The 288,358-nt window shown below is 42.8% G+C and overlaps 12 protein-coding genes and 1 pseudogene across 22 annotated transcripts in view; 4 read left to right on the plus strand and 9 right to left on the minus strand.

Moving 5' to 3' along the window:
• Nucleotides 1–21,909: 21,909 nt before the first annotated feature.
• Nucleotides 21,910–26,655, minus strand: LOC112224932 (gastrin-releasing peptide receptor). The gene is made up of 3 exons (XM_024388529.2): nt 26,066–26,655; nt 23,840–24,185; nt 21,910–23,705 (listed from the first exon to the last, which is right to left on the minus strand). Exons 1-3 carry the CDS (start codon nt 26,470–26,472, stop codon nt 23,316–23,318), a joined length of 1,143 nt encoding a protein of 380 aa, XP_024244297.1. The 5' UTR covers nt 26,473–26,655; the 3' UTR covers nt 21,910–23,315.
• An 8,129-nt stretch (nt 26,656–34,784) lies between these two features.
• On the minus strand, nt 34,785–39,482 carry LOC112225023 (annotated as a pseudogene).
• Nucleotides 39,483–40,549: 1,067 nt separating this feature from the next.
• Nucleotides 40,550–109,382, plus strand: LOC112225408 (synaptotagmin-like protein 5). 2 transcript variants are annotated; one of them, XM_024389357.2, is made up of 17 exons: nt 40,550–40,700; nt 83,733–84,148; nt 86,130–86,345; nt 86,619–86,861; nt 88,914–89,075; nt 93,750–93,867; nt 94,200–94,344; nt 95,067–95,164; nt 99,739–99,834; nt 104,753–104,821; nt 105,364–105,542; nt 106,070–106,172; nt 106,493–106,654; nt 106,753–106,861; nt 106,981–107,116; nt 107,488–107,696; nt 107,832–109,382. In XM_024389357.2, exons 2-17 carry the CDS (start codon nt 84,030–84,032, stop codon nt 107,972–107,974), a joined length of 2,307 nt encoding a protein of 768 aa, XP_024245125.1. In that variant the 5' UTR covers nt 40,550–40,700; nt 83,733–84,029; the 3' UTR covers nt 107,975–109,382. The 2 variants fall into 2 exon arrangements, with proteins under 2 accessions (XP_024245125.1, XP_024245126.1); XM_024389358.2 differs by lacking the exon at nt 104,753–104,821.
• A 624-nt stretch (nt 109,383–110,006) lies between these two features.
• On the minus strand, nt 110,007–141,365 carry LOC112225409 (sushi-repeat containing protein X-linked). Of its 2 annotated transcripts, XM_024389359.2 has the most exons (10): nt 141,193–141,364; nt 131,973–132,029; nt 130,390–130,584; nt 124,687–124,863; nt 120,909–121,035; nt 114,804–114,922; nt 114,331–114,510; nt 112,233–112,366; nt 111,227–111,348; nt 110,007–111,101 (listed from the first exon to the last, which is right to left on the minus strand). In XM_024389359.2, exons 1-10 carry the CDS (start codon nt 141,266–141,268, stop codon nt 110,921–110,923), a joined length of 1,368 nt encoding a protein of 455 aa, XP_024245127.1. In that variant the 5' UTR covers nt 141,269–141,364; the 3' UTR covers nt 110,007–110,920. The 2 variants fall into 2 exon arrangements, with proteins under 2 accessions (XP_024245127.1, XP_024245128.1); XM_024389360.2 differs by lacking the exon at nt 131,973–132,029 and having other exon boundaries at nt 141,193–141,365.
• A 1,091-nt stretch (nt 141,366–142,456) lies between these two features.
• LOC121840947 (cilia- and flagella-associated protein 251-like) lies at nt 142,457–143,418 on the minus strand. The gene has a single exon (XM_042306326.1). The coding sequence runs from the start codon at nt 143,385–143,387 to the stop codon at nt 142,746–142,748; it is 642 nt and encodes a 213-aa protein (XP_042162260.1). The 5' UTR covers nt 143,388–143,418; the 3' UTR covers nt 142,457–142,745.
• Nucleotides 143,419–143,473: 55 nt separating this feature from the next.
• LOC121840948 (protein PXR1-like) lies at nt 143,474–143,903 on the minus strand (the record flags this gene model as incomplete). The annotated part of the gene is made up of 1 exon (XM_042306327.1): nt 143,474–143,903. A coding segment is annotated over exon 1 (426 nt), but the record flags the coding sequence as incomplete, so codon positions are not given.
• Nucleotides 143,904–144,623: 720 nt separating this feature from the next.
• Nucleotides 144,624–179,961, minus strand: LOC112225024 (nascent polypeptide-associated complex subunit alpha, muscle-specific form). Its single transcript, XM_042306955.1, has 17 exons — nt 179,795–179,961; nt 176,632–176,657; nt 163,190–163,362; nt 162,752–162,877; nt 162,338–162,436; nt 162,178–162,240; nt 161,917–162,075; nt 161,635–161,784; nt 161,360–161,518; nt 156,799–156,954; nt 156,569–156,693; nt 156,287–156,505; nt 155,540–156,008; nt 149,041–149,147; nt 147,505–147,570; nt 144,728–147,208; nt 144,624–144,644 (listed from the first exon to the last, which is right to left on the minus strand). The coding sequence occupies exons 3-17, from the start codon at nt 163,218–163,220 to the stop codon at nt 144,624–144,626; spliced, it is 4,431 nt and encodes a 1,476-aa protein (XP_042162889.1). The 5' UTR covers nt 163,221–163,362; nt 176,632–176,657; nt 179,795–179,961.
• LOC112225410 (ankyrin repeat domain-containing protein 10) lies at nt 179,094–213,149 on the plus strand. The gene is made up of 5 exons (XM_024389361.2): nt 179,094–179,462; nt 183,115–183,267; nt 187,442–187,533; nt 205,517–205,785; nt 209,618–213,149. Exons 1-5 carry the CDS (start codon nt 179,265–179,267, stop codon nt 209,899–209,901), a joined length of 996 nt encoding a protein of 331 aa, XP_024245129.1. The 5' UTR covers nt 179,094–179,264; the 3' UTR covers nt 209,902–213,149.
• Nucleotides 213,150–230,023: 16,874 nt separating this feature from the next.
• LOC112225412 (ubiquitin-conjugating enzyme E2 A) lies at nt 230,024–235,483 on the plus strand. 3 transcript variants are annotated; one of them, XM_024389367.2, is made up of 8 exons: nt 230,024–230,246; nt 230,838–230,957; nt 231,065–231,108; nt 231,796–231,876; nt 234,219–234,244; nt 234,518–234,607; nt 234,698–234,786; nt 235,013–235,483. In XM_024389367.2, exons 4-8 carry the CDS (start codon nt 231,851–231,853, stop codon nt 235,139–235,141), a joined length of 360 nt encoding a protein of 119 aa, XP_024245135.1. In that variant the 5' UTR covers nt 230,024–230,246; nt 230,838–230,957; nt 231,065–231,108; nt 231,796–231,850; the 3' UTR covers nt 235,142–235,483. The 3 variants fall into 3 exon arrangements, with proteins under 3 accessions (XP_024245135.1, XP_024245134.1, XP_024245133.1); XM_024389366.2 differs by having other exon boundaries at nt 230,838–231,108; XM_024389365.2 differs by lacking the exons at nt 230,838–230,957; nt 231,065–231,108.
• A 556-nt stretch (nt 235,484–236,039) lies between these two features.
• On the minus strand, nt 236,040–239,292 carry LOC112225411 (inhibitor of growth protein 1). 2 transcript variants are annotated; one of them, XM_024389363.2, is made up of 4 exons: nt 238,980–239,292; nt 238,527–238,691; nt 238,005–238,153; nt 236,040–237,830 (listed from the first exon to the last, which is right to left on the minus strand). In XM_024389363.2, the coding sequence occupies exons 2-4, from the start codon at nt 238,663–238,665 to the stop codon at nt 237,195–237,197; spliced, it is 924 nt and encodes a 307-aa protein (XP_024245131.1). In that variant the 5' UTR covers nt 238,666–238,691; nt 238,980–239,292; the 3' UTR covers nt 236,040–237,194. The 2 variants fall into 2 exon arrangements, with proteins under 2 accessions (XP_024245131.1, XP_024245132.1); XM_024389364.2 differs by lacking the exon at nt 238,527–238,691.
• Nucleotides 239,293–239,386: 94 nt separating this feature from the next.
• naxd (NAD(P)HX dehydratase) lies at nt 239,387–245,281 on the minus strand. 6 transcript variants are annotated; one of them, XM_024389369.2, is made up of 11 exons: nt 243,692–244,653; nt 243,116–243,589; nt 242,752–242,899; nt 242,533–242,578; nt 242,364–242,452; nt 241,904–242,012; nt 241,753–241,803; nt 241,532–241,636; nt 241,357–241,468; nt 241,132–241,252; nt 239,387–240,766 (listed from the first exon to the last, which is right to left on the minus strand). In XM_024389369.2, exons 1-11 carry the CDS (start codon nt 244,191–244,193, stop codon nt 240,616–240,618), a joined length of 1,908 nt encoding a protein of 635 aa, XP_024245137.1. In that variant the 5' UTR covers nt 244,194–244,653; the 3' UTR covers nt 239,387–240,615. The 6 variants fall into 6 exon arrangements, with proteins under 6 accessions (XP_024245137.1, XP_024245136.1, XP_024245142.1 ...); XM_024389368.2 differs by having other exon boundaries at nt 241,348–241,468; nt 243,692–244,651; XM_024389374.2 differs by lacking the exons at nt 243,116–243,589; nt 243,692–244,653 and adding an exon at nt 245,181–245,281 and having other exon boundaries at nt 241,348–241,468.
• An 83-nt stretch (nt 245,282–245,364) lies between these two features.
• rab20 (RAB20, member RAS oncogene family) lies at nt 245,365–254,997 on the plus strand. Its single transcript, XM_024389375.2, has 2 exons — nt 245,365–245,830; nt 252,024–254,997. Exons 1-2 carry the CDS (start codon nt 245,641–245,643, stop codon nt 252,623–252,625), a joined length of 792 nt encoding a protein of 263 aa, XP_024245143.1. The 5' UTR covers nt 245,365–245,640; the 3' UTR covers nt 252,626–254,997.
• A 527-nt stretch (nt 254,998–255,524) lies between these two features.
• The window catches only part of LOC112225026 (collagen alpha-2(IV) chain), a 111,186-nt gene continuing 78,352 nt past the window's right edge, over nt 255,525–288,358 (minus strand). The window contains exons 5-47 of the mRNA XM_042306328.1: nt 277,596–277,730; nt 277,435–277,479; nt 277,152–277,268; nt 274,960–275,028; nt 274,844–274,879; nt 273,090–273,143; nt 272,944–272,979; nt 272,782–272,823; nt 272,564–272,635; nt 272,416–272,460; nt 271,454–271,501; nt 271,314–271,349; nt 271,105–271,149; nt 270,894–270,957; nt 270,562–270,672; nt 270,236–270,385; nt 270,029–270,100; nt 269,766–269,917; nt 269,511–269,583; nt 269,283–269,389; nt 268,876–269,059; nt 267,358–267,405; nt 265,799–265,873; nt 265,565–265,663; nt 265,130–265,351; nt 264,842–265,003; nt 264,581–264,751; nt 264,190–264,333; nt 263,932–264,057; nt 263,637–263,818; nt 263,434–263,497; nt 262,953–263,027; nt 262,638–262,745; nt 262,407–262,514; nt 262,110–262,307; nt 261,879–261,995; nt 261,578–261,739; nt 261,300–261,398; nt 261,022–261,168; nt 260,760–260,876; nt 256,877–257,068; nt 256,373–256,659; nt 255,525–256,245 (exon numbers count right to left, since the gene is read on the minus strand). Coding sequence (XP_042162262.1) covers nt 255,991–256,245; nt 256,373–256,659; nt 256,877–257,068; nt 260,760–260,876; nt 261,022–261,168; nt 261,300–261,398; nt 261,578–261,739; nt 261,879–261,995; nt 262,110–262,307; nt 262,407–262,514; nt 262,638–262,745; nt 262,953–263,027; nt 263,434–263,497; nt 263,637–263,818; nt 263,932–264,057; nt 264,190–264,333; nt 264,581–264,751; nt 264,842–265,003; nt 265,130–265,351; nt 265,565–265,663; nt 265,799–265,873; nt 267,358–267,405; nt 268,876–269,059; nt 269,283–269,389; nt 269,511–269,583; nt 269,766–269,917; nt 270,029–270,100; nt 270,236–270,385; nt 270,562–270,672; nt 270,894–270,957; nt 271,105–271,149; nt 271,314–271,349; nt 271,454–271,501; nt 272,416–272,460; nt 272,564–272,635; nt 272,782–272,823; nt 272,944–272,979; nt 273,090–273,143; nt 274,844–274,879; nt 274,960–275,028; nt 277,152–277,268; nt 277,435–277,479; nt 277,596–277,730 — 4,851 coding nt within the window. The 3' untranslated portion in view covers nt 255,525–255,990. The remainder of the gene's footprint in view (nt 256,246–256,372; nt 256,660–256,876; nt 257,069–260,759; nt 260,877–261,021; nt 261,169–261,299; nt 261,399–261,577; nt 261,740–261,878; nt 261,996–262,109; nt 262,308–262,406; nt 262,515–262,637; nt 262,746–262,952; nt 263,028–263,433; nt 263,498–263,636; nt 263,819–263,931; nt 264,058–264,189; nt 264,334–264,580; nt 264,752–264,841; nt 265,004–265,129; nt 265,352–265,564; nt 265,664–265,798; nt 265,874–267,357; nt 267,406–268,875; nt 269,060–269,282; nt 269,390–269,510; nt 269,584–269,765; nt 269,918–270,028; nt 270,101–270,235; nt 270,386–270,561; nt 270,673–270,893; nt 270,958–271,104; nt 271,150–271,313; nt 271,350–271,453; nt 271,502–272,415; nt 272,461–272,563; nt 272,636–272,781; nt 272,824–272,943; nt 272,980–273,089; nt 273,144–274,843; nt 274,880–274,959; nt 275,029–277,151; nt 277,269–277,434; nt 277,480–277,595; nt 277,731–288,358) is intronic.

A 288,358-nucleotide genomic window follows, 5' to 3' on the forward strand; every position in this document is an offset into this window, starting at 1 on the left:
CGCCCTATGGGACTCCCAATCACGCCTGGTTGTGATACAGCCTGGAATCAAACCAGGGTCTGTAGTGACACCTCTAGCACTGAGATGCAGTGCCTTAGACTGCTGCGCCACTCGGGATCCCTGAAATTCATTACTAATTAGTGACCTTAATTCATCCACCAAGTACAAGGGTGGAGCAAAAACCAGCGGAAACTCAAACCTTTGTGGAATGAGTTCGATATGTGGGGTAGAGGAATTTAATATATAACCAAATAACACAGCAATGGTGAAGTGAACAGTGTGATGGAATATTTTTTATACATGGTTCTTTATTAATCATCGGCTTCCAAATAAACAAACTCAAAGATTCAAAACTTTTTGTATGCATCTACAAAAAAACAGGAAAGCAAAACCAATTCTCCAACCATTGCGTTTTCGAATCATTGTTTTTTGTGAGAGAAAAAAACGTGTCCTCTTCTTGATCTTTGTGAATCCATAAACTAAAAGGGTCCATCTTTGCATATCCACCTCTGCTCTCAGTGTGTGGTGTGCCGTTGTTACCATCTGACCATGCAGATTGACCCCATTCCATACACATACACACACCTCTCAAACAGGATGTACAAAAGCTTGTGCTTAGCATCAAAACAGTGCAGGGCCCTAACAAACCGTAAAGGCTAATTTCCTCTCCCCATTCCCCCTCCCTATCCCCATCTCTCCTCCCCCAGGTGTGCATTTACATCACTGAAATGAAGGGCCAATTTCATCTACAAAGTGACAGGAGAACAGAGCAGGGGAAAGGAAGGACATACAAACAGAATGCAACAAACCTCTCTTTCAGACACGCACGGACATACATACATTCAAACAGTTAAAAACAGTATCAGAGAAAAAGAGGACTGAACCCTAGGTACTGTCTGCTTTGTTGATGTTTGGTGATTAAGTTAAACAAACAACAAGGTTGCCTATATTTTATTCTGTCAAATTGAGGAGAAAAAAATTGTCATTTGGCTTTACTTTCCCTTCCATGTTGTAGCTAGCTGGCTAAATGGGTTAGCTAGCTAGCTAGTTCAAGCTAGCTAGCCGATGTTAGTTAGCAGGCTACATTAGCTGGCAATGGCTAACAAACCAAGCTACCCGCTTTAGTGATAGCTAGCCAATAATAAATCATGCAAATATGAAATGTTAACATATAATAAACCTTTGACTTGACAGTAGTCTTCCAGTGTAGGTTCAGGGTATTCATGAGCCCTGAATGTTTAAAAGACATGTAGGAGAGAGAGTACTGTATGCAGAGAGGTTCCAGAGGTGCTGGACACTCCCATAGCAAGCACAGCCCTACGTTTCCATAAACTTTTGAATGTACTCATCTCATGTGTATATACTGTTTTCTATACTATTCTTTGGTGACTCATTCACTTAATAATGCTTACATATCTTGCATTACTCATATGTATATACTGTTTTTCTATACTATTCTACTGTATCTTAGTCTGTTCCGCTCTGACATCGCTCATCAATATGTATACAGCATTAATTCATTCCTACTTAGATTTGTGTGTCTTGGGTATATGTTGTGTAATTCGTTAGATATTACTTTTTAGATATTACTGCACTGTCGGAGCTAGAAGCACAAGCATTTCGCTACATCCGCAATAACATCTGCTAATCACGTGTATGTGACCAATAAAATGTGATTTGATTTTTGATTTGTTTTGAATGCTTTTCCAACAGTCTTGAAGGAATTCCCACATATGCTGATGAGCACTTGTTGGCTACTTTTTCTTCACACTGCAGTCCAAGTCATCCCAAACCAAATCAATTGGGTTGAGGTCGGTTGATTGTGGAGGCCAGGTCATTTGATGCAGCACTCCATCACTCTCCTTCATGGTCAAATAGCCTTTACACAGGAGGTGTGTTTTGAGTCATTGTCCTTTTGAAAAACAAATGATAGTCCCACTAAGCGCAAACCAGATGGGATAGCGTATCGCTGCAGAATGCCGTTGTAGCCATACTGGTTAAGTATGCCTTGAATTCTAAATAATTCACAGACAGTGTCATCAGCAAAGCAACATCACACCTCCTCCTCCATGCTTCACGGTGGGAACCACACATGCAGAGATCATCCGTTCACCTACTCTGCATCACACAAAGACACGGTGCTTGCAACCAAAAATCTCCAATTTGGAGTCATCAGACCAAAGAACAGATTTCCACTTAATGTCCATTGCTCGTGTTTCTTGGCCCAAGCAAGTCTCTTCTTAATATTGGTGTCTTTTACTAGTGGTTTCTTTGCAGCAATTTGACCATGAAGGCCTGATTCACTCAGTCTCCTCTGAACAGTTGATGTTGAGATGTGTCTGTTACTTGAACTCTGAAGCATTTATTTGGGCTGCAATTAGAGGTGCAGTTAATTGCTGATTTTCTTATCCTCTGCAGCAGAGGTGGGCTGCAATTAGAGGTGCAGTTAATTGCTGATTTTCTTATCCTCTGCAGCAGAGGTGGGCTGCAATTAGAGGTGCAGTTAATTGCTGATTTTCTTATCCTCTGCAGCAGAGGTAACACTGGGTCTTCCTTTCCTGTGGTGGTCTTCATGAGAGCCAATGTAATCATAGTGCTTGATGGTTTTTGCGACTGCATTTTAAGACATTTTCAAAGCTCTTGAAATGTTCAAGATCGACTGACCTTCATTCTTAAAGTAATGATGGACTGTTGTTTCTCTTTGCTTATTTTAGCTGTTCTTGCCATAAGATGGACTTGGTCTTTTAGCATATAGGGCTAGCTTCTGTATACCAACCCTACCTTGTCACAACACAACTGATTGGCTCAAAAACGCATTAAGAAGGAAAGAAATTCCACAAAATAACTTTTAACAAGGCACACCTGTTAATTGAAATGCATTTCAAGTAACTACCTCATGAAGCTGGTTGAGAGAATGCCAAGAGTGTGCAAAGCTGTCATCAAGGCAAAGGGTGGAGAATGAAGAATCTCAAATGTTAAATATATTTGGACTTGTTTAACACTTTTTTGGTTACTACATGATTCCATATGTGTTATTTCATAGTTTTGATGTCTTCACTATTATTCTGGTCTATTAAAAATAAAGAAAAACCCTTGAATGAGTAGGTGTGTCCAAACTTTTGACTGGTACTGTATATATAAAACATTTTTCTTTACTTTCCCCCAATTGGGAGTTACAGTCTTGTCCAATTGCTGCAACTCCCCTATGGACTTGGGAAAGAACAAGATTGAGAGCCATGTGTCCTCCGAAACACAACCCTGCCAAGCCACAATCCTTCTTGACACACTGGTTGCTTAACGTGGAAGCCAGTCCCGCAACAATGTATTGGAGGAAACACCGTCCAGCCATCTGGAAACTGAAATCAGCTTGCAGGTACCCGGCCCGCCACAAGGAGCTGCTAGAGTGCAATGGGACAAGGAAATCCCGGCAGGCCAAACCCTCCCCTAACCCGGACAACGCTGGGACAATTGTACACCGCCTCATGGGTCTCCCAGGCGGCTGGAATCAAACCTGGGTCTGTAGTGACACCTCAAGCACTGTGACGCAGTGCCTTAGACCACTGCACCACTCAGGAGGCCCAGGATTTTTTTATTGTGAGTTCCCCCAACAACAACAACCATTTGGAGCCACCTAGCGCCCGCAGCGCCCTATGCGCAGCATGTAGTCTGACTGTACAGTATGTATGTAGTTTACATCCAGACTGTTTGTGAAATCTGAACCATGGTTTGATGAAAACATGTTGGTGTTTTTTGCGCTATGAAAAAAATGTTTGTGTGTGTGCATCAGTCCATCGCCTTACCTATGCTTACCTCTAGTGTCATGCAACAGTCACCCCTACCCCATGGACAGGGGGGTTGTGGAGGTGATACTCATCGGGGGAGGAGGTAGCTTGGGGCTGGATAAAAGGTCTGGGAAAGCAGCCAGACAGGTTTGTGGATCCCACTCAGACAGGCTAATAGCATGTGTCAGTCACTGTGGAGGAGGCTGCTGTTGTTGTTTGACCATGGGTGCTGTTCAGACTGCGATTGCCCTTTGCAGTCGGCCTTGGAGGGACCCCTTCCACATCTACGGGGGACTGCCGTGCAATTCACTCATTGCTGGTATGATTTTCTCCTTTTCTTCTACTGCTTTGTTAAAATACATTCAAATAAAATAAAATTGTATTTGTCACATGCACCGAATACAACCTATAAGAATGCTTACTTACAATCCCTTAACAAACAATGTAGTTCAAGAAATAGAGTTAGAAAATATTTACTAAATAAACTAAAGTAAAATAAAAAGTAACAATAACGAGGCCATGTACAGGTGGTACCAGTACCGAGTCAATGTGCGGGGGTACAGGTTAGGTGTTTGATTTTTTTATTAAACTAGGCAAGACAGTTAAGAACAAATTCTTATTTACAATGACGACCTACCCCATCCAAACCCGGATGACGCTGGGCGCCGCCCTATGGGACTCCCAAGCACAGCCGGATGTGATGCAGCATGGATTCAAACCAGGGACTGTAGTGACACCTCTTAGCACTGAGATGCAGTGCCTTAGACCGCTGCGCCACTCGGGAGCCCTGAGTGGTGCTGGGTATGTGGTTGTATTCTACATATGTGTGTTTTTGCGCATGCATTTATTATGCAGAATCAGAATGGTCCTTTCATGCAGAATGATGGTGTAATGGTATTGTATTGTATATTTTGTATATATTGTATATTGTATACATTGTATTCAGTTGTGTCTGGAGGTGTTGCTGTCTCATGGGGCTCACATAGACCAGGAACTGCCTGGTGTGGGAACCCCTCTGTATGCTGCCTGTCTGGCTCAGGCCACCTACTGTGAGACCGCTGCAATCAGGTGTTGATGACCAAGGTGGGTGTGGTCAGGACACATTGTTAAACACAGCAATACAAGGGGGAGGAGTCAGAGAGGTGGAACTACTGATGGACTACGGGTTTGATGGGAGTTGTAGGAATTCAGACGGGAAGACTCCTGTGGACCTGGCAGCCACGCATAGTAGTCAGAACTACAATACAGAAAAGGGGTAAGAATATGCACATTCACACACAAATACATGCATGAGTCTACCCAAACTTCTTCCAGTATGAACGTTTATGTACTGATGGAAGGCTATCAATATATTTTCCATGTCTAACCTATCTCCTTCTTCCCATCCTCTTTTTCATTCTAACTCCTCTCTCCTCCTTTCTGCCTTTCTCCTTTCTGTCTTTCTACCCAGGTCCGTGCACTCTCTCTCAGCTGTGTCTGTTCTGCATTCGGAAGAGTTTGGGACGAACTTGTCTGCACAGAACATCAGGCCTCTACCAGGCCTCTACCAGATTCCAGGCTTTCCTGCTTTAACAGTAACACTGGAACATTTACAAAACCGTTTCACGTGTTTTGTAAATGACATTTTACTGTGTTATCTCATGACATAGCTATTGTAATTGACTTTTCAACTTGTTCAATGTTTTGAGCAGTGAGTTGGTGACTGAACAATGAATGAATGTCAGATGGTTTTGTATATCATGGGTTAATAGATACTGGGTTGACTGTTTTGTAGCCTTTATCTTTTATGAGGTTGCTGTATTTTAATGAAATTTTTAACGAAATTATTTTATTCATCAAAATTGTTTTGTTTTGTCATAAACCCCTTATGTTGTAGTGGACTTGTGTTTATGTAATTGAGTAATATTACCGGCAGAGGGAGCCCCATCACATACTGTATCTGAACCTGGTCCATTCCCCTGCTGGATCTCTTGAACAAAAGGCAAGTTGTCTGGGCACCAGACCTGGGAAGAAAATAGTTATATTTTAGTAGTTTATTTGAAAATTAGATTTTTTCAAATACTCAATATAGTCGACTATAGTTCACACAGTTTCAGGCTATACTATACTGAACAAAAATATAAACGCAACATGTAAAGTATTGGTCCGATGTTTCATGAGCTGAAATAAAAGACCCCAGAAATGTTCCATATGCACCAAAACCTTATTTTTCTCAAATTGTATGCACCAATTTGTTTAAGTCCCTGTTAGTGAGCATTTCTCCTTTGCCAAGATAATCCATCCACCTGACAGGTGTGGCACATCAAGAAGCTGATTAATCAGCATGATCATTACGCAGGTGCACCTTGTGCTTGGGACAAGAAAAAGACACTCTAAAATGTGTAGTTTTGTCAGACAACATCATGCCACAGATGTCTCAAGTTTACACTAGGGGTGTGCCCAGTACTCGGGAAAAACGAGTATAGTAACGGGATATTTTCTCAATATGATTATGACTCAAGTATTCTTTGTAATTATCTGTTAACTGAACACAATTATTTTCAGATGCGTGCTGACAGCATCTTGCTTTCACTCAAACAGTGTGAAGCACTGTGTGCTCTAAACAACAGACCACATCAGGCCTGCATATCACATTATGCTGGTGTGGCCGATATGAAATGGCTAGCTAGTTAGCGATGGTGCGCGCTAATAGTGTTTCAGTCGATGACGTCACTCGCTCTGAGACCTAGAAGTAGTTGTTCCCCTTGCTCTGCAAGGACCGTGGCTTTTGTGGCGCGATGGGTAACGATGCTTTGTGAGTGACTGTGTTGTCTGTGTGCAGAGGGTCCCTGGGGCGAGGAGAGGGACGGAAGCTATACTGTTACACTGGCTTGCAAGATGATGTGGAATTAATTCCTATTGGAATCTTGCCAATTTGGGGATTTTTTTTATCACCCACAAACTGTAGGCTTGCCAGGGTTGGTATGACTAGGCTATAAGACAATCTAAAGCATCTACACTGGAACAACCACTTTAGTAAAGGATGCAATAAGTCCAAGTAACATATTAGATTAATTTAGAAAATGTTTGTCATTGATATTTTACTAGTTTAAGATTCATTCATTCATTAATCAATCAATCAGTGGACATGCACAAACATAGATGATGATTGATTGTAGTTTTTGGTTCAAAGTAGTGATGTTCTGTTTGATACCGGAGCTCTGAGGCATGCTTTTAAATCGCTAAGCAGTGTACTTCAAAGCAGTGTGCCGATGCCTGTATCACTTCATCAGAAGCATGTGATCAATGACGTCTGAAGCTTTGTTTCATCGAACAATCACCTGATTGGTTTGATATTGGTTTGGTAGAAGACAAAAAGGCTACGCTGCGCACGCACTTCAGAGTGTGGGACGTCATCTATAATAATTTGGCTGCTTTCAATTATATTCACCAGCAGGTGACACCGGTGTCCACTGTGTTAATGAAAGCCTCAAGTAATTAACCTATTTTCAACACAATTGGCTGGAAAACCTCAACGCTTCAGGAAGCCTTGTTTCCCTATTACTAGTTCAAAGTGATGTGTATGAATTCCAGGCCCATTTATTAGGGTAAAAATCGGCCCTCAAAATAAGGACTTATGGAATATGTACGGTATGGTATTGTATTCATTAAAAAATATATATAATAACATATTAACTTAGTATCTCACCGGGTGAAGTCTATAGGACAAACAATTGATGAATGCAACAACCATGTCTCTGTCACTAACCAATACAGTCATGGGTGGTAACTCTACAATTTACTCAAAAGGCAAGGCACTGTGAGTGCATCTCAACAGTCGCCAGTGGTTTCCTGGGTTGCTCCACGAAGCCTTTGATATTTTAATTAGAAATTGTCCACCAATACTGAATTTTAAAAGCCTGTTATATTAAATAAAGGAAGTGCCCTTTAATATAGTATGTAATATAGATCACATGGAGAATTCAATAAATCAGATTTTTAAAAATATAAATAAAGGATTGCTTAAGTACCAAAATTCCTCATTTTGAAATGTCCCTCTGCCAACTCTGTGTCACTTCAAGGAAGAGTTTAACCCACTTAATCCCAACATGTCTCCAAGTTGTAAAGACCTAGTTATTTTGTTGCTTTGACAAAGTCATTTCTTGAAGATTATTATTTATTTCATTTGATTAGTGATTCATTTACTTCTGTCCCTCATTTTAAGGTCAACCCTGTTACATGAACTGAACTCTCATTTTGGTGAAACTATTCCATTTGAAATATGTATTTCAAAAGAAACATTGAACATCTATTAGCCAAATTATAGAGTAAAAGCAGGCGAGCTTGTTCTACTCTTTTTGGCAATGTTCTGGTGTTTTGTGGTGTAAAACTGAGTGTGTAGAGTATAACACGTCAACCCTATTACCCCTAGATAGACAGGCTAGAAATGTATAAACAATTTTTGCATTCAATTGCAACTCCCTGTTGCACACAACAAACTTCCATTCCTCATGTGACAAGAAGAAATCTTCAACCCTGTTACTTTATTTGACACTTAATAGGCACTTACTATAGTATAGATTTTTTATTTAACCTCTTGCGATGGGAAAACATGTTTTTATGAAGTTGAAAATGTGCTCTTTTATGACAGAATGTAATTAGGTGGAATCAAATGGAAGAAGCATAAAAGATGAGATGGGATGCGAGGAGAGTGGGGGTGGGGAGGAGCAGAGGAGAAGTGTGTGTACATACCTGTTGTGGCTGCAGGGTGTTTCCTCTCCTGTGCTCCTCTTATGTCAGTTTAGATTGAAAAGGAAAAGGTCATATCATCAAATGCCTGATGGCCAATCAGGTCTCATTAAGTCTCATTAGAGGGAGAGTCCTTCAGCCTACCGTCCTGAAACAGAGGTCATCAATAGTTCATCATCACATTAGGCATCACTGGATGCAACAGTAACCATAACAACAATGATTGTATTGATAATGTAATAAGTATGTATCCTGTCTATATACAGCTTTTGAAAGTGCAATACAATACAGCAATAATGACATTCAGGGAGTCTGTAATAGTGGTAATTATTAGAATTACAGGTTTGTGTGTGCTTTATTAGTTTTGGCCCTGCATTATGTCGAAAATCCACTCGAAAGTCCCAACACAAAAAATAAAAAAGTCAGGCAAATAGGCTATAGGGGGGAGTGGAGTAAGCTGAGCCAAAGGCGTAAGTTGAGCCACCCTTGTTTCTATGAAACCATACACAAAATTAATAATTTTACAAAATATTTAGGAAGAGTTCATCATTTAATGGAGTCTGTGAAGGAAGAAACCACATGAAAAAAGTGGTAAACTGGTTATGTAAAAAAAAAGAAGGGTTTTCACCAAGTAAAATTAATTGATTGTGTTAGAGGTTTCATGATGTTTGTATCTAAACCAAAGTAGATCATTTAAAGTTAGTTCTGTACGTCAGTTAGGGTCTCTAGAAGCTTCAATATGAGATCCTAAACCTAGAATGAAAGTGCACCCTTGTAGCTGTGTAGGTTAGTATAGTCAAAGTGTTTGCCTTGGGATAAGTTGAGCATGTTGACTTGTTTTCTTCCTAGGCGTAATGCAAGGCATTACCGCTACGATATGAGGTAGCAACAGGGCCTGGCCTATGTTAAAAGTTTGTTTTAAAGTACAAAGTGTTTGTTAGGTGTTAATCCTGCCTGTGTTAAAAAATGCTTATAATTATCAAAAGACAAAAAAGTGATTGTGATTGTTTTGAATTGTGAAATCAAGATAGACATGTTTTTAAAACAGTAGTGGTACTCTAAGGCTTCATGCCATAATGACTACCCTGTAGCACTCACATCTGTACTCATGAAATCCTTTGTAAGGCTGGTTATGGCACACATCAACTCCATCATCCCAGACACCCTAGATCCACTCCAATTTGCATACCGCCCCAACAGATCCATAGACGACTCAATCTCAATTGCACTCCACACTGCCCTCACCCACCTAGATAAGAGGAATACCTTTGTGGAAATGCTGTTCATTGACTACAGCTCAGAGTTCAACACCATTGTTCCTTCCAAGCTCATCACCAAGCTTAGGACCCTGGGACTGAACACCTCCCTCTCCAACTGGATCCTGGTCTTCCTGATGGGCCGACCCCAGGTGGTGAGGGTAGGCAACATCAACTCCGCCACGCTGACCCTCAACACAGGGGCCCCACATGGGTGTGTGCTTAATTCCATCCTGTGCTCCCTTTTCACCCATGACTGCATGGCCACGCACAACTCCAACATCATTAAGTTAGCTGACGACACGACGGTGGTGGGCCTGATCGCCAGCGACGATGAGAACGTCTACAGGGGGGATGACCTGGCAATGTGGTGCCGGGACAACAACCTCTCCCTCAACATCAGTAAGACCAAGGAACTGACGGGGCTGCAAGTTTTTCTGTGTCCAAATCACTAAGGACATAAAATGGTACACACACTCCGTGCCTCTTCCCCCCCGGGAGGTTGAAAATATTTGGCATGGGCTTTCAAATCATTAAAAAGGTCTACAGCTGCACCACTGAGAGCATCTTGTCTGGCTCCATCACTGCTTGCTATGGCAACCTTACCGCCCTCGATCAAGTGGAGCAACAGAGGATGGTGTGGACAGCACACTAAATCACGGGGGCCAAACTCCCTGCCATCCAGGACCTCTATATCAGGCGGTGTGAAAGGAAGGCTCGGAAAATCGTTAAAAGTCTTCATCAGTCAAAATCTGTTTTTTCATGAAATTGGATGATATTTGAAGACCAAAGTATAAAAAATGACTGTTGCTTCTTCTACATTGATAAAGTTTGAAAATAAAGTTACTGTTCCCTTCCTCCATTTTAAACACTTGGATACATTATTAAGGATACATTATTAAGTGGACAAGGTGACTTCACCTTAACTATCATTTTAATAAATCAAATCAAATCAAATCAAATTGATTTATATAGCCCTTCGTACATCAGCTGATATCTCAAAGTGCTGTACAGAAACCCAGCCTAAAACACCAAACAGCAAGCAATGCAGGTGTAGAAGCACGGTGGCTAGGAAAAACTCCCTAGAAAGGCCAAAACCTAGGAAAAAACCTAGAGAGGAACCAGGCTATGTGGGGTGGCCAGTCCTCTTTTTTTCAATACACCTTTGGTAACATGATATTCTCTTACCTAATTTATATAATTATCGACCTTGTAACCATCGGAGAAGGCGTGTTTGCAGAGGGGCATGGTTTATATAGCTAGATAGCTACTCTACTGGTGCCAAAATTTGATTGTATAATATAAAAATATAATTAAAAGTTTACCCTATTCATCTATGGCCAAGATACTTATATGTTTCCCCTTTCATCTGTGTCTGGTGTTTGCTAGTTACTGGCTAGCTAGGGCTTCATCTGTGTCTGGTGTTAGCTAGTTACTGGCTAGCTAGGTCTTCATCTGTGTCTGGTGTTTGCTAGTTACTGGCTAGCTAGGTCTTCATCTGTGTCTGGTGTTAGCTAGTTACTGGCTAGCTAGTCCTTCAGCCAGCATGGAACAAAAGGGGGCGAGGGTCATTCAAAACTCTGATGCAGTTGTCAAGTCAACACATCTGTAGGTGCTGCTGTGAACTGCAATACAAGATAACATTTGTTCATTATATTGTCTTTGATATAAAATACAGGTCTAAAAATATATACAGTACCAGTCATAAGTTTGGACACACTTACTCATTCAATGGTTTTTCTTTATTTGTCCTATTTTCTACATTGTAGAATAATAGTCAAGACATCAAAACTATGAAATAACACATGGAATCATGTAGTAACCAAAAAAGTGTTAAACAAATTAAAATATATTTTATATTTGAGATTATCCACCCTGTGCCTTGATGACAGCTCGGCACACCCTTGGCATTCTCTCAACCAGATTCATGAGGTAGTCACCTGTATTTTAAGGAACAAGTGTGCCTTGTTAAAAGTTAGTTTATGGAATTTCTTTCCTTCTTAATGCGTTTGAACCAATCAGTTGTGTTGTGACAAGGTAGGGGTGGTATACAGAAGATAGCCCTATATGGTAAAAGACCAAGTCCATTTTATTGCAAGAACAGCTCAAATACGCAAAGAGAAATGACAGTCCATCATTACTTTACTTTACTCTTCATTACATTACTTTACTTTAAGACAAGTCAGTCAATCTGTAACATTTCAAGAACTTTTGCAGTCGCAAAAAACAATCAAGCACTCTGCGCTATGCCTCTTTTGCAGAGGATATGTTCATTAGAGTTAACTGCACCTCAGATTGCAGCCCAAATAAATGCTTCACAGAGTTCAAGTAACAGACACATTGCAACATCAACTGTTCAGAAGAGATGACGTGAATCAGGCCTTCATGGTCAAATTGCTGCAAAGAAACCACTACCAAATGACAAATGACAGTCCCACTCAGAAGAAGAGACTTGATTGGGCCAAGAAACATGAGCAATGGACATTAGACCGGTGGAAATCTGTCCTTTGGTCTAATGAGTCAAAATTTTAGATTTTTGGTTTCAACCGCCATGTCTTTGTGAGACGCAGAGGAGTTTACCGGATGATCTCTGCATGTGTGGTTCCCACCGTGAAGCATGGAGGAGGAGGTGTGATGATGTGGGGGTGCTTTGCTGGTGACACTGTTGTGATTAATTTAGAATTCAGGGCACACTTAACCAGCATGGCTACCACAGCATTCTGCAGCGATACGCTATCCCATCTAGTTTGTGCTTAGTGGGACTATCATTTGTTTTTCAACAGGACAAAGACCCAACACACCTCCAGGCTGTGTAAGGGCTATTTGACCAAGAAGGAGAATGATGGAGTGCTGCATCAAGTGACCTGGACTCCACCAACACCCCACCTCAACAAAACTGAGATGGTTTGGGATGAGTTGGACTGCAGTGTGAAGGAAAAGCAGCCAACACGTGCTCAGCATATGTGGGAACTCCTTCAAGACTGTTGTAAAGGCATTCCAGGTGAAACTGGTTGAGAGAATGCCAAGAGTTTGCAAAGCTATCTTCGAGGCAAAGGGTGGCTTTTTTGAAGAATTTAAAATCTAAAATCTATTTTGATTTGTTTAACACTTTTTTGGTTACTACATGGTTCCATTTATGTTATTTCATAGTTTTGATGTCTTCACTATTGTTATACAATGTAGAAAATAATACAAATAAAGAAAAACCCTTGAACGAGTAGGCGTCCAAACGTTTGACTGGTACTGTATATATACTGAGATTTTAGAGTATTCAGGAGGGAGGCTCTGGAAGCGCTGGACAGGTGGGAGCACCTGGAGGGAGGAGACGGAGAGACAGCCTGGTGCGTGGGGCTGCCACAGGAGGCTTGGTGCGTGGAGGAGGCACCGGATGGACCGGACCGTGGAGGCGCACTGGAGGTCTCGAGCACAGAGCCTGCACAACCTGTCCTGGCTGGATACTCCCTGTAGCCCGGCAAGTGTGGCGGGGTGGAACAGACCACACAGGCCTGTGCTGGCTTACCGGGGACACCGTGCGTAGGGCTGGTGCCATATAAACAGGGGCGAGGAGACTCACTGGAGACCAGATGCGCTGAGCCGGCTTCATTATTCCTGGCTCGATGTCCACTCTAGCCCGGCCAATATGAGGAGCTGCGATGTAGCGCACCAGGCTATGCCTGCGCACTGGGGACACCCTGGCTCAGGTCTCCTACCTGACTTAGCCACACTCCCCGTGTGCCCCCCCCAAATAATTTTTTGGGGCTGCCTCTCGGGCTTCCTTGCCAGCCGTGTTCCCTCAAAGAGCTGGCTCCCTTTACCTGCTGCCTCCGCTCTCCTGGCTGCCTCCACCTGTTCCCATGGGAGGCATCCTTTCCAGCCAGGATCTTCTCCCATGTGTAGGAACCCTTCCCATCCAGAATGTCCTCCCATGTCCATGAGTCCATTCCACACTGCTCCTGGTGACCACGCTGCTTGGTCCTCTTTTGGTGGGTAGTTCTAAGTGCTAAAGAAAATAGCAAAGGAAAGTTTGAGGTTCATTTTTTTCATTTGTCACATACAAAAAAAAAGGTATTTCCAGTGCAAACATATTAAAACAGGATTTAAAAAAAAATTAGAATGCATTTTAAACTACTAAGTGCAAAAGTTCCAAAATAATTTCAAATTCTCACTCTGGCCTCCTCATCAGAGAGGTGATGGACGTTGATATGAGATCTGAGGGTATGAGGCATGGAGGAGACGGAGGGGCCGAACAGATTTAATCAAAATGCAAATGCTATTATTGTACATACAGGTTGTGAGGGATGCAATTTTAGGATAATCTATTGAAGGGATTTGGCAACTCGAGCCCTGGCAATTTGACAGGTAAACTCATGGGCACACTAGCAATGGCTGCCAGTCCTATGGTTGGCTGCGGCTGTCAGTTTGCCTTTTGCTCAAATTTTGATTACTTAAATGCATTGCCAGTTTTGAAACTTCCGAAAAAGCTCGCTCATGAGCAAGATGGGAGCATAATGTTCCCTACTGAAATCTCTATATTATAATTGTTAGGATAACTACATTTAAAGTTGGTTGCTTACCATATGCTGCAGAGGGACAAACGAGAGCCATGAGAAAACCAATTTTAATCCATCATGGAAATAAAAGCGCTGAAAACAAATTGGCTACCTATTTAAAATGAAGATGGAGAACAAGCTTTGAAGGGAAAGTACTGGAGTTTTGGTTCAGGAACAGCCAACTAGCGCGAAAAGAATATATGAATTTATATTTTTTTTATTGAATATTCAAAACATACAATATACTTGCAGCGAAGCCGCTCAACAACTTCACAACACCTGTCATCCAACAGACTCCCATTCAGAGCGACATACAGAAGCATCCAGGGTCAACGCCCTGCTCAAAGGCACGTCAACAGATCTCCCACAAGCCCCCCAAAAAACGGGGAAGTGAACCCTCCAAGATCCCCCCACAGTTCCCCATAGCCGTCCCTCAACCATCTGAGACCCCTCCCACAGTCACCGCCCACAAGAAAAAGAAAAAGAGGATAATAAAAAAGAAAATGAATTCCATTCCCCACCCCTAAGAAGGATAATGCACCAATAACTAAGAAAATGAATTCCATTCCCCACCCCTAAGAAGGATAATGCACCAACAACTAAGAAAACCCCTAAGAAGGATTCCATTCCCCACCCCTAAGAAGGATAATGCACCAACAACTAAGAAAATGAATTCCATTCCCCACCCCTAAGAAGGATAATGCACCAACAACTAAGAAAATGAATTCCATTCCCCACCCCTAAGAAGGATAATGCACCAACAACTAAGAAAATGAATTCCATTCCCCACCCCTAAGAAGGATAATGCACCAACAACTAAGAAAATGAATTCCATTCCCCACCCCTAAGAAGGATAATGCACCAACAACTAAGAAAATGAATTCCATTCCCCACCCCTAAGAAGGATAATGCACCAACAACTAAGAAAATGAATTCCATTCCCCACCCCTAAGAAGGATAATGCACCAACAACTAAGAAAATGAATTCCATTCCCCACCCCTAAGAAGGATAATGCACCAACAACTAAGAAAATGAATTCCATTCCCCACCCCTAAGAAGGATAATGCACCAACAACTAAGAAAATGAATTCCATTCCCCACCCCTAAGAAGGATAATGCACCAACAACTAAGAAAATGAATTCCATTCCCCACCCCTAAGAAGGATAATGCACCAACAACTAAGAAAATGAATTCCATTCCCCACCCCTAAGAAGGATAATGCACCAACAACTAAGAAAATGAATTCCATTCCCCACCCCTAAGAAGGATAATGCACCAACAACTAAGAAAATGAATTCCATTCCCCACCCCTAAGAAGGATAATGCACCAACAACTAAGAAAATGAATTCCATTCCCCACCCCTAAGAAGGATAATGCACCAACAACTAAGAAAATGAATTCCATTCCCCACCCCTAAGAAGGATAATGCACCAACAACTAAGAAAATGAATTCCATTCCCCACCCCTAAGAAGGATAATGCACCAACAACTAAGAAAATGAATTCCATTCCCCACCCCTAAGAAGGATAATGCACCAACAACTAAGAAAATGAATTCCATTCCCCACCCCTAAGAAGGATAATGTACCAACAACTAAGAAAATGAATTCCATTCCCCACCCCTAAGAAGGATAATGCACCAACAACTAAGAAAATTAACTGATGAGAAAAAAGAAAGACAGAAAAAAAAGAAGAAGAAGAAAACAGAAAACAACAATGCAAAAAAAAACAAAGGACACCAAGGACAACTAAAATCATAACAGCAAGGCCAACTGTATATGTTTGAGTGCATATCTGGCACTATTTACATATGTGTGTGTCCGGTATGTGTGTATTTGAATGAGAGTGTGTGTATGTGCATGTGCACAATCACCTGCATGGCATCAGCCTCAGCCTAAAAACACTGCCCCTTGGTGTCATTCAAACTTCCTTTTTATTTTGTTTTATTTTGACTTGATTTTTATTTTTTATCCTTTTCTTTGACCATCATTCTATCTTCTGCCCAGCAACTCCACTCCCACTTGTCTCCAGTTCCACATCCCAACTCTCAGCTTCTCTCAGCCCATCCCACCTATCTCTGCTGGCCAAAATAATATTGCGATATTGTTAAAATGATAAGATACGATATATCAGCTCGGAAAATTCCAGAAAATGATGTCATAGCTTTAGAAGCTTCTGATAGGCTAATTGACATAATTTGAGTCAATTGGAGGTGTACCTGTGGATGTATTTCAAGGCCCACCTTCAAACTCAGTGCCTCTTTGCTTGACATCATGGGAAAATCAAAAGATATCAGCCAAGACCTCAGAATAAAAATGTAGACCTCCACAAGTCTGGTTAATCCTTGGGAGCAATTTCCAAACGCCTGAAGGTACCATGTTCATCTGTACAAACAATAGTACTCAAGAATAAACACCATGGGACCACACAGCCGCCATGTCGCTCAGGAAGGAGACGCGTTCTGTCTCCTAGAGATGAACGTACTTTGGTGCGAAAAGTGCAAATCAATCCCAGAACAACAGCAAAGGACCTTGTGAATATGCTGGAGGAAACAGGTACAAAAGTATCTATATCCACAGTAAAACAAGTTCTATTTCGACATAAACTGAAAGGCCGCTCAGCAAGGAAGAAGCCACTGCTCCAGAACCGCCATAAAAAAAAAGCCAGACTACGGTTTGCAACTGCACATGGGGACAAAGATCGCAAAGATGCTGCGCAGGGTGGCAGCATCATGTTGTGGGGGTGCTTTGCTGCAAGAGGGACTGGTGCACTTCACAAAATTGATGGCATCATGAGGGAAGGAAAATTATGTTGATATATTGAAGCAACATCTCAAGACATCAGTCAGGAAGTTAAAGCTTGGTCGCAAATGGGTCTTCCAAATGGACAATGACCCCAAGCATATTTCCAAAGTTGTGGCTAAATGGCTTAAGGACAACAAAGTCAAGGTATTGGAGTGGCCATGACAAAGCCCTGACCTCAATCCTGTAGAAAATGTTGGGGCAGAACTGAGAAAGCGTGTGTGAGCAAGGAAGCCTACACACCTGACTCAGTTACACCAGCTCTGTCAGGAGGAATGGGCCAAAATTCACCCAATTTATTGTGGGATGCTTGTGGAAGGCTACCCAAAAACGTTTGACCCAAGTTATCAATTTAATGGCAATGCTACCAAATACTAATTGAGTGTATGTAAACTTCTGACCCACTGGGAATGTAATGAAAGAAATAAAGGCCGAAATACATTGTTCTCTCTACTATTATTCTGACATTTCACATTCTTAAAATAAAGTGGTGATCCTAACTGACCTAAAACAGAGATTTTTTTTCTCGGATTAAATGTAAAGAATTGTGAAAAACTGAGTTTAAATTTATTTGGCTAAGGTGAATGTAAACTTCCGACTTCAACTGTTGGTTACATTTTAAAACAGTCTCACACCTATCCTTTTAAACACTGGAGGGTTGAAGTTTTAACTCTGAGGTAAACACTAATGCTCAGGCACTATTTTTTTAAAAGGAGAGAAAAAATACAATAAGATGTTTTGTTCAGATTCAGAAAGGTTCTATGTAGAACCCTTCTTGCCTTCCAAGGAATCCTTGATGCCCCCAAAGAATCAACAAAGAACCCTTTCTTCCAAAAAATGGTTCTTAGGATGAGAAAGGTTCTAGGTTGAACCCTTTGCCTTACAAAGAACCCTTGTGTCACGTTCTGACCTTAGTTCTTTTGTTACGACGTTGTTTTAGTATGTTCAGGGCGTGAGTTGGGTGGGTTGTCTATGTTTGTTTTTCTATGTTGTGTTTTGTGTTTGGCCTGGTATGGTTCTCAATCAGAGGCAGGTGTCGTTAGTTGTCTCTGATTGAGAATCATACTTAGGTAGCCTTTTCCCACCTGTGTTTCATGGGTGATTGTTTCCTGTTTTGTTGTTTGTGTCACCATTCAGGACTGTTTCGGTTTTCGTTTTCATTCACTTTGTTATTTTTGTATTTTGTCATGTTCAGTTATTATTTTGTTGGTTGTTGTTTTGTACAGTGTGTCTCATACTTCTACTTGCAGTTAGCTCAGTTTGACTCCAGCCAATGTAAAACTACTAAATAGATTTCAATGAACTAGTAAACACTGTTATTTGCTCCGTGAGGGTTTCCCTAAAGGAGTGTACAGGAGGCTGGTGGCACCTTAGTTGGAGAATGGTAATGGCTGGAGTGCAATAACAGTAATGGTATCAAATACATCAAACACATGGTTTCCAAGTGTTTGATGCCATTCCATTCGTTCCGTTCCAGACATATTTATGAGCCGTACTCTCCTCAGCAGCCTCCACTGCAGGAGAGTGACATACCAGATCACAGGACATCAACTGAACACCTCCCAGCAGGTCCAACTGCCTTGGATGAACTGAACAAATACAGTGCATTCGGAAAGTATTCAGACCCTTTCCCTTTTTCCACATTTTGTTATGTTACAGCCTTAAACTAAAATTGATTAAATTCATTTTTCCCCACTTTAATCTACACACAATAATGATAAAGCGAAGAAAAAAAGAAAAAAAACAGTACTCAGACCCTTTGCTATGAGACTCAAAATTGAGCTCAGGTGCATCCTGTTTCCATTGATCGTCCTTGAAGTGTTTCTACAACTTGATTGGAGTCCACCTGTAGAAATTTCAATTGATTGGACATGATTTGGAAAGGTACACACCTGTCTACATAAGGTCCTACAGTTGACAACGTACGTCAGAGCAAAAACCAAGCCATGAGGTCAAAGGAATTATCCGTAGAGCTCCGAGACAGGAGCACAGATCCGGGAAAGGGTACCAAAAGATTTCTGCAGCATTGAAGGTCCCCAAGAACACATTGGCCTCAATCATTCTTAAATGGAAGAAGTTTGGCCAAACTGAGCAATCGGGCGAGAAGGCCCTTGGTCAGGGAGGTGACCAAGAACCCAATGGTCACTCTGACAAAGCTCCAGAGTTCCTCTGTGGAGATGGGAGGAACTTCCAGAAGGACAACACTCCACCAATCAGTCCTTTATGGTAGAGTGGCCAGACGGAAGCCACTCCTCAGTAAAAGGCACATGACACCCCGCTTGGAGTTTGCCAATAGGCACCTAAAGGACTCTCAGACCATGAGAAACAAGATTCTCTGGCCTGATGAAACCAAGATTGATCTCTTTGTCTTGAATGCCAAGCGTCACGTCCGGATTGAACCTGGCACCTACGGTGAAGCATGGTGGTGGCAGCATCATGCTGTGGGGATGTTTTTCAGTGGCAGGGACTGGGAGATTAGTCAGGATTGAGGGAAAGTTGAACGGAGCAAAGTACAGAGAGATCGTTGATGAAAACCTGCTCCAGAGCGCTCAGGACCTCAGACTGGGGCGAAAGCTCGCCTTCCAACAGTACAACAACCCTAAGTAGACAGCCAAGACAATGCAGAAGTGGCTTTGGGACAAGTCTCTGAATGTCCTTGAGTGGCTGTTAAGGGAATTTTTTATCTATAATGACTAATTATGTATACATTTCAATCAGGATGTACTAATCAGAATACTATTATGTTACTGTATATGTACTAATCAGAATACTATTATGTTACTGCATATGTACTAATCATAATACTATTATGTTACTGTATATGTATGAATTTTCTTTCTTGATCCCAGTACTGAATATAATGTGTGTGAATGTGGTCAAGAGTTAGAACAATGACTGTCTGTTCCTTGGTACAAATGAATCAGACTGGCTAGAATGCTTATCTACACGAGAAAACCTTGACTCGTAAATTATATTAAATTGGTAGGGAGACGGATGTGGGAAGGCTTGAGATACAGCCTTTGTACAGGAACGGAGATGGCACGGGTTTGGGCTGGAACTAAGGACGTCATTCTCAGTTTATAACTTGTGGTAAACCGTATCTTATTCAGTACTCTCGTGAATAAATTCTGCTGTTTGACTTTAAGACTGGGCTCTGTCTATTATTATAGAATAAGGGTCTTACATATCCTCATGAATTGACAGAGTGTTTAATTTTAATTGGGTATTAAAACATAGAGCAATTTAATTCCTTTAACAGTGGCCCAGCCAGCATATCAAAGAAAACTCAAGGCTGTAATCGCTGTCAACGGTGCCCCAATTGATGGGGCAAAATAAAACCATTTAATTAATTTTAGAATAAGGCTGAAACGTAACAAAATGTGGAAAAAGTCAAGGAGTCTGAATACTTTCCGAATGTGCTGTAAATCACAATTTAGGCTTTAGCTGCATGATGTATTGATTTGCCTGACAATGTTTTGTGAAATGTTCTGAGAGTTGTGAAATTGAAAGTACAACAAGAGCAAGTTTAAATCGATTTGACAATCAAAGTGCTGAATAACAGAAAATAATTAGTAAGAGTTGATGGAATCACATCTTCACTCTATCACAACATTGGAATTTGAGAAAAAAAAGAATGGAAAATAGGGAATTTAAATGGCGAATGAATAGACCTACATAGGGCTGTGTCCAGCCTTATAGACAGAAGGTTACGCTGCACGGAAAGTGAAAACAACCTTTGGAAGGCACACAATACTAAAGAACACACAGCTACTATTGAAACGATCGATGTAAAATGATAATAGGCTATGCATGTCTAAGCACCATGCCTGCATATACACCAGAAGAACAGTGTGATTGCTAGTGTCTGCCATCGAAGGTAATTGATTCAAATTAAACAAGAGCTTCATTGATTGGCCTTAAAGGGGCTTTGTACATTGTGTTCTGCTCTTGTAACCATGTTTCAGTGGCCCCTTGTTCAATGTATTATTCCAGTCCAGTCAGGCATATGCACCGATAGAGCACTAGGTATGCTGGAGCACCTGCCCCTTTGCCCTCCAATGAGAAAAGGGTGTTTTTTTTTTAAGTTACGGAAAAGAGAGAAAAAAACCGAATTGCCCATCAAACTAGATAATTTCTCATAGCTCATGAATCTTTTGCCACCACAAGCACTGCAGCGCGTTGCTGCAGCTGTGCTTGTCCTCCTCGCACGCACAAATTACCCACCGGCGCTGAGCAGTGAGTTTGAAATTAATACAGCCAATAGTAGATTACTTTGGAGTTGCTTGCTAGTCTTGTCTCACGGTCATTGACAGGGGCAGGGGCAAATGCAGTTTGACTGTTTGTCTGTAGCAGAACCAATTTAAATAAAGTAAAGACTAGTTAGCTTGTTTTGACAGCATAGTCTAGCTAACTAGCTGATTCATATAGCCTACATTAGCGATGATCAGATGATATAGCCCACCCCAGCAGTCGTTATAGCAAATATACCGTACTTAACTAACTCCTTTCGTCTTTGGTTCTAGCTTGCTTAGCCTAACGTATAATCAGTGAGTGTTTTGTCAGAAAATGAAGTACTATGTTAAAACCCTTATTTCACTTTAAGCACCTGCCCCACCAAAGGTCTGTGCATGGCCCTGAATCCAGTCCTAAGGGAGGATGTCCTGCATGCAGAACAAAGCCAGTGGTTATAATGGTGAATACTGCATGTTCACTGGAGGGACATGCTAGGTGCCGAGGAAGAGGACAAGACAACGGTGCAGGACACTGAATCACCGCACACCACCATCTTGTAAATCCTTTAATCAACAATAAACATCATAATATACAATGAAAAACAATTTTACTGACAAAAAATATAGCCACTTAATTGTAACACAATAAAAACTTTGGCATTGAATGAGACAGCACATAAACATGTTCTATAAAGAAACAAATTAGGCCATTTGAGAGGACAGAAAATGCTCAAACAACAACAACATCCATTAATCCATGGATAATTACTTTTTATGTTTATCAAACACTGAGAAACACATGTATCACTTTGGACAACATAGAACTTTTCTTGGACACATACTCCCCTACATATTTATTTGGACAGCGAAGCTGAAACGTTTCATTTGGCTCTATACTCCAGCATTTTGGATTTTAGATCAAATATTTTATATGAGGCGACAGTACAGAATGTCATCTTTTATTTGAGGGTACTTTCATGCATATCTGTTTTACTGTTTAGAAATGAAAGTACTTGTGTTTCTAGTCCCCCCATTAGAGGGTATCATAAGTATTTGGGCAATTGCACTTATAGTGTATTACATTTAGTCTTTGGTCCAATATTCCTAGCACACAATGAACTACATCAAGCTTGTGACTACAAACTTGTTAGACGCATTTGCAGTTTGTTTTTCTTGCGTTTCGGATTATGTTGTGCACAATAGAAATGAATGGTAAATAGTGTATTTGGCCATTTTAACATTCGACCCAAACAGATACTGTACTCTGATGTGTACAATGAACTTTATACAGATATTTACATCTCATCTTCCACCAATGCTGATATGTCTATGTGTTGAGATGTATATGGGTATGTAGATAGAACATTTCTAGGCCTTTGAGGCAGCGGTGACTACTCCTGGGCAACTGTTCTTGAGGAAATTGATCCTTTTATGTCGGCTACAGTATCTATCAAATCACCAAAGTTGTTGGTCTTTTACATCAGCTGGAGTTATCCCTACAGAACTGTCCTTTAGGGGTCGAAGTGTGTACACATTGGCAGTTGGCACTGTAGGTGGCACTGTACATTCATACTGTAGGTGTCTGTTTCTCTCACACGTCATTACCAACTCATCATTTACACCTGGTTGGGTTGTCATGGATCAATTTGGTTCAAATGAGTAACCAGAATAGAACTGCATCTCCAGAGGCCAGAGTCCAGTTCTGCCACATTGGTTTACATACGTGGAAGCTGTTTAGATGATACATTCTAAATTTAAAATAAAACACGGATTTGTATCAATCATGGATCATTGGATGCATATAGACCAACATATCAACCATAGAATTAGAATGATGTATGATGCTTCAATATCAACACTGGGATATACAACACAGACCCACTATATGGGTTACAGTCATAAATTATGTTGCTAGCAGTGTGTCAGTGTTGGAATGGGACATTTACAAGTCTGGAGCATTGTCGCTACACACAGCCTTCCTGACAAACATGAGCCCCATGGCTGAAGTTATCCAGTGAGTGATTGGTGCTCTTGACCGAAGTCAGTCGCATGTTGATCCGCCTCGTGCCCTGAGCGTTACACCTGATTTGTGGGTGGCGGCAGCAGCGGAGCTGCTTGTTGAACTGCTTGTGGAAGCTGTTGCTGAGCAGGTAGAGGGCGAAAGGGTTGATGCAGGAGTTGATGAAGGCCAGGACGCGGGCACACACACTGGCAATGAAGTGACCCAGGGATGTGTCCACCTGGCCGTAGTGGTAGGAGCGGTACAGGTAGATCACGTGACTTGGGAGCCAGCACACAGCGAACAGAACCACAAACACCAGCACTGTCTTAGCCAGACGTTTCCTAGACTCAATCTGTGGGGATGGTAGAGAGAACATCATTCAGTTTGAATTCCGAAGGAATGAAATACAGACATATTTAATTGACCTATTCCCCATGTTTCATTAAATGATAAACATCTAATCGTCCGTCCAGTGTCCAGACAAACCTGTTTCTGGATATGTAAGTGTGCCTCCACGGGTATGTCTGAGGCGCTCCGGATCAGACTGCATGCGATGAGGCAGTAGTACACAGAGATAATGATGAGTGGAATGATGTAGAAGATGAGGAAGAAGGCAATGGAGTGGATCTTAGGGTGCAGTTCCCCGGCGTTGGGGTAGGGGGCACATGTCACAAAGGTGTCATTGGTCTGGCCGATGTTAAAGGTGTGAAGATCGGAGAAGATCGCCTCAGGAATGGCCAGGGTCATGGAGAACAGCCAGATGGCTGCTGCTCGGAAGGAGATCTTAGCTGTGGACCTCTGAATGTCCATGGGTTTGACAATGGCCTTGTACCTGGGATGAGAAGAACATTCAAATTCACTGATGCTACATCATTTAGCAGACTTTTTAAAGGATTCTTTATCATTAAAGAAACAAGTGGCTCAAATGGATCAGGATGAAAAAAGTGAGAGAATTCAATGAAAGCAGCAGGTGTTGGTTAATGGAGTTTGATCATATCTATAATGAGAGAATAGGGACACAACATACATAAGGGTACTTCAGGAACATCAAAGACTGCTAGAAATGTATGAAATTTGGTCATTCATGAACAGAAACAAACAACTCTCCTAAGAAAACATATATTCCCTGAATCAAAGTCCATTGATTATATGGCACATCAAAGCTCTGATAATAATTATTCAACTTTAATAACAGGTGGTGTGTGACGAATGTAAAAGTAATAGCTATCTGCCCAGATTGGTTACATTATTGATATTTCCCTGAAATTGTGTTTTTAAAAGAGTGGGCATGGCAGGGAACTGCAGTGACAGATATGTTTTAATGTGTAATGTATTGAGTGGGTTGTCTGGATCTGTGTTCAATAAGAAATTAAGAAACAGAATTGACTTCTCTGGTGGCTATTTAACCTATATACTGTAGGCCAGTCTGATCTGTCGGCACTTCACTAATGGAACATTCACGCTCTCTCTCTCTCAGCTCTGACTAATACCCTTCGTATAACCCTCTTAACTCTTTTCAAGGTTCCAATAGACTCAGCGATATGACGTAGGTGCACAAAGTAAACAACATAGTGGGTCAATTTCCTCAACAACTAAGAGCGTTGAAGTGCGAGGCTTATTAACGTTTCAGCTGTTTTGGTCCGGTACCAATAACGCTCTAACAGCGTGACGATAACCCATGCACATCTGCAGCTACTGTTGCCGCGTTTATTCATGTCGGAAACTCGGGACCTCCAAGTTCAAATGAACCAAAGTTATTTGCGTATATCTTCCTATTGGTTGATTCTGAAACCTCCCTAGTCAGAAACTCGGGACCCGACTCTTCTACCTAGGTTAGCAAATCGGAAATGTCAGAGTCTGATGGAGAAAGAACCCTGCAGAACAGAGACAGAGGAGATGATAATAGTGGAATATAATAGAACAGAGGACAGTATTGCAGGCAGCTCAACAGTCAAACCCATTTAGTGTACTGTCTTCACCAAAGGCAAAAACTGTTTTCTTTATCTCCTGATGGCAATTCTGATGTTCTGTGTGGCCTGACAAGACACTTGCTAAGAGCCAAAAGTGTCAATTTAAGGACCATTTCTGACATTATATATTTATTAGTGCAATCAATGCCACAAATGGTGCCACATCTTGGACTCCTGAGTGGCGCAGCGGTCTATGGCACCGCATCTCACTGCTAGAGGTGTCACTGGTTCGATTCCAGGCTGTATCACAACTGGCCGTGATTGGGAGTTGCATTGGGCAACGTTCGGGTTTGCCTGGCGTAGGCAGTCATTCTAAATAAGAATTTGTACTTAACTGACTTGCCTGGTTAAAAAAACACATACACACATTGTTTGTTGTCATCAGAAACAGCTAGGAAAACAAACTTTTCAGGAGTGAATTGAAATAAATAGAAAAGGAAACTGTTGGACTTCAATAACACAGAATGAATTTGTCATGCATAAACTGGATCCATTTTTATATTATGTGGGTTATTTTCTACCAAATCTGTCATTCTGCCCCTGGACAAGGCAGTTAACCCACTGTTCCCTGGTAGGCCATCATTGTAAATAACAATTTGTTCTCAACTGGACATGTCTAGTTAAATAAAGGTTACTTTTTTTACTTACAAATGTATGTATGTATAGGTAAAACAATTTTTTAAAATTTCACTTCCCATCAGAGTGATCGAGAAAACAACACATTCAATGATACAACCCTTACCTATCTGCAGAGAGCGCAGTGAGTGTGAAAACAGAAACCCCGACGGAGGTGAGTTGGATGAAAGGGATGAGTTTACATCCCACCCGACCGAAGAGCCACTCGTCAGCGAGGTACCGACTTGCGTCCACCGGAGCGCACGTGACAAGCAGCAGAAGGTCACCGAGCGCGAGGCTGGACATGAATAGGTTGGGCACCGTCCGCATGGATTTAACGGCTATAAACGTTCTCATGAGCGTGACGTTACCGATAATTCCAATAATGATTAGAAGTCCGTAGACGGTGGCGATAACGATACCGGGCAGCCAAATGTAGGGCTCCTGGACCCCTGTCTCGATACCGGATGCTCGCGACAAGTTAAACATCAATATGTTCTCGGGGTTTAATATTAAGGAGTCCTCCAAAGACATAGTTGGTGTCTTTCTTGAAAGTATGTAAAAAATATTCTTAAAGTAGCCCTTGCAATGGCTTCCTGCTAAATTAAATGGTGTGTCTCATAATTTTACTGTGTTACCAAAACCAATTATGCTTAGCCTAATAACCATCAAAAAAAGCTTATTTTTATGATGCCGTTTGACACACTGCTAGCCAATGTTGAGGGTTCTCTCATCACCCCTCATTGTAGATTGGGGGGGGTGATGATGGCATGCGTCACTCGCTCCCTGCCTCATTTGGTGGAAGTCACAGTTGCTGTAGGGAAGACGATTTTTTTTTATGAGCGTGGCTTTATTTCTATTACAGCATATTGGATGACAGTCATTCATATTCCATTAAATGTAACATCAATAGGTTTAGGCCAGTGGTGGAAAAAGTACCAAATGGTCATACTGGAGTAAAAGTAAAGATACCTTAGTAGAAAATGACTCAAGTAAAAGTCACCCAGTAAAATATTACTTGAGTAAAAGTCTAAAGTATTTGGTTTTAAATATACTGAAGTATCAAAAGTAAATGTATTTGCTAAAATATACTTAAGTATCAAAAGTAAAAGTACAAATATAAATAATTTCACATTCCTAATATTAAGCAAACCAGATGGCACGATTTTCTTGTTTTTTATTTATGGATAGCCAGGGGCACACTCCAACACTCAGACATAATTTACAAATGAAGCAGTTGTGTTATTAAGTGAGTCCGCCAGATCAGATGCAGTAGAGATGACCAGGGATGGTCTCTTGATACATGTGGGAATTGGACCATTTCTTGTCCTGCTAAGCATTCAAAATGTAACAAATACTGTTGGGTGTCAATGAAAATGTAAGGAGTAAAATGTACATTGTTTTCTTTAGTAATGTAGTGAAGTAAAATTAAAAGTTTACATACACCTTAGCCAAGTACATTTAAACTCTGTTTTTCACAATTCCTGACATTTAATCCTAGTAAAAATTAGGATCCTAGTCCTAGTAAAAAATAAGTTAGGATCACCACTTTATTTTAAGAATGTGAAATGTCAGAATAATAGTAGAGAGAAATAGTTATTTTAGCCTTTATTTCTTTCATCACATTCCCAGTTGGTCAGAAGTTTACATACACTCAATTAGTATTTGGTAGCATTGCCTTTAAATGGTTTAACTTGGGTAAAACGTTTGTAGCCTTCCACAAGCTTCCCAAAATAAATTGGGTGAATTTTGGCCCATTCCTCCTGACAGAGCTGGTGTAACTGAATCAGGTTTGTAGGCCTCCTTGCTTGCACACGTTTTTTCAGTTCTGCCCACAAATGTTCTATAGGATTGAGGTCAGGGCTTTGTGATGGCCACTCCAATACCTTGACTTTATTGTCCTTAAGCCATTTGCAGCTTTAAAGAGTTATTAGTTTCTAGGGCACATCATGTGCTTCAAAAGTAGCTAGAATTCATATAGGCCCAATACAGGCTTTATAACAATAAATATACAAATCTGCTTTCTGGTGATCCTACATTTTATGTTGTGTTCCAATTTTCTTTGCTACCAAAGATATTTTACTAATTTACAGCCCTGGTGACTGATCTATAAGCCAGCACTAGTGTATATGTAAAGAGACTAATCTTTTACTGCCTACACGGAGCCCTGCCAATCCAACACGACTGGTCTGCCGACGTAACCGTCCAAGAGGGCTAAAACAGACTTCTTCCGTCACGACGTCCCCCCCTAAGGCCCTTCTGCTAGCCTCAGCCCGCTAGCTGTCTGAATCGCCGTGTCTCCAGCTCGCCTAGCCTCCCACTGATCCCTAAGATCACTCGGCTATTCATGCCTCTCCCTAATGTCAATATGTCTTGTCCATTGCTGTTTTGGTTAGTGATTGTCTTATTTTACTGTAGAGACTCAAGCCCTGCTTAATATGCCTTAGCTAGCCCTTTTGTTCCACCTCCCACACATGCGGTGACCTCACCTGGTCTAAATGATGTCTCTAGAGACAAAACCTCTCTCATCGTCACTCAATGCCTAGGTTTACCTCCACTGTATTCACATCCTACCATACCCTTGTTAGTACATTATGCCTTGAATCTATTCTTCCGCGCCCAGAAACCTGTTCCTTTTATTCTCTGTTCCAAACGCCCTAGGCGGCCAGTTCTTATAGCCTTTAGCCGTACCCTTATCCTACTCCTCCTCTGTTCCTCCTCTGTTCCTCTGGTGATGTAGAGGTTAATCCATGGCCTGTAGTGCCTAGCTCCACTCCCATTCCCCAATCGCTCTCATTTGTTGACTTCTGTAACCGTAAAAGCCTTGGTTTCATGCATGTTAACATTAGAAACCTCCTCCCTAAGTTTGTTTTACTCACTGCTTTAGCAAACTCTACCAACCTGGATGTCCTAGCCGTGTCTGAATCCTGGCTTAGGAAGGCCACCAAAAATCCTGAAATTTCCATCCCTAACTATAAAATTTTCTGACAAGATAGAACTGCCAAAGAGGGCGGAGTTGCAATATACTGCAGAGACAGCCTGCAGAGCTCTGTCATACTATCCAGGTCTGTGCCCAAACAATTCAAGCTTCTAATTCTAAAAATCCACCTTTCCAGAAACAAGTCTCTCACTGTTTCCGCTTGTTATAGACCACCTTCTGCCCCCAGCTGTGCCCTAGACACTTGATTTCCCCCATCTACCTTCAGAGCTCGTACTGTTAGGTGACCTAAACTGGGACATGCTTAACACCCCGTCCATCCTACAATCTATGATGCCCTCAATCTCACACAAATTATCAATGAAACTACCAGGTACAACCACAAATCTGTAAACACAGGCACCCTCATAGATATCATCCTGACCAACCTTCCCTCTAAATACACCTCTGCTGTGGTCAACCAGGTTCTCAGCGATCACTACCTCATTGCCTGCGTCCGTAATGGGTCTGCGGTCAAACGACCACCCCTCATCACTGTCAAATGCTCCCTAAAACAATTCAGCAAGCAGGCATTTCTAATCGACCTGGCCAAGGTATCCTGGAAGGATATTGACCTCATTCCGTCAGTAGAGGATGCCTGGTTATTCTTTAAAAGTGCTTTCCCCGCCATCTTAAATAAGCATGCCCCATTCAAAACATTTTGAACCAGGAACAGATATAGCCCTTGGTTCACTCCAGACCTGACTGCCCTTGACCAGAAAAAAAACATCCTGTGGCGTACTGCATTAGCATCGAATAGCCCCTGCGATATGCAACTTTTCAGGGAAGTTAGAAACCAATAGGCAGTTTGGAAAGCTAAGGCTAGCTTTTTCAAACAGAAATTTGCATCCTTTAGCACAAACTCCAAAAAGTCCATGGAGAAGAAGAGCATCTCCCAGCTGCTCACTGCACTGAGGCTAGGAAACACTGTCACCACCGATAAATCCACGATAATTGAGAATTTCAATAAGCATTTTTCTACGGCTGGCCATGCTTTCCACCTGGCTACCACTACCCCGGTCAACAGCCCTGCACCCCCCACAGCTACTTGCCCAACCTCCCCCATTTCTCCTTCACCCAAATCCAGATAGCTGATGTTCTGAAAGAGTTGCAAAATCTAGACCCCTACAAATCAGCTGGGCTAGACAATGTGGACCCTCTCTTTCTAAAATTCTGCCGCAACTGTTGCAACCCCTATTACTAGCCTGCTCAACCTCTCTTTCGTATCGTCTGAGATCCCCAAAGATTGGAACGCTACCGCGGTCATCCCTTCTTCAAAGGTGGAGACAATCTAGATCCAAACTGTTATAGACCTATATCCATCCTGCCCTGCCTTTTCTAAAGTCTTTGAAAACCAAGTTAACAAACAGATCACTGACCATTTAGAATCCCACCGTACCTTCTCCACTATGCAATCTGTTTTCCGAGCTGGTCATGGGTGCACCTCAGCTACGCGCAAGGTCCTAAACAATATCATAATCACCATCAGTAAAAGACAATACTGTGCAGCCTTATTCATCGACCTGGCCAAGGCTTTCGACTTTGTCAATCACCACATTCTTATCGACAGACTCAACAGCCTTGGTTTCTCAAATGACTGCCTGGTTCACCAACTACTTCTCAGACAGAGTTCAGTGTGTCAAATCTGAGGGCCTGTTGTCCGGACCTCTGGCAGTCTCTATGGGGGTGCCACAGGGTTCAATTCTTGGGCCGACTCTTTTCTCTGTATACATCAATGATGTCGCTCTTGCTGCTGGTGATTCTCTGTTCCACCTCTACGCAGACGACACCATTCTGTATACTTCTGGGCCTTCTTTAGACACTGTGTTAACTAACCTCCAGACGAGCTTCAATGCCATACAACTCTCCTTCTGTGGCCTCCAACTGCTCTTAAATGCAAGTAAAACTAAATGTATGCTCTTCAACCGATCGCTGCCTGCACCTGCCCGCCTGTCCAGCATCACTACTCTGGACGGTTCTGACTTAGAATATGTGGAAAACTACAAATACCTAGGTGTCTGGCTAGACTGTAAACTCTGCTTCCAGACTCGCATTAAGCATCTCCAATCCAAAATTAAATCTAGAATCGGCTTTCTATTTCGCAACAAAGCATCCTTCACTCATGCTGCCAAACATACCCTTGTAAAACTGACTATCCTACCGATCCTTGACTTCAGCGATGTCATTTACAAAATAGCCTCCAACACTACTCAGCAAATTGGATGCAGTCTATCACAGTGCCATCCGTTTTGTCACCAAAGCCCCATATACTACCAATCACTGCGACCTGTATGCTCTCGTTGGCTGGCCCTCGCTTCATATTCATCGCCAAACCCACTTGCTCCAGGTCATCTATAAGTATTTGCTAGGTAAAGTCCCGCCTTCTCTCAGCTCACTGGTTACCATAGCACGCACTCCAGCAGGTATATTTCACTGGTCACCCCCAAAGCATATTCTTTCTTTGGCCGCCTTTCCTTCCAGTTCTCTGCTGCCAATGACTGGAATGAATTGCAAAAATCACTGAAGCTGGAAACTCATATCTCCCTCAATAAATTTAAGCATCAACTGTCAGAGCAGCTCACCGATCACTGCACCTGTACATAGCCCATCTGTACATAGCCCATCCAACTACCTCATCCCCCATATTGTTTTTTTTCTTTTTTCTCCTTTGCACCCCAGTATCTCTACTTGCACATTCATCATCTTCACATCTATCACTCCAGTGTTTAATTGCTAAATTGAAATTACTTCGCCACTACGGCCTATTTATTGCCTTACCTCTCTAATCTTACTTCATTTGCACACACTGTATATAGATTTTTTTTTCTATTGTGTTATTGACTGTACGTTTGTTTATTCCATGTGTAACTCTGTTGTTGTTTGTGTCGCACTGCTTTGTTTTACCTTGGCCAGGTCGCAGTTGTAAATGAGAACTTGTTCTCAACTGGCCTACCTGGTTAAATAAAGGTGAAATAAACAGATCATATCTCTTACTAAACACAACTGTATGTACTGAACCCACCGCATGACCACGGCCACCGACAGACTCTGCCTCACACCTTTGCATGTTTATGAAAGATTTCTGTCACTTTGGTTCAGCTTTGTAACTAAGCGCAGCAGTCAGCAGCAGCTGTTGTTGTTTATGTTGCCACAGTGAGATACTTTGATTGGATGCGTATTGTGCTATTGTGTCTCCGAGTCTCTTTGGCCACTTCAATTCTGGTGATTTATTACAGATGTTAATCTAGACACAGACTTGCACAATATCTATTTGAAAAGTGTTAAACATTTGGAATGGTGAGAAGAGTCTTTGCTTAGCTTGAACCTTAAATGTATTGTTTTGGAATGTTGTATGTTTCTTTTACAGGATTATTTTTTTACACTAGCTCTTCTTTTGCAATGCTGTTGCACAGGGTTTGACAGAATTTAGTGTCACATGAATGCTCCATATAGTTTATATTAAAAATACAAACAGTCTTTGAAGCCAAACAGAATGTTTGTAATAAAAATAATCAAATGTAAATAACACACAGTGTTGTGAATCAATCTCACAGAGAAAATGATTATTAAAAGTGGTATTCTAAAGATGGAATTCAAACCATATGTGAATGACTTGTATATTTATATGTGACTTATCGAGTAATTGTGTTTTGTGTGTTATAATATAATCAGACCATGTATATAGAATTATACTGACCCCTAGTGGCACAATACAGAAACTGACTGTAAATCTCATCCATTAATAAAACAAATATGACAGAAAGATGTTGTAGCCTTGACTGTGAACCTGATGTAAGCAGATGTGACTATGAATCCTTGAGAGCATTCAGTGTTGTAGGAGAGATGAAGGATTCCGTTTCTTCTTTATCCCTTCGTTTCCAACTCGATTACAAACTCCCTTCCCTTTCAAATGTTCACCATTTGACTTTTTCCTATCAAGTATTTTCAGATTAGGGCAGAGGAGAGGTAGCAAGTTTTCTAAATGAAATCCAGCCAAGAATATTCCTCTAGTTTGTTAGGCTGGGAGAAAATTATTTTAAAAAACGATTTGTCCTTCTCACCATCCTTGAAGTAATTGATCTACTAAGTCTTGGTTGGTGAACAGAATAGAATGGAAACCGCTTCAATCAATGATTAACTCAAGTGAGGGACAAAAGGATGCTAAAAAGAGGGACAAATTCATCCAAGGTAGTCATTTTCAGAACTTCTCTGATGTAAATGTCTAGTTTCACCAGCCATAACCTGTCACTCAATCTCAGGCTATGGATAGCCTTGCTTCATCAGACTTGGACAGATATATTCTCATGTGTTGACTTTGGCCTCTTTTCACACTCAACATTTGCCTAAATATAAAAGTAATAAACTCTTTGAGACACGCTTGTCATATGAGTTTTAATAGTTGAGGTGTGTGTATGTTTAAAGACATTAAAGTCTTAGAGTTTCACTATTCGCTTTAAACATCTGTAATTACATAGACCAATGATGTAGCTTGTGTCTGTATACAATCTAATTCCACCTGATCTTCTTTTAAAATGCCATCTTGTACAAGGCTTTGCCCTAGATTAGAACAACAAACAATGCAGCAAATAGGATAACCTTTCGTTGTTACAAATTGTCTAACGCCACTACTACCTCACAATCCCCCTATGTACAAGGTAGGAAACTAGCAGTTTCACCCCATCCTAAACCTCACTAGCTATTCTGTCAACCTGCTTTACTGGTGAGACGTCTCAAATAAACACCAGAAAATGATGATGTTAGTTAAATAATGCATTTAATGAAACTGGACAAAATGTCACAGCTGTCATATTTACAGTATAATGGCAGTTCTTGCAAGGACTGCAACACTTAACAAAAGCACAGTTATCAGGAATAAATTAGTCCTGAATGGCATTGTATTTGTGTCCTCAACTAAATCTTGTAATGAATGGTAAATTGAGCAAGTCATGGTTTTGATACAACAGTAGCTAAGATGGGGAGCTGCACAGTTCTTCTTAACTACTGTTCAGTTTTAGCAGCTGACTACTGTTCAGTGTGACACAAAGAGGGACTTGGGAAAATTACAACTGGCTGAGAACAGGGCAGCACGGCTAGCTCTTAAATGTACACGTAGAGCTAACATTAATAATATGCATGTCAATATCTCATGGCTAAAAATAGAGGAGAATTTGACATACATTTACATTTCAGTCATTTAGCAGACGCTCTTATCCAGAGCGACTTACAGTAGTGAGTGCATACATTTTCATTAATCACTACTTGTTTTTGTAAGAAGTTTTAACAAGCTGAATGTACCGAGCTGTCTGTTTAAACTACTAGCACATAGCTCGGACACCCATGCATACCTCACAAGACATGCCACCAGAGGTCTCTTCGCAATCCACAAGTCCAGAACAGACTATGGGAGGCGCACAGTACTACATAGAGCCATGACTACATCAAACTCTATTCCACATCAGGTAACTGATACAAGCAGTAGAATCAGATTTAAAAACAGATTAAAGTACAGCTGAAGACAGTGAAGAGACACACACTCATACGCACAAGCGCTACCACACGCACTCTACACACACGCACATTGTAATATTGTTGTATGGTGGTATTATACATTTTTTATTGTAGATATGTAGTGGTGTAGTAATGTTACATGTTGTAATGTTTTATCTTTTGTTTTATATGTGATGTAAGTGCCTTAATGTGTTTGGAACCCAGGAAGAGTAGCTGCTGCCTTGGCAGCTTTTTAAAATTTAACTATGCAAGTCCGTTAAGAACAAATTCTTATTTATTTACAATGGCCAAACCCTCCCCTAACCCAGACGACGCTGGGCCAATTGTGCGCCATCCTTTGGGACTCCTGATCACAGCCAGTTGTGATACAGCCTGGGATCAAACCCGGGTCTGTAGTGACGCCTCTAGCACTGTGATGCAGTGCATTAGACCTCTGTGCCACTCAGGATCCCAGCTATTCATTCCCTGACCCGGAATCGAACCTGGGCTGCGGTAGTGAGAGCTCCAAATCCTAACCACTAGACCAACAGGGAGAGCTAATGGGCTAATTGGGGAGAGCTAATGAGCTAATGGGGATCCTGATAAATACAAATACAATGCTACAATTTCAGAAATCTACAAGGAATAGTTTTAGAATAAATATAAATGGAGAATAAATATAAATGGAGTATGTTTAATTATTATGTCTTAACATATTCTTAAATTAAACATAGACCTTCATAAAACTACAATGCTCAATGGAACCTCCAATCTGTCTCTCTCTGCACTCTGTTAGGAATGTATTGAACCTGGTCCCTCTGCTATGAGCCTCAGGGAAAACATTTTAGATAGTGGTACAACTATGGCACACTATTGATAAGCCTGTTGTTTACAGTTGTAACTATAATTGTGATTTATTGATTTAGTTAATACTATTATTACACATGTATATCCTAGTTGAAGATATTCTGTGATTGTTCAAAGAAGAACATTTACCAGTATGGGTAGTGCCATTTCTTAAATCCATACTGAGCATATCTCTCTCTAACTATTGGTCTGTATTTACATTTACACACAGACAACACTAAACAACACTATACATTCACCACATATAGCAAGAACACTGAATTCCCATCCTATGGTTCCCATTGTAGGTGGTCAAAGTTTGTAATTGTGGGGTTAAGAAGTGTTTTTGTACAACAGACATTTCTGTTCATAGGTAATCAGCATAGGATCTTCAAGGCTTGGTAGTCCTGGTGCATGCCTGGTCGTGTTCGAGAAGGGGTTTTGGGAAGGGAAATTGAGGGTCCCAAGTTAACAGGTCACGGCCACAGCGAAAACACACACCACACAGTACATGGTGCGGTTCTCCCACCTGACTGTGTAGCAACCTGTGGGAGGACTCAATGTACAGAGTGGGAAATATTCCCTGTTCTCAGAATATCACGTCAGTAAAATTCAATATACACTGCTCAAAAAAATAAAGGGAACACTTAAACAACACAATGTAACTCAAGTCAATCACACTTCTGTGAAATCAAACTTTCCACTTAGGAAGCAACACTGATTGACAATAAATTTCACATGCTGTTGTGCAAATGGAATGGACAACAGGTGGAAATTATAGGCAATTAGCAAGACACCGCCAATAAAGGAGTGGTTCTGCAGGTGGGGACCACAGGCCACTTCTCAGTTCCTATGCTTCCTGGCTGATGTTTTGGTCACTTTTGAATGCTGGCGGTGCTTTCACTCTAGTGGTAGCATGAGACGGAGTCTACAACCCACACAAGTGGCTCAGGTAGTGCAGCTCATCCAGGATGGGACATCAATGCGAGCTGTGGCAAGAAGGTTTGCTGTGTCTGTCAGCGTAGTGTCCAGAGCATGGAGGCGCTACCAGGAGACAGGCCAGTACATCAGGAGACGTGGAGGAGGCCGTAGGAGGGCAACAACCCAGCAGCAGGTCCGCTACCTCCGCCGTTGTGCAAGGAGGAGCACTGCCAGAGCCCTGCAAAATGACCTCCAGCAGGCCCCAAATGTGCATGTGTCTGCTCAAAAGGTCAGAAACAGACTCCATGAGGGTGGTATGAGGGCCCGATGTCCACAGGTGGGGGTTGTGCTTACAGCCCAACACCGTGCAGGACATTTGAACACCAAGATGGGCAAATTCGCCACTGGCGCCCTGTGCTCTTCACAGATGAAAGCAGGTTCACACTGAGCACGTGACAGACGTGACAGACGCCGTGGAGAACGTTCTGCTGCCTGCAACATCCTCCAGCATGACCGGTTTGGGGGTGGGTCAGTCATGGTGTGGGGTGGCATTTCTTTGGGGAACTGCACAGCCGTTCATGTGCTCGCCAGAGGTAGCCTGACTGCCATTAGGTACCGAGATGAGATCCTCAGGCTACTTGTGAGACCATATTCTGCTGCGGTTGGCCCTGGGTTCATCCTAATGCAAGACAATGCTAGACCTCATGTGGCTGGAGTGTGTCAGCAGTTCCTGCAAGAGGAAGGCATTGATGCTATGGACTGGCCCGCACATTCCCCAGACCTGAATCCAATTGAGCACATCTGGGACATCATGTCTCGCTCCATCCACCAACGCCACGTTGCACCACAGACTGTCCAGGAGTTGGCGGATGCTTTAGTCCAGGTCTGGGAGGAGATCCCTCAGGAGACCATCCGCCACCTCATCAGGAGCATGCCCAGGCATTGTAGGGAGGTCATACAGGCACATGGAGGCCACACACACTACTGAGCCTCATTTTGACTTGTTTTAAGGACATTACATCAAAGTTGGATCAGGCTGTAGTGTGGTTTTACACTTTAATTTTGAGTGTGACTCCAAATCCAGACCTCCATGGGTTGATAAATTTGATTTCCATTGATAATTTTTGTGTGATTTTGTTGTCAGCACATTCAACTATGTAAAGAAAAAAGTATTTAATAAGAATATTTCATTCATTCAGATCTAGGATGTGTTATTTTAGTGTTCCCTTTATTTTTTTGAGCAGTGTATTTCTATCTTAAAGTTCTACATGTTACACCCTCCTGATTAAGCCAAAGGGTGATACACTGTTCATTAGAACAACAAAGCAAATGACTGTTCAATGGTTTGTACAGTTAGTAATAGAGTAGTACAGTGTGGTGTTTTCCTTTATCTCACCATCAGTAGCAGTGTCCCAGTAGCAAGAGTTGGCCGTGTGGAGACCAGCACCAGTCTTCTGCATGATGACACAGTTCACTGGAACACAAGACCATGTTGATGATGTATTTCCTGCTGTAAGCATTCTGTCATGCACAGAGCCTTGCTCCCGGTCACAAAGAGCCCATCGTCCAGCCTGTTAAGGGCGGAGAAGATAGAATGAGGTTTAAGGTATACTAACAACTTCAACTTTTAGTGCGTCTATGTTTTCTCGCTACTTCGACGTGACCAATTTGTGACTGACTCTTGTAATCCCATAGCTCAGTTGTGTTAAAATATCTTAACATCCCACCTATGAACTTGAATGGTCTCCCCTTGTTTGACCAACTGGGTGAGAGAGTGCTCCACGATGCTGGCAGTCCATTGGTTCACTTTGTTCTGGTTGTAGTCTATTCCTCCAATGATACCTTCGATACACAGACAGTCAGTAAGAGCAATAATATTAATAATATCATAGGAGATGAGATCGCAATGAGAAACGACACAATCAAGCAACTATGAAGGGGATAATCAGTGGTTTTGACCATTTTCACCAGCCAACAAATAAAGCTGTTGATAAACATGTTTCCAAGATCCTCTTTAGCTACCTCTTTAACAGAGACACTGGCCTCCTCTGCGTTGTAAGACACCTGCGATTCCAAATATATATAAAAAGGCTCATTATGAAAAACATGAACAAAATAGAGGGTATTACTTAGTTATGATATAAAGTCAAACAAAAGTTGTTGAGTGTTCGGCATTCATTCACACAGCTGTGTGCTTGGAATCATACAAAACAAAAGGAGCTGGTGTTGACCTAGATTTTCCCGGCTGTTCTCACAACGAACTAGGGTACACAGACAGACACCCCACTTTGAGATCTTAGAGGTCATGTCAACACTAGAGCTGTGGAGGCTAGACATCAAAGGCTGCTTTCAGGCAAACCCAGGGAGGAGAAGGGGGCTGCTGCACCAATAATTCATTATCTAACTATTAGTCTTTTCATAGGATCTTTAGAATAATTTGCACTGAAATTATGGGTATTGCAGCCTGCTAAAGTATGAAAGAGCATTGTGATTTCTGGAACATTTCGAAGTAGCTGAAACATTTCATTCATACACTGGGTTACTTCGACTGCAAAGTACTGTAAGCTCGCTAGCTATGCTGTTTTTGACAGGTGCTCAGTCCAGTTGATTTGATCATACCCAGTAAATTGGCTAGCTGCTAAACTGATAAATTCCCCACACAACTACATGTATTAATATGACATTTACCTGACAAATGTTTACAACAAGGCCTATATTATCTTGTCAGTTTCATTTGACTACTCAAATACTAATGGAGGGTCTATATTACACTGGCCCGCGTTGAACCGGGCAAATGCACAAGTCATCGGACGAAATCTCAAATCAAACAGTAATTGGCCCCGCTCTGTCATGTTGTCAACAAGGCAGCATGGTGCATCATTCAGACAAGCACAGCATGTTTTTTTCATTCAATTTTCTAAATAGGTTACATTGGGAAGGCAGAGTTTTTATCCAAAGCAATCACGTGTGCATGTGAAAAATCTGAATCCTATTAATCACTCCGTGCTTAATTACACTTTTGTTTTGAGCCGATTTCGCGGTCAGTCAGAGCTGGGCACCTGGTTCACACCGGTGAAGCAGTCCGGTTCCTAAACCAACACAATCACTTTTCTCCTGAATCAAACTCCTCCCACTGGGGTAATCCGTGCCAAATAAACGAACCCCCTCAAGTACTGGCTTGTGACTTTTTCGAAACAGCATCTCTGCAGTACATGCAAATGTTAGCTAGCTAACTGGGCTAAATGCTATGAAGTCTGATATATATATAGCTAAATGCTAAATCTACCTCCTCTCTGGAATTGTACTCCACCATTTGATTTAAAAGCAAGAATGTCTTATTTATACAAGGCCTTTTCGCCGACCCTGCTGTTATTCCTGTTTAGCTGTCAACGAGACGGAGATGATCAAAGGCAGAGATAATTGTATTGTTTTATAGCTAAACCACACCCAACGTGAATAAATGAGTCATAGTTGGCAAAACAAGCAAGGAGGTGGGCGAGCTAGTGATATCCTATTGGGCCGTTCTAGCACATATCTGCATATTCGCATTAGGGAATGCATACTCTGAAGTGGTGCAATAACTCAATTCGCCTTTGCACTCCTTCCCAACAACGCAATTTTTTTACAACTTTGGCAAAGGGTAAAGTGTACAAAACTTAGTCCACTCTGTTCATAACATATTGTAGTTTTGGGAACAGAACCGTATTAAGATCAAATGTTTAATCAATGAGAAAATGTGCAGAATCTCGGCCAAAATCCATCTCATTCCATCCTCTCCCCATTGCCGGCACTGGGCTTCTCACTACCAAACTTGATTGTGAGGTGGAACGTCAAGCGGATGCTTCACATTTATACATCTGGTGAAATATCTGTCTCATCTGTGACAGACTCAGCGAGGCAAGATACACCCACGACTGCAAATGAGAGCAGTAGATTATTTCCTGCCTCCTTGCGGAGGGAGGTATTAGGAATTGTATGGTAGTAAGTGTAAGAAGTGGACTGATCATAACCACTAATAAACGATCAGATATTGTTTTGTAATTCAGTGTTTTATGTAATTCTGTCATTTTATCCTCGTAGCAGCTAAGGTTAGATCTGGGGTATGGTACCACAATTTGACTCTAGGACTCAAGGACAACACACACACAGAAAAAAAACAGAGAAAGAAAGAGAGAGAGACGCACAGGAAGACATCTAAACTGCTTCATCTAAACTGCAGCATGACTTATTGAGTCAATAGGAAATGATTAGGCTATATTCAGTATCACGGTATATTGCCACTGGAGAAATAATAGCCTACTAAATCGGGTTCGTAGATAGACTGCAGAGTAGCTGCCCCAGCTGTTTTCCTGAAAATGTGACCACGCCCCCTTACACACGAGAGCACTGGGCTGCTATGCGGAGCAGAGCAGTTGACACTACAGCTGTGATCAGAGAGACGCGCAAAGAGATGGACTAACTGCACAAGCTCCACCATAGCATCCACTCTCAGGAGTCACCAAGCCACCACTTGCTGGAGTGCTGCTTTCAGGTATGATGGCTTTTCTGTTACAATCTTAAGAGAAACCATTGTAATTTTATGTTGGTGGTTCTATCTGTGTGAAACATGAACTGCGGTGAATGTCCCACAATGATTCTGAAAGGGAGATTCCCGACGAGGAGGTAACAAGCGACAAGAGACCAGTAAGCCATTCACATAGCGAATAACCATCATCATAAGCTAATTCTTAAAACTCATAGGCTACATGCTGTTTTTGCAAAATTGCGATAGATTTTAAACATTTATTTTGTATTGTTGCATAACCTTCTAAATAATTGTATTATGGACAAATAATTCAGTAGAGTAATTATAAAATAAAACGTTTCTGTTCAGGTGAGGTCTCAACTCCCATACAGCTGCATGTAAAGTTAGCAGCGTTTGTTTGTACAGGTGCAATGCAGCAAAAGGCATTTTTTGTGCTCTCCGTCCAGTCACACTAGAAACTGGTTCGAAGATGTTCAATTTAACAGTTTTTGTTGTCTAGACAGAGCTGTGAAATATAGGCAAATTATAAAAAAATATTATTTCTATGGGCTATTATTATGATACTGTAAAACAATTTACACATTTTGCATGTACTAACTTAGTAATTAGTAATTAGACTATCGCCACAGAGACATATGTTGGATTTAATGCAATAGCATGAACTGAACTCATCAAAATGTTTCATATTCACTTAGCACGACTTAAACTAATATTGCTTCAAAGTTACAGGCTTATGGAAGCACATTCCTGCCACCAAAATGTTTTTAAAACCTTAATACATTTTGAGATAAGTAAGTCAACATTTTGAAGAAATGTATGTCAACATTGAGACATTTTGAGATAGTAGCATTATATGGTGACATATCACCCAGTGTTCTTTGCAAGTTCATTTTTTTCACATTTACATATTGGTCATTTAGTGGGCACATTTGTCCTTAGCAACTTACAAGGTTGATTAAACAAATTACATATCACAGTCATAGCAAGTAAAACGTTTCTGTTACCTTTACTGAAAATGTTGCATTGTTCCAAAAAAAATTGTAATTATAACAAGATATCATAAGATATCTTTGCCTATTTCTGAATAGTGTCAATACAATACTGAACTATTAAAGGTAACTTGATACCAGAGCAATGAAACACAGTACAATACAGTAAAAGTGACTTAAAATCCAAGAAAATTGTTTCTATAGTATTTTACTGTAATCATAAGGGATTAAAGGAAGCAGATTGGCTGCAGGCAATTGCATATTAATGAATACTAGATTGTCTTAAAGGTAATTGTCACGTTGGTTCGTAATAAGTGGACCAAGATGCAGCTTGGTATGGTTCCATCCTCTTTATTTTGAAGTGAAACTGAAAGAAAACAATAAATGCAAAACGAAATGTGAAGCTGCTATAGTGCTCACAGGCAACTATACATAGTCAAGATCCCACAAAGCACAAAGGGGAAATGGCTGCCTAAATATGATCCCCAATCAGAGACAACGATAAACAGCTGCCTCTGATTGGGAACCATACCAGGCCAATATAGAAATATAATCACCTAGACCTAGATGTAACCAACATAGAGAATAAAAAGCTCTCTATGGTCATACCCCCCCAAAGGTGCGGACTCCGACCGCAAAACCTGACTCAATAGGGGAGGGTCCGGGTGGGCATCCCCGACTCCGGTGCGGGGCGAAGTACTCACTCCGCTCGTGGATACGTCATCCTCAATGGCGGCTCTGGTGCGGGGATCGTCTCTAGAAGCTCCGGACTGCAGATTGTCGCCGGATGAGCCGGGCCGTCTCAGGAGGCTCCGGACTGGAAACCGTCGCCGGAAGCTCTGGACTGTGGAGGCACACTGGAGGCCTGATGCGTGGGGCCGGTACAGGTGGCACCGGGCTGGTGACACGCACCTCAGGGCGAGTTTGGGGAGGAGGCACAGGACCTACTGGACTGTGGATGCGTACTGGAGACCTGGTGCTTATAACCGGCATTACTTGTACCGGAACTTTAACACACTTCTCAGGATGAGTACAGAGAGCTGACTCAGGTGGCTTTAAATCGATAACACGCTCCTTAGGGCAAATGTTGTGCATCGTCCACCAATTCAATAACTCTCTCATTTCTCTCTCCTCCACATTCTCCCTCAACTCACTGACAGTCTCTGGTTCACTCCCCTCAACTTTCGCCGCCCACTCCTCGCTCAATCTGTCCCAATATTCCTCCTCGGTCTCTGACTCACCCCTCAGTGTCGCCGACCACTCCGTGTGCCTCCCCCCCAAAAAAGGCTGCCTCTCGTTTTGAGGCTGCCTCTCAGGCTTCCGTCGTGGCCGCGAACCCCGGTGTCATTGTTGTTGCTCCCTCGCTGCTTCCGCCTGCTTCCATGGCAGGCTTCTGTCTTCTGCCATAATCTCTTCCCACGTCCAGGATGTTCTCCACTCCTGGCTGCTATAGTGCTCACAGGCAACTATACATAGTCAAGATCCCACAAAGGGGAAATGGCTGCCTAAATATGATCCCCAATCAGAGACAACGATAAACAGCTGCCTCTGATTGGGAACCATACCAGGCCAACATAGAAAAATAATCACCTAGATGTCACTCCCCGACCTAACCAACATAGAGAATAAAAATCTCTCTGTGGTTAGGGCATGATAGTAATGAACAGTCAACATCACGTTTTTGATTAGATTGGATGATATTTGGATGAAATCAGACCAAAGTATGATACAAATTCAAAGTTTCAAGATAGTAGAACAGGATAGGATATGTTTCTTCATTTGTAGCATTATGTGGTGATTTCGATTTATCCATGTTGCAGACATCGAGACAACAGGGCCACCGGCAAATGTGTGGCAAGCTGGCATATGGCCCAACACTTTTGATTTGGTTTGATAAAAAATATTGACACACAAGCATCGAAAATAGGGACAAAGTATATTTGTTTAGACTGATTTGCCTCATGCACAATAAATCTGTGCTTCAGTCTAATCAACTGTAGACTACTGATAACAAACACAGCTGCAGGCTAAAGTCATTTATTTATAGCCTAAAATAGGCCTATTTATTTTTGTCAGGAGACAATGTGAATGTAATCAAATTTGGTTTATATTCAAACTTGGAGTAGCTAGGCTACCTAGACCTTATCAATGCAAAATGATTGACTGGATTTAATCAATACGATAGTGATGGCATGCTGTGTGAGTAAGTTTTGAATTACAAATGCAAAGGCCTACACAATACAACCCTGCATAAAGTTATATTGTTCAAGTGCAGTTGAACAGGAATTATATTTACTCTCACGGGTGGGCAAAAATACCTATCTCAAAGCCACGCCACCAATATGCCATGCCTGCAGGGTCAACCCAGCATAAAACTGAATAAAAACTAAACTGATGGTTAAATTATCCCAAGTTTGGGTAATCTAAATGTGTGGCCTATTAGGGGTGTGGCTTATATATAATGTATAACAATACTATGATAACGAAGTGGTAACTATCCCAACATTGGGATATGTATTTAAGGAACCGTTCCTAGGCCGTCATTGTAAATAAGACTTTGTTCTTGACTGACCTACCTAGTTAAATAAAGGTTAAATAAATCAAATGTAAAAACTCATACACTTGTATAAACTTTATTAAAGCTACAAAAGAGTCAGTGCTAACCTGAATAACAATTCCCTCATGGGTGGCCAAAAAATAACTATTTGAAAGCCACGCCCCTACTAAGCTACGCCTCCATTCTCCCGATCTGACCTTGTGTATCATAGCTCAATAACCAAGCATCAACAACCCAACTTAAAGAACTGGCTGGGTCAAAATAACCCAACATGTGTTCTGTTCAATATTTACCCAAATTGGGTTGTTTTTTAGAGTGTGGAACTGCAGCACAGGCTGTTCGGAGCTGTTACGGAGTGTTCTAGCATGTTCTGGACTGGAGTAATGTTATGTTGGACTCTGCTATGTTGTACTGCACTTACTACACCAAGTTGGTGGTGAAATGCTGCATAGAGCTGTGCCTGTGATGTGCTATGTAGTTGTGTTGTGCTGGGTTTCCCTCCCTCCCACTCACTGGCTTTGATCCCCAATCCCCCTATTAAGTGTGTACGTCTCGCCGCTACGCCGCTACGCCGCTACGCCGCTACGCCGCTACGCCGCTCGCCGCTACGCCGCTACGCCGCTACGCCGCTACGCCGCTACGCCGCTACGCCGCTACGCCGCTACGCCGCTACGCCGCTACGCCGCTACGCCGCTACGCCGCTACGCCGCTACGCCGCTGCCTTTTGGTATGCAAATGAATGACTTAAAAATCATACAATGTGATTTTCTGGATTTTTGTTTTAGATTCCGTCTCTCACAGTTGAAGTGTACCTATGATAAAAATTATAGACCTCTACATGCTTTGTAAGTAGGAAAACCTGCAAAATCGGCAGTGTATCAAATACTTGTTCTCCCCACTGTATATTTTTGTAGTGACTGGGTGTTTTGATACATCATCCAAAGTGTAATTAATAACTTTACAATGCTCAAAATCTTCAATGTCTGCTTTATTTTTTACCCATCTACAAATAGGTGGCTTCTTTGCGAGGCATTGGAAAACCTCTCTGGTCTTTGTGGTTGAATCTGTTTTAGAAATTCACTGCTCGGCTTACAGATAATTGTATGTGTGGTGTACAGAGATGAGGTAGTCATTCAAAAATTATGTTAAACACTATTATTGCACACAGAGTCCATGCAATTTATTATGTGACTTGAAAGCACAGTTACTCCTGAACTTATGTAGGCTTGCCATAACAAAGTGGTTAAACTTATTGACAAGACATTTCAGCTTGAATTTTAAAAATTAATTTGTAAAAAATAAAAAAACATGATTCCACTTTGACATTATGGAGTATTGTGTGTAGGCCAGTGACAAAACATCTCAGTCTCAATTTAACACAACAAAATGTGGAAAAGGTCAAGGGATGTGAATACTTTCTGCTTTTATACTTACAAGACCATCGTCCTCGATTGAGCTGTTTTGTCTTGTAGTAAAGTGATGCCTGCCTGTATTTTCTTAAACCTTTATTTTAGCAATAAATGTAATTCAGAAAAAAATACATTTCATAACATATTTCTTTGGTCAGTAAGTGCCCAACATAACAACATGTGGTGGTGTGTTGGACACAGTCACTCATGTAGAACCTGTCTAAAATTCTGATTTCTGTAACCGTTAGCTTACCTGTGTAATATTGACATAAGCTCAGAGACACTTGTTTTGCAAACATGGTCCTGTTTTATTAATTGCTGTGCTGAACAATGGGCAGTTCATTACCTCTGTCAAATGAGTTTGTAGCTTAAAAGTTGTGGGTATTTGTATTTATTTTTGCAATAAAGATGGTTATGCTACAATACCACATTTACAATAGGCCTATATCTAAAAATACATAGAGCTTAATGCTATATATATGTATAGACACTACACGGCCAAAAGTATGTGGACACATGCTCGTCTAACATCTCATTCCAGAATCATGGACATGAATATGGAGTTGGTCCCCCCTTTGCTGCTATAAAAGCCTCCACTCTTCTGGGAAGGCTTTCTACTAGGTGTTGGAACATTTCTGCAGGGACTTGCTTCCATTCAGCCACAAGAGCATTAGGAGGTTGGGCACTGATGTTGGGCGATTAGGCCTTGCTCACTGTCGGCATCCAATTGGGGTTGAGGTCAGGGCTCTGTGCAGGCCAGTCTAGTTCAGGAAAGGGCCTTCCCCAGACTGTTGCCACAAAGCACAGAAGCACAGAATCATAAGCACATGTAAGAATGTAAGCACAGAATCATCTAGAATGCTGGAACGTTAAGAATTCCCTTCACTGGAACTAAGGGGCCTAGCCTGAACCATGACAAACAGCCCCAGACCATTATTCTTCCTCCACCAAACTTTACAGTTGGCACTATGCATTCAAGCAGGTAGCGTTCTCCTGGCATCTGCCAAACCCAGATTGCCAGATGGTGAAGCGTGATTCATCACTCCAGAGTCCAATGGCTTCGAGCTTTAGACCACTCCAGCCGACACTTGGCATTGCACATGATCTTAGGCTTGTGTGCGGCTGCTTGGCTATGGAAACCCATTTCATGAAGCTCCCGACGAATATTTTTTGTGCTGACGTTGCTTCCAGAGGCAGTTACACGGAATCCAAACCGGCTGCGCGCGTGCGCCCTCGTGTATAAATGTATTTTGTCCCCCGACACCAAACGCGATCACGACACACGGGTTAAAATATCAAAACAAACTCTGAACCAATGACATTAATTTAAGGACAGGTCGAAAAGCATTAAACATGTATGGCAATTTAGCTAGTTAGCTTGCACTTGCTATCTAATTTGTCCTATTTAGCTAGCTTGGTGTTGCTAGCTAATTTGTCCTAGGATAGAAACATTGAGTTGTTATTTTACCTGAAATGCACAAGGTCCACACATAATTAATCCACACATAAAACGGTCAACCGAATAGTTTCTAGTTCTCTCCTCCTTCCAGGCTTTTTCCATCTTTGAACTTATATGGTGATTGGTATCTACACATTCATTAGTATTACCACGACCACTGGCAAAACAGTTCGTCTTTCAATCACCCACGTGGGTATAACCAATGAGGAGATGGCACGTGGGTACCTGCTTCTATAAACCAATGAGGAGATGGGAGAGGCAGGACTTGCAGCGTGATCTGCGTCAGAAATAGGAATGACTTCTATTTTAGCCCTTGGCAACACAGACGCACTTTGGCGTGCATGACCAGTGTGGGTGCAATAATTGAATAACATAGATTCCTATATTTATTTTGCGACGCGAGCGGTGTAGTCAGGGTATTAAACTCGGTAGTGAGTTTTGCAACCGAGGACAGAGCATTTTTACGTGCTATGCGCTTCAGCAATCGGCGGTCTCCTTCTGTGAGCTTGTGTGGCCTACAACTTTGTGGCTGAGCCATTGTGGCTCCTAGACATTTCCACTTCACAATAACAACACTTACAGTTCACCGGGGACACTCTAGCATGGCAGAAATTTGACGAACTGACTTGTTGGAAATGTGGCATGCTATGAAGGTGTCACGTTGAAAATCACTGAGGTCTATGGAGATTGCATGGCTGTGTGCTCGATTTTATACACCTGTCTTGATTTTGTGGCTGAAATAGCTGAATCCACTAATTTGAAGTGTAATATACAGTGCATTCAGAATGTATTCAGGCCCCTTCACTTTTTACACATTTTGTTACATTACAGCCTTATTCTAAAATGTATTAAATAAAACAATTTCCTCATCAACCTACAAACAATACCCCATAATGACAAAGCAAAAACAGCATGGCTACCACAGCATTCTGCAGCGATACGCCAGTCCCACTAAGCCCGAACCAGATGGGATATCATTTGTTTTTAAACAGGACAATGTCCCAACACACCTCCAGGCTGTGTAAGGGCTATTTGACCAAGAAGAAGAGTGATTGAGTGCTGCATCAGATGACCTGGCCTCCACAATCACCCGACCTCAACCCAATTGAGATGGTTTGGGATGAGTTGGACCGCAGAGTGAAGGAAAAGCAGCCAACAAGTGCTCAGCATAGTGGGAACTCCTTCAAGACTTTTGGAAAAGCATCTCAAATATAAAATATATTTTGATTTGTTTAACCATTTTTTTGGTTACTATATGATTCCATATGTGTTATGTCGTAGTTTTGATGTATTCGCTATTATTCTACAATGTAGAAAATAGTCCAAATTAAGAAAAACCCTTGAATGAGTAGCTGTGTCAACTTTTGACTGGTACTGTATATATATTATTTAAATAGCAGGACACTGTGAAGTCCATTATTCCTCAGAAGAGTGTGAATTAGGGTGTTGGAGAAGGTTTTAATCCTAAGCAACCTGCATACATATTGTTTGAAGTAAAATAGAACAACATAGCTACTCATAGCTACTCAAAGCTGTTTGCTAGAAAACTTTGTTAGATCGTGGGTGGAGTAGGCATTGTGGTACTTATGAATTTCCTTTTCCGGCTTCAGACCAATGCCTACTTATCACTTTAAACATATTTTTTTGTTTTTAATTTCCATGTTTTTTTTTTACTGCCGGAAGGTGATGATACAACATTTCCACACGCTAAAGTGGTCTTTCGAAAACATAATTTGCACTTAAAATTATGTTTTGTTCACATTATTTATTTTCCAGGGCCACTTCGGCACTCAACAAACTGTATGGGGCCACAAACAAACAAGAAACCACTCACCCAGAGGCAGTGTTTCTGGTGAGTGGAGACTTTATCACAGGGAGACTTAAAACCGTCCTACTTCACTTCTACCAACACGCCGCTAGGGGCGCTAAAACTCTAGACCAAACTCTAGAAACACATACAAGGCACCCCCTCGTCCTCCCTTCAGCAAATCTGACCATGACTCCGTTCTCCTGCTACCTGTTTACAGACAAAAGCTCAAACAGGAAGTACCAGTGATGAGCTCAATACAGAAGTGGTCAGATGAAGCAGACGCGAGGCTACAAGACTGTTTTGCTAGTACAGACTGGGATATGTTCCAGGATTCATTCGATAGCATTGAGGAATTAACCACAACAGTCACAGGCTTCATCAATATGTGCATAGGCGATGTCGTCCCCACAGTTACGATAAGAACACATCCAAAACAAAATCCAAGGATTACATGCAATATCTGCGCTAGGCTAAAGGATAGAGCTACAGCTTACAATGAATGGGACATGGACACATACAAGAAAGCCTGCTACGACCTCCGAGACATCAAACATGCGAAATGACAATATAGGAGGAAGGTGCAATTCTATTACGCCGGCTCCGACACTCTTCGTATGTGGCAGGGCTTGCAGACAATAAAGGATTAAGCGATCCAGAACTCCCAAACGAGCTAGATGCCTTTCATGCTCGCTTTGAGGAATATGACACTGTGCCTTGCAAGGAAGCCCCGGTTTTACCAGATGACTTTGTGATCTCGCTTTGCGTGGTTGATGTGAGCAAAATGTTTAAACAGGTTAGCAATCACAAGGCTGCCGGGCCAGACGGAATACCAGGGTGTGTTCACAAAGCATGCGCAGACCAGCTGGCAAGTGTCTTCACAGATATTTTCAATCTATCCTTCACCAAGTCTGTAATCCCAATATGTTTCAAGCTGACCACCATTGTTCCTGTTCACAGAACTCCAAGGTAACCTGCCTAATTGACTATCGCCCTGTAGCACTTACATCTGTAATTATGAAGTGCTATGAAAAGCTAGTCATGACACACATCAACACCATCATCCCAGACACCCTAGACCAGGGCTCTCCAGTCCTGTTCCTGGAGAGCTACCACCCTGTAGGTTTTCATTCCAACTCAAAACTAGCGCACTTGATTCAAATAATTTGTTGGTTTATAAGATGTATCAAGTTAGTTACAATTGGGGTTGAAGAGAAACCCTACTGGAGGGTAGCACTCCAGGAATAGGGTTGGAGAGCTCTGCCCTAGACTCACTCTGCCCCAACAGATCTACATATGACGCAATCTCAATTGCACTTCACACTGCCCTCTCCCACCTGGACAAGAGGGATAATAGCTATGTGAGAATACTGTTAATGAACTACAGCTCAGCGTTCAACACCTTCAAGCTAGGGACCCTAGGATTGGGACCCTAGGACTGAACCCCTCCCTCTGCAACTGGATCCTGGACTACCTGACGGGCCAGCCCCAGGTGGTGAGTGTAGGCAACAAAACCTCCGCCATGCTGACCCTTAACATGGGGGCCACTCAGGGTTGTGTGCTTATTCCACTCCTGTACTCCCTGTTCACCCCCATCTGCTTAGCCTCGCACGACTCCAACACAAGCACAACAGAGGGTGATGCGGACAGGCCAGTACATCACTGGGCCGAGCTCCCAGCCATCCAGGACCTCTACATCAGGGGGATGTCAGATGAAGTTCAGAAAAATGGCCAAATACTCCACCCAACCAAGCCATAGATTGTTCACTCTGCTACTGTCCGGCAAACGGTACCGGAATATCGGCTCCCGGACCAACAGGCTCCGAGATAGCTTCTACCCCTAAGCCATAAGACTGCTAAATAGTACAATTAATGGTACCCAAACGATCTGCACTGACTTTATCTTGCACTCACCCTACGCACAGTCACTAGACTGTACATACAAACCATATACACAAACTCAGTCACACACACTACATTGACACTCCCACATCAAAACCCACACACATTCACTACATACACCCACACACACTTAACACACACGCAGACCGACACAACACAATCACAATCACACACACAGACACATGACACACACATTTCCTAATTTGCTGCTGCTACTCTGTTCTTTATTTTACTCTTATTATATATTATCTGTCCTGATGCCTAATCACTTTACCCTGCCCTCATGTACATATCTACCTCAAATATGTCATACCTCTACACATTGATATGGTACTGGTACTCTATGTACTGTACAGTGTTGTGAAAAAGTATTTACCCCGTTAGATTTTGTTCACTTTTGCACATTATTGACACTGGATGTTATATCTTCGACCAAAAACAAATATTTTATTAAAGGGACGCTGAGTGAACAAATAACACAACAAATGTGTACATGTTTATTAAGGAAAGTAATGCAACACCCAATGCCCCTGTGTGAAAATGTAATCACCCCCTTAGACAACAACTGGTTATGCCACCTTTAGCTGCAATAACTGCCACCAAACACTTCCTGTAGTTATCAATTAGTCTCTCACAGCACCATGCAGAACTGCTTCAACTCAGTGACATTTGTGGGTTTTCGAGCATAAACTGCTAATTTCAGATCCTGCTACAACATCTCAAACTTGAGATGAGCATACATATTCTTTTTCGTGAGTAATGTTTTTTCGAGAGTTATTTATGACTTCCTGGACGATTTTATGCCTAGCTCTTGGAGAGATTTTGGTAGGGCGGCCACTCCTGGGAAGATTCACTTCTGTACCAAACTTTCTCCATTTGGACAATATGGCTCTGACTGGTTCGGTGGAGCCCTTGGGAACCCTTTCCAGACTGAGAGTAAATGTCATTCCTGTTCATTTGTTCTGTTGCATACTTATCATGTCTTAATGACTAACATGAAAATGTATGTAGTGTCAATGACGCTGATAGATAGGAGATTCCTAAATGTGTATGTAAAACCCATTGTTGGGCAATAATAATGTGGAGGTACCTTATTATAATAAATCATCTTAATATTATAGGTCATTTTATTTGGTTCCAAAAATTATTTAAAGGCAATGTGTCAAGTAAATTAAAATGCAATCATTAATAAACAATTCTAAATAATAAAACATTCAAACAATAAGCAATCAATTCAAATGAGGCAAACCAAATGGTCAACTAATCAGTCGTGACTTTAGCATGCCAATCTTGATGGGGCAAACAAGCATTTGTTTTTACATGTATGCCAGCGAAGCCACTACACAACTCTAAACAATACATTAAATGCACTATAACTGTGACAAACGATGCCTTTTAGGGTCTACATAAAGCTATCACGAGAGTGGAGCTTATGGCTGACTTGCTTAAATTAATATGGTCTCTATTGACTCCTTGTTGATTTGTGTAACTGGATAAGAACTCATTCTCCTTCAATAATAATGAATGTCGACATGAGTTGTGACTTTTGAACCATACACAAACATTATTACATTTATGTTCAGTAAATTCACAATGTTTGTTCTTATATAATTAACAATTAGCTCTGTACGAGCTGCGAGGAGGTAGGCCTATTCGTTCAGCAATTTCGAAATGGACAGCGACAGAAGTTCAGATGTTAGTTCAGATAAATTCAGCAAGATGTTGAGGCCTTTACTCTTCTTTAAGTCACCACAGAGAGAGAGAGAGACCGAGACTTAGCGGTTAGACTACCGTTCAAAGTATTTTATTCGGCCTATGTGATCTAAAAAAGGAAAATACAATCACGAGGATCCGCTTTTATAGACAATATACACACGCACTGACCCACAACCCTCGAAATATGAACTGGAATTAGATGGGTCTATTACAGAACTTTTTGTTGAACAAAAATATTTGAATGGGAAGAGACTGTCATTGGCAAACATGGTTACGAGGAGGGGATACTACAATATAATGTTGTTGGGTCTGTAACTTATCACCCTCCTCGTGGAGAAAAGCACCCTAGCTAATTACAACACACAAAGTAAGAAAAACAATTAAATGCATCATTCTGACATTTCCTAAAATTATTAGTAAGATACTGATGAAATAGACCTATATAAGCAATACAACAATGCAGATGTACAAACTATGGCATATATGGCGATAAGCGGTTAAGAGGCAAGCCGTAATTTTGATTAAGACATGAGCGAGCTGAGACAGATGTAGCCTATATGCCGCCTATTTGTTCAGCACTTTTGAAATTGACAGCGACATAATTCAGAACATGGGCCGTTCTTACAGTATTCTCCCTGTACACCAAGTCTGAACCGTAGGGTAAATAATGGGGACACATAAGCAGACAATGAAAGCACTTACAATATTCGATCATTACATTTCTCGAAAACAGGCTATAGACTACATGTGCAGATGATGAAAGCTCTTGCAATGGGGGCAGGTAAGCAGGCAATGAAAGCTGTTACAATATTTGATGATGACATTTCTCTAAAACAGGCTATAGGCTACATGCGCACCACCAACTCAGAACAGTAGGATACGTTCTAAGAGGGAAAGGGACCACATTCTTAGGGTGAGACACATAGGCTAATAACTGCTTACTACACAACATACACTTAGTATTACTTTCTTAGCTACAGTATACATATCTCCCTGACATATTACATCACTTACGCAGCAGAATACTAGACATATTTATGGACTCACCATTGTTGTGCTGTGCTCACTTGAACAGTACTTGGCAGGGTGGTCCTTGTGGGCAAACTTCTCAATTACTTTGTCATCCAAGTCTGGCATTCTCTGGATGAAGGCCAATGCATTTAACCTTTTCTGGCCCATGGAATTGCGTGTGAAGGTTTTTATCCTTTTAAGGGTGGAAAAGTCTCTCTGACTCTGCGGGTTGTCATTGGAGTGGTGATGATTATTTTGAGAAGAGAGACCGTCTCAGACAAGGCCTCCTGCAGATATTTGGTATTTGGTATTTTATTAGGATACCCATTAGCTGTTGCAAAAGCAGCAGCTATTCTTCCTGGGGTCCACACAAAACATAAAACATAATAATACAGAATTACATAATACAGAACATCATTAGACAAGAACAGCTCAAGGACAGAACTACATACATTTTTACATACCCGTAGCCTACATATCAATGCATACACACAAACTATCTAGGTCAAATAAGGGAGAGGCGTTGTGCCGTGAGGTGTTGCTTTATCTGTTTTTTGAAACCAGGTATGCTGTTTATTTGAGCAGTATAAGATGGAAGGAAGTTCCATGCAATAAGGGCTCTATATAATACTGTACATTTGTTTTAGATTTGGGGACAATGAAAAGACCCCTGGTGGCATGTCTGGTGGGATAAGTGTGTGTGTCAAAGCTGTGTGTAAGTTGACTATGCAAAACCATTTGGATTTTCAACACATGAATGTTTCTTATAAAAAGAAGTGATGCAGTCAGTCTCTCCTCAACTCTTAGCCAAGAGAGACCAGCATGCATAGTATTTACATCAGGTTGTTCTCAGAGTGATTTCAATAAAGAAAGTGCGGTCTTTCTAGTGTCCAGCTAAGGATACAGGTAGAGAGTGGACAGCTCCGTTTTCAGCTTCTCCTGGTTGCCCACAGGCCATATCTTGGTAGCACACTGGAGTGCTGCGATCAGAAAGGAATGTACATACTGTGGGGAAAATGAGCTGTCCACCAACTTTGCTGCAATAAGTGGTCACTTTCAGAAAACCTTTCTTGCACATGAGCAGCGATTGTGTCGCATGCTTCCTTCATCACGGGTGCAGTGTTAAGTTCTCTCCGCCTTGGTTCAGTGGCATCAACATGTCCATTGGCCAGTGCATCAGTTTGCTCGCAAATGTTTGGAATGTTAACCTTGGAGTTGTTGATTGCTCCGGCGATTCCTACTGCATCAATGGTTCGTTTCTGCATTATGTTGTACAAAACATCCACCTTTGGATTGACCTAGGAAAAGAACTCGAGCAGTTTCAGAAATGTGGGATCCTTGAGTTTCATGGACAGGCCATATGCCTCGCTGATGGTGATCTCATCCCATCCAGGCTGAGTGCGGATGTCTTCCATGCACTGGGCCAGTATCTTATGGTCCTCCCACACACCATTGACGGTTCTGCTTTTGAAGTTCCATCATGTACCCGGTGGCCTGGGGACCCGTCTGTTTGTTGATTCCGCAAGAGCGGAGAGTCTTTTGGGTGAGCCTGTGAAAAAGGTGGAAAAGGAGGATAGGCCTGCAAAAAAAACACTTCAAGCATGCTCACTCTCCCAGCACAAAGTTTCTGGTGTTAGATTCTGTCAGTGTACGTAACAGTGCACCAATTGCGCGTTTGGGTAAGTCTCCTTTAGTAGCGTTTGGACACCACGTACATTACCACTCATCACCTCTGCCCCGTTGTAGGCTTGTGTAACCAGCTTCTCCTTGACATTCAGTGGCGCTAGGACTTGTTTGATAGTATTGGAGTGGCCAACACCAGTTTTGTCCTTCACCTCTACGAACTCCAAAAACCTCTCACACACACTGTTGTCTGGTAACATGTAGTGCAGCACTATTACCATCTATGATTTGCAGGAGACATCAGTGGTCTCGTCTGCCTATACAGACGCAAAAGGAGTCTCAGACACCTCCTTAACTACAGTATAGCTTCTCTGTACACTTCATACATACAATCCAAAAGTTTGTTTTGGATCGTGCTCAATGTACCCTTAAAAATTGGTTGGTTGTCATAATGCTTTTGTAGCCTGTAATCTCCATGCATGGTCTCGAAAATACCACTGAAAACTCCCGGGTTCAAGGAGTCAGCCGACTCGTTATTTCCACTCAGTGCTGTCTCACAATTGCCACACAATTTAATGCATGCTATAATTCTAGCAAGCACGTACGTATTCTCCTCCGTTTGTTGGTTGTGAAGGTTGATGACTTCAACTGAAGTCCATCATTCAATGGACTTCAGGAAACAGCAGAGGGAGCATGCTCCTATCCACATCGACGGGACCTTAGTGAAGAAAATAGAAAGCTTCAAGTTCCTCGGCATACACATCACTGATGATCTGAAATAGTCCACCCACACAGAAAGTGTGAAGAACGCCCAACCTCAGGAGGCTGAAGAAATTTGGCTTGGCCCCTAAAACCCTCACAAACTTTTACAGATGCACTATTGAGAGCATCCCGTCGGGCTGTACCACCGCCTGCTACGGCAACTGTACCGCACGCAACCGCAGGGCTCTCCAGAGGGTGGTGCGGTCTGCCCAACGCATCACCGGGGGCAAACTACCTGCCCTCCAGAACACCTACACCACCCGATGTCACAGGAAGGCCAAAAAGATAATCAAGGAGATCAACCACCCGAGCCACAGCCTGTTCACCCGCTATCATCCAGAAGGCGAGGTCAGTACAGGTGCATCAAAGCTGTGACCAAGAGACTGAATAATAGCTTCTATCTCAATCCCATCAGACCTGATTACGCAACCCTGCACCTTAGAGGCTGCTGCCCTATATACATAGACTTGGAATCACTGGCCAGTTTAATAATGGAACACTAGTCACTTTAATAATGTTGACATATTTTGAATAACTCATCTCATCTCATATGTATACTGTATACTATTATATACTATTCTATTCTACTGTATTTCAGTCAATGCCACTCGTACATTGCTCAATCAAATATTTATATATTTATTTTACTTTTAGATTTGTGGGAATTGTTAGATACTATTGCACTGTTGGAGCTAGGAACACAAGCATTTCGCTACACCCACAATAACATCTGCTAAATATGTGTATGTGACCAATAACATTTGATTTAATTTGATAAACCGATAAACATTTATGCTCACCTCTGGACTACAGATGACAGATTTCCGGCGGATCCAGAAAGCCATTTCCAGTCAGTGACCTCATCACTCCTTGACATGACTCCAAGCGGAAAGATTGAAACAATACAGCCTTCACTAAGAACATTCTCCATTCAACAGACCGTTTCACTGGCCTCCCTGGGGAAATGGGAGATTACATTATTATTTCTGTGTTCATTACGTTGATCTCTCTCTGTGCCAATGTTCTCCTTCTGGCATGCAGCCACTGGACAGGAGGTGTGCTGTGGTCCTTAATCTGTCTCTGTCACTTAGAGTAGGCAGGCCCCTAATTAACTAGATGGATTATCATCACCCAGAGCTGATTGGATTGTCAATGCTTCAGAGCTGATTGGATGGTCAATGCTTTGAGAACAACAGAAGAGTTGGACAACAGGTGGAGAAGGTGGATGAGAAGAAGAGGTGGAAGGGAGGAAGAGGGCTTCTCAGGACAGGTGTTGATTTCAGTGTTACTTGTGTAGCATTTTGCACAAAGACTGTCACAGTGTTGTCGTGACTTGACTTTAAAAACCTCTCTAGGGTATGTGGGACGCTAGCGTTCCACCTGGCCAACATCCAGTGAGATTGCAGAGGGCCAAATTCAAATACAGAAATACTCATTATAAAAATTCAGAAAAGATACAACTATTTTACATAGGTTTAAAGATGAACTTCTTGTGAATCCAACCACTGTGTCAGATTTCAAAAATGCTTTACGGCGAATGCATACCTTACGATTATTTGAGAACATCGCCCAGCAGACAAATCATTACAAACAGTAACCAGCCAAGTAGAAGAGTTACACAAGTCAGAAATAGAGATAAAATTAATCACTTACCTTTGATCTTCATATGATTGCACTCAGAAGACATTCATTTATTCAATAAATGTTCCTTTTGTTTGATAAAGTCTCTCTTTATATCCAAAAACCTCCGTTTTGTTTGCGTTTTCTTCAGTAATCCACAGGCTCAAACGCAGTCACAACAGGCAGACAAAAAAATCCAAATTGTATCCGTAAAATTCATAGAAACATGTCAAACAATGTTTATATTCAATCCTCAGGTTGTTTTTAGCCTAAATAATCGATAATATTTCAACCGGACAATAACGTTGTCAATATAAAAGGTAAACAAGAAAGGCGCTCTCTCGGTCGTGCTGATGAAAAAGCTGTGACACGGCAGGGTCCACTCATTCAGACTACTCTAACTCCGTCATTTTTCAGAATACAAGCTTGAATCAAGTTCTAAAGACTGTTGACATCTAGTGGAAAGCATAGGAACTGCAATTTGAGTCCTAAGTCAATGGATACGGTAATGGCATTGAATAGAAAACTACAAAAAAAAAAGAAATCCTGAATGGATTTTTCTCAGGTTTTCGCCTGCCAAAATATATATTATACTCAGACACTATTTTAACAGTTTTGGAAACTTTAGAGTTTTCTATCCAAATCTACCAATTATATGCATATCCTATCTTCTGGGCCTTAGTAGAAGGCAGTTTAATTTGGGCACACTTTTCATCCCAAATTCCAAATGCTGCCCCCTACCCTAGAGAAGTTTAACATTAATCTGAAGACAGTTAATCCTATGAATAACAAACTGTTTAATTATTACCTGATTTAACTTTATCATGTAACAATTAACTCATTAGGATCTGGGGCACCACGGGAGAGGTTATTTAAAGAGTTACCATCTCCCAAATTAAACTCTAAAACCTATCACATCTATAAACTATAAACTTATTAATCATAACCTTGTATCATATCATCATTCTGAACAGTCGTAACTTCCTTGTATCTGCAAAAACCCGAGCCTTACTTATGATTATGATACACAAATTGGTTTAATTATTTATTTACTAGCTAATTAAATGGGAACACAGGATAAACATACACACTCTGCACCGGTTATTGACTAGAGACGTAATACACTGAAAACAGGTCCCTAGCAGAATGACAACAACATTGATGCTTGTTAACCCTTTCATGCGTGAGTTCCAAATATCTCTATCGGTCACCCCAGCGTGAGTTTTTTTATGCACGTGATGTTAGAACGTTCTCTCCATTCCAGAGTGTGTTTGATACGTAACAGTACATTTAATCGGCGCTGCCCTCAAACCAAAGCACGCAGCCTGTTTTTATTTGTCAATTTTAAATTATTTTCTAATAAGTTTTTTTATTTCTAATAACAGTTTGAAATGAGGTGTGTTCCGCCTCATTCATTCACATACAAGTAGTCATTTTTACTTTTGCGGACCAATTATTTTTTTTGTCATTTCTGACCCGGACAAAATTCCCCAAACACTTCTCAATTGTTTGTGCAGTTCAAGTCTGCAGACATTTGCTCATCTGCCGTGCTGCACACACGTGTTCATGGTTTCCACCTGTCGCCTGCATCGCAATCAAAGTTGTTTTCGTTACCAATAATAACTTTGGAAATGTGTGCATTTCTATCAAAGTGCCTTATTACGTTATAATAGATTCTGCATGTCATTTCTACTGTAGCATAATATTTTGGGTATATTCCTTATAACCGTGGACACGCAATGTAACGTTACTCATTTCATAACATTTATGGTGTTATACTATTATATTATTATGGTGTTATACTCAATGATTAGGTAGCTAGCTACATTATTCTATTAGCTCTGGAAAACAATGCTAATTGCGTCAGGGAAGTATTAGCATGTGTTGTATTTTGAAGCTACCCTGGCTTTATGACTCCCAAGTGGCACAGCGTCTCCGTGCTAGAGGCGTCACTACAGACACCCATCTTCAAATCCCGACTGCATTTCTATCAAAGTAAGTGCCTTATTACGTTATAATAGTTTCTGTGTGTCGTGTTATACTGTGTCTACTGTAGCTCACTGTGTGTATGGAACATAATATATTTGTGTATATTCCTTATAACCGCGGACACGCTAGGTAACGTTACTCACCTTTTATGGTGTTATATTAAATTGTGCTTATGTAGCTAGTTACATTCTTCTATTAGCTCTGTAAAACAATGCTAAATGCATCAGAAGAAGATGTTGTATTTTGACGCTACCCTGGAAAAATTTAGAAATATCTTATACCACTTGGTCGTTTTCTGAGTGCATTCCCCAAAGCTGTTTATCATGTCAGCCTTATCCACTGCCCCCATTTTGAGGTTATAGTCAAGCACGCAGTCTGGTTTGATGTTTCTCTGTCTGGTTTGTTTCTCTCTCCTGTCAGGTGGTCCAACTTCCCTGTGGCTGACATGGTTGCTGTATGGACAGAGGAGAGGACATGGACGTCTCGTTTGTCATGGAACTTTACTGCCAGCTGTTAACATTTTTTATTTTGTATAACGGGTCATTTAGGATGGCAGTAGCGTTGTTGATGAAATGCAGTCATAGCAGCAGAACTAGAAAGCAGTCATGGGAAAAGAGGGTGGCAAAGAAGGGAGTTGCAAACATAGGATCTCTGCCCCAGTGTTCTCTTATGGAGTTCCTCTTTATGGTCTTTATGTATACATTTATGTATACAATGTATACATTTCACTAATTGTGGCTGCTGCTGCCCCCCACCCCCCACTCCAGACTGGGACTCATCAACACAAACAGCAGGGCCAGGAGGGGTGAAATGGCTGGCAGCCTTCCAGCTACCACAGAACTCCTGTACTATCGGTCTGCCTCTGTCACCACCAGCATCTTCGAAGGGAACTGGGACTTTGTCAGTCGACAAGGGATCCTCTGTCACTGTCAGAACCTGATTCCTGACATTCAGACTCATTGTCAGAATTTTTTTTAAATCTCCATTTCTGCATTTCTGAGTTGTCTCTTTTGAAAGACATTGCTAATGCTACAGCTTAGCTCATTAGCTACGTACATAACAACACTGAATGGCTCAGAGCGGGAGTGAGAGGTTACGTGATTGACTGCCTGCACGTGCCATTTGTATCAATAAATCACTAACAGAAAATGTTTTGTGTAGTGTTCCTATATTTACTATTTTATTCACGTTTTTCAATTACCGTTGATAAAATCATGCATTCTTATTTTTGCATAGATTGTAAAGGGCACATAGTATTTGTGTAAAATAATGTTTTGAAGGTCGTACTGATTATGAGCTAAGCTAATTCCAGCTATGTGTGTGGAGCCATGTTTGTTGACATACAATGCATTCTGGGTTTCACTTGATCGTCTGTCGGACCAAAGATGCTATAGCAAAATGAGGTAAGAGTTCACAAATTTTTGAGGACTTCCGGAAATTACTGGTGGGATGTGAACGACAGTAGATGACACCCCTTCAACATGCATACTATAAACAGACCAAACACATCTCGTCTTCTCTTATTATCTTCGGTTTCTGTGAGGAAAAAAATGCATGGCTGCGCGCTGAAACTAATCTTCGGATTACTTTCGATTTCTATAAAGTGTTTTACATAGTTATTTCGATCAATGGTGAGCTCACCCGTGATGTGATTAATTATACATAGTAATTGCTATTAGCAAATTCATAATGTAGTTTATGTCAGCCTGGAGCTAGAAAATATGACAGCTTGTGTGGGGTCAATCTTTGCTCAGTTAGCGCTAGAACAACTGTAGCCTACATTTTTCCGGTTAGGATGATTGTGTTATGCTATATATACTGTACTTCTGTGAATATCTGAACATTGCATCCCAAAATAAACTGCTCACATTCTGGACATAACTTTGCAAGGACTATGTTTGTGTAAATAGTTTCTGAAAAAAGTGTGGCCAGCTCAAACGCTGATTGTTGCATCATTCGAAACTGGCCGTTCTAAACGAGCATTCTAAATGAGTGTTCTAATCACACATGTGTGATCGTACGCTTCAGGGACCACTGTAGAACGATCACACCCGTGTGATGGTACGTGTGAAAGGGTTAAAGAAGAGAGGGGGAGAGAGGGACAGAGACACTTAACATTAGTACATTCAGAAACTACTCTCACCTACAGTAACCATATACTTTGCACACGAACCACTGCCCTCTTTGAGTAAGAAATCATTTATGTAGTTACGTGAAATGCCTGGGTTCGGAGGGAATCTCTTGGTGAACAGAGCAGCCTTGGAAAGAGGGTTGGGCCTTTTTGCTGCACGCTTGTAAGGCTCTGATTGTCCGAAATGGTTCCAAGAAGTCTGTTGTCCGGTATCCGGTGACTTTCCTGACTTTCCTTCCATTCACTCTTGAAGAGGCTTCTTTGAAGATAGGCTAGCCAGCCATATCGGTGGTTTGAGGAGAGTAACACAGGATGGTCCTACTTAAATTCGCTTTCAAATATACTTTACTGTGGACAGCTAATCAGCAGTACCAGTGATTGTCCGGGAGGTGAGTTTATCATCTCCACCTCATGTTGAGATTCAAAGTTAAAACCACTTTAAACGTACAGCTACAGCTTCACGCTTTTCTGGTCTGATGTTTTTTTCTTAACCCATCATTTATTTAGTTTGCTTTAAAGGGGCAGTTCCGGCAGGCTGGCATGCTCCCTGACCTCACTCCTGGTGGTAACTACTCACTGTGCAAAGTTAGGTAAAACAATTATCTCAAATAACTTCTCAAATCACATCCCTCTCTTAACAAAAACACTTTCATCATTCTTCATATTACATGTACAATGCAGAGTATGGAAACTTCACATACAGTGGGAAGAAAAAGTATGAGAACCCCTTGGAATTACCTGGATTTCTGCATAAATTTGTCATACAATTTGACCTGATCTTGATCTAAGTCACAACAATAGATAAACACAGTCTGCTTAAACTAATAACACACAAACAATTATATGTTTTCATGTCTTTATTGATCACATCGTGTAAAGATTCACAGTGCATTGTGGAAAAAGTATGTGAACCCTTGGATTTAATAACTGATTGACCCTCCTTTGGCAACAATAACCCCAACCAAATGTTTTCTGTAGTTGCGGATCAGACCTTCACAACAGTCAGGAGGAATTTTGGACCATTCCTCTTTACAGTTCAGCAATATTCTTGGGATGTCTGGTGTGGACCGCTCTCTTGAGGTCATGCCACAGCATCTCAATCACGTTGAGGTCAGGACTCTGACTGGGCCACTCCAGAAGGCGTATTTTCTTCTGTTCAAGCCATTCTGTTGTTGATTTACCTCTTTGTTTTGGGTTGTTGCCCTGTTGCATCACCCAACTTCTGTTGAGCTTCAATTGGCGGACAGATAGCCTTATATTCTCCTGCAAAATGTCTTGATAAACTTGGGAATTCATTTTTCCGTCAATGCTAGCAAGCTGTCCAGGCCCTGAGGCAGCAAAGCAGCTTCTAACCATGATGCTCTCTTCACCATACTTTACAGTTAGGATGAGGTTTTGATGTTGGTGTGCTGTGCCTTTTTTTCTCCACACATAGTGTTGTGTGTTCCTTCCAAACAACTCAACTTTAGTTTAATCTGTCCTCAGAGTATTTTGCCAGTAGCGCTGTGGAACATCCAGATGCTGTTTTGCGAACTTCAGACATGCAGCAATGTTTATTTTGGACAGAAGTGGCTTCTTCCGTGGTGTCCTCCCGTGAACACCTATCTTGTTTAGTGTTTTACGTGTCTCGTCAACAGAGATGAGAGACTCGTCAACAGAGTTGTTAGCATGTTCCAGAGATTTCTGTAAGTCTTTAGCTGACACTCTAGGATTCTTCTTAACCTCATTGAGCATTCTGTGCTGTGCTCTTGCAGTCATCTTTGCAGGACGGCCACTCCCAAGGACAGTAACAACTGCTGAACTTTCTCAATTTATAGACAATTTGTCTTATCGTGGACTGATGAACATCAAGGCTTTTAGAGATACTTTTGTAACCCTTTCCAGCTTTATGCAAGTCAACAAGTCTTAATCTTGGGTCTTCTGAGATCTCTTTTGTTTGAGGCATGGGTCACATCAGGCAATGCTTCTTGTGAATAGCCAACTCAAATTTTGTGATTGTTTTTTATAGTGCAGGGCAGCTCTAACCAACATCTCCAATCTTGTCTCATTGATTGGACTCCAGGTTAGCTGACTCCTTACTCCAGTTAGCTTTTGGAGAAGTCATTAGCCTAGGGGTTCACACACTTTTTCCCAACCTACACTGGGAATGTTTAGATGAAAAATCCATTAATTTGTGTGTTATTAGTTTAAGCAGACTGTGTTTGTCTGTTGTTGTGATTTAGATGAAGATCAGATCAAAATATATGACCAATATATGCAGAAATCCAGATAAAATCCAGGTTCACATACTTTTTCTTGCCACTGTATGTAGTGGGTATACTTTCCAAGTTACAGTATTTCCTGTATAACAATTTTTATGACATCACAAAATAACAAACAAAATGACAGTGTTCTATAGATCGCCTCTGACCGTTTCCCATGTTCTATGTTAGAAATATTGTTCTAGTATTCGCTTTTGAACGTGTTACTTTCAGCAGGAAAAAGTATGTTGAAACAAAGCACTTTCCTTTTGGTGAATCTTGAGAGCGCAGGCCTGAATCTTCTCCCTTGATTTACAACAGGGCTTGAGTTGTTAACCCCCACTAGTTCTTTCCTTCCCCCTCTAGGGTGAGAGGGGGTCTGATTGAAGTTATTCATTGCAAACCTGATCTGACCTATTTGGATTCTTATGGACAGTCATGACAGTGTCTTAGGCGTAGAATAAACCCTTCAAAAACCACAATCTCTCTTTGATTGTGACTCAATCATCATGATGACTCGATGAGTATAACAACATGTCATAGATATGACAGCGGCAGTGAAAACGCAATCATTGTTTGATAATGATATCATCTCTTTGTGTTTTGTTCCCCTGCCTCCGCTCAGCATGGCTTGGTTTATTTCTGTGTCATCATTGCCAAAGCTTCTTCTCAAGGAATCCTAACCAATCTCTCCCTGGCATTCACAATGTCACCGAATATGACACGTACAACAATTACTATCAACGTTTAAGGTCAAAGGTGATCTCTCCTCCCTCCTCCACTCTTGTAATTCCTTCATTCTTTTCTCTCACGTCTCTCTCTCCATCCCTCACTTCCTCCTCCCTCTCTCTCTGTGGGTGTGTTTTATTGAAGGGGACTGTCATCTCTGTGGATGGGCTTTGTGTTTCCATGCTAATCTTGGCCTGTGCATTGTGGCATATCTCATTTAGAGGACAAAAGACACAACCAGGTCATTAACAGCATGGATGTGGAGATGCATTCCTTCAGGGGCAGGAGGAGAGCAGATAACAGGAGAGGAGGAACAGGGGGATGAAGCAGGGGTGATGAGAGGGAAAGGGAGAAAGGAGGAGTGGAGTGATGAGGAATTGAAAGGACAGGTTTGAAAGGAAAAGAGAAGAGATGAGGAGTGGAAAAAGGAGAGTGATGAGGAATTGAGAGAACAGGTAGAAGCGGAAAGGAGGGGGGAGGTAAGTCTATAGAGGCAAAGGCTGAGATGGTTGAATCTATTTCTCATTTTCTGCTCCATTGAGCCCCGCAGGAAGTTGCAGCAGCCTTGGGCATGGTTTGGTGATTACTCAGACTCAGTATGATGGGTTGTAGCGATACTACTGCAGGGTAGTGATGTTGTATCATTACGGCTGTTGTGTATGCTTTATTATATACGTATAACATATTTGTTGGGCAAGTAACCCTATCCAGACCAGTGTGTGTATGTGTACAGTATGTGCTTGTGTTGGAACTCTTTATTCTGCCCCCTGTCCCAGCGTGTGTCTAATGAATTGGAGCTGCAGACAGTACACAGAGTGCTGGGAATTATGGGTAGGTGTGCCCTCTATAAATGAGATGGGTAGAACTTGTCCCAGCATGTAGATGTAGAGTCAGTGTACTCTCCCCAATCATAATGTTTAATATTAGGGAGGGAAACTCAAGACTGGTCTGAGATCAGTGTCTAGGGGGAAACTTTATCCTACTCCACTTGCAGTTACTGTATTTCATCACAAAATGGTGGCGTCTGCTGAGCTGCAAAAGTGTAATGTGTGTTTTTGGAATGTCTGAAGATCACATGATGACTGAAACATATTTTATATGTATAACAAAACAACATTTTTGCTAATTGAATTAGAATGTTGTGTCTTTTATAATTGGTTTCCCACACATCTTCTGTCTTAGGGCAGAACATGCACCATGGCTATTTCTCTCAGACATCTTCAGTGATTGTCAAGCTTAATTGGATTGTGATTGCCATGAAATAATAATTAGCAGAATTTCTCAACAGGTAGTGGCATGCATGTCTAAACAAAGGAGTGAGTGAGATTGATGGATATGGATATTGATGGATATGGATATTTATCCATGTTTCTAATCCTGACAGTCGTGCTGAATACAGATTGCGTATAAATGTGATTTGCAGGCCTGATGTGGCCTGGAAACCAGGAGGTTCCTAACACCACTGAGTTTTTAGGTAATTTTATTAGGTTGTACATAATTCAATCCAAACTAATATTTCAATAAAAAGTTATAACTTTTCAAAAAACTAATAAACAATCAAATCAATACATCAAAGCAAAACTAAGCAGATCAAATCAAATATCATTAAGATCAACACAAAAATACAATAAAAATGGTATTTTCACAGTTTATATTAAAAGTTTTCCACAGTGTGTTGGAGTAGATCTTGTCTGTTTTGATTTTGGAGCTTGATTGTTGGACTAGCAGAGAGGTTGATGGTCTTCTCGCAAACATTCCCAATTTCCCTTCAGCATGCAAGGTCTTATCTCTGGCTGACTGGAAAGAGGCTGTCTGGTCATCGATTGCACCTCGCTGTGCAGAGAGACTGACATCCTATCTACAGGAAGTGGATTATATGCCGTTAGATAGACAGCAGAAATTAGATTCAGTGCATTTCCCCAAAAATTTCAGCTAAAGTTCATATTAAGTGCGTGTGTGTGCATGTGTGTGTGTGTGTGTGGAGCTTTTTACAGACCTTTCTGTAGAAGGTTAACACAATGAGTCTAAAGGTTAACGACCTCAGCTCTATAGTCTACAGGCAGGTACCAAAACACTCAAACCTTGAGAACCACCTAGATATACTAGACTAAATATACTCCCTATGTACCAGATAGGGATCTATTCTATTCTGAATGCACATGCTTGTGTATGCCTAATTGTTCAGTGACTGTACATACCTGTTTCTGTGTAATGTACACCAGCTCCCAACTCAGCCACACCAACATTAACTAAACTCAGCAAAAAAAAATGTTTTCCCTTTTCAGGATGCTGTCTTTCAAAGATCATTTGTAAAAATCCAAATAAGTGCACAGCTCTTCATTGTAAACTGCAATGTCCGTACTGTGAGATGCCTAAGACAGCGCTACAGGGAGAAAGGACGGACAGCTGGTCATCTTCGTAGTAGCAGACCACGTACAACAACACCAGCACAGGATCGGTACATCTGAACATCACACCTGCGGGACAGGTACAGGATGGCAACAACAACTGCCCGAGTTACACCAGGAAAGCACAATTCCTCCATCAGTGGTCAGACTGTCCGCAATCGGCTGAGAGAGGCTGGACTGAGGGCTTGTAGGCCTGTTTTAAGGCAGGTCCTCACCAGACATCACCGGCAACAACGTTGCCTATGGGCACAAACCCACTGTCGCTGGACCAGACAGGATTGGCAAAAAGTGCTCTTCACTGACGAGTCGCGGTTTGTCTCACCAGGGGTGATGGTCGGATTTGCGTTTATTGCCGAAGGAATGAGCGTTACACTGACACTTGTACTCTGGAGCAGCGTCGATTTGGAGGTGAGGGTCCGTCATGGTCTGGGGTGGTGTGTCACAGCTAAATCGGACTGAGCTTGTTGTCATTGCAGGCAATCTCAACGCTGTGCATTATAGGGCAGACATCCTCCTCCCTCATGTGGTACCCTTCCTGCAGGCTCATCCTGACATGACCCTCCAGCATGACAATGCCACCAGCCATACTGCTCGTTCTGTGCGTGATTTTCTGCAAGACAGGAATGTCAGTACTCTGCCATGGCTAGCCGAATAGCCCTGATCTCAATCCCATTGAGCACGTCTGAAACCTGTTGGATCGGAGGGTGAGGGCTAGGGCCATTCCCCCCAGAAATGTCTGGGAACTGGCAGATGCCTTGCTGGAAGAGTGGGGTAACATCTCACAACAAGACCTGGCAAATCTGGTGCAGTCCATGTGCAAGAGATGCAAGGCAGTACTTAATGCAGCTGGTGGCCACACCAGATACTGACTGTTACTTTTGATTTTGACCCCCCCTTTGTTCAGGGACACATTATTCCATTTCTGTTAGTCATATCTGTGGAACTTGTTCCGTTTATGTCTCAGTTGTTAAATCTTGTTATGTTCATACAAGTATTTACACATGTTAAGTTTGCTGAAAATAAATGCAGTGAGTGGATGTTTCTTTTTTTGCTGAGTTTACAACACAGTATCCGATGTCCGTCAGTTTTACATACAGCAGCCTTTTTATGGCTTTATCATAAAACACACTGACTGGCTGGCTTGCCCATAGAGGCCCATTCCAGTCATGTTGACACCGTGTCACAGCCTCCCATCTCAAATAACTTTCTGCACTTTATGTGTTCTGTTCCAATAACTAAATCCAGCCCCTGTGTTCTGTACATTGAGTCACTGTGGTTAGAGAGGGGAGATGTGGTATGGCACTCATTCAAGGTCTCTTTCAATCTTTGTCAGTGTGCAATGACCCAAAGATGTATGGGTATCTTCTCACCTGCTAGATCACTGCAGTGTTATTGTCACGCCCTGACCTTAGAGAGACGTTTTATTTCTCTATTTGGTTAGGTCAGGGTGTGATGTGGGCAATCTATGTTTTGTTTTCTATGTTTCTTTATTTCTATGTTTTGGCCAGGTATGGTTCTCAATCAGGGACAGCTGTCTATCGTTGTCTCTGATTGGGAATCATACTTAGGTAGCCCTGTTTCCCTCCTTTCAGTGTGGGTAGTTGACCTTTGTTAGTGGCACATTAGCCATGTAAGCGTCACGGTTGTGCTTCGTTTGTGACATTTTAAATAAAAGGAAAATCTACGCTCACCACGCTGCACTTTGGTCCACGTCTTTTGACGGCCGTGACCGTTATCCACAGTATGATATCTGTAGTATATAGTCACAACTATATACACACATTCACCTTTTCAGGCTTCATAAAAATTTTCACATAATGTGATTTTTGTCACTACTCTGAACTGAGATTGTGTGCTTTCTGGCACTTTGACAGAATTAGAATATTCGACATAACTCCTTATCCTTAGACCAGAAATAGTTGAGTTGGAAATTGTTAAGATGCACAATTAAATCATACCGTAACCAATACTGCGCATGATTCCACAATCTCTCTGAGTGTAATGGTCTGTAATATCATCCACTGTTGAAGGATACTCCATCCGTACAGAATGTTGATTTGTGAGTAGTGTAGTGACGTTGGTTAAGTGGAGTGTTTAGTGCTCTCCTGGTGTTGCCACTGGATTGAGATGCTCTGACATTCACCATCGATCTGTGTCCATGTCAGAGTGGCATTAAATATTTAGGAGGAAACCACTGCAGCGAGAGACACAGCCTGGAAACTCTCACCACACACACAGAGGATGTATAGTATATTCATTTAACAGCAGAGAATGCAATGGAGCAGAGCAGTACATTATTTTAATACACAAGTCAGTAAAATGGATGACATATTGTATATTAACGTATAGAGGTATGGATCATTTTACAATACCATCTATTACGATATTTTGATGCAGTGCTAAATAAATCAAAACTTCTACAATTACACTACTCTACTGTCAGTTTTGCCCTAGTTTGGTTGAGCATAAAACAATCAAAATGGAGAAAGACCATTAAGACTTAAATTCATTTTTTGCAATCCTAAGGTCATCCACAACTCATAAAACTTGCCATTTTAAGACGTTTAGAATTCAGAAACGGTCAAATAACGGCATTATTTTGGGGGTTGACATAATGTTTTGGCCATATAGCTCAGACCTTCAACACAGTACAGTCGTGGCCAAAAGTTTTGAGAATGATACAAATATTCATTTTCAAAGTTTGCTGCTTCAGTGTCTTTAGATATTTTTGTCAGATGTTACTATGGAATACTGAAGTATAATTACAAGCATTTCATGAGTGTCAAAGGCTTTTATTGACAATGACATGAAGTTGATGCAAAGAGTCAATATTTGCAGTGTTGACCCTTCTTTTTCAAGACCTCTGCAATCCGCCCTGGCATGCTGTCAATTAACTTCTGGGCCACATCCTGACTGATGGCAGCCCATTCTTGCAGAATCAATGCTTGGAGTTTGTCAGAATTTGTGGGTTTTTGTTTGTCCACCCGCCTCTTGAGGATTGACCACAAGTTCTCAATGGGATTAAGGTCTGGGGAGTTTCCTGGCCATGGACCCAAAATATCAATGTTTTGTTCCCCGAGCCACTTTGGTTATTACTTTAGCCTTATGGCAAGGTGCTCCATCATGCTGGAAAAGGCATTGTTCATCACCAAACTGTTCCTGGATGGTTGGGAGAAGTTCCTCTCGGAAGATGTGTTGGCACCATTCTTTATTCATGGCTGTGTTCTTAGGCAAAATTGTGAGTGATTCCACTCCCTTGGCTAAGAAGCAACCCCACACATGAATGGTCTCAGGATGCTTTACTGTTGGCATGACACAGGATTGATGGTAGCGCTCACCTTGTCTTCTCCGGACAATCTTTTTGCCGGATGCCCCAAACAATCAGAAAGGGGATCCATCAGAGAAAATGACTTTACCCCAGTCCTCAGCAGTCCGTCCCTGTACCTTTTGCAGAATATCAGTCTGTCCCTGATGTTTTTCCTGGATAGAAGTGGCTTCTTTGCTGCCCTTCTTGACACCAGGCCATCCTCCAAAAGTCTTCGCCTCACTGTGCGTGCAGATGAACTCACACCTGCCTGCTGCCATTCCTGAGCAAGCGCTGTGCTGGTGGTGTCCTGATCCCGCAGCTGAATCAACTTTAGGAGACGGTCCGGGCACTTGCTGGACCTTCTTGGTGCTCCGAAGCCTTCTTCACAACAATTGAACCGCTCTCATTGAAGTTGTTGATGACCCGATAAATGGTTGATTTAGGTGCAATCTTACTGGCAGCAATATCCTTGCCTGTGAAGCTCTTTTTGTGCAAAGCAATGAGGACGGCACGTGTTTCCTTGCAGGTAACCATGGTTGACAGAGGAAGAACAATGATTCCAAGCACCACCCTCCTTTTGAAGCTTCCAGTCTGTTATTCGAACTCAATCAGCATGACAGAGTGATCTCCAGCCTTGTTCTCGTCAACACTCACACCTGTGTTAACGAGAGAATCACTGACATGATGTCAGCTGGTCCTTTTGTGGCAGGGCTGAAATGCAGTGGAAATGTTTTTTTTGTGGATTCAGTTCATTTGCATGGTAAAGAGGGACTTTGCAATTGATTGCAATTCATCTGATCACTCTTCATAACATTCTGGAGTATATGCAAATTGCCATCATACAAACTGAGGCAGCAGACTTTGGGAAAATGTATATTTGTGTCATTCTCAACTTTTGGCCACAACTGTACAGCCATACAGTCAGAAAATGATTTCTTACACACTACCATGAAAATAGAGTTAGACCAGTTATACATTTAGAACATAGGCTACGCTAATAACAATATACAGCAAATTGGCATGTGTTACCTAGAGTTGCTTTTTCAGTGTAACATTTCTAGAGTTCATTCAGGAGTTAAATCAACTCTGTACGTGCTAAATGAACAGTCAATGGTGTAAAATAACCCCAGTGTTGGTATTAATAGCCAGAATTAAACCAAAAACATGAACAGTAAGAAAAAGCAGAATCTTGTTCAAGGACTGAGTTATGCATTAAGGAGAGAATGCTTTCCTGTGTGATCAATATTAATGAGACAGACAGACCTCCATGACCCTCAAGCAGCTCTTCACAAACCCTTAAACCCTTGAGCATTACATTATACATCTCTGTGTCAACACAATGAAATTATCTGGTAAGATAGATCTGCTTCTCTGAAGCTGGATCTGCTGATGAATGGGGAAAAAATCTGTGAGCTGAAATATATTTTATTTAGAACGAAAAACCCACTGATTTAAGGCCAAAGAAAGTCTCTAAAGTCTGATAAATTTGTGCTGAAATAATGAGGCTGAGACACTGATGCCTTGGTGGGATCTGCTATGTTTTCCATGGGATCCATGGGAAGACGACGCAGGGTGACCCACATACCCACATTTAGGGTACACACACAAGCACAAATGCGCATTGCGCGCATGCCCACACTTACAGTACACACGCTCACATTAACAGTACACACGCACATGCACACGTATGCACAAACGCATAGGTGCGCACACACACAAAAGCACTACGTACACGTTAGTAGTGACACATACAAACTAACACTATGGGCACACATGCATACACTGGCACACATACACAGTACTATCACACAAACACACGCACATAGAGGATAGTGTGCTATTGTTGTCTGTATCACTGTAGCACTGATCCTAATACCAGAGCTCTCTACACAACAGCCCTGTGCCCAGGGACGGACTGGGATCAGAAATCCGCTTGGGCATTTCTTAAACAACGGCCCATTTTATTCCCTCGAGGCCCCCACACAGGCCTATTTTATTCCTTGAGACCGACATTTTTAGCCAGATAATTATAATTTTGATAATTTTTTAAAAAACAAGTAAGACAGGTCCACTAGGCTAAAACTGGAACAGTCCATCTGGCATTTGCCGAAATGTCAGATGGCCAGTCCTCCCCTGCCTATGCCCAAAGGCTAAAAGCAGGGAAAATAAAAGTAGGAAGGGGAGAGAGAGAACTGGGGGAGGGGGAGGGGTTGAAATGCTCTTTGAAAAGTGTATTACATTTGATGGGACATAGACACAATCAATCTTAACGAATTTTTATAGTTTTTATTTTGTTTTTAATTGTATGTGTGTTATAATGTACTGGATGTCTAAGTTATCTCCTGTTCACATTGATAGTTGGATTGTTTTTACTCTACTTTACACAAAATATAATCTGGTTCTTCTGCCTCTTGTCAACTGGAGCATGGTCACTCTGACACCCCTGTGGTGTGTAATAGGTAGATGGATGCAGCTATCTCCACTTGTACCTGCTGCAGTGAAACACAATGTCTCCTGGGTGTCCACAGTCCATTCTCTCAGATAGTGAATGTAGTTTTAAACCACATAATGGAACCAACAATAACTCCATACCTTTGGCTCAAAATCACACTGCAATGGGCCCAGAGATGGGCCCTGCTGATAGATGATACGTATGTAGTGGGTGAGTAGTCTGACGCTAACAAGGCTGTCTTGCGTCACCTAGGCAGATGCTACACATTGGGAGTGGAGGAGGTGACCCGCCTGTAAATGACTGAGCCCTTCGAAAACAGCTACATAAATCCAATTCATCAGCAGGCATCACCTGCTAGTCACCCAGGTATCGGCACAGTCCTTTCCCTCTCTGACGTAAATGTAGTCGGAACCCACATGATGAAACAAGAGACACCGGATACTTCGCTTCTATATTCTGAATTCTGTTACCATAGATCCCCATTCAAGAAGTCACACATGTTCTGGTGACTCATTCCTTTCTGCCTACCCACAGTGGAATGGACGCTATTGATAAACCATTAGTCAGACCATGAACTGTAGCCTTGTACCGCATAATGCAGAAAAAGGCAGGAAACTCCCTCCACTGCTACTCCCACGCTACACCAAGAAATCTCAGTATTTATTTTATGTCTTGACCCAGAGTATTCAGATCTGGGCCTACAGGTCTGCAGCATTGCTCTGCTGGTTTCTATCCTTCCCCACTTGTAAGGAACTGATTTAGACCTGGAACAATAGATTAGTGGAAAAATCAATGACATGAATCAATTAGTTAACCATTCACAGCAAATTGGCTGTGTTAGTGTTGATTTTTCAGTATAACATTTCTAGTGTTGATTCAGGTGTTAAATTAACACTTGTTGGTGTAAATAAATCCCTGTGTTGGTGTTAATAACTAGTATTAAACCAAAACCACGCTCATCATCACAATTCCTAGCATGTTTAGTGCAGGTTGTTATTTAGAATTGTTTGTTTCAATATCTATGTATCTATGCATGTACGTTAATTTACGTTAAATTATGCTACTCAAATATAAATAACATTATTTTTTATAACTAACCTAATCTGTTACTTGTATTTATTGCTCCCTTTACTGAAATGGTTGTTCAAGTTTAGATGCTTTACGTAGTATCATATCTTACCCTTCCCAACCCAGCAATCATTCAGAATGCATGTTGTGGGTGAATGAACATTCAAAGTGTTGGATAGCCCCACTCTGGCTGGATTCCAATAGGAATTACACATCACTTAGCAAGCCAGCATAATGTGACATACAGTATATGTCTGAATTTGCCTGTAAACCATGAGTTTCAGCACACCTCAAAATAAGGCCTTAAGAAATATGTTGTATTATATTAAATCATAAAAATTGTCTAATCACATATTTGCTTAAGATCTTACTTGGTAAAGGCCACATGACTGAATGAATGATAGATAAATGCACAAACATTTCTCTGTCACTAACAAATACAGTAATGGTTATTCTGGGAAATATGCAAATAAGGCTTTACACTTTGTTAATTTAATGCTGAAAAGTGTGGACTCATATAGACACTGGACCAGTGTTAAATGTAACACTCTCAGTGTTGATTTAACACTGGAGAATGTGCTGTGTTGGAGACAGAAGTTCGAGAAACAGAATCACGATAAAGTTGAAGTAGAAAGGAGAAAGATAATAGAAGAGTTGCAAAAGCAACAGCACTGCGGACTCAAGTGTCAGATTTAAAAGCACTTGCCATAGCTCCAGCTTTATCGGTTGAGTGCAGATTAGGGGTGTGCCGAGTACTCGGACAAAATTAATATTGTAACGGATATGGTGAATTTTCAGAATACAATTATGACACATATTTTTTGTAGTTCTCCACGATAAGAAACAAGTAATTTTCAGCTGCCAGCACACATCTCTCTTGCACTCAAACAGTGTGAAGCGCTGTGTGCTCTAACAACTATTGTTTAGTTATTGTGTCAGTAAAGAAACGGTCGGGGTAGCGGTTGAGCCTGCTGCAATGATTGGATTAGAACAAACCGCACTCCCTCTGCTCTCATTTCCCCAAACAGACACGAGCGGAGTTGTTTCACTCACTCGTATCGGGGCAGAAGTCTCCCCTTCTCCAAATATTGTGTATAAATCAGAATCTGTAACTAGTCATTGTTGTTAAATTTAGTTATTTCCGGGCGACTTTGCTGAGGCTATATGGTTGTTTTTGTCTGTCTACATGGTGTTGTTTAGTAGGTTACTTTGTCTGTCCATATAATTAGTCCATTGCTGATGACGTCTGTCATTATTTTGTGATCCAAGCCCATGCTCGCTTGCTATTATTATTTGTTCTCGTCCAGGCATGTTTACCAAGCGACAGATCATTAGAAAATAAAATGACAAATGTAGATTGTTTATTTTAATTGTGCAAATGTTATGGCATAAGTGTCGGGAGAGAAGTTCCTCTCAAACGTGAAACAGCATGGGGCAAGCGAATTAGCCTACCTTCATCTAAATCTGTGTCTGGAATAAATACAGGCACTAGTATCAGCCTATTTCGTTGATAAATGAATAGGACTAAGTAAGTAAATCATGTGCATCTTCATCTGTCGGGATCGTTTACCTTTGAACAGTGTGTGAAGGAACATAAGTCACTCTGAGTGATAGCGCAGTAAAAGGCACTTGAGGTATAGGCTTTATCGGCATTTAAAGCACACTTTGGGGTTTTACGATCACAAGTAAATCCGATTACGAGTATCAAGTGTTATAAAATGGATGAGTATGAAGAGTTCAGCACACCATATCCAAACCGGTGTGCCATCGTGCGCAAGTTGATTTTGTCCCCCCACACCAAACGCGATCATGACAAGCAGGTTAAAATATCAAAACAAACTCTGAGCCAATTATATTAATTCGGGGACAGGTCGAAAAGCATTAAACATTTATGTCAATTTAGCTAGCTAGCTAGCAGTTGCTATCTAATTTGTCCTGGGATATAAAGTTGAATTGTTATTTTACCTGAAATGCACAAGGTCCTCTACTCCAACAATTAATTCACACATAAAATGGTCAACCAAATAATTTCTTGTCATCTCTCCTCCTTCCAGGCTTTTTCTTCTTTGGACTTTAAATGGCGATTGTCATCTAGACTTTCATTGTATTACCACAACAACCAACGAACTCAGTTGCCTTTCAATCGTCCACTGGGGGATAACCAATGAGGAGATGGCACGTGGGTATCTACTTCTATAAACATGAGAAGATGGGAGAGGCAGGACTTTCACCGTGATCAGCGTCACAATTAGAACGGACTCCTATTGTAGCACTTGGCAATGCAGACGCTCGTTGTCGCAATAATTGAATAACGTTTCAATTTATTTTGCAACGCTCGTGCACGCAACGCGAGCGGTGTAGTCAGCATGTTAGTGCAGAGTGCGGTACCTCTGGTTAGAGGCTGAATTTTGGACATTCCTGGATGTTGTATTTGCTATTAGTGTGTTTACTGTTTAGCAGTGTGCTGAAGGAGGGCTCCCACTCCCACACAACACAACACCTGCTTTTGTGACATTTAGGAGTCCGACGTAAAGAGACAGGTACTGTAGACACAGTAGTGCGACACAATAGCAGAATTAATGGCACAAGGTCAAATCAAATGAATTCATGTATTGAGTCAACAGACATCGTTGTTCTTCTAGGCTGCTTACTTGAGTCACATTTTATACGCTATAGATTTCTATGGCTGCCAGGTTGTGAAGTAGTCTGGATATTGGCTGGTATTGCAGGTGAAGTCTCTTACTATAGATTACATAATGTATGTTTGTGTGAGTGCATGTTTGTGTGTGTATCAGTGTGTGTGTGTGTGTGTGTGTGTGTGTGTGTGTGTGTGTGTGTGTGTGTGTGTAATCATGTTTATCAGTGGGCGTACGTGTGCGTGTACTCATGTTCATCTGTGTGTATAATATATTAGCACACTGAGGCAGTGATGGGGTAAAAGAACGTGTATCTGATATCATGGGTAAAGTGCAAGTACAGATGATCACATGTACATACATGACAGTGTGTGTGTTGTGAAGTCTGAGCATAAACTCATACAGAGCAGGCGTGTAATTAAGTGATAATGCCCTTGAACAGGGTCGGTAGTTATTTAGGCAGGTTACCTTAGTGTTCTTGGGCACAGGCACTATGGTGGTCTGCTTAAAACATGTTGGAATTACATACTCGGACAGGGAGAGTTTGAAAATGTCATTGAAGACACTTGCCAGTTGGTCAGTTCATGCTCGCAGTACACGTCCTGGTAATCTGTCTGGCCCTGTGGCCTTGTGAATGTTGACCTGTTTAAAGGTCTTACTCACATCGGCTGCGTGATCACACAGTCTTCAGGAAAAGCTGGTGCTGTCATGCATGTTTGTGTTATTTGCCTCGAAGCGAGCATAGAAGTAGTTTAGCTCGTTTGGTATGCTTGTGTCACTGGGCAGCTCTCGGCTGTGCTTCCCTTTGTCGTCTGTAATGGTTTGTAAGCCGTGCCACTTCTGATGAGCGTCAGAGCTGGTGTAGTATGATTTGATTTTAGTCCTGTATTGACGCTTTGCCCATTTGATGGTTCCTCGGAGGGCATAGTGGGATTTCTTTTAAGCTTCCGGGTTAGAGTCCCTCTCCATGAAAGCGGCAGCTCTAGCCTTTTGCTCAGTGTGGATGTTGCCTGTAATCCATGGCTTCTGGTTGGGGTATGTACATACAGTCACTGTGGAGGCGACGTCATCAATGCACTTATTGATGAAGCCAATGACTGATGTGGTGTACTCCTCAATGCCATCGGAGGAATTCCGGAACATATTCCAGTCTCTGCTAGCAAAACAGTCCTGCTTCATCTGACTACTTTTTTATTGATCTAGTCACGGGTGCCTCCTGCTTTAATTTTTGCTTATAAGCAGGAATCAGGAGGATAGAATTATGGTCAGATTTGCCAAATGGAGGGCGAGGCAGAGCTTTGTATGCGTCTCTGTGTGTGGAGTAAATGTGGTGGTCCAGAGTTTTTTTCTCCCTCTGGTTGCACATTTAACATGCGGATAGAAATTTGGTAAAACGGTTTTAAGTTTCTCTGCATTAAAGTCCCCGGCTATTAGGAGTGCCACCTCTGGGTAAGCGTTTTCTTGTTTGCTTATGGCGGAACACAGCTAATTCAATGCTTATCATGAGATACTCTACCTCAGGCGAACAATAGCTCGAGACTTCCTTAGATATCGTGCACCAGCTGTTATTTACAAAAATACATAGTCCGCCACACCTCGTCTTAACAGACGCCGCTGTTCTATCCTGCCGGTACACCAAATAACCTGTAAGCTGTATGTTGATGGTGTCGTCATTCAGCCACGATTCCGTGAAGCATAAGATATTCTAGTTTTGAATGTCCCGTTGGTAGTTTAATCTTGCGTGTAGATCATCAATTTTATTCTCCAAAGATTACATGTTTGCAAGCAGAATGTAAGGAAGTGGGGGTTTATTCGATCGCCTAAAATCCTCAGAAGGCAGCCTGCCCTCTGGACCCTTTTTCTCCGTCTCCTCTTCACGCAAATCACGGGGATCTTGGCCTGTTACCGAGAAAGCAGTATATCATTCGCATCGGGCTCATCAGACTCATTAAAAGAAAAAAAAGGATTCTGCCAGTCCGTGGTGAGTAATTGCAGTCCTGATGTCCAGAAGTCATTTAAGGCCCTAATAGATGGTAGCGGCAACAATATGTACAAAACAAGTATAAAATAAGTTACAAACAACGCAAATAAACGAACCAAAAAACACAATCAGTTGGGGACACGTAAAACGTCTGCCTTCTTCTCATGCGCCAGTTCCATTGAAGGGAAATCTTAACGCTACAGCATACAATGACATTCTAGACAATTCTGTGCTCCCAACTTTGTGGCAACAGTTTGGTGAAGGCCCTTTCCTGTTTCAGCATGACAATGCCCCCGTGCACAAAGCGAGGTCCGTACAGAAAGGTTGTTGAGATCGGTGTGGAAGAACTTGACTGGCCTGCACAGAGCCCTGACCTCAACCCCATCGAACACCTTTGGGATGAATTGAAATGCTGACTGTGAGCCAGGCCTAATCGCCCAACATCAGTGTCCGACCTCACTAATGCTCTTGTGGCTGAATGGAAGCAAGTCTCCGCAGCAATGTTCCAACATCTAGTGGAAAGCCTTACCAGAAGAGCGGAAGTTGTTACAGCATCAAAGGGGGAACCAACTCCATATTAATGCCCATAATTTTGGAATGAGATGTTCGACGAGCAGGTGTCCAGATACTTTTGGTAGTGTACTGTATATCAGACCGTATACCCCGTGTATGACAAAACATTTATTTTAATTACGTTAGAAATAAGGCACCTCGGGAGTTTGTGGTATATGGCCAATGTGCCACGGTTAAGGGCTGTATCCAGGCACTCCACGTTGCATTGTGCTTAAGAACAGCCCTTAGCAGCAGTACATTGGCCATATACCACACACCCTCGGGCCTTATTGCTTAACTATATTTGCTTGGCTTCCCCCTAAGTCAGAGAGAAACAAAGGCACTGTGCCATAAGTCCTGCCGTATAAGAGGGTGCACAGACTGCACACACACTGGTGCACATACACACACACACATACATACACACAAACATACACACACACACACACACACTCTCACTCATCCATACACACCCTTCATCTCACAAAGTTGGAATACATTGCACACACATGTTTAAATACACAAGACATTGCAGATCTAATCTTGGCGGAAAACATTTCTGAGTAACTCAAAGAATTCCCCACAAGTGAAGCATGATATGCTAACTCATGGTGTACACTGTGAAGTGTGTGTCCTCAGAATCCAGGAGAAATGCTTCAGTTCATTGTACTGTTGGATTCTTAGATCGACTCACACCAAAGGTAAACCTCGTTGATGTTCAGTGTCTGTCGCTCAACCAAACAGCCATTTAGTGTCAGACTATTGATTCATCCATCAGTTGTTGTGGAGGAGCAGCGCAGTGCCACTTGATATGCTGATCACAAGCACCTCGGTGTCTGGGCTGAGACACATCTGCTGGAGGTGGCTGTGCGTCTTCATTGCACACAAAAAAATGTGGGTTCCTCAAGGGTGCTTTAGGAAGGTGATGGTTCTATGTAGGCTTTGGCGGTATACCTATACGGTATATACCGTATGCCAAGGTATTTGGAAATAGCCACGTGATGGTTTTTCAAAAGCGTCAGTACCGTTGAAAGAATTTCTTTGAAGTTTTTCAGTATATTTAAACATTTGTAGCTGTTTTTGAAGTGAATACCTGCAGTCAACATACGTTAGGAGATAAAGCAAATTGCGGTCTTTATTTCACCGTCTCATTATTTCACATTATGAAGTTTATGTAGTTACCCAGAACAGTTAAGCCAGTCCCGTGTTTGTTTTTAAACAGCACAACAGGAGAAAGCGGGAGCAGGTGAGTCCAGCTGTGTATTGAAAGGGTTCGCATTTGGGTTTTACGTAATTGAATCTTACATTTTACCAGAGAAAAATAGGCTGGCTACACCTGAGAAAAGTACCGGAGAAAAGTAGCTAGACATCAGTCAGAGCGCTGTCTGCTGATAGAATTGTATTTTGATTTATTTATTTCACTTTATTTAACCAGGTAGGCGACCTGGCCAAGATAAAGCAAAGCAGTTCGACACATACAACAACACAGAGTTACACATGGAGTAAAACAAACATACAGTTAATAATACAGTAGAAACAAGTCTATATACGATGTGAGCAAATGAGGTGAGATAAGGGAGGTAAAGGCAAAAAAAGGCCATGGTGGCAAAGTAAATACAATATAGCAAGTAAAACACTGGAATGGTAGATTTGTAGTGGAAGAATGTGCAAAGTAGAAATAAAATGGGGTGCAAAGGAGCAAAATAAATAAATAAATAAATAAATACAGTAGGGAAAGAGGTAGTTGTTTGGGCTAAATTATAGATGGGCTATGTACAGGTGCAGTAATCTGTGAGCTGCTCTGACAGCTGGTGCTGAAAGCTAGTGAGTGAGATAAGTGTTTCCAGTTTCAGAGATTTTTGTAGTTCGTTCCAGTCATTGGCAGCAGAGAACTGGAAGGAGAAGCGGCCAAAGAAAGAATTGGTTTTGGGGGTGACCAGAGAGACATACCTGCTGGAGAATGCCAGAATGCCTGTTCGTGAATTGTCAATCCGGGTTTAGAAGTGCAACTGAAGCACAACATTTGTCTGATGCCAAGCAGAAATTACAATAAGAAGCATATTAGATCTGCGTTTACAAAACGCTGCAAGCTATTTCTGCATTTAATATTTTTTTTGCGAGAAAGACGCAGAATTCTAAATTTAACTTGCTATCTAAGTGGCTGAATTAATAAGGTGATGGGGCATCGTATTGTGTTAGCTTTCTGCTGTGTTTGAGAAGGCAAACCCTTTGGATTAGTTATTTGTACAGCTGCCACTGCTATCTTGATTTCCTTGTGTTTTTTCTCCTCTCCATTCTCAGCCCATCTGCTCCCCCCTTCTTCCCCCGGGCAGAGCAGGCAGGCCCGTAAAACACCCTGAAGTCATTGTCCGCACCCCCGCATAAATCTAATTACCATATTGAAACATTTCCCATAAAAATCAGTCAGTTTAAGATAGAGATATGAATGGAAGCAAGTCCCCAGCAATGTTCCAACATCTAGTGGAAAGCCTTCCCAGAGGAGTGGATGTTGATATAGCAGCAAAGGGGGAACATACTCCATATTAATGCCCATGATTTTCGACGAGCAATGTGTCCACATACCTTTGGCAATATAGTGTACATACACTCACAATTTGATTTTATCTTTTTAATGCAACTGTGAGTGAGAGTGCCATTCCAGTTTATCTAATGTGTTGTGTTATATTATGTCATGTAATATATGACTATGGCCAGTGACAGTGTCTTGTGAAAGACTTTGTGTTAATTGAGAATGGTTGACTAAATCACTCAGTGGTTTGTAATTCTCTTCTTGGGAACCCCCAGCTGTTCCAGAGGTAGCTCACTTGATTAAACGTTTCAATTAATGCAATAGTAATACCTATAGAATTTGAACAATATAATATGGCTGACCAGAATAAAAAAAACTCTATGGTTCATTAAAAGGATCTACAAAAGAACATTTCATATTAAGAAATGTTCTTTATTGCAGGGGTTCCTAAACTTTTTCCCTCAGATGCCCCTTCCAGCATTGGGGAACATCCTACGTACGTGCCACGTCTATTTCTATGGGCACAAGAACTGTTCATGACGCAAATTGTTCACACCCCTCTAGTTGGCAGAGACAGAAGACATTCTACGTTTTGCAACTTCTCTCTCTCTCTTGTTTGTTGTCTTCCATTCTCTCACTCTGTCCTTGGTTTCTGTTTTTTTATTCCCCATGTTATCTCTCCTCCATCTTTCCCCTCTCCCACCCTCCTTTCAGTCTGTCTGCCCCCTGATTAATTCCTTTTTATTCCCCATGTTATCTCTCCTCCATCTTTCCCCTCTCCCACCCTCCTTTCAGTCTGTCTGCCCCTGATTAATTCCTTTTTATTCCCCATGTTATCTCTCCTCCATCTTTCCCCTCTCCCACCCTCCTTTCAGTCTGTCTGCCCCCTGATTAATTCCTCTTTATTCCCCATGTTATCTCTCCTCCATCTTTCCCCTCTCCCACCCTCCTTTCAGTCTGTCTGCCCCCTGATTAATTCCTTTTTATTCCCCATGTTATCTCTCCTCCATCTTTCCCCTCTCCCACCCTCCTTTCAGTCGGTCTGCCCCCTGATTAATTCCTCCACTTCTATCTACATCAATTTCACCGTCTTTTTCACCCTCAGTCCTTCCTCCTCTTCTCTGACCCGTCTGTCCTGTATTATTTTATTCCTCCATCACCTTCTCCATCTCTCTCTGTCAGCCACTTAAAAGAAGAACATCTGCCCTTGAAAAGCAGAATCATTAGAGGATAAACCTATGACACTTCAGTCACAATTATTCTCCGTTGTAATTCAGAGAACGATCAAAACGTGAGATTTGAAACAAAATCATTATACCGTATTCCTTTCCGTATCTATCTCCCCCCAGCAGGATAGAGGGTGCATATAGATTAGACAACAAACGTATGATGAATGTTGCTGAAACGAATTGGGAAAGGCAATCAGTTTCTTCTCAACTACAGACTCAACACAGATAGCACAGCTGCTGTATAGACAAAAACATCGGAATACTTTTGCTTTTAGAACCAATCAAAGAATACCATCCTCTGTGTGTGTGTGTGTGTGTGTGTGTCTTTGAAATAACAGCAGGACTCAGTGTTGACAGTGGCATGCAGTAATGAGCCAGTTAGCATTCCCATGGTGCACTGCAACAGGGGGATGGGCTGACATTTGCACCGTCGCTGAACGCCAAGTACCCAGTGGACTTATTATCAGTGGAGAGGACAGGTGCACGCAAATTAACACTTTGTGCGTGTGTGTGCGTGCGTGCATGGGGGCTTGAATGCATGTGTGTAGCCATTAGGGCCGTCTTAAATGAGTATAAGCCACTATTAGACTTATTTGGCAGGTGATTTGATAAGTTTAACTGGTATAGCGTGATCGCTGTATTAAGGTGATGGTGTGATAAGCCCGAGGTGTGAGGCATGGACTGACTGGGTGATGTGGGGATGGTCAGGGGCTGTCAGACTGTAGAAGTTATTATGGTAATCCTGCTGACAATCAACATCAACTGTCTGTTCATAAGAGCTTCAACACTGTGGCAATGTGATTAGACCAGCAGATGAACTATGAGCTCAATAGGAAGTGAGACCAGACTCTTAACATCAAGGGTCAGCCACAGTCTCTCACTTCAGAGATATTCCCTAACAACAGTTTGTGCTGTGTTGTGTTTTGCACAGGATCAGAATGGCTGTGGACAAGTCTCTGGGGATAGAGTAACTGCTGTGTGATTCGAGGTTTGTATTAGACGCTAGCGAGAAACAAGATAAGGAGAAGATCACAGAGAAACCTCGGGGAACGTGGAGAACGTCTTGCTTCACACATAGAAACCATGATAATGCTAACAAAACGTTAACGGAATCTTAACGGAACACTCAGCGAGGTCATGTAGCTGCACTCGGAACGCCCTGCATGTGACCACTCTTCCTGCATCGCCTCGGCTTCTCTGATTGGCTGGTTTCGAGAGTGACGGACCAATGGAGAAGAGTGCTGAGGAGCTGAACCTCTCGTTCCTGCTGGAGCATGAGAGAGAGATGATCCTCAGTGTCCTGCAGAAGGACGAGAAACTGAGGAAGAGAGAGGAGAAGAGGATACGGTGAGGGTAGAATAAGTCATCATTATCATAATTATACGATACACTACACTACAACAATACATCTACTACTACACCTTCCTTGATGAAGATGTTGATCAGTAGCAATTTTAGCATGTAAGTCTTGATGTGGCCTTACTCAGTTATTTATTTTTTTATGCATGCCAGCAAAGCCACTACACAACACAACATTAAACAATACATTAATTGCACTATAACGGGGACAAACGGGGACAACAAACTGTTAGGGCCTACCTAAAGATGTCCCAACAGCAGAGCTTTCTTTTCAGCACCTTGGAGTGAATCCTTACAACTGCTACACCTGGCAATCAGCGGAACCTGGTCTGCCAGCGAAACAGTTCATTCAGCCTCACTTATTGCCTTTTTAAAAAACATAGCTGATATGGCTGACTTGCTTAAACAAATGTGGTTTCTACTGACAATTGAGATGTACAAACTATGGCATAAAGGAACAATGAGCGGATAAGAGGCTATCCGTAATTTCGATCAAGACATTAATGAGCGAGCTAAGACGGACATAGTCAATATAACTATTTGTTCAGCACTTTTGAAATGTACAGCAACAGAATTCAGAACATGAGCTGTTCTTACAGTATTCTCCCTGTACACCAAGTCAGAACCATATTATAAATAAAGAGGGCATATAAGCAGACAATGAAAGCTCTTACAATATTTGATGACATTTCTCTAAAATGTGCACCACCAAGTCAGAACAGTAGGCTAAGTTATGAGGGGGAAAGGGACCAAATTATTAGGGTGAGGCACATGGGCTACTAACAGCTTACTACACAACATATATTTAGTATTACTTTCTTAGCTACGGTATACTTATCTCCCTTGTATATTATATAATTTATGCAGCAGTGTACAATACATTTTTGGACCTTGTTCTGCTGTGCTCACTTAAACAGGAATGTGGCACGGTGTTCCTTCTTGTGGGCAAAGTTTGTCATCAAACTTGGTCATCAAAGTCTGACATTCTCTGGATTTATGGTGCTTTCATAACAACTGGGAACTTTGTTCTTCAGGTCGGCTCTCTAGAATGAGGCCTAAGTTCCCGACATGGAATTCCGAGTTGGATGACAGTTCAAAACATATTTTTCCAGTCGGAGCTAGTTTTTTCCTGAGTTCCCAGTTGTCTTGAACTCACTGAAGTCTGAGATTTCCCAGTTCAGAGTTTCAGGTTGTTTTGAACGCTGCAGAAGTCATGCTGGATTGACATCATGGCCAATGTATTCAACCTTTTCTGGCCCATGTTACATGTGAATGTTTATCCTTTTAAGCTTGGAAAAGACACCCTTAAACCCAGACGTGAACCACACACCCTCTCCACTGAATAACAGGCTAGTGATTGCATTGCAATGCTTGCAGTTAGCCACTGATTCCTTCCAAACCACTCAGTTGAATTTGAGATTTCCAATTTGTGTAATGTTTATGTCCAATGGCCGATGAGCAAAGATACATTTTATCTATAATTTCTCTTCATGTGACAAGGATTGAAAAGGATTTGCCAGTACATTGTCGACTTGATTCATGATGATGACTGCTTGTCTAGCTTACTAACTAAGATTTTGAAAGTATGATGTTGACATGACCAGTCCAATCAAAGCTACGGTAGATATTACATGATTTGACTTCATTTTATCTGTGGCCAATGACCTTGAGCCTTTTTGGATGGGCATTTCTAATGTAAATTATATGTGACACGTATTAATGCAAAACAGGTAACAACAAAAAATTATATAAATATTTTTTGGTATTTTTTTCCAGCTAAAACAGGTGGGGCTCACGTGTCCTGAATGACGGGTCGCCACTGATGATTATTTTCAAAATTGTAATCATAATTTTTCGTACCGCTACAATCACAATACGACCACAACATCACAACTACTACAATCATGGTCATAATCATTAGTGACAATGACAAACTTAAGTGTTCTTCCTCTGTTTCTCCCTGTTGTAGGAAGCTGAAGAATGAGCTGGTGGAGATCAGGCGTAAGGGTTCACGCTGCCCCCAGGAGGTTGGGGAGCGTCAATGTGCCCGCTGCCTAAAGGGCCTGGGCCTGATCTTTGACCGTGGGGAGCTCTGTGAGGAGTGCCTACAGCGTGTCTGCAGTGACTGCCGCGTAATGCCCCCTAAAGGAAAGCAGTGGAAGTGCTCCATCTGCTCCAAAGTCTCGTGAGTCTGGGCAAAGGCATCAGGCCATGGTTTAGCACGAGTAACAGTTATGGCTTTGTGTGAGTGTGTGAGGTTTTTTTATGAGCGACAGATGCCTCCTATTTGTTTTTATTCACTCTGCATTTGTCTTCATTTGCTCTGTGACATCCTTTTCAGGGCAATTTGACATCACCTTTAGAGACGGTTAAAGCCAGGGTTAAAGTTGGGAGGTTAGTTTATTGTACAGGGGTCAGAGGTCAGTGGTTCTTGTCTGATGGTGTCTCTGGTTGACAGAGAGCTGAAGGTAGTGACCGGGGAGTGGTTCCTGGAGGAGCGGTCCAAGCGGTTTGACCAGGGTGCGGTGCTCAGCAGTGACGTTGTCAAACAGTCTATCATGAGCAGCCCTGCTGGAAGCCCCCACAGGAAGTCTCCTCCACCAGGCGACACAATCCACACACCTGAGAGGCCTGACACGTCCAAATCAGGAAGAAGCGCCATACGGAACCTGGTGGATGGTGCCAAGAGGAAAGGGAAAGGGTGAGAAACACACACACACACACACACACGTTTGAGCTGGATTAATTCAAGTTGCAAATGACAGATTGATTAAATTGCCAATGACGCAGGAGAAGATCACTGCACAGATTTAATACGATGACTAGTCCACGACACAGGCAGGTGGAGAATGGTCCAACATCAGAGAATGCGTTTCCCATTGCATTCTGACTGGTTGGGTTAGTAGGCTTCCAGGACACACCTGGCCCACTGGCCACTCAACAATGAGACAAATATTCTCAATGAGACAAATATTTATCACATTATCATATTGATATTTGATTAAGTAATCCAAAATGTATTCAGCATCTGGGCTGATTACAGCTACTTAATTTGTCTAATCTGATTACGTAATGATTACGTAATTTGTGTAATCTGATTACCGACCATTTCGAATCCCACTGTACCTTCTCCGCTATGCAATCTAGTTTCAGAGCTGGTCATGGGTGCACCTCAGCCACGCTCAAGGTCCTAAAAGACATCGTAACCGCAATCGATAAGAGACATTACTGTGCAGCCGCATTCATCGACCTGGCCAAGGCTTTTGACTCTGTCAATCACCACATTCTTATTGGCAAACTCGACAGCCTTGGTTTCTCAAATGATTGCCTCGCCTGGTTCACCAACTACTTCTCTGATAGAGTTCAGTGTGGCAAATCGGAGGGCCTGTTGTCCGGACCTCTGGCAGTCTCTATGGGGGTGCCACAGGGTTCAGTCCTCGGGCCGACTCTTCTCTGTATACATCAATGATGTTGCTCTTGCTGCTGGTGATTCTCTGATCCACCTCTATGCAGACGACACCATTCTGGCCCCTTTTTGGACACTGTGTTAACTAACCTCCAGACAAGCTTCAATGCCATACAACCCTCCTTCTGTGGCCTCCAAATGCTCTTAAATGCAAGTAAAACGAAATGTATGCTATTCAACCGATCACTGACCGCATCAGCTCACCCGTCCAGCATCACTACTCTGGACGGCTCCGACTTAGAATATGTGGACAACTACAAATACCTAGGTGTCTGGTTAGACTGTAAACTCTCCTTCCAGACTCACATTAAGTATCTCCAATCCAAAATTAAATCTAGACTTGGCTTCCTTTATCGCAACAAAGCATCCTTCACTCATGCTGCCAAACATACCCTCGTAAAACTGACCATCCTACCGATCCTTTTACCTTTATTTAACCAGGCAAGTCAGTTAAGAACAAATTCTTATTTTCAATGATGGCCTAGGAACAGTGGGTTAACTGCCTGTTCAGGGGCAGAACGACAGATTTGTACCTTGTCAGCTCGGGGGTTTGAACTTGCAACCTTCTGGTCCAACACTATAACCACTAGGCTACCCTGCCAATGAATGGAACAAACTGCAAAAATCTCTGAAGCTGGAGACTCACATCTCCCTCACTAGCTTTAAGCACCAGCTGTCAGAGCAGCTCACAGATCACTGCACCTGTAAACAGCTCATCTGTAAACAGCCCATCTATCTACCTACCTCATCCCCATAGTGTATTTATTTATTTATCTTGCTCCTTTGCACCCCAGTATCTCTACTTGAACATTACCATTCCAGTGTTTTAATTGCTATATTGTAATTACGTCGCCACCATGGCCTATTTATTGCCTAACTCCCTTATCTTACCTCATTTGCACTCACTGGATATAGACTTTTGTTCTACTGTATTATTGACTGTGTTTTGTTTATTACATGTGTAACTCTGTTATTGTATGTGTCGAATTGCTATGCTCTATCTTGGCCAGGTCGCAGTTGCAAATGAGAACTTGTTCAACTAGCCTACCTGGTTAAATAAAGGTGAAATAAAAATATAAAAATAAAAAACCCTTTGGAAGAATCCTTTTTCGTTCCATGTTAAATCTGAAACCAAAAAGAGTTATCCTATGGGGACAGCTTAAGAACCCTTTTTTCTAAGAGTGTACCCAACCCTGCGACACACACGCGTGCACACACACACACACTGATGTATCACACACACCACAGGCTGATGTGTAAAATGAACAGCTGTGTGTTGAATCCCAGGATGCGGATGGAAAAGAGGGGCAGCCGTCCCAGCCTGAAGCCAGAAAACGAGGCGGACAGTGGTAGCGTGTCCCCTCCTGTTCCCGACACAGACCCATGCAGCGTACGCAGCGCCCGGTCTGCACCACGCTCCACAACCCGCTCCACACCTCACTCACACAGGTGAGACTAAACCACCAAACCCATACAAGTAAAAAATGTTTTAAAAGGTTTTATTGTCACATACACCGGCACACACTGGGCACATCTCCATTGTCAGCATCTCCTTCATTTACGCTCAATTGAAGTCACAGGATAGGTGAAAGCAGCACACCTGTTTTAGGCAATAACTAAAGCTGTAGAGATTGGCTGTGACTAGATGATTGATGACCACTGGTTAAATTGAAAGTACTAACCCTGAATGGTAATTCAATTGAGCACAGGCTTAAGTGAATGGACAACAAAGATGGAATGCAATATGACAATTTATTAAATCATTTTGGGAATGGCCTCGTCTCCGTGGGAAGATCCTCGGTGCCAGATAATGTGATAGGTAGTTCACTTAAATAAATACGATTTACGCCCATTGGTGAATATGGTGTAATTTCAGAACGCAGTTCGGGGTGTTTCTTGATGTGGGTGTTCCCTGATATCAGGAAAAGGCCATTGATACCCGTCAATGGTCAGTTTCGGTGTTATAAGACTGATGGTTTTTCGACACAGAAATTGTTTACATAGCAGGTTAGGATAATTAACGTAGCAGGTTAGGTGAATTTGCTTCGCAGGTTAGGAGACTGAGGTTAAGAAAAGGGTTAGGCTCAGCTACAATGCTACAGCTGTTGTCCCCAATGCAAAAGAAAGGCCACAGACCAATGGCGAGCATCAATGGGTGTAGCTTGATATCAAGGAACGCCTTTATCAGAAAAGGCCCCTAATTGCACCCTTCTCCCATTGGTTGAGAGAGAGGAATGTGATAATTGCCAGAGGGAGCCCATAGGTTAAACAGCAAGCATGAGGAATGAGCAATATTTTGTCATGCTTATAGGTTATTAGGTAAATAGGTGAATGGCATTTCAACAGGGCTAATAGGAAAGCGGAGAAGAAAAGACACTACGCTGATGATGATACGTTTGTCGTCATTCCCACTATGCCCGTAAAATAGTAAACAAAGTTAATTGTTATGCTGACTGGATGAAGTTAAACGAGCATTCAGACCCGCCATCCTGATTGAACTTTCGTAAACTACATTACATTGTAATTATATCAATAACCCTAGCTCTAATCTTAACCCTTACCCCTTCCCTAACTCTAACCCTAATACATTGTACTTACAGCAGTAACCCTAGCCATAACTAGGGCTGTTGCGGTGACTAACAGCATTGTAGCTAAGACCAAAGAGATGTGCACAGACTTCAGGAAGTGTACAACACCTACCTCTGCAACATCTATCATAGGTCAGAATATAGACATTGTAGAGGAATAAAAATATATGGTTGTCCTCTTGGACAATAAGCTTCAGAGGAGTAAATGCACAGACCTGATCTAAAGAAAAGAGTCAGAGACTGTACTTTCTCAAAAAGCTGGGATCTTGTAATGTTAATTGTACTATACTGACTCTGTTTTACAAATCTTTCATTGAGAGTATTTTAACTTTTTGTATTGTTTGTTGGTTTGGCAATGCCACTGTCAGCCAGAGAAATATGGTGAGGATTATCACCACAGCAAGCAAGGTACTTGGAGTCAAACGGACAGGCCTGGATGATATCTTTAAGGTCAGGGCCCTCCGCAAGGCTCACAAAATCATTTTAGACCCAAGCAACCCCCTGTACCTGGAATTTGAACTACTTCCCTCTGGGCGCAGGTATAGGGCACCCCTCAGCAGGAAAAACAGAACGAGACAATCATTCGTGCCAGATGTGATATCCCTCCTAAATAGCTCGGGCTAATGTTCCTATTGACTCCGTAAGGCCAGCAGGCCAGTCTTTAAAAAATGTTTTATTTCTTTTATTGGTATGAAAGTTGTATTGTCAATTTTGTTTTGTATTTAAATGCCACTTTAAATGTGTACATGACACTGCAACAAAATTTCCCCATGGGGACAATAAAGTCAGTAAGTATTACCTCCACACCGTTGTTCACATGTCATGAAGGCAGTCAAAAATGTGTTGTTGTTCAGTGTGGTTTGTTTCGGCTTGCTTCTTGCCAATCTTTTAGGCAGGGTAGAAAAATGTTTTGTCTGCACTACAGAAGCCTACAAGTTCGCTCAACCCCTTCTCCAGTAGCTACTATTTCTCTCTGCAGAATCTGCACAGCGTCACATGACACATGCCATACAACTTTGCAACCAATCGGATTGATTTCCCCTGCTCTGTTACATCACTTGATGCTCTTTTCAAAGTGTGGAGAGGTACTCAAATCAAATCAAATCAAATCAAATGTATTTATATAGCCCTTCGTACATCAGCTGATATCTCAAAGTGCTGTACAGAAACCCAGCCTAAAACCCCAAACAGCAAGCAATGCAGGTGTAGAAGCACGGTGGCTAGGAAAAACTTCCTAGAAAGGCCAAAACCTAGGAAGAAACCTAGAGAGGAACCAGGCTATGTGGGGTGGCCAGTCCTCTTCTGGCTGTGCCGGGTGGAGATTATAACAGAACATGGCCAAGATGTTCAAATGTTCATAAATGACCAGCATGGTCGTACAATAATAAGGCAGAACAGTTGAAACTGGAGCAGCAGCACGGTCAGATGGACTGGGGACAGCAAGGAGTCATCATGTCAGGTAGTCCTGGGGCATGGTCCTAGGGCTCAGGTCCTCCGAGAGAGAGAAAGAAAGAGAGAATTAGAGAGAGCATATGTGGGGTGGCCAGTCCTCTTCTGGCTGTGCCGGGTGGAGATTATAACAGAACATGGCCAAGATGTTCAAATGTTCATAAATGACCAGCATGGTCAAATAATAATAAGGCAGAACAGTTGAAACTGGAGCAGCAGCACGGCCAGGTGGACTGGGGACAGCAAGGAGTCATCATGTCAGGTAGTCCTGGGGCATGGTCCTAGGGCTCAGGTCCTCCGAGAGAGAGAAAGAAAGAGAGAAGGAGAGAATTAGAGAACGCACACTTAGATTCACACAGGACACCGAATAGGACAGGAGAAGTACTCCAGATATAACAAACTGACCCTAGCCCCCCAACACAAACTACTGCAGCATAATTACTGGAGGCTGAGACAGGAGGGGTCTGCTCCCCTGTCTGTCTTACTTTTCCATGATTCTAGGCATGCTGAAAGTAAAGGAAAACATTTACCAAAACATCCAGTTTTAGTCAGGGTTAGTTGTAACATTTTTTCACAAGTTGTTACAACTAACCCTGACCCTTGCAGCCATTAGCTAGCTTCCATTTGAGCTAAATGTTAAAACTTTAGCATTGCTAACTTGCATCAAATATCTCTACACAGACTGGTTATAAACATGATATACGTTTGGTGAATGGAACTACAAAGCCATCGCTAAAAGACATTTTGTTAAAATAATTATTCTTACCTCAAAAATCAGATTTCTGTCAATAGAATTTGCAGAGTTTATCACGGGGACACATTAATCTGCTTTACAAGGGGTGTAGCGCCTAACTGGCATATATAATCAGCGTGTGAGTTTCAAGTTTGGGGAAGATCATTTTCACCTAAATGCACTTTCACAATAAAAACATTGCATGCATAATCGTATGTCACGCCCTGACCTTAGAGAGACGTTTTATTTCTCTATATTTCTCTTGACAAAGTGAATGTGGTCAGTTCTTCAATATGCACCTCGGAATTGGATATTGGCGCACGCAGTTGCGTCCCTGATGTGTCTGTCTTCACTTGTAGCCTGTGAGTGAGCGGTGCTTTGGATCACACAGCACTCAGGGAGGTTGGCTGCCAAAGGCATGGATTTTTTTTAGGGAGGTTGGCTGCCAAAGGCATGGATTTATTTAGGGTTTATTACGGCCACACAAAGGGGATGCCGTTGGTAAATTTCAGGCATAATCAACTGCTTCTCAAATTGTGAATGATAGCCTAAGCAGAACTCATGCCTTTCAAGCTACTTTTTTTCAAATCATCATTCGTTACATCATGCAGCCTTACAATGTACTAAAAATCAAAACATATAGCCCAAGTTTGTAGAACAACTAAAGTTACATTAACTTTAAATTAAGCATATAGGAGTACCTATTTCTTAATTGCTCAACACAGAATGTGCACATTCCTCATATTATTTGGAGAAAATATACTTTCTATTTTATTCAGGTTTGTTCAAATGTATTCTTCATACTATGAAATAATATAAAATAATGCCACAGAATTCTAAGCAAATCTTGTCTGCTAAATGAACTAGTGTAGCCCACAGCAATTTGACATAGCCAGATCAGTACCTAACATAAGGACAACTCAGTATGCTATTCTGTTCTTCTGAAAGAGACTACATTTTATTCATATCATGCTTCTTTAGGCCTGTCTAAAATAAATAATGGATTTATTGTGAAGGTGTGGGCTATATTTAATGGATTTATTAGACTTTTTAAATAGATGTTCCAAAGGTCTGCATCAGTGGCTTGTAGGCTATGTATGGAAGCCAGGAGATGCTAAATATGTTTATGTTAATTAACAGTCAATTACCATGAGACCAAAAGTTATTTGCTTGACAATCACCGGCTAACAAAATGTTGTGACCGCCACAGCCCTAGCCATAACCCAAACCTAAACCTTTGCTTTATGTTCACACCCTGATCAAAACCTAACCCTAATCATCAGAATCTCATGTGTGTTATTCCAGTGTGTATGATGTGTAATGTGAGGGTTTGTAATTCTGTGTTTTCCTCAGGGGCAGTGCTGTGGCTCTGGAGACCTTAGGGTACCCTACTGTACCCAACAACCTGCGCTCCCAAACCCTGGAGAGGGACAGGTCCCCTACACCCAGCAGCAAGACCAGGAGGGTCAGGGTCAGCAACCCAACTTCACACAATAACACAGTTTCATGCTCTCATAGGCTCCCGAATGGCGCAGCGGTCTAAGGCACTGCATCTCAGTGCTAGAGGCGTCACTACAGACCCTGGTTTGATTCCAGGCTGTATCACAACCGGCCATGATTGGGATTCCCATAGGGCGGAGCACAATTGGCCCAGTGTCTTCCGGCTTAGGGTTTGGCCAGGGTAGACCGTCATTATAAATAAGAATTGGTTCTTAACTGACTTGTTAAATAAACACAAACACGCTCATAGAACATGTGATTTTTAACACACCTCTGTGTGTGTGTCTGTATATGTGTGTGCAGCCGGACGGAGCAGAGAGCGTGGCTAGTTTCCACTCCAGCGACAGCGTGTTTGACAAGATGGCCGAAACCGTCACCAGGCATGACAGGATGGAGCCTGGCACCGCCACCCCCACCATCGCTGTCTCCAGGGCCTCCGTGTCTTCAGGTATCATCATGACAACACAGTCCTTCACCATGTGTGTATGTGAACACCTATAGAGAGAGACAGGAATCTGTTTCACAAACCCCAGATAACAAATTCAATTACTTGTTTCCTGAGATTTAATCTGATAGGGGAGCATGAAGATGATGAAGATGAAGCCTTTAATATCATAGTTTTTATGGAGGTGTTTCAGAAGTTTAGGAGGTGTTCTATTAGATTGGGAGCTTTGGAGCCAAGTCCTTCGATCGTCAGGGTGGGTTGTAGCACTTTTATGTTGCTCTCACTCTCTCTCTCTCTCTCTCTCTCTCTCTCTCTCTCTCTCTCTCTCTCTCTCTCGCACTCCTCTCTTCTTCTTTCTCTCGCTCTCTCACTCCTCTCTTTCTCTCTCTCTCTCTCCTCTCTTCCTCTTTTTCTCTCTCGATTGCTCTTTTACGCTCACACACACTCTCCTCTTCTTGTTTCTCATTGTCTCCCTCTCTACGTTTCCTCTCTCCTCCCTTTCTCTATTTCCCCCTTTCTCTACTCAGACACCTTTCTCATCTCACCCAGTAACAGCTGGCTGTTGTAGCAGCACATGGCGCTCTGTCACATATTAGCATTTCATAACAACTCCAATTAGTGTCATTAAGCATGGCTGTGACAGTACTGAGGAGAACTGTTTCTATGTGTGACTGTGGGAAGGTAATACCTTGTCACTCCCTCCTCTCATCTCTCTCTCTCTCTAGATCGTAGTCGTTCTGAGGTGGACCTGTCTGTTCCTGGTTCTGCCAGTGATGAGGCCCTCAGTCTGAGGAGCCACTCTGTCCCTGGGCTCAATGAACCGGTACAGACAGACAGACAGAGACACAGACAGACAGACAGACAGACAGACAGACAGACAGACAGACAGACAGACAGACAGACAGACAGACAGACAGACAGACAGACAGACAGACAGACAGACAGACAGACAGACAGACAGACAGACAGACAGACAGACAGACAGACAGACAGACAGACAGACAGACAGACAGACAGACAGACAGACAGACAGACAGACAGACAGACAGACAGACAGACACTCCTATCTGTCATATCTTTAATCTGAGTCTAGAGGAAGGTATGTGCCCTCAGGCCTGGAGGGAAGCCAACGTCATTCTGTCCAAGAGTGGTAAAGTGGCCTTTACTGATTCTAACAGCAGACCAATCAGCTTGCTGCCAGCTCTTAGAAAACTGTTGAAAAAAACGTGTTTGACCAAATACAATGCTATTTCTCTGTAAACAAACTGACTGACTGATGATTGGTTGAAATAAATTGATAAAAGGATATTGTGGGAGCTGTACTGTTAGATTTCAGTGCAGCCTTTGATATTATTGACCATAACCTGTTGTTGAGAAAATGTATGTTTTATGGCTTTTCAACCTCTGCCATATCGTGGATTCAGAGCTACACTATACAGTGGAGCGAAAAAGTATTTAGTCAGCCACCAATTGTGCAAGTTCTTCCACTTAAAAAGATGAGAGAGTCCTGTAATTTTCATCATAGGTACACTTCAACTATGACAGACAAAATTAGAAAAAAAATCCAGAAAATCACATTGTAGGATTTTTTATGAATTTATTTGCAAATGATGGTGGAAAATAAGTATTTGGTCACCTACAAACAAGCAAGATTTCTGGCTCTCACAGACCTGTAACTTCTTCTTTAAGAGGCTCCTCTGTCCTCCACTCGTTACCTGTATTAATGGCACCTGTTTGAACTTGTTATCAGTATAAAAGACACCTGTCCACAACCTCAAACAGTCACACTCCAAACTCCAATGAAGGAGTGGCTTCGTAAGAAGCATTTCAAGGTCCTGGAGTGGACTAGCCAGTCTCCAGATCTCAACCCCATAGAAAATCTTTGGAGGGAGTTGAAAGTCCGTGTTGCCCAGCAACAGCCCCAAAACATCACTGCTCTAGAAGAGATCTGCATGGAGGAATGGGCCAAAATACCAGCAAGTGTGTGTGAAAACCTTGTGAAGACTTACAGAAAACGCTTGACCTCTGTCATTGCCAACAAAGAGTATATAACAAAGTATTGAGAAACTTTTGTTATTGACCAAATACTTATTTTCCACCATAATTTGCAAATAAATTCATTAAAAATCCTACAATGTGATTTATTTTCTCATTTTGTCTGTCATAGTTGAAGTGTACCTATGATGAAAATTACAGGCCTCTCTCATCTTTTTAAGTGGGAGAACTTGCACAATTGGTGGCTGACTAAATGCTTTTTGGCCCCACTGTGTATATATATATATATGAGATGGAAAAGTGTAAATAGCCATTTCAATGTCATAGATTTAGCCTGTGGTAACTTGTGGAATAGATACTGGCTGGAATGCGGTTTTAACCAATAAACATCCAGGATTAGACCCACCCGTTGTATAATGAGGATTAAAAACTGGGTGGTTCAAGCCCTGAATGCTGATTGGCTGACAGCCATGGTACACTATATGCACAAAAGTATGTGGACATGTCAGACACACCAGTTGATGACAGGTGTATAAAATCGAGCACCTCCATAGACAAACATTGGCAGTAGAATGGCCTTACTGAAGAGCTGTGACTTTCAAGGTGGCACCGTCTTAGGATGCCACCTTTCCAACAAGTCAGTTTGTCAAATTTTTGCCCTGGTGAACTGTGAGTGCTGTTAGTGTGAAGTGGTAATGTCTAGCAGCAACAACGGCTGATCACCTTGCGCAATGCCAAGCGTCGGCTGGAGTGGTGTAAAGCTCGCTGCCATTGGACTCTGGAGCAGTGGAAACACATTCTCTGGAGTGATGAATCACTCTTCACCATCTGGCACTCCGATGGACAAATCTGGGTTTGGCGGATGCCAGGAGAACACTACCTGCCCGAATGCATCGTGCCAACTGTAAAGTTTAGTGGAGGAGGAATAATGGTCTGGGGCTGTTTTTCATGGTTCGGGCTAGGCCCCTTAGTTCCAGTGAAGAGAAATATTAATGCTACATCATACAATGACATTCTAGACGATTCTGTGCTTCCAACTTTGTGCCAACAGTTTGGTGACGGCCCTTTCCTGTTTCAACATGACAATGCCTCCGTGCACAAAGTGAGGTCCATACAGAAATGGGTTGTCAAGATTGGTGTGGAAGAACATGACTGGCCTGCACAGAGCCCTGACCTCAACCCCATCGAACACCTTTGGGATGAATTGGAACGCAGACTGCGAGCCAGGCCTAATCGCCCAACAGTGCCCGACCTCATTAATGCTCTTGTGGCTGAATGGCAGCAAGTCCCCGCAGCAATGTTCTAACATCTAGTGGAAAGCCTTTCCAGAAGAGTGGAGGCTGTTATAGCAGCAAAGAGGGGACCAGCTCCATATTAATGCTAATGATTTTGGAATGAGATGTTCGACGAGCAATTGTCACATACTTTTAGCCATGCAATGTGCTTCCAGACACAAATGAGAGAACACCTCACTCTGACCATTTTAGAATCGCCCTAGGCTGTTACATGTTATCTAAAGCGTTCGTGATGAACTATTACTTTCTTTACCTACATTTATTGAAACCGGTCATATTCAGCATTCAAGCTAACCAAATGAGACCTGCATCTCAAGCTGTATATAGCCACCGAAAAACAATATGAGGGGGAAAAGTCAGTCCTTCACCCACTTCTCCAATGACATGGCATCCTCCTAGCAGCTAGCTAGCTATCTGTTTTTAGCTTTATACATAAATAGATACGCTAGCCTATTAGCCGTGTTATGGCTGATTTGTGATCATTGCCCTTGCTAGTTTGATTGTGTTGACATTGCCAGCCTTAGTTACATTCGTCTGTTTTTGTCCAAAATATTGAATCATTGAAACTGAAACAGTGCATCCCGAATGGAGGCAGAAAACAATGTCCCAGGCCAGCTGTTATTTACCACCTAGAAGCAATATTTGTTTAACTACCAAGAAATGTATTGGTGAATTATGTTAATCATGCACTGAACTGCATCAGTCTGTTCCGCCAACAATGTCTTACTGTTACAGAATGTTGAGTCAAATGTAACCTATTTTAATAAAATCTCTTATAAAGTTGTTTTTTGTTAGCTAGCAAGAACTTGAACGACTTTTGTCCAGTTAGCATATCTCTTGCGTTCGCAAATTCACTATGGCTGTCTACTCTAATTTAGGACAGCGCAACACGCTGAATATGACCGGTTTCAGTAAACATAGGGGGAAAAAAGTAAGAATGAATCAAGAACGCTCTAAACTGGGAATATTTTATTTTTGACTCTGACAGTGTTAAATGTAACACTGGGCCAGTGTCTATACGAGCCCACACGTTTGAGGGTTAAAAGAACACTGTGCTTATTGCTGACGCTGTTATAATTTGTCAGTGTTAGGGAATTAACATATTCAGTGTTATGCAATAACACCATTGGTGCAAACTGTACACACTTCCTAGTGTTAAAATACTATATGAGGTGCTATTGCATAACACTGAAAGTGTTAATTCCCTAACACTGACAAAGGGTAGTCTAACACTGACAAAGTGTAACAGCGTCAGCACTAAGCACAGTGGTAATTTAACAATCAAAGGTGTGGACCCATATAAACACTGGACCAGTGTTAAATTTAATCCTCACAGTGTTGATTTAACACTGGAGAATTTGCTCCATACAGAAAGTGCACAGCACAGTACAGTGGACGTCCTCTAATCCAGACGTCCTCTAATCCACCCCCTGGGTGCACATTTTGGGTTTTGCCCTAGCGCTACACAGCTGATTAAAATAGTCAAATCTTGACGATGAGTTTGTTATTTTGCTAGTGCAAAAACCAAAACGTGCACCTAGGGGGGTTTGGAAAACCCTGCTCTAATCTATACATCCTATCCATATCAAGTCTGTCTGATTAACACAACTGTATGAATGAGATATGAGCTTCAATAAGGAGTCCAGTTAGGAGTTAATTAGTGAGTGTAGGCTCACATCAACACCTGCTCAGTAGCAGGGCTGTGGAGCAGGGCTGAAGGCTGTGTGGTGAAGCAGGTAAAGATGTTAACCACTGGCTTAGAGTCACTACTCCTCTGTATTTACTGTAAGTGTGCATTTGAATAAACAGTCTGATCTGTTTACACGTGTGAGTACACACACTCACACACGGCATGGACACACACTCACACACCTGCACGGACACACACGCACGCGCACACACACACTTGCAAAGATCTCAAAGACAGCATGTGCGATGAGTGGGTCATCTAATTAACACACTCTGTCCTGACCTGTCTGATTGAATTTAAAGTTGCCACTGGAAACAGACTGATACGATAGGTTGACACTGTGTGGCCTCCTTACTGAGAATGTACATGGAGATTTAATGGGCTGATGTCTCCTCTGATAGTTTATGTGTTCCACAGGAGTTTAATAATGCTGAGAAAGACGAGGACATCGATGCTCTGATGTCGGCACACAGCAAGGCCACCAGCCGACGCGTGAGCAACGCTATGTCCACGGTAATACCCTGCGGTATCACTAACACACAACACTCAAAACAATTACTCTGTCCTTCTCTGGCACACACACACACACACACACACACACACACACACACACACACACACACACACACACACACACACACACACACACACACACACACACACACACACACACACACACACACACACACACACACACACAGAAAGGGCCCAAGAAGAGGGATGAGTGTGAACAGTGTCAAAGGGCCAGTGGCCCAAGGGCTGGGGAACAGCAGAGCAGTGTCACAAACACACATCACAGCAGAGCTCACATAAAGACACAGCACTTGTTGGAGCCATTAGTCTAATGACTAATTAGTCTGAACTCACAGAAGTGTTAACCAAATCAAATTTGAGAGTCATTCCTCAAATAGCCATCCTTTGCCTTGATGACAGCTTTGCACACTCTTGGCATTCTCTCAACCAGCTTGTATAATGTATTTCAATTAACAGGCGTGCCTTCTTAAAAGTTAATTTGTGGAATTTATTTCCTTCTTAATGCATTTTAACCAATCAGTTGTGTTGTGACAAGGTAAAGGGGTATACAGAAGATCGCCCCATTCCGTAAAAGACCAAGTCCATATTATGGCAAGAACAGCTCAAATAAGCAAAGAGAAACGACAGTCCATTATTACTTTAAGACATGAAGGTCAGTCAATCTGGGAAATTTCAAGAACTTTGAAAGTTTCTTCAAGTGCAGTCGCAAAAACCATCAATTGCTATGATGAAACTGTCTCTCATGAGGACCGCCACAGGAATTGAAGACCCCGAGATACCTCTGCTGCAGAGGAGAAGTTCAGTAGAGTTACCAGCCTCAGAAATTGCAGCCCAAGTAAATGCTTCAGAGTTCAAGTAACAGACACATTTCAACATCAACTGTTCAGAGGAGACTGTGTGAATCAGGTCTTCATGGTCGACTTGCTGCAAAGAAACCACTACTAAAGGACACCTATGAGAAGAAGAGACTTGCTTGGGCCAAGAAACACGAGTAATGGACATTAGACTGGTGGAAATCTGTCCTCTGATCTGGAGTCCAAATGTGAGATTTTTGGTTCCAACCGCTGTGTCTTTGTGAGACGCAGAATAGTTGAACGGTTGATCTCCGCATGTGTATTTCCCACCGTAAAGCATGGAGGAGGAGGTGTTATGATGTGGGGGTGCTTTGCTGTGATTGATTTAGAATTCAAGGTAGCCCATTGATTAGATCGTTGGGCCAATAACCGAAAGGTTGCTGAATTGAATCCCTGAGTTGACAAGGTACAAATCTGTCGTTCTGCCCCTGAACAATGCAGTTAACCCACTGTTCCCCAGTAGGCTGTCATTGTAAATAAGAATTTGTTCTTAACTGACTTGCCTAGTTAAATAAAGGTTACAACCAGCATGGCTATCCCAGCAATACGCCATCCCATCTGGTTTGGGCTTAGTGGGACTATTATTTGTTTTTCATCAGGACAATGAACCAACACACCTCCAGGCTGTGTACGGCTATTTGACCAAGAAGGAGAGTGTTGGAGTGCTGCGTCAGATGACCTGGCCTCCACAATCACCCGACCTCAACCAAATTGAGATGATTTAGGATGAGTCGGACCGCAGAGTGAAGGAAATAGAGCCAACAAGTGCTCCTTCAAGACTGTTGGAAAAGCATTCCAGGTGAAGCTGTTTGAGAGAATGCCATGAGTTTGCAAAGCTCTCATCAAGGCAAAGGGTGGCTATTTGAAGAATCTCAAATAGAAAATATATTTTGATTTGTTTAACACTTGCTTGTTTAGTGCAGGATTCCATGTGTTATTTCATAGTTTTCATGTCTTCATTATTATTCTACAATGTATAAAATCGTAAAAATAAAAACCCTTGAACGAGTAATGTTCTAAAACTATGGACCGGTAGTGTATGTATGCCTGGCTTCACAACATTTACATTTATTTTCTCATAACACATTTTGCCACCGGGATAATAAAGGACACGATTGGTTGATTTTTTTCAATACCGGCTTAATATACAGTGGGGCAAAAAAGTATTTAGTCAGCCACCAATTGTGCAAGTTCTCCCACATAAAAAGATGAGAGAGTCCTGTAATTTTCATCATAGGTACACTTCAACTTTGACCGAAAAAATGAGGGGGAAAAAATCCAGAAAATCACATTGTAGGATTTGTTATGAATTTATTTGCAAATTATGGTGGAAAATAAGTATTTGGTCACCTACAAACAAGCAAGATTTCTGGCTCTCACAGACCTGTAACGTCTTCTTTAAGAGGCTCCTCTGTCCTCCACTCATTACCTGTATTAATGGCACCTGTTTGAACTTGTTATCAGTATAAAAGACACCTGTCCACAACCTCAAACAGTCACACTCCAAACTCCACTATGGCCAAGACCAAAGAGCTGTCAAAGGACACCAGAAACAAAATTGTAGACCTGCACCAGGCTGGGAAGACTGAATCTGCAATAGGTAAGCAGCTTGGTTTGAAGAAATCAACTGTGGGAGCAATTATTAGGAAATGGGAGACATACAAGACCACTGATAATCTCCCTCGATCTGGGGCTCCATGCAAGATCTCACCCTGTGGGGTCAAAATGATCACAAGAACGGTGAGCAAAAATCCTAGAACCACACAGGGGGACCTAGTGAATGACCAGCAGAGAGCTGGGACCAAAGTAACAAAGCCTACCATCAGTAACACACTACGCCGCCAGGGACTCAAATCCTGCAGTGCCAGACGTGGCCCCCTGCTTAAGCCAGTACATGTCCAGGCCCGTCTGAAGTTTGCTAGAGAGCATTTGGATAATCCAGAAGAAGATTGAGAGAATGTCATATGGTCAGATGAAACCAAAATATAACTTTTTGGTAAAAACTCAACTTGTCGTGTTTGGAGGACAAAGAATGCTGAGTTGCATCCAAAGGACACCATACCTACTGTGAAGCATGGGGGTGGAAACATTATGCTTTGGGGCTGTTTTTCTGCAAAGGGACCAGGACGACTGATCCGTGTAAAGGAAAGAATGAATGGGGCCATGTATCGTGAGATTTTGAGTGAAAACCTCCTTCCATCAGCAAGGGCATTGAAGATGAAACGTGGCTGGGTCTTTCAGCATGACAATGACCCCAAACACACCGCCCGGGCAACGAAGGAGTGGCTTCGTAAGAAGCATTTCAAGGTCCTGTAGTGGCCTAGCCAGTCTCCAGATCTCAACCCCATAGAAAATCTTTGGAGGGAGTTGAAAGTCCGTGTTGCCCAGCAACAGCCCCAAAGCATCACTGCTCTAGAGGAGATCTGCATGGAGGAATGGGCCAAAATACCAGCAACAGTGTGTGAAAACCTTGTGGAGACTTACAGAAAACGTTTGACCTCTGTCATTGCCAACAAAGGGTATATAACAAAGTATTGAGATAAATGTTTGTTATTGACCAAATACTTATTTTCCACCATAATTTGCAAATAAATTCATTAAAAATCCTACAATGTGATTTTCTGGATATTCTTTTCTCATTTTGTCTGTCATAGTTGAAGTGTACCTATGATGAAAATTACAGGCCTCTCTCATCTTTTTAAGTGGGAGAACTTGCACAATTGGTGGCTGACTAAATACTTTTTTGCCCCACTGTACATCACTTAAAGTATAAGGACATACACAGCAAATTCTTCAGTGTTAGATCAACACAGAGAGTGTCACTTTTAACACTGGTCCAGTGTCTATACAGGTCCACACTTTTCAGTGTTGAAGGTCATGAACAATCAAAATGTTTTTCATGAAACTGGATGATATTTGAGGTAAACCAGATTTGGTTTAACACTGCTTATTAACACCAACACTGGGGTTATTTTACACCAATAAGTGTTAATGTAACAATAACAGAGTTCATTTAACACCTGAATCAACACAATAAATGTTACACTGAAAAATCACTAGGTTACACTAACCAATTAGCTATGTACTGTCATTGCTGGCTTATCTACGTATTTATGCCACTGAAACCCCCTCAGTGTTATTCTGAGACATTGCTATGTTAACAAGAGACACGCATCCCCTGCCTGTCTGACATTTATGATTTCACCCCAGACATGGCTAACAGCATTAATTCTGGCCGTGGGATCTGCTCTCAATAACAGCAGAGGTGGAGGGCCATGATTAAGGAGATTATTCAGATGAATGATGACTGGCTTCTGTGAATCTCCCTACTCGAAAAGAATGTATGAATAGAACACAATGTTTGATGGCTGTACTAGGGATGGATAGGGGTGGATGAGGGAAACACACACACATACACACACAAAATAGATATCTACAGCAACAATTAATTCTATAATGTTCATGTATGCCCGATATGGCCCTGCGGTCTAAGGCACTAAATCTCAGTGCAAGTGGTGTCACTAGTCCCTGGTTCAAATCCAGGCTGCATCACTTCTGGCTGTGATTGGGAGTCCCATAGGGCCGTGCACAATTGTCCCAGTATTGTCTGGGGTAGGCTGTCATTGTGAATAAGAATATGTTCTTAACTGACTTGCCTAGTTAAATAAATAAATCATAACTGAGGCCCAGAAAGGCTGCTTCTCATTGTATCCACTGCTCTACCTGGACCTGTTCCTTTGGGCCAAGCACCTGTGTGTAGTTGCCTTTGATATTTACTGGTGTTGTCAGCCTGCTTTGTCCATCCCTGTTTATTCATGTTATCCCCGGAGGAGATCAAATCAGTTCCTACTTCATCTGATAAACACCATGGCAACCCTGCTAGATTCTGTTCTGTCACAGCATCTGGTGATGGGGTGTCTGGAGTTTCTGCTCTTGTTAGGGTCTTTCCTCTTGTCTCTGTCTCTTTCACATGTATCACCCCTCCTCTCTCCATCTCCTCCTCCCACTGCTGGCTCTGGGTCTATTCTTCCTCTGGCTGCTAGTCTTCTACTACTGGCTCAGAGAGGAAATGGGGCTACCTCAGTCTCCCTGGCGACTCGGACGCAGAGACTGTGAGTCCTTGCCTCCTTGTGTGTGCATGCTTGCATGTGTGCGCCCCACTTATTGTGAATATATTTCCACCAAGCTGTGCCGCTCTGCTCCAATCGCTGCCACTCATACGGGCTCATTCTATGACATAAATTAGATCATCATTAGGATATTACATTCACCTGCCAGATACATCTCACATCAAATGACGCAATCTGTCCATTCTGCATTTTTACCTTCAGAAAGACTAAAGGCTATCTAGGCCTACATCTGTCTTACTCTCTCCTCCTTTTCCCTCTACTTCTTTTTAAAATTTCCCCCTGCTCTGACTGTCCTCTTCTCTCACCCTCATCTGTTCTGATTCTCTACCCCAATCCTCTACTTCTCTTTTCTCCATTCTGTTCTTTTCCTCTCCCATCTCCCCCCTATATTACACTATTGTACTCATTTTGCTGTCTCGTACCCCTCACTTGCTCTCTCACTACCCATCTTCTCTATTCTATCTACCCTTTCTCCCCTTCTCTTGCCCCCTCTCCCCTCCTCTTCCCCTCTCTTCTCCTCACAGAGCAGTCTGAACAGTATGATGAGTATGTACAGTGAGACCGGTGACTATGGCAACGCCAATGTGAGTGGGGAGCTGCTGTTGAACATCAGCTACAGCTATAAGACAGGCGCTCTCAATGTCCTGGTGAAGGAGTGTCGCAACCTGGCCACCGGGGATGAGAGGAAGCAACGCACAGACGCGTAAGGGCACACACACACTGAAGAACCTACACTCTAAGAAGAAAAGGTGCTATATAGAACCAAAAAGGGTTCTTTGGCTGTCCCGACAGGAGAACCCTTTAAAGAACCCCTTTTGGTTCCAGGTAGAACCCTTTTGGTTCCAGGTAGAACCCTTTTGGGTTCCATATAGATTCCTTTCCACAGATGGTTCTACATAGAACCAAATAGAGTTCTACCCGGAGCCAAAAAGGGTCTTACATGGTACCAAAAAAGGTTCTCCTATGGGGACAGCCACAGAACCCTTTTGGAATCCTTTCTTCCAAAGAGTGTATGCTTACACAAACACACACACTAAATGATCACAGTCACTGACCATCAGCTCAACTTGAACCAATCCATGACTGAAGTGTGAACTCACCATGACCCACAATCATGACAGTCATGGTATGATAGAGTAACCTTAGTGAAGCCCTGGGGTGATCATATGGATCCCTGCATACATGTCCTCCTCTGGAGTGTGGCTGAATGACTGTATCTTCCATTGGCAGCTATGTGAAGGCTTACCTTCTCCCAGACAAGTCTCGCCAGAGCAAGAGGAAGACCAGCATCAAGACCAACACAATCAACCCTGTGTTCAATGAGAACCTTAGGGTAAGGAAGTGTTTGTGTGCACGTATGAAAATGTGTATAGCTTGGGAGACAGTAAAATGTAATGAGTTTGTTTTTGTGGTCATGAGAATGTGTATCGTTGCCTGAAGAAAGAGTGTGTGTCAATACTAGTGACAGGCAGCAGGTGTTCATATTTAAAGAAATGAAGCTTTCATTAACCTGCACCACCATACCTAGTGTTTCAGCCTTCATCAAGGCCCTGGTGTGCGTGTTTTATTCCTGTATGAGCATCGGCAGGAAATTAGTTTTGGTACTCAGTCCTACTCTCCATCCGTCTCTCTCACCTGTGCTGTGCTGTGTAGTATGTGATCAGCCACTCCCAGTTGGAGACGCGGACATTGCAGCTGTCTGTGTGGCACCACGACCGCTTCGGTCACAACAGCTTCCTTGGGGAGGTGGAGCTGACCTTTGACTCCTGGGAGTTTGACACTAACATGGAGGAGTGGTACTCTCTGCAACCCAAGGTATCCTGTGTTTAGATGGACAATAGCGTACATGTGTGGATTTATACTGTATGTAAGTTGTAAATGCTGTAAGTACAGTATGTTTGTTTTATGTGCAGCTGGACAGTAGAATGGACTCCACGCTCCAGTATAAAGGGGAGCTAACCGTCGTTCTTAAGTACATCCCTGCAGAGAAGAACCTCATGCTACCCCTGGACCAGGTCCAAGGTACTCCACAATTACCCCCTCTGTTTTATCTGCCCCCAGCCCAGCACTAACACACCTGATTCAACTAATTGACTAAAGATGTTGATAAACGGAACCCTTTCGTCCTCTCCTCCTCTCAGTGAAGAAAGGTTTTCTGAAAGGAAAGAAGACCAGCATCAAGCTGCCCAAAGGAGGAATGGTGGAGCTGCTGGTCAAGGAGGCCAAGAACCTGACCGCTGTCAAGTCTGGAGGCACCTCGGACCCCTTTGTGAAAGGGTGAGACGGGTGCACCCATTTAGTTTCATGTGGAGACCCATTTATTTCAATCAGCCTACATTTCTAGGACCTACTATCTACCTTCTTCCTATTCAATGGGTCTCGAGTGGCGCAGCAGTCTAAGGCACTGCATCTCAGCGCTAGAGGTGTCACTACAGACCCTGGTTAGATTCCAGGCTGTATCGCAACCAGCTGTGATTGGGAGTCCCATAGGGCGGCGCACAATTGGCCCAGCGTCGTCCAGGTTTGGCCGGGGTAGGCCGTCATTGTAAATAAGAATTTGTTCTTAACTGACTTGCCTAGTTAAATAAAGGTTAAATATTCCTCTGACAGTTTTGTATTTCTTGTTTCCTGTCTCCCCATCTGTTCAGGTACCTGCTCCCTGACAACAGTAAGTCCACCAAGCACAAGACGGCGGTGTTGCGTCGCACGGTCAACCCCCAGTGGAACCACACCTTTACCTACTGTGGCCTGCAGGCCGGAGACCTGAACAACGTGTGTCTGGAGCTCACCGTCTGGGACAAGGAGGCTCTGGCCAGCAACGTCTTCCTGGGGGGAGTCCGACTCAACGGAGGGACAGGTCTGTCTGTCTTTTCAATTATTTTCTCTTTCTCCTCTGAGGTTTAGGGTGATTTGTAGCATATTCAGTCAGCATAACGCTGTAAGGATATGGAGTGTATGGAACAGATAGTGATGACCTATTGTCTCCCTCCAGACCAGAGCTATGGGAACCAGGTGGACTGGATGGACTCATACGGAGAGGAACAGCGACTGTGGCAACGCATGATTGACAACCCAGAGGTCCCCCAGGAGTGTACACTGATGCTGAGGTCCAGCATGTGCAAGCACAACACATGACATGGCGGGAGGGAGAAAAAGGAGAGAGGCAGTTGGAAAGACAGAGGGGAAACAGAGAAAGGTATCAGAGAGGCGAGAAAAAGTGGAAGTTAAGAAAGAGGGAAATAAAATGAACAAAAGAAAGAGAGGGACAGTGGTTGAGAGTGCTTCATGGCCTTGCTCTATCCCCGCAATAAAGAGCTGATGACATCACCCCACTTCCTGAACTTTGAACCCTAACCACTGAGCCACCCTGATCCTGCACTGGGGTTCGTGGCCCTCTACCTGGTTAAGTGGATAACCAGTCATGCCTTACACACACACACCCTGCCCTCCAAAGCATCCAGCCAAGACCAAGCACTGCTACAACAACAACAACTACTAATACCGCTGTACATTATGACATATATGTAACATAATGAACAAGCATGTGCCATTGTATGATCTGATCTGACTCCCGGTTTCCACTATGCACATACATTATGGGTGTGTGGGGGAACCTGTCCTTGTCTCTGTAGTTTATTTACAACACTCTCCTCTCCCTGTGATGAGACCACGAGTTAGAAGCTGTCCTTATTCCCAGATCTAGGATCAGATTTTCTTGACCTGCTCCTAACTATAACCATTAGTGGGAAGTTAACATATCTGACCCTGTATCAGTGGTTCAGGATAGCCTCTACCTACTCTCATAAGGTAACTACTCCAAAGGCACTTTGGGTTTGTTGCATTGCTGAGGAGATTTAAACATTCCAATAGAATACTGTACAATGACAATTAGGGTATGTTCAAGACTGCGATGTTTCATGCAATAATTGTATTATGCAACATTCTGAACTGATAATCACCTGTTTCAAATTGTTGCACAATTGCATTGTAACTGATCCTGAACACACCAATAGTTTTACTGTTGTCTTGATAAAGCACATTTTAAGAGTAGAACAGCACAAACAATACTCACTTCATCAACAGACGTTTTTGGACCTAACTTTGTGTGGAAACAGATTAAGGTGGAAATCTAACCAGAGATCTATCAGCACCAAATTGCTGATCAAAATGTATTGTGTCAAACGTGGAAGAGTCAGGGCAGTTCTATCTGCAACACTGGAAACATTTTGCCCCAGGAGCCTTGAGGAGATGGGAGGAGGATTGCATGTTCCACGATGAGTCAGTGTCCAGTCCACCCTCTGTCTGTGACTCATTGAATAAAGCACATCCGTCAGAGTGTCTGTCCCTGTAACTCAGGCCACTGTGACCCCTTGGTCCTTGTAACCTCCCTGGATGAGTAATAACACTTCTAGTATCCCCCCGTAAAGGGTTCCGGTGTCTTGGAATGCGTCCCAAATGGTAACCTTTTCCCTTTAAAGTGCACTTGTAGAGCACTATAAAGGGAATGGGCCAGTAATCAAAGGTCACTGGTTCGAATCGCCGAGGCACCGAGGTGAAAAATCTGTCGATGTCCCCTTGAGCAAGGCACTTAACCCTAATTGCTCCTGTAAGTCACTCTGGATAAGAGCGTCTGCTAAATGGAAATAAATGGAAATGGAATAGGGTACCATTTGACCGCAGACTATGTCTCTGTATACAGTCATATCCTACTGTGGTGCCATTCTTTCTTTGGAATGACAAGTCTGCACATTCGCCATTGTCTAAGTTTCTGTTATGCTCAACAACCATTGAAAAGTGCATAATAATAATGATACTATTAAAATGGCATTTACTGTATAGATGAGTTGTGCGCAATACCCTGCTGCTACTGAAGAAACACTAGACGTGTCTAACAGCATGTTACGGTCTCTGTTTTAATGTCCTCTCATTTCAAAACTAGATTGATTTGACTTTGGAATGTGACTGAATCCATCTCTTCTTTTGATTGCAATGTGTTATCAGAATATTTTGAAGTAATAAACCACACATATCAGACCACAGATCAGATCTCTATGTTTAGAACAGACTTTCTGTGCGGAATGTAACTGAGCGTGTCTGACCGGGTCAGTGTGTGTGTGTGTGCACGTGTGTGTATTTGCATTCACACAGCAGCCATCTCTCCTGAGCGTAAAAGTATAAAACTTTTTATGGTCATTACAAAAGACAAACTACATTACAAAAGACAAACTAGACTGTCGTAAAACATAGTTCTGGTTCTAACTGTAACAACAGAAGGACGAGGTCACTCTTTTTAAGAGGGCTATTTAATCATGGTTGTGTGAAATCAAAGGGAACGAACAGCAGTGTACTGATGGACCAGCATCACTGGCTGTCACATCACACACACACACATTCCCGAGTGCTTATTATTAATGTCCTAATTAAAACACTGCTACCAGAATTGAAAAACATAAATATAAAACAGCTAAAGGATTTTTCCAGTTTCATATCTTAAAAAAAAGAAAATAGTTATTATACAAAACATCATAATAATAGTAAAATGTGTCCAAGCTTTAAAAAACAAACAAAAAACAAGACTGACGAGTACAATAATCAATATGATTGTGATGACCCACTCTGCCCAGGACCTCTAACTGCTGTAGGATGCAGTGATGAAAGTGAGTTATATTTCCATTCTAATTAGCCTGGGCCCAATGCTCCACAGCTCCAAACTCCAATCAGACATTCTGATACTAATGATTCCTACTTAGTAGTGACTATTGAATCCCCTGTCTCCTTACAATTAGAATGGCACTTCAACTGAAAGTCATCACATTGGTGGGAAATAGAGGGTTCAATGACTTATTGATGGATACGTTAACTAGCTGTGGTCTGCTATGGGGAACTGGAGGATGGGAGTCGGGTTCAGGAAGTAATATTAAGCAACGGTAGGGTTTAATTATTGACTTGGAGGGATATTGTGGGGGTGAGAAGGACTGTCCATAGGGTGAAGGAAATAGGGTGCGTTGAGGAGTACAATTGGGAATAGTGGGCTTTTTTGGGGAGATGGTGTTGGGGTGGGGGTGTCATTGAGATGTTGTACTACTGGCAGGTGTGGCCTGCCTCCTGCTGCAGCACCATCTCATCCATGCGTCCCTGCCAGGTGTCAATGGTGGTGAAGATCTGGGCTGAGGTGATGGGGTATGTGTAGCGCTCCTTGTCCATCCCCTGCTTGTCAATCATCACCATGTTGAAGTTATTATGGGAGATCTGGAGCAGTAACCTAGGCAACATACATCCAACACTTCCATCAGGTCAAGGCTGAACACACAATGGTAGGTCTGAAGAATGAGTTATAGGTTTGTAATGAATGATGATGACGGTGTGTGTATGTGTGTGTGTGTGTACCGGAGTTGTAGAGCCAGCCCTGGGGGGATGAGTCTGTGGCTGATACGGCCGATCTGTGCCGGGTAAATCCCGACCAGCTCAATCACCGTCACATGCCTGAGATCCAGACCACACTGGGCATGCTGGAATACACACACATTTACATTATAACCACACCAAAAACACACAAATAGCATTGTACACACACGCACAGAACATGAAAATGCACTCACATACAAATTCAAGTAATGTCAACAAAGTTCACAGAATCCATCACCTGGCCTGTTAAAGGCCCAGTGCAGTAAAAAACGTGATTATCCTGTGTTTTATATATATTTCCACACTATGAAGTTGGAATAATACTGTGAAATTGTGAAAATGCCCTTGTAGTGTAAGAGGTGTTTGAAAAGACTGCCTGAAATTTCAGCCTACTTTGGTGAGATTGAGTTTTGGTGACATCACCAGGCGGTAAATTAGTTAATAGACCAATAAGAGAGAGTTCCAAACCTCTCGCTAACAGCTAGTTTTACCTTCCCCACTCAGACCACTCCCAGACAGTCCTAGTACTATTCTTGCTTTAGAAATTGCTCTTTGCTCTTTTAGACCATTTTAATTTAAAACAATCACAGTAAGGTACTTAATTGTTTCCCATAAAGAATTTGATAACGAGATGAAATTGGCTGCATTGGACCTTTAAAGGCGAGGTTGTAATGACTCACCGCGTATGACAAGAGTCACCTCTTTCCTGACACTTTAAAGGTCAGGCTTTTTAAAGGCTGCTCCCTTTTAATATCTTTTGACAGGCAGAAAATCATCCAAAATAGAATAGCCTGAATTTACAGAGCACACCGGCGTTGTTTATGCTGTGCGGTGACATTTTCTCTGTTTACCAGAAACTGAGGAACTACACACCCCATCAGCAGAACCACAGACAATTTGACCTACTCCCCCACTCGGTCTCCCTCTTTCCTCACGCTCTGCCTTTCTCCCCTCCCTCTCCCTCCATCCTTCCCTCCTACTCCCTCACCTGTAGATTAGTCATTTGGAACCTGTAGTAATGATTGGCAGCTGTGGGAGCAGAAATGATGAGGAGGCGTCGTTTCTCATAGAACTGGTCCAGCAGACCTGAGGCTGTACGCACCCCCACGTTGATGTTCATAGCTGTGACATAACATGTTATGACATAATAAAACACTACATCATTGCAACATATCACATCATCACATTCTATGAAAGCAAATAATGTAACTTGATTTGCAATTGCCCAGAAAAACTCAAAATGTTAATTTCATTGCTCTGTTTTACTTGTCTTTACTGGTCTTGTTGTTATAAAGTTTGCTCTGACTTGTTCCTTCCACAGCATATATCAGAAGTGCTATATGGAGTGTCACTGTATTTTAAAATATGATAGCAGTATAATACTGTCTCTTCTATTAGACAATAATCCACTTAAGTATGTGTCACAGACAGTGCTGGTCGATTTCAGAGCAGGCGGTATTGATCTGCTGGATCTCTGTGAGCGATCGTCAGCCCATCCTGGCCGAGGGAGACATCCCCGTTTTCACCTCCAGCGAACCCCTCAGCACCCCTGATCACAACTTCAATGCTGCTTAACACACAGCATGGTGGATGTGTAATGTACAGTTGAAGTCAAAAGTTTACATACACTTATGTTGGAGTCAATAAAACTATTTTTTCAACCACTCCACAAATGTCTTGTTAACAAACTATAGTTTTGGCAAGTCGTTTAGGACATCTACTTTGTGCATGACACATGTAATTTTTCCAACAATTGTTTACAGACAGATTATTTCACTTATAATTCACTGTATCACAATTCCAGTGGGTCAGAAGTTTACATACACTAAGTTGACTTTGCCTTTAAACAGCTTGGAAAATTCCAGAAAAATGGTGGCAGCATCATGTTGTGGGGGTGCTGTGCTGCAGGAGGGACTGGTGCACTTCACAAAATAGATGGCATCATGAGGAGGGGAAAATTATTTGGATATATTGAAGCAACATCTCAAGGCATCAGTCAGGAAGTTAAAGCTTGGTCGCAAATGGGTCTTCCAAATGGACAGTGACCACAAGCATACTTCCAAAGTTGTGGCAAAATGGCTTAAGGACAACCAAGTCAAGGTATTGGAGTGGCCATCACAAAGCCCTGACCTCAATCCTATTGAACATTTGTAGGCAGAACTGAAAAACCATGTACGAGCAACGAGGCCTACAAACCTGATTCAGTTACACCAGCTCTGTCAGGAGGAATGGGCCAAAATTCACCTGACTTATTGTGGGAAGCTTGTGGAAGGCTACCCGAAACATTTGACCCAAGTTAAACAATTGAAAGGCAATGATACCAAATACTAACTGAGTGTATGTAAACTTCTGACCCACTGGGAATGTGATGAAAGAAATAAAAGCTGAAATAAATCATTCTCTCTACTCTTATTCTGACATTTCACATTCTTAAAATAAAGTTGTGATCCTAACTGAACTAAGACAGGGAATTTTTAGTAGGATTAAATGTCAGGAATTGTGAAAAACTGAGTTTAAATGTATTCGGCTAAAGTGTATGTAAACTTCCGACTTCAACTGTATGTGTGTGTGGTTTATAGTGATGGGGGGGAAAAAATGAATAGTTACATATCGGGATATTATTTTTGACGATATATCGTATCATTTTGAAAAGATCACATTATCATTATTGTGCTGGTTTGATGTGCCTGCATGTTCTCATTCTTCTTTTTAAATAGGGAGTCAATTTGTTTTTCAGAATTTTTATTTCCATGTCTGATCAAAACTCATTTTCTCATGGCTCTCTCTTGTCCCTCTGCAGCAGACAGATGGTGAGCAATATGTTTGGAACATTGAATCGCAATATAATCACAGTATTGAATCGCAATACATATAGATTCGTGATAATCGCAATACATATCGTATCGACACCTAAGTATCGTGATGATATTGTATCGGGAGGTCCTTAGCAAATCCCAGCCCTATTGGTTTATGTGAAGTGTAAAGTACTGTATGTGTGTCTGTGAGGTGTGCTTATGTGATGTGAACAATATGTGTGTATGTGTGTGTGTGTATACATACATGTGTGTGTGTGCACAGATATGTACCTGCACAGTTGGTTTCCGTGCCTGACCACGTGAGTCCATACTGGCACACCCTGGCAGCACTGCCCTGGAGTTCATACCCTCCTGTACATTTGAAATCACAGGTGGCTCCGTAGTTATCTCCATCACTGTCACACTTCATATAGCCGTTTTCTGGAGGAGTGATGGGGCTGCAGCGACGCACTGGTGGCACAAAACAGATTCAGACACTCTAAGGCTGTGTTCACGCATCCCAATTCTGATAGTTTTTTGCTAATTTTGTATTTTGACCAATCATTTCAGCTCTGAAAAAGATCTGATGTGAAAAGATCTGACGTGATAGGTCAAAAGACCAATTAGTGGAATATAAAAATTGTCTGATTGTGTAAAAGCAGCCTAACAGGCATAAATGTGTAAGTGTTCTGTGTTTGTTCCTTCAAATGTTGTCAGAACATTGCTGTCTGACTAGAAACACTGTAAAAATGTTGGGGGATCACCTCGTACTCTGACAGAGAAGCGGCAACTGCCTTTGTTCCCGGCGCGGTCATAGACGGTGTAGGACATCTTATGGAGCCCCTCGGGGAAGTGTCCAGGAGGCTTCCCTTTCAGGATCACACTGTAAACACAGCCTCAGTCAAATACTACACTGTGTCAATAGTACTGAAGCTTAATTAAAGACTTACCCTACTACTACTGCTACCATGACTACTACTATTACTGCTACTGCCACTAGACTTGGGCGGTATCCAGATGGTAATACCTTCATACCAACCTTGTGCTATACCGTGATATTCGGTAATGCCGGCACTGAACACAAGGGGAGCTGTTTTCTAAATCCACAGCCTCTGTAATCCTAAGGTTAGCAATGCTAACAAGTACATGTAAAATCTCATAGAGAATGCAAACTAAATGCTAACAAGTTCTTTGCAAATATTTTATACATCCTCTGATCTAAATTATTTCCAGGACAAACGTCCCAGCTCATAAAGCTATACAAGTAACTCAAAAAGCTACTTAACAGTTTGCTGCAGGCACAAAACAAATACTAGACAGCAAGGCTCTTGATCCAGGAGGCGATTCTCTACTGTTACTAAGCCAAGCTAACCACTTTGTTAGATAGCAAACTAGCTACTAAATTAGCAAACCAAATACACAACTGCAGAACATTTAGCACATTTTAGACAGTTAAATTAATAGCTATAAAATATCTAGCTGGCAAACATTTAGTTGTGAATTCCATACTGTAACTAGATGTGTGCTGCACAACAGTGAGTGACTCACAAGTCTCTTGTTGTTGTGTGCTTGTAAACAAACACCACGTGAAGGAGGACTACCGGTAAGAATAAATATGTGACAGGTAAAATAAAGAACGCAATCTTCTTTATTGCCTATCATATTGCACTAGCTGACTGCAGGTATTTACTTAAAAAGTAACTACAAAATATTCAAATGTAAATAAAAACTTCAAATAAATAGTTTAAACAGTATTGAAAAAACATCCTGTGGCCAAATATCCCGGTATATACATGGTAGAGGTCAACCGATTAATCTGCATGGCTGATTAATTTGGGCCAATTTCAAGTTTTCATAACAAATCGGTAATCTGCATTTTTGTACGCCGATTATGGCCGATTACATTGCAATCCACGAGGAGACTGTGTGGCAGGCTGGCCACCTGTTACGCAAGTGCAGCAAGGAGCCAAGGTAAGTTTCTAGCGAGTGTAGCAGTGTGATGTTGTTCCCCTAGATTATGCACCAAGTTGCACACAAGGACCTATTCAAATAGGCCAGGTCAAGAGGGGATAATAATAATAATTCAGTGTGTTTTTTAAACTTAATTACAGCTGCATAGCTAATGTTAGTTGTTGGTGTACAAACGTTTTTTCATATCTATATTGTACATACACGTGATTGTAAAAGTTTTGTATATTTTGGTTTGGCCCATCGAGGGTTATATGTATTTCCATAACCCCTTATTGTTCTCTTTTGCCTGACCTTGGGCAAGCAAAGTATGTTGTCCGTGGCTCGGAAATTGTTCAATATAAAACCGTGGTAATGTTACACAATGTGGACAATATAAAGATTTATTAAAGTTTCACCGAGCTCGCTTACTAGGGTACCTATTGTAACTTGTGAGTACTTGGGACGGTGTTTGAGTGAGTTTCTATGAGCTGCGCAGGTGCCTGAGAGCTATGACTGCGCCAAGGGCTAAAATGTTGTGTGTTGTCTCTTCGTGTGCAGGGCAAATAAAAATAATCCAACCAGCAGACCTCCAGTTGTGGCAGTGTCCTAATTAAAAGTACATAACGCAGAACGAACCACGCTACACTAGCATTAAACTTATCTTATAAAAAACAATCAATCTTAACATAATCACTAGTTAATTACACATGGTTGATGATATTTCTAGTTTAACTAGCTTATCCTGCGTTGCATATAATCAATCTACTTTTCCAAAAGGGTGCCGATTTAACAAAAGTGCATTTGCGAAAAAAGCAAAATCGTAGCACCAATGTACCTAACCATAAACATCAATGACTTTCTTAAAATCAATACACAAGTATATTTTTTAAAACCTGCATATTTAGTTAAAAATAATAATTTTAGCAGGCAATATTAACTAGGGAAATTGTGTCACTTCTCTTGCGTTCAGTGTAAGCAGAGTCAGGGTATATGCAGCAGTTTGGGCCGCCTGGCTCGTTGCGAACTGTGTGAAGACCATTTCTTCCTAACAAAGACCGTAATTAATTTGCCAGAATTTTACATAATTATGACATAACATTGAAGGTTGTACAATGTAACAGCAATATTTAGACTTAGGGTTGCCACCCGTTCGATAAAATACGGAACGGTTCCGTATTTCACTGATAAACGTTTTGTTTTCGAAATGATCGTTTCAGGATTTGACCATATTAATGACCTAAGGCTCATATTTCTGTGTGTTTATTATATTATAATTAACTTCTTGGATATAGGGGGTGCTATTTTAATTTTTGGATGAAAAACGTTCCCGTTTTAAACAAGATATTTTGTCACGAAAAGATGCGACTATGCATATAATTGACAGCTTTGGAAAGAAAACACTCTGACGTTTCCAAAACTGCAAAGATATTGTCTGTGAGTGCCACAGAACTGATGTTACAGAAAAAACCCAGATAAAAATCCAAATCAGGAAGTGCCGCATTTTTTGAAACCGCCTCATGCCAATGACTCCTTATATGGCTGTGAAGGAGCTAGGAGTCAGCTTACATTTTCCCCAAGGTGTATGCAGCATTGTGACGTATTTGTAGGCATATCATTGGAAGATTGACCATAAGAGACTACATCTACCAGGTGGTCGCTTGGTGTCCTCCGTCGCAATTATTGCGTTGTCTCCAGCTGCAGTATTTTTCCGTTTGCTTCTGATGAGAAGCCAACTGCCACCACTGATAGATTATCGAATAGATATGTGAAAAACACCTTGAGGATTGATTCTAAACAACGTTTGCCATGTTTCTGTCGATATTATGGAGCTAATTTGGAAAAAAGTTTGGCGTTGTAAGTGACTGCATTTTCTGGTCTTTTTCTTAGCCAAACGTGATGAACAAAACAGAGCTATTTCGTCTACACAAATAATATTTTTGGAAAAAATGAACATTTGCTATCTAATTAAGAGTCTCGTCATTGAAAACATCCGAAGTTCTTCAAAGGTAAATGATTTTATTTGAATGCTTTTCTTGTTTTTGTGAAAATGTTGCCTGCTGAATGCTAGGCTTAATGCTATGCTAGGCTATCAATACTCTTACACAAATGCTTGTGTAACTTTGGTTGAAAAGCATATTTTGAAAATCTGAGATGACAGTGTTGTTAACAAAAGGCTAAGCTTGTGTTTGAATATATTTATTTAATTTCATTTGTGATTTTCATGAATAGGAAACGTTGCGTTATGGTAATGAGCTTGAGGCTATGATTACGCTCCCGGATACGGGATTGCTCGACGCTAAAGGTTAAGTCTATGATTTGATGGAGCAGTCTGACTGAGCGGTGGTAGGCAGCAGAAGGCTCGTAAGCATTCATTCAAACAGCACTTTCCTGCGTTTGCCAGCAGCTCTTCACAAAGCTTGAAGCATAGCGCTGTTTATGACTTCAAGCCTATCAACTCCCGAGATTAGGCTGGCAATATTATAGTGCCTATAAGAACATCCAATAGTCAAAGGTATATGAAATACAAATGGTATAGAGAGAAATAGTCCTATAATTCCTATAATAACTACAACCTAAAACGTCTTAACTGGGAATATTGAAGACTCATGTTAAAATGAACCACCAGCTTTCGTTGTTGCTGAGAACCAGCAACAAAATAACAAAGTGAAACCAAAACGAACGTACCGTTCCGTAGGCTACAAGAGCTGTACAAAAACAAGATCCCACAACATAGGTGGGAAAAAGTCTACCTAAGTATGATTCCCAATCAGAGACAATGATAGACAGCTGCCTCTGATTGGGAACCACACTCAGCCAAACACAAAGAAATACAAAACATAGAATGCCCACCCCACATCACACCCTGACCTCACCAAGTAGAGAAATAAAACGTCTCTCTAAGGTCAGGTACTGGACACCGTCGCTGGAGGCTTCGTGCCATGGATCATCACTGGAGGCTTCGTGCCATGGATCATCACTGGAGGCTTCGTGCCATGGATCATCACTGGAGGCTTCGTGCCATGGATCATCACTGGAGGCTTCGTGCCATGGATCATCACTGGAGGCTTCGGGCCATGGCTCATCGCTGGAGGCTTCCTACGTGGAGCCGGAACATGTCTTACCGGACTGAGGAGACGTACTGGAAAGCTGGTGCGTGGAGCTGCCACAGGGCTTACCAGGCTGGGGAGACATACTGGAGGCCTGCTACGTGGAATCGGAACAGGTCTCACCGGACTGGGGTGATGCACTGGAAGCCCGGTGCGTGGAGCAGGCACCTGGATACACTGGGCCGTAGAGGCGCACTGGAGGTCTCAGGCGTAGAGGCGGCACAACCCGTCCTGGCTGGATGGTTACTTTCGCCCAGCAAATGCGGGGCGCTAGCACAGGACGCACTGGGCTGTGCAGACGCACCGGAGACACAGTGCGCAGAGCCAGCGCAGGATATCCTGGGCCGAAGAGACGCACTGGAGGCCAGGAGCGCTGAGCCGGCACCATCTGTCCTGGCTGGATAACCATTCTAGCCCGTCCAATGCGGAGAGCTGGAATGTAGCGCACCGGGCTGTGAACGCGCACTGGAGACATGTTGCGCATCACCGCATAGCACGGCGCCCGATCGGTCACACGCTCCCCACGGAAAGCACGGGGAGTTGGCTCAGGTCTAAACCCTGACACCGCCAATCTCCCCGTGTGACCCCCCCATTTTTTGGGGGGGAGCTGCCACTCGGGCTTCCGTGCCGTGACCCCTTGTATAGTTACCGTTCCTCTAATTCCTCGTATCCTCGCCGTTCCACTCTAGCTGCTTCTATCTCTTCCCTTGGACGGTGATACTCTCCAGCCTGCGCCCAGGGACCCTTGCCTTCCAGTATCTCCTCCCATGTCCACTCCTCCAGAAAATGCTGCTGGGTCTTTTTGTGGTGGGATCTTCTGTAACGTGCGTTGTTTGAAGGAGACCAAGGCGCAGCGTAATTTGTGGTCATCATATTTATTTATGAGAACCAGCAACAAAATAACAAAGTGAAACCAAAACGAACGTACCGTTCCGTAGGCTGTACAAAAACAGGATTCCACAACATAGGTGGGGAAAAAGGCTACCTAAGTATGATTCACAATCAGAGACAATGATAGACAGCTGCCTCTGAATGGGAGCCACACTCGGCCAAAGACAAAGAAATCCAAAACATAGAATGCCCACCCCACATCACACCCTGACCTCACCAAATAGAGAAATAAAACGTCTCTCTAAAGTCAGGGAGTGACATGGCACATACTTTCTTCTCCAATACTGTGTTTTTGCATTATTTAAACCAAATTGAACATGTTTCATTATTTAATTGAGACTAAATGTATTTTATTTATGTATTAAATTAGGTTAAAATTAAAAAGTATTCATTCAGTATTGTTGTAATTGTCATTATTACATGTGTAATGAGCCTCATTTAGACTTGTTTTAAGGACATTACATCAAAGTTGGATCAGCCTGCAGTGTGGTTTTCCACTTTAATTTTGAGTGTGACTCCAAATCCAGACCTCCATGGGTTGATAAATTTGATTTCCATTTATAATTTTTGTGTGATTTTGTTGTGAGCACATTCAACTATGTAAAGAAAAAAGTATTTAATAAGAATATTTAATTCATTCAGATCTAGGATGTGTTAGTGTTCCCTTTATTTTTTTGAGCAGTGTATGTAAAAAAAAAATATATATATATAAAAATACATTTTATATATATATATATATATATATAAATAAATCGACCGATTAATCGGTATCAGAATTTTGGGTCCTCCAATAATCGGTACTGAAAAATCATAATCGGTCGACCTCTAATACACGGTATACAGCCCAAGCCTAACTACCACTAAAGGTTATAAATGAAGGTTCAGTGGAGTTAGGGGTTAAGGATCAGGGGTCAGACTGACTCAGTGAGGATGCCATCGGCCGTGTCCTTGCCCTCCGGTGTGTCCCAGGTCACCCTGGCAGTGAGCTTGCCAGGCTCTGCCGTCTTGTCCTTCAGGTTAGGACACTTTATTACTGGGGCATCCACATCTACCAGAGAAGGAGAGAGGAGATGGCGTAAAGAGTGGTTAAAAAGGTCAGCAGATGTGGAGGGAAGAGAAACAGGAAGAATGTGCTTTTCCCTGTTCTGTTCTGTTCTGTTCTGTTATGTCCTGTCTGTGTAATTGGGGTGATTTTAGACTAGAGAAGCTGCTGTGATGGAGTGCTGTTTCACCGAGTCGTGACGGAAAGACTACATTGATAACATACAGCTGGCTGGGGTTTTCATGCATCGGCAAGATAGAACAGCTGCCTTTGGTAAGACAAGTGGTGGCGGTCTGCCTATTTGTCAATAACAACTGGTGCACAAAATCTAATATTAATGAAGTTGCAAGGTGTTGCTCACCCGAGGTAGAGTATCTCATGATAACACGTAGACAACACTATTTACCAAGAGAGTTTTCATCTATACTTTTTGTAGCTGTCTATTTACCACCACAAATCGATGCTGGCACTAAGACCGCACTCAACGACCCGTATAAGGCCATATCAAACAAGAAAATGCTCATCCAGAGGCGGCACTCTCAGTGGCCGGGAACTTTAATGTAGGGAAACTTAAATCCGTTTTACCGCATTTCTACCAGCATGTTACATGTGCAACCAGAGGGAATAAACTCTAGACCACCTTTACTCCACACAGAGATATGCATACAAAGCTCACCCTCCATTTGGAAAATCTGACCATAACTCTATCCTCCTGATTCCTGCTTACAAATCAAATATAATTGTATTTGTCACATGCGCCGAATACAACAGGTGTAGTAGACCTTACAGTTAAATGATACCTTACAAGCTGTTAACCAACAATGCAGTTAAGAAAAAGAAGTCTTAAGTAAAAAATTCAAACAGCAATTCATTATAGAGCAGCATTAAAATAACAGTAGCGAGGCTATATACATACGGGGGGTATCGGTACAGAGTCAATGTGCGGGGGCACCGGTTAGTCAAGGTCATTGAGCAGGTTGGGAGCTTCAAGTTCCTTAGTGTCCACATCACCAATGAATTGTCATGGTCCAAACACACCATGACAGTCGTGAAGAGGGCACGAAAATGCCTATTCCCTCTCAGGAGACAGAAAATATTTGTCATGGGTCCTCAGATCCTCAAAAAGTTATACAGCTGCACCATCGAGAGCATCCTGACTGGTTGCATCACCGCCTGGTATGGCAACTGCTCGGCCTCCGACCGCAAGGCACTACAGAGGGTAGTGCGTACGGCCCAGTACACCAGTGGGGCCAGCTTCCTACCATCCAGGACCTCTATACTGGATGGCAGGAAGCCTAGTGGTTGGGGCGGCAGGTAGCCTAGTGGTTAGAGCATTGGGCCAGTAAACGTAAGGTTGCTAGATCGAATAAGAACAAGGTAAAAAATATGTTGTTCTGCCCATGAACAAGGCAGTTACACCACTGTTCTTAGGCTGTCATTGTAAATAAGAATTTGTTCTTAACTGACTTGCCTAGTTAAATAAAGGATAAATAAAAATAAAACAAAAAATATACCAGTAAGAGGAAGGCCCTAAAAATTGCCAAAGACTCCAGCCACCCTAGTAATAGACTTTTCTCTCTGCTACCACAGTACCAGAGCGCCAAGTCTAGGTCCAAAAGGCTTCTTAACAGCTTCTACTCCCAAGCCATAAGACTGCTGAACAACTAAGCAAATGACTACCTGGACTATTTGCATTGACCCCCCCATTTTTAAGCTGCTGCTACTCTGTTTATTATCTATGCATGGTCACTTTACCTCTACCTACATGTACAGACGTGGCCAAAAGTTGAGAATGACACTAATATTAATTTCCACAAAGTTTGCTGCTTCAGTGTCTTTAGATATTTTTGTCAGATGTTACTATGGAATACTGATGTATAATTCCAAGCATTTCATAAGTGTCAAAGGCTTTTATTGACAATTACATGAAGTTGATGCAAAGAGTCAATATTTGCAGTGTTGACCCTTCTTTTTCAAGACCTCTGCAATCCGCAGAGGCATGCTGTCAATTAACTTCTGGGCCACATCCTGACTGATGGCAGCCCATTCTTGCATAATCAATGCTTGGAGTTTGTCAGAATTTGTAGGTTTTTGTTTGTCCACCCACCTCTTGAAGATTGACCACAAGTTCTCAATGGGATTACGGTCTGGGGAGTTTCCTGGCCATGGACCCAAAATATTGATGTTTTGTTCCCCAACTTAGGTTATCACTTTTGCCTTATGGCAAGGTGCTCCATCATGCTGGAAAAGGCATTGTTTGTCACCAAACTGTTCCTGGATGGTTGGGAGAAGTTTCTCTCGGAGGATGTGTTGGTACCATTCTTTATTCATGGCTGTGTTCTTAGGCAAAATTGTGAGTGAGCCCGCTCCCTTGGCTGAGAAGCAACACCACACATGAATGGTCTCAGGATGCTTTACTGTTGGCATGACACAGGACTGATGGTAGCGCTCACCTTGTCTTCTCCAGACAACCTTTTTGCCGGAGGCCCCAAACAATCGGAAAGGGGATCCATCAGAGAAAATGACTTTACCCCAGTCCTCAGCAGTCCGATCCCTGTACCGTTTGCAGAATATCAGTCTGTCCCTGATGTTTTTCCTGGAGAGAAGTGGCTTCTTTGCTGTCCTTCTTGACACCAGGCCATCCTCCAAAAGACTTTGCCTCACTGTGCGTGCAGATGAACTCACACCTGCCTGCTGCCATTCCTGAGCAAGCTCTGTGCTAGTGGTGCCCCGATCCCGCAGCTGAATCAACGTTAGGAGACGGTCCTGGTGCTTGCTGGACTTTCTTGGCGCCCTGAAGCCTTCTTCACAACAATTGAACTGCTCTCCTTGAAGTTGTTGATGATCCGATAAATGGTTGACTATGGTGCAATCTTACTGGCAGCAATATCCTTGCCTGTGAAGCTCTTTTTGTGCAAAGCAATGATGATGGCATGTGTTTCCTTGCAGGTAACCATGGTTGACAGAGGAAGAACAATGATTCCAAGCACCACCCTCCTTTTGAAGCTTCCAGTCTGTTATTCGAACTCAATCTGCATGACAGAGTGATCTCCAGCCTTGTCCTCGTCAACACTCACACCTGTGTTAACGAGAGAATCACTGACATGATGTCAGCTGGTCTTTTTGTGGCAGGGCTGAAATGCAGTGGAAATGTTTTTTTTGTGGATTCAGTTCATTTGCATGGCAAAGAGGGACTTTGCAATTAATTGCAATTCATCTGATCACTCTTCATAACATTCTGGAGTACATGCAAATTGCCATCACACAAACTGAGGCAACAGACTTTGTGAAAATGAATATGTGTCATTCTCTAAACTTTTGGCCACGACTGTACATATTACGTCAATTACCTCGACTAACCAGTGCCCCCACACATGGACCGGTACCCCCTGTATATAGCCTTGTTACAGTTATTTTATTGTTGCTCTTTCATTATTTGTTATTTTTCTATTTTCTTATTTTTTAATTTTATTTATTTATTGAGTAAATATTTTCTAAACACTTTAAAAAAAACTGCATTGTTGGTTAAGGGCTTGTAAGCATTTCACTGTTGAAAAAAATCGATTTGATTTGACAGCTACAGACAAACACCACACACACAAACGCCATACACATACTGTACATCGGTAACATCCACACAAGCACTCTCTGACTCACCTATGCAGGCGCTCTCCCCTGAGGTCCAGGTCTTGTGGTACTGGCAGGTAACAGTCTTGGACCCCTTCAGAGTGTATCCAAGGGAGCAGAAGAACTCACAGCGGGAGTTAAAGTAGGATCCATCTGAACACTTATAGCCACCATTAGCAGGCATCTGTAGCTTAGGACACCGGATCTCTGACAGGGAAACACAAATCAAGTCCAAAAATGTATTTTCACAAAGAGGGTGTATGATTAGCAGGTAGCTGATGAATCTGACAATGATTCTATTGGTTGTGTGTATCTTCAGTGGTTACATACAGTACCAGTCAAAAGTTTGGACACACCTACTCTTTTACGGGTTTTTCTTTATTTGTACTACATTTCTACATTGTAGAATAACAGTGAAGACATCGTAACTATAAAATAACACATATGGAATCATGTAGTAACCAAAAAAGTGTTAAACAAAATCAAAAATATATTTTATACTTGAGATTCTTCAAAGTAGCCACTCTTTGCCTTGATGACAACTTTGCACACTCTTGGCATTCTCTCAACCAGCTTAATGAGGTAGTCACCTGGAATTCATTTAAATTAACAGGTGTGCCTTGTTAAAAGTTAATTTGTGTAAGACTAAGTCCATATTATGGCAAGAACAGCTCAAATAAGCAAGGATCACAGCCTCTTTTTCAACTTTCGCAACTAGTTTGCCGGGCAGGGTGTAGAACCCAGTTCTTACATTTGAATATAAAAATGGATTTGATCAAACAAAACTATGCTACCTTTTATCTCTGGGACCCTCAGGATGACAAATCAGAGCAAGATTACTAAATGTAAGTACATTATTTACCTTCTGAGGTGAATGTATCAAATCAGTTGCCATGATAAAAGCATGTTGTTGTTTTGCACTCTCCTCAGACAATAACGTGGTCTTTTTTCACTGTAATAGCTACTGTAAATTGGACAGTGCAGTTAGATTAACAAGAAGTTAAGCTTTCTGCCCATATAAGACATGTCTACTGTATGTCCTGGAAAGTTGGCTGTTACTTACAATGTCATTCTAGTCACATTAGCGCATATTAACAACAACCGTTCCAGTTTAGGGACACCGATCTTAAGACATGAAGGTCAGTCAATACTGAACACATCAAGAACTTTGAAAGTTTCTTCAAATGCAGTCGCTAAAACCATCAAGCGCTATGATGAAACTGGCTCTCATGAGAACCGCCACAGGAAAGGAAGACCCAGAGTTACCTCTGCTGCAGTGGATAAGTTCATTAAAGTTACCAGCCTCAGAAATTGCAGCCCAAATAAATGCTTCACAGAGTTCAAGTAACAGACATCTCAACATCAACTGTTCAGGCCTTCAAGGTTGAATTGCTGCAAGAAACCACTACTAAAGGACGGCAATAAAAAGAAAGAGACTTGCTTGGGCCAAGAAACACAAGCAATTGACATTAAACCTGTGGGAATCTGTCATTTGGTCTGATGAATCCAAATTTGAGTGCCATGTCTTTGTGAGATGCAGAGTAGGTGAACGCTTGTGTGGTTCCCACCGTGAAGCATGGAGGAGAAGGTGGGATGTTGTGGGAATGCTTTGCTGATGACGCGGTCGGTGATTTATTTAGATTTCAAGGCACAATGAACCAGCATGGCTACCACAGCACTCTGCAGCAATACGCCATCCCATCTGGTTTGCACTTAGTGGGACTATAATTTGTTTTTCAACAGGACAATGGCCCAAAAACACACCTCCAGGCTGTGGAAGGGCTATTTAACCAAAAAGGAGAGTGATGGAGTGCTGCATCAGATGACCTGGCCTCCACAATCACCCGACCTCAACCCAATTGAGATGGTTTGGGATTTTTTTATTTTATTTCACCTTTATTTAACCAGATAGGCCAGTTGAGAACAAGTTCTCATTTACAACTGCGACCTGGCCAAGATAAAGCAGTGCGACAAAAACAACAGAGTTACACATGGGATAAACAAACATACAGTCAATAACACAATAGAAATATATATATGTATATACAGTGTGTGCAAATGTAGTAAGATTAGGGAGGTAAGGCAATAAATAGGCCATAGTGGCAAAATAATTACAATTTAGCATAAACATTGGAGTGATAGATGTGCAGATTATGATGTGCAAGTAGATGCTGGTGTGCAAAAGAGCAAAAATAAATAACAATATGGGGATGAGGTAGTTGGGTGGGCTATTTACAGATGGGCTGTGTGCAGGTGCAGTGATCGGTAAGCTGCTCTGACAGCTGATGTTTAAAGTTAGTGAGGGAGATGTAAGTCTCCAGCTTCAGTGATTTTTGCAATTCGTTCCAGTCATTGGCAGCAGAGAACTGGAAGGAAAGGTGGCCAAATGAGGAGTTGGCTTTCGGGATGACCAGTGAAATATACCTGCTGGAGCGCGAGCTACAGGTGGGTGTTGCAATGTTTTTTTTATTTTTTTTATTTCACCTTTATTTAACCAGGTAGGCTAGTTGAGAACAAGTTCTCATTTGCAACTGCGACCTGGCCAAGATAAAGCATAGCAGTGTGAACAGACAACACAGAGTTACACATGGAGTAAACAATTAACAAGTCAATAACACAGTAGAAAAAAAGAGAGTCTATATACATTGTGTGCAAAAGGCATGAGGAGGTAGGCGAATTATTACAATTTTGCAGATTAACACTGGAGTGATAAATGATCAGATGGTCATGTACAGGTAGAGATATTGGTGTGCAAAAGAGCAGAAAAGTAAATAAAGAAAAACAGTATGGGGATGAGGTAGGTAAAAATGGGTGGGCTATTTATCGATAGACTATGTACAGCTGCAGCGATCGGTTAGCTGCTCAGATAGCAGATGTTTGAAGTTGGTGAGGGAGATAAAAGTCTCCAACTTCAGCGATTTTAGCAATTCGTTCCAGTCACAGGCTGCAGAGAACTGGAACGAAAGGCGGCCAAATGAGGTGTTGGCTTTAGGGATGATCAGTGAGATACACCTGCTGGAGCGCGTGCTACGGATGGGTGTTGCCATCGTGACCAGTGAACTGAGATAAGGCGGAGCTTTACCTAGCATGGACTTGCAGATGACCTGGAGCCAGTGGGTCTGGCGACGAATATGCAGCAAGGGCCAGCCGACTAGAGCATACAAGTCGCAGTGGTGGGTGTTATAAGGTGCTTTAGTGACAAAACGGATGGCACTGTGATAAACTGCATCCAGTTTGCTGAGTAGAGTGTTGGAAGCAATTTTGTAGATGACATCGCCGAAGTCGAGGATCGGTAGGATAGTCAGTTTTACTAGGGTAAGTTTGGCGGTGTGAGTGAAGGAGGCTTTGTTGCGGAATAGAAAGCCGACTCTTGATTTGATTTTCGATTGGAAATGTTTGATATGAGTCTGGAAGGAGAGTTTACAGTCTAGCCAGACACCTAGGTACTTATAGATGTTCACATATTCAAGGTCGGAACCATCCAGGGTGGTGATGCTGGTCAGGCGTGCGGGTGCAGGCAGCGAACGGTTGAAAAGCATGCATTTGGTTTTACTAGCGTTTAAGAGCAGTTGGAGGCCGCGGAAGGAGTGTTGTATGGCATTGAAGCTCGTTTGGAGGTTAGATAGCACAGTGTCCAAGGACGGGCCGGAAGTATATAGAATGGTGTCGTCTGCGTAGAGGTGGATCAGGGAATCGCCCGCAGCAAGAGCAACATCATTGATATATACAGAGAAAAGAGTCGGCCCGAGGATTGAACCCTGTGGCACCCCCATAGAGACTGCCAGAGGACCGGACAGCATGCCCTCCGATTTGACACACTGAACTCTGTCTGCAAAGTAATTGGTGAACCAGGCAAGGCAGTCATCCGAAAAACCGAGGCTACGGAGTCTGCCGATAAGAATATGGTGATTGATAGAGTCGAAAGACTTGGCAAGGTCGATGAAGACGGCTGCACAGCACTGTCTTTTATCGATGGCGGTTATGATATCGTTTAGTACCTTGAGCGTGGCTGAGGTGCACCCGTGACCGGCTCGGAAACCAGATTGCACAGCGGAGAAGGTACGGTGGGATTCGAGATGGTCAGTGACCTGTTTGTTGACTTGGCTTTCGAAGACCTTAGATAGGCAGGGCAGGATGGATTTAGGTCTGTAACAGTTTGGATCCAGGGTGTCTCCCCCTTTGAAGAGGGGGATGACTGTGGCAGCTTTCCAATCCTTGGGAATCTCAGACGATATGAAAGAGAGGTTGAACAGGCTGGTAATAGGGGTTGCAACAATGGCGGCGGATAGTTTCAGAAATAGAGGGTCCAGATTGTCAAGCCCAGCTGATTTGTACGGGTCCAGGTTTTGCAGCTCTTTCAGAACATCTGCTATCTGGATTTGGGTAAAGGAGAACCTGGAGAGGCTTGGGCGAGTAGCTGCGGGGGGGGCGGAGCTGTTGGCCGAGGTTGGAGTAGCCAGGCGGAAGGCATGGCCAGCTGTTGAGAAATGCTTGAACAGTGAGCTGAGAAAAGACGGGGCTTTACATAGCAAAGACTTATAGATGACAAGGAACCAGTGGGTTTGGCGACAAACATGAAGCGAGGGACCGTCAACGAGAGCATAGAGGTCGCAGTGGTGGGTAGTATATGGGGCTTTGGTGACAAAACGGATGGCACTGTGATAGACTACATCTAATTTGCTGAGTAGAGTGTTGGAGGCTATTTTGTAAATGACATCGCCATAGTCAAGGATTGGTAGGATAGTCAGTTTTATGAGGGTATGTTTGACAGCATGAGTGAAGGAGGCTCGACAATCAGATTGCATAGCGGAGAAGGTACGGTGGGATTCAAAACGGTTGGTGATCTGTTTGTTAACTTGGCTTTCAAAGACTTTAGCAAGGCAGGGCAGGATGGGTATAGGTCTATAAGAGTTTGGGTCTAAAGTGTATCCCCTTTAAAGAAGGGAAGAAAGGTTGAACAGGCTAGTAAAAGGGATTGCAACAATTGCCGCAGAAAGAGAGGGTCCAGAAAAGAGAGGGTCCAGAAAGAGAGGGTCCAGATTGTCTAGCCCATTATTTGTAGAGGTCCAGATTTTACAGCTTTCTCAGATCAGCTATTTGGATTTGGGTGAAGGAGAGGTGGGTGGGGGGGCTTGGGCAAGTTTCTGCAGGGGGTGCAGAGCTGTTGGCCGGGGTAGGTGTAGACAGGTGGAAAGCATGGCTAGCCGTAGAAAAATGCTTATTGAAATTCTCGATTATCGTGGATTTATCGGTGGTGACAGTGTTTTCTAGCCTCGGTGCAGTGGGCAGTTGGGAGGAGGTCTTATTCTCCATGGACTTTACAGTGTCTCAAAACTGATGAGTTGGGATGAGTTGGCCTGCAGAGTGAAGGAAAAGCAGCCAACGAGTGCTCAGCATCTGTGGGAACTCCTTCAAGACTGTTGGAAAAGCATTCCAGTTGAAGTTGGTTGAGAGAATGCCAAGAGTGTGCAAAAGCTGTCATCAAAGCAAAGGGTGGCTACTTTGAAAAATCTAAAATATATTTAGATTTGTTAAACACTTGTTTGGTTACTACATGATTCCATGTGTGTTATTTCTACAATGTAAAAAATTGTACAAATAAAGAAAAACCCTTGAATGAGTAGGTGTGTCCAAACTTTTGACTGGTACTGTATGTTTGGTGTAAAGGTGTCCAGTGATTTTGGGTCTCGCCAGTAGGCCAGGTGTGCGAGTTTGTGTGTGTGGTGGTCTCACCCCTGCAGGCGTAGTTTCCTGACCAGTGTTTGCTGGCCATACACACCACCTCTGGGTGTCCCTGCTGCATCTCGTAACCCCTCTTACAGCGGATCTTACAGCGCGATCCCATCACGTTCTTATAATACTGCCCCCCAGGACTCCGACAACTCACGTCGCCATGCTTCACCTTGATGGGCGCGCACCAAGGGGTCCCTAAAAATGGGGTTGAGTGGGGAATAAGAGGGAGAGTTATAGCATTCACATAAAAGATTGAAATAAATGTCCTTCTGGTTCAGATGCTGGACAGACATCTTCCTATACAGGATAGAGGTAGACATTGTCTGTTTGTGCCGCAATGTAAATTAACTATTGGGGGCCGGGGGGTATTTAGCAGTGTTTTGGACATCCATGCGTTTTCTCACCTTACTGCTAAAATGAAGGGAGGCTATGAGTGTAAGTCAGGCCGTGGGTTTCCCATAGCAACATACATAATCCATACTGATTTACCACAGGACACAGTGTTTACAGCAGACTAAAGAGATGAAATCTGGAGTGCTAGTGTAAACCCATCCATCATCTTATCACAGGTAGACAGAATGATACAATGGCTTTGTCACTTACCATAATCCATACTGACAATAAGAAGTAGTTGACAACAAGAAGTACTTGCTTGAGTAAAGAAAAGATAGAGGTTGAGAGTAAAGGAAATAGTTTGAGTGTGTGTGTGGGTGTCTGTCTGTCTTTGATCACTTTGATCCAGAGGATTTAAACGGGATCACTCAATCATACTGTTGATTAGAGCTACTAAACCCCATCAATTGAACTATTAATAAATATAACCTTCAGAATGGAGGCTGAAATGGATGATGATCTAGAGCTGATTTACAGCATGAGGGATAAAGATTTGTCAAAAGAACACTGAAGTTACCTCCAACTTTCCTCGACCAGTTGGATGGCTCTATCCATCCCTCAAAAGCTTACCTAAAGATTCCTTTTGGGAATGCCAAGTTTGAGGGGCCAGCAGGTTTGTATTCCAGGGAAATAAAATCTGCAGTCTTTTCCCCACTGGCTCAGAACACACACACTTTCTTGTAAGCACGCACGCACGCACGCACACTCTCAAACATACACCAGCTGGACAGGAGCTGGACAGTGTGTGTGTTGGCTGTAACTCCAGTCTCACTGTCATTGAGTAAAATAACACAATACTATATTTGTGTCTCTACAGAAGAGAAATAGTCCAGGAGTTTGGTTTGGCCCAGAGGGTAAAATTCCATGTCTAACTGACCTCAAAGAAAAGTTGAAAGTTAGTTTGACATAATTGTGTCAGTTTGTAAAACATGGGATGAAGCATATCGCTATCTTGTGGAGAAGAAAATAACATAGTTATGTACGTCACATTGAAGTGAAAGACACACAGCCAACTTTGATTGGCTTTTCAAATAAAATACATTTTTTCAATGTTGATAAAAAGTGAAGTCAATGCTTTGAGTTTAAAAGGCTTATTTCAACCCTAAACTTTCCTGCATGTTGAAAGCGAGTGCCAGAGTGTGTAAAAAGCGTGCGTGCGTGTGGCAGCAGAGCTTGGTCAAAGCATTCACCTCCGTTTCTACGAGCATATGCATCTTCATCATCTCCATAGCCATAGTATCCCGACCCTGAGAAAGTAAGAGGGAGAAGAAAGCAGCTAGTGACCAAGGCAGGGAGAGAGCAAGGCTGCATTCAAGATAAGAGTAGGGCTGCATTGGTTTCTGTATAGCACTTTGTGACATCTGCTGATGTAAAAAGGGCTTTATAAATACATTTGATTGAAAGAGTTTATCAACGTTTCAAAACATGATGTGGGCCTAATCCTTCAACAAAAGATTTGGGTTGGACTTTACTGGTGTTTTGCAAGAGGTCATTATTAAATCAAGATTATCACTGTTGGAAAACGTTGCTAAACTATTCCTCCAAAGAGGAATGAGAGAAATCTTGTTAACACATGCAGAGAAGAAGAACCCCAAGGGAGCCTTTCTCCCCAGCTGGTTTGGCACAATGAATCACTTTTACTGCAACCTTGTTCTAAAACCAGTGGTGCAATGGCAACCTCACACTGGGGTCACATTCAGTAAGTATGAAACTGAAGGAAACGTTTTGAAACGGAGGAGGAACTACCTAAACCTTTTCTCCATTCCAAAATGTTGTTCTCCTGTTTGTTCTTGCTGAAATGTGACTCAGGGTCTTGTTGTGAGGTCACCAACATACTTACTGTGATATGTGACTAGTGCTCCAATATTGGTTTCCTTTCCTTCTCTCCTTCTTGGTCACTATGAGAGTAGAGGTCGACCGATTATGATTTTTCAACGCCGATACCGATTATTTGGATGACCCAAAAAAGCCAATGCCGATTAATCTGACGATTTTTTTATTTATTTATTTGTAATAATGACAATTACAACAATACTGAATGAACACTTAATTTAACTTAATATAATACATCAATAAAAATCCATTTAGCCTCAAATAAATAATGAAACATGTTCAATTTGGTTTAAATAATGAAAAAACAAAGTGTTGGAGAAGAAAGTAAAAGTGCAATATGTGCCATGTAAAAAAGCTAATGTTTAAGTTCCTTGCTCAGAACATGAGAACATATGAAAGCTGGTGGTTCCTTTTTATACTTCTTATGGCTGCAGGGGCAGTATTGAGTAGCTTGGATGAATAAGGTGTCCAGAGGTGCCCAGAGTAAACGGCCTGCTCCTCAGTCCCAGTTGCAAATATATGCATATTATTAGTGCATGTGGATAGAAAACACTCTGAAGTTTCTAAAACTGTTTGAATGGTGTCTGTGAGTATAACAGAATTCATATGGCAGGCAAAAACCTGAGAATATATCCAAACAGGAAGTGGGAAATCTGAGGTTTGTAGTTTTTGAACAGCTCTATCGAATACACAGTGGGATATGGTTCATGTTGCACTTCCTAGGGATGACTAGATGTCAACCATCTTTAGAAGCTTGAATGAGGCTTTCACTGTGACGTGGGGCTGGATGAGAGCTCTTTGAGTCAGTGGTCTGGCAGAGAGCCAGGTCCTGGTCAGCGCATTTCACATGAGAGCGACCTGAGTTCCATGGCTTTTCTACAGACAATGGAATTCTCTGGTTGGAACGTTATTGAAGTTTTATGATAAAAACATCCTAATGATTGATTCTATACTTAGATTGAAATGTTTCTACGACCTGTAATATAACTTTTTGAACTTTTCGTCCGATGTTTGGCAGGACCTGCACGAGCGTTTGGATTTGAGTACTAAACGCCCTAACAAAAGTAGCTACTTGGACATAAATAATGGACATTATCGAACAAATCAAACATTAATTGTGGAACGAGGATTCCTGGGAGTGCATTCTGATGAACATCATAAAAGGTAAGGGAATATTTATAATGTCATTTCTGATTTCTGTTGACTTCAACATGGCGGATAAAAAATAATAATTTCTGAGCGCCGTTCTCAGATTATTGCATGGTTTGCTCTTTCCGTAAAGCTTTTTTGAAATCTGACACAGCGGTTGCATTAACTTCTTATGGCTGGGGGCAGTATTGAGTAGCTTGGATGAATAAGTTGCCCAAAGTAAACGGCCTGCTCCTCAGTCTCAGTTGCTAATATATGCATATAATTATAAGTATTGGATAGAAAACACTAAAGTTTCTAAAACTGTTTGAAAGATGTCTGTGAGTATAACAGAACTCATATGGCAGGCAAAATCCTGAGGAGAAATCAAAACAGGAAGTGAGAAATCTGAGCTTTGTATGTATTCACCAGCGTCCCCAATGAAATCCCCTTGAGATATTAATGATGTTGCACTGCCTAGGGGTTCCAGATGTTATTCTAGATGTCAACCATCAATAGACATTTGAATGAGACTTCTAAGGTGTTGTGGGAGTGAATGAGAGCAGAATCTAATCAAATGTCTGGCAGTCAGCCATTTTCTGATCACGCTTATTCATTATGGTATTCACTTGCATTCCATTGCTCATGAAGACATGAAGGAATGCTCCGGTTGGAACTTTATTGAAGCTATATGTTAAAAACATCCTAAAGATTGATTCTGTACTTAATTTGAAATGTTTCTTCGACCTGTAATATAACTTTTTGAAGTTTTTGTCCGATGTAACGCTGACCAGAATGAGCGTTTGGATATGTATACCAAACAACAAAAATAAGGTATTTGGACATAAATAACAGACATTATCGAACAAAACAAACATTTATTGTGGACCTGGGATTCCTGGAGTGCTTTCTGATGTAGATCATCAAAGGGAATATTTATCATATAATTTCTTGTTTATATTGATGCCATCATTGCGGCTATTGTGACATTTACTTCTGAGCGCCGTCGCAGATTATTGCATGGGTTTCTTTTTCCGTAACGTTTAAAAAAAAATCTGACACAGCGGTTGCATTAAGGAGAGGTATATCTATAATTCCATGTATATAATTTGTATTATCATCTACATTTATTATGAGTATTTCTGTTGAATGATGTGGGTATGCAAAATCACTGGATGTTTTTGGAACTAGTGAATGTAACGCGCCAATGTAAACTCATATTTTGATAAATATGAACTTTATCAAACAAAAACATACATGTATTGTGTAACATGAATTCCTATGAGTGTCATTTTATGAAGATGATCAAAGTGATTAATCTCTAGTTGTGGTTTTTGTGACTGGCCGGAAAATCTTTTGCTGGAAAAATGGCTGTGTTTTTCTGTGGCTATGAGGTGACCTAACATAATCGTTTGTGGTGCTTTTGCTGTAAAGCATATTTGCGCGCCCGATTTGGGGAACGTTCTTTTCCAATAGACACCAGTTGAAGCCGGTTCGTTTGTTCGCGATGATCATTGTTTACATGATAAAAACATCATTTTGCTCGAAAATCGGATTTTGGGTTTGAGGAGACACTGTGGACTCCAAAGCGTAACACAGCGGTTGAGTGGAGACACATGTATTTAGCTAATTATCTGATGTTATCCTGCAGTGTGATTAACAACAAGATTACCTTTAAAATGGTATCAGATACATGCATGTTTGAGGAATTGTAATTATGAGATGTCTGTTGTTTTGAATTTGGCGCCCTGCACTTTCACTGGCTGTTGTCATGTTGATCCCGTTAACGGGATTGCAGCCCTAAGAAGATTTATTAACATGAGACTTCAATATTCCAGGGTAAGAGGTTTTAGGTTGTAGTTAATACTATATTTATAGGACTTTTTCTCTCTATACCATTTGTATTCCATATACCTTTGACTATTGGATGTTCTTATAGGCACTTTAGTATTGCCAGTGTAACAGTATAGCTTCCGTCCCTCTCCTCGCTCCTACCTGGGCTCGAACCAGGAACACATCGACAACAGCCACCATTTGAAGCAACATTTCTCATTGCTGCACAAAATCCGCGTCCCTTGCAGAACAAGGGGAACAACTACTCCAAGTCTCAAAGCGAGTGACGTTTGAAACGCTATTAGCGCGCACACTGCTAACTAGCTAGCCATTTCACATTGGTTACACCAGCCTAATCTCGGGAGTTGATAGGCTTGAAGTCATAAACAGCGCAATGCTTGAAGCATTACTAAGAGCTGCTGGCAAAATCACGAAAGTGCTGTTTGAATGAATGCTTACGAGCCTGCTGCTGCCTACCATCGCTCAGTCAGACTGCTCTATCAAATATCAAATCATAGACTTAATTATAATATAATAACACAGAAATACGAGCCTTTGGTCATTAATATGGTCGAATCCGGAACCTATCATTTCGAAAACAAAATGTTTATTATTATCGCATATACCCTGACTCTGCGTGCAATGAACGCAAGAAAAGTGACAATTTCACCTGGTTAATATTGCCTGCTAACCTGGATTTCTTTTCGCTAAATATGCAGGTTTAAAAATATATACTTCTGTGTATTGATTTTAAGAAAGGCATTGATGTTTATGGTTAGGTACACATTGGAGCAACGGCAGTCCTTTTCCCGCACCGCATCGATTATATACAACGCAGGACACGCTAGATAAACTAGTAATATCATCAACCATGTGTAGTTAACTAGTGATTATGATTGATTGTTTTTTATAAGATAAGTTTAATGCTAGCTAGCAACTTACCTTAGCTTCTTACTGCATTCGCGTAACAGGCAGGCTCCTCGTGGAGTGCAATGTAAAGCAGGTGGTTCGAGCGTTGGACTAGTTAACTGTAAGGTTGCAAGATTGAATCCCCAAGCTGACAAGGTAAAAATCTGTCGTTTTGCCCCTGAACAAGGCAGTTAACCTACCGTTCCTAGGCCGTCATTGAAAATAAGAATGTGTTGTTTACTGACTTTCCTAGTTAAAAAAGTGTACAAAAAAAAAAAGAATTCGGCCAAATCGGGGGGCCAAAAATAACGATTTCCGATTGTTATGAAAACTTGAAATCGGCCCTAATTAATCGGCCATTCCGATTAATCGGTCGACCTCTATGTGAGAGAGCTAGAAAAAGAATGGCCCTTCCAATAGAAATCTGGCATATTGCTTTCATCTGTCAAGATATTTGATATCAGTTGTCAAAAGGAAAGCAGATATGAGTATTGGGACGTTGCTTGTGTGGCAGACAATGCTTCGCTGTCACAGCAAAATTACTGCATGATCTAGAGCCTTCTGCTTCAAAATGATACATAACCTTTCAATTCACAATGCAAGATAAAGGAGTGACATGAGGGAGAGAGAAAAAGGTGAGGATTATAGTGAAGGGAGCGGGAGAGAGAATGGGTGAGGGAAGGAAAGGGGTGTAAATGGGAGAGAGGAGTGAGGAGCGAGCTCAGATACGCCCAATCGCTACCAGAGGAGGATGTTGTGGACTCCAACCCAGTGTGAATGTGTTCTCTGTTCAGGATCCATGAGGGACAAAAGAGACAGAGAAGTCTTTCACTCCTGCTACAGCTACACGCTCCCAGCCCGGCGGGCGTACATACACGTCAGCCAAATGCCTAACGTGCACTGCGGTTTTAGCAGTCAGATCACACTGCTACTGAGCACATCCTTATACAGACCCTGAATCTGATTTGGCTGGCTGAGGGGAAAACTCACGGGCACACAGCCAAGGAAGTCTATCAGAGGGAAACAGACATATCTGGGAAACTAATCACAGGTGTGTGCCGCTGCTTCAGATCAGTTCTATAACAAGCTTGCAGTCAATTCACTGCCTACAGTGAGGTTATATATGACTATCCTTACAGAGTATGACCGCTATATTGCCCAACACCAGAGTGCACATGGAGAACTTACCACACCTCTCTACTGGGCTTTGTTATGGAGCCATAATAGACAACAGACAACAGAGTAAATCTAACACACACACACACACACGTAGGCCTTCCTTTCTCTCTCTATCGAGACTGTTCTACAGATTACTATCCTGCTACAACAACTAAAGTTCTGCTCTGATTTTTTGGTTTTGTTATTCTGTAATAAATTGAATCCTAGGGGGCTCTACTGACATACACCATACCAGCAGAGAGCCTCATAGCCTATAGCAGGGGATATTTCCCAGAGGCAGAGCTAGTCCATCTTCTCCACATGCACATCCTTAGAGACAAAGGCAGCAAGTTAGACTGACACTCACATCCCATCCAGCAATCTGTAGCAGAGGGCATAACACATTATTATAGACGTGTCTCTCTCCTTTCCTAAGGGATCTTAGAGGGATCTTAGAATACCGCAGTACTGTTCCTTTTCCACTCAAAGCGGTCTCCAGAACAGCCAGGGATAAAATAACACTATGATTAACTTGAAACGATCTCATCCACATCATCAAATTGAGCCAGCCTTGAATAAAAGCTGATATGCTGAGAAGTTGACACTCAACTTAGCAGTATAAAGTTATTTCTTATTTGCTTAACATCAGTGTGTGAATGAAGGCCAGATCCAGAGTTTTCAATAACAAAGAGAGAGAAAACCTATAAGTTGTCATTCATCCACATAAACATGGTCCCGGTCCCAACAGTCTTTCGGTCAGTGCACTGAGGTTTGGAATCAGACAGAATCCCTAACAGTCTCTCTCTTCTTTTCTCTTCTCTCTCACAGTGAAAATGACTCCTCAGAGGGTGGGAAGACGTCAGAGAGAACACGGTGTTGATAAAACAGAGAGAGTGACAGAGCGAGAGAGGCTCTCCTGCCAAGCTCAATGAGAACAACAGGGCCAGAGGGAACACAAACTGAGGTTCCAGTCAGCTTTATTCAGCTGAGCTGTGCGTAATAGGAATCAATGACAGGGTTAATGTAGATACATGCCAGGAGGAGAACTGAACAGGCAGTACAGGCATCTGTTATTTCATCTGGGCATTAGAAACACATAGACTAAAGACAGTGAAGTGATTTGACCATATTTTTCGCACTGCCTCTGTGCACAACTTCCCTTTAATAGATATCTTCCTCAACCAACCACTTTAACTCATGTTCTCTCCAACATCACATGCTCACAACACCTTTCTTAACGCATCAATCACTGACTCGCTTACCGTCATGCTCTCTTTCTCTCTCACCATGGAAAATGAGAAGAACCATTATTACTGCTACTCCAGTGGTATTAGTAAGCTGGCAGGCTTAGAGAATTCCCTGGGTTACATCACTCTGTGTTAAGACGGCATGTTTGAGCTTTCTGACAATTAACTATACATACAAGGTCACTCACCTACCATAGACCAACAGAACAGTAGTCCATTTGTAAAATATGAATGATTCATAGAGTCATTATGACTGGGTTTCACTGTAAGTAGAAATGCATGCTGAGCGAGCAATAAAGGAGAAGGCGTCACTGAGTGTGTACGTGTGTCTGTGTGAGTGTCTGCTTGTGCTGACAGAGAAAATAGTAATGAGACGGGACAAAGGAGACAGCGGCAACCATCTTGTTTTTTGAGACAGCAGCCGAGACAGAAACATACAGAGTTCCGGAGAGAACCAACCATCAAACCCTTCCCTTGCCAGTTTACCACCCATCTTCATATGCCCTGGAGGTAGCATCAACACTCAGCCTGTCTCTCAGTAGACACCTCAATGCATTCTATAACACCAAAGCAAAGAAAGGTTACTAAGGCTACTTAAAACCCAAACCATCCACCCTTCTCAACCCCCTTTAAAACACACACACACACACACACACACACATAAATTACGCCACATAAAGTCTAACTAACAACCCCCAAATAAATACAAAGACCCCTGTTAAATCAACCCCCATAAACACACACACTCACAAGCACACAGACTCACCAGTGACCTCCAGCTATAAGCATCAGTTTGACAAGCTGTGTTTACCCTGTCAGTGTAACTCTAACTCCAGTAGCGTATGCACATGTTTCAGCCTGTTTCTCAGACAGAAGTGGTGAGCCGCGCCGCCACTGGACAAGACACATACATCTCCAAATCAACACCCTCAAGCACACACACCCACACAATCTCTCTCTCTGACACACATTACATCTCTAACCTTGATACAGACATACACATACACATACACTCCATGATAAACGCACACGTATACACCCATGCATCCAAACTATTATACAGTCCCATCTCGTCTTGAACTTATTTCAGCTTCTCATTACTCTTCAGTGAATGTTCCTCTGCAGGATACTGTCCATGCCCTGTTGGCACCCAGCCATCTGGAAAGCTCTCTCAGTGTGTGTGTGTGTGTGTAAGTGCTTGCATATATGTGTGTGTGACTTTGTGTGAAATTATTGTGTAACCAAGCTAAGATGAGAGAACACCACATGGAATCAAATCAATCGACCAGCAAAAAATAAAACAACTATAATTTTCATTCAACTGGTACAGTCCCTCTGTCACCCTCCAAAGAGACCCTCCAATCGTATTAAACAAAACCACCCAGCACTGGACAGACATTGACTCCACAGATCTGCGGGTCTAAGAAAGCTAGGAAATGGGAGGAGGCAGCCCGAGCAAATGTGCAGTTAATCCGAACACAGGAGCCCTTGTGTGGCTTGTGGCCGGTGACGGCTCCGACATCCCGGAGCTATGGGCTCTGATTGCAGAGCACGGAGCTCCAATACCGGTCACACTGGGGTGGACTGTAGTCTGGAAATATTTACTGGAGACGTGGAATTATCTAGGCTATTGACAATTTCGATGTGATTCGCCACTCTGTTGACTGAAATCATAGACCATTAGCTAGGTAAAGATTAGTTACATTTTGGCACGTTTAACGTACATATCCCCTTGTTAAACATATGTACAACTGTTAAACTCATTACCCACTGGACACACTGGTTGAATCAATGTTGTTTCCACGACATTTCAATGAAATTACGTTGAACCAACGTGGAATAGCTGCGTTGAATTGACGTCTGTGCCCAGTGGGATAGCGCCCTTACTTTGCATGGCAAAATAACTTGAACAAAGGACTTAATTAATACATGTTTTTTTACAGGCTATAGCACGAAGGTAAGCTAAGGCACCATCTACATAATGCTGGCTTTAGTGTCGCTCATGAATTCTGCGAGAGACGTCCCCCAGATGCGCACTGCATTCCCCCTTTTACCCTAGCCTCACCCCCCTCCACGTAAACATAAAATGTGGCTCTCAAAAAGTAGCGGTGGGATATAGGCTAACCGATAATGAATACGTAATAACAGAACAAATTGCAACAACCACTAACTATGTTATGCAAATATCTAAAAACGTTACATTTGAGAAATGTAAATTAAATGGACGGTGTCAATTTGGACACTAGTGGGTTAACTAAATCCCTCTGATCCGCGGGATGGATACATATTTGCAATTCCTTACCTTCATACGCTAAACTGAAGAAGAGCTGGACAAACACGAACAGGGACACTACCAGCCAGGTGTCCATATTCCACATCTTTGTAAAGTACAGGAAAACTTCCAAGGCATTCCAACTTTCCAAAGACCCGCCTCCTGCTCCAGAAACACGAGAGGATACTCCACCAGGATCCTAATCGAATCTGGCCTGAGCCACGGCGCGCGCGTCACAGCTAAGTGCAGCAACACTGAACTAAACACTGCAAACAACTCTAACAAATTATAGTAGACATTTTAACCTGCAACAAAGGGACTTTGTTTTCATACAATAGCTTACGCATTTAGGTCTAGTTGCCACTTGCCAAGGCTGCTGGGGAAATACATTCCCCAAGAAAAAAATCTAAAAGCACAACCAAATAAAGGCATCTCAAACACCAAAGTGATACATCATTGCTGGACACACACACACACAATTCAGTCCCATTCACAATCCTATTTTCCCTAACCCCAACCTATACTCTTACCCTAACCCTAGCTCCTAACCCCCCAAACTAACCTAGATCCTAACACTAATTCTAACCTTAACCCTAAACCCCCTAGAAATAGTATTTGACCTCGTGGGAACTAACAAAATGTCCCCAGTTAGTCAAATTTGTTTGTTTACTATTCTTCTGGTCCCCACAAGTATAGTTAAACATGTCCATTCACGTCCACAGAATGAGATCTCACACAGACACTCGCACATGAGTGGTGAGAGAAAGTATACAGCTGATGAAAGACTCTCCACCACCACTCACACACACACACATGCGCTCTCACACACAGCTTTGGCTGCCTGCCTGCCAGTTCTCCTCTCTGGTCTCTTTAGGGGCGAGTCTCCACATGAAGGTGTTAAGGTGCTCCTTGTCTTCACAGGAAACAGGAGAGGGTAGTGTGAGTCAAACAGAGCTTCTGTGCAGTAGCCTCTCAGGAACTATAATAACAATAACACCAAACCAGACTGAACTAGGCTGAAACACAATAAACTGCATGTGTGTGCGCGTGACTGCACGTGTTTGTTTCTCCTACATGTACTGCAGAAATGGATGTTTTAGATTCTAGAAGTGGATCCCATGTCTTCTGCTGGCTCCAAGTGCCCTTCCAGACAGTCATAGTACATTCATCTATAATTACAGTATACTGAACTCTAGGGGTTAATGATACCCTATCACCTAGGTATAGAGACAGAACAATCATCTTTAACTATGTCTACTATATCTACTAGAAAAAGAGTCTTTGCTCCTGACAGTCCTGTGAAATTCTCAATTTCTCTTTATTTAATACAAATATCTGTATATTACAATTCAGTACAGTATAGTGCATGAGTACACTCAGTTTAGTACCTTACAGTACAGTGGGCATATTGTGTAAATTGTATGCAGATATTGATTAAATTCAAGGAGTTTACGTAGGGTCGTGCTGTATATTGAGCACCTGGCTTAGTTTTCTGAGGTCCAGACCCATTCCAGCTGTTATTAACAGTCAGGTTATGGGTTCTGATCCAAATAAAATTGGGAACCATTGATGTCCAGTATATTTCACTTCAGCTCCAGGTACTGGGGTAAGACATTGTTCCAGAACTGTTGGGATTCTTGGGTTCCATTGGCCTGTTTTCCCCCTGTGGTCCTCAGCTTGGTGCAGGCTGGTGGTTTGGGTTTCTCCATTGGGGGCTCTTCCTTCCCTTTCCTGCTGGGGGGAGCTGCTTTAGGTGGTACGCTCTGTGACCCTTTCTTTATCCCTTTCTGTGATTTTCTCTCTTCTTCTTCCTCCCCCTCTTCTTCTTCCTCTCCCTCTTCGTCTTCCTCTCCCTCTCCTTTACTATCTTTCTCCTCCTTTTCTTTATCCTCTTCTTCTCCTTCCCCTTCCTCCTCTCCCGCTTCCTCCTCATCCATCTCCCCTTTCTGTTCACATGCTCCCTCTTCTTCCTCCTCTTGTTCTACCTCCCCATCACTTGTCTTATTTTCTTTCCCTTCTTTTTTACCTCCCCCCTTCTCCTCCCCCTCCCTGTTTTTCCCCTTCACTTCCTCCTCTTGCCACTCCCTTTCCTCTTTGGGTTTATTTGCTTCCTCATCTCTTTCTTCATGCACTCCTCTTTCCTCTTTCTCCTCTTCCTGTTTTTCACCATCCCCCTTTTCACTCTCATCCTCTCCTTTCTCATCATTCTCTTCTCTTTCTTTCATTTCCTCATCCTTTCCTTCTCCTTGATCTTCTCTATTCTTAATTTCCTCTTCTTCTTCCTCCTCCCCTTCACCCTCCTCCTTTCCTTCATCCTCCCCCTCTCCTTGCTGTCTTTCTTCTTCCTCCTCCTCCTCTCCTTCCTTTTCTCCTTCTGCTTCTTTGTCTCCCTCTTCTTCTTCTTCCTCCTCCTCTTCCTCACCTTTTCCACCTTCAACCTCTTCCTCTCCCCTGGCTTCTTTCTCATCATCTTCTCGTCCCTCCTCACCCTCTTCAACTTCGTTGTTCTCATCCTTTTCACCTTCCTTTTCATCCTCACCCTCAACTGCTTCCCCCTCTCCTGCATCATCCTCACCTTCTCCACTTTCTTCATCCTTTCCCTCGTCCTCTTCTTCCTCCCCCTCCTCATTTTCTTTACTTTCACTACCTTCCTTATCCTCTCCCTCTCCTTCCTCCTCTGCTCCACTCTCTTCGTCTTCTTGGTTCTCTCCTTCCTCCTCTGCTCCACTTTCTTCATCTTCTTGGTTCTCTCCTTCCTCCTCTGCTCCACTCTCTTCCTCTTCTTGGTTCTCTCCTTCCTCCTCTGCTCCACTCTCTTCGTCTTCTTGGTTCTCTCCTTCCTCCTCTGCTCCACTCTCTTCGTCTTCTTGGTTCTCTCCTTCCTCCTCTGCTCCACTCTCTTCCTCTTCTTGGTTCTCTCCTTCCTCCTCTGCTCCACTCTCTTCGTCTTCTTGGTTCTCTCCTTCCTCCTCTGCTCCACTCTCTTCGTCTTCTTGGTTCTCTCCTTCCTCCTCTCTGCTCCACTCTCTTCCTCTTCTTGGTTCTCTCCTTCCTCCTCTGCTCCACTCTCTTCGTCTTCTTGGTTCTCTCGTTCCTCCTCTGCTCCACTCTCTTCGTCTTCTTGGTTCTCTCCTTCCTCCTCTGCTCCACTCTCTTCGTCTTCTTGGTTCTCTCCTTCCTCCTCTGCTCCACTCTCTTCGTCTTCTTGGTTCTCTCCTTCCTCCTCTGCTCCACTCTCTTCCTCTTCTTGGTTCTCTCCTTCCTCCTCTGCAAACTCAGTGGCTTTACTTTCTGCTTTTTCTGCTTGTTTATCTTCTTTCTCTTCTGCTGATACCTCACTCTTGCTCTCAGCCTCACTTCCTGATTCATCACCACTCTCCTCGTTTTCATACTCACTCGAATTGCTCTCCTCCTCTTCCTCTTTTTTTTTATCCCCACTCTCTTCATCACTGGACTCTTCTTCACTCATCTCCTCCTCTCCACTTGTCCCAGAACCACTTTCGCCCTCTTCTCCTTCCCCCTCACTCTGTGCACTCGTCTCCTCTCCCTCCTCCTCTAGGCTTGCCTCAGAATCACTCTCTTTGCTCTCCTCCCCATCACTTGTCCCCTCACTATCACTCTTCTCTTCTTTCTCCTCCCCCTGTACTGCGCCCTCATCACTTTTCTCTTCTTCCTCCTCCCCCTTTATAGTCGCATCACTATCACTCTTCTCTCCCTGTTCCCACTCTCCTGTCCCCTCACTCTCACACCTCTCGTCTTCCTCCGCCCCCTCTCCTGTCCCCACACTATCACTCGTTTCTTCTTCTTCTTCCGCCTCCACCTCCGCATCCTCTTCACTCTTTTCTTCTTCCGCGCCCTCGCTCTCTTCACTCTTTTCTTCTTCCGCGCCCTCGCTCTCTTCACTCTTTTCTTCTTCCGCGCCCTCGCTCTCTTCCTCTTTTTCTTCTTCCGCGCCCTCTTCACTCTTTTCTTCTTCCGCGCCCTCGCTCTCTTCACTCTTTTCTTCTTCCGCGCCCTCGCTCTCTTCACTCTTTTCTTCTTCCGCGCCCTCGCTCTCTTCACTCTTTTCTTCTTCTGCGCCCTCGCTCTCTTCACTCTTTTCTTCTGCCTCTGCGCCCTCGCTCTCTTCACTCTTTTCTTCTCTACCCTCCTCTCCCTCTCCGCTGGCCACAGTATCACTGTCTTCACTGTTATCTTCCAGACCCTTAACACTTCTGTAATCCTCTTTTTCCTCTTGTTTGGTGCTCTCCATTTCTGTCCCATCTCCATGTCTCTTTGTGGACTCTTTATCTTCATCATCCTCAGCTCCCGAACTTTGACTACTAGAGTTCTCATCATAATCGACCTTGGCCTGACCCCCTGACCTCTCGCTAGCAGCCTCTGTGGTTTCTGGGTCCTTCTCAATAATCCTGCTCCCCACTTCCTGATCAGAATTCCTGAGGGTGCCGATGCGGGCGTCAGTCCTCTTGCTTTGCTCAGCTGTGCTTGGATCTGATGTTGAAGAAGAGGGTGATGTGGAGGATGGCTGGGTGATGGCGCTCTGTTTGGTGAACCTCTCTACCCGGCTGGACCGCCGAGGAGGGATAGAAGTGTCTGTGTCACTCTCCGACTGAATCTCCCTCACGCTCGTCACCGCCTCACTCAGGACCCCCATGGCTGTCCCCGCCATCCCCACATCTGGAAGGAGAGAGGCTGCATCGCTGAGAAATCCTCCCCAGCTAGGCTTCCCCTTCTGGGATTCATCTAAGGCATCTTCCCCTGGGACCTCCACTCTATCCATGACCTGACAGACAACCAGTGACTTTGTTGACTTCTTATCTCCAGCATTTTGAGGTAGTGCATCTGATAATGAGAGTGATGTGACTGGTGATTTGGCCTTTGAGGTAGGTTCTACTAAGACTGCTTGGCTGGAAACCTCTGTCGGCTTGCTTTTCAGTTTCACTGGGACTCCCTCTAACTCAGTTAGTTTCGCTTCAACATCTTTTGGTTTGGGCACATTTTTTGTTTTGGTGGGTGCACTTTCTTTTTCATTAACTGCCATTTTGTTCCCCACTATTGTCCCTGACTCGTTGAAAGTAATAGACTCTTCCATCTTCTCTTCATTCACCTCTTTTGCCTTCTTTTTTCCTTTTATTGGAGTGCCTTTACATTCAGATGGTTTGTTATCATCTATAATCTTCTTGGGAATGCTCTTTACTTTCAAAGGAATGGTTTCAGCAGTAGCCTTAATTGGAGTTGTTTCCTTTTCCACAGGTTTCCCTTTAACTTTGACTGGAGGGGACCTGATCTCTTGAAGTGGTTTATTTTGAACTTCAATTGTTTTAGTATATTCCTCTGCAATTTTAGATTTCTTGTCTTTGAAAGCCTCTTTACCTTGAACTTTTACAGGGCCTTTACCTTTCATCTCTGTACCTTTATTCATCTCAGACAGCTTACTTTGGCCATGTTTTGGAGTACTGGGTTTAGATTCAGACAGTTTGTTTTGACCATGTTTTGGAGTGCTGGGTTTAGATTCAGACGGTTTGTTTTGACCATGTTTTGGAGTGCTGGGTTTAGATTCAGACGGTTTGCTTTGACCATGTTTTGGAGTGCTGGGTTTAGATTCAGACGGTTTGTTTTGACCATGTTTTGGAGTGCTGGGTTTAGACACGGATATCTGGATCTGGCTGTGTGTAGGAGTGCTAGGTTTCGATACGGATAACTTGCTTTGTTTCTTTGCTGGTGAAATTGGTTTAGACCCTGCTTTACCTGTGCTTTGCAGATTACTACCTGCCAGTTTACTGGTGTTCACTTTGATGCCAGAATTTTCTGCTGTCAAGGCAATGTTTTCCTTGCCGCTGGCTGGGGTCTGAGGGTTCATTAAGCATTTGGGGCTCTTTGGGGGCGTGCCCTCTGCCTTTAATGAACTCAAGCTGGAGCCTCTCAGAAGCTCGGTAGGAAGGGCCTTATGGGAAAGTAGCTGCGGCTTCCTGTTGGCCGGGGCTTGTTCAACCTTCATTTCTGCTTCCTTAACAGCTCTCCTCAGAGCCCGACCCTTTTTATGTCCCTGGAGCGATAGAGAAAGAGTGAAGGAGACAGAAAGAGAAAGACAGAGAAAGTTGTAAAGAGAAATAAAAGGAAGAGAGAAAAGGAAGAATTAGATGAAAACAGGTTAAGGTTTTGCAAAAAAGAGAGAATATTCAAAGAGTAGAGAAAAAGAGAGAAGGATTTGAAACATAAAGAGGAGACAGTAAAGTGTAAAACAGAATAAAGTAGCTAAAAGTAGAGTAAAGGAGAAAAGGAGAAAGACTTGTAGATGGCAGTCCTTATTTCCTCTCCCTTCCAGTAAATACAATAACATACCTTATCCTTCTGTTCTGCAGATGTAGTCCCAGTCTCATCGCCAAAATCTCCCCCTGATGGTAATGCCTGCCTCAAAGAGAACAAGTCACACAACAAACACAAGTCTCACATCCAAACTCAACATCTCATTGAACTATATAGAGATACGGCAATACTTACATAGAAGTTCTTACAATGAAACCACTATAAAGGGTTACAACACAAAAGCTATAATCTTCTTTCCATCAGGAATGTAAACAAAGTGTGTGTAATCAGCTTTCCTGCAGGCAAGCATGAGCCTACAAACCACATAACTAGAGGCCGGTAGGAATAACTAAGACGCATGGCGATTCAATCCCTCTATTTTTTCCCCATCTCCGCTGGAAATAAATGATAATCTAAGATAACGAGAGGGTGCTCATTGCCAAGGCAACCTTTATTAGAAGATTTTCCAAACAATTCATTAACATATGCACCTTCATCAACGTGTGCCAAACTCATCTATCTCATAACTTCTCATATACTACACCTCAGAGGCTCTCATGGACTAGATAAAACCTGTACAGTATACACTCAGGCTCATAGCACACAAGACACTAATGGCTCTGTGTAAAGAATGACCTCAGATGCATGGGAGAGGAAGCACAACGAAAAGAAAAGCCTGGTCTTCCCAATATCATGTGTTTCTCTAGCTGCTCTCTCTCCTCCACGTCTGTTGTTCACAGTGCTGGATGTCATTGTGTGCTGCAACAAGCATGGTCTGATGAAGACTGTGATGAAGATATTGTTGGTAAAAACATTGTGCTTGTATCACTAAAAGCATCCAGCTTCTGTGGCAGTGTTTGGCTGTGTGTAGCTAAATACGCTTCTCATCTGAACACAGGAGACTCCCTCACAGTCTCCCTCAGCAGGAGTCATGGAAACATGGACGTGAAGTGTGTCGTCATCCCAGCCAAGTCAACACTATGGATTAGCTACACACAAGGAGATGTTGTATGTGTATGTGTATACTTGTCCTGTGTGTGTATGGTGATGGGAGGGATGGTGGCAGGGACATGGGTTAAGCTCAAACACATTTGTTTATTGGCAGGAGCCATCTGTAGCACTGAAGCTGCCTTGAGGAGACTTATGACATATTTTCTTGGAAAAGCAAATGAGCGTGAGACAGATACAGAAACAGATGGAGAGATTCCAAAACAAGTACAATTAAAATGAATGGCTTTGGGTCCCCCCCCCCAGTGTTCCACCAAATGGAAAATGCCCCCCTATCTCACTCACACACACACACGAGTGCGCTGAGCTATGCACATTTTCCTGGAATACTCAAAGACTGCCTGCAAACACTGTTTCCTGCCTTGGAGCACCCAGGCCACAGACCAAAGTAAAGGACAACAGAAAACCCAGACAAACGTAGAGGGGAACAGAGACCATTATGATCCCAGGCCAAAGACATGGAGCCCACATACTGTACCTCAGAAGAAAGCAAGACAGCATACCTACCTACACATAACACATGCTACAAATGGTAATATTCTATAATAAACCCCCTGTACTCACCAGGTCTGGCAACATGTCTTTATTGTCCTCTTCATCCATGTTCTTCTCTAAATTCTCAATGAGCATCCGGCTGTCAGTTGCTTCTATCACAGTGTCCTTGGTCCTCTCTGTAAATACAGACACTGAGAACATGGCTGCACTGGGATAGGTCCAGACTTGGGTTCAAATACTATTTCAAAACTCTCAATTACTTTCACATACATTCAATGTAAGAATTCAGATATACAGTACCAGTCAAAAGTTTAGACACACCTACTCAATGGTTTTTCTTTATTTTTACTATGTTCTACATTGTAGAATAATAGGGAATACATCAAAACTATCAAATAACACAGATGGAATCATGTAGTAACAAAACAGTGTTAAACAAATGAAAATATATTTGAGATTCTTCAAAGTAGCCACCCTTTACCTTGATGACAGCATTGCACACTCTTGGCATTCAGGAGGTAGTCACCTGGAATGCATTTCAATTAACAGGTGTGCCTTGTTAAACGTTAATTTGTGGAATTTCATTCCGTCTCAATGTGTTTGATCCAATCAGTTGTGTTGTGACAAGGTAGGGGTAGTATACAGAAGATATCGCTATTTGTTAAAAGACCAAGTCCATATTATGGCAAGAACAGCTCAAATACGCAAAGAGAAACGACAGTCCATTACATTAAGACAGGATGACAAATCAGAGCAAGATTACTGAATGTAAGTACATTATTTACCTTCAGAGGTGAATATATCAAACCAGTTGCCATGATAAGTGTTTTGTTGTTGAGTACTCTCCTCAAAAAATAGCATGGTCTTTTTCACTCTAATAGCTACTGTAAATTGGACAGTGCAGTTAGATTAACAAGAATATAAGCTTTCTGCCCACATAAGACATGTCTACTGTATATGTCCTGGAAAGTTGGCCGTTACTTACAATGTCATTCTAGTCACATTAGCGCATGTTAACAACAACCGTTCCGTTTTAGGGACATCGATCTTAAGACATGAAGGTCAGTCAATCCGGAAAATGTCAAGAACTTTGAAAGTTTCTTCAAGTGCAGTCGCAAAAACCATCAAGCGCTATGATGAAACTGTCTCTCATGAGGACCGCGACAGGAAAGGAAGATCCAGAGTAACCTCTGCTACAGAGTATAAGTTCATTAGAGTTAACGGCATCTCAGATTGCAGCCCAAATAAATGCTTCACAGAGTTCAAGTAAAGGACACAAACTCTAAACATAAACTGTTCAGAGGAGACTGCGTGAATCCGTCCCTCGTGGTCAAATTGCTGCAAAGAATCCACTACTAAAGGACACCAATAATAAGAAGAGACTTGCTTGGGCCAAAAAACACGAGCAATGGACATTAGACTGGTGGAAATCTGTCCTTTGGGGTGATGAGTCCAAATTTGAGATTTTTGGTTCCCACCACCGTGTCTTTGTGAGACGCAAAGTATGTGAACGCTAGGATCTCTGCATGTGTGGTTCCCACCGTGCAGCATGGAAGAGGAGGTGTGATATTGTGGGGGTGTTTCGCTGGTGACACTGTCTGTTATTTATTTCGAATTCAAGGCACACTTAACCAGCATGGCACCACAGCATTCTGCAGCGATACGCCATCCCATCTCATTTGCGCTTAGTGGGACTATCATTTGTTTTTCAACAGGACAATGACCATAAAACATACCTCCAGGCTGGGTTAGGGCCATTTGACCAAGACGGAGAGTAATGCAGTGCTGCATCAGACGACTTGGCCTCCACAATCACCTGACCTCAACCCAATTGAGATGGTTTGGGATGAGTTGGACCGTAGAGTGAAGGAAAATAAGCCAACAAGTGCTCAGGTAAGGTGGCAACTCCTTCAAGACAGTTGGAAAAGCATTCCTCATGAAGCTGGTTGACAGAATGCCAAGAGTGTGCAAAGCTGTCATCAAGGCAAAGTGGCTACTTTGAAGAATCTAAAATGTAAAACATATTTGGATTTGTTTAACACTTTTTTGGTTACTAGATGATTCCATATGTGTTATTTCACAGTTTTGACATCTTCACTATTATTCTACAATGTACAAAATAGTAAAAATAAAGAAAAACCCTTGAATGAGTAGGTGTGTCCAAACTTTTGACTGGTACTGTATACATACATACACATATAATATATATGTACCAGTCCAAAGTAGGTGTGTCCAAACTTACATATAAAGTACCAGTCAAAACATTTGGGAACACGTACTCATTCAAGGGTTTTCTTATGTATATATATATACATATACACACAGTTGAAGTCAAAAGATTACATACACCTTAGCCAAATACATTTAAACTCAGTTTTCACAATTCCTGACATTTAATCCTAGTAAAAATTCCCTGTCTTAGGTCAGTAAGGATCACCACTTTATTTTAAGGAATGTGAAACGTCAGAATAATAGTAGAGATAATGATTTATTTCAGCTTTAATTTCTTTCATCACATTCCCATTTGGGTCAGAAATTTACATACACTCAATTAATATTTAGCAGCATTGCCTTTAAATTGTTAATCTTTGGTCGAAACGTTTTGGGTAGCCTTTCACAAGCTTCACACAATAAGTTGGGTGAATTTTAGCCCATTCCTCCTGACAGAGCTGGTATAACTGAGTCAGGTTTGTAGGCCTCCTTGCTCGCACACGCTTTTTCAGTTCTGCCCACAAATATTCTATAGGATTGAGGTCAGGGCTTTGTGATGGCCACTCCAATACCTTTACTTTGTTGTCTTAAAGACATTTTGCCACAACTTTGGAAGTATGCTTGTCCATTTGGAAGACCCATTTGCGACCAAGCTTTAAGTTCCTGACTGATGTCTTGAGATGTTGCTTCAATATATCCATGTAATTTTCCTTGCTAATAAAGCCATCTATTTTGTGAAGTGCATCAGTACCTCCTGCAGCAAAGCACCCCCACAACATGATGCTGCCACCCCGTGCTTCACGGTTGGTATGGCGTTCTTTGGCTTGCAAGCCTCCCCCTTTTTCCTCCAAACATAACAATGGTCATTATGGCCAAACAGTTCTATTTTTGTTTCATCAGACCAGAGGACATTTCTCCAAAAAGTACAATCTACATCCCCATGTGCAGTTGCAAACCGTAGTCTGGCTTTTTAATGGCGGTTTTGGAGCAGTGGCTTCTTCCTTGCTGAGCGACCTTTCGTGTTATGTCGATATAGGACTCATTTTTACTGTGGATATAGATACTTTTGTACCAGTTTCCTCCAGCAGCTTCACAAGGTCCTTTGCTGTTGTTCTGGGATTGATTTGCACTTTTCGCACACCAAAGTACATTCATCTCTAGGAGACAGAATAAATCTCCTTCCTGAGCGGTATGATGGCTGCGTGGTCCCATGGTGTTTATACTTGTGTAATATTGTTTGTACAGATGAACGTGGTACCTTCAGGCGTTTGGAAATAGCTCCCAAGGATGAACCAGACTTGTGGAGGACTACAATATTTTTCTGAGGTTTTGGCTGATTTCTTTTGATTTTCCCATGATGTCGAGCAACGAGGCATTGAGTTTGAAGGTAGGCCTTGAAATACATCCACAGGTACACCTCCAATTGACTCAAATTATGTCAGTTAGCCCATCAGAAGCTTCTAAAGCCATGACATATTTTTATCATGCTGTTTAAAGGCACAGTCTACAGTGTATGTAAACTTCTGACCCACTGGAATTGTGATACAGTGAATTATAAGTGAAATAATCTGTCTGTAAACAATTGTTGGAAAAGGTACTTGTGTCATGCACAAAGTAGATGTCCTAACCGACTTGCCAAAACTATAGTTTGTTAACAAGAAATTTGTGGAGTGGTTGAAAAACACATTTTAATGACTAACCTAAGTGTATGTAAACTTCTGAGGTTTGGGGTCACTAAGAAATGTCCTTGTTTTTGGCGTATCTGTTGTGTATCTAGTTGCGTATCTGGAGCATCAGCATTTGTGGGTTTGATTACAGGCTCAAAAAGGCCAGAAACAAAGACTTTCTTCTGAAACTCGTCAGTCTATTCTTGTTCTGAGAAATTAAGGCTATTCCATGCGAGGAATTGCCAAGAAACAGCGTACAATGCTGTGTGCTACTCCCTTCACAGAACAGCGCAAACTGGCCCTAACCAGAATAGAAAGAGGAGTGGGAGGCCCCGGTGCACAACTGAGCAAGAGGACAAGTACATTAGACTGTCTAGTTTGAGAAACAGGCACCTCACAAGTCCTTAACTGGCAGCTTCATTAAATAGTATGCTCAAAACACCAGTCTCAACGTAAACAGCGAAGAGGCGACTCCAGGATGCTGGCCTTCTAGGCTGATTTGCAAAGAAAAAGCCCTATCTCAGACTGGCCAATTTAAAGAAAAGTTTCAGATGGGCAAAATAACACAGACACTGGACAGAAAAAGATTGGAAAAAAGTGTTATGGACATAAAAAGATTGGAAAAAAGTATTATGGACAGACAAATCTAAGTTTGAGGTGTCGGATCACAAAGAAAAACATTTGTGAGACGCACAAAAAAGTAAAATATGTGGAGGAGTGCTTGACGCCATCTGTCAAGCAGGGGGTACTTTGGTGGCAGTAAAGTGGGAGATTTGTACAGGGTAAAAGGGATCTTGAAGAAGGATGACTATCACTACATTTTGCAACACCAAGTCATACCCTGTGGACGGAGCTTAATTGGAGCCAATTTCCTCCTACAACAGGACAATGACCCAAAGCACAGCTTCAAACTATGCAATAACTATTTAGGAAAGAAGCAGTCAGCTGGTATTCTGTCTATGATGGAGTGGACAGCACAGTCACTGGATCGCAACCCTATTGAGCTGTTGTGGGAGCAGCTTGACCGTATGGTACGTAAGAAATACCCATCAAGTCAATCCAATTTGTGGGAGGTGCTTCAGGAAGCATGGGGTGAAATCTCTTCAGATTACCTCAAAAAAATGACAACTAGAATGCCAAAGATCTGCAAGGCTGTAATTGCTGCAAATGGAGGATTATTTGACGAAATCATGGGACACAATTATTATTTCAATTAAAAATCATTATTTATAACCTTGTCAACGTCTTGACTCTATTTCATGGAAAACAAGGACATTTCTAAGTGACCCCAAAGTTTTAAATGGTAGTGTGTGTGTGTATGTATGTATGTATGTATGTATGTATGTATGTATGTATGTATGTATGTATATATAAATAAATAAAAGCAACAATTAAAGTCTAGGAGGAAGGATAGGCTAGCCAAAGTTTAGTCTTAAAGATGGCTTTACAAGTGGGATGCACCGTTTCGGATGGCTTTACAAGTGGGATGCACTATTGAGCGCAAACTTTTGACTGGTACTTTATTTTAATTAAAACATATTATAATGCATTTGGAAATACACTTGGAAAGTATTTGAAAACTAAAATACACTCCAATGCTTTTAACCCAGGTATTTGAAAATACTATTTGAAATAAGTATTTGAACATACTGTTAAATACAATTTGGCAGACTATTTGGTTTTTACAAATAAAAGTCTGTAAAACTTCAATTAATAGCCCAGATATTTATTTGCTTGAATCACTGATCACAACAGCTGTTTATTAGAGAAAGGCTTGTTTGAGCCAGGCGTCTACTTCCATAATTAACACAGCGTTTGCTCATTTGCATTGTTAATTGTTGAATTCCAGCATGCACTTCCAGCATTTTAATAAATGTCTTCATTTCCTGCACTAATGTGTTATCATTTACACGTTGTGTCACGTTTTGTCTTAGTATGCCTCTATTCGAAAAATAAAAACTTTTCATTGACAGAATAATTATTCTCCTCTTGACTGCATTTTTGGCAGTTTTTACTTTCTCCACTAGAATGTGATCGGCCAATTTCTGGGGGTCTGTACTCCCTAGATTGTTGATGGTTTTTGTGCCTGCCAGTTAGTTAGCAGCTCTCAGCTGTTAGTAGCCATTGGCTAGCAGTTTCTTACTGGCGATAAAAATCGGATGAGTGACAATTTTTTCAGGTCATCACTGAATTATTTTATTTACCAAATTCAAATATTAAACCTTGTAAATGTCATGGTAATTCATGGTTACCTCATAAAAAAATTAACATAGGCCCTGTATTTATTTGAATTAGGCGTTATTTGCTGAAATGTGTGCAGTTGCCTGGCTATTAAAAGGGATAGGTGGCTATTTGAGACTGCGATTCATTTAAGTTTTATGAGTGATTGTTTTGGGCTGTGTATTTGAAAATACACAAATACACAGAAAAAGTATTTTAAATACCAGATACTGAAATCCATGTATTTGAACCCAAGTCTGGATAGGTCATAGAATATGGGAAGCAGTTATGCCTGTATACAGTGCCTTATTCAGACCACTTGACTTTTTCCACATTACATTAAAGCCTTATTCTAGAATGGATAAAAATAAAAATAAAATCTAAGACAAAAGTATTCAAAGGGTCTGAATACTTTCCGAAGGCACTGTACTGTGGTGAAAAGGAAAGACAGCATTGTAGGATTCAGCTACCTGTCTGTGGTGTGGTGGGACCCTCAGACAGCGTTTTGGGGGATTGGTTGTCATCTGTGGGCTTTACAGAGGAGGGTTTAGGGGACACTGAGGGGGTGGGGATGAGTTTATGTGTGGATTTAAAGGACTGTGGGGGGGTGAGGTGTTCTTTAGATGCATATTTGGGGGATTTTGGGCTGGGCCTCTTCTTAGGGGAGAACTTGGAGGAGAGTGAAGGGCTAGGAGGGTCTGGGAATATGAACATGGGTGACGGTGTTAATGGGGTTTTGGATCTGGATTTAAGGGAGAGTGAGGGGCTGGGGGGGTCATTTGAGGAGGGATTGGAGGACAGTGAGGAGGTGCAGGGGTCTTCAGATGGTGTTCTGGAGATGCGGATATTTCTGGACAGGGGCAGGGAGGCGTTGAGGAAGCCTGACATCAGAGGCGGAAGGTTACGGAACATCTGGCCAAACTGCTCTGGAGAACTCTCCTGAAACACACAACACAGAAAAGTAGATAAATCTACTAAATAATGGCTACATAAGGGCTAAATTGCTCCCTCAGACCATAATAATAGTATTAAAGAGTAGTTACTTAGACTGGTTCACATAAAGTCGGCTACTACACATGACCATTACTGAGGTGCAGCAATGTGATGCAACACTGGTCGCTAGTGAAGGCAACCAAAACACCACAACTCTGTCACCCTTTGTAATCAACACTTCAGATCTCCTTTCTGGAACTGTCAGATGTTTTGGCAGTACTCACCCTCTCCCTGCGGCGGGCCCTAGCAGACAGGGTCCAGAGAGGAGGTGTGGTCTGTGGGTTGGGCATCAGGAAGGAGGGGTCCATTAGGAGCAGCTCGGTGTAGGTCTCCAGAGACTCCAGAATGCTCTCTGTAACATCATCCTCCTCTATCACCACTTCCTCAACCTCTGGGAGTCTGGGCATAGCCAGCACCAGCATGTGAGAGCCGCCACATGCCACCTGAGCACACATACACAGTATTAGCAGGTGCACGAACATAGACACAGACACTACTTGACTTACTGACTGGACACTGTATTTGAGGAAGCGTGGGCACAGTGTTGGTCTGAACTGGTTTGTGAAGTTCTCTTCCCCCAGTCCTAGTTTACCCTGGCGACCATCCCCAAAGGTGTATAGAATCCCACTGTCTGGAGTGAGAGAAATGAGGCCTCAATGGAAAAATGCTCAGGCTTCAAATTTCTGAATAACATCCATTCAACAGTGTATACTAGTAGAATAGTATGGAAGATTGCCTGTGATCACTGCAGTGTGGTTCTCTCCACAGGTTACGTGACTGACTCTGCCATTCCGGAAGTGGTCCAGTGCTTTTGGCAAAGGTACCTCGAACAGGAAGGTCCCATGGCCTAGCTGCCCATGCTGCCCCCGCCCAAATGCGTACACATTGTCCTCTGGAACATGGAGAGGAAGAGAGAGAGGTGTAGAAGAAGATGAGACAGTTACCAGCTAGGAACAATAGACAGACTATTTTATTTCATTAACAGTACTGTATCTTTAGTTAGTGTTAACCCTTTGACACGTACGATCACATATTTGTGATCATTGTTGAGTGGTCCCTGCAGAGTACCTTCGCAAATATGTGATTGGAACAGTGGCAACAGAACATATGATGCAACAAACCTGTCTAAACAGCATTGTTGACTGAAAAGCATCTAAACAATGTTTTTTACTGATGATAAATAAAAGGTCTTCACAACTTAATTCCTCAATTTCACCTTTTATTGTAAAAGATAAATGCAAACTTCATCATCCAAACTCATTCCATAAAACAGTCTAAATAACAGGTTGTGCTGACAAAAAAATTAACATAAGTTAGCGACCTAACAACTAAACTTGTTTACAATATACCACATATCTGGTGAGCAGAAGGGAGAAATGTAATATTGTTTAGAAAATAGATGCGTGTGAGCTAAACTAACAGCAGCTAAATTCTTTATGCTGGCAGCCAGGTTTGTTTATGCTTGACAAGCGAAAACTCCTTAATCCCAGAATGCCATTCACTATAAGACAAACAAACAACGTCAAAGATGGCTGCGCCCAATGCGTGAAAAATATTAACTTTCAGCATATTACAAATCTTTGATATACTTTTTACAGTGTATACAATAACCAGAGAACATGAATTTACTGTTTTTGACAAATCACAAAGCAAATAAAATGTTATCACCTCACAGATCATTACCCCAAATACAAGCCTACTGCCTAGCCTAACCATAGTGCGAAAGCTAAACAGGGATGAAACCATTTGTTGGGGGGGTTAATTTCATTTGTGGGGAGTTTTCAAGTCTATGGGCGGAAGAAATGGGGGAAGGTATCGTGGGGGATATCATGCAGGAAATGGGGGTTTATCAATAAATGGGGGGCAAACGATGGGGGGAAAACACAGGAGAAGTTTATACGTTAAATAAAAATAAAACCCCTGGAAAGGTCTAAGTTGGCAACCCTGAGATACCATAGTTACAATCTTATTTTTTTTTATTTCACCTTTATTTTAACCAGGTAGGCTAGTTGAGAACAAGTTCTCATTTGCAACTGCGACCTGGCCAAGACAAAGCAAAGCAGTGTGAACAGACAACAGAGTTACACATGGAGTAAACAATTAACAAGTCAATAACACAGTAGAAAAAAAAGAGAGTCTATATACATTGTGTGCAAAAGGCATGAGGAGGTAGGCGAATAATTACAATTTTGCAGATTAACACTGGAGTGATAAATGATCAGATGGTCATGTACAGGTAGAGATATTGGTGTGCAAAAGAGCAGAGAAGTAAATAAATAAAAACAGTATGGGGATGAGGTAGGTAAAATTGGGTGGGCTATTTACCGATAGACTATGTACAGCTGCAGCGATCGGTTAGCTGCTCAGATAGCAGATGTTTGAAATTGGTGAGGGAGATAAAACTCTCCAACTTCAGCGATTTTTGCAATTTGTTCCAGTCACAGGCAGCAGAGAACTGGAACAAAAGGCGGCCATGAGGTGTTGGCTTTAGGGATGATCAGTGAGATACACCTTCTGGAGCGCGTGCTACGGGTGGCTGTTGCCATCGTGACCAGTGAACTGAGATAAGGCGGAGCTTTACCTAGCATGGACTTGTAGATGACCTGGAGCCAGTGGGTCTGGCGACTAATATGTAGCGATGGCCAGCCGACTAGAGCATACAGGTCGCAGTGGTGGGTGGTATAAGGTGCTTTAGTAACAAAACGGATGGCACTGTGATAAACTGCATCCAGTTTGCTGAGTAGAGTGTTGGAAGCCATTTTGTAGATGACATCGCCAAAGTCGAGGATCGGTAGGATAGTCAGTTTTACTAGGGTAAGTTTGGAGTCGTGAGTGAAGGAGGCTTTGTTGCGGAATAGAAAGCCGACTCTAGATTTGATTTTAGATTGGAGATGTTTGATATGAGTCTGGAAGGAGAGTTTACAGTCTAGCCAGACACCTAGGTACTTATAGATGTCCACATATTCTAGGTCGGAACCATCCAGGGTGGTGATGCTAGTCGGGCGTGCGGGTGCAGGCAGCGAACGTTTGAAAAGCATGCATTTGGTTTTACTAGCATTTAAGAGCAGTTGGAGGCCACGGAAGGAGTGTTGTATGGCATTGAAGCTCGTTTGGAGGTTAGATAGCACAGTGTCCAAGGACGGGCCGGAAGTATACAGAATGGTGTCATCTGCGTAGAGGTGGATCAGGGAATCGCCCGCAGCAAGAGCAACATCATTGATATTTACAGAGAAAAGAGTCGGCCCGAGAATTGAACCCTGTGGCACCCCCATACAGGCTGCCAGTGGACCGGACAGCATGTCCTCCGATTTGACACACTGAACTCTGTCTGCAAAGTAGTTGGTGAACCAGGCAAGGCAGTCATCAGAAAAACCGAGGCTACTGAGTCTGCCGATAAGAATATGGTGATTGACAGAGTCAAAAGCCTTGGCAAGGTCGATGAAGACGGCTGCACAGTACTGTCTTTTATCGATGGCGGTTATGATATCATTTAGTACCTTGAGCATGGCTGAGGTGCACCTGTGACCGGCTCGGAAACCAGATTACACAGCGGAGAAGGTACGGTGGGATTCGAGATGGTCAGTGACTTGTTTGTTGACTTGGCTTTCGAAGACCTTAGATAGGCAGGGCAGGATGGATATAGGTCTGTAACAGTTTGGGTCCAGGGTGTCTCCTCCTTTAAAGAGGGGGATGACTGCGGCAGCTTTCCAATCCTTGGGGATCTCAGACGATATGAAAGAGAGGTTGAACAGGCTGGTAATAGGGGTTGCGACAATGGCGGCGGATAGTTTCAGAAATAGAGGGTCCAGATTGTCATGCCCAGCTGATTTGTATGGGTCCAGGTTTTGCAGCTCTTTCAGAACATCTGCTATCTGGGGGGGCTGTTGGCCGAGGTTGGAGTAGCCAGGAGGAAGGAATGGCCAGCCATTGAGAAATGCTTGTTGAAGTTTTCGATAATCATGGATTTATCAGTGGTGACCGTGTTACCTAGCCTCATTGCAGTGGGCAGCTGGGAGAAGGTGCTCTCGTTCTCCATGGACTTCAGTGTCCCAGAACGTTTTGGAGTTAGAGCTACAGGATGCAAATTTCTGCCTGAAGAAGCTGGCCTTTGCTTTCCTGACTGACTGCGTGTATTGTTTCCCGACTTCCCTGAACAGTTGCATATCGCGGGGACTATTCGATGCTATTGCAGTCCGCCACAGGATGTTTTTGTGCTGGTCGAGGGCAGTCAGGTCTGGAGTGAACCAAGGGCTATATCTGTTCTTAGTTCTGCATTTTTTTTGAACGGAGCATGATGTTCAAACAACTAGATATCTCTGACTTCCGCCTTCATTTCGTTCAAGACAACTGGGAACTCGGGGCAAAAGAGCTTGGACTGGGAAAAACTGGGAAAAATACATCCACCTCAGAATTCCAACTCAGGAACTCGGGTCTCTTTCAGACCTAAAGATCACTGACATCATGATTTGACCTCGTATTTTTCAGTTCCCAGTTGTCTTCAAAGCACCATAAGTCAGTCGAGTGAACTATCCCTTCACCTTGTTTTTTATAGCATATTTGTCTGACATCTTTATGTGACAATCAGAATGCATTGTATGGTGTCAACAAACATGGCACCACAAATAGCTGGAAAATAGCTTAGCTCATTATAATCAGTACAACCTTCAAAAAAATATTTTATACACATCATATGTGTCCATTACAATCTATGCAAGAATCGGAATACAGTAAATATATTATGCTCCATACATACATACGGTATGTTACAGTAGAAATGACAACACAATATACAGAAAATAAGGCACTTACTTGGATAGGAATGCACACATGTCCAAAGTTATTATTTGTAAGGAAAACAACAATGAATACAATGTGGGCACCAGTCAGAAAATTTGTCAGGGGGAAAAAGTTTGTGCAGGGCCTGTTCTGACTAGATATGCCTACTTGGGGGAAACACTGGGGAAGTGCTTGGGCTCTTGTCGAAGAGAGAAGTTTGTCCGGCTCAGTAAAGCCTAAAACATCAATTGTCAGCAACTGTGAAATGGGCTAATTCTAATGTGAATTAATGAGGAGACGGAACAGACCTCAATTCGTAGCCTATAGATTAGCAGGCAGTGTGCCTTGGTTTGAGAGCAGCATGGGTTAACTGTCCTATTGCGTAACAATCATATTTTGGAACAGTGATGCATTCTGACATCACGCGCATTAAAACATCTCACACTGGGGCGACCGTTAGAGATATTTGGAACTCACATGTGTAAAGGTTAATAGTAATAGTATTTCACAGAGGTATTTACTTGTGAGTGCCACTGTGTGCTCCCCTCCACAGGACACTTGGATGACTGGATCCTGGATGCTTTCCACACGCTGAGGGACTCTGTGATTGGCTAGCTGGTCTGGGAATACACCCAGTCTTCCGCTCCCACTCTCCCCAAACGTGTAGAGGTCCCCATCCACTGGAACAAGCCCAAACCAACAACAATAACCCAGCCGTGTTATTATATAACAACAGGATGTGGTATGCATAAGGTTAAGATCCCAATATAAAATAACCATGCACGTGTGAGTGTACCTGTGACAAACGCTGAGTGGTGGTATCCACAAGACACCCAGGTCACTGGCTGTCCCACCATCACATCTCTGGGCTCTGAGGTGTAGCTCTCTGTGCCCAGACCGATCTGGCCCACAGAGTTATCACCCCACATGAACAGCCTGCCGTCCTCTAACAATACAGCACACAGACGGCATGTGAAAGATCAGAAACAGACAAGACCAGGACAGACAGACAGACAGACAGATAGGACTGCTCTACACTGATGATGCCAGTAAACAACCCATCTGTCGTCATCCTTACCTGTCAGGGCAGCTGAGGTGTTGCAGCCAGCAGCAAGCATTTTTATTGGTGCATGGTCAGAGAAAGGATGAAGCAGGTGGAAGGTGTTTGTGTCGTCACAGTGTCCCAAACCAAGCTGCCCCTCCTGGTTACTGCCAGCACCATAAACACGCCCACTCCCTGACAATCATGGGGGAAAGACTCATAAGTAATGATAACAGCAGATATTCATTCATAACATCCTCTCAAGTAATGCAGAGTAAAATAACATGGTTCTCTTACATGTGCACACTATTGTGTGGTCTCTCCCACATGATGCAAACTTAACTTTTTCAGACTTCAACGCTAAGGGAAAAAAATAGGTTTTAACATTACAAAATGTAGAAAAACGTTGACAACACACGAGTCAAACATAATCCTAGTACATGATGGACTGACTGACCTTTCACAGCGGTGGGCTTGTTGATGTTGACATTGATCTCTGACCCAAGTCCTAGCTGACCCCAGGTATTACTTCCAAACATGAACAGCCTGCCATGGCCTACAGGTAGGAGAAAAGGCATTACACTTATATTTCATAAACTGCTAATAAAACTCTTAATTACACTGTTTTTATGCATTTTTTTGTAAAAACATTATTTTTATTTGAATGCCTAAATACTACACATCTTGAAGTATAAAACCTTTTGTTCATTGCAATAACTAATTACAGGTTCAATATAGCATCAATAAACTGTTAATAACTATTTATAATAACTTAGTCATTTTATAAACAACAGACAGATAATTTATGGTTTTATACAGCATCTCCAAGTCACCCACTCCCATGGGAGAGAGTTGGCTACAAACTGAGTACCTGTTATGACAGCTGTGTGATCCCCCCCACATGAGATTTCCTCTGGATGGTCATTCTTCAGCCAGAATTTACTGGGCACATTATCAGCAAACTTGCTCTTCCCAAAGGTGAAGACTGCTCCCGTTTCTGTTACGGTAAAAAACAAACAAAAAAAAAACTTCAGACAGGAGAGAAACTATGACATTTCATTGGGGTTTAGGAATATAACAGGTCTAATATAGCCTACAAGGTCTGGTTGTACTAAAATGACCCTGATTTCACTAGGCTAACGTTACAGGAGTAGGTAAATCCTAATGCCAAGCGTTAAGTCGCAGCAAGCCAGAAATAGCAACAGGTTAGCGAATGCTCACCACCACACATTACTGGTGCTACACTATCTAAATAACAGCCATATGTTTAAAAAAAAGCGAGATACAGACACTTGACAGGTTTTCTTACCAGGTATATCAGCCTCCGTTTCTCCGGTCATCCCTTCCCTGGCTTCGGAACACCTTACAGACAGACGCAGGTGACGTTCCTCGACCGAAATAACCTTCTTCTTCTATGGTATTATGGCGGTCCGCAAACAATCATTAGAGATGCATGCCGCCACCTACTGTACGGATGGTAAACTATGGAACAATTATCGATAGTTGGAAAGGGGAAAAAACGATATACACAATTTTAAAAAAGAGACACATGAAAAATAAACATCCCACTCCTTCAGTCATATTCCATTCAAGTCTTTGGCTAGTTTTTCCTAGCCACTGTGCTTCTACACCTGCATTGCTTGCAGTTTCGGGTTTCAGGCTGGGTTTCTGTACAGCACTTTGTGACATCAGCTGATGTAAGAAGGGCTTTATAAATCCATTTGATTTGATTGAAGTCACATCCCTACACATACTAATTTTTTCCCAAGATGGTGTAGCAGTCGAACATGTGTTTTGTCTTGTCCCGTGTAAATAATAGTTTTCCTCCCGTATATATTTTAATCTCACTTTCCATCTATGGACTGAATATACTCTCCTGCAACCCGCCTCACCCAACATGGTATGGATCTGTTACTATCTGTTAGCTTTTGAGCTAGGCCCATTAGTCAGTTAGCCACTGCTAGCGGTCTTCACCGTTAACTCGGACACCAGCCAGCCTCAGCTCGGTCAATACCTGCCAGTCTGCACAGCCTGCGATATCAACCCAGAGCATATTGGACTGCTTTTTTCCACATCTCCGGATTCCTAGCGTAAGCTCTGGACCATTACACCGGATCATCGCAGCTAGCTAGCTGCAATCCGAGTGGCTACTCCTGTCTCTGTCCCGAAGCAAACAGCAGTTAGCCTTGAGCTAGCCTCGAGCTAGGCCCATTTTCCGGCTAGCCAGAGAGGTCTACCAGCTAATTCCTGGGCTACAATACCTCTTATGCCAATTGGCCTGTACCCTTTATTGGCGACACAGAGCCCCGCCGATCCATCACGACTGGTCTGCCGATGTAATCGTCCGAGGTGGTTTCAACAGGCTTTTCCATTGTGACGTCGCCGAAGACCCATCTGCTGGCCACGGCCCGCTAGCTCCAGCTCGCGTAGCGTAGTAGCACCTACCGAACGGCTCCCTGACTCACCTATTGCTGCTCATTGCACCCTATGATCACTCGGCTACACATGCCACTTCCTAATGTCAATATGCCTTGTCAATATGCCTACTGCTGTTTAGGTTAGTTATTATTCTTTTATTTCACTGTAGAGCCCCCAGCCCCGCCCTAAATGCCTTCGATAGCTATTTTGTCACACCCTCCACACATGCAGAGACCTCACCTGGCTGAACTGGTGCCTCCAGAGACGCGACAGCTCTCATCACCCAATGCCTAGGTTTTCTTCCACTATACTCACATCCTACCATACCCTTGTCTGTATATTATGCTCGGAGTCTATTCTACCACGCCTAGAAATCTTCTCCTTTTATTCTTTGTCCCCAACGCACTACAGTAGACGACCAGTTCTTATAGTCTTTAGCCGTCCTGCTACTCTTCTGTTCCTCTGGTAATGTAGAGGTTAACCCAGGCCCTGTAGCCCCCAGCACCACACCCATTCCCAAGGCGCTCTCATTTGTTGACTTCTGTAACCGTAAAAGCCTTGGTTTCACGCATGTTAACATCAGAAGCATCCTCCCTAAGGATTATTCACTGCTTTAGCACACTCCGCCAACCCTGATGTCCTAGCCGTGTCTGAATCCTGGCTTAATAAGGCCACCAAAAATTATGAAGTTTCCATCCCCAACTACAACATTTTCCGACAAGGGGGCGGAGTTGCAATCTACTGCAGAGATAGCCTGCAGAGTTCTGTCATACTATCCAGATCTGTGCCAACAATTCGAGATTCTACTTTTAAAAATCCACCTTTCCAGAAATTAGTCTCTCAACGTTGCCACTTGTTATAGACCCCCTCAGCCCCCAGCTGTGCCCTGGACACCATATGTGAATTGTTTGCCCCTCATCCATCTTCAGAGTTCGTACTGTTAGGTGACCTAAACCGGGACATGCTTAACACCCCGGCCGTCCTACAATCTTAGCTAGATGCCCTCAATCTCACACAAATTATCAAGGAACCAGGTAAATCCTAAATTCGTAAGCATGGGCACCCTCATAGATATCATCCTGATCAACTTGCACTCTAAAAACACCTCTGCTGTCTTCAACCAAGATCTCAGCGATCACTGCCTCATTGCCTGCATCCGTATGGGTCCGCGGTCAAACGACCACCCCTCATCACTGTCAAACGCTCCCTAAAACACTTCTGCGAGCAGGCCTTTCTAATCGACCTGGCCTGGGTATCCTGGAAGCATATGGACCATATCCCGTCAGTAGAGGATGCCTGGTTGTTCTTTTAAAGTGCTTTCCTCACCATCCTAAATAAGCATGCCCCATTCAAAAAAATGCCCCAATAGGTCCACAGACGACGCAATCGTAACCACACTGCACACTGACCTAACCCATCTGGACAAGAGGAATACCTATGTGAGAATGCTGTTCATTGACTACAGCTCAGCATTTGACACAATAGTACCCTCCAAACTCGTCCTCAAGCTCGACCCTGCCCTGTGCAACTGGGTACTGGACTTCCTGACAGGCCACCCCTAAGGTGGTGAGGGTAGGTAACAACATCTCCACCCCGCTGATCCTCAACACTGGGGCCCCACAAGGGTGCGTTCTGAGCCCTCTCCTGTACTCCCTGTTCACCCACGACTGCGTGGCCATGCACGCATCCAACTCAATGATCAAGTTTGCAGACGACACTACAGTGGTAGGCTTGATTACCAACAACAACGAGACGGCCTACAGGGAGGAGATGAGGGCCCTCGGAGTGTGGTGTCAGGAAAATAACCTCACACTCAACGTCAACAAAACTAAGGAGATGATCGTGGACTTCAGGAAACAGCAGAAGGAGCACCCCCCCTATCCACATCGACGGGACAGTAGTGGAGAGCATAGAAAGTTTTAAGTTCCGGCATACACATCACTGACAAACTGAATTGGTCCACCCACACAGACAGCGTTGTGAAGAAGGCGCAGCAGCGCCTCTTCAACCTCAGGAGGCTGAAGAAATTCGGCTTGTCACCAAAAGCACTCACAAAATTTTACAGATGCACAATCGAGAGCATCCTGTCGGGCTGTATCACCGCCTGGTACGGCAACTGCTCCGCCCACAACCGTAAGGCTCTCCAGAAGGTAGTGAGGTCTACACAATGCATCACCGGGGGCAAACTACCTGCCCTCCAGGACACCTACACCACCCGATGTCACAGGAAGGCCATAAAGATCATCAAGGACAACAACCACCCGAGCCACTGCCTGTTCACCCCGCTATCATCCAGAAGGCGAGGTCAGTACATGTGCATCAAAGCAGGGACCGAGAGACCGCTTCTATCTCAAGGCCATCAGACTGTTAAACAGCCACCACTAACATTGAGTGGCTGCTGCCACACATGTAAAAAATGTATCACTAGCCACTTTAAACAATGCCACTTAATATAATGTTTACATACCCGACATTACTCATCTCATATGTACAGTGCCTTGCGAAAGTATTCGGCCCCCTTGAACTTTGCGACCTTTTGCCACATTTCAGGCTTCAAACATAAAGATATAAAACTGTATTTTTTTGTGAAGAATCAACAACAAGTGGGACACAATCATGAAGTGGAACGACATTTATTGGATATTTCAAACTTTTTTAACAAATCAAAAACTGAAAAATTGGGCGTGCAAAATTATTCAGCCCCCTTAAGTTAATACTTTGTAGCGCCACCTTTTGCTGTGATTACAGCTGTAAGTCGCTTGGGGTATGTCTCTATCAGTTTTGCACATCGAGAGACTGAAATGTTTTCCCATTCCTCCTTGCAAAACAGCTCGAGCTCAGTGAGGTTGGATGGAGAGCATTTGTGAACAGCAGTTTTCAGTTCATTCCACAGATTCTCGATTGGATTCAGGTCTGGACTTTGACTTGGCCATTCTAACACCTGGATATATTTATTTTTGAACCATTCCATTGTAGATTTTGCTTTATGTTTTGGATCATTGTCTTGTTGGAAGACAAATCTCCGTCCCAGTCTCAGGTCTTTTGCAGACTCCATCAGGTTTTCTTCCAGAATGGTCCTGTATTTGGCTCCATCCATCTTCCCATCAATTTTAACCATCTTCCCTGTCCCTGCTGAAGAAAAGCAGGCCCAAACCATGATGCTGCCACCACCATGTTTGACAGTGGGGATGGTGTGTTCAGGGTTATGAGCTGTGTTGCTTTTACGCCAAACATAACGTTTTGCATTGTTGCCAAAAAGTTCAATTTTGGTTTCATCTGACCAGAGCTCCTTCTTCCACATGTTTGGTGTGTCTCCCAGGTGGCTTGTGGCAAACTTTAAACAACACTTTTTATGGATATCTTTAAGAAATGGCTTTCTTCTTGCCACTCTTCCATAAAGGCCAGATTTGTGCAATATACGACTGATTGTTGTCCTATGGACAGAGTCTCCCACCTCAGCTGTAGATCTCTGCAGTTCATCCAGAGTGATCATGGGCCTCTTGGCTGCATCTCTGATCAGTCTTCTCCTTGTATGAGCTGAAAGTTTAGAGGGACGGCCAGGTCTTGGTAGATTTGCAGTGGTCTGATACTCCTTCCATTTCAATATTATCGCTTGCACAGTGCTCCTTGGGATGTTTAAAGCTTGGGAAATCTTTTTGTATCCAAATCCGGCTTTAAACTTCTTCACAACAGTATCTCGGACCTGCCTGGTGTGTTCCTTGTTCTTCATGATGCTCTCTGCGCTTTTAACGGACCTCTGAGACTATCACAGTGCAGGTGCATTTATACGGAGACTTGATTACACACAGGTGGATTTTATTTATCATCATTAGTCATTTAGGTCAACATTGGATCATTCAGAGATCCTCACTGAACTTCTGGAGAGAGTTTGCTGCACTGAAAGTAAAGGGGCTGAATAATTTTGCACGCCCAATTTTTCAGTTTTTGATTTGTTAAAAAAGTTTGAAATATCCAATAAATGTCGTTCCACTTCATGATCGTGTCACACTTGTTGTTGATTCTTCACAAAAAAATACAGTTTTATATCTTTATGTTTGAAGCCTGAAATGTGGCAAAAGGTCGCAAAGTTCAAGGGGGCCGAATACTTTCGCAAGGCACTGTATATACTGTACTCGATACCATCTACTGCGTCTTGTCTATGCCGTTCTGTACCATCACTCATTCATATATCTTTATGTACATATTCTTCATCCCATTACACTTGTGTGTATAAGGTAGCTGTTGTGAAATTGTTAGGTTAGATTACTCGTTGGTTATTACTGCATTGTCGGAACTAGAAGCACAAGCATTTAGCTACACTCGCATTAACATCTGCTAACCATGTGTATGTGACAAATAAAATTTGATTTGATATTTTTACTAATTCTGTAGAACTTCGTTCTAAAGCTGTATCCATACCCATCGGACGTAGTGATCACAATATAGTGGCTATATCCAGGAATGCCAAAGTTCCAACAGCTGGGCCTAAAATAATATATATGAGATCATACAAAAGATTTTGCTGTGATTTTTATGTGGATGATGTTACAAATATTTGTTGGTCTGATGTGATTAATGAGGAGCATCCAGACGCTGCACTTATGAAATTGCATCTTCCAATTATTGATGAACATGCACCTGTTAAGAAACTGACTGTTAGAACTGTTAAGGGTCCATGGATTGATTGAGGAATTGAACAACAGGTTGGTTGAATGAGATGGGGCAAAAGGAATGGCTAATAAGTCTGGCTACACATCTGACTTATTGAGACATTATGTGAGACATTATGTGACTAAACTCATCAAAAAGAAGAAGAAACTGTTATGAAGCCAAGATCAATGATATAAAGAATGATAGGAAAAAACTTGAGTACTTTAAAGGAAATTATGGGCAGAAAGACATATTCAACACCATCTTTCATCGAATCAGATGGCTTATTCATCGCAAAACCATTTGATGTTGACAATTATTTTAATGATTCCTTCTTTGGCAAAGTGGGAAAACTTAGGCAGGAAATGCCAACAGTGAACAGTGAGCCATCGTATTCAAGCATAAAAAACTAATATTGAAAGAAGAACATTGCAAGTTTGAATTTTGGAAAGTTAGTGTGGGAGTGGTGGAAAAATTGTTATTGATCAATAATGACAAACCTCCTGGCATTGACAACTTCGATGGAAAGCTACTGAGGGTGGTAGCTGACTCTATTAGCCACCCCTATCTGTCATATCTTAAATCTGAGCCTAGAGGAAAGTCTTTGTCCTTAGGTCTGGAGGGAAGCCAAAGTAATTCCGCTACCCAAGAGTGGTAAACCAGCCTTTTACTGGTTCTAACAGCAGACCTATAAGTCTGCTGCCACCTCTTAGCAAACTGTTGTGTAAAAAAATGTTTGACCAAATATAATGCTATTTCTCTGTAAACAAATTAAAACTTTTAGCATGCTTATAGAGAACGACACACAACGTGTACTGCACTGACACAATTTACTGATGTTTGAAATTGATAATAAGGAGGGTGAGGGATCAACCCAGACCTACACGGCAGGACCTGGTCAATGACCTGAAGAGAGCTGGGACCACAGTCTCAAAGAAAACCGTTAGCAACACACTACGCCGTCATGGATTAAAATCCTGCAGCACACGCAAGGTCCCCCTGCTCAAGCCAGCGCATGTCCAGGCCTGTCTGAAGTTTGCCAATGACCATCTGATGATGCAGAGGAGGAATGGGAGAAGGTCATGTGGTCTGATGAGACAAAAATAGAGCTTTTTGGTCTAAACTCCACACGCCATGTTTGGAGGAAGAAGAAGGATGAGTACAACCCCAAGAACACCATCCCAACCGTGAAGCAGGGAGGTGGAAACATCATTCTTTGGGATGCTTTTCTGCAAAGGGGACAGGACGACTGCACCGTATTGAGGGGAGGATGGATGGGGCCATGTATCGCGAGATCTTGCCCCAACAACCTCCTTCCCTCAGTAAGAGCATTGAAGATAGGTCGTGGCTGGGTCTTCCAGCATGACAACGACCCGAAACACACAGCCAGGGCAACTAAGGAGTTGCTCCGTAAGAAGAAGGTCCATATCAAGGTCCTGGAGTGGCCTAACCAGTCTCCAGACCTGACCCAATAGAACATCTTTGGAGGGAGCTGAAAGTCCGTATTGCCCAGCGACAGCCCCGAAACCTGAAGGATCTGGAGAAGGTCTGTATGGAGGAGTGGGCCAAAATCCCTGCTGCAGTGTGTGCAAACCTGGTCAAGAACTACAGGAAATGTATGATTTCTGTAATTGCAAACAAAGGTTTCTGTACCAAATATTAAATGTTGCTTTTCTGATGGATCAAATACTTATGTCATGCAATAAAATGCAAATTAATTACTTACAATGTGATTTTGGGGATTTTTGTTTTAGATTCCGTCTCTCACAGTTGAAGTGTACCTATGATACAAATGACAGACCTCTACATGCTTTGTAAGTAGGAAAACCTGCAAAACCGGCAGTGTATCAAATACTTGTTCTCCCCACTGTATATTCAATGCTTGTAAAGATGGGGAGAGGTCTGTCCGTAATAAAGAGATGCTCTGCTTGCAGACTCTAGTTTTGTCTAATCTTGATTATTGTCCAGTCGTGTGGTCCAGTGCTGCAAGGAAAGACCAAGTTAAGCTGCATCTGGCCCAGAACAGAGCGGCATGTCTTGCTCTTCATTGTAATCAGAGGGCTGATATATAAGAAACATTGTGTTGAAAATCCCAAATTGTTTGCATAGTCAACTTACACACAGCTCTGACACACACACTTACCCCACCAGACATGCCTCCAGGGGTCTTTTCACAGTCCCTAAATTCAGAACAAATTCAAGAAAGCATACAGTATTATATAGAGCCATTATTGCATGGAACTCCGTTCCATATCATATTGCTTAAATAAACAAATAAGCTGCCTTGATGACAGCTTTGCACATTCTTGGCATTCTCTCAACCAGCTTCACCTTGAATGCTTTTCCAACAGTCTTGAAGGAGTTCCCACATATGCTGAGCACTTGTTGGCTGCTTTTCCTTCACTCTGCGGTCCAACTCATCCCAAACCATATCAATTGAGTTGAGGTCCAGTGATTGTGGAGGCAAGGTCATCTGATGCAGCACTCCATCACTCTCCTTCTTGGTCAAATAGCCCTTACACAGCTTGGAGGTGTGTTTTGGGTCGTTGTCAGGTTGAAAAACAAATGATAGTCCCACTAAACCCAAACCAGATGGGATAGCGTATCGCTGCAGAATGCTGTGGTAGCAATGCTGGTTAAGTGTGACTTAAATTCTAAATAAATCAGACAGTGTCACCAGCAAAGCACCGTCACACCACGTCCTCCATGCTGCACGGTGGGAATCACACATGCAGAGATCATTAGTTCACCTACTCTGCGTCACACAAAGACACAGCGGTTGGAACCAAAAATCGCAAATTTGAACACATCAGACCAGAGGACAGATTTCCACCAGTTTAATGTCCATTGCTTGTGCTTCTTGGCCCAAGCAAGACTCTTCTTCTTATTGGTGTTTCTTTAGTAGTGGTTTCTTTGCAGCAATTCGACCATGACGGCCTGATTCACACAGTCTTCTCTGAATAGTTGATGTTGTGATGTGTCTTTTACTTGAACTCTGTGAAGCATTCATTTGGGCTGCAATCTGTGGTGCAGTTAACTCTAATGAACTTCTCCTCTGCAGCAGAGGTAGCTCTGGGTCTTCCTTTCCTGTGGCGGTCCTCATGAGAGCCAGTTTCATCATAGCAATTGATGGTTTTTGCGACTGCACTTGAAGAAACTTTCAAAATTCATGAAATGTTCCGAATTGACTGACCATGTCTTAAAGTAACGGACTGTCGTTTCCCTTTGCTTATTTGAACTGTTCTTGCCATAATATGGACTTGGTCTTTTACCAAATAGGGATATCTTCTGTATACCCCCCTACCTTGTCACAACACAACTAATTGGCTCAAATGCATTAATGAAAGAAATTCCACAAATGTAACTTTTAACAAGGCACACCTGTTAATTGAAATGCATTCCAGGTGACTACTTCATGAAGCTGGTTGAGAGAATGCCAAGCGTGTGCAAAGTTGTCAAAGGCAAGGGGTGGATACTTTGAAGAATCTCATATCAAATATTTTGGGATTTGTTTAACACTTTTTTTGGTTAATACATGATTCCATATGTGTTAATTCATCGTGATGAGATCTTCACTATTATTCTACAATGTAGAAAATAGTAAAAAATTAAGAAGAACCCTGGAATGAGTAGGTGTGTCCAGGTTCTTATTCTCAAAGAGACATTCTAACATTTCCCTTATTTTATCTGTGCCTCATGCTTTCTATCTCTCCAGGGTCTGATGGTCTCTCTGCTGACTGACAACTCCCTCCCAGATCCCCTTGCCAAGATTCTAACTCTAGCACTACCTGCCGAGGGCATCCTTAGTTTACAGCTTCATGAGCATTTGCAACACTACAAAGCAGAGCTGGGTCAAATACTTGATTGACAACGACCCAAATCCTGAATTCCATATGGTGAATTAAAGCATAAAATGTGACAACACCACAGATAGAACAATGAGACCAGATATTTCACCGGATGTATAAATGTGAAACATCCAAATATGGTAATGAGAGGAAGCTCAGCGGCCGGCAGTTTTGTATTTATTTTACCTTTATTTAACCAGGTAGGCAAGTTGAGAACAAGTTCTCATTTACAACTGCGACCTGGCCAGGATAAAGCAAAGCAGTTCGACACATAACAACACAGAGTTACACATGGAGTAAAACAAACATAGTCAATAATACAGTAGAAAAATAAGTCTATATACAATGTGAGCAAATGAGGTGAGATAAGGGAGGTAAAGTCAATAAATAGGCCAATGGTGGCGAAGTAATTACAATATAGCAATTAAAACACTGGAATGGTAGATTTGACAGTAGATGAGTGTGCAAAGTAGAAATACTTGGGTGCAAAGGAGCTAAATAAATAAATAAATACAGTAGGGGACGAGGTAGTTGTTTGGGCTATTTATAGATGGGCTATGTACAGGTGCAGCTGGTGCTTAAAGCTAGTGAGGGAGATAAGTGTTTCCAGTTTCAGAGATTTTTGTAGTTCGTTCCAGTCATTGGCAGCAGAGAACTGGAAGAAGAGGCGGCCAAAGGAGGAATTGGCTTTGGGGATGACAAGTGAGATATACCTGCTGGAACGCGTGGATGCGTGACCACCGAGCAGAGATATGGTGACCACCGAGCAGAGATAAGGCGGGACTTTACCTAGCAGGGTCTTGTAGATGACCTGGAGCCAGTGGGTTTGGCGACGAGTATGAAGCGAGGGCCAGCCAACGAGAGCGTACAGATTGCAGTGGTGGGTAGTATATGGGGCTTTGGTGACAAAATAGATGGCACTGTGATAGACTGCATCCAATTTGTTGAGTAGGGTGTTGGAGGCTATTTTGTAAATGACATCGCCAAAGTCAAGGATTGGTAAGATGGTCAGTTTTACGAGGGTATGTTTGGCAGCATGAGTGAAGGATGCTTTGTTGTGAAATAGGAAGACAATTCTAGATTTAACTTTGGATTGGAGATGTTTTATGTGAGTCTGGAAGGAGAGTTTACAGTCTAACCAGACACCTAGGTATTTGTAGTTGTCCACATATTCTAAGTCAGAACCGTCCAGAGTAGTGATGCTGGACGAGCGGGCAGGTGTGGGCAGCGATCGGTTGAAGAGAATGCATTTAGTTTTACTTGTATTTAAGAGCAGTTGGAGGCCATGGAAGGAGAGTTGTATGGCATTGAAGCTCGTCTGGAGGGTTGTTAACACAGTGTCCAAATAAGGGCCAGAAGTATACAGAGTGGTGTTGTCTGCGTAGAGGTGGATCAGAGACTCACCAGCAGCAAGAGCGACATCATTGATATATATACAGAGAAGAGAGTAGGCCCAAGAATTGAACCCTGTGGCACCCACATAGAGACTGCCAGAGGCACGGACAACAGGCCCTCCGATTTGACACACTGAACTCGGTCGGAGAATTAGTTGGTGAACCAGGTGAGGCAATCATTTGAGAAACCAAGGCTGTTGAGTCTGCCGATGAGGATGTGGTGATTGAGTCGAAAGTCTTGGCCAGGTCAATGAATACGGCTGAATAGTATTGTTTCTTTTCGATGGCGGTTAAGATATCGTTTAGAACCTTGAGCGTGGCTGAGGTGCACCCATGATCAGATTGCATAGCGGAGAAGGTACGGTGGGATTCGAAATGGTTGGTGATCTGTTTGTTAACTTGGCTTTCGAAGACCTTAGAAAGGCAGGGATATATATAGGTCTGCAGCAGTTTGGGTCAAGAGTGTCCCCCCTTTGAAGAGGGGGATGACCGCAGCTGCTTTCCATTCTTTGGGAATCTCAGACGACATGAAAGAGGTTGAACAGGCTAGTAATAGGGGTTGCAACATTTTCGGGCAGATAATTTTAGAAAGAGTGGGTCCAGATTGTCTAGCCCGGCTGATTTGTGGGGGTCCAAATTTTGCAACTCTTTCATAACATCAGCAGACTGGATTGGGGAGAAGGAGAAATGGGGAAGGCTTGGGCGAGTTGCTGTTGACCGGGTTAGGGGTGGCCAGTTGGAAAGCATGGCCAGCTGGTATAATTTTTTACATTGAAATTCTTAATTATAGTGGATTTATCGGTGGTGACAGTTTCCTATCCTCAGTGCAGTGGGCAGCTGGGAGTTGGTGCTCTTATTCTCCATGGACTTTACAATTTCCCAGAACTTTTTTGAGTTTGTGTCACAGGAAGCAAATTTCTGCTTGAAAAAGCTACCCTTGGCTTTTCTAACTGCCTGTGTATATTGGTTTCTAACTTCCCTAAATAGTTGCATTTCACAGGGGCTGTTTGATGCTAATGCAGAACCCCACAGGATGTTTTTGTGTTGGTTAAGGGCAGTCAGGTGTGGAGAGAACCAAGGGCTATATATGTTCCTGGTTCTACATTTCTTGAATGGGGCATGCTTATTTGAAATGGTGAGGAAGGCATTTTAAAAAAATAACCAGGCATCCTGATGAGGATGATATCCTTCCAGGATACCCGGGCCAGGTCGATTAGAAAGGCCTGCTCGCTGAAGTGTTTCAGTCGTTTGACCGCTGACCCATTACGGATGCAGGCAATGAAGCAGTGATCGCTGAGATATTGGTTGAAAACAGCAGTGGTGTATTTAGAGGGCAAGTTGGTTAGGATGATAGCGGCCGGTAGTGGTTGAAGATGGACGGTGATGGATTTTTACCCTTTGGCAAAGTTTTTTAAAATTGTGTCGTTTAGAAGGAGTGCAAAGGCAAACTGAGTTATTGCGCACGTCACACAGTAGGCGGTCTCTAATGGAAATATGCAGATGCATCTCAGAATGGGCCAATAGTATCTTGCTAGCTCGCGCTTGGCTCTGCCCACCTCCTTGCTTGTTCTGCCCACAATGACTAATTTGTTCCCATTGGAAACGACAGGCTGTGTTCAATCTTAATTTAGTTATACAAATCTTTGATCAAACTGTACTTTACTGTATAATTATACAATGGCACCTCCTGCTGGCAAAAATAGGCAAAAGATAACATTGTACATCCTCCCTGGTATCCCATGCATGGGTTCTCTAATACTGGCTGTCTTCCCTCCTGACCCTGCGGACGGGCGTGTGAGGGGACTTGACGGCAACCTCTGACTGAAACAGGGTAGATAGCTATTACAATTCAGTTGCAGGTATACACTCTAAAAATAAAAGATTCCTGGAGTATCCTTTAGGGGTTCTTCAAATTGAAAATGTGGGGGAACCCCAATAAGTTCTTTGAAGAACCCCTTTTAATGGATCCTCATAACCTTTTGGGGTAAACAATAACACACTTTTAGTTTTCAGTGTTTATTATGGTTTTAGTGTCAAAGCAGAATATAAAAATCTAAATATGAGGTAAACTCCCAGCAGAGGCCCAAATCCAATGGGTTTATCCTCTGGCGTGTTGATATTAATGTGTTGATGTTCTCCGTATCCATAGCCAGAATGATTTTGAAGTGCATGGTGATTGAACAGGTTTCCTGTTATATTAATCAGAGGTGTAGGGAGGGTGAAGTCTGAATCCCCCAAAAAATACAGATTAACAAAACATGCACAAGACAGTATTCATACCTTGGTTTTTGTGGTGAAGGTGAAAAAAAACAAAAAACTGTTTTGATAATGGTTTTCATACACATACCTTGTCCATAATATAGAGGCCTATGGGATATTTGTTGAAGATGTAAGGTAGGAGGATGGTAAATGTGATCTGCATAACATACCAATTGACGTACCTTTGCACGCCTCCTTGTCTGTATACCTGCACAGACACAACAGTGAAAAGTTCAGTCATCTGCACCCAAAATAGCTAGCCTGCAACATATTCTTATAGCTGACAAACTCTTACCTCTGTTGATTGATATTAATTTAAATGTGTTCTTCACCTGCTGTCCTTTCAAATACAAACCCACATGTTTCAGTGGGGCAGTTAGGTTCCTGCAAGAACCCACACCAACTAAGCAGGTTTCTCGATGAACCCTACCTCCTATGGTGTACTTAGAATAACTTTGTGTGGGTCATTTTCAGTGCCAAGAACCCTAAGGTTCTTCAAAGAACATTGAGGATTTTAGAAGAACCTTTGTTGAATTTTTTGAGTATACACACACCACCTGTAAGGAATCATTAAAGTATTATTTTTTAGACGGTTAGTTGGTGTAGCCTATTGACTTAAAATCATCAGTAGAGAGAAGGTCAGCACTCTTTGAATTGAAAAATGAGTATTCCATTTTACACATAGCCAAACATTAGAAAGCATACCAACAAAGCCCAAAACAACTACAAAGATTAGCCTACATCTGTGCGAAGTTTTTGTTCAGTTATGAGGCAGAGAGGCTACATCACCATTATTCAGAAAAGGATGGACGTGAGTGAAGGGAGGTGGCGTGAGCAGCAGAAGCTACGTAGAATAAAATGTGTGCGTAAAATAATACATGCGCAGAACGGATCCATAGTTTTGGGGTGCGGGGTGCAGGCGAAATAGGGCTATCCTCCCTAATCACAGTGTAGCTTGCTTTGGAAAACTTCCCGATCTTTGTGGTTGAACCTGTGTTTGAAATTCAGGGTTTCATGGCGTTTATGAACGCAGTTGCGGACAGAACAGTGGAAAAACGATTAATTTTGTTTAATAGCAATTTCCGATAATTTTCCAATCATGCAACACGATAGAAATCACCTATACATTGACTTTTTAATATCTAAAACGTCTGTCGGATATCACAAAAGAGTGTGTTTTACTGTGCTTGTGTTCTGCGCTCTGTGAAACATGTTGCAATTAGACCATCGACTACAGGGTGGGATACAACCCCCAGATATGGAGTTGAGACAGTATCTCATTACTTCATCCACAACAATACTGAGTATGAGCACATATACTATACTTGCTTTCGGCAATGTTAACATATGTTTCCCATGCCAATAAAGCCCCTTGAATTGAATAGAAGAGGGTATAGTTAATCACCAGTATTTTTGGTAGTAGGCCAGGAGTTCCCAAACGTTTTCACTCAGGCCACTATTCCAGCATTGGCGAACATCCCGCGCCCCGCCCTTCTGCGCGCGCGCCAGGTCTATTTCTATGGGCAGAAGTCTGTTTGTAACTGTTCACACACCTCGTTGGTGGAGATAACATTTAGCATGTTTAAGGCTTATTTTCTGCAATTCAATGCATTTTGCCATAGGATGGATACTTTTTTTCCACCATTTTAAAGCACATTTCCTGCCATTCTAGACATTTTGCCATGTCTTGTGTGTTCATGTGGGCTCCCGAATGGCGCAGCGGTCTAAGGCACTGCTAGAGTGCTAGAGGCGTCACTATCATAACCGGCCATCCCACAGGGTGGCGCACAATTGGTCAAGTGTCGTCCGGGTTAGGGTTTGGCCTTCATTGTAAATAATAATTTGTTCTTAACTTGCCTAGTTAAATATAGATTTAAAAAAGAAAACATCTGGCCGTGATTAGACACCCGTGTGTCCTTGTAAACTGGTGACCCCCAATGTTTCGTTATATTTGAGTGACTCAAGCGTTACAACAAAATCAATGGGCTAAAAAAAACTAGCTAAATAACGTTTGCTGACATGGGCTAGTTGATCTGGACATTTCTGAGAAGTTATAAATAGCTCTCTAATGTATGCAATGACTGACATTACAAGAGGAAAACTGCTGATCCCCTCGCACACTCCACTGCTTGGCCACAGTAATAGTAAGTAGGATAAAAGTTCTCTTTAGCAGGAACTGTTACACGTATTTATGCATAAGCCATGCACATACTGAAATCACAGTCAAAATAGCCCGACTGGTATATGTGGATGTTTTGACCTACCTTAGCTGAATATAGGCTACTTACAATCCATTGTTTTAAAAATGTTCATACTGAGTAGTAGACTATCTGAGCTTATTTTGTGAATCGTAGACTACAGTATGTAACGCAATCTTATGTTTCATTGTTGAAACAAAAAGTTATTTAGGCAGATGTTTTTGTGCAATCTAATTGCAAAGAGCCATGCATCCAATTGTAAGTAGATCGGCTGGGTTTGTTGACGTTTTGCAGGTATAATAGCCTAGGATACAGGCAGGAATTGGCCGTATTTCTATTACAGGTATAAGATAATAAGGTGTGAATTTAGTGCCGAGTCATGCGTACAAAACTCCATTCCTGAATTTGCAAGTCGCTTCAAGTTTTATTCTCAGTGCATTGGACAAGAAACTCTAGCCTCATCACTGTCTCTGTGTGCTCAATGTTGCAAGCAAGCAGGGTGACGGTGCCTTAGTGAAAAGGCACTCAAAGAAGCATTACCACAATAATTACATTTGGAAACAGGCGACTGCGTTTACCGGTACCTTGCTAAAATAGTATTTTATATTAGTTTGATAATGTCGGTGGGCATTCAGTCGGGATTTTCAAGTGAAGAGGTTCTGAACGTTCGCTTCCCACTCCACCGGGCGTGCAGGGATGGAGATATCGGTGCGTTGTGCTCGCTTCTTCAGTGCACCTCAAACCCGGCGGATTTAGCCGTGGAGGACTCTTTCTATGGCTGGACACCCATACATTGGGCTGCTCATTTTGGAAAGGTAATGGGATTTTTTTTATTACCAAGAAACGAAAAGGCCGAGGCACAGAGTTTCTAACCATCTTTGGCCGAGGTTTCCAGCTGCCATTTTAAGACGGACTGACTGAATTATAAATATCTAGGTAACGCTAGCTAGCTAGCCCTAGATCATTACTCTTAGTTCCATTAGATTACACAAGTCATTGGACGAAGGCGTCTTCGGGGGGAGTTTTGTTAAGGTCCCTCCCTGACACGGTTCGGTCTGAACATTAACATGTGTCTCTTGCGGTACGGGGTTGGAAGCATAAGGACGGTATCATTCATATCAGCCAGAAATAACAATTTGATACACACCTTGATAACGTGTTCCCATACGGCCACATCTCCACGTTACAGCGCTTGTTTAGGGAAAACAGATGGAAGCCAAGAGGTGACCACCTGTACTAATTAGCTATCTAGCATGCTCCGAACACCTGTGTGTAAGTTTAACTCGGTAAGTGTGGTTTCTTTGATATGTGCACCGTTTACAGTGTCGCGGGCTCGATTGTTTATTGGTTGCGTTGGAAAAACAATAACCTGTCACGCGCCAAAAGGCGGTTTGTAAGCACACAGGACTCCTTCCCATGTGTAAGTGTATACATACACATTGTAAACAAGTCAACCGAAGGACGGGGTGAACTCCAGTCCAGCATACCAGATTGTTAAACTAAGAGGAACATTATAAATCCATGTTTTTTTTATTTATTTAAACTAAGTCAGTTAAAGAACAAATTCTTATTTACAATACCGGCCAAACCCGGACGACGCTAGGCCAATTGTGCGCCGCCCTATGGGACTCCCAATCACTGCCGGTTGTGATACAGCCTGGATTCGAACCAGGGTGTCTGTAGTGACGCCTCTGGCACTGGGACGCAGTGCCTTAGACCGCTGTGCCACTTGCTGCACAAATCAGCCTCATCACTGACTGGATGCTGATCGATTTGAGAGAGGTGAAAGTACAATAGCTACACTGTATAAATTGTCAATCTATTTTCAGCACACACTGAGAACAACACATTATGCCCTCTCTATTTCCCTGTCCTTGCCTGGTTAGTGACAGTATGCTAGCTCAGCCTCAGGCATTTACTGAAATCGAGTCATCTGTTGACTCTCCTCTGTGCTACTGAGTTATTCACACTGTGACTGTATCCTGTTACTGTTAGAGCAGGGTTTTACAAATAGCCCAAGGCATGTTCTGCCTGACTCGATGACTGAACACAAGGCAGTTTGTGGTTGTGAGAAGCATAGTTTTCTCACTTGTGTTGATCATAAAAAACTAACTTGCACAAACACAATATACAAACAAAATGGAGCATGGCCAACTTCCAGGTTACATCCTTGTCTAATAAATGTCCTGCTGCTGCTGCAAAAAAGATGTTTGATCAAGCCACTCCCACTGAGGGTCAGACTGTATTTGCATTGGGGTAAGGAAATTCCCCCCCAATTGCTCCAAATCCCCCCAATTGCTCCAACATTTGACATGTCAAATAGTTTGAATTTAAAAAATAAAACCATTAAAACACCCTTTATAGGTTGGTTTAACACCAAATGAGGTGGTAGGTCCCATGAGGCTGTTGGTAGAGCATGGTGCTTGCAACACTAGGGTTGTGGGTTCAATTCCCACGAGGGACCAGTACAAAAATGTTTGTACTCACTACTGTAAGTCACTCTGGATAAGATACATTACACAAATGTAAATGTAATATAGTTATTTGATGCATTATTATATTGCCCTGGTGGTGGTTAACTGGGTCTGATTTAGGCTTTGGCGGTGTACCATATACTTGGAAACCATGTATTTGGAAATCACTACAAATGTTTTTTCAATACCGTTAACAATTTTTAAAATTTTGATATACATTTGAATGTTGAAGCTACTTTTTAAGTAAATACCTGCAGTCAACTTGTGCAATATGTTCGGAGATAAAGAAGATTGCCTTCTTCATTTCACCGGTCACATCATTTTTCATTATGAAGCTTAACGGTAGTACCCGTTCACGTGGTGTTTGTTGTGTGCTTATAAACAATGAGAGACCGGAGCCTTGTGACTCACTCGCTGTTGTGCAGCACGAGCCAGGTGATCTAGTTACAGAATGGAATTCACAACTAAATGTTTGCCAGCTCAGATTTCTTATAACTATTAAGTTAACTGTCTAAAATTTGCTAAATGCTCTGCAGTTGTGCATTTGGTGTGCTAAATTAGTAGCTAGTTAGCTATCTAGCTAAGTGGTTAGCGTCTTTGAAAATCAAGCTTCGCTTGCCAGTAACAGCAGAAAATCGCCTCGTGGATCAAGAGCCTTGCATGTACTTGTTAGCATTGCTAACCTTTCGTATTAAAAAGTCTCAGTGGAGTTTGAAAATAGCGTCCCTTGTGTTCAGTGGCAGTATTACCAAATATCCATGTATGGCTGAAGGTCGGTATGACAATCTGAACTCATGAAGGTGCCACATTCATCTGTACAAACAATAGTACGCAAGTATAAACACGATGGGACCACGCAGCCGCCATATCGCTCAGGAAGGAGACGCGTGCTGTCTCCTGGAGATTAATGTACTTTGGTGAGAAAAGTGCAAATCAATCTCAGAACAACAGCCTTGTGAAGATGCTGGAGGAAACAGGTACAAAAGTATCTATATCCACAGTAAAACGAGTCCTATATTGACAACCTGAAAGGCCGCTCAGCAAGAAAGAAGCCACTGCTCCAAAACCGCCATAAAAAAGCCAGACTACGGTTTGCTACTGCACATGGGGATGTAGATTGTACTTTTTAGAGAAATGTCCTCTGGTCTGATGAAACAAAAATAGAACTGTTTGGCCATAATGACCATCGTTATGTTTGGAGGAAAAAAGGGGAGGCTTGCAAGCCAAAGAACACCATCCAAAGCGTGAAGCACGGGGGTGGCAGCATCATGTTATGTGGGTGCTTTGCTGCAGGAGGGACTGGTGCACTTCACAAAATAGATGGCATCATGAGGAGGGGAAATTATGTGAATATATTGAAGCACCATCTCAAGACATCCGTCAGGAAGTTAAAGCTTGGTCACAAATGGGTTTTCCAAATGGACAATGACCCCAAGCATACTTCCAAAGTTGTGGCAAAATGGCTTAAGGACAACAAAGTCAGGGTATTGGAGTGGCCATCACAAAGCCCTGACCTCAATCCTATAGAATATTTGTGGGCAGAATTGAAAAAGCTTGTGCGAGCAAGGAGGCCTACAAACCTGACTCAGTTACACCCGCTCTGTCAGGAGGAACAGGCCAAAATTCACCCAACTTATTGTGGGAAGCTTGTGGAAGGCTACCTGAAACGTTTGACCCAATTAAACAATTGAAAGGCAATGCTACCAATTACTAATTGAGTGTATGTATACTTCTGACCCACTGGGAATGTGATGAATGAAATAAAAGCTGAATTAAATCGTTCTCTCTACTATTATTCTGACATTTCACATTCTTAAAATAAAGTGGTGATACTAACTGACCTAAGACTGGGAATTTGTACTAGGATTAAATGTCAGGAATTGTGATACACTGAGTTTAAATGTATTTGGCTAAGGTGTATGTAAACTTCCGACTTCAACAGTGTGTGTTTGTGTGTGTGTACACAACTGTATATATTTCTGTCTCTTCTCAGTTGGAGTGTGTGATGCGTCTGGTGCAGGTGGGCTGTGGGGTCAATGCGGTGACCACAAGGTTTGCTCAGACACCCACTCACATCGCTGCGTTTGGAGGCCACCCAGAATGCCTGCTGTGGCTGCTGCAAGCTGGCGCCGACATCAACAGACAGGTACAGTGCACATGGATGCATACACTTACCGAAACACACACACACACACAGTAGGAAAAGGGGAACAGACGTAGTAAAAATGACAGCAGACAGTTTTTGTGAGAGGGGCTGAGCTCAGACTGATCCAATCAAAGGGATCATCCTGTCTTTGGGCCACCTGACCCTTGACCCATCTGAATTGGTACCAGTTACACATTTAGATTGAACGTACATTACCAGTCAAAAGTTTGGACACACCTACTCATTCAAGGGTTTTTCTTTATTTCTTACTATTTTCTACATTGTAGAATAATAGTGAAGACATCAAAACTATGAAATAACACATGGAATCATGTAGTAACCATAAAAATGTTAAACACATCCAAATATATTTGAGATTCTTCAAAGTAGCCACACTTTGCCTTGATGACAGCTTTGCACACTCTTGGCATTTTCTCAACCAGCGTCACCAGGAATGCTTTCCCAACAGTCTTAAATGAGTACCCACGTATGTTTTTCCTTCACTCTGCGGTCCCCAACCCCAATCTCAATTGGGTTGAGGTTGGGTGATTGTGGATGCCAGGTCATCTGATGCAGCACTCCATCACTCTCCTTCTTGGTCAAATAGCCCTTACCCAGCCTAGAGGTGTGTTGCGTCATTGTCCTGTTGGGGAAAAAATGATAGTCCACTAAGTACAAACCAGATGGGATGGCTTATCGCTGCAGAATGCTGTGATAGCTATGCTGGTTAAGTGTGCCTTGAATTCTAAATAAATCAGACAGTGTCACCAGCAAAGCACCTCCTCCATGCTTCACGGTGGGAACCACACATGCAGAGATCATCCGTTCACCTACTCTGCATCTCACAAAGACACGGCGGTTGGAATCCAAAAATCTAAAATTTGGACACATCAGACTAAAGGACAGATTTCCACCGGTCTAATGTCCATTGCTTGGGTTTCTTTGGCCCAAGCAAGTCTCTTATTATTATTGGTGTCCTTCAGTAGTGGTTTCTTTGCAGCAATTCAACCACGAAGGACTGACTCACATCTCAACATCAACTGTTCAGAGGAGACTGTCTGTTACTTGAACTCTGAGGCATTTGTTTGGGCTGCAATTTCTGAGGCTGGTACAGTGCCTTGCGAAAGTATTCGGCCCCCTTGAACTTTGCGACCTTTTGCCACATTTCAGGCTTCAAACATAAAGATATAAAACTGTATTTTGTTGTGAAGAATCAACAACAAGTGGGACACAATCATGAAGTGGAACGACATTTATTGGATATTTCAAACTTTTTTAACAAATCAAAAACTGAAAAATTGGGCGTGCAAAATGATTCAGCCCCCTTAAGTTAATACTTTGTAGCGCCACCTTTTGCTGCGATTACAGATGTAAGTCGCTTGGGGTATGTCTCTATCAGTTTTGCACATCGAGAGACTGAATTTTTTTCCCATTCCTCCTTGCAAAACAGCTCGAGCTCAGTGAGGTTGGATGGAGAGCATTTGTGAACAGCAGTTTTCAGTTCTTTCCACAGATTCTCGATTGGATTCAGGTCTGGACTTTGACTTGGCCATTCTAACACCTGGATATGTTTATTTTTGAACCATCCCATTGTAGATTTTGCTTTATGTTTTGGATCATTGTCTTGTTGGAAGACAAATCTCCGTCCCAGTCTCAGGTCTTTTGCAGACTCCATCAGGTTTTTTCTCCATCCATCTTCCCATCAATTTTAACCATCTTCCCTGTCCCTGCTGAAGAAAAGCAGGCCCAAACCATGATGCTGCCACCACCATGTTTGACAGTGGGGATGGTGTGTCTTCTTGCCACTCTTCCATAAAGGCCAGATTTGTGCAATATACGACTGATTGTTGTCCTATGGATAGAGTCTCCCACCTCAGCTGTAGATCTCTGCAGTTCATCCAGAGTGATCATGGGCCTCTTGGCTGCATCTCTGATCAGTCTTCTCCTTGTATGAGCTGAACGTTTAGAGGGACGGCCAGGTCTTGGTAGATTTGCAGTGGTCTGATACTCCTTCCATTTCAATATTATCGCTTGCACAGTGCTCCTTGGGATGTTTAAAGCTTGGGAAATCTTTTTGTATCCAAATCCGGCTTTAAACTTCTTCACAACAGTATCTCGGACCTGCCTGGTGTGTTCTTTGTTCTTCATGATGCTCTCTGCGCTTTTAACGGACCTCTGAGACTATCACAGTGCAGGTGCATTGATATGGAGACTTGATTACACACAGGTGGATTGTATTTATCATCATTAGTCATTTAGGTCAACATTGGATCATTCAGAGATCCTCACTGAACTTCTGGAGAGAGTTTGCTGCACTGAAAGTAAAGGGGCTGAATAATTTTGCATGCCCAATTTTTCAGTTTTTGATATGTTAAAAAAGTTTGAAATATCCTATAAATGTCGTTCCACTTCATGATTGTGTCCCACTTGTTGTTGATTCTTCACAAAAAATACAGTTTTATATCTTTATGTTTGAAGCCTGAAATGTGGCAAAAGGTCGCAAAGTTCAAGGGGGCCGAATACTTTCGCAAGGCACTGTAACTAATGAACTTATCCTCTGCAGCAGAGGTAACTGGGTCTTTTCTGTGGCGGTCCTTATGAGAGCCAGTTTCATCATAGCACTTGATTGTTTTTTGCGACTGCACTTGAATACATTTTCGAAGTTCTAGAAATGTTCCGTATTGACTGACCTTCATGTCTTAAAGTAATGATGGACTGTCGATTCTCTTTGCTTATGTCAGCTGTTCTTGCCATAATATGGACTTGGTCTTTAATCAAATCTTCTGTATACCACCCATGTCACCACAAAACTGATTGGCTCAAACGCATTAAGAAGGAAAGAAATTCCACATGTCATGTTTAACAAGGTTACACCTGTTAGTTGAAGTGCATTCCAGGTGACTACCCTATGAAGCTGGGTGAGAGAATGCCATGGGTGTGCAAAGCTGTCATCAAGACAAAGGGTGGCTACTATCTCAAATACACTTTATTTTTTTTGGTTGCTACGTGATTCCGTATGTGTTATTTCATAGTTTTGATGTCTTCACTATTATTCTACAATGTAGAAAATAGTAAAAGTAAAGAAAAACCCTTGAAGGAGTTGGTGTCCAAATTTTTTGACTGATACTGTATATTTTAAGAAGAAAGATATCCATTCTGTTTTGTGGCTATGGTTGTTATTACATCTCTAAAACCTCCTCAACCCCGTGTTTGTTATGAGCCCCAGCTAGCCTGCTTTTATCTCCGTGCTGTTCTATTAATGACTGACAGAAAACCACTAGTCGGTGTGTATGTTCACACGTATGCTTATCTACATATGAATAGACAATATTGTTTTTATTTAGACTTGATGTCATTGGTGCTTGTGTTCTTCTGACATGTCATTGTGTTTACGCTCCTGTCTTGTGTGCACACATTTTCACTGACCATCTGACGCTTCACTGCACCACTCAGAGACACCTGAATAGTAGGTCATGATGGCATAACTCCTACCTCTACTCTTGGCTTGCTGCAGAATGTTACTGGTATTTCTAATAGAGCTTTAATACAGCTTACATTTAAATTCAACACCCATTTAAAAAATAGCCATACAGTTTCCCCTTCATTAAACCCATCACCCTCTTTTAACCCCTCCCTTGTATGGAATGAATAGAGCCACCCAGGGATAAGGTGCAGGGTGGGTCACCACTACAGCATGTCAAATGGCCTACATTCTCTGGATGTGAAGAACAGCGGTTATGGATGGAGGAGGGATATGTTGGAAAAACACTCAATCTCTCTCTCTACCACTCTTTCAGCTCCTCCCTCACTTTCTCTCTCATGGAGGAGGGATCTATATATTAAAAAAAATGCTCGCTCTTGCCACAGCCTTTTACATCTCTCTCCCTCTCTCTCTACTGCCTTCTCTCTTTCTCTCATGCGTGATACTCTACAGCCGTGTGGCCCACCGTGCAGCTGGGGTGAAGAGTTCACTCTGCCTCTGGAGAACTTTACCCTGGTGTCTGGCAGACCTCACCAGACACTGCTCTAAGGGAAATGAGAGGGGGGAGGCTAACCTGCTGCATATTATTGCAGCACAAGAAACCAATGTGAGCAACTGCTTCAGTTTGTGTAAATGCAGTGTGTAATGTATTTCTTTCCTTCTCTTTCTCTATAACCTCCAACTCTTTCTCAGGACTATGTGGGTGAGACACCCATCCATAAGGCTGCCCGTGCAGGCAGTTTGGACTGTGTCAACGCTCTCCTGATTCAGGGGGCGAAAGCTGAGTAAGTCGTGCTACTGCACCCCCTGTGTGCTCTGTCTTCCCCTCACTGTAACACCCAAAATCTCCTATACCTACACATTTACAGGAGGACTCCATCAAAACCCGAACAAGCTGTGCTTTTTTATTTATTTTTAGGACAGTTGACACTGAGCTCCATCTTCAAACTGTGGAAATTGGTGTGGATTTTTCGGGAATGGTTCTTAGGTTCTCTGGATAGATAATGAAGTAGAATAACTGCACAGGGACTACCAGTGGAATAACATATGTTCTTACCCTGTAACAATTTATGTGCAGATATGCTGTGTTTAGAACTTTTTTTTCTCAAAACTTGATTAATAAAGGTAAGAAATATAGCTGCCTGTACTTAGACTTTGTTACAAGGTAATTACAGGAGTTATACCCTTAGTTAGTAGTTACCCTGAAATTACGCCTATGAAAAGTAATGTGTTGCTGAGTTTTCCTCCTCCGTGTGAGTCCTGTTACTGTAGCAACCAGACAAGGAAAGCAGAACAACATGTCTTTGGAAGGATGCATGTTTCCAGATAAATGGAGAACAATAATACAATTCCTGATAAATTCATGCTGAATCCCAACATGTTGCTCCGCAATCCGCTGCTGTTCCTCAATTTGGGCCATCTGACGTCACAACACTCCCTACTCCAAGGGATTCTAACTCTATACCTGGAGAGGTATGGGAGGGTGCAGACTTTTGTTCCAGACCTGTACACACCTGACTCAATTAATCATGGTCTTCTGTTTGGACAATGATTACCTGAACTGAATGTGTGTGTTCAGGGCTGGAACAAAAGCCTACATACCCAGTAGCTCTTCCAGGCCAGGGATGAATACCTTAGTCTATAAACTGGTGTGTGAGAATCTCTCCCTCCTGCACTAGTCACAGTCTGATCATGGAGCAGTGTCTTTTCAGGAAAAATATTTGTGATACCTCTTGTTTTTGGTGGAGTTTTCCTGCAAATGTGACCCAGGTTGATAAGCTTTACCATCTGCAAATTATTTTGATATGTTTAAACTGTAGATTATTATTTGTAGAATTAATATAGCATTACTGTCTCTTTGTTCACATTTGCTTTGGTAAGTGTTTTTCTATAGCTGTAGCGCCTGACCAAATGCACATTTCCTCATTACGAACCTGAAGAGGAGAAACGGACAATTCCTGGTAGATTTGAACAAAATGGAGGTAAAATGTGTTTTTAAAATCTTTTTTACTTGCTCGGAGATGACACTGAAAACACATCAAATGATGTCCCAAAACCCCTTAATGAGTTTCTGTCCTCGTTGAACCAAACAATGTGAAAGGATTGGATCGGTTAAACTTTTAGGCAATGTGGCAGAAACGCCACATAACAAACTGGTTTCACCTATCCAGTCCTTTTCTGACCATTTGTCATAAATAAAAAAACATCTAGTTGAGAATTTGTTTATCATATCAGGATATAGCCAGCCTGGTCTCCCATCACTATAAAGGGCTGATGCAGTGCATGCAGGTAAATTGTGAGTGAGAAATATGGAGAGGGACACACTGACAAAGTATGAATACTGTAGTGTTAATTACCCCCATTTGTTCTTGTCAGCAGATTGGTTGAAACATTAAATGCATAATCCAAGAGAAATTTGCAACCTTTCTTAATAGAAATAGAGAATACAATTATATGCTGTGCAGCAGCTCCTATGATCTGACAAAGAATAGAAGCTGTTGCCGTTTGAAAAAGGCTTGTTTGGTGATAACAGAGAGAGAAACTACTCCAGCCATTCAGCGCAGGTGCCCAAAGTTCCAGAAAGCTGATAAGTCGTTTACCTGACGTGAACTACACACCTCACACTAGACAAGTCCTGTGTTTTTAGTTTAGCCATATTTTAGGTTAGCATAACTCCAGAACGAACCATGAAATAATTATTGTTAACACCAACCGTTCTTAATCTCTCACACCCTCTATGTTTTCCAGAGAGACTAATAAATGGACAAATACAGAAACATACAACCTGCCAGTCCTGTTTTGTGTTTTGATTGTGTGCATTTGATATACCTGAGAGGAATTGGACTATGACTCAATACTTGCATAATCCCTCACAACTAGCAGGGCTTGAAAGGTCGGTGTTTGACATGATTAAAATAGATACAGATGAAGCTCTGCTCGCCATACTGTGGATGTGCTTCTAAAAACGCTGTCCGTGCCAGCTACTTTATCTCCTTGCAAGTAAATGGGTTCATATTGAGATCTGAAACAAAAGTGCCCAATCAAACGTTTTATTGAGGGTAGGCTATATCTGCAGTTTCCCACAAATGACGGATGTAAAATGAACAGTCTCAAAGAGGAGAGAGATTATTTTAGAAGGCATGGTATAACACTGATGGATTTTTAATATAGGCCTACATTTGCTCTGCTGTCAATTATTCTGTGTGTTAGACGCTGCCTAATCTCAGTTAACCCAGAACTAATGTCTTGCATAATTGGTCAGATGCTCAATGAAGTTCTGGGTGCATTCGGAAAGTATTCAGACCCCTTCACTTTTTCCACATTTTGTTACGTTACATTCTTTTTCTAAATAATACCCCATAATGACAAAGGAAAAAAAACAACTTTAAAAAAATAAAGTGGTAATTTATTACAAATAAAAAAACAATACCTTATTTACCTAAGTTTTCAGACCCTTTGCTATGAGACTCAATTGAGCTTAGGTGCATCCGGTTTCCATTGATCGTCCTTGATGTTTCTACAACTTGATTGGAGTCCACCTCTGGTAAATTCAATTGATTAAACAGGATTTGGAAAGGCACAAACCTGTCTATATAAGGTCCCACAGTTAACAGGGAATGTCAGTGCAAAAGCCTCCATCATTCTTAAATGGAAGATGTTTGGGACCACCAAGACTCTTCCTAGAGCTGGCCGCCCAGCAAAACTGAGCAATTGGGGGAGAAGAGCCTTGGTCAGGGAGGTGACCAAGAACCCGATGGTCACTGCCAGAGCTCCAGATTTCCTCTGTGGAGATGGGAGAATCTTCCAGAAGGACATCCATCTCTGCAGGACTTCACCAATCAGGCCTTTATGGTAGAGTGGCTAGACGGAAGCCACTCTTCAGTAAAAGGAACAGCCCGCTTGGAGTTTGTACAAAAAGCACCTAAAGGACTCTGACCATGAGAAACACGATAGAACTCTTTGCCCTGAATGCCAAGCGGCACGTCTGGAGGAAATCTGGCACCATCCTGACAGTGAAGCTTGGTGGTGGTAGCATCATTCTGTGGGGATGTTTTTCAGGGACTGGGAGACTAGTCAGGATCGAGGGAAAGATGAACGGAGCAAAGTACAGAGCGATCCTTGATTAAAACCTGCTCCAAAGCACTCAGGAACTGACTGACTGGGGCGAAGGTTCACTTTCCAACAGGACAATGACCCTAAGCACACAGCCAAGATAATGCAGGAGTGGCTTCAGAACAAGTCTCTGAATGTGCTTGAGTGGCCCAGCCAGAGCCCGGGCTTGAACCCGATCAAACATCTCTGGATAGACCTGAAAATAGCTGTGCAGCGACGCTCCCCATCCAACCTGACGGAGCTTGAGAGGATCTGCAAAGGAGAATGGAATAAACTCCCCAAAGACGGGTGTGCCAAGCTTGTAGCGTCATACCCAAGAAGACTCGAGGCTGTAATCACTGCCAAAGGTGTTTGAACAAAGTACTGAGTAAAGAGTCTAAATATATATATTTTTTTTCCCTAAAGTTGTTTTTGCTTTGTCATTATGGGATATTGTGTGTAGATTGATAAGGGGGAAAAAAATTATTCAATCAATTTCAGAATAAGGCTTAAACGTAACAATGTGGAAGTAGTCAAGGGGTTTTAATGCACTGTACGTACTGAATGTTAGTGCATACATTTAGTCAAGGCCACCACCATGCCCTGCAAATAGTGCTTTACCAACAGTTTTAGGGTGCTCCTCATTGTATGACCAAGTGCCATCGTGTTTAGGTCGACAGATACTAGAACCATTAACTTCTACAAGACCAGTGTTGAAACCTTGACAAATACACATCTGTTAGCGTGGGCAAGACACATTGTTGACAGCAGACCGCAGAGACTGCCTCAATTTGACAGGGATCTAATTATTTCACAGCATATTTTAAATTAGTTACTAAATGATAATCATTGTCTGTTTAGTGATTATACCTTTTATCTGCCTCAAGGACAAATTGCTCACAATCATGCATAGTCCGATTCACTCAAGGGAATGTTTTTGCTCCCCAAAATTCTTAGCAAGTGTTGGAAGGATTCACCCTGAAGGATAGTTCAACATTTTAAGGCAGAAATAGGTGTTTTAGTTACAGTACCCTCTTCGTGTCATCTGTGGGACAACCTGTAGCCTATACCTTTTTCATCTGTCCATTAAAACCCCAACACACACACCTTAAACCAGAAACACCAGTGAGTTTATATGCCATGTTTATATTTTAATTTCTACCACTACCTGGGTTTACTATATAACTTTTACAAAAACCTTTCTGATCAGGAAGAAACTACTTTTATTGCCAGGGAGAAACAAAAACCAGCATGACACTGTAGGACTTGAGAATTTGAGTTCTACATCCCTGAGCTAGTGAAATGTAATCCCTCTTTCAGGTGACTATAGGGTACTCGACTCCTTATTTCAGCTGACATACAGTGAGTTATGCCATACTTCATTGAGGTGAATTGTATTTTAATTTCTGGCAGGTGCTATGACAATTTTTAGGATTCTCAATTCTCATCGTGTAGAGTTACGACCTAACCAAAAGTAGTATAAATTATAGTCGTACAAACCCAAATTCAAACAAGCATTGTAGAACAGATTTAGACAATATTGTTATGGTAATATTGTTAACCCAGGTTAAAAAACTGGAAAACGCTTTGTATTGGGGTTGGTGGTCTATGGCATTTATAATCACTGGTGACAATTTCAGTGGGTGGAAAACAATCACTTCTAGAATATTTTCATTCTATTCATTATGATGAAATGTGCATATGGTCGCTAGCCTCTGAACAATTTTGAAAGCTGTTTGTTTTTCCCTAAAGGTCCTAGAAATGCTACTGTGCAGCTGTTTGAGTTACTGTTTGTCACAAAGTTGTTTCCTTTGACAGCTGTAGCTCATGTTGATTCTGATGGTCCACTATTCTAGAGTATGGAAGAAAAAGGCAAACTAGACAGGAGGCTCATGGCAACAGATTTTCATTTTTCTTTACTATACATTCTCAAATTCAAAAACATTGCCCTCTAAACAGTGACGTATTAAGAAATTATAGGTGAAATTAAAATGATTTAAAGCCTTAAAGTATTGTTAGTTGTTTTCATTTTTGTTCCCTGCAATCTTCTATTGCCCTATGGTGCTTCAAAAGGCCAAAGGTTTTGACCAATAGCAACAAGTTATAAAATATAGGCTAATCTATATGAAACCAGCTTTTATTTTTTGCTTTCGAAAAACTATTTTGAATAGAGCCATTTTCTCCTGTGCTTAGTGGTTGCTTCCCTATCTGCTCTCAGTACCCAGAGGGAGCTGACAAAACTGCAATGGAAACACATTTGACTGGTGATTTCTATGCTGCTAAAGACAGCTGTAGGTTGAGTTAATCTAGTCTAATAGTAATTGAAGCACCAGCCAGTTGTATGCAAAGAAGGCTTAACAAAATGTGCAGATTGGTTTTATGAAATATAACATTACAAAATCTCTTATTTTTATTTTTTTATGTTCAGATGTTTACTTACTAGTATATAAATGGCAGTGCTACATAAATGCATTCAGCTTTAAATAGCTTCTATAAACATAAGGTTGTTACTGGGCCTGTAGTTGACCAGCCAGCTCTAGCTACTGTAAACATAGCTCTTAGTTGCACACAGACATTCCAATACAGACTGGTGCCATTTGTGCCAGGTTTCCGCAGCTGCTTCCTTTGAATTCTGGAAGTTATGTCTGTGTCAGGCAGATTAATATTTGTATGAATCATATGCCGCAATATTGCAATTTCCCGCTGTTACCAACTAAGTTTACCTTTTAAAATAATTTTCTGTAGAATAGGGAGAATATTGAACTATTAAATGCACCCAACCATTTTAAACCTGTTATCCTACTCTCAAAATACTTTGCCTAAGCTGCTGTCTGGTGTGACTGTCAGACAAACGCGTGCACACACACACACATTCTTTGATGCTCTAGTAATGGATGCCTCCCGTACCAACCACCACCATTAGCGAGGCACTCTGTCACTGTGTTACATGGCACAGTTCCACAAGGATGATTCCATTCTGAGAATGTTCCCTTGTCTATACATGAACAGCCCATCCTCTTTCCCTTCACTGTGACATTCACAATCGTTGAGCCACAGCATCTCCAGCATGCTACCAGATCCCATAGACTTTCAGTCATTGTGCTAACACTATATTTATTTCAAAAAATACTAAAATACTCTAAAACTTGCTTTTTGTTCTTAATCAAACTGATTTGATCTGATATTCCTTGGTCAAACTCATCCCCCTGTTTCTGCTGCTGCACACATCATTCATAGTTCTAGTATCATATCTCTCACTGTCATAAACGGAGCTCTTTCTCACTTCTGAAGAGGACATTTCAACCTTTACCAATCACAGAAGTCGCCATCATGACTGTTGCGCTGGGTTTGTTCTGCTTCGTCACTTTGCCCCAGTACTCTTTCCCTCCCGCTTTATGTCACTCTACTGGTCGTCGCTGTGACCTAAACTTAGAATGACCTTCTCCTTGGACATCTGAGCTCCTGTCTGCTGCCCATTGCCCCCTCCCAGACTGACCTTTACCATTTAACTGACCAGTACCGCTGCATTAATGTGCTACATGATTTTCTTCAGAGGCTAAGCAAATTAGGCTTCTCAAACCTCCACAACATGAAGAGCAGCTAGAAGGACTTCCCTTGAAGAAAGAGCAAAGTATGTTGACCATAACCTTGATATAAATCAAATAAAATATAATTTTATTGGTCACATACAGTGGGGCAAAAAAGTATTTAGTCAGCCACCAATTGTGCAAGTTCTCCTACTTAAAAAGCTGAGAGAGGCCTATAATTTTCATCATAGGTACACTTCAACTATGACAGACAAAATGAGAAAAAAATCCAGAAAATCACATTGTAGGATTTTTAATGAATTTATTTGCAAATTATGGTGGAAAATAAGTATTTGGTCAATAATAAAAGTTTATCTCAATACTTTGTTATATACCCTTTGTTGGCAATGACAGAGGTCAAACGTTTTCTGTAAGTCTTCACAAGGTTTTCACACACTGTTGCTGGTATTTTGGCCCATTCCTCCATGCAAATCTCCTCTAGAGCAGTGATGTTTTGGGGCTGTTGCTGGGCAACACGGACTTTCAACTCCCTCCAAAGATTTTCTATGGGATTGAGATCTGGAGACTGACTAGGCCACTCCAGGACCTTGAAATGCTTCTTACAAAGCCACTTCTTCGTTGCCCCGGCGGTGTGTTTGGGATCATTGTCATGCTGAAAGACCCAGCCACGTTTCATCTTCAATGAATGCCCTTGCTGATGGAAGGAGGTTTTCACTCAAAATCTCACGATACATGGCCCCATTCATTCTTTCCTTTACACGGATCAGTCGTCCTGGTCCCTTTGCAGAAAAACAACCCCAAAGCATGATGTTTCCACCCCCATGCTTCACAGTAGGTATGGTGTTCTTTGGATGCAACTCAGCATTCTTTGTCCTCCAAACACGACGAGTTGAGTTTTTACCTAAAAGTTATATTTTGGTTTCATCTGACCATATGACATTCTCCCAATTTTCTTCTGGATCATCCAAATGCTCTCTAGCAAACTTAAGATGGGCCTGGACATGTACTGGCTTAAGCAGGTGGACACGTCTGGCACTGCAGGATTTGAGTCCCTGGCGGCGTAGTGTGTTACTGATGGTAGGCTTTGTTACTTTGGTCCCAGCTCTCTGCAGGTCATTCACTAGCCCCCCCCGTGTGGTTCTGGGATTTTGACCCCATGGGGTGAGATCTTGCGTGGAGCCCCATATCGAGGGAGATTATCAGTGGTCTTGTATGTCTTCCATTTCCTAATAATTGCTGCCACAGTTGATTTCTTCAAACCAAGCTGCTTACCTATTGCAGATTGTCTTCCCAGCCTGGTGCAGGTCTACAATTTTGTTTCTGGTGTCCTTTGACAGCTCTTTGGTCTTGGCCATAGTGGAGTTTGTAGTGTGACTGTTTGAGGTTGTGGACAGGTGTCTTTTATACTGATAACAAGTTCAAACAGGTGCCATTAATACAGGTAACGAGTGGAGGACAGAGGAGCCTCTTAAAGAAGAAGTTACAGGTCTGTGAGAGCCAGAAATCTTGCTTGTTTGTAGGTGACCAAATACTTATTTTCCACCATAATTTGCAAATAAATTCATTAAAAATCCTACAATGTGATTTTTCTGGATATTTTTTCTTCTAATTTTGTCTGTCATAGTTGAAGTGTACCTATGATGAAAATTACAGGCCTCATCTTTTTAAGTGGGAGAACTTGCACAATTGGTGGCTGACTAAAGACTTTTTTGCCCCACTGTACACATATTTAGCAAATGTTATTGTAGGTGTAGCAAAATGATTGTGCTTAGGACCTAGAAGCAGAGCTGCCATATCTGTCTGCGTCATCTTATCACCCAAGATGTGTGATTTTAATGAAATATTTTCATTCTCTTGTGAAATCACTGAAGCCATGGAGCATGTCCTTGTTTGTCCCTGAACCACCTTGAATAGCCTATCTGAAAGAGGATCATTTTCTAATTTAAAAAATGATAGTTCAACTGTCTATCATAGTGTTTTCTGCATCTCAAGACTCAAGTTAAACGTATTAAGACGATGACCTATTTTCTTGTTGTTTGACAGTGGCAGTACATTGACAAGGACCGTGGCCCATTATTCTGGACAGGTGCTTTTCTTGTGACCTGATCATGTTGAATCATCCTGTACAAACCATGAATATCTCAGCCGGCAGACTTACTCACAGAAGCTTGGTTGTCTTCTATTGTTGGTTCAGTTATTTTTCTCTCCCATCAACGTTTACATGATCTTTCCAGATCATTTACCCAATCACTTGGTATCATTATTCACAGATATTATTCAACAATACATGCATGGAGCAGCAAGTGGTAACTTCCTTATTAGGCAATTTCAGGCAAAACGTTCTGGTTTATTCAAATATATAAATCAAATGTATTTATAAAGCCCTTCTTACATCAGCTGATATCTCAAAGGGCTGTACAGAAACCCAGCCTAAAACCCCAAACAGCAAGCAATGCAGGTGTAGAAGCACGGCTTAGCAATACAGGTGTAGAACCCTAAATGTATGGTTTTACGTCACCATCATAATAGGGCAATGAATATTAATTAGTGTTTGTTTCATTCAAATAGTTATCCATTTTGATTTTGACGTGGGGGAAAAAATAGCATAATTCGCAATCAAAACCTTAAATATCTAGAAACATGCGTAGATCGTTTTGAACCTAAAACATCAAACTTGATTTCATTTCACTTTTTGGATTCTCCTTTTTGAATTTCTTGTCATGAGCCTCTAGCACTTTTAGGGTTTTACAATGAGCTACTCTAGGGGGTATGCTCAGTAGATTAGTGAATAGAGAATCACTCTGGGTTGTGTCGTGGATAGAGAATAGTCCAGAGTAGAGCAGTCACCAGGGTCATACTATTTAACTGTATATAATGCTAACATATTTTGCTTGTATAAAAGAACCTGTTCTGTTTTTGAATGTCACCTTCAGTATTAACCCATTTCTATGATATACCGTAAGATCTGTTTTGATTATCTGATCTTCTGTCACATTTTCTCTTATGAAAGTGGCAATGAGAAGAGAGAAAAAATACTTCATAGAAAAACGTATGATCTCTTCTTTTTTGTACTGTCAACAAATAAGACTCAGAAACCTCCACATCTCAATGTTTTGCAGCCATTGAATTCGAAATGACTTGATTTTTTCAAGTAATCCTAGAAAAGGGGGAGAATAGACACTGCAGAGTCTGCCCCGTTCCCTGGGATAGCCGTACTGTTGTGGCATTGAGTGTTCTCACTATCGCTTCCTATCTACAAACTGGCAAACTGTTGAGGTATTTCATGCGGTGATTGGTTTTAATGCTAGGACATTTATGATTATGAATATCTTTTAAATAGTTTGATTTCTTTAAACATGTTTAGACCTGCATGCTTTGCTTAATATTACCTGTCCCTGTATTTTATTTGTAAACTAACCATAGGACCCATTTTATGATTTAGTGATCTTTTTAATTAGTCCTATGTAAAGTTACAGGTCAGCATGATTTTTAGGATCTCTCTCGAAGGTGATAGGCTAGCAACAGAAGGCAGTGGTTGTGTGTTCACAACTGAAAAGCAAAGCATACCAGGCATTTAAAAGAGAAATTAACGCTTCCTTACTTACTACTCAGTTTTGGACATGGTCATCCTGTATTATAAACTGGGTGGTTCAAGCCCTAAATGCTGATTGGCTGAAAGCCGTGGTATATCAGACCGAATACCATGGGTATGACATACCATTTATTCTTACTACTCTAATTATGTCGATATCAATTCAAAATAGCAATAAGGCACCTCAGGGGTTTGTGATATATGGCCAATCTACCACGGCTAAGGGCTGTGTTCTAGCACTCCTCGTTGCGTTGTGCATAAGAACAGCCTTTAGCTGTGGTATATTGGCCATATACCACACCACCTCGGGCCTTATTGCTTAATTATAGACCATTTAGAATCCAACAGGCTGATTATTCAAGGTACTGTATCACCCTTTAGCATTCACACACATATGACGGGTCTCAATAACAGGACATGAGTGTGATTGTAGATATCATTGTGTTTCAAATAAAGTTGGTGTTCATTTACCGCTCTCTTCTCGACCTGAACTATGTCAGAAACTTTGCAGTTAAACAAAAAATCTGAATGGATCACTTTGTAACTACAGGAACCAAATGGGAGAGGGTGGGAGATAGAATGTAGTTGGCTAGAATTCAGGGGCAGGAAGAGGGAGGGAATGCAAGGCCTCCCTTATCTAAGGGATTTGCCCTGAGCAAGACTGCAATCAGTCTATTGTTGTTCATGTCAGCTCTGGCGTCATTCGATTGGCTCCCGTGCTGAGCTATGTGATGAGTTATGCCAGAGACTAAGAACCATAGCTGAAAACTTCAGAAGAGCTGCAGGATCAAAAACCCACTTAGCTTAACTGAGTATGTTTTTACGTTTCTATTGGACATTCAATGTTAGTAGGCACATTTACAACATTCAGTGATGTGAGAGCTGCGTTTAAGAAAAACCACTAAAATGCACAAAATCAAATGTCCTGACATATGTTGGTATATTAATCAATTTGGCCACTGGATGTTTTTGACTCATCCCAGAAACCAGGTTACCATTATTGTGGAACTGTCTCCAAATATAATTCACAGGGGGAAGGGGGATTTCCTTTTGTTTATTGACGGTTTAAAGCCAAGATGACAAATGCAGTTAGAGCAACTAAAATAGAGTTTATCCAGTGCTGCTCTGATCCTGTGAAGGGAAATGCTACATTATCAGGCTTTAACAGAACTCTCAGAACAGTGTTCCCAAAATTGAGGGTTTTCTATGGAGACCCTTACACTATATAGTACAAAAGTATTTGCATGTGGACACCCCTTCAAATTTGTGGATTTGTCTATTTCAGCCACACCCATTGTTAACAGATGTATAAAATTGAGCACACCACCATGCAGTCACCATAGACAAACATTGGCAGTAGAATGGTCTTACTGAAGAGCTCAGTGACTTTCAATGTGGTGCCTTTCCAACAAGTCAGTTTGTCAAATTTCTGCCCTACTTGAGCTGCCCCGGTCAACTAAGTGCTTTTACTGTGAAGTGGAAACCTAGGAGCAACAACGGCTCAGCCGTGAAGTGGTAGGCCACACAAGCTCACAGAACGGGATTGCTGAAGCGCATTACCAAGGTTCTCATTACCAAGCTCATTACCAAGGTTCCAAACTTCCTCTTGAAGCAACGTCAGCAGAAGAACTGTTAGTCGGGAGTCTTATGAAATGGGTTTCTATGGCCGAGCAGCCGCACACCCTCCTAAGATCACCATCGCCATGCGCAATGCCAAAAGTCGGCTGGAGTGGTGTAAAGCTCAGTGGAAGCAGTGGAAACTCGTTCTCTGGCGTGATGACTCACGCTTCAAAATCTGTCAGTCCAATGGACAACTCTGGGTTTGGCGGATGCCAGGAGAACGCTACCTGCCTGAATGAGACGGCATAGTGCCAACTGTAAAGTTTTGTGGAGGAGGAATAGTGGTCTGGGGCTGTTTTTCATGGTTCAGGCTATGGCCCCAGTGAAGGGAAATCTTAACGCTACAGCATACAATTCTCTGCTTCTAACTTTGTGGCAAAAGTTTGGCGAAGGCCCTTTCTTGTTTCAGCATGACAATGCCCCTGTGCACAACGAGGTCCACACATGGTTTGTCTAGATCTGTGTGGAAGAAGTCGACTGGCCTGCACAGACCACTGACCTCAACCCCATCGAACACCCTTGGGATGAATTGGTACGCAGACTGCCTAATCACCCAACATCAGTGCCCTACCTCACTAATGCTCTTGTGGCTGATTTTATTTATTTTCCCCCCTATATTTTAAGATGATATTTCTCGTTAACTTACAAATAACCATGTGTTCTGTTATGAAATGCATAGCAGAGATTTTCATACGCTTAAAACTACACATGTAAGATCCGGGTCAACAGCATCAATGTAACATAACTTTAGACCGTCCCCTCGCCCATACCCAGACGCGAACCAGGGACCCTCTGCACACATCAACAACAGTCACCCACGAAGCATCGTTACCCATCGCTCCACAAAAGCCGCGGCCCTTGCAGAGCAAGGGGAACTACTACTTCAAGGTCTCAGAGCAAGTGACGTCACTGATTGAAACGCTATTTAGCGCGCACCGCTAACTAAGCTAGCCGTTTCACATCCGTTACATTCACAATGGCTCCATTGCCTATGTTGGAAGTTTTGGTGCCAGAAGCTAGACTGGATGCCAGTCTGTTTCTGCCATATCCAACTCGCATTGTTGTTGTCATTCCAAACAACATGGCATGATACTGACAAATGAGTTAAACCATAAACACACTGGCATCAAGTCTGGCCAGAAATCTGATTTAAACTGTAGCCCTATGAAAGATCTAATGGGGGGCACAATGTGTACAAAGGAACAAGGCACCACATAAAACAAATCCATAATATTTTGATTCTTACTGTGTCTTTTATATCTAAATCTTTAACTTTATTATGGAGATAATTTATTGTAATAACATCATTTGGATTTTTACAAGGGTTTATTATTTAAGTGAATGGGAACATGTGGTTCTACTGGTAATTCATAATATTATATAATTCTTATATTTGAGCTATTATTCTTACATTTTCAGTCCTTTTAACTTATTGGACTAAGTTCTTTAAAACCAGTAAACTTATGGGTTAAGCCTATATTAGTGTTGTGGTTGTGTGGCTTAAAAATAGCTTCTAACCTGTCACATTGATACTTTTGGGCGAATGGTATCCTATCAGTTACTTCAGCATCTGCTAACATACAATTCGCAAACATTCTATGTGATTATGTTCAACCAAAAGTCACTTTCATTCATCTTTTAGGGATGTTATTTCCAGGATTCCTTCTTCAAGCCCATGTTCTCTACTTTTCGAACCAATTGTTTTTCTTGTAATGAAGAACACTTTTGCAGTTTGTTCTAAGAAAAAGAGAAGCAACCTTTTTAAAAGGATCTTAGTCGGTCTAATTTGATCCATAATAAATTAGTCTAGTTCAAGGAGATGGAGTTGCTAGCTATCCTTTTTTTCTCTTTAAAAAGAAAATCCCTTTACTTTAAATGGATAGTTTGGGTTTTTGGCAATGGGGCCTTTGATCTACTTCCCCTGAGTCCGATGAACCCGTTGATACCGTTTTATGTCTCTGCGTGCAGTTTGAAGGAAGCGCAATGACTTGAAGTCTGTCGACTTCCAGTCTTTGCTCTAATGCTAGTTAGCATTGGCTCGCAAAACTACCTTTTAATTGCCAAAATCCTGAACTATTTTTTTAACGAAACCTCTGGTCTTTGTCAGTGATAGCAGGGGGTGGGTCCAGGCCTGGGGTGGGATGGGATAGGATAGTAAGGTTGGAGGGGTTAGACATATAATACACATGACATACACATAGTATAATTACGTTTTGTTGATAATAAACTACAGTATATCTTGTTTGTCCCTTCAACAAATTCACTTCGTGTTGGGTTGAAATTATTACCTGATTGCTAATACAAAAATAGGCAATTTTTCAGAAGCCAGAGCAGAATACTTTGGTGTCATGTTCTTTGTGCACATAATGTTCCCTACACTGGTTGTATTAGATTCTCTGGCACCCTGAAGGATTGTTACTCCTCTTAGTGAGACCCGTCAGTCTACAGTACATGCTCACAAATTCTATATAAAAAAAGCTTTTGCTTGAAGGTGGGATCTCTTGGAAGCGTTAATTTTTGTTTTTTCAAACTGAGTCAGAATGGGGGGGATGGGATATGTATGCAAGTTAATCATGTGTGAATTTTATTTTTATTCAACAGAGGAATGTGATCTTTAGCACGTTAATTACAGTGCATTTTGATTTAATTTATTGTTTTGACTTTGTACACATTAAGATAGTTCTAGGGATCGTAAGAAAGACAAAGCACTGAGTTTATGAATGAGTGAACAACAGTATCTAAACTAGAGAGTATATATTTCTTCATGGATGTCACTGGGTTGCTACACCTTTCACTTTATTCACATTTAAAACTCATATTTGAAGCGTGCCTCTTCAGGGTGCTCATCTAGAGACCCCTCGCTGCGGTGTTGCACCAACATTACGTCAATTTTTGACTTAATTAAATCGTGTAGCAAATATAGAATGTGTTAGAGTATGTGGTCTTTTCTGTAGCCTACAGGCTGTAGATAAAATGTATGACAATGTAATGAGACTGACAGTTTTTACATGCAGGTTTCTCTGATCAAATAGCCAAACCTAAATGACACCCAATCAAATACAAAAATGCGTTGTCATGTTAACAAACAATCCTAAAAACAGCTGTACAACTGTTGTCCAGGAGTTTCACCCCATTGACATGATCAGTAGTTTCAAGTTTGTATCCGTCAATTTTTGACAAGCTGGTTATAGCAAAAAATTAAATACTTCTGCATTTCCCGCAGTGTAAACACATTGCAAATAGGCTCACTAACTCCTGATAAAGTTGGATATCTGATATTCAGAGCTTAAATTGCCAAGTTGATTAGTCAGAGCATTTATGACTAATAAAGCCTATGCAATGGCCTGTTTTACTAATGGTGGGCCTACAACTTGATGGGCATTCATACAATTCCATTGTGGCTGTCATGGCAGGCTACACCCCAGTAAGCACGAGCCAACGTCTCACTTTGTTCCTGTCTGGACAAAATGTATTTTTTGGGTGTTTTACAAGTGGTAGGCTTACCACACAGATGGGCATTCATAAAATTAAATCTCAGGCAAAACTGTAGGCTATACGTCAGTAAGCACGGACCAACTCTAATGCCTTTTTGGTCGTCTTGTTTTTTGTACAGTCCAAAATCTGAACCAATCATAGACATCTATAAATTACATATTTTCAACTTTAATTTAGAACCAAAAAATTGCCTGATTTCAACATCTGGAAAATACATATTTTTCAACGTCCGGAAAAGATACCTTTTCAACATCCTGGAAAATATGCATTTTAAACATACGGAAAATACATCTTTTCATCTTTCATACAGAACCTAAATTGAACCCAACTTCAACGTCTGGAAAGTATGTATATTACACGTCTTTTCAACGTCCTACAACCCCTTACAGCAACAATGCAGTAGCAGGTTATTTGCCTAGTGCATCATTGCAATCTATATGAGGCAGAGACTGCCCACAAGGTCAAGTGTTTCTCATTTCTAAATAATACAACAAAAAAAGTTCAATCAATACGGGGGACCTGCCTCGAATGCCCTCTTCCCCTTACAAAGACCTGGTTGTTCAGCTTGGGAAATTATTTTGCCACGGAATCCAATGGTGTTTAGCCTCGGAACAACAAGTGCAGAATGGTTCTCCCATTAGCCAGCAGAAATGTTTGGCGATTGGCCGAACATTTCCAAACAGTCAAGTTTCGGGCCTCTGTTAGCTTAGAGTATTTTTCGAGACACTTCCTGGAAATGAATTGAACCATTTCCATGGCAGAGCAGACCTCAATCCTTACAAGGGAATCTTTTTGGTCTGCTACAGGACATGCCAGGAACAGTGACCAGGCAATTCTCTACCTGGTGTCTATTTTTGTTTATGACCTGCTTAGAAGCAGGTCACTGGGTTGGCCCTGTCTGATCGCTTTAGATGGCCAATTTTGGCTTAGTAGCCAGGTTAGAGTAGTCCTATCTTTTTAGACTAATTTGCTTTGATGCTCACTTTTTTACTTTTTACCCAAATGATTTTAGAAGTCCAGACACAGAAAACAGCTCAAACACTGATGCTCTGAGTTGTTACCCACCCAGTGACATCCTTGTCTTCTTTCTAGCATATCTATAAGTATTATGGAAATCATAATAATCATAATCAACTATGCTCACTGCATTGCTGTTTGCTCATTCATAAAGTCCTACTGTAGGTTTATTACAGGTTTATAGTGGCAACAGGAAATGACTAAACAGACTATCTGTTATGCACACGCCTGAATCTGAGACCAAATCAACCATAGGTCTTTTTGGTGTCTGCTGTGATACCAAAATAAAGGGTTGTTGTTTTCTTAACCTTTTATTGGTTCCTTCTGATTGGATGCCGGCTGCTTTGACATTGAAAACAGACAATCGTTTTCTTCTTAAACAGTGAGTGCCACTGTAGAGCTCCAACATATTGTCTAATTTTTGCTTTTCTCTCCTGGAAGAAAGGACATCTTTCATCATCTATGTTCCTTGAAGATTACTCTGCTGAATCTCTTTTCTTCTCTCTTATGCTTTTCCATTTTTATCCCTGTCTTCTTTCTCTCTCTTCTTCCATCTGCATCAAATCATGAACATGGATGTACTGAGAAAAAACCTAGCTTTCCCTGTGACCGATGAATGAGTTGGAGGACCCTGAAGCCTGTCTTGAGGACTGCCTTTGGACCAAATAAGCAGAACTTTGATCCTGTGTTGCCAGTCTCTACTCACTTTAGCAAGAATTTAACTATTATTCAGCTTTTTTTAGACACTTTGTTAGCTTCACACACACACACACACCCACTCACTCATATTTACGTCTCATTTACGTCTCATACACACACATACATGCACATACATTTTCTGCAAGGTGGACTTGATGACTTGATACCATGATTTTGACCCTGTTCAACCTCTGTAGCTGAAAATCAAGTGCTGTTTTCAGAACACCACCTTGTGTAACTTTTCCTCTTTTTGACTATTATATATTTCTTTGAGGTTACCGTCAATCAGAACGAACTTGTCCGTTATCGCCAACGATGTGCATTTCTTCCACTCAATGTTTTGCATCTTTGAAATGTATCAACATTTCTGGGATGTGGGAATGACTTTGGTCTCCTGATTCAGACATTTTTTAAATGTGTGCATATTGATAGTTATTTATCATGTTCTCTTGCAGTGGACAGCTCTACATTTTCATTTCAAAAAAATATGTGAGATTTTTATTTCCAGATGCATTTAATTTCAGGGAAATAATATCTAAAAGGATCAGTTGTCATCTCTCCCTCAGAGATAATGGTAGTGTAGATGTGCAAGGTTAGTGTAATAGAGGCAGTCAGGGATGTGTGTGTGTGTGTGTGTGTGTGTGTGAGATCCCTGGCAATGGCCGGGCGTAGGTTTCTCTAATGCTCTCTTCTCTTATTGCGCAGTATGAGGAACGCTAGTGGGCTGTCCGCCGCTGACCTGGCCCATGCCCAGGGGTTCCGCGAATGTGCTGAGATGCTCTCCAATGCGCAGAACCTGCAGCAGAACCTGACCCAGACCCAGCTTAACGGCTTTTGTCTGAACGGTACCACCCAGAACGGAGGCCACTCCCACCCTCTCATCCTAGGGCGGAGCCTCCTTAACGGGGCACCCAATAGAAAGAGATCGTTTGATAACATGGAAGCCAATCAAATCAAGAAGGCCAGAACTGACGGTAGATTTTTGCAGTTTTAATACTCTGTAAAAATAACTTCAATTTGCGAGGGATTATTAACGTATTCCAGTGACTTTTTTTTAATGAGCAAGAGTTTTAGGGTGATTAATCTCCTGACTATGGTTGCAAAGAGAACTGGTAATTTACCAAATTTACCGGCATCTTCTGCAATCTGGTAATTTTGCTCATTTATACTTTAAAAAAAATGTATTAATGTTCAGCTCTGGAAAAAATTGAGACCACTGCAACATGATCAGTTACTCTGGTTTTACTATTTATAGGTATGTGTTTTGGGTAAATTGAACATTTTGTTTTATTCTATAAACTACTGATTTACTTTTTTCACCACCAGTTTGGAGCCAAAATGTTTACAACAAAGATGTATTGACATAGTAAAATAAGTGTGTAAAATATACAGTACCAGTCAAAAGTTTGGACACACCTACTCATTCAAGGTTTTCTTAATTTTTACTATTTTCTACATTGTATAATAAAAGTGAATACATCAACACTATGAAATGACATATAGAATCATGTAGTAACCAAAAAAGGTTTAAACAAATCAGAATATATTTGATATTCTTCAATGTAGCCACCCTTGGAACACTCTTGGTATTCTCTCAACCAGATTCATGAGGTAGTCACCTGGAATGCATTTCATTTAACAGGTGTGCCTTGTTAAAAGTTAATTTGTGGAATTTATTTATTTGACGCGTTTGAGCCAATAAGTTGTGTTGTGACAAGGTAGGGGTGGTAAACAGAAGATAGCCCTATTTGGTAAGAGACCAAGTCCATATTAATGCTAAAAACAGCTCAAATAAGCAAAGAGAAACAACAATTCATTGTTACTTTAAGACATGAAGGTCCGTCAATCCGTAACATTTCAAGAACTTTGAAAGTTTCTTCAAGTGCAGTTGCAAAAACCATCAAGCGCTATGATGAAACTGGCTCTCATGAGGACCGCCAAATGGAAAGGAAGACCCAGAGTTACCTCTGCTGCAGTGGATAAGTTCATTAAAGTTAACTGCCCCTCTGATTTGCAGCACAAATGAATGCTTCACAGAGTTCAAGGAACAGACCAAACACATCAACTGTTCAGAGGACACTGTGTACAGTTTTTATTTATTTTTTATTTCACCTTTATTAAACCAGGTAGGCCAGTTAAGGACAAGTTCTCATTTACAACTGCGACCTGGCCAAAATAGAGCAAAGCAGTGCAACACAAACAACAGAGTTACACATGGGATAAACAAATGTACAGTTAATAGCACAATAGAAAAATTGATATGCAGTGTGTGCAAATGTAGTAAGATTAGGGAGGTAAGGCAATAAATAGGCCATAGTGGCAAAATAATAACAATTTAGCATTTAACACTGGAGTGATAGATGTGCAGAAGATGAATGTGCAAGTAGAGATACTGGGGTGCAAATGAATTTTAAAAAAGAATAACAATATGGGGATGAGGTAGTTGGGTGGGCTATTTACAGGTGGGCCATGTACAGATGCAAAGATCGGTAAGCTGCTCTGACAGCTGATGCTTAAAGTTAGTGAGGGAGATGTGTCTCCAGCTTCAGTGATTTATTTTTTATTTTTTGCAATTCATTCCAGTCATTGGCAGCAAGGAAAGGCAGCCAAAGGATGAGTTGGCTTTGGGGGTGACCAGTGAAATATACCCGCTGGAGCGTGTGCTACAGGTGGGTGCTGCAATGGTAAACAGTGAGCTGAGATAAGGCGGGGCTTTACCTAGCAAAGTCTTATAGATGGATGGCACTGTGATGGACTTCATCCAGTTTGCTGAGTAGAGTGTTGGAGACTATTTTTGTAAATGACATCGTCGAAGTCAGGGATTGGTAGGATAGTTAGTTTTACGAGGGTATGTTTGGCAGCATGAGTGAAGGATGCTTTGTTGCGAAATTAGAAGCCGATTCTAGATTTAATTTTGGATTGGAGATGCTTAATGTGAGTCTGGAAGGACAGTTTACAGTCTAACCAGACACCTCAGTATTTGTAGTTGTCCACTTATTTTAAGTCAGAACCGTCCAGACTAGTGATGCTAGACAGGCGGGGGCGGGTGCGGGCAGCGATCGGTTGAAGAGCATGCATTTAGTTTTGCTTGCATTTAAGAGCAGTTGGAGGCCACGAAGGAGTGTTGTATGTCATTGAAGCTCATCTGGAGGTTTGTTATCAGGCTTTCATGGTTGAATTGATGCATAGAAACCACTACTGAAGGACACCAATAATAATAAGACCCGATCAATGGTCATTAGACCGGTGGAAATCTGTCGTTTTGATCTGGAGTCCAGATTTGATGTTTTTTGTTCCCACTTCCGTGTCTTTGTGAGACGCAGAGTTGGTGAATGAATTATCTCTGCATGTGTGGTTCCCACCATGCAACATGGAGGTGGTGTGGGGGTGCTTTGCTGGTGACACTGTGATTTATTTAGAATTCAAGGCACACTTAACCAGCATGGCTACATGAGCATTCGGCAGCGATATGCCATCCCATCTGGTTTGCGCATAGTGGGACTATCATTTGTTTTTCAACAGGACAATGACCCAAAACACACCACCAGGCTGTGTAAGGGCTATTTGGCCAAGGAGAGTGATGGAGTGCTGCATCAGATGACCTGGCTTCCACTATCACCCAACCTTAACCCAATTGAGATGGTTTGGGATGAGTTGGACCGCAGAGAAGGAAAAGCAGCCAACAAGTGCTCAGCATATGTGGGAACTCCAAGACTTTTGGAAAATCGTTCCTCATGAAGCTGGTTAAGAGAATGCCAAGAGTGTGCAAAGCTTAACACTTTTGGTTACTACATGATTCCATTTTGTGTTATTTCATAGTTTTAAAGTCTTTGCTATTATTCTACAATGTAGAAAATATTACAAATAAAGAAAACCCCTTGAAAAACCCACACCTAAGGTGTGTCCAAACTTTTGACTGGATGTGTATATTAGGGATATTTCATGCTGAAGCCCTCATTTAACACCAATGTTATTCACTAAGTTGATGGGTTATATTTAGGATAATGTTTTCAGCTTTGTCATACCCTTTTTGTTTGAAAATCATCTTATTTTATATATGTTTGTTGGCCAGAGTTGGACACCTGTGGTAATCTGAAGTACCCAAAAAAGGTCACTAGATGTCACCTGATAAAATAAAATACTTTACGTTACCAAAATGTTGGTAAACTTTTGAAAGTTTCCAGTAGTATAGCATCCATTTGCAGCCCTATTCCTGACAATGTTCTCACCTAATTATGCGTAATAAAGCAAAGAGTGTCATAAAACCTTTCCGATTCTAAAATCCTGTTGTAAAACCATGATTAAACTGGCCTAGCCCATATGAGAACCTGGTAGAATACATTGTTTACTTAATTGTGCAGCATTAGAACGAGCAGTATGAGGAAGAAGGGGGTGGCAGGGGACTTACCCTTTGCTGTTTGCCAGGCCTCTGAGGTTGACATGTAAAAGCATCTGCTTGTTTTATTAGACTTCTGCAAACTCTGGAGCAGAGTTTTGAGCTGTTGCCAGGAAGTTGATAAAGGCTGTAGGGAATCAGAAAATGGGGCAGTGGCTGATTTTTTTAATATATTTTTTATTGCTGAATGATAAAGCCTCAAATTGGACATTGGACTTGCTGAGTAAGGTTGATTATTCTAGAATGCTGAATACCAGTGTCTCCCCTTCTGCCCAGACAACCTGTGCATGATGGAATGGCCTCTTTGGGACTGTAGAGTATTCTGACCTGTATGTCATTGTATTCTTATTTAGTTGTATTCTAGATGGTAGCCCAACATGCTCATCCACTACATCCACTGCTCTAACTAGGTATGGGCCTGCCGCTGGGGATGCTGAATGGGTCGGTCTGCGGCGTTGGAGAGTTCCTGATGGAGAGCATACACCAGGAGAGCATGGAGTCAGCGCCACCGGCAGTGAGCTCAGGTGGGCCAGGACACTTGGCGTTTGGGATGAATGGGTCTGCGCCGGTGCCAGGCCTGGTGGACCAGGGGGGAGTGGAGGTGTCCACACCGGCCCCTAAGGAGCTGGAGATCTTCACTGTGGCCTCCATGCAGATCCCCTGTCGCTGCACTAACTCCTATGCCTACCTGTAGAGACCTTAGAGTGCATGTATTGAGTTGAGTGTTGACCCTCCTAGTCATTGTATCTTGGTAGAATGTCCATCAGGCCCTCTCTGGCCATGTTCTCTCACTGATTGAATTAATTTTAGTGCCATTGTCGGGTTCTTGGCATGATAATGATATATTTCCGGGTTCTAGAAATAAAGGCATAAATAGTTAATTTATTGTATTCTACATACATGTTAAGAAAATCATTGCCTTGCTACTATACTTAATTGATAGAGAAACATTCGTTTTATGTTTTGTTGTTATACCAGGTTCTTTGATCCACACAATTATTGTTAAATAATCTTGTGTTTTTGGCAAAGCCCCTTAGGATGAGTGACTTGTGTTTTGCACAATTATCCCTCCACACCCTACATTGCCCAATGGTAACTGTAATAATGTTGTAAAATTCTAATCTACATTCCTTTGATGTAGAAACGCCCACACCTTGGGAACAACTTACTGAAACCAGCCTCACTTGGTTTCCGGAGAAGAATAGTGAGAAGGTTAGACTTCGGTTAGTTCAAATCCTAGAGGCTGCACTGAAGTTTCCCTCCGCATCATGACTGCAATGGCGGAATTCTGACCATTACGAAGTTAGACCAGTGGTTCCCAACTGTTTTTTAACCGTGGCACACCTTGATGGGATAGCACTATTAATTTATTTAGTGTTAATGACCTCTTATTTTATCTGATCCATACAGCAAATCTATTTTCTGTGACAAACGTTTTTTATACATTAAATATGGTTTGTTTGAAATAGTTCCTTACTCATGATTGTTATTGTCGTGTGTGTACTAGAGGTCTTCGTGAATCCAGCTGGACACGAATCCCCGAGACCAGATCTGGGATGCAAGCGTGTCCGGGTCGAGAATTCTTAATATCTGCGTAGGGTCTGCTTCGGCTCTGATATGATTGCCTTGGGTATGTGTAATTCTTAACTGACTTGCTAGGACCCACATACAATCGAACACGAATGCTGCAGTAGCTTGCTTTGGCAATGTTAACACATGTTTCCCATGCCAATAAAGCCCTTGCATTGAAATTGAATTGAGAGAGACAGAGAAGTTGTATAATTTTTGCTGCTGCTCTTTGTTTTTCATGAGAGTGGTACGTGTAGCTTGTTGTTGGCCAATCATAAGAGCCAATGTATGCTTGGTCCGAAAATGTGGTCAAGGCACCATATGGATGGTGTGACACAATTGCGGAGCCTCGGAGGGCACGCACAGGCCAAATTGAGCTCTGTACCGCATCGCCTTGCGCCACTCAAATGCGGAGGTCTCCGTATAGCTCCGCGTTGACTGATTGGTTGACTGTAGGTGAGGGCGGGAGGTCCTGTATAAACACAAACTGACTTCCTTGACAACTTCCTTCACTACAGCTCTGCGAGTTGTTTGTAACTGTAGAACGGGAAAGCGTATGCAGCATCAAATAGTGTAGCTTGCGATCTTAACTAGTTTCTCACGGTTTGATGCAGTCAATATAGGTACCAGTACTTAATCATATATGATGTTAAATAACCTAGCTATGGCAGCGATTAGTCTACTATAGCTCAAGTCGGATTGGTTGGTTGAGGTCTCTCCCGCCACTGTTCCTGTGTCGCTCATTCACGCACACTCACAGTAGCCTACCACACAGCATGGCCCCTGCTATGGCGTCATTACTCTCTACCTCTTTCCTTGCGCTTTATCAGCTCCGGTTAATAAAGTAGCTTAAAAATGTACTTGTCTGTTGCTTCAGGACCGGGTCTGTATCGATCTGGTCTATACCGAACGGGTCTAGTTGTCCTCGGTTCTGTTCAGAACGGGTCCCTATATAGTTGTATTTTATTTATGCATATCGGGTCCGGATGGGAAACCCCAGGTCCATTTTAGAATGGATCCATCTTGTTTGACCCGTGAAGGCCTCTACCGGTTTAAGAGCGTCCCCGAATCTGCACCAGAAATAACAAAATGTAGCACTGGTTAAATATGTATTTTAGTTTTTAACGGTTTGCGCTACAAACAGGCGGGTTTCTCCGTTATAAAGGTGCAACCAAGGACACAAAGCCATGCTCTGTTTGTTTCTATAGCACAGGCTGTGGTATAGCTAAGCTCAGAGCCATATAGTAGGAATTAAATGACTCCGGCTAAGTTTAATCAGACTTGCCTGTTTTAATGGTTTTCACAGACTAAGTAAAGTGATACAAATTGTATAACCGACACTAGTGCGCCAAAGTAAAAATTCCACGTGCATTCCACAGGTCCCGTTTTATAAGTGCGTGTTAAACATCGGTTGGGGGCCACTGAGTTAAGACATCCAGTACTGCATTTAGTGGTAGTAATGTTGTTGCACCACTTTGGCCAATATGGGGATAAAGACATCATTTGTCCATCTCATGTCAGAATGAAGAGACTACTAGAGAATGTTCCTGCCCTTAAAGTAAAAATAAGGGAAAGCATATTTTGTTTTATCTGCTTTTTCTTTTATTCCCCCTGAGAAAATCTACCTTTTTGGACATTTCTGGTGGTGACTCTGTCTCATAGCTATTTTTTTATACAAGAACTCCCTTGTTATGCCAAAGCATATCTTTACGTTAATGTTTAAAGTACATACATCTTTACTGTGCAGCTTTTAGGTATTTCCAAGGTGTGCTACATGGCCTGACCCTGTCCTATTAGCTCGCAGACTGGTTGGATTAGCCCCTCATAGTGCCCTCATCTTCTCTCATTCTACTTTTCTAGGAAAGGACTTTGTACACTTTTCTGTATAGCCTATCTATTGTGTCTGGTGTTGAAAATGGTGTGAGTTTATTTGGACTGTTTTTCTAAGTTTTTGCAGCGTTATTTGGCTTGTGTTTTGTTGTATTGCTTTGCTAACTAACTGCAGTAATGACAAAATGTTAGACGTTGATCTATGACAAATGAGCGTGATTAGTAGTGCTACAATTTTTATAAAGCAAGGCAAAGCTACTCTTGCCTAAGGCAATTTTTTAAGAAGGAAAAATAGGAACCTTCATAAATGTATTGGTCACAAACTTTAAATCCCTCCCTACATACATCTGCTTCATGACAATTTTTCGGTCGAGCAATCCGCTCAGCAGTACTATTCAGTCTGTACAGAATCACAAATGTTAATGAGTAGATGGCATATATTGATGCAAATTAGAGCTGACGCTCAGTGTGGGGTAGTTTTGTACGGTTTAAACTCATTAAAAGGTACTTCTTTTGAATAAAATTATGATGGTGGGGCTATGATTTCTCTTAATTTGTTAATTTTTTGTGTGTATGAGAAAGTATCTACAATTGTCTGAAAACACAGAAGCAATATTATTTCATGTTTTCTATAGTTCGCCTGAATATCTGAGTAGTTTGGTGGCCTCTAGTGATATTGAGAAGGCTGTGCAGGCCCTCAATTGTGCCGTCTCATTTCTAAATATTATGCTGTCATATAGACTGTCTTGGCATAATGGCTAAACCAATAGGAGCAGGAAGGGGGTGGAACTAGGGGTGCGTTCGTAAATTCACTCTGACTAAGTACTCCGATTTCAGAGCACTCTCATCTGAGTGTGCCAGAGTGCAGAATAATTTATGAATTTACGAACGCTCAACACCCGTTGATTATGGCCGGTGTCAGTAAACGTCTGCAAAAAAAAGCACAATTAAGTTGTTGCCAGCAGCACAGTTAGTCGCCAACACTCTGGATAACATGGAAACAGCCTAACCAGCTCTGCTAGTGCTAGTAAAATGGAGTGAGATGTTCTCTCATTTGTGTCTGGAAGTAGCTAGCCAACATTAGCCAGTTAGCTTGGAAGCTTGACTAAAGATGTTAAGTCAGAACGCTCGGGTCAACCCTACTCATCTGCCAGATTTTACACTGTGCGCTCTGAACGCTCCGAGAGCAAAACTCTCTGAATTTACGAACGGGCAATTTGACAACGCTCTGAATTTACGAACTCCCAGATCCGTATAGCTCCAGAATGAATCTACGAACAAATCCCTAGTGCAGCCGCGAGCAGGGTTTGTGTGTCAATGTAACCAGGATGTACAGGGATGTAAACACAAGATAGTGAGGTTTACTGGAATCTATTTGGTAATCTGTAGTCCGGTTTTCCGTTCATCTCCATCAGTAATAGTTGTGCAAAATCAATTCTTAAATCTTTGCTCATCTGTGAGCAGGAAGTTTTGGCCCCGCACTGGCAAAACCAGCATTGAAATTATTTGACCAGGTGTCCCATTTCCAATGGCAGGTGACCCTCTAGCAGCAGGTTTAGGGTGTGAGGGGACCTGGTCGAGCGGCTCTACCATCACCCCCGCCGACATCGTACACCACCAAGTCTACAGGGATACAGCGGAGCACATGGTTGCTACTGGTAACGCAGGCAGCCAGGTGGAACACCAGACGTCGGTGAAGGCAGAGCAGCAGTACTACCATCAGCAGTATTAACCATGCCCTGTTCAGCACCACCATCCTCTACCACGGCTCATAAGGAGTTGGAAGGACCCGGTTGTCAGGCCGTCCCTCGGTTTGCATGTAATTTATGCTTGATGTAAACAAGCATTCATATGCCTTAAAACCATGGAGTGAGTGGTTCCTTTTTCATATGGTCATTGTGATTTTTTAATATATATTTTTAATGTAAAGGGAAGGCCCATCCCTCTTCTAAAGGGGATGTTTAGTTTTCGGATATGAAATTCTGTAAAACAGTAACTTGTTTTTGTGATACAGTTTTGTAATGTGAAAAGTTGATTGAGTGATTAAAGAAAAGCTAGAGTAAATGCATATAATGCATTATATTTTGATTTTCAACTTAGTTTTTTTAAAGTATAAACATTGTGTTCAGTTATCCTGTAATTAGTCATGTACTGTTATTTTACCCATTGATCTTGTTCTGGGGCTAAAACTAGTCTGAATGTAAATTCAAGTGATATGTTATGTCAGATGTATTTTTTCTCTGAGTAATGAAATAATGCCTCAACCTCATGTTTGAAGAATGTCTTGGAGTCAGGTTCTTTGTTTTGTCATCCTCTGTTACGGTTTTCTTCTATCTCCTAGGTGTAGCAGGGATCGGACCAAAACGCAGCGTGGGTATTTAGATTCATGTTTAATAAAGAAAGAACACTGAAGGGTGGGTGATTCTGTTACGGTTTTCTTCTATCTCCTCCTCTGACGAGGAGGTGTAGCAAGGATCGGACCAAAATGCAGCGTGGTAATTTTGATACATGTTTAATGAACGAATAAACACGAACAATACAAAAACAATAAACGTAACGCGAAAACCTAAACAGCCTATCTTTTTATAAAAATAAACAAATAATTTATTATCTTCAATACCATTCATTCTTTACAACTCATAATTTTCATACATACTCAAATAATGGTATTTTAATTTAACAAGTAACAAGTAACTTCCGGCGCCGACAGAGATGGCCGCCTCGCTTCGCGTTCCTAGGAAACTATGCAGTGTTTTGTTTTTTTACGTGTTATTTCTTACATTAGTACCCCAGGTCATCTTAGGTTTCATTACATACAGTCGAGAAGAACTACTGAATATAAGATCAGCGTCAACTCACCATCAGTACGACCAAGAATATGTTTTTCGCGACGCGGATCCCGTGTTCTGCCTTTCAACCGAGACAACGGAATGGATCCTATGCGGCGACCCAAAAAAACGAATACGAAAAAGAGGGAAACGAGGCGGTCTTCTGGTCAGACTCCGGAGACGGGCACATCGTGTACCACTCCCTAGCATTCTTCTCGCCAATGTCCAGTCTCTTGACAACAAGGTTGATGAAATCCGAGCAAGGGTAGCATTCCAGAGGGACATCAGAGACTGTAACGTTCTTTGCTTCACGGAAACATGGCTCACTGGAGAGACGCTATCCGAGGCGGTGCAGCCAGCGGGTTTCTCCACGCATCGCGCCGACAGAAACAAACATCTTTCTGGTAAGAAGAGGGGCGGGGGCGTATGCCTTATGGCTAACGAGACATGGTGTGATGAAAGAAACATACAGGAACTCAAATCCTTCTGTTCACCTGATTTAGAATTCCTCACAATCAAATGTAGCTGCATTATCTACCAAGAGAATTATCTTCGATTATAATCACAGCCGTATATATTCCCCCCCAAGCAGACACATCGATGGCTCTGAACAAACTTTATTTGACTCTTTGCAAACTGGAATCCATTTATCCGGAGGCTGCATTCATTGTAGCTGGGGATTTTAACAAGGCTAATCTGAAAACAAGACTCCCTAAATTTTATCAGCATATCGATTGCTCAACCAGGGGTGGAAAAACCTTGTATCATTGTTACTCTAACTTCCGCGACGCATATAAGGCCCTGCCCTGCCCTCCTTTCGGAAAAGCTGACCACGACTCCATTTTGTTGATCCCTGCCTACAGACAGAAACTAAAACAAGAGGCTCCCACGCTGAGGTCTGTCCAACGCTGGTCCGACCAAGCTGACTCCACACTCCAAGACTGCTTCCATCACGTGGACTGGGATATGTTTCGTATTGCGTCAGAACAATATTGACGAATACGCTGATTCGGTGTGCGAGTTCATTAGAACGTGCGTTGAAGATGTCGTTCCCATAGCAACGATTAAAACATTCCCTAACCAGAAACCGTGGATTGATGGCAGCATTCGCGTGAAACTGAAAGCGCGAACCACTGCTTTTAATCAGGGCAAGGTGACTGGTAACATGACCGAACACAAACAGTGCAGCTATTCCCTCTGCAAGGCTATCAAACAAGCTAAGCGTCAGTACAGAGACAAAGTAGAATCTCAATTCAACGGCTCAGACACGAGGCATGTGGCAGGGTCTACAGTCAATCACGGACTACAAGAAGAAATCCAGCCCAGTCACGGACCAGGATGTCTTGCTCCCAGGCAGACTAAATAACTTTTTTGCCCGCTTTGAGGACAATACAGTGCCACTGACACGGCCTGCAACGAAAACATGCGGACTCTCCTTCACTGCAGCCGAGGTGAGTAAGACATTTAAACGTGTTAACCTCGCAAGGCTGCAGGCCCAGACGGCATCCCCAGCCGCGCCTCAGAGCATGCGCAGACCAGCTGGCCGGTGTGTTTACGGACATATTCAATCAATCCCTATACCAGTCTGCTGTTCCCACATGCTTCAAGAGGGCCACCATTGTTCCTGTTCCCAAGAAAGCTAAAGTAACTGAGCTAAACGACTACTGCCCCGTAGCACTCACTTCCGTCATCATGAAGTGCTTTGAGAGACTAGTCAAGGACCATATCACCTCCACCCTACCTGACACCCTAGACCCACTCCAATTTGCTTACCACCCAAATAGGTCCACAGACGATGCAATCTCAACCACACTGCACACTGCCCTAACCCATCTGGACAAGAGGAATACCTATGTGAGAATGCTGTTCATCGACTACAGCTCGGCATTCAACACCATAGTACCCTCCAAGCTCGTCATCAAGCTCGAGACCCTGGGTCTCGACCCCGCCCTGTGCAACTGGGTACTGGACTTCCTGACGGGCCGCCCCCAGGTGGTGAGGGTAGGCAACAACATCTCCACCCCGCTGATCCTCAACACTGGGGCCCCACAAGGGTGCGTTCTGAGCCCTCTCCTGTACTCCCTGTTCACCCACGACTGCGTGGCCAGGCACGCCTCCAACTCAATCATCAAGTTTGCGGACGACACAACAGTGGTAGGCTTGATTACCAACAACGACAAGACGGCCTACAGGAAGGAGGTGAGGGCCCTCGGAGTGTGGTGTCAGGAAAATAACCTCACACTCAACGTCAACAAAACTAAGGAGATGATTGTGGACTTCAGGAAACAGCAGAGGGAACACCCCCCTATCCACACCGATGGAACAGTAGTGGAGAGGGTAGCAAGTTAAGTTCCTCGGCATACACATCACAGACAAACTGAATTGGTCCACTCACACAGACAGCATCGTGAAGAAGGCGCAGCAGCGCCTCTTCAACCTCAGGAGGCTGAAGAAATTCGGCTTGTCACCAAAAGCACTCACAAACTTCTACAGATGCACAATCGAGAGCATCCTGGCGGGCTGTATCACCGCCTGGTACGGCAACTGCTCCGCCCACAACCGTAAGGCTCTCCAGAGGGTAGTGAGGTCTGCACAACGCATCACCGGGGCAAACTACCTGCCCTCCAGGACACCTACACCACCCGATGTTACAGGAAGGCCATAAAGATCATCAAGGACATCAACCACCCGAGCCACTGCCTGTTCACCCCGCTATAATCCAGAAGGCGAGGTCAGTACAGGTGCATCAAAGCTGGGACCGAGAGACTGAAAAACAGCTTCTATCTCAAGGCCATCAGACTGTTAAACAGCCACCACTAACATTGAGTGGCTGCTGCCAACACACTGACACTGACTCAACTCCAGCCACTTTAATAATGGGAATTGATGAGAAATTATGTAAATATATCACTAGCCACTTTAAACAATGCTACCTTATAAAATGTTACTTACCCTACATTATTCATCTCATATGCATACGTATATACTGTACTCTATATCATCAACTGCATCCTTATGTAATACATGTATCACTAGCCACTTTAACTATGCCACTTTGTTTACATACTCATCTCATATGTATATACTGTACTCGATACCATCTACTGTATCTTGCCTATGCTGCTCTGTACCATCACTCATTCATATATCCTTATGTACATATTCTTTATCCCCTTACACTGTGTATAAGACAGTAGTTTTGGAATTGTTAGTTAGATTACTTGTTGGTTATTACTGCATTGTTGGAAGTAGAAGCACAAGCATTTCGCTACACTCGCATTAACATCTGCTAACCATGTGTATGTGACAAATAAAAATAATACAATTTGACAAATAAAATTTGATTTGATTTGATTTAAACAAAAACCCCAAACAAAACCTCAGGGGAGCATCTTCCCTCCCCGTCACCCTACAAACTACCTTTCCCTATCTCCCCGTCCCTAATCTATCCCCTTGCAAATCTAAATGACACCCAGCCCTAAACCCCCCTTCCACCTCTCCCGAGCAGCGTGCTGCCCCCACTTCCTCTCCTCCCTCTTCATCCTCCCCCTCAAATCTCCTTCTACCCTCCTCACTATCCCTTCCACCCCCAATCTCTCCCTGTCTTCACCATGTTCTGCCTGGCTTCCCACAGCCCCGTTTAAAGAGACTCATGAGAAGCCAGAGCAGAAACCTGTCCCTATCCGTCCCTCTCGCTCTCCCTACACCTCTCTCTAACCTGGCCCACGTCAATACAAAATCCCCCTTACCAAACCTAACAACACCCGTGCCCTAGCCCATACTACTCCGGCAAAGGCACAGTCCCAAAAGACATGGCGCACAGTCTCCTCCCTGCCACAAGAGGATCTTGGACAGGTGGGGGATTGCACCAAACTATACCGGTACATGATGGAACGTACCGGCAAGCACTTATGGAGGCTCAACCAATTCAGGTCCTTGAGCCTGTTGTCCAGACCCCGCGCCTGCACTCCCTCACAGACCACTTCCGAGATGCCCACTACAGGCGCCGGACTCCCTGCCTTTCTGACCTCCTCGTACAGGTGCCTGTGATCTAAACCTACTCGGGCAACTTCAACCTCAGGGTGCGCATGCAGCCACTTGGCCGCATGACCAAAGTGCCACGGCAGCTGTTCCGCCTGAGGACCCGTGTTAGACCACACCATTACGCTTCTCGCCTGATACGAGAAGAACACCCACAGGAGGTAACCGGACGGGTGTATCACTGGATGAGCAAGCTCCGTTAACAAGAAAGAAACAAAAATTGTGTCCAGCTTGAGGGGGAAATGTGGTACCCCCCTACCTCCTTCCCCGATGGGACAGATCATGCGTGCCCTGGCGACCCACTCGCACCTGCCACTCCACATGAACTGAAACACAAGCCTCACTAGAGGCCTCCTCAGACAAGCCGGCAATGGGTAGATGTACGCCAAATACAAAAGAGACGGCAACACATCCACCTTTAGGACCAGGACTTTGCCCATAGAAGACAAATACCTAGCCTTCCACATTGCTAGCTTCCTCTGTACCACTGCGATACGCATGTTCCAGTTTAGCGTCGCTGAGCCGGAGGTCTCAAAATGGACCCCGAGAATCCTCAGGGCCCCCTCACAGAGAGAGAACCCCCCCCAGGCACATCCGTTCTACTTGACGGAAGACTTTGCATGGTTCAGAACCGCTCCCGACGCTCGGGTGAAATCCCCAAAGATGGCAAGGGACCTTGTCAGGCACGAGTCCTTGCACAGTAGCAAGGAAGTGTCGTCGGCGTACTGCGTCATCTTAACACGCAGCCCACCACTTCCAGGGATCAACAAGCCTTCCACCCCTGTGTCTGCCCTAATGGCAGCCCCCAGAGGCTCCATGTACAGAACGAAGAGGAGAGCCGAGAGTGGGCACCCCTGCCTGACCCCAGACGAGAGGTCAAAAACGTCACCCAAGTGACTATTTACACTAACTCGGCACCCCGCTCCGACATATAATGTACGAATCCATCCTATGAACTTCTCCCCAAATCCTAATCGACCTAACACTCTGAATAAAAATGATCTATTCACGCGATCAAAGGCTTTCGCCTGATCTAGCGCTGCTACCATTAAAGGCAGTCCTCTATCTTCAACCCAAGCGATGGAGTCCCTGATTAACTGTAGGTTCCATCTAATAGAGCGGCCCTCTACCCCGCACGTCTGATCCTCATGGACGACGTAGGGAAGGGCTGTGCGCAACCGGTCTGCTAAAACCTTTGCAAGTAGCTTGTAATCTACACACAGCATGGTCAACGGCCGCCAGTTGCCAAGGTCTGTTACTTCCCCCTTCTTATATAAAAGTGACAGCACACCCACAGCCATTGATACCCCCGGGACCCCCGTCTCAAGGATGGCCTTCAAGACTTCGAGGACCACTGGTCCAAGTATACCCCAAAACTTGAGATAAAATTCAGCCGGCAGCCCATCCATCCCAGGCACCTTCCCTTTTCCCATCCTCCTAAGAGCGCTCTCAACCTCTTCTAGTGAGATCTGGGCCTCCATCACTTCTCTAATGTCCTCCGGCAACCGCCTGGACAAGTGTTCTAAAAACACATTTCCCTGCTCTACATCTATTTCCCTTTCCTTAAATAAACCTTGGAAATGATCAGTTGTCACCCTGACCATATCCTCTGGTTCTCTAACTATACTACCATTTTCTTCCCTAACGCCATGCATTACCTTCCTACTCTGTCTGGCCCTAACCGACTTAAAGAACATAGCGGAACAAGTCTCATTGTGTTCTAGAAAGCCACTATGCGCACGCTCCAGGAAAGCTCGAGCCTTCCGCTCCTGAACTCCCTGAGCTGCGCCTTTAGGGTAGCGGATCTCTCCCAGTCAAACGACCCGCCGAGGTTGCCTGCCTCGTACTCGAGTTCAATTAACCTTTGGATACGATCCACCTCCCTCCTCTCCTCCCTTTTTTCCTCTTGCAATACCCTATTATAAAAGCCCTAATCCTCACCTTAACTAATTCCCACCACTCTAACACCCCTCGCACATGGACCGGAGGCCTTCAAGCCTCCAAAAGAAACCATAAAACCCGTCAACAAAAGCCTGCTCCTCCAGCACATCCCGATCTAACTTCCAGTACCCCCTACCAAAGAGGCAGATTGGCGACCCCACCTGCAGGAGCACCCCGTCGTGATCCGAAAAGAAAACAGGCAACAGCCGCCCAGACAACTTACCCAAAGATCTGGGTACAAAAATATAGTCGAGCCTCCGCTCAACCCCCCTGGAGTTGCGCCATGTAGGACCGGCCATTTTCGGAGTAGTGTGCAGACCACCATCAACCAGACCCTGGCAAGCCATTAGCCCGGTAATGGCGCCTGCACTGCTATCCCCCCTATTCCTAAATCTGTATTAAAATCCCCCCTATCACTAATTTCCTATTTGTGACACACAGGGGCGTCAGACAGTCCACCATCTCCCTCCTGTCTGCCACCACCTGTGGCCCATACACCACCACTAATCTACATTTACAATCCCTTATTGTGACATCCACCCCTATAACCCTTCCCTGCATTACCACAAAAGATTCCTCCACTTTTACCTCCCTGTGCCCACACAAAATCCCTACCCCCGATGAGTGCACCCCCCCAATACCCCAAACCGACTCCCCCTTGTCCCACTCCCTCTTAAACTTACTAACATCCCTCCATCCCTCAGGTGAACCTCCTGTAAAAAACAAAAATCAAACCCCACACCCTCCAAATAACTAAAAACCGCCCTCCTCTTAACAAAATCCCTTAAACCCCTTACATTTAAACTAACAAAAGTAAAATTAGACCCCATGAAAAATAAAATAAAACATGTAATACACTCAAATTCTAAACCCAGACAGAAAAAAAAAAAAAAACAGGAGACTCACCCGATGCTCCCCTGCTCCATATCTACCGGTGAGAACACCATCTGTACTCCCGACATCCCCCCTCTTCCTCCATCTCACCAACCCAGGATGCAGGAATAGTGTTTGGCTCCGGGGTGCCCTGCACCCTGGGTCTACCCCCACACTCCTCCCCTCCCCAGTGCTGCAGCTGGTTTGGAAAAAAAATCGGGAGGCTGAGTCCCCAAACAAAAACTCCCCACCTCCTCCTGTACCCAGTCCTGAGTCTTGTTAGGTGTGTCCCCACCCAACAGAAGTTGAGGGCCTGGGGAAACCAGCAGCAACCCAGAGGTTTCTCCCACCCCCATCACTCTCTTGGCCATCCCCTCCCTCTCACTGTCGGCCAATCGCACCCTCCTCTTCATCTCTTCTTTGGTTATGGCGGCAGTGGAGAGATACCACCCTCCCCCCCCGCCAGCTCCTCCACCATACCCCTCATCTCTTCCACCAGGGCACTTTCCCCCCAGTTGCTTGCTCTTCCACCGTCTCCTTCTCCAACACTCCTCCCTCGCTTTCTTCTCTCTCATGCTCCTCCACTCGGTTGCCTTCTTCCGCCGCTTTTCCTGTTTCTCCTACTCCCGTGCCTTCTGTTTCCTTCTCTCTTCCATCCGCCGCTTCTTGCTCCTCCTCCTTCCTTGCGGCCTTCCCCTCTGGACCTGTACTCTGGTCATGAGGCGTGCTTCCTTCCCCTCCTCTTCTTCCCCCATCCCCCGCTCCTGCTCCCCCCCCAGCCGCAGACACATATGACCTCTGACGAGCCAGGCACCCCTGCCACAGGTGTGCTGACGAGCCACACCCGTGGCACGCCTTAGGCTTGTCACAATCCCTCGCCTCGTGTTCCTCAGATCCACAAAATCTGCATTTTCTTGTGCTGCACGAGGCGAATATGTGGCCGTAGGCCATACAGAGCCTGCAAAATGTGGGCTGACGTGCATAAAACCGTCCCCCTGTCAGCCCCTAGGAAGAACATAGCAGGAGGATGGAGGTAGCCACCATGTCCCTTTGGGTCCTCCCTGAGGAGGGCCTGGAAGCCTCTCCTCCCATTCCAAAACCCAAGGGAGTCTTTGAGGTGCCTTGCTGAGGAGACATTATCCATGTATCTCCCCAGAAAGGCCCTCACCTCTTCGTCCTTAACGTATGGGTTGTAAATGTTGACAGTTACAACCCTAAAGTTGTTCTTCGCCAGGCTTGTTATTTCATAGTGGCTCATCAGCCTCTCACCTCCCACTGCTCTTGCCCTTCTCAGGATATCATCGTGTTTCTCCTCTGTATATAGTGCCACGTCGTATGCTCCCTCCAACGAGTTGCCTTGGAAACAAAACACGTCCTTCACCGTCAGCTTTAGAATCCCCATCAATATTATCCTTCCAAAAGTTTCCCGTCCTAAAGGCTCCAACTCCTTTTCCTTCCAAGCAAACCGAATCGTGTTGGCCAGCCCAATCCCAGGGACCGACCGTGTTGATGTATTTTGCACCATCTCCGCAAGGAGAATGGCACACGTTCTCTTCTCTTCCAAAACAAGGAAAAAAGAAAAACCAAAGTGACTGAGCCTATCTGGTGAAAACTAACACAGAGACAGGAACAATCACCCACGAAACACTCAAAGAATATGGCTGCCTAAATATGGTTCCCAATCAGAGACAATGATAAACACCTGCCTCTGATTGAGAACCACTTCAGGCAACCATAGACTTTTCTAGAAAACCCCACTATACCACAATCCCAATACCTACAACAACAAAAAAACAAGACTAAACACACCACATAATAAACCCATGTCACACCCTGGCCTGACCAAAATAATAAAGAAAACACAAAATACTAAGACCAGAGCGTGACATCCTCATTCATCTGTATCCTGATGATAATTAAATATGAGGTCACGTTAAAAGCACATTGGAATGTGATTCTTCAAATTGTCAGAAAATGTGACTGCTCCTTCCTACACTAATGTATGGGGAACAATACGGTATGCAATGAAAATGGAATACAGGACTTTTGTCTTGAACTACTATCCTGTATCATTTACGCCTCATAAAGCTTGAATATGTGAGTTGGCTGGATGTCCTTTGGGTGGTAGACCATTCTTGATATACACGGGAAACTGTAGAGCGTGTTCTAACGTACTTACATTTTTTGTCTTGCCCATTCACCCTCAGAATGGCACACAATCCATGTCTGTTGTTTTCAAAGGTTAAGAAGGATTTTTAAGACGTCTCCTCTTCATCTACACTGATTGAAGTTGATTTAACAAGTAACGTCAATAAGGGATCAGAGTTTACATGGTCAGTCTGTTATGGAAAGAGTAGGTGTTCTTAATGTTTGTGCAGTGTGTATTTCCTCCCATAGTTTATCCAGTAAAATTCCAGTTCCAATTTTTCACAATGGGAATTGCAATGAACTTTTTGTATTGAGTGAACTGAACCTTACCCTGTGTGCACTGGGGCCTCTGTTGAATTGCACATGTCATAACCCATTTGTTAAATTGTTGTTTTGAGTTGTACTCAATGAACCAATAATTACTGCAATATGTCTGTGTTTTGCATTATGAGTGTTATTCAACGCCATAAGACCACCCAGGAGCCTGGAAACGGCATCTGCACGTGCAGTGGAAGGGAACGCCACAGACAATGGATTTACTCTCTGTCCATGTGAGGTCCTATACCTGTGGTTGGGGACCATGCTCACTCCACAGTCCACACAGATGAGATGGACACAAACAATGGGACCTTGGTTGGGCACTGGCATAATTCTCTTGAATTGTCCAGAACTTAGAATCACACACCACAGGTGAGAATTGCATGTATTTATTTTAATTTGAATGGAGTTCCATTGACTTCAAGATCTCTTTTGCAAGGGAGCCCTGCATCTTACAATTACACAACAAATTACACAGGAAATACACCAGAAAATAAGGGATTACCTAAGTAAAAACCCACTTGAAAAACAATATTCCTCAGCAGAGGTCCTCAATCAACACTCTGAAATGCCTGAAAGGCACTGATACATCCATTTGTACGGAACTCTGAAGATTGCTCCATACATGGTGTCAGAAGAAACTACACTGAACAAAAATCTAAACTCAACATGTAAAGTGTTGATCCCATGTTTCGTGAGCTGAAACAAAAGATCCCCGAAATGTTCCATGCGCACAAAAAGCTTATTTCGCTCAAATTTTAAACACACATTAATTTACATCCCTGTTAGTGAGAATTTCTCCTTTGTCAAAATAATCCATCCACCTGTCAGGTGTGGCATATCAAGAAGCATATTAAACAGCATGATCATTAAACCAGGCACACCTTGTGCTGTGGACAATAAAAGGCCACTCTAAAATGTGCAATTTTGGCACAACACAATGCCACAGATGTCTCAACTTTTGAGGGAGCGTGCAATTGGAATGCTGACCGCAGGAATATCCACCAGAGCTGTTGCCAGAAAATGTAATGTTAATTTCTCTACCATAAGCCACCTCCAACATCATTTTAGAGAATTTGGCAGAACGTTCAACTGGCCTCACAACCGCAGACCACGTGTAACCACGCCAGCCCAGGACCTCCACATCCGGCCTCTTCACCTGCGGATAGTCCAGCCACCCAGACAGTTGATGAAACTGGCTTTGCACAACTGAAGAATATCTGCGCAAACTGTCAGAAACTGATGCTCATCTGCGTGCTTGTCGTCCTCACCAGGGTGTTGACCTGACTGCAGTTCGGCGTTGTGCCCAACTTCAGTGGGCAAATGCTCACCTTCAATGGCCACTGGCACGCTGGAGAAGTGTGCTCTTCACGGATGAATCCCAGTTTCAACTGTACCGGGCAGATGGCAGACAGCGTGTATGGCATTGTGTGGGCGAGCGGCTTACTGTTCAACATTGTAAACAGTGCCCCATGGTGGCGGTGGGGTTATGGTATGGGAACGCATAAGCAACGGACAACAAACACAATTACATTTTATTGATGGCAATTTGAATGCACAGAGATACTGTGACGAGATCCTGAGGCCCATTGTCGTGCCATTCATCCGCCGCCATCACCTCATGTTTCAGCATAATAATGCACGGCCCCATGTCGCAAGGATCTGTACACAATTCCTGGAAGCTAAAATGTCCCAGTTCTTCCATTGCCTGCATATTCACCATGTCACCTATTGAGTACGTTTGGGATGAATCGACATGTACGACGGCGTGTTCCAGTTCCTGCCAATATCCAACACCTTCGCACAGTCATTGAAGAGGAGTGGGACAACATTCCACAGGCCACAATCAACAGCCTGATCAACTCTATGTGAAGGAGTTGTCACACTGCATGAGGCAAATGGTAGTCACACCAGATACTGACTGGTTTTCTGATCTACACCCCTACCTTTTTTTAAGGTCTCTGTGATTTACATATCTGTATTCCCAGTCATGTGAAATCCATAGATTAGGACCTAATGAATACATTTCAATTGACAGTTTTCCTTATATAATTCAGTAAAATCTATGAAATTGTTGCATGTTGCATTTATATTTTTGTTCAGTGTAAAAGCAGTTTTTTTTAAGTGTGTAGCAACAGACGGAATATCCAGAGTTAGTCATCATTGTGATTGGGTGTGGTAACTCTTACATCTATGGATAAGCAAAGATGTCAGGTAATGTGAGAGTTTATAAATGAATAAAATGTAGTGTTTCAACCTACGTGAGGTCAAAGCTCTACTTTCTGATAGAGTGAGCAGTGATGAGTACAACATCTGTCACACTTGATAAAACAAAGTGCACTATGTTAAACTGCATCTAAAGGCTTTAATGAAGTGGCGAGTGCATTCATGTAGATTACAGTGCATTCGGAAAGTATTCAGACCCCTTGACTTTTTCTACATGTTACAGCCTTATTCTAAAATGGATTAAATAAATAAAATAAAATAAAAATCCTCATTAATCTACACACCATGACAAAGCAAAAATATATATACATTTTTTTTTGCTAATTTCTTTAAAATAAAAAACAAAAATACCTTATTTACATAAGTATTCAGACCCTTTGCTATGAGACTCAAAATTGAGCTCAGGTGCATCCTGTTTCCATTGATCATCCTTGAGATGTTTCTACAACATAATTGGAGTCCACCTGTGGTAAATTCAAAGAAAACACCTGTCTATATAAGGTCCCACAGTTGACAGTGCATGTCAGAGCAAAAACCAAGACATGAGGTTGAAGGAATTGTCCATAGAGGTGTGAGATAGGATTATGTCGAGGCACAGATCTGGGGAAGGGTACCAAAACATTTCTGCAGCATTGAAGGACCCCAAGAACACAGTGGCCTCCATAATTCTTAAATCGAATAAGTTTGGGACCACCAAAACTCTTTCTAAAGCTGGCTGCATGGCCAAACTCAGCCATAGAGCAGAAGGGCCTTGGTCAGCGAGGTGACCAAGAACCTGATTGTCACTCTGACAGAGCTCAATAGTTTCTCTGTAGAGATGGAAGAACCTTTCAGAAGCACAATCATCTCTGCAGCACTCCAGCAATCAGGCCTTTATGGTAGAGTGGCCAGACGGACGCCACTCCTCAGTAAAAGGCATATGAAAGCCTGCTTGGAGTTTGCCAAAAGGCACCTAAAGGACTCTCAGACCATGAGAAACAAGATTCTCTGGTCTGATGAAACAAAGATTGGAGGAAACCTGGCACCATCCCTACGGTGAAGCATGGTGGTGGTTTTCAGCGGCAGGGACTGGGAGACTAGTCAGGATTGAGAGAAAGATGAATGGAGCAAAGTACATTAAGATCCTTAATGAAAAACTGATACAGAGCGCTCAGGACCTCAGACTCGAAGGTTCACCTTCCAGCAGGACAACGACCCTAAGCACACAACCAAGTGTTAGATGAATTTAGTAACTATGTGTTCATGAACCAATTCAATTAAAATACTCTGTCTGTTTCTAAGGATTTGTAAGGTTCTTATTTGCATAAAATGGACAGAGACCAGACACCAAAATTAATCAATAGCGTTTATTCTCAAGAGCTCTGCTCAAAATTCTTCCTGTTATCGGTTTCACAGTGGTCACAAGTTGTCTGTCACAATTTGTCTGTTAACACTTCCTCTTTGCCTATGTAGAACCATTCTTTATCAGACAGGATCGAATTATATTAGTTATGATTCTACGTTAAATGTATACATTATTGAGTCATTACTGATAAAAATCCTTCAACACCAAGACAACGCAGGAGTGGCTTCGGGACAAGTATCTGAATGTCCTTGAGTGGCCCAGCCAGAGCCTGGACTTGAACCCGATTGAACCTTTCTGGAGAGACCTGAAAATAGCGGTGCAGTGACGCTCCCCATCCAACCGACAGAGCTTAATTAAGAGGATCTGCAGAGAAGAATGAGAGAAACTCCTCAAATACAGGTGATCTAAGCTTGTAGCGCCCAAAACATCTCCAGGCTGTGTAAGAGCTATTTTACGAAGAAGGAGAGTGATGGAGTGCTGCATCAGATGACCTGGCCTCCACAATTACCCGACGTCAACCAAATTGAGTTGGTTTGTGGTGAGTCGGACCGCAGAGTGAAGTAAAAGCAGCCAACAAGTGCTCAGCATATGTGGGAACTCCTCCAAGACTATTGGAAAAGCATTCCAGGTGAAGCTGGTTGAGAGAATGCCAAGAGTGTGCAAAGCTGTCATCACGGCAATGGGTGGCTATTTGAAGAATCTCAAATATAAAATATATTTGGATTTGTTTAACACTTTTTTGGTTACTACATGATTCCATGTGTTATTTCATAGCTTTCATGTCTTCACTATTATTCTACAATGTATAAAATAGTAAAACATAAATAAAACCCTTGAATGAGTAGGTGTTCTAAAACTTTTGACCGGTAGTGTATTTTTATAGAAGAAACCAATTTTTATTAAAATATATTTTATTTAACAAGTAATATTTGTTTCAGAATTATAGGGGTTAAAATTGACACCTGTTTTCAATACCTGACCTTGTGAGGATAGACCGACACAGCCTTTTTCTAGAAGAAAATATGAGATTGGAGAACACATTGGGAGGGCTCTTTGACCATTCCTCCATACAGAATCTTTCCAGATCTTTGATATACATAGTCTCCCTTTTTGGACTGCCCTCTTCATTTCAAACCCCAGGTTTTGAATGGGGTTCAAGTCCAGAGACAGATGGGCATTGCAAACTGTTGATTTTGTGGTCAATTATTATTTCATTGTAGATGTTAATGTGTGCTTGGGGTTATTGCCTTGTTGGAAGATCCACTTGCTGCCTAGGCTCAGCCTCCTGCCTGAGGCTACGAATGATTTTTGCAAAAATGTCCTAGTACTGGGTAAACTTAATGAATATGGTATTCCTCTCCGCTCCCTTTGTATCTGAAAAATGCCCACTATTTCACCTGTGCGAACACCCGTTTGTCACCTGTCTCCAAGACCGAGGTTCATAGTTGGAGTTTTTAATTTATTTAAACCTAACCTTACAAATGCTACGTCCCTGTAACCACGCCCCCCCGTCAAACACGGTCTCAAATAAAAAATAAGGTGAAACTAAGTCAATAGATACGTATTGAATCGTTTATCAATACAAATGTAATACAATAAAGCAAAACGATATTAAAACCTAAATTATCGTACGTCTCGGTTTTCTTTAGAAGACTACGGAAACGAAGACGTCCCCTATTAGCTGAAGTGGTATCGCCTAATATTCCACTTACCAGCGGCTAGGGTAGGACTCGGAGGATATCGTTTCACCGAGGCGGCAGCGGAAAAAAATAGAGCTGAATGTTGTTGTAAACCCAACATTAACTAGCTATATTATAAACACTTTTGTTGTAAATAAAGCAGTACATTTGTGTTACCGTTATATATTTAGTTTACGATGTCTACTCCGGCAAGAAGACGATTGATGAGAGATTTTAAACGGTGAGATGAACATTTTTCACGGATGGTGTTATTGATGTCTGAAGAAGCTAACTAGCAAAGCTAGTCAGCGAAGGTTACCAAGCAAGCTAGCAAACGTTAACTAGCAAGTCACACAGCCGTCTGTTTCCTGACATTTTGGGGTTTACAATTCTCAAATGTGTAATGTTGCGTTTGAAAATAGCTCATGCCGAGAAAGTCGTCGAACTCTAAAACAGTCAGCTACGTTAATTATTTAGCTTGCCAGCCAATACTTGGCTACAGATTAGCTAGCGAAGAAAACAACTTGCTCTCCCAATGCGAGTCACCATAGCTCAGTCTCAAGCGAAACTGGGTTAGATTAACAATACGTCATAAGATTACTCAAATTGGTTTTGCGATGTCCCGTGCTTGAATGCATAACGTTAACCGTTACGGTTTGTGACTGACGTTTAGTTTCTTCTATGGTACATTGGCGAACACACAATTGAATGTGCATCCCGCCACAATGCGGGGTGGAAATAGGGTTTCCCCAAAAAAGTGAACAAACTACCAAAAGAAAATAAACACATTTTCTGTAAAAAAATAAATAAAACAGATCTGTTCCCTACACAGGCTCAAGGGGAACCTGGTGAGGGCGGGTCTTCCGGTGCCAGTACCCCATGCAAGTTTTCAGATGTCCCTTAAGTCCAAACACTTGAAAAATGGCCAAATCTTTTACATCCTTACACTCAGGTGAAAGCTCTTACTGCGTATCTTACGTAACCAAGCTTCACATGCGTAGGTAATTGCTCTTTATCAAAAAACAACAGGCCCGACAGACGTTCTTCTTGTTCACCCAGGGGATCAGACGCTGTGCATCAACCACACCAGGAATTCAATTCAGGTATTCCACCTGAACATCTGTCGTCACCCCTGAGATGACTTGGTTGACAGGTGCTCTACTGCGAAGTTCAGAACACAAAAATTCTGTTGTCCGGATTATTTTTTAGGCCCACAGCAATCTTCCTCTACTCTTCAGAAATACAATTAATCAAAATAAAACCACTACTGGTCACTCTGACTTTTCCAAGCGTGTACTTCACCATTTGACACCTCAAATGGGTTTCTCACATATGCATTCTTGCTCAACAAACGCATCCCAACAAGAAGCGATTCATTATCATTCATACACATCCTCCAATCCAATTTGAAACAATTTCCTTTTCGTTCCAGTTTTCAATACTATTGTTGTCCATTCGGGAACATTTGTCTTCAACCAAATTTGCTCAACGTGCTGCTTGATTCAAACTCTGCATCCACTTCTGCCATCTTCCCACTTACGTCCCTTCTTTCAGCTTTATTGGCAGACCACACTCATACTGTACAGGGTAGTACGTTGAGCTAGCTAAGTAGCATTAACACTTCTTTGGGCTTCTGCGTTGGTTGATAATATTGCAAGTAAGAGTGAGTTCAGTAATGTGTTGATTTGTAAAATAACTATCAGTTTGAAAATAGGGTTAATAAGTATATATTAGTTAGGTAGCAAGCAATTTTGACACGGAACTAAAGTTGTTTTTCTCGGGCCCCATAGGTTACAAGAAGACCCTCCGGCTGGCGTCAGTGGTGCCCCTTCCGAAAACAACATAATGGTGTGGAATGCAGTCATATTCGGGTAAGATGGCGAAGCGCAAGCGGTCAGAGGTGCACATTCGCACTGTCACAGATTTTCTGTGCAATATTATTTATAACCCCATGCTCTGGCAGCAAATATTGCAGAGTTAGGGTTCAGAAACAGCCTTCTGTCTTGGTAGTTTCAAATCATATTTTATTGGTCACATGCACCAAAAACAACAGGCGTAGACTTTACCGTGAAGTACTTATGAGCCCATTCCCAACAATGCGGAGTTAAAAAGTAAATAGTAATAAAAATTGAGACACTACAGAGGGTAGTGCGAATGGCCCAGTACATCACGGGGGCTAAACTTCCTGTCATCCAGGACCTCTATACTAGAGGTCGACCGATTATGATTTTTCAATGCCGATTATTGGTGGACCAAAAAAGCAGATATCGACTAATCGGATGATTTTTATATATATTTGTAATAATGACAGTTACAACAATACTGAATGAACAATGAACCCATTTATTTTAACTTAATATAATACATAAAAAAATATATATTTAGTCTCAAATAAATAATGCAAAGAGAAGAAAGTAAAAGAAGAAAGTAAAGTAAAAGTGCAATATGTGCCATGTAGGAAAAAAAAGCTAACGTTTAAGTTCCTTGCTCAGAACATGAGAACATACAGTGCCTTGCGAAAGTATTCGGCCCCCTTGAACTTTGCAACCTTTTGCCACATTTCAGGCTTCAAACATAAAGATATAAAACTGTATTTTTTTGTGAAGAATCAACAAGTGGGACACAATCATGAAGTGGAACGACATTTATTGGATATTTCAAACTTTTTTAACAAATCAAAAACTGAAAAATTGGGCGTGCAAAATTATTCAGCCCCTTTACTTTCAGTGCAGCAAACTCTCTCCAGAAGTTCAGTGAGGATCTGAATGATCCAATGTTGACCTAAATGACTAATGATGATAAATACAATCCACCTGTGTGTAATCGCAAGGCACTGTATGAAAGCTGGTGGTTCAATATTCACAGTTAAGAAGTTTTAGGTTGCAGTTATTATAGGAATTATGAAGAGCTGCTGGCAAACGCAGGAAAGTGCTGTTTGAGTGAATGCTTACGAGCCTACTGCTGCCTACCACTGCTCAGATTGCTCTATCAAATCATAGACCTAATTATAATAAACACACAGATGCTGTTACATTGCACAACTTTCGATGTTATGTCATAATCATGTAAAATTCTGGCAAATTAATTACGATCTTTGTTAGGAAGAAGCACAGTTCGCAACGAGCCAGGCGGCCGAACTGTTGCATATACCCTGACTCTGCTTGCATTGAATGCAAGAGAAGTGACACAATTTCCCTAGTTAATATTGCCTTCTAACATGCATTTATTTTAACTAAATATGCAGGTTTAAAAATATATACTTGGGTATTGATTTTAAGAAATGCATTGCTGTTTATGGTTAGGTACATTTGTGCAACGAATGTGCTTTTTTTGGGAATGAGCTTTTGTTAAATCATCACCCGTTTGGCAAAGTTGAAGTAGGCTGTGATTTGACGATAAATGAACATGCACCGCATTGATTATATGCAACGCAGGGCAATCTAGTTAACTACACATGGTTGATGATATTACTAGGTTAACTAGTGATTATGTGAAGATTGCTTGTTTTTTATAAGATAAGTTTAATGCTAGCTAGCAACTTACCTTGGCTCATTGCAGCCCCAAGGTCCTTTTGATGCTGCACTCGCGTAACAGGTGGTCAGCCTGCCACGCAGTTTCTTCGTGGAGTGCAATGTAATCGGCCATAATCGGAGTCCAAAAAATGCCGATTACCGATTGTTATGAAACCTTGAAATCAGCCCTAATTAATCGGCCATGCCGAATAATCGGTCCACCTCTAGTGTGGAGTGCAATAGAGATTGCATCATCTGTGGATCTGTTTGGGCGGTATGCAGATTTGAAGGGATCCAGGGTGGCTAGGGTGATGGTGTTGATGTGAGCCATTACCAGCTTTTCAAGGGATTTCATGGCTACAGATGTGAGTGCTATGGGGCGATAGTCATTTAGACGGTTACCTTGGCATTCTTGGGTACAGGGACTATGGTGGTCTTAACATGTAGGTATTACTGACTGGATCAGGGAGAGGTTGAACATGTCATTGTAGACACTTGCCAGCTGGTCAGCGTAGTTATTGGTAATTCTGTGAGATCAAGGTAATTTCAATACCTTTCTGGGCCAATGATACCAAAAATGTGAAGTGATTAATCTGCTCATCACAATGTTCCTCCTTCATCTGTTAACTTATTTACGGGGAAATGACACATTTTTCACACATACAGAGAAAACGTTTAAACATTTTTATTTCCCTTTACAGCCCAGAAGGGACACCTTTTGAGGACGGTGAGTACAGCACTGTGCACCCCATTCTTTATGTTTGCATACTCTACGGAGCTATGGGTTGTGTGACGTAATTGTTGATTTGATCAATTTCACATAAAGTAGGCTAAAGCAGTCAATCATCAACTTCCTGTTTTATCTACCGGCAGTGTTACAGATAATACAACACCTGTAAATGCTAAGTTTTCTAACATTCTTTGTTGCATGATAGTATGAGTGATATGAACTAGAGCCATGGTTCTAATTCTTATTTCCTCCCCATCTTTTATGTTCCAGGCACATTTAAGCTTACTGTTGAGTTCACAGAAGAATACCCTAACAAACCCCCCACAGTACGATTTGTGTCAAAGATGTTTCATCCAAATGGTATGTTGTCACAACGACAGTAGCGAAACAGCCTGATTATGGTTAGTACTGCAAAGGTTAATGGTATTTTAACCCTTCTGTTTTCTTTAGTGTATGCAGATGGCAGTATATGTCTAGACATTCTGCAGAATCGATGGAGTCCAACCTATGATGTGTCATCCATTCTTACCTCTATTCAGGTAGGCAAATGTATCTTGTTTTCCATAATACATTTTATATGCCGTGTATCCTCCCTTCCCTGTCAACATTTAGTCCTACTGTGACAGCAGAGATTATAAAACAACAGATGTTAGACTTCCCATACTGAACATCCTGAAGTGTCATGGATCTCTGTGCTGTAGAAAGCCTGTCTCGTCTACTCAGTTGGCTCATTATTCATCACCTTGCTCCCTTCCCTTCTTCCAGTCTCTGCTAGACGAACCAAACCCCAACAGCCCAGCCAACAGTCAGGCGGCCCAGCTTTACCAAGAAAACAAGAGGGAGTACGAGAAGCGTGTGTCGGCCATTGTAGAACAGAGCTGGAGGGACAGTTGACCACATCCTCTCCCTTCTGGCCTTCTCTATCACCAGCGCTGAGCTGTGTGTGATGCGAGTTTGAGTAGTACATCTTAATTTAGATTTTTTTTGTTTCTTCCATTTTAATTTGACATATTTATGCACTTTACCTGTCCCTTGTTGAACATTTTTTTTCCTAACACGCTTGGAGTGGAGTTTTTGTTATTTTTTCTGTCTCTCTCCTGTTTTGGCTTATCAGGGGACTTATGTGCTGAATCTTGTTTTTGTCGCCACCGTCTTCAATTGAGGACAATTTTTGGACGTCAATTACCTGCCTCCTCCCTTCCCACACTGAAATAAATTAGTTGGACTGATGTGTAATGTTTGGAAGAAATATCAATTAATCATGTTAACCTGCTTGTAGGTCCTTTCTTTGGTGTGCTCCCCTTACCCTTTAATACATAAGCTCACTTTACAAAGCAGCATCTGAGCTATCAAGCTCATTACCTTTCTTTGGAAAATTGTTGCGTGTGTTCATCCTTAAACAACCTGATTCAGAACTAGACCCACATGCTTAACCCATGTCTTTGCTGTGTTGTGAGCTCTGTTACATGCATGATAGTGTTCTTGTTCTCTGTTAAGTACTCGTGTGTGTATATAGAACATACATCCTGATTGTACAGATTTTGCACTGGTTGTCCACCATGTCACTTATTCAGCAATTGTAAATAAGTCGTCAAAGCTACCTTTACTATGACAGTAATGTTTCTCTTGGCTGGTTAACCATGTGCTCCCTACCGTAGTCATCCATCACCTCTATATTTAGCTTTCGCTATCTGGTAAATCCTGTGCAATCGGTAATCTCTTGCAATGCTGAGAAACTAGCTGCACACTTCCATCAGTTAATGCCTCTGCAGCATTGACATTTGACACCAACTTAATGAGAATATGGTTTATTGGTAAGGAACTCTTTAAACATCAAACTAATCGCATACATGGCATGGTGTACACATGAGTTGTTGCTTTGCTATTTTTGACACAGTAAGCACAGACTAGGGACCAAAGGATTTCATGATATACATGCCAAGGCCTTCAAGAATACTACCATTGGACCAGACACAATGGGCTCCAGGCCAAGATGCATTTAAATAACATTTTTTACTGGTGTCACAAGTGACTGTCCTCACAACTACAGGCCCCATGCCATCAGTCAAACATGAGTATTATCAATTTAATCATCTGTCAACAACTTTTGCTGCTAGAGCAGCCCTATTACTGATGGCTCTTCTAACAAACAGCAGTCACAACCCATGGTAAATACAGATGATGCAAAGACAATTCAACATAGGAAGCACATTGCATTCATATCTGTAAGCCACCTTGTAATATAGTACATGTCTAGAATGACTTTCAGCACGCAATCTTGGTTAAAATGTTTTATTTGTTCGTATGGAGCAATATGGCTAGTATGGTTGCATGCATGATACACTAGCGTCAACAAGCATTGGTGTGGCTGATACAATAATCTGTATTACATATCGGCTCTAAACCAGTGGTACTGAACTAGGATGTCCATCTTACAGTACAGTCTTTACTAAAATGACAAGTCCCTCTTTCTAATTCTTCATTTGTACTTTTTAACCCTTTCCAACTTTGTGATATCCAATTGGTAGTTACAGACTCGGGAGAGGCGAAGGTTGAGAGCCATGCGTCCTCCAAAACACAACCCTGCCAAGCCACACTGCTTGCTTAACCCGGAAGCCAGCCACACCAATGTGTCGGAGGAAACACCGTACAACTAGCGACAAGAGAGCGATGGGACAAGGACATACCCGCCGGCCAAAGCCTCCCCTAACCCGGAGAACCTGGGACAATTGTGTGCCGCCTCATGGGTCTCCCGGTCGCGGACGGCTGCGACACAGCCTGGGATTGAACCCGGGTCTGTAGTGACGCCTTAGACTGAAGTGCCACTAGGGAGGCCCCAATTCTTCATTTTCAAACATCATTGATACTAATTGGGAGTAGAAAATACAATAACAAAAAACAAAACTAACATGACCACAAACAACGTTCACTGGGCCAGGTAGAGCAGCTACCTGTTGTAGGCCCTCTCCTTCTTCACCCTCTCCAGGGCCTTGTCCATGATCTTCTCATTCTCACCCCTGCATTTGGGGCAGAACCACTTCCCCTTGGGCTTGTGATGTAGCCCCACACAGGAGAAGTGGAACCACTCAATGGGACACTCGTCGTTATCACAGCCAATCATCTCGCCATAAGACACCTGTTCACACAGGCAGTAGGTGGGCTCATCTGGGTCGATGGGCAGGTCTGGGGGTGACACCTCCCTCTCTGATTTGCCCTTTGACCTCTTCTTCTTCTTGGACGATGACATTTTGGCCCTCTTTTCCCTGGCTGCCCCCATGCCCGCCTCATCACCATGATCCATGCCTCCATAGCTCTCCCGGTTCTCTCCGTTCTTCTGCCGCCGCGAACGTTTCCCGCCAGACTTTTCCCCTCCACCGACTGAGCCTGGCGTTGCCTCGTCACGCCTCTTGTCGTGGTGACCCACTTTGCCCGGTGTGGTTGTCACTGCTGACGTTGACATGGAGGCTGTAGTCGTCGTCATAGCAGTTGATGTGGGTACATGGATCTCTGGGATCTCCTGGGAGGTGTGGAGGAGCTCAGAATGCCAGTCCACCTGCCGGCTACGGTTCTCCACCAATTCCACCTGGGACAATACAGGGTTTATTTTTTATACTGTGTGGGTTGTGATCAGTGGGGTAACATAGGTTGGTCAAGGAGAGTGACCAATGTGGGGCTACCTCATCTATATATTGTTATTTTCAAGCTGGACAGGAATTCAGCAAAGTATACAGGCAGCCAGCCAGCCACGTTTACCCACCATCTGCCCAGCAATCTGGATCTTCTCATCTCCTAGCTCCTGGCTGCTGATGAGAGCTCTCTGGATGGACAGCTGCATTCTGCGCCGCTGGAGAGGGTCGGACTCCCGACGGTAGCGCTCATAAGCATCATCCAGCTCCTGCAGGACATCTGAGAAAAACAAATGATACCAGCCTAGTTAAATAATGTGTTTTTTTTATGTAACAAACAGCACATTAGTAAAGTGAAAAACAATAGTTTTACTGTAGCTAGCTAAATACATGTACATACTTTGGAGAACAAATATAGTTCATAACTAAGTGACAAAATGTGAATAAAGGGTATCTACTATTCCAACTACATTACTGATGCATGCACAAGCTGGTACAGCTGAATGCCAGCAGTAGGCAGGTGCTTGCTACCTACTAAGTTACTGTAGCTAACGTAAGTTAGCTGGGCTAACCGTTTCGCTGGCTAACGTTAGCTAGCTACATTATGATTAGAGGTATGTATACAGTCGGTGGATGAAATGTGAACAAATTGCCTTGGTATTTTGCGTCAATTTCTTTCATAAGAGACACGCTCCTCTGTAGGTCGAATGGTAGTGATTCGACCAAGTCCAAATATTCTTCCACATAATTTGTAACGACGTGGACTGGGTCACCGTTTGCCGGATTTAGCATGTTCTTCTGTCGAAGTCCACACAAAGCTGTCCACAACGAAATGAGAGATATGTTACACAGAACATCCGAAACTCATAATCCTAAAGATATGCGTTGAACTTTTATTTAAAAAATATGTATCTAGCAAACTCCCTCAGCTTACTTTTGACACGCTAACGTTACTACTGTTAGCTTTACCTAGCTTTCCCATAAACGAGCTAACAGCCTGGAAGCGAACTAACGTCAGCTAAGCTAGCAGTGACGTTAGCCTTCAAACTAATTATTGTCTGAGCACGAAAATGAAGCTACGCAACTAGCGAGCAATTCTTACTCACCAGCAACTTTATATTTGCCGTTTAATGAACTTCATACAATGTATTCAATACAACTGGAGAATCTTGTAACTCAACTATGTATTGATTGCGTCTAGTCCAACGTGGAGAACTGTACATGTGTATGCGCATGCGCATCATATCAGAAACAACTCTGCCATTGGTAATTTCCTTCAGTGAGTTTAGATCCTTTAGGCAGTCGTTTTAAAACATTTAATTAGTACAGTGATGCCGATCTAGTGAAAATGGTCCATGCTTGATGATACAATTTAGCTAGTTACAGTTGCAGATGTTCGTACTGTTTGAGCAAGACAGACATTGATACGTTATAGACCAACTCTCTACTACACTGTTAGGGAGATAGAAGACTGAAAAAGCGACCGATGAAGAGTAAAGACATACAAAATAAGTGAACTCCAACATTTTAATATAGGGTGGTTGACAAAAACAGGAAACAACACATAATCACTTAGATTATATTATTGATGACAGTAAAGACAGGAATGTCATTATGGAATATGATTAACTGTCTGGAAATAAATCACAGATTCTAAATAATTGTATTCTCTAACTTTCACCAGGTATTGCTCAGTGTGTTACAGTATGTGTACATTGGGTAGTCTGATATTAAGGTGTGTAATCTCAGCACACCCTCATGTGACCCATTAATTATGAAGTGCTGTCTTTCACACTTTTTTGAATAGCAATGGAGACACATAGAAAATAAGATTCCAGTGTAAAGGAGATATTGCATTGTAATTTTTTTGTTTCAATGGGTCCAGTGTATGAGAGACAACATAGCCAAAATTAATTCATCAATGTAAAAAAGAATAATCAAGGTCTATAGCTTATTGAGCACAAATAAACTACAAGTCATACCAGTGGGAAGTAGTAGTTAATTAATGCATTTTTTTTAATTTAGTTTTTTCACTAAAGTACAGCATTGGGCCTTTACTAGTCCGCATTAGCGAACCGATATAGCCTTCTGTATCTTCCTGTGGCTATGCTAGAAGTGGTTTCATATGTTGGAGTCATTCTTTTTTGTGTGAATTATTCCTTATTAACTCAATCCGATCGAGGGTTGTCAACAATGCAGCTTTTAAAGGCAATGTTACCGCACTCGTGAATATTGCATTCATGGTAAAACGATGCAAATGTTGACTCAATCGGAAACTACCTTTAAATGGCACATTGTCGACACGCGCGATCGGATTCACTTCCAGGCTTTAGCTTTTCTGTCTGAGGTAAAGACGAGCTACATTGATAGTTGGATTCCCATGGAAGAAAGGGTTGTTTGTGTGTATGAATGTAATACTTTATGTATGCATGTACAGTACACTACATGACCAAAAGTATGTGGACACCTGTTCGTCAAACTGAAATTTGATGAACCGACTTGTTGGGAGGGTGGTATCCTATGACGGTGCCACGCTCTTCAGTAAGGCCATTCTACTGCCAATGTTGGTTTATGGAGATTGCCTGGCTGTGTGCTCAGTTTTATATACCTGTCAGCAACGGTGTTGCTGAAATAGCCAAATTCACTAATTTGAAGGGGTGTCCACATACCTTTGTATATATAGTGTATGTACAGTACATATGTATGTGAGTTTATCTTGGACTCTGCTCCTATAGACTGTTCTCAGCTCTCAAATAGTTTTTTGAAGGCAGAGCTGATCTCCTGGATCATGTCTGTGGTGGTGGTGGCTCGGCCATGTTTGTGAAAGGCCTGTTTGTTACACTGTCTGGTCAGAGAACAGGCCCCAAAAGCTGCCACCACTGATGGGTTCACACTTAGGCAGAAGAAGAGATTGGAGAATACATAACAGTTAGATTAATGACGAATACACTTTAAAATTAGACCAACAAGGTTACATATGCTACAAAAACATTTTTTTTAATTCAGGAAATGGAAAAAATTGCTTTCGTTTACAATTAACAAAACATACTATTTCAAAACTTCAGAAGCTATTTTGAATAAATGTTCTTGGTCCTAGAGTCAAATATTTGGAGCACATTGATGAAAGTTACTGCTTTCAATACATGAAAATTGAATGACGAGGTTTTTCATCATAGAGCGACGATATGTTATCATAAAGCTATATTCATTTTGGTCGTGTCAGTGGTTAATCACAAAATGATGAGATAAATATGGTACCTTTTGGTCATGTCTGCTGAGGAGGCGTATGCCCAGTGTGCCAGCACTCCCAGAGAGCCAGATAGGAGGTCTCCTTGCCCCCCACACCGCCGCCCGCTGCCCTCCTGTCTGCACAAGATCACTGGACACCACAGAAACACCGTCAGATTTTTTACAGGAATATTTGTGAGTGTAGCACTTACTCTGAGTGTAGCTGTGTGTGTTTGTAACACTAACCCTTGTTACCGTCAGTGATTAGGTCTTCCTCCCCCTTGAGCACCACGGTCAGGTTGCCCATGGCAACACTGAGCTCCATGGCACTCCTCTGATGGTCACTGCTATCCAGAGGCTCATGGTACTGAAAACACAGAGGGTTAATAATGAACAAACACACACACTACGCTAGCACTGGCAGACTCACCATAGCCTCATACAACCGGGTGAACTCCATGTAGTTGGGAGTCAGGATGCCCTTCTGGTACCCTTGGATGACTGATGGCTGCTGAGCAACCAGCCACAGCCCATCCTATTGGTGGAACACACACAATCACTGAACATCCTTGTAATATATATATATATATAATTATTTATTTTTTAAATCTACTACCAAAGCAAAAAATTGGTTGTGTGTACAGTACTTACTGCATCAATAACTATAGGGATATCTCTTGCTTTGGACTTCTCAATTACTTCCTAAAGAAAAAGACTCATAAGAACATTGGTAATATCATGTGGACTGTCTAATCTAAAATTGACTGTGTGTGTATATATTTATATTCAGTGTCCCACATGCCTTGGCGTTTTTCAGCAGCTTGTCGTCTCTGCCTAGCCCCGGTCCCACCACCAGGCTATGGAGTCTGGGGAGCCATTTCTCTATCTCCTCCACTGCATTGGGGCTGTCCCTATGTACACAGTTATCATCAACATCATATACACACTGTTTACAAACACTGAGTGTACAAAACATTAGGAACATCTGCCATTTCAATGACATAGCTTTCACCGGGATTCACCTGGTCAGTCTATGATCCCTTATTGATGTCACTTGTTAAATCGACTTCAATCAGTATAGATTAAGGAGGGAGACAGGCTAAATAAGTATTTTTAAGCCTTGACACAATTAAGACATGGATTGTGTGTGTGTGCGCCATTCAGATGAATGCGCCATTCAGATGAGGGGGTGCCACTCAATATTAGGAAGGTGTATACATTGGCTTGTCAGTGTATACATTGGCTTTTAAGATGTAACTTACAGCACAGGATGAACTATGAGCTCCGGACTGTAGGATTTGATCACTATCGCTGCGTCTTTAGTGCAGAACACGTGTGACAGGTCGGCCCCCTAAGAAGTGACAGGTTTTATCATATCAATGTCTCCAGCAGAGAACAAATTACACAGAACCAATAAAGCTGTGTGCTTACCACTTTCAATGCAGAAATAGCAGCAAAGTACGGAGCTCCTGTATACCTTACCATGACAAGAACAATTGTCAGAAGGAAGGGTGGATGGAATGAAAGGACACAAAGAAGAGGAGAGAAAAATTGTAAATGACTTTGGTTACCTCACACAATATTGGTATAAGGCAGAAAACCTTCATTTAGAAGTCAAAGTTGATGGTGGAGTTGGGTTGGGTCACTTACTCTTGACATCCCCCAATAATCCCAATCCGCCCGTCTTGGCCTTTGTGCTTTTTAGATGTCAATGGAGGGACTATATTTTTCACCAGTGGAAGGATATCATCCATGCCTGTGCGTGCGGCTGTCCCAAGGGAGAAGGAGCGCTCGATGACTGAGAAAGAAAAGAGAGAAGTATTCAGAGTTCTCCTTAAAATGTGTAGCTTCCCTGCACTAGCTGCTTGTGTGTTGTGTGTGCTTTTAGGCTTAGACATCTTTGTGCATCTGTTTCCGCATTATTCAGTTCTGTTTGAGCTGCTTTTCGACAGGCAGTCTCACCAGGGCTGGCCATTGCTCAAACACAGGCCAACTGAGTGAGAGAAGTGAATACCTAAAGTCTGAGAACCTGCTTTGGACTGTGGCTGAGTGTGGTAGCTGGGCCACTCAGCCTGGGATTGGGGCGAGCGGACTCGGAGGTGACACGAACGACCACGCATCATATGGCTGGAGGTGGACATCGGCACACCGGGCTGCATGGTAGACTCCATGGTATTCCGAGCAGGCGGCATTGCTGTGGTTGCGGGGGCGACAGGGTTTCTGGTAGCGATGCTGGAGAACATCTGTCCCAACACCTGGAGCATGTGGAGCTCGCGGGCATGTTCAGCCTCTCGTCGCCGGTCCTCGACCTGCAGACGCTGCTCCTCCAACTGGTAGAAGCTCTGCTCGGCCTCAGCACTCTGCTCCAGGAATCGCTCCATCAGACTGTCCAGGGGCAGGTCGGCGTGCCGCTTCTTGGGCCGCTTGGGTCGGCTGGAGGACGGCCCACTAGCTGACTGGCTGCTGCTGGTCTGTCTGACTGTGGTGCCTGTGGAGGAACGTGGATTAAGGTTTTGAGGGCTGTGACTGTGGTAGTATCTGCATACAATATGATAACAATGTAACAACATGCCATATAAATGGTACTTACCATTTCCAACGGTTACAGGGATAGGGATGGGAGGGTATTCCATCTTCACTTGGGTCTCTGGATAAGAGCATTCCCCTGTGCTCTCCAGGTATGGGTGCTGTGGAGGGTCTGTGTCCTCTTCCTCCTCTGTCCCATCCATGGTCTCATCCCCCACAGCCCCACTGTCTAGCAGCTCCTGGGGGTCAATCTGGGGACGGCTGCTCAGGATCCTCTCCATGGCATCGTAGAATTTGCAGATCTTGTGGTATTGTCCATTGTTCCTCAGGTTGCCCTCCTTGGCCAGGAGGAACTGCCTTTTCAGGCTTTTGATTCGCACCCTACACTGCTCTGGGGTTCTTTCGAACCCCATCTCTCCCAACCTTCGGGCGACGTCGCGGTAGACATGACTGTTTCTGAAGTTTCCATCCAACGCTGTCTGGATGTCCTGCTCGCCCCAGATGTTAAGCAAGGTTCTGGTCTCGACATCCGACCACAGAAAGCCCCGTGTTGAAATGGCGAGCATAATTAGGTGCGAGTTCAACGTGATTGATATTTTAAAGCATGCAGAAGTTTGAAAACCAAAAAAAGTTAGCTAGCAATTCTGCTAGTGAAATGTCCTAACGTTAGCTATCTAGCTAGCTAGCAACAGCCTGCATCAAACCTCGAAGCTCGACATTTAGATTAAGATTGATACCAGGTAACAATTTACCTAAACATGGAAGGCGCACATTCAGCAGCCTGATGTTGAGTTTCAGACAATACACTTTCATATAATGGAGATTAGTGTGTCCCACAGTCTGCAAAGCTTAATGATTATATATCCCTACCAGTACACCACAACACAAACGTCAGGGGCAGAATGTGTACTACATCACAGGGATAGACACCGAGGAGCTCTGCTGGGTCCTAAAGGAACTAAATTAATTCAGTGATTATTGTGATTTATACAATTATAGTGCCAGGGGTGTAATGTTAAAGTACAGTATTTGTTGTTTTTACTATACCTTCCTCGTTTAGATACAGAAGTGTTACAATAATCGTCAGCGCAACAGTACTGAGGCAAAATACAACCATCCAACTTCCATTTTGCATGATTCTGACGTGCCCTTGCGAGCCTATTTAGTGCCACTAGATAAACAGTGGTATTAGGTGTCACAGACAGCGCGCACTCACACTGACAGGTCTTACCTAGGCACGAACTGTGCGTTACTGCTGAAAATAGGATAGAGAGACGCGTCACTGGGATCATGAAAGCTGCTAAAAAGAGCCCAAACCAAAACAGGAAGTGGGTTGGCGAGGAGATATGACCAAACTCACCAAAGATTGTTCTATCTGTGATATGACACTGGAATCTGATTGGTTTTTTTAAGCTCTTAAAGAAGCAGAGGTACTTTGTGCAATTTAATATAGGGTAAAGTTCACAGATAGACGTCCATTCTACATAGGATATTGAATGTCCTATTGAGTTGTAATTTGTTTACGTCATTGAAAAGTCGAATGTTACACTTACATTGTTACTAGCAGCTCATCACCTGTCTCGTCTAAATGCTAGCAATAAACAGGTTTGCTCGATTTGCTCTCCTGCGCGCAGTGATGCCCTCAAGGAGCGCAATTTGAGCTAAATCAAGTGCACCTCATGTATCGAACCTCCCCAAGTGTTTAAATCAACTTCCGGTTTTACCACAACTTTGAAATTCACTTTCAATAAGTGGACGAGAGAGGGAAGATCGGTGTTCTTCCGATTAGTCGTGCTTGTTAGATCGTATTGATAATCGCTTGAGTAATATTGAAGACCAAGGACGATGTATGTGTGTTTTAATCTGTTTATGTTAAGTAGCTATGTTTTTTAATGGCAATCTGTACCTACATTGCTCTTTATCCGTAAACTAAAGGAAGGTAAAGCAAAGTTAGTTTGTAGTGTGTCTGCTACACGGCTGAGGAAGGCTGCCGAGCGGCGCGGGGCAATAACCATGCCCGAGCTTTCCAAGATGAGGAAGCCCGATGTCAAGGTTGTCATTCTGGGTGACATGAACGTTGGGAAGACCTCACTGCTCCACAGGTACATGGATAGGAAGTTTAAAGACACCATGAGCACCGTCGGAGGGGCGTTTTTCCTCAAACAGTGGGGACCCTACAATATCTCAATTTGGGACACTGCTGGTAAGGTGTTCATTATTGACTGTTATAAGTAGGTCTCGTTTATCGTAGGTCTTACGTTATTTTCCTCATTGTTTTAATATCCACAGCCTGTTTGGAGTAGGGCCCCACACGTGTAATAATCAGTGTAGCCTGAGTAACCATTGTCACTTTATAAGGGTCAGCTCTGTTGTTGATTTCCACTGTGTTTACCTGTGGAGAGTATGTGACTCCACCACCTGAGGGTTGCTTGGCAAGGACAGTCCCTTTCATGTGACTGTGGCCAGATCAGATTAGTGATCTGGCCTACCAGGTTAAATAGGCTACTGGACAAGAATTACAGATGTTGGACAAGTTGATTACTATTATGTTGGACTAGGTCATATGGTACAGATGCAGTTAAATTGCCATTAATTCATGGTCAATCTGAAATGGGTCTATTCTACAAAACCCATCTCAAATTCTAGTTGGCACTGTGGATGAGGTCATATCACATGATTTTATATAGTGCTACACTAAAACTTTATGATGTTGCACATTTTCAAGGTTCAAGATGTTCAGGGACAATAACATCACATTATGTATCTCTATATTTATTCCATCCACCAAGGTACCACGTTCATCTGTACAAACAATAGTATAAAGTATAAACACCATGGGACCACACAGCTGTCATACCTCTCAGGAAGGAGACGCGTTCTGTCTCCTAGAGATGAACGTACTTTGATGCGAAAAGTGCAAATCAATCCCAGAACAACAGCAAAGGACCTTGTGAAGATGCTGGAGGAAATGGGTACAAATGTATCTATATCCACATTAAAACGAGTCCTATATCGACATAACCTGAAAGGCCGTTCAGCAAGGAAGAAGCCACTGCTCCAAAACCGCCATAAAAAAAGCCAGATTATGCTTTGCAACTGCACATGAGGGCAATGTGCGGCCCTTGACCAGCACAAAAATATCCTGTGGCGTTCTGCATTTGCATCGAATAGCCCCCGTGATATGCAACTTTTCAGGGAAGTTAGGAACCAACATACACAGGCAGTTAGGAAAGCCAAGGCTAGCTTTTTCAAGCAGAAATTTGCATCCTGTAGCACAAACTCAAAAAAGTTCTGGAACACTAAAGTCCATGGAGAATAAGAGCACCTCCTCCCAGCTGCCCACTGCACTGAGGCTAGAAAACACTGTCACCACCGATAAGTCCACTATAATTGAGAATTTCAAAAAGCATTTTTCTACAGCTGGCCATGCTTTCTACCTGGCTACCCCATCCCCGATCAACAGCCCTCCACCCCCCCACAGCAACTCGCCCAAGCCTCCCCATTTCTCCTTCACCCAAATCCAGATAGCTGATGTTCTGAAAGAGCTACAAAATCTGGACCCCTACAAATCAGCTGGGCCAGACAATCTGGACCCTCTCTTTCTAAAATGATCTGCCGAAATTGTTGCAACCCCTATTACTAGCCTGTTCAATCATCTGAGATTCCCATAGATTGGAAAGCTGCCGCGGTCATCCCCCTCTTCAAAGGGGAGACACTCTAGACCCAAACTGCTACAGACCTATATCTATCCTACCCTGCCTTTCTAAGGTCTTCGAAAGCCAAGTTAACAAACAGGTTACCGACCATTTCGAATCCCACCATACCTTTTCCGCTATGCAATCTAGTTTCAGAGCTGGTCATGGGTGCACCTCAGCCACGCTCAAGGTCCTGAACAATATCATAACCGACATCGATAAGAGACATTACTGTGCAGCCGTATTCATCGACCTGGCCAAGGCTTTTGACTCTGTCAATCACCACATTCTTATTGGCAGACTCAACAGCCTTGGTTTCTCAAATGATTGTCTCGCCTGGTTCACCAACTACTTCTCTGATAGAGTTCAGTATGTCAAATTAGAGGGCCTGTTGTCCGGACCTCTGGCAGTCTCTATGGGGGTGCCACAGGGTTCAATTCTCAGGCCAACTCTCTTCTCTGTATACATCAACTATGTCGCTCTTGCTGCTGTTGATTCTCTGATCCACCTCTACGCAGACAACACCATTCTGTATACCTCTGGCCCTTCTTTGGACACTGTGTTAACTAACCTCCAGACGAGCTTCAATGCCACACAACTCTCCTTCCGTGGCCTCCAACTGTTCTTAAATGCAAGTAAAACTAAATGCATGCTCTTCAACCGATCGCTGCCTGCACCTGCCCGCCCGTCCAGCATCACTACTCTGGACGGTTCTGACTTAGAATATGTGGACAACTACAAATACCTAGGTGTCTGGGTAGACTGTAAACTCTCCTTCCAGACTCTCATTAAGCGTCTCCAATCCAAATTTAAATCGACTTCCTATTACTCAACAAAGCATCCTTCACTCATGCTGCCAAACATACCCTCGTAAAACTGACCATCCTACCGATCCTGGACTTCGGCGACGTCATCTACAAAATAGCCTCCAACTCGCTACTCAACAAATTGGATGCAGTCTATCACAGTGCCATCCGTTTTTTCACCAAAGCCTCATATACTACCCACCACTGCGACCTGTACACTCTCGTAGGCTGGCCCTCGCTTCATACTCGTGATCAAACCCACTGGCTCCAGGTCATCTACAAGTCTCTGCTAGGTAAAGCTCTGCCATCTCAGCTCACTGGTCAGCATAGCAGCACCCACCCGTAGCACGCGCTCCAGCAGGTATATCCCACTGGTCACCCCCAAAGCCAATTCTTCCTTTGGCTGCCTTTCCTTCCAGACCTCTGCTGCCAATGACTGGAACTAACTGCAAAAATCACTGAAGCTGGAGACTCATATCTCCCTCACTAGCTTTAAGCACCAGCTGTCAGAGCAGCTCACAGATCACTGCACCTTTACATAGCCCATCTGTAAATAGCCCATCCAACTACCTCATCCCCATACTGTATTTATCTATGTATCTTGCTCCTTTGCACCCCAGTATCTCTACTTGCACATTCAGCTTCTGCACATCTACAATTCCAGTGTTTAATTGCTATATTGTAATTACTTCGCCACCATGGCCTATGTATTGCCTTACCTCCCTTATCCTACCTCATTTGCACATACAGTAGAACAAGTGTATATATACAGTATTATTGACTGTATGTTTGTTTATTCCATGTGTAACTCTGTGTTGTTGTATGTGTCAAACTGCTTTGCAAATGAGAACTTGTTCTCAACTAGCCGACCTGGTTAACTAAAGGTGAAATAAAATAAATAAAAAGATTGTACTTTTTGGAGAAATGTCCTCTGGTCTGATGAAACAAAAATATAATATAACTGTTTGGCCATAATGACCATCGTTTGGAGGAAGAAGGGGGAGGCTTGCAAGCTGAAGAACACCATCCCAACCGTGAAGCACGGGGGTGGCAGCATCATGTTGTGGGTGTGCTGCAGGATGGACTGGTGCACTTCACAAAATAGATGGCATAATGAGGGAGGAAACTATGTGGATATATTGAAGCAACATCTCAAGACATCAGTCAGGAAGTTAAAGCTTGGTCGCAAATGGGTCTTCCAAATGGACAATGACCCCAAGCATACTTACAAAGTTGTGGCAAAATGGCTTAAGGACAACAAAGTCTAGGTATTGGAGTGGCCATTACAGAGCCCTGACCTCAATCCTATAGAAAATGTGTGGGCAGAACTGAAAAAATGTGTGAGCAAGGAGAACTACAAACCTGACTCCGTTACACCAGCTCTGTCAGGAGGAATGGGCTAAAATTCATACAACTTATTGTGGGAAGCTTGTGGATGGCTACCTGAACCATTTGACCCAAGTTAAACAATTTATAGGCAATGCTACCAAATACTAATTGAGTGTATGTAAACTTCTGACCCACTGGGAATGTGTTGAAAGAAATAAAAGCTCTCTACTCTTATTCTGACATTTCACATTCTTAAAATAAAGTGGTGATCCTAACTGACCTAAAACAGGGAATTTTTACTAGGATTAAATGTCAGGAATTGTGAAAAACTGAGTTTAAATGTATTCGGCAAAGGTGTATGTAAACTTCTGACTTCAACTGTATATGCAATATTGCATTGACCAGAGTTTCAATTAATTAGGTTTTGTGTTATTAGACCTAATTTTCAGAAAGACACAGGCCTAGGCCTAATCTCGACATTCAGTGTTTTTGAAATCCTGATTGGCACACTTGCGGGGCTAAAGCCCTCGCCTCATTGGAGGTTGTAACCTGGAAGTAATGATATGCATTGTTTTGGTCATCTGTATCAAATGGGCACTTTCTGATACTCTATAATAACTGGTGAGATGAGCGGTTGGGATATATCAGTCCTTTGAACTTGGGTAAACATTTATCAAAATGAACTAAAATCACAGCAGCTGAAAGAAAGGTGAATTGGTTATGACACAAAAGCTACATTATTTTGGTTGACTTACTGTAAGAAACTGGTGACCAAATGCTAAAACGAGTGTGTTTGCTTTGCACACCATTGTCAAAAGCATGAGGGGGCTTAACTCCAGAAAGATAGAAAAACCCCTGAGTCACCAAAACACAATTTCCCGTCCCTGCTTCTTATCCCCATGACCTCTCAGCAGTATGCTGTTGCCTGCTATGTCCACATCACAGGTTAAAATAGGAAGTATTATGATTGCACAATCAAGTCCGAAGTTCTTGGGGAAGGGGTTATGAGCCTTGTAAGTGAATGATTTACAGTATATAGTAGGGCTCAGACATTGTTGTAATTTCCCAGAAATCCTCCAATTCCGGCCAGACATCATGCTATACCCATACTGGTGTAACATCTGATTTTGCAATCATGGAAACCAGAGGTGTTTTTTCCCCCTGTATTGTAATTGAATGCAAGGAATGAATATCAGAAAAGTCTATAGTATCAGAAACTAAGCAAATGAAAGGGGAACCGAACAGAAAATACCATTGTCAAACAGCCACGGTATTGGTTCCTTATTCTCTATGGGAGTTTCAACTCTGATTTATTTCACTGCTTACTTGAATTCCTATGACTATTGGGGAGGGTTAGCTTTTTAGTAAACAGTAGCCTACATAGACCTAGGCTTACTTCCCAACACATACTACTTACATTGTCTCACTTCAACCAATGGCTGTTTCAGTGGTAGGTGGCTATTTCAGTGGTAGGTGGATCAACTTCCTATAGAAGTTATAGAGCCAGGAGCCGGTGGCTGCCGTCGTCTGTAGCCCTTAAGTCACATGACATGAAGACTGCGTCGCGAGGAGGGGGTTTGGGGTGACCGCATATGCTTCAACCTCCCACCCATTTACTGGACCTAATATAACCCTGAAGTGTCGAGTCATATCCCTAACTAGCACATGTCTTCCTGACTGGCCCTCCTCCCTACAGATGTATCATCTCCTGTTTATGACACTGCCACATCCTGGCTGTTTCTGTGCAGAATAGAACCCTAGCCCTGCTGCCCCACAACGACACTCTACCCTCAAACAAAATCTTCCTCAAACTCTGTTGATCCCAGGAAAATGGATGTGTCAGCATAAACTAGACTTTAGCTCAGCTCTCCTTATTTGGTGGGTTATATATCAGGCATGTTACTTCTGGATAGTAATGCCTAAGGTTTGTAATTAGATATCTTACGACCTCTGAAACATTTAATTTGGACCTAGTTCAAAGGTTCCTGGGATTTCTGAACATATTTGGCTGATGATGTTCTAAACACTGGGAACAAAGAGCTCTCTCACACACTCCACACTTGCACATAGGCTCCCAGATGAGATTGCTGTACTGAAACACACACACACACACACACTGAAGAGCTTTTGCTTTATTCTACAACAATGGCTGCTTCTGTTTTTTGGCTACTGACTCTCTCGCTCTCTTTCTCTCGCTGTCTCTTTATATCTCCCTCCCTCTCCCTTTTGTAATATGTAGGCTATAGGCTACCTGTAGTTTGGAAGCCCATTCTTTTTAAACTTGTGCCTTTTTTGTCTGTGGTTAGTTTACCTTTTATAGCTCACTTGGTAGAGCATGGCGCCTGCAACGCTAAGATAGTGGGATTGATTCCCGGGATCACCCATATGTAAAAAATGTATGCACGCATGACTAAGTCCTTTTGGTTAAAAGCATCTGCTAAATGGAATTTATTATTGTTATTACTTGGTGTTCGTTGGTCTATATAAGAACATTATTATGTGTATGCATCTACTCTCCTGTATGTTTCTAACATTTTCTGGTCATCCTTCCCTGTGTGTCCCCCAGGTCGGGAGCAGTTCCACGGGCTGGGCTCCATGTACTGCCGGGGCGCTGCTGCTGCCATCCTCACCTACGATGTGACCAACTGGCAGAGCCTGGCTGAGCTGGAGGAGCGCTTCCTGTCCCTTACTGACACGGCCAATAATGACTGCATCTACGCCATCGTGGGCAACAAGGCTGACCTCACAGACCCCCAGGCCCAGCTGCTAGCCAACCAGGATGGCCTGACAGCGGACCAGAGAGTGGGGGACTGGGAGAGGACTGGGGAGCCCAGGGTGCCTTCTGCCTGTCCCACCCCTCCAGCCTCCCCCATCTCCCTGTCAGGGGTGTCAGTCAACAAGCAGGTGAGCCGGGAGGACGCAGAGGCGTTGTATGGGAGGATCCTTAGATACAAGGGTCTGGAAGAGACGAACAGCCTGCCTGCGGACAAGATGTGCTTCGAGACTAGTGCCAAGACAGGCTACAACGTAGACGCTCTGTTTGAGACGCTGTTCGACATGGTGCTGCCCTCCGTCCTCAAGAAGAGGACTGAGCGAGAGGGATCGCCCACCGTGGACCTGGAAGAGTGCAAAGGGACAGGAAAACGGGCTAGGGCCGCCTGCTGCTAGGGATTAGGGGTAGGTGGGGAGGGATGGATAAACTGTTTGGGGGTTTTAGACTGACCGTAAAGAGAGGAGTTCATGTCATCTCTGTATTGGTCTCCCGGGACATTCTGAGAATTTTCAGCGGTGACTGTTTGATATATACACACACACACACCTGCACACACATTCTTTCAATCAAGCTGTCAATCAAATTAATAATTAAAACAAGTAATTTAATTATTCTTTCAATGAGCCGGAAAGTACTATATTGGAGAGCTGGAGTAAGGCGTTCTTGGATTTTAAACATCTTCGAGAGGTTCTGTATGGACTTGAGTTCAGGCCAGAATTTCTGTATGTGTAGAGCAGGTTAGCGTTTTATGTAATTAATCTTCTCGGCAGAGTGGTCACTAGCTGGCGCAGCCACAGTCATAAAATCAGATTTTAAACTGAACCACACTGCTAACCATAACCTTAAATTAAGAGCAAAAAGCTATTTTTTTGTTTTCATGAATTTTTATAATATTGCCCATTTTGACTTTGCAGGTGGCCAATCTATTGGCTCTAGGGCAAGATGCATGACATGTCAACCTGGATATGGGAAATAGACTACTGGTACACAGTTCACCTGTTTTATAAATCAATCATTGAATTTTTGTTCATGTTTTGGAATGAGAATGTCACTAACTTTGTTTCCATCCACGATGGACAGCTGTGAGGGAAACAGGACGTTTCGGTACAGTTTTATAAATGCCAACAGATTTGTTCGTTTGACATGGTGGCATCTTTCTGTCGGCGAAATTAAATGCGAGAGAAATAGAGTTGGAAATGCCTTTATGCGCAGATATTGTTACAATAACCAGCATATCGAAGTAAACTTGGAGTCACGCGATATGATGTGTGTGGTCCCCCAATACGACTCGGGAAAACGTAGTTTATTAGGCTACATAGAAGATAAGTTATGATGAACTTTACAGGGTGGTGAAAGTGCATGGTGACGAGAGAGATGGTCCTTTTCAATAAATATCAAGTGACGTGTGACGTGATTATCGATGCTTGACTGCCGTTTGACCAATAAAAATATCCATAATCTCATCACGTAGACTAAGCCTACCCACACTGTCTCTGTGAGCTGTTGGTTAGAGCACACGTGCCAAGACCAGAGTAGCACATTTGCTATTTTAACGCAATAGATTTTATGAAAACTTAAGCGAAAGTATATTTTGTGTGCAATACGTCATCACGCACAGATTTTTAATTTTTACCCGCAACAAATCTGTTTGGTAAAAGCACACCACGGGTGAGAAAGTATTCCGATTTTCTTTTCGTGGTTAGAATATTCACATGAGAATTTGTCACCAAATGGATGGAAACCTAGCTACATATGGCATTGTTCAACAGCAGTAATTGTTTGACTACCAGGGTGGCCACACTGAATTGTGTAAATTAATCCTATTTTAAAGATGTTTTAATGTGTTTAACAATCAGGCTTTACATTTGCATCAGGTGTGTTTTGTTGCATGTTTTTTTTTTTTTTTACTGATTCCTTTTTTCATGTAATTTGCACCAAATCTACACTACAGTATGTGTAAGATACAAGTTTGATATTTTCAAATATACGATAAAAGATTATTCTCATTTAGAAATAGGGGGATATAGATTGTTTGAGCTAAAGTGAGAATGTCAATGCATGTACCACCAGCAGAAGTATAACAAACAACATTTTTATTTTTGTTATGACTCAATTACAATGGATTCATAGCACATCGAACTCATGGCCAATTTGACAAAATATATTTTTAGTTCTGGGAAACATAAAAATCAAGTTCATTCAGTGGATATAAATATACGTAGGAACGTAAATCAGTGCATTTTGTGACCAAAACAATATATGAATGTAAGATTAGGGTAAGATCAGGGTTATATATTGATACATACACTTGATATATTGCTAACAAACAGTTTGCACTGTAAGGCCTCTTGATGCATAAATGTTATGTGAGAAGACTTGATGTAAAGCAGATTAATACTGAATGTTAAGAGCATTTCTTCTCACTTAAACCTCAACCAAACCTCAATTACAATTGGTAGAGGGTCAGTGTTAGTGTCGTGGCATTACTGTATACCTGAATAAAACGTAAGCGCACTTAAATCTAAATAACTGAAGCAGTGCACACACACACAATCAATATTATCAATCATTAGCTTCATTGATAACTGAAGCAGTGTGTACACAGGCATCTTTGGTTCTTTCAGCTGTATGTTCTTGGTATGGTCAGTTAAACATGTTTGGTACAGTGCATACGGATAGTATACTTTTTCCAATTTCACACACATTCTTTCAATCAAGCTGTCAATCAAATTAATAATTAAAACAAGTAATTTAATTATTCTTTCAATGAGCTGGAAAGTACTATATTGGAGAGCTGGAGTAAAATTGTGTCCCCCGTCCCCCCCTCCTCAATCACACACAATACCCCATAATGACAAAGTGAAAACAGGTTTTTAGTGTTTTTGTATTAAAAACAAAAAAACAGAAATTTTACATTAGTATTCAGACCCTTTACTCAGTACAGCCTGGAGACACTACAAGCTTGTCACACCTGTATTTGGGGAGTTTCTACAGACAATTCCTTTGACCTCATGGCTTGGTTTTTGTTCTGACATGCACTGTCAACTGTGGGGCCTTATATAGACAGGTGTGTTTCTTTCTAAATCCTGTCCAATCAACAGAATTTACCACATGTGGACTCCAATCAAGTTGTAGAAACAGGATGCACCTGAGCTCAATTTAGAGACTCATCGCAAAGGGTCTGGATACTTACGTAAATACGGTATTTCTTTTTTTTTATTTTATTTTTTTATGCATTTGTAAAAAAAAAAAAAAAAAGTAAACTTTTTGCTTTGCCATTATGGGGTATTGTGTGTAGACTGAGGAATTTGTTTTATTTAATACATTTTAGAATAAGGCTGTAACGTAACAATGTGGAAAAAGTGAAGGGGTCTGAATACTTTCTAAATGCACTGTATATAACATAGCTGAGGTAATAAGTTAGAGCACCATATCAAATAGGACAAACAATTTAAAAATAACATTAACATGTATATTTCATATTGCTGTTGACTTCAATGCCGGGGATTCTTTTCCAATTATCACCACAGGACACTTGCTCTCCACTTGAAGCGTTCACACAGTCCTTCAGTCATCACAAGATGCTGATCTAAGGTCTGTTTTGTGTTCTCCCCTTTATGGCTAAGATTAAGATTTAGGGAGGGTGAGCTAATCCTAGATCTGTGCCTAAGTGTAATGTCTACCTGAATTGCGTTTGGTGGGGGGGTACGGTCACAGGAAATTACATCACAGGGTCAAAGGGGACTAAGTGAGAGCCAGGTCACAGGTTCTTCATGCAGACCTGACAGCGGCTGATGCGTGAGAGAAACTGGCCTGCTTTCAGGGTCTCGGAGGCAGGCTCTGCCTGGAAGGACTGTTCGATGGAGGTGAGCCAGAAGCTGTGTTTGTTGGCGAAGTAATGGCAGGTGCCCTTGGCCCCGTTACACTCGATGAAGGGAGTGGTGCGGAAGTCCTCCAGACAGGAACCAGGGGACGACAGAGACTGACCACCGCCCTCGTCACCTGCTGCTGTGTGCTGTGGGGAGACGAGGGAGGGGAAGAGATTGCTTTCATATGTCCTGTGTTTTCAGATCAATAAAGATGAAAAGGAGACTAGAATAGGCCACTTTAGACTGTATTAGAACAGGAAGCAAGAGACTCACCATAAGGAAGGAGTAGCCAATCCACAGGCTGCGCCAGCCCACAGGGCATTGTGGGATGGTGATGTCCTGGCTGTGCACGGCGATGGCGACGGATGGCGCCTCGCACACAGAGCAGCGGCTGATGTAGGGTTTGATCTCTTCCTCTTCCACGGGCATCATGGGAAGGGGTGCGGTGGTGGATAGCCAATAGGACTTGTCATTGCGGCTGGCATAGTAGCAGACGTCTCCGGGGTTGCAGTACAGGAAGGGCATGGTGTTGAAACGAGGGAGGCAGGAGCCTGCCAGACCTGTGATCAATGGAAACATTTAATTAATCAATACATGTATTCATATAAAAGGATGACACAGTGCTACAGCCACTACAGGCAAAATTGAGAGAGCCTAATTGGTTCTATCTGCCAATGAAATATCAAATAAAATCTGAATAGATACAAGTATAAACTAATAATTGTGTGGTCTTTTTTACATTTCCTGTCTTTTAGGTTCTCATCTTCTCTGTCTCACCTAGGTCCTGGTTGTGGGCCTTCTCCTGGCCCTCGAAGTACAGTAGACTGTAGCCATCCCACAGCTTGGACATGCCCACGGGGCACATGGGGGTCTGCTCTGATTGGCTGTGCTTCACCAGCAGATATCCCACACTCACACTGCGTCCAGGCATGCCAGGCAACCCTGTATTACCTGGGTTACCACGGTGTCCTAGGGGTCAGAGAGAGGTTAAAATGTGACTATTAAAACCTAACCAAACCAGAAACCGTGGATAGATGGCAGCATTCGCGCAAAACTGAAAGTGCCAACCAACGCATTTAACCATGGCAAGGCCTGGAAATATGGCAGAATACAAACAGTGTAGTTATTCCCTCCGTAAGGCAATCAAACAGGCACAATGTCAGTACAGAGACAAAGTGGAGATGCAGACACGAGATGTATGTGGTAGGGTCTACAGACAATCACAAACTACAAACGGGAAACCAGCCACGTCGTGGACACCGACATCTTGCTTCCGGATAAGCTAAACATCTTTTCACCCGCTTGGAGGACAACACAGTGCCACCGACGAGGCCAGCTACCAAGGACTGTGGGTACGCCTATGTGGCCGACGTGAGTAAGACGTTTAAGCGAGTTAACCCTTGCAAGGCTGCCAGCCCAGACGATGTTCCTAGCCACGTGGCTCGGGTTGTTGTTGTCCTTAATGATCTTTTTGGTCTTCCTGTGACATCGGGTGCTGTAGGTGTCCTGGAGGGTAGTTTGAACAGCATTCTTACATAAGTATTCCTCATTCTTACATAAGTATTCTGTCATCATGAAGTGCTTTGAGAGACTAGTCAAGGATCATGTCACCTCTACCTTACCTGACACCCTAGACCCACTTCAATTTGCTTACCGCCACAATAGATCTACAGACGATGCAATCGCCATCGTACTGCTCACTGCCCTATCCCATCTGGACAAGAGGAATACTCATGTAAGAATGATGTTCATTGACTATAGCTCAGCATTCAACACCACAGTACCATCCAAGCTCATCATTAAGCTCGGGGCCCTGGGTCTGAACCCTGCCCTGTGCAACTGGGTCCAGGGCTTGCTGACGGGTCACCCCCAGGTGGTGAAGGTAGGAAACAACACCTCCACTTCGCTGATCCTCAACACAGGGGCCCCACAAGGGTGTGTGCTCAGCCCCCTCCTATACTCCCTGTTCACCCATGACTGTGTGGCCACGCATGCCTCAAACTCAATCATCAAGTTTGCAGACGACACAACAGTAGTAGGCCTGTTTACCAACAATGACGAGACAGCCTACAGGGAGGAGGTGAAGGTCCTGGGAGTGTGGTGACATAAAAATAATCTCACTCAACCTCTTCAAAACAAAGGTGCTGATTGTGGACCTCAGGAAAGAGCAGGGGGTGCACACCCCTATCCACATTGACAGGACCACAGTGGAGAAGGTGGAAAGCTTCAAGTTCCTCGGCGTACACATCACTGACAAACTGAAGTGGTCCATCCACACAGACAGTGCTACTGCGCCTTCTTCAGGAGGCTGAAGAAATGTGTCTTGGCACCTAACACACCTCACAAACTTTTAGATATGCACAATTGAGAGCGTCCTGTCGGGCTGTATTACTGCCTGGTATGGCAACTGCCCCACCCACAACCGCAGGGCTCTCCAGAGGGTGGTGCTGTCTGCCCAACGCATCACCGGGGGCAAACTACCCTCCAGGACACCTACAGCACCTGATGTCACAGGAAGACCAAACAGATCATTAAGGACAACAACAACCCGAGCCACTGCCTGTTCACCCCGCTATCATCCAGAAGGCGAGTTCAGTACAGGTGCATCAAAGCTGGGACCTGAAAAAGAGACTGAAAAACAGCTTCTATCTCAAGGCCATCAGACTGTTAAATAGCTATCACTAGCACCTTAGAGGCTGCTGCCCGATATACATAAACTTGAAATCACTGGCCACTTTAATAATGGAACACTAGTCACTTTAATAATGTTTACTCATCTCATACCTATATACTGAATTCTATTCTACTGTACTGTATTTTAGTCTATGCCGCTCTGGCATTGCTCATCCAAATATATATATATTCTTAATTCCATTACTTTACTTTAGATGTGTGTATTGTTGTGAAATTGTTAGCTATTACTTATTACTGCACTGTTGGAGCTAGAAACACCAGCATTTTGCTACACCCGCAATAACATCTGCTAAACATGTGTATGTGACCAATATTTGATTGAAATGCCTCTGTGAATAAGAGAGAAATTGTGTGCAATTTATTCATATGGTTCTTTTTAATTTGTGAGTGGTTAAAATGAATTTAACATAACATGAAATAACACTTTCAGACAGTAGGGAACCGAGAGGGCCTTCTATGTATATATTGTTCTTTTCATCTTTACAATCATTTTAATGATCTTCTGATTTCATCTCTTCTGTTTGTGTTGGAAAGAGAAGGGTTAGGTTAATACTGAGGATAAAGAAATATCCAGGATTGTTCTTTGGTGGTCTCTGTGTAGAAACATCGAGCTGGCTCAACCAGCCAATGGCCTTCAGAAGCTGGACAGAAGTCCTCTGCCATTCAACTGTATTAGAACAGAATTTTGGAGTGACAGTGGAATTAACCAATCACATTTTGACTTGCAATAGGTAGCACAGATTTTTTTATTTTTAAAGTGAGCGCAAAAGAAAATAATCAGTGATGCAAGCTGTAGTTTTCCCATAATGCAAGTAACATTACCTAGATTGTGTTGTGGTAATGTGGCAATGGCCACAGCGGCTGCAGCAGCTGTTCCCAACTTTAAGGTGGATGTTGTTGCTCAGTTATTAGCATCACCTTTTTCAAGATTATCTTTCAAACTTCGCTTACAAATTATCATCATCTGGTGAGTGGCACTGTTTTTTTGTTGCAGCTTGCTTGCTGTTAGCTACAGTATCTCTTGGAAAATAATGACTGTGAAATAATGACATTGTTGCATTTAAACTTTAGATCACCGGTTAGTAGGATGACCGTGATACAATATATGTATTTGCAATGGGAAGTAATAGCTGGTTTGTTCATTTCATTCTGGAGATGAATTGGTTGTGCTTATGTAAGGTTATGATTTGATGCCTACTGGAGTGAATAGGCTGCTTATTCTTTAACAATATTTGATGCGACGGCTGTCGCCTGTCTATGTGTTTAACCAAGTGCACAAGCATTACGGTCGCTGGTCTTTCAGCACCACAAGCCTGTCACCTTTGATGTGACACTGCTGTTGTCGCTATTGGTGATAGTGGTGTTAGGCTACCAGGCTGGTTGCATTATTTTATACTGTGTGTCACACGTTGCGTCTGTGCCGGTTCTGTCTCTGTGTGCAGCAGTCCGAAGTGCAGCCAGGCCTGTTTGATTCATTGATAATGCCATCAAAAGGCATTGTTCCTCCTTCACTAGAACTAGAATGGTCTGACTACAGAAGATATCATGTCAGGCGCATTAAGTGAAGCTATGTTTTCTGTTATATCCTAGATTTCTGATACAATGTATTGGAAGATTTTTGGTCCCTCTGAAGGCCTAAATCCTATAGTCACGGTTCGCCGATGCTTTCAGGTAAAACAAGAGAACTATGAGAACTGTCAATGGAATACAGGTTTTAATTCATTTCAGATCAGCCACCTAAAATCCTGGCCCCTTCAGCACTAAACTAATTACATAACTAATAATCCCTACAGACCATGGGTAATTTCTCTCATAAAACACCTGCGGCTCATTCAGACAAATAAGACTGTGACCCAAACCCTGGTGGAAACTAGCTCCCTGCCTCACTCCCATTCTTAATCCCTTAATCCAGGCCTGATTGCTGTAATCCTTATATTCCCTGGCATGGCTGCCTTACTGTACCTACCTTCCATGCCCTGAAGACCAAGGTGGCCCCTCCCTCCGTCATTTCCACGGTACCCAGGGGTACCCGGTCTGCCACCCACCCCTGGCATCCCCTTCTGCCCCTGGGGGCCCAGGTAGCCTAAATGGGAAGGGGGGGGGGATTCATTGAAGAAAGTCAGCCAATCCTACATAAGCACTTGTATAAAGAACAACATTTGACATAGAGAAGTATACAACAATATTGTTACACAATATAAGGTAGTTGTGCTGCTGGATCCTCCTACCTGGAGCTCCAGGGGGTCCTTTCGGGCCAGTCTCCCCTCGTACCCCCTCTGGTCCTCGGATGCCCTGAGGCCCTGGAGCACCCCTTTCTCCTGGCATCCTGGTGGGGACTGGGGCTGGGCCCTGGTTACCTGGGGCTCCCGGGTAACCTGCAGGACCAGACCAGGTCACACACATTTTGTACGTGTTAAACAGGCAACTTTAATAATAGTGTAGGTGATTTTCAGGTGAATTATAGTGAGGTGCAGATTGATATCAAACCGAGAGAGATGATGTCTACCTATGAGTCCAGTATGTCCTTTTGGGCCAGAAGGACCTCGGTCTCCTTGGAAACCAAACCTACCAGGAATTCCCATCATCCCTTGCTCTCCCTTCACACCTTTGGGACAAAAACCATGGCTGTTACTAATTTGACTGTTTCAGTACAAAGTAACCAGCTCAATAATCCCTCCTTGTCAAATGTGAAACAGACAGCGATCTACGATGGATAATAAAACTTAATTATGGATTGTATTTCGGAATTCCCACTCGGGTTTAGTATAATTCTATGATCTGTACCTTTCTTCCCAGACACTCCACTCTGTCCTTTGTAGCCTGATGGTCCCTGATCCCCCTGCTTTCCTTTCAGACCAGAGAATCCAGGGAAGCCATAGTGGCCAGCTAAACCCTTCTCTCCGTATGGAGAGGGCTCACCAGGATATCCACGGGGCCCAGGGAAACCTATGAAACAGAACAATCATTATTAGCACACCAAATACACACCAAGCGAACACATCCCACACACCATGCACACCACATGCCAGAAGATAGATACTTAGTTAATCTACTGTAAATCCACGCATTCCCCACTCTACTATACCTGGCAGCCCTTTGGGTCCAGGGAAGCCAGGGTCTCCTGATGGTCCAGGTTTGTCTGAGGTGCCCTGTGGTCCTTGGGGGCCCTGAAACCCTGGGGGTCCCACCTGGCCCTGGTCACCTGAGTACAAGGGACAAAAAAAGAAGGGGGAGGTCTTAGATACTTTGAAACACGAAATGTCCTCCAAGACTTGTAACAAAAAGATGCCATGTGTCTTTTGGCGCAATGACTAACCTGGTTGTCCTTGAACGCCCTTCAAACCCAGCGATCCTGGGGTCCCGACCTCTGAGTTGGGTATACCGGTCTCACCCCTCGTTCCCTTAGCACCAGGAACACCTGGGGTTCCCAAGTTATCCTGACCTGGAAGTCCAGGGATGCCCTTCTCACCCTTCAGTCCATCCAGTCCCAATATACCCTTCAGTCCAGGAAAACCTGCAGAAAGGAGCAGATCAAACACAATGATAAGGCAAAGGTGTTGTGTGTGCACAACCATGCTTTTGTGTGTGTGTGTGTGTGTGTGTATATGTGTACCTCTCTGTCCTGGGAAGCCTGGCCGTCCATTTGTGCCTGATTCTCCGGGGATCCCAGGCCATCCCTTCGTACCCTGGTTGCCTTGAAACCCTCCTTGACCATCAGATCCTGGAGACAGCAACCACAGTCAGACACAAACAACAGTCATATACAGGCAACAGTCAGACACAGGCAATGAATGACACTCATTTAAAAAATGTGACCAACATGGTAGGAAGTCAAGTCTCTTACCTAGAGGTCCTCCTATGCCAGGCTCTCCCAGCCCCCCTTTCATGCCATCAATACCATGGAAACCACCACCGCCCCTGTCTCCCGGATTCCCAATGTAGCCTTTCTGACCTTTAGGGAGAGACAGAGGTCATCAGGAACACTGCTACCATGTTAACGCATCTCAGACAGCATCTTAGTAAAACTAGACTCCTTTTCTTCATCTGTACTGTTATCAATATGGTGGAGGCCTACCACCACCAGGTGCACTGTGTTTTCTCTCACCAGTCCACAGTTCCTAATGCAAATGAAGGAAGCAAGCCTCAATGAGTGACTCACCTGGAACCCCTGGGAAACCATCCTCCCCCCTCAGTCCTGTGGATCCAGGCATGTCGATTATGGGACCCTCCTCACCTGGAGAAGAAAACAATGAGGTGTATTTCAGCCAGTGCCTTTCACTACTCACTCTTCTATTTAAATGTTAAATAGTCCTGGGACTTTTGCTTCAAGTCCAAGTGCTTAACAAAGACAAGCTTAAACTGAGTTGAAACAGCTGGAAAGTGAAGTCTGGATGACTACTGGCGTCTACGGCAGTGGAGGCTGCTGAGGGGAGGACGGCTCATAATAATGGTTGGAACGGAGCGAATGGAATGTCATCAGAAACCATGTAGAAACCATGTGTTCGATACCATTTCACTTATTTTCCGCTACAGTAACTACCACTAGCCGTCCTCCCCAATTAAGGTGCCACCAACCTCCTGTGGTCTACGGTACTGTACTTATCCATCTGTGAGATTTGGGACAGACAGGGGCGTCATACCTTTGACACCCTTCACTCCTGGATCTCCTGAAGATCCGTAGGCACCCGGGGTACCTTTCTCCCCCTAAGAAACAAACACAAGAAACACCACATTAGATCGGACAGAGATGTGTCTAACCTGTTTGTAGGACATGTTTAGCAACAACAATAAAGGGGGCTGGCTGCAGCAGAGATACAATGGGAACCAGACTACATGGTCTCACCCTGTGACCAGACATCCCAGGAAAGCCGCTGATTCCGTTTGATCCAGTCGGACCTGGCATTCCTTTTGGCCCTGGAAGTCCCTGCGCCCCTGGGTTGCCTGGGAAACCCTTCTCATCGCTGGGGTCTCCGGGAACGCCATGGTAGCCCTCCATACCCGGAACTCCGGGAAAACCTTTAGGACCTGTAGAAGAGAAGTGGGGAAGGTGAAGAAGGGGCGAGAATGAGAGGAGTGAAATTAAAAGGAGAGAAGGATGAGAGTATGTGAATAAAGAAGAGCGGGAGGATATGAATCACCTCTGGGTCCAGTAAATCCGATTTGTCCTGGGGTTCCATCTTCTCCCTTGGTCCCCTTCATGTCATTGATGATCTGACGAGGGATGAGGGGTTTCTCGCCTGGCAGGCCACTCAGACCACGTTCACCTAGGAGACAGCTGGTTTAAGTGTGAATGTCCAATCAGATAGAAGGATCTGATAAAGAGTAAGAGAAAGACAGGGAAAGAGAGTGGTAGAGCACAGAAAGACACATCATTCTAATTGACAGTTCAGTCTCACCCTTTGAACCATAGTCGCCCATGATTCCTTTCTGTCCAAATCCGCCAGGTATGCCATCCTCTCCCTTCTGTCCAGAGAAGCCCTTCAGGCCCGACTCACCAGGCATACCTCCAAACCCTGACATGCCAATAGAACCTTTGATACCTGGAACAGGAAGTGACATCACAGGTCAGGAGGAACGTCCTTACAGCAGCATGTGGCTATTACATATTTCAGCATTACTCACTGCAAAACTCCAGTGCGACATTGTATCCTCATATCAACTCTTCATCGGGAAATGATGTGGAATGTGATCAGAGTATGACCATACTGTATATGACCACGAACTCTATAATTAGAACATTGGACAGAACATGACTCCACTGAGTATAGTATGTGTATAGTAAGTAACCTTTGAACCCTGGCAGGCCAGAGTGTCCTGTAGGTCCTGGCTCTCCAGGGTCACCCAGGTGTCCGGTGTTTCCCTCAGCACCCAGACCTCCAAACTCCCCTGGTGTCCCCTTCAGTCCTATTGGCCCCGGGGCGCCAGGGTCGCCCTGATCACCCCTGCCTCCGCTCAAACCTGGAAGATACCAATACACAGTGTATTAGCTGTGAGTCAAAGAGTTCCTCTTCAAAGCAAAAAGAGAAATTAGTCAATTGTGTGTCTGACCTGGTTGTCCGATGCTTCCTGTTGGTCCATGGACTCCCACCTGTCCGGGTACACCTTTCCAGCCGTACTTCCCAGCAGCTCCCGGTCTTCCTTGCTCCCCCTGTAGACCTGAAGGACCCATGTCGCCCTTGAACCCAATCATCCCAGGCATGCCACCCATCCCTGAGAGAGACGGGCAGAGAGAGAAGCCATTACAATAGCTATACATTACCACTCTTGAAAAGGTGGAGACATTGTAGTTTATTGAATGTCAACTTCAGTACACTGGTACGTTATGGTAGTACCCACCTGGGTAGCCCTCGTTTCCAGGCTCTCCGCTAAAACCTTTAGGTCCCTGCTCTCCAGGAAGACCCACTTCTCCAGTTTGTCCGGTCGACGCTCCCCAGATCTCCCCGTGTGGTCCCTTTTCCCCGGACTCCCCGTCCCGGCCCTGTTGGCCTGGCAGACCTTGATCTCCAGGTTTACCCTTGGCGCCGGGCTGACCCAGGTCTCCACGGGGGCCAGTGAAACCTGAGAGAGGACCAGACCATCAGAACTATCACCATCAGCTGGTAGGAGGTTAGAACCTGGACTAAGATGTAATAAGTATCAAAGCACTATAGTACTCTATAGTGTATCCATTACAAGTGAGAGTAAATGTACCTGTGTAGAGGGATCGGATGTTATGTGTCTGTAACTAGAGCAAAAAGACTACTATTACAGCTAAAGCAGCAACATGATTACCTGGCTGTCCGGGAGACCCTCCTATGCCTTGCTCTCCTATCTCTCCTTTGGCCCCGTCATCTCCAAGTGGACCTGTGAATCCATTTTGACCTGGGATGCCTGAAGCACAGACAAAAGGACATACAGGAAGTTAATCATAAACATGGATCTTGACAGGAAAAGACCATGCAGGGCATATGACACATTTTCTGTTTTGCATTCTAAAGCTCAAACTGAACTTAAAGGAAACTTTACCTGGGAAACCCACTAACCCTTGGGGTCCTGGTGGTCCTGGCATACCGGGTGGTCCGGGTACGGCATCACAATCGCCTGAGTAAAAATAACACACAATGGACATATTTAGATTGTATCAATAATTACGATGAGAACGGTCCTCCTTTTATAACTGCTGTTTCACTACTGTCTAATGAAGCTCTACTCCACATCTCATACTGTACATATCTGTGGAAACGTCTGTGTGTTTGCCTGCTTGTTGCCTTGGTTCGACGATACTGTTGTCCAGTGTGGATTGTGGATTAGAGTATAGCGAAAATAAAATAATTTATACATATTAGCCAATTAACCAAAGACAAGACTATGACGGGAGAAACCAGTTACAAAATAGTAGTGCACTTAACTCTTACTCTATACACAGTGAGCACGGTTACATGCACACAATAATACGGTTATTGTGAATAGTCAGATTAATATACAAGTTTGATTTAAACATTTCATGCTTTGAAGAATGATTTCCCTAATAATCCTGTTTACATGGACACATCTGAAATCAGGCTGCCTGATGGGACTTGAAATCAGGCTACCTGATGGGACTTGAAATCAGGCTGCCTGATGGGACTTGAAATCAGGCTGCCTGATGGGACTTGAAATCAGGCTGCCTGATGGGACTTGAAATCAGGCTGCCTGATGGGACTTGAAATCAGGCTACCTGATGGGACTTGAAATCAGGCTGCCTGATGGGACTTGAAATCAGGCTGCCTGATGGGACTTGAAATCAGGATGCCTGATGGGACTTGAAATCAGGCTACCTGGTGGGACTTCAAATCAGGCTACCTGGTGGGACTTCAAATCAGGCTACCTGGTGGGACTTGAAATCAGGCTGCCTGATGGGACTTGAAATCAGGCTGCCTGATGGGACTTGAAATCAGGATGCCTGATGGGACTTCAAATCAGGCTACCTGGTGGGACTTCAAATCAGGCTACCTGGTGGGACTTCAAATCAGGCTACCTGGTGGGACTTCAAATCAGGCCACCTGATGGGACTTTGATAAATGCAGAAAATCACCAATCAAAATAAACATTCTACCACTGCGACCATGTTATTTTTGTGAAGCATATTTGATTCTGAGTTCGGACATATACAGTTTGTATGTGAAAACTATTTCTAAGATGAATACTTTTCTTCCTGAACTCACTTCACTTGCGCAAAAGAAGGAAGCTCGCACTGCTCGTGCAAGCACATGCGCAGAGCATATATACACCATTGTTACTGTGATTAAGGCATTTACATGTCCTAATCATTTGAAAGATTGCCTAGAAAACCAGGTGTTTTTAATTGGCGTATCCTTACATTGATTATGACCTTATGCTGATTAAGTTAAGCCGAGTAAAGTGTTTACATGACTAATGCAATACTTGGCTTACTACCATAATCAGTTTAATATCAAATTATTTGTGTGCATGTAAACATACTCACTGACTGTAAACAAACCCAAGACAGAAAGGCCACGGAAGCAAAGCACCAGTAGAAAAGTAGAGAAAGGTTAATGTAATGAAAATGCTGTTACTCCAGCTACCTTTGTCATTCAGTCGTTCATCTCCTCTCGGACTACAGCCAGACACTCCTTTCAATGGCAATAAGAGCGATTGGAAAGAGAGATTGAGAAAGAAAAAGAGAGACATTCAACATAAGGGTTAGAAAAGCTCAAGCATGATCTCATACAAGCACTGTTGGGGCTGGTTCGAGTGATGCAGACAGACTGCATCAGGGCTCATCTGGAGAGAGAGATGAGGAAAGTGGAAGCATCATTTCAATCATGGACAAGTAGGGATGGGCAAAAATGTCCAAATACAATTACAAAATACCATAAATATTAATGTATCAAAATAAACTTTAAAATACATGTATTTTGTATTTTAAAATGCAGAAATACATTTGCAAGTAGCCTCCCTGAACAGCAACAACTTTCTCAGTAATGGTAACAGAAACGTTTTACTTGCTATGACTTTGATGTGTTGTTGTTTATCTACCTTAGAATGCACTGACTGTAAGTCACTCAGGATAAGAGTGTCTGCTAAATAACCAAAATGTAAATCTATGTGTGAATATGAACATACCAAAATGAACTGCAAATCACACTGGGTATTATGATTGGCCTTGTTTCTGGGCAGAGCTCATTACAATAATACTAAGCATGCTTTGCAATTGTTCATTTTTACATTCTGACTTACATTCTACGTTTATATTTAGTTAATTTAGCAGACACTCTTATCACACCATAGTGCCATCAGACTTCTGATACCAATGCAGGGTGAAAGGGGACCACAAAAGTGTATTTTTGGTTAAAAATTTTTTTTTTTAAACCTTTATTTAACTAGGCAAGTCAGTTAAGAACAAATGACGGCCTACACCGAATGACACTGAGCCAATTGTGCGCCGCCCTATGGGACTACCAATCACGGCCAGATGTGATACAGCCTGGATTTGAATAAGGGACCGTAGTGACGCTTCTTGCACTGAGATGCAGTGCCTTAGACCACTGCACCACTCGGGAGCCCTAGTTCAGCCCAGTGTAATACAAATGACTCAAAATACTCAGAAGTAATTGAAATACATGTAACAGAAATACTGCCCATCTCTGGACACACGGGTATAAGACGTTCTGCACAGCCCATTCATGACAAGGCCTTGGAGTCTACAACTATGGTGAAAGGGGATACCTAGTCACTTGCACGACTGAATGCAGTAAATCAGAGAGGTATCGAGGGCTGCATTAATCGATATCATCGGCACCCGGGGAGCACTTGTTTTTTGGGGTCAACTGCCTTGCTCAAGGGCAGAACGGAATATTTTTTACAACTTGCCGGCTCGGGGATTCAAACCAGCGAACTTTCGGTTACTGGCCCAATGCTCTTAACCGCTAGGATACCTGCCGCCCCCTACTACAACTAGTCTTTCTGTTTTCCCCACAATTAACGGAGGAGGAGAGAGGGTAGATAGAGAAGAAAAGAATGAGAAAGTTCAAGAGAGATAAGAGAGTGATTGGGAAAGACAGCGAGAGAAAGAGAGATAAAAGAGGGAGAGGGTAACACACCTGGATCTCCAGCTCGACCTTCGACACCAGCGTAACCCGGCTCCCCATCATCGCCTTGTAACCCTCTGACCCCTTTAGTGGCACCTAGAACCCGTCCCGGTTCTCCCATCTGTCCAAACAACCCAGGGAGACCCGACCGGCCAGGATAACCCTTTTCTCCAGTGAGTCCCTCGGGTGCGTCCCCCTAGAACAGAGAACACAGGACAGATAGCTCAGAACATATCCGTCCCTGTAATGCTAAAGATCTACACAGCTGCATTGGCTTGAACAGCTAATATTATAGACACATTATCAGGTAGAAAGTGTTTGAGGTGCTTGAACAGCTGGTTATCCATGAGAAAGTAGATGGTGGGAAAGACAAGAATGGGTCTTTAGTGGGTATTATGTTGCACTAGTAGGCCACTTACTGAAAGACCACGGTTCCCAGGGAATCCATTGATCCCTCTTGGCCCAGGGAAGCCTTGCAATCCTGGGTCACCAGTCGCACCCGGGTCTCCTGGGTCCCCGGCATATCCTGTAGAGTTCACACACAAACGCACTCATTTACACATACACTTGCTTAATGGTGTCTCACACTCACCACTGTATAAAGGATATACAAGTGTGTGAAAGTGAAAGAATAAGAAATGCTCCACCTTTCTCTTTGGCCCAAATTAACTCGCCCTTCCTGCCCTTTGGACCCGGTTGTCCTGTGGCACCAGGGAACCCCTATGGAGGAAAGAAATACGGGACATATAGTAGGGGAATAGGAAGCCAGTGAGAGAGAATTGGAGAGGGAAAGAAAATATTAAGAGAAATGTTTAAGATGAACGTTGCCCTACTGAAAGTGATGTGTGATATTTGTTACGAGGTAGACGTTGTCAAGCTGAGGTGGTGATAGTTGTTCTTACAGGCAGTCCGATGACACCTTGGGGTCCTGGCTCGCCTGGCTCGCCCTGCTGACCAAACTCGCCACTCATTCCAGGGTCGCCTTGGCTGCCAGCAGGGCCAGGCAGGCCCGGAGGAGAGTGGACAATGTTACACTCACACAACCCGTGATCACCTAAAACACATACACAACTCAGATCAGCTGTACTGTAAGACATAACATGTGAGCATTCAGCGCACAAACGTACATCACGGATTACATGTCTGAATAATCACACACTCTAACCTTTCAGTCCTTTTCTCCCCGCAGAGCCTGGCCGCCCTCTCGACCCAGCAAATCCCTTGTAGAAGTCCGCCCCTGCAGATATTTTGACACAAACACATATTAAGAAACACATTTACAACTCACAACAATTCCTTTAATATCATTCCATCATACTAAACAACCTTTTAATGAAAGAGATTCATATTGATATTTTATGTCCACACTCACATGATCCTGGTGGTCCAGGTGGGCCCCTCAACCCAGATATTCCGCCGATACCTGGGGGTCCGGGGCTGAGAGCAGGGATACCTGGCTCTCCAGGTGGGCCCGTCTCTCCCTTTATCCCCGGTTCCCCGAACGGACCCCACAGGTACTCCACTGTTGGCGCATGAGGGATAAGGGAGATAAAACAGTGCACAACTTGTTAACAATACAATTATAATAATTGTTATTATACCATATTAAGTACAATAGATCTACATCACTGTAACTAGTGTAAAAAACCTTCTAACACTACTGGCCACTGACTAGATAAGTAAGGGTTTGGTACTGACCTTGTATTTGACTATCACTCTTCCTAGCAGGAGGTCCAGCCCGGCCCGGCAGACCTTTCTCCCCCTGCAAACCCATCTCTCCCTGGGGTCCCAGCTGTCCAGGGGGACCAACTACATCCCCACCCCAACATGGACATCAATCAGTAGCAATATAACGATCAGTATTATAACAATAAAACAGTAAGCAATATATTATAACAACTCTACAAGCTAGTCTTTAATGTTCAACATCATATTCAATGAAAGGCTGACTACGTGGAGAAAGACGATACTATATATTGATAGTTGATGCTGATAGAAAAGTGATTGATGAGTTGATTGGCTAATCATACCTCTGTTAGGCCCTTCTGAGGGACCTTCATAATAGATCAACTCCCCAAGTTCTCCGATGGCACCCTAAAAATAATCCCCATCTGTTAAAATCTACCACATGTATATAGCTTGCGTGTTCGGATTTGAATGAAAGTTTAGAATGGACCACTGTCCAATCAAAGATCTGATAGTATCACAGTGTTTTGATGTGTGTATCAACTGTAGGATCACCTTTTGGCCATCTCTGCCCCTAAATCCTGGTTCTCCAAGGTCCCCCTAAAGGAAAAGACCGCGGGAGAGAGTTTATGAGAAAGGTGTCCAGCACCATCAAGAGCACAAAAGATACAACTGTAACATCTCTATTAGCCCACAAAGACCAACACATAATACTGACTGCAATAATATGGAGATCTTGGCATTGTTATGCCACTCAAACATACCCTTAGTCCTTGCTCTCCATCCCGACCAGGGACACCCTGAAAGAACACACAAGGATATTCAACAAGCAGCAAAGAAGGGTTCAATAAGGTATAATAATGTATGTGTAATTTGTACAGTATAATGTTTGTGTGATACTAACCCTTTGCCCAGGCATCCCCATAATCCCAGTCTCTCCTTTGTTGTCAGCCTGATAAGTATTGATTCAATCGCATTTTATTTGTCACATACTTCGTAAACAACAAGTGTAGACTAACAGTGAAATGCTTACTTACGGGCCCTTCCCAACAATGTAGTGAGACAGAAAATAGAGAAATAATAGAAAAGTAATAACAGGTAATAATAAAATGTATAATAAATACACAATGAGTAACGATAACTTGGCTACACAGGGTAGCAGTACCGTGTCTATGTGCAGGGGTACGAGGTAATTGAGGTAGATATGTACCTATAACTAGGAATGAAGTGACAACAGGATAGATAATAAACAGTAGCAACAGCGTATGTGATGAGACAAAAAAGTGGGCTAATGTAGATAGTCCGGGTAGCTGTTAGGTTAACTATGTAACTAACTATTTAGCAGCCTTATGACTTGGGAGTAGAAGCTGTTCAGGGCCCGGTTGGTTCCAGACTTGATGCATCGGTACCGCATGCCGTGCGGTAGCAAAGAGAAGAGTCTATGACTAGGGTGGCTGGAGTCTTTGACAATTTTTAGGGCCTTCCTCTGACAACGCCTGGTATAGAGGTCCTGGATGGCAGGGATTTTGGCCCCAGTGATGTACTGGGCCCTACACACTACCCTCTGTAGGGTCTGGCAAGCAGTTGCCATACCAAGCGATGATGCAGCCAGTCAAGATGGAACATGGTATTTAAAAAAATATATATATATTTTACTAGGCAAGTCAGTTAAGAACAAATTCTTATTTTCAATGACGGCCTAGGAACAGTGGGTTAACTGCCTGTTCAGGGGCAGAACGACAGATTTTGTAACTTGTCAGCTCGGGATTTGAACTTGCAACCTTTCGGTTACTAGTCCAATGCTCTAACCACTAGGCTACCCTGCCGCCCCATTATAGAGACCATAGGAGAAGTGAGGTCACTTACCTCAACTCCAGTTTCACCTTTCAACCCTTTTTCACCCTTTCTGCCCTAGAGGAGACAAAGCAGAACATTGTTAGAGTGATTCAGTTCACACACAATCAAAATATTTATTGTTATTTTTGAACATATTAAAGTGTGGAGCTGTACTGACATAGGGTCCGGTAAGTGGGCTGGTATGAGGATGGGTGGAGTTCCCTGGGGGACCTTGCTGTCCAGCCTCACCCTGTGGTGAGAGAGGGAAGTGCAGTGAGAATCATGCAGCTGAGATGAGGACAGCATTGACAATCATTATTTTTTGAAGTCAAACACATTAAGTGCTGGGCAGTATAAAACTATTTGAAACATACAATTGTCCCTGCAGTCACATACCGCTTCTCCTTTGACCCCCTTCAACACTTTGGTCATGGTGCCCTGAGCAGAAAACACACCAGGTTAAAACCCATCCTTATTATTTTATTTTAATCTCATACACTAGCCATTTATTTTTATGAGAGATGAAACATAGTACAAATGTTGATGTGAGAACCTTACCTTTGGTCCAGGAAGGCCAGGGAACCCTAATGGGCCCTGAGTCAGGAAACAAACCAGAAAAATGATTGGGTATCTATCTAGTACACAGAAGTGTGTATATGGTACAACAACACATTCATATGCACGCACATGCACACACCCCTAACCTGTGGTCCTGGGAGTCCTCTGTAGCCCGACCGACCTGGGTAACCCTGAGGACCCTGAGAGTGAGAAGGGAGGATGGAGAAAGATAGAATGTCAGAGTGCAATGTCATTTTTGATATGGAGTAGTTATATATATATATATATATATATATATTAATATATACACTGCTCAAAAAAATAAAAGAAACACTAAAATAACATCCTAGATCTGAATGAATAAAATATTCTTATTAAATACTTTTTTCTTTACATAGTTGAATGTGCTGACAACAAAATCACACAAAAATTATCAAAGGAAATCAAATGTATCAACCCATGAAGGTCTGGATTTGGAGACACACTCAAAATTAAAGTGGAAAACCACACTACAGGCTGATCCAACATTGATGTAATGTCCTTAAAACAAGTCAAAATGAGGCTCAGTAGTGTGTGTGGCCTCCACGTGCCTGTATGACCTCCCTACAACGCCTGGGCATGCTCCTGATTAGGTGGCGGATGGTCTCCTGAGGGATCTTCTCCCAGACCTGGACTAAAGCATCCGCCAACTCCTGGACAGTCTGTGGTGCAACGTGGCATTGGTGGATGGAGCGAGACATGATGTCCCAGATGTGCTCAATTGGATTCAGGTATGGGGAACGGGCGAGCCAGTCCATAGCATCAATGCCTTCCTCTTGCAGGAACTGCTGACACACTCCAGCCACATGAGGTCTAGCATTGCATTAGGAGGAACCCAGGACAAACTGCACCAGCATATGGTCTCACAAGGGGTCTGAGGATCTCATCTCGGTACCTAATGGCAGTCAGGCTACCTCTGGCGAGCACATGGAGGCTGTGCGGCCCCCCAAAGAAATGCCACCCCACACCATGACTGACCCACCGCCAAACCGGTCATGCTGGAGGATGTTGCAGGCAGCAGAACATTCTCCACGGCGTCTCCAGACTCTGTCACGTCTGTCACATGTGCTCAGTGTGAACCTGCTTTCATCTGTGAAGAGCACAGGGCGCCAGTGGCGAATTTGCCAATCTTGGTGTTCTCTGGCAAATGCCAAACGTCCTGCACAGTGTTGGGCTGTAAGCACAACCCCCACCTGTGGACGTCGGGCCCTCATACAACCCTCATGGAGTCTGTTTCTGACCGTTTGAGCAGACACATGCACATTTGTGGCCTGCTGGAGGTCATTTTGCAGGGCTCTGGCAGTGCTCCTCCTGCTCCTCCTTGCACAAAGGCAGAGGTAGCGGTCCTGCTGCTGGGTTGTTGCCCTCCTACGGCCTCCTCCATGTCTCCTGATGTACTGGCCTGTCTCCTGGTAGCGCCTCCATGCTCTGGACACTGCGCTGACAGACACAGCAAACCTTCTTGCCACAGCTCGCATTGATGTGCCATCCTGGATGAGCTGCACTACCTGAGACAGTTGTGTGGGTTGTAGACTCCGTAGAAAGCATAGGAACTGAGAAGTGGCCTGTGGTTACCACCTGCAGAACCACTCCTTTATTGGGGATGTCTTGCTAATTGCCTATAATTTCCACCTGTTGTCTATTCCATTTGCACAACAGCATGTGAAATTTATTGTCAATCAGTGTTGCTTCCTAAGTGGGCAGTTTGATTTCACAGAAGTGTGATTGACTTGGAGTTACATTGTGTTGTTTAAGTGTTCCCTTTATTTTTTTGAGCAGTGTATATATATAGTATAATGACGCTGGCTATCTTGTACCATAACTTTAGAGTGACAGGGAAAGGCGGCGGCGCCATACTTACAACAAATCCAGGATATCCGGGCTGTCCTGAATCTCCCTGTAGAAAATACACACATTGATAATACTGTAGTACTGATAGCAGGTCTATCCCACAGTTCTCTAACCCTCTTCTCTTACCCTGAACCGCTCCATGAACACACTAAGCTCCAGAGTGTCTCCCTTCTGTCCCTTTCTGCCTGCCTGACCCTGTGAGAGAGAGAGAGAGAGAGAGAGAGAGAGAGAGAGAGAGAGAGAGAGAGAGAGAGAGAGAGAGAGAGAGAGAGAGAGAGAGAGAGAGAGAGAGAGAGAGAAAGAGAAGAGAGAGAGAAAGAGAGAGAGAGAGGAAGGGGTGCGGGCGGGGGTAAAAAATAAAATGAAAAGATCAAATGAAGGAGACGGAGTTATTCACCGTCTCAGACTACAAGGTGGAATCCTTGATATCTCTACAAACGTCTCTGGTGACCTGTCTTTCAGGGCTCTGCCCCACCTGTTTAGAACTACACCTTTTTAGCGGAGCTCAGTTTCAGCCTAGCTCAGTGCTTTCTGTGGTGGTGGGGCATCCAGCGGAAAATACGGAGCATAGGGGTTGGTAATGTTCTCTAGTTGCGAGGTGATTGGGTAATATTCGCTAGTTACGCTGTGATTGGCTCAGTGTTCTGTCACTCATGGGGACACTACGTCACCGCCAATTCTAAGGGAAGAGCTTGAAAATTCAAGCCCCTTCGGTGCTGGCATAGAGTTACATTAGAAGTACCCATCCAAGAAGGGTCATTGGCCACAGATAAAATTACATTAAATCACATTATATCTACAGTAGCTTTGATTGGCAAGCTAGCAGTCATCATCATGAATCAAGTCAACAATCTACTGGCAAATTATTTTTAATCCTTGTCATATGACGAGAAATGTTAGTTAAAATGTATCGGTGCTCATCAGCCATAAACATTGCACAACAAATTGGAATTCGCAAATTCAACAATTAGTGGTTTGGAAGGAATCAGTGGCTAACTGCAAGCATTGCAAAGCAATCACTAGCCTGCTATTCAGTGGAGTGGGTGTGTGGTCCCAAGTCTGGGTTTAAGGGTCTCTGTTCCAAGCTTAAAAGGATAAACATTCAACTGTGGCCATACTGTCTATCCAGCATGACTTCTGCTACGCTCAAAACAACTGGAAACTTGGAACTGGGAAATCTGAACTCGGTGAGTTCAAGACAACTGGGAACTCTGAAAAAAACTAGCTCCGACTGGGAGAAAATGTTTTGAATGGTCATCCAACTCGGAATTGGAACTCGGGGCCTCTTTCTACAGCTTTGACCTGAAGATCACTGACGTCATCATGTTTCAGCCTTGTTTTTTTCTGAGTTCCCAGTTGTCTTGGAAGCACCCTAAATCCAGAGAATGACAGACTTTGATGACAAAGTTTGATGACAAAATGTGCCTATGAAGGACCGCCGCGCCACCTTCCTGTTCAAGTGAGCATAGCACAACAAGTTGAGTCCAAAAATGTTTTGTACGCTGCTGCATAAATTATATAATATACAAGGGAGATATGTATACTGTAGCTAAGAAAGTAATACTAAGTGTTTGTTGTGTAGTAAGATGTTAGTAGCCCATGTGCCTCACCCTAATAATTTGGTCCCTTTCCCCTCTTAATTTCACCTACTGTTCTGACTTGGTGCACATGTGGTGGTGCACATGTAGCCTATAGCCTGTTTTAGAGAAATGTAATAATCAAATATTGTAAGAGCTTTCATTGTCTGCTTATAAGCCTCCTTTATTTATCCTATGGTTCTGACTTGGTGTACGGGGAGAATACTGTAAGAACACCCCATGTTCTGAATTCAGTTGCTGTATATTTAAAAAATAATTAACAAATAGTTATATTGACTACATCCGTCCGAGCTCGCTTAATCGAAATAACAGATTGCCTCTTATGCGCTTGTCGTCCCCTTATGCCATAGCTTGTACATTTCAATTGTCACTAGAAACCTCATTAGTTTCAGCAAGTCAGCCATATCAGCTATGTTTTTTTAAATGCAGTAAATGAGGCTGAATGAACTGCCAGACAAGACTCCGCTGATAGCCAGGTGTAGCAGTGGTAAGGTGTTGGGACTGCTGTTGGGACTCTGCTGTTGGGACAGCTTTATCTAGGCCCTAACAGTTTGTGGGCACCGTTTGTCACCGTTATAGTGCAATTAATGTATTGTTTAGTGTTGTGTTGCGTAGTGGCTTTGCTGGCATGCATGTAAAAAATATATATATTTTGTTTGCCCACCAAGATGTACATACTAAAATCGCAACTGCTGGTGACATCACTGGGTTCATACGTACATTATACCCGGGTTGGCCATCGTAGCCTGGTTTCCCTGACAACCCTGAATCTCCATGTGTTCCGTTGCACCCGTCTGCTCCAGGTTTCCCACGAGTCCCTGCCTGTCCTGGATGGCCCTGGAGATGATATGGAGGAGTTAATGACAGACCTTTACAACATCATTGCATGTTGTATTAAGACTACTTACAGTATTAACAAGACAACAATAGATTATTTATTGGCATGGGTGTGTCTGCTATTTATTTGTTTGGAGAAAAAAAATCCCAATATTATCCCACTTACAGGAATACCGTCAGATCCAGAAAACCCAGGAACACCAGTCATCCCCTGAGGAGAAATGAAAAACACTTATACAAGTCCATACCAACACTTGATGGGTGGACACACTACTAAGCCAGAGTCTGAGCTCTCTAGTGAAGAATTCTCCCGTCAATGTTCCTCACCACAGAACCCTTGGGGCCGATGAAGCCTCCTCTGCCCCGGTCGCCCTTCTCTCCTTGGACTCCTTGGACTCCTGGATCCCCTAGGCCCCCTGGAGGCCCATTGGGTCCCTGCGGGCCAAGAGGACCAGGTTGGCCCTGAGGAGGAGGAGAGAGACATGTTAATCAACAGAAGAAAGGAGACATGAAACACATCAAGGGATGGAGAATGATAAATATTAGTGCTGAGCGATTAGTGCTTTTTGAGGTCGGTTCAGTTTGGGGTTCGTTATGAAAAAATTATTTTCGGTTTCAATAAAAAAATTAAAAAATGAAATGCTCTATGCATTAGGTGGGTTGAATGCTGTAACAACACTGAATAAAACAATTAATAAAAGTCCCAAGATGGTAGTGACTGCCCATTAATGCTTATCACTTATTAACCATCATTTATTTACATTAATTTAATAAAATATTTGTTTTAGTTGATGACTTTATTACTTAATTCAAAGTCATCATCTCATCTCTATAGCGCTGCTGCCTATGCTGTCTGACAAAATCACTATTTTAGTAGTTCTTCAAAGTAAATAAGGCATACTTTTATGTTTGCTGAATACCAACTATGAATCACTTAGATCATGTCGATCACGGGTTCTATCTTCTCTCCTCGTACAACCCGCTTCTCACCGCTTTCCTTCCATTGAAAATGAATGGGAAGCGGTGTTTCACTGTGTGGTGCACCCCTAGCATACATGGGCCGTCTCCATGTCTGCTCCACACAAATTGGGCACGTTTAAGCAGGCGTGCAATGGGTTATGGTCATTGTAGTTAATTGCCACGTTTTCTGCACCTAACTATGTAGAATATTGGCCTGTTGGAAACTACAACTTCCTACTACATTTCACAGATCAGGCTTGATCTAATGTATCTTTACTGAAACTGCACATTGAGCTCACAGAAAAAAACTTGAACCAAATAGAATTCAAATAATTGAACTGACGTCAGTGAATTAGTTGTTTAAAATATATTATATATATATATATATATATATATATATATACAGATAGATAGGGCACACTCCAACACAATAATTTACAAATGAAGCATGTATGTTTAGTGAGATGTTCTCTTTATGTGTGTGAATTGGACCATTTTCCTGTCCCGCTAAGCTTTCAAAATGTAACGAGTACTTTTGGGTGTCAGGCGATAATTGCAACTCGATAATTGCAACTCGATAACATTGAGGCGTAGAACACATGCTGCTACACAGTTACAGATTTGGTTGTGAGTTCTCTCGAACACATTCACTATGGAATGCAATTAGACCTAGTCTTATTAATAAATGAAATAAATAATAAAGAGGTCTATGTTTGGGCTAGCATACCTTCAGAGTGAACTGGAAACACCCAAAACCTTGGTTAAGACTTTGTAGTATCAATTTATGTCCACCAGGGTGAGTCGTGTATCTTCTTGAGTTTGTAAAGTTATGCATACTGAAAAACTGCTCTCTTCTACCATCCAGTGTTTAAGTGAGAGACGATTTTACTGTGAAAGAAAACTCAAGTGTGTTCTACTCCTAGGAGTTGTGCTATTAGAGAGTGACTATGTGAATGATGCATACTGTACTTTATATCTGGTAACTCTGCCTGGGAGCATGCCAAACTCTTCATAAATGAGTATCTGTTCTGATCTGTGATAACCACTCAGAACAAGTGCTTTCATGCAATGTACCTCTGAAACCTACTATATCTCACACACACACCTCTTTCTCTTTCTCTTTCTCTTTCACACACACACACACACACACACACACACACACACACACACACACACACACACACACACACACACAATCAAATACCAATATGCAGGACCACACACACACACACACACTTCCTTTAATCTCTCCATCATATACACAGAGCACACAGTCAGATAAGAGGCTGACTTGGGGCAGGATGTTCTGTCTGATGCAGAATGTTCTGTCTGGTGCACTGTGTTCTGTCTGATGCAGGGTGTTCTGTCTGATGCAGAATGTTCTGTCTGGTGCACTGTGTTCTGTCTGATGCATGGTGTTCTGTCTGATGCACGGTGTTCTGTCTGGTGCACTGTGTTCTGTCTGGTGCACTGATGTTCTGTCTGATGCAGGGTGTTCTGTCTGATGCAGGGTGTTCTGTTTGATGCAGGGTGTTCTGTTTGATGCACTATGTTCTGTCTGATGCAGGGTGTTCTGTCTGATGCAGGGTGTTCTGTATGATGCACTGTGTTCTGTCTGATGCAGGGTGTTCTGTCTGATGCAGGGTGTTCTGTCTGATGCAGGATGTTCTGTCTGATGCAGGATGTTCTGTCTGATGCACTGTGTTCTGTCTGATGCACTGTGTTCTGTCTGATGCAGGATGTTCTGTCTGACGCAGGGTGTTCTGGCTGATGCACTGTGTTCTGTCTGATGCACTGTGTTCTGTCTGATGCAGGATGTTCTGTCTGACGCAGGGTGTTCTGGCTGATGCACTGTGTTCTGTCTGATGCAGGATGTTCTGTCTGATGCAGGATGTTCTGTCTGATGCACTATGTTCTGTCTGATGCACTGTGTTCTGTCTGATGCAGGATGTTCTGTCTGATGCAGGATGTTCTGTCTGATGCACTGTGTTCTGTCTGATGCAGGATGTTCTGTCTGATGCACTGTGTTCTGTCTGATGCACTGTGTTCTGTCTGATGCAGGATATTCTGTCTGATGCACTGTGTTCTGTCTGATGCAGGATGTTCTGTCTGATGCACTGTGTTCTGTCTGATGCACTGTGTTCTGTCTGATGCAGGATATTCTGTCTGATGCAGGAGGTTCTGTCTGATGCAGGGTGTTCTGTCTGATGCACTGTGTTCTGTCTGATGCACTGTGTTCTGTCTGCTGCAGGATGTTCTGTCTGATGCACTGTGTTCTGTCTGATGCAGGATGTTCTGTCTGATGCAGGGTGTTCTGGCTGATGCACTGTGTTCTGTCTGATGCACTGTGTTCTGTCTGATGCAGGATGTTCTGTCTGATGCACTGTGTTCTGTCTGATGCACTGTGTTCTGTCTGATGCACTGTGTTCTGTCTGATGCAGGATGTTCTGTCTGATGCAGGATGTTCTGTCTGATGCACTGTGTTCTGTCTGATGCAGGATGTTCTGTCTGATGCACTGTGTTCTGTCTGATGCACTGTGTTCTGTCTGATGCAGGATGTTCTGTCTGATGCACTGTGTTCTGTCTGATGCAGGATGTTCTGTCTGATGCACTGTGTTCTGTCTGATGCACTGTGTTCTGTCTGATGCAGGATATTCTGTCTGATGCAGGAGGTTCTGTCTGATGCAGGGTGTTCTGTCTGATGCACTGTGTTCTGTCTGATGCACTGTATGTTCTGTCTGATGCAGGATGTTCTGTCTGATGCACTGTGTTCTGTCTGATGCACTGTGTTCTGTCTGTTCTGTCTGATGCAGGGTGTTCTGTCTGATGCACTGTGTTCTGTCTGATGCAGGGTGTTCTGTCTGATGCACTGTGTTCTGTCTGATGCAGGATGTTATGTCTGATGCAGGGTGTTCTGTCTGATGCAGGGTGTTCTGTCTGATGCATGGTGTTCTGTCTGATGCAGGGTGTTCTGTCTGATGCACTGTGTTCTGTCTGATGCAGGGTGTTCTGTCTGATGCACTGTGTTCTGTCTGATGCACTGTGTTCTGTCTGATGCAGGATGTTCTGTCTGATGCAGGATGTTCTGTCTGATGCAGGATGTTCTGTTTGATGCAGGGTGTTCTGTCTGATGCAGGGTGTTCTGTCTGATGCAGGGTGTTCTGTCTGATGCAGGGTGTTCTGTCTGATGCAGGATGTTCTGTCTGATGCAGGATGTTCTGTCTGATGCAGGGTGTTCTGTCTGATGCAGGGTGTTCTGTCTGATGCAGGGTGTTCTGTCTGATGCAGGGTGTTCTGTCTGATGCAGGGTGTTCTGTCTGATGCAGGGTGTTCTGTCTGATGCAGGGTGTTCTGTCTGATGCAGGGTGTTCTGTAATGATGCAGGGTGTTCTGTCTGATGCAGGGTGTTCTGGCTGATGACTGTTTAAAAAATAACAACAATAAAGTGTTCACAATGATGCCCATGTCGGAGTTGAAAAAGGGAATCAGAGCGTTACTCAGACCAGCGTGTTTTGGTTGTTTGAAACTACACAAAGTCTAATCTACCAACAAAATATAATGGTCTGATAAAGGTGCTCTGTGTGCAGAAAAAATATAAAACAGTGATAGAGATGGTAAAAGGAGTGGAAGAAGGTAGTGAGGATAGTAGTTATGTCCCTGTTTCTTTATCCCGCTCCACCTCATCGCTGTCTCTCCCTCTCTCTCTTCCTGTACTGTAATAATTTTCTCTTTTAATAATAAAACAATAGGACTCTAGTGATAGTCATGGCATACATGAAGAGAACACACACACACACACACACACACACACACACACACCACACACACCTACAGAGCCTAATTATTCTCAGTGATCAATTGATCTGATCCTGGTTCCCAGCCGAAACAGTTAGTGCATACAGTGCATTTGGAAAGTATTCAGACCCCTTGACTTTTTCCACATTTTGTTACATTACAAGCTTATTTGAAAGTGTATGAAATTGTTTTTCCCCCTCATCTATCTACACACAATACCCAATAATGACAAAGCAATAACAGTTTTTAGAAATTTTTGCACAAAAAAAAAGAAAGTGGAAATATCACATTTACATAAGTATTCAGACCCTTTGCTCAGTACTTTGTTGAAGAACCTTTAGCAGCGATTACAGCCTCAAGTCTTCTTGGGTATGACACTACAAGCTTGGCACACCTGTATTTGGGGAGTTTCTCCCATTCTTCTCTGCAGATCCTCTTCAAGCTCTGTCAGGTTGGATTGGGACAATCGCTGCACAGCAGATTTCAGGTCTCTCCAGAGATGTTTGATCATGTTCAAGTCCGGGCTCTGGCTGGGCCACTCAAGGACAATCAGAGACGTGTCGGGAAGTCACTCCTGCGTTGCCTTGGCTGTGGCTTAGGGTAGTTGTCCTGTTGGAAGGTGAACCTTCACCCCAATCTGAGGTCCTGAGCGCTCTGGAGAAGGCTTTCATCAAGGATTTCTCTGTACTTTGCTCTGGTCATCTTTCCCTCGATCCTGACTAGTCTCCCAGTCCCTCCTGCTGAAAAACACAGCATGATGCTGCCACTACCATGCTTCACTGTAGGGATGGTGCCAGGTTTCCTTCAGATGTGACACTTCAGGCCAAAGAGTTCAATCTTAGTTTCATCAGACCAGATAATCTTGTTTCTCATGGTCTGAGAGTCCTTTAGGTGCCTTTTGGCAAACTCCAAGTGGGCTGTCATGTGCCTCTTACTGAGGAGTGGCTTCCACCTGGCCACTCTACCATAAAGGCCTGATTGGTGGAGTGCTGCAGAGATGGTTGTCCTTCTGTAAGGTTCTCCCATCTCCACAGAGGAACTCTGGAGCTCTGTCAGTGTGACCATTGGGTTCTTGGTCACCTCCCTGACCAAAGCCCTTCTACCCCTATTGCTCAGTTTGGCCGGACGGCCAGCTCTAGGAAGTCTTGGTGGTTCCAAACTTCTTCCATTTAAGAATGATCGAGGCTAGTTTGTTCTTGGGGACCATCAATGCTGCAGAAATGTTTTGGTAGCCTTCCCCAGATCTGTGCCTCAACACAATCCTGTTTCAGAGCTCTGCGGACATTTCCTTCGACCTCATGGCTTGGTTTTTGCTATGACATGCACTGGCAACTGTGGGACCTTATATAGACAGGTGTCTGCCTTTCCAAATCATGTCCAATCAATAAAATGTACTACAGGTGGACTCCAATCAAGTTGTAGAAATGTCTCAAGGATGATTTAAGGAAACAGGATGCACATGAGCTCAATTTTGAGTCTCATAGAAAAGGGTCTGAATAATTATGTAAATAAGGTATACCTGGGTTTTTTTATACTTTTGCAAAAAAGTTTTTTAAATGCTTTTGCCCTTCGTCATTATGGATTATTGTGTGTAGATTGATGAGGAAAAACATTTATTTAATCCATTTTAGAATAAGGGGTCTGAATACTTTCCAAATGCACTGTATATTATGACCACATTTTGTGACGTTTTTGTTAGTTTTGCACTTGGCTGTTTGGGCACAGAACATGTTCTTCTGGAGGCAAGCTGAAGTTCGGAGCCGAAGTCTACGCCCCGTTGTTCGTAATTGGTCAACAGTAGGGACTCTTCAATAATGTTATTGTTGTCATTCAACGACTTGTTATCGTGTACATTTTTAAATTGCGAAGTCCTGCACCAAACATCTTAGTTAGATCTAAAAGCAGCACTGCTTCTTGACACACTGCTCGCTTAACCCGGAAGCCAGCCGCAACAATGTGTTGGAGGAAACACCGTCCAACTGACGACCGAATTCAGCTTTCAGGCACCAGGCCCGCCACAAGGAGTCACTAGAGCACGATGAGACAAGGAAATACCAGCCGGCCAAACCCTCCTCTAACCCAGGCAATGCTGTGCCAATTGTGCGCTGCCCCATGGGGCTCCCGGTCACGTCCGGCTGTGAAAGGGAAGGTATTTTAAGGGAGTATGCTAGCACACTCGTTCGGTTCGCTTAGCCGACTTCGGCGAGCTGCAAGCAGAACCGAAGTATTCTGACGCCTGTAACCCTAACCTTAACCCAATTTTTTTTTTACCCCCTTTTTCATCATATCAAATTACGATCTTGTCTCATCGCTGCAACTCCCCAATGGGCTCGGAAAAGGCGAAGGTCGAGTCATGCGTCCTCCAAAACATGACCCGCCAAACTGCGCTCTTTAACATCTGCCCGCACCAATGTGTTAGAGGAAACACCTTTCAACTGATGACCTAGGTCAGCCTGCAGGTGCCCGGCCCGCCAAAAGGAGTCGCTAGAGGGCGGTGAGCCAAGTAAAGCCCAACCCTAAACCTTATCCCCTAAACCTAAAATATACTTTTTCCTTGTGGGGACTGGTGAAATGTTCCTATTTGTCTGAATTTTCCTTGTTTTACTATCCTTGTGAGGATTTCTGTCACCACAAGGAGAGTAAAACCAAACACACACACACACTTAATTTAGTCACAACACAATCGTCGCCGGTCTCTCAGCTTAACAGTGTGTTTTGACAGTCTCCATGTCTTTCCCAAGGCCTGAGTGGGGTCATAAGGTCCTAACCTGTGAGGTTCGGTGTTGACCGTGTTACTGAGAACCAACAAACACACAAACAACTCAAGTCCAAGGGATGTTTGTTCTGTGTACCGAAACAGTTGGGGCTATGGGCTAGGACAGGGGTTCACAAACTTTTTTCGTCCACAACCCCATTTTGATATCTGGTCTTAATGCAGACGAGAGCACTGCTGAATCCAGCTTCACACATATATGAGCTGGCAAAGGGTACCACGAGTTTTAATGCTCTGAGGGAGATGGCAGGGTATTATTCCCTCTGAGTCAGGAACCAAAACTCCTCCGTAGTGACCTGTGAATGCGTTGTCTGTAGTGTTCGATCACATGACAGCTCGAAAGGCCCCACTTGACTGTTGCACTTGAATCATTCCGATTCAAGGGCAACAGCCAAGTGCGGTATTTTCCCACAATCGGGGCAATCTGGGCAATCTGGTTGAATTTGATCTTTTAGATTTCAATAATGTTCATTTAGAGTTTTAGGTTACAATGATTTTGAGATACGAAGATGATATATTTTGTTTTTTTGGGGAGTATTTTGGAAATTCTCCCGCGACCCCATTTTCATACACTACATATACAAAAGTATGTGGACATCCCTTCATATTAGTGGATTCGGTTATTTCGCCACACCCATTGTTGACTAGTGTATAATATTGAGCACACAGCCATGCAATCTCCATAGACAAACATTGGCAGTAGAATTCCCTTACTGAAGAGCTCAGTGACCTTCAACGTGACACTGCCATAGGATGTCACCTTTCCAACAAGTCAGTTTGTAAAATTTCTGCCCTGCTTGAGCTGTCCCGGTCAAATGTAACTGCTGTTATTGTGAAGTGGAAATGTCTAGGAGCAACAACGGCTCAGCTGTAAAGTGGTAGGCCACACAAGCTCACAGAATGGGACCACCTTGTGTCCTCAGTAGCAACACTCACTACCGACTTCCAAACTGGAAGCAATGTCAGCACAATAACTGTTCGCCAGGAGCTTCATGAAATGGGTTTCCATGGCCTAGCAGCCACACACAAGTCGAGATCACCCTGCGCAATGCCAAGTGTTGGCTGTAGTGGTGTAAAGCTCACCGCCATTGGACTCTGGAGCAGTGGAAACGTGTTCTCTGGAGTGATGAATCACACTTCACTATCTGGCAGTCCGATGGATGAATCTGGGTTTGGCGGATGCCAGGACAACTCTATCCGTCCAAATGCATTGTGCCAACTGTAAAGTTAGGTGGAGGAGGAATATGGTCTGTGGCTGTTTTTCATGGTTTGGGCCCCTTAGTTCCAGTGAAGGGAAGTCTTAACTCTATAGCATACAATGATATACTAGATGATTTTGTGCTTCCAACGTTGTGGCATGTGTATGCATTGTGTAGGAGTTCGAAAACAACATGACCATAAAAAGGTTTAATGGCTAGATGTCAAAGGTCAACATGAGCCCTAGTCAAGGGCAGTATAAAGCTTGGAATGTATTCTGGGGTGTTTTGGGTGAGACGGTTTTGGGGTACAAGGGTTGTTTTGACCGGGGGGGGTCTCGGTCCTGTCCCAACGTCAACCGCTGTTCTCAATTAGAGACAGACAGATCGTCCAGGACAAAACAATATGGGCCCTCTTCCCTTGAACAGGGCTGGTGATGTAAATGTCAATCACTCTGTTGTCATTTATACTGCAACACACAGGATGTAAACCATGGCTGCTTGGGGTGCAACCAATTCAACAGTTGGAATAGGAATTTGGAAAACAACAATAAAACAGAAGTGTTACACAACTGCTAGAAACAAAGTCTTTCAAACAAACTAGAGATGATTTCAAAACCATACACCCATTGGATGAGTGCATTCTGGTTCAGTAAGAGGATGGAGTCTTGTGTAGTTTTATGGTAGTAAAGAATCGTAGCCTTGTCCGAGCCGGGAACAACCCATAGGGGCAGGAGTCTCCTGTTTCTGTAGAGTGAAGCAGCTCTTCCAGCTCGTCCTATCCAAGTACACCCTATACTAATTGGAGTTAAGATAAGATGGCGCCGGAGAAGAAGGCAGACATTTTACGTGCCCCCAACCTATTGTGTTTTTTTGTTGGTTAATTTGCATTGATTGTAATTATTTTTGAAACTTATTTTGTATATTATGCTGCCGCTACCGTCTCCTATGACCAAAAGTAACTTCTGGACATCAGGACTGCAATTACTCACCCCCGATTGGCAGACTCCTTTTGGTCCTTTAACGAGTCTGATGAGACCGATGCGAATGATATACTGCTTTCTCGGGATCAGGCCCAGATCCCCGTGATTTGCGTGAAGAGGAGGCGGAGAAAAATGGTCCGGAGGTAGGGGCTGCCTTCTGAGAATTCATAGGCGATCGAATAAACCCACACTTCCTTCCATTCTGCTAGCAAACGTGCAATCTTTGGAATAAAATAGATGACCTAGGCGGAAGATGAAACTACCAACGGGACATTCAAAACTGTAATATCTTATGCTGCCTGCTAATTGTTTGTGCGGGATTATTTCCTGATGTTGCTCTGTTAGGGGTGCGTGTTTGCGCCACAGGGTTTTGTTTTCTCACGGTCGTTGTACCATTTGGACCCTAATTTAGGAGTAGAGGTTTCTCCTCCGGGTGTGATGTTATTTCCCTGTGTGTGGCGACTTCGTTGGGGGTGTTTCCCCACTTGTTGTTGTTGTGTTGGGACTTTCAATAAACAATTGTGCTACTGGGACTTCCTTGCTCTCCTGCTCCTGACTAATGCACCTGCCTCTTCTTAGGAGGCACGTAACACATACAGTCGGGAGAACAAGTATTTGATACACTGCCGATTTTGCAGGTATTCCTACTTACAAAGCATGTAGAGGTCTGTAATTTTTATCATAGGTACACTTCAACTGTGAGAGACGGAATCTAAAACAAAAATCCAGAAAATCACATTGTATGATTTTAAAGTAATTAATTTGCATTTTATTGCATGACATAAGTATTTGATCACCTACCAACCAGTAAGAATTCCAGCTCTCACAGACCTGTTAGTTTTTCTTTAAGAAGCCCTCCTGTTCTCCACTCATTACCTGTATTAACTGCACCTGTTTGAACTTGTTACCTGTATAAAAGTCACCTGTCCACACACTCAATCAAACAGACTCCAACCTCTCCACCATGGCCAAGACCTGAGAGCTGTGTAAGGACATCAGAGATAAAATTGTAGACCTGCACAAGGCTGGGATGGGCTACAGGACAATAGGCAAGCAGCTTGGTGAGAAGGCAACAACTGTTGGCGCAATTATTAGAAAATGGAAGAAGTTCGAGATGACGGTCAATCACCCTCGGTCTGGGGCTCCATGCAAGATCTCACCTCGTGGGGCATCAATGATCATGAGGAAGGTGAGGGATCAGCCCAGAACTACACGGCAGGACCTGGTCAATGACCTGAAGAGAGCTGGGACCACAGTCTCAAAGAAAACCATTAGTAACACACTACGCTGTCATGGATTAAAATCCTGCAGTGCACGAAAGGTCCCCCTGCTCAAGCCAGCGCATGTCCAGGCCCGTCTGAAGTTTGCCAATGACCATCTGGA

This window comes from Oncorhynchus tshawytscha, linkage group LG26 (genome assembly GCF_018296145.1).
Source record: "Oncorhynchus tshawytscha isolate Ot180627B linkage group LG26, Otsh_v2.0, whole genome shotgun sequence".
Classification (NCBI taxonomy): Eukaryota; Metazoa; Chordata; class Actinopteri; order Salmoniformes; family Salmonidae; genus Oncorhynchus; species Oncorhynchus tshawytscha.

Excerpts from the sequence above, each read along its gene's own strand:
- rab20 (XM_024389375.2), top strand. The coding sequence starts at position 245,641 with ATGCCCGAGCTTTCCAAGATGAGGAAGCCCGATGTCAAGGTTGTCATT. Across the intron at positions 245,831-252,023 it reads CTCAATTTGGGACACTGCTG|GTCGGGAGCAGTTCCACGGG; the intron begins GTAAGGTGTTCA and ends TGTGTCCCCCAG.
- LOC121840947 (XM_042306326.1), bottom strand. The coding sequence starts at position 143,387 with ATGAAAGAAAGAGAAGAGAATGATGAGAAAGGAGAGGATGAGAGTGAA.
- LOC112225408 (XM_024389357.2), top strand. The coding sequence starts at position 84,030 with ATGGAGAAGAGTGCTGAGGAGCTGAACCTCTCGTTCCTGCTGGAGCAT. Across the intron at positions 89,076-93,749 it reads TCCACACCTCACTCACACAG|GGGCAGTGCTGTGGCTCTGG; the intron begins GTGAGACTAAAC and ends TGTTTTCCTCAG. Across the intron at positions 105,543-106,069 it reads AGGAAGCAACGCACAGACGC|CTATGTGAAGGCTTACCTTC; the intron begins GTAAGGGCACAC and ends TTCCATTGGCAG.
- naxd (XM_024389368.2), bottom strand. The coding sequence starts at position 244,193 with ATGCTCGCCATTTCAACACGGGGCTTTCTGTGGTCGGATGTCGAGACC. Across the intron at positions 242,579-242,751 it reads ATTATTGGGGGATGTCAAGA|GTATACAGGAGCTCCGTACT; the intron begins GTAAGTGACCCA and ends TGTCATGGTAAG. Across the intron at positions 241,637-241,752 it reads TCCCTATAGTTATTGATGCA|GATGGGCTGTGGCTGGTTGC; the intron begins GTAAGTACTGTA and ends TTCCACCAATAG.
- LOC112224932 (XM_024388529.2), bottom strand. The coding sequence starts at position 26,472 with ATGTCTTTGGAGGACTCCTTAATATTAAACCCCGAGAACATATTGATG. Across the intron at positions 24,186-26,065 it reads ACTGCGCTCTCTGCAGATAG|GTACAAGGCCATTGTCAAAC; the intron begins GTAAGGGTTGTA and ends TTCTCATCCCAG. Across the intron at positions 23,706-23,839 it reads ACTTACATATCCAGAAACAG|ATTGAGTCTAGGAAACGTCT; the intron begins GTTTGTCTGGAC and ends CCATCCCCACAG.
- LOC112225409 (XM_024389359.2), bottom strand. The coding sequence starts at position 141,268 with ATGTGGAATATGGACACCTGGCTGGTAGTGTCCCTGTTCGTGTTTGTC. Across the intron at positions 111,349-112,232 it reads TCCAAATGACTAATCTACAG|CATGCCCAGTGTGGTCTGGA; the intron begins GTGAGGGAGTAG and ends TGTGTATTCCAG. Across the intron at positions 111,102-111,226 it reads GGGCTGGCTCTACAACTCCG|GTTACTGCTCCAGATCTCCC; the intron begins GTACACACACAC and ends TATGTTGCCTAG.
- LOC112225024 (XM_042306955.1), bottom strand. The coding sequence starts at position 163,220 with ATGACCGGAGAAACGGAGGCTGATATACCTG. Across the intron at positions 162,878-163,189 it reads AACGGAGGCTGATATACCTG|AAACGGGAGCAGTCTTCACC; the intron begins GTAAGAAAACCT and ends TTACCGTAACAG. Across the intron at positions 156,009-156,286 it reads GGGCCCGCCGCAGGGAGAGG|GAGAGTTCTCCAGAGCAGTT; the intron begins GTGAGTACTGCC and ends TGTGTGTTTCAG.
- LOC112225411 (XM_024389363.2), bottom strand. The coding sequence starts at position 238,665 with ATGCTAAATCCGGCAAACGGTGACCCAGTCCACGTCGTTACAAATTAT. Across the intron at positions 238,154-238,526 it reads AATTGACGCAAAATACCAAG|ATGTCCTGCAGGAGCTGGAT; the intron begins GCAATTTGTTCA and ends TGTTTTTCTCAG. Across the intron at positions 237,831-238,004 it reads TCCAGATTGCTGGGCAGATG|GTGGAATTGGTGGAGAACCG; the intron begins GTGGGTAAACGT and ends GTATTGTCCCAG.
- LOC112225412 (XM_024389365.2), top strand. The coding sequence starts at position 230,203 with ATGTCTACTCCGGCAAGAAGACGATTGATGAGAGATTTTAAACG. Across the intron at positions 230,247-231,795 it reads TTGATGAGAGATTTTAAACG|GTTACAAGAAGACCCTCCGG; the intron begins GTGAGATGAACA and ends CGGGCCCCATAG. Across the intron at positions 234,245-234,517 it reads AGGGACACCTTTTGAGGACG|GCACATTTAAGCTTACTGTT; the intron begins GTGAGTACAGCA and ends TTTATGTTCCAG.
- LOC112225410 (XM_024389361.2), top strand. The coding sequence starts at position 179,265 with ATGTCGGTGGGCATTCAGTCGGGATTTTCAAGTGAAGAGGTTCTGAAC. Across the intron at positions 183,268-187,441 it reads GCGCCGACATCAACAGACAG|GACTATGTGGGTGAGACACC; the intron begins GTACAGTGCACA and ends ACTCTTTCTCAG. Across the intron at positions 187,534-205,516 it reads ATTCAGGGGGCGAAAGCTGA|TATGAGGAACGCTAGTGGGC; the intron begins GTAAGTCGTGCT and ends CTTATTGCGCAG.